The 263,618-nt window shown below is 44.9% G+C and overlaps 1 protein-coding gene across 1 annotated transcript; it reads left to right on the forward strand.

The window, feature by feature from the left end:
• The first annotated feature begins 51,499 nt into the window (after positions 1 to 51,499).
• On the forward strand, positions 51,500 to 189,787 carry MBD6 (methyl-CpG binding domain protein 6). Its single transcript, XM_077483604.1, has 13 exons — positions 51,500 to 52,008; positions 98,149 to 98,337; positions 101,466 to 101,602; positions 113,020 to 113,122; positions 120,130 to 120,298; positions 131,370 to 133,064; positions 133,182 to 133,882; positions 137,677 to 137,875; positions 150,501 to 150,679; positions 162,233 to 162,973; positions 172,027 to 172,079; positions 179,334 to 179,409; positions 185,934 to 189,787. The coding sequence occupies exons 3-13, from the start codon at positions 101,490 to 101,492 to the stop codon at positions 186,003 to 186,005; spliced, it is 4,101 nt and encodes a 1,366-aa protein (XP_077339730.1). The 5' UTR covers positions 51,500 to 52,008; positions 98,149 to 98,337; positions 101,466 to 101,489; the 3' UTR covers positions 186,006 to 189,787.
• Positions 189,788 to 263,618: the final 73,831 nt, after the last annotated feature.

Below are 263,618 nucleotides of genomic sequence, written 5' to 3' on the forward strand. Positions count from 1 at the left end.
TGATCTAGGCTCTGCTTCTTGCCATCCCAGTAATGCAGCATGAGACTCTGCAGATGGCACTGATGAAGTCTTGCCCAAAGTACTGCTGGGAAACAGGATGTCTTCAGACCCAGCACCCTCATGACCTCTCTGATCAGGGCTACCTGATTGGTTTGAAGATGGGCTACTGCCTGATCAATTTTCTGGATCTTTTCCCTGGGGAGAAATACCTTATTCTCCACTGAAGAGATTTTGTACCCAAAATACAGTACCTCCTGACCCGGAGTCAGCTGAGACTTGTCCTGGTTGATTAACCACACAAGAGATAGAAGGAAACGCTGTTCCTCCTGCAAGTCTCTCTCTAGTTGTTGGGAAAAGTGGGAAACAAACAGGAGATCATCCAGTTAGGGGATCACCGTAATAGCCCTGACACTTAACGGGGCTAGATCCTGTGCCAGAACCTTTGTGAAGATTCTCGGCAAAGAAGACAGTCCGAAAGGTAGTGCCCGGATCTGGAAGGACAGAACCTCCGAATTTACTCTGACTGCCAACCTGAGGAATTTTTTGAAAGTCCTGATGTATTGAGATGTGCAAGTAAGCATCCCTGAGATCTATTGTGGCAACCTGGAAACAGGAGATTGGAGACTCCATCCTGAATCGTTTGTATCTCACAAATTTGTTCAGGGGGCAGAGATTCAGAATTCTGAACTTTCCTGATGGTTTCTTTACAACAAAGACATGGGAATATACTCCCTGGCCATGCTCCTTCTGGGGCACCTGAATGAGGACTCTCTGATCCACTAAATCCCCCAACTATAGTCCCAGAGCTTTCGCTTTTTCTCGGTCTCTGGGTAACTGGCTAACTTGAAAGCTTGAGTGGGGAACCGAATCGAACTCCAATTTGTAACCGTTCTTTATGATGTCTCGTATGAACGGACTTTTTTTTTTTTTTTTTTTTTTGCATCAGTTTATAGCACGCCATAATCTCTCGTCAACAAATTTGTGGCAAGTTTTACGCCCTTGTGATTTTTGGTGCCCTTCTTCTCATCGCCACTATTTTGCCTGTTGGCAGTGCTACTTTGACATCACATGCAATCCTTTTTCCTTTTTTCTTTTTTAACATCTTCCTCTATTTTATTTTTATTTATTTTATAAGAATTTCGAAAAAGTAGGAATATTACAAAAATATGCTTCCTATTCCATAAACTTATATCTTCCCGTCCCCTCCCCCTCAGATCTCCCTCCCCGACCCCCCCCTCTCTCTCTCCGTCTCTCTCTCCCGCCCTCCCCCTCCTCTCTCTTCGGGACCACTCATTCTGGGACATTCCCTTGTTTCTTAAACTCCAACCATTTTCCCCATTTGCTATGATAAATTTCCACTTGATCTCCTCTTTTAAGTATTGATTCCTCCATTGATCTTAACCACTCTACTTTAGCTAACCATTCCCTCATGGATGGGGGTTCAACAGAGCCCCATCTCTTTGGGATCAGGCTTTTTGCTGCAATCAATAAGTGAGGTATCAATGAATTTTTATATTCCCCTATTGTTTTATCTGTGTCATGAAATAGACATGTCCAAGGATCCTTCTTTACCTGTTCCCCTGTTATCTGGAAGATGTTTCCTATTATTTTCTCCCAATAAGGGCCAATCTTACCACACTCCCACCAGATATGTGCAAAAGTTCCCACCTTATCACAACCCCTCCAGCATAGTGCTGATATGTCCGGCCTTCTCTTATGCGCTCTTTGTGGGACAATATACCATCTTGCCATTAATTTAAATGACATTTCCGCTGACATATTGTCCTTAGATATTGTACCTGCTATTCTTAAAATCTTCTTTCTACGTTCCTTATCTCCCAGAGTACCCAACTCTTCTTCCCATTTTTTCAAAAACAGTGGTTCTCCTGGTTCCTTTTCCTCCTCCAGAATTTTATAGATTTTGGACAAACTTTTTTTTTTACAGCTCGGGTCTGAAAGCATTCTCTCCATAGGTCTAAGATCTCCTTCCCCGCGAAGTGGTCGGGGTAGCGCCTGAACAAAATGTTTAATTTGTGCATATCTCCAGCTGTCTAATTTCCTACATCCCCATTTTTGTCTTATTTCTCCTAAAGTACAAACTCTGTCCCCATTCATCACATCTTTCAAAAAAATATCACCCCTTTTTGCCCATCTTGTGAAATAAACATATTCTTCCTTCCCTGGTTTAAAAAAACTTGTGTCTAATAAAGAAATTAAAGGTGAATTGTGCTGCCAGTGATTTAATTCGCCCACTTTATCCCATATTCTAAACAGATTAGTAGTTAGTGGGTTAGTGCTTCTCCCCAAGTCACGGTAGTCCCGAGGTATCCAGATCCTTTTTCCTAGATCAACTCCACTTTGTGTTTTCTCTATATTTACCCACCCTTTATCGCCTTTATCATACACCCAATCCACCACCCGTGAAATTACTGCTGCCTGATAATATCTTCTAAAGTTCGGGGCGGCTAATCCCCCTTCTACTTTCCCCCTTTCCAGAGTCGCATATGAGATTCTAGGATTCCTACGTCCCCATATATGTTTTAAAATTAGGGTTTGGAGTTTCCTAAAGAACTCCTGCGGAACTTTTATTGGGATCATTTGGAACACATATATTAGTTTTGGTAAAATAAACATTTTCAACGCGTTTACTCTTCCTATTAGCGACAGGGGTTTATATCTCATGCGTTTAATACATTCTTTCACCCTATTTAATATATCTGTATAATTAGCTGCGTATGCGGATGACAATGTGGGTGTGATTTTTACTCCCAGGTACCTCAAATCTTCCCTACACCAGATGAAGGGGAAGAACCTCTGGAGTTCCTCTTGTTCTTTTTTTGGTACCGTTATGTTCAGAATCTCAGTTTTTGACATATTAATCTTGAAATTTGTCAGCTTCCCATATCTATGGATCTCCCTGATTATATTTGGCAAAGTCACCCTGAGATCCGAAACATAAAATAATATGTCATCCGCATACGCAGAGATCTTATACTCTTCTCCGCCCATTCTCACCCCCCTTATGTCTCCATTCTTCCTAATTGAAGCCAACAAGGGTTCCAAGGCGAGTATAAACAGCATTGGAGACAGGGGGCATCCCTGTCTAGTTCCATTGTATAGCTTCACTACCGGGGAGAGGTTACCGTTAATTTTAATTTTTGCCGACGGGCGGGAATAAAATGCTTTTATCCATCGTAATATTTTTTCTTTTAACCCCAAATATCTTAAAGTCTCAAACATGAAGCCCCAGTCTACCCTGTCGAATGCTTTTTCAGCATCCACCGATAACAGGGCGACTGGGGGTCCACTGCTCTCCACCCCATGAATCAACATTAGGGTTTTAAGACAATTATCCCTCCCCTCCCTGCCCGTAACAAACCCCGTTTGGTCCCTATGGACCCATTGGGGGAGCAACGGTTTCAATCTCTCTGCTATCACTTTTGAGAATATCTTCACATCCGTGTTCAGAAGAGAGATTGGTCTATAACTCCCAGGGGTTGTTGGCTCCTTCCCCTCCTTTAATATCAAAGTTATGTAAGCCATCAATGCCTCTTCCCTCAGATCTTCCCCTTCTGCAACTGCATTCATATACTCACATAATTTGGGGGCCAATATCTTTTCAAACTTTTTGTAATATAAAATTGGAAACCCATCCGGGCCTGGGCTTTTCCCTATTGCCATCCCTCTTATTGCCCTCGCCACCTCGTCTACCGTGACCGGGGTCTCCAACATTTCCAGCTCTTCCTCCGGGACTTTAGGAAAATCTATCCCTTTTAAATACTCAATAGTATCCTCCTTATCTCTGTTTTTCTCCATTCCCTGTCCTACCTTATATAACAGACTATAATATTTATGGAAGACCGTCGCTATTTCAGGAGTGGAGTGCTTCATTTCCCCCTTTTCATTTTTAATTTTGGGTATGAAAGACAAATTCCTTCTCTCCCGCACTACTCTCGCTAACCATTTCCCAGGTTTGTTCCCTTCCTGGTATCTTATGCTCTCTGCCCAGTGGTTAACTCGCACCCTTTCCTCCTCCATAAGTTCTTCTAATTGTAGCTTCTTATCTTTTAGCTCTACTTTCTCTGGGATCCCCTTTGATCTAGTTTGTTGCTCCAGTTCCCAAATCTCCTTATTTAGATCTTGTAACCTTTTCCCTATTTCCTTTTTTTTCCCTGTCCCAATGCTTATTAGGATTCCTCGTATATATGCTTTGTGGGTCTCCCATATCGTACTCCTCGTAACCCCAGGGGAATCATTTCTTATAAAAAACTCTTCTAGTTCTATTTCAATTCTGCTTCTAGTTTCTGGGTCCTGGATCAAAGCTTCATTTAATCTCCATGTCTCTCTTTTAGCCTGATCTATTACTAGCTCCAGCTGCACCATGACTGGAGCATGGTCAGATAAGGAGATAGATTTTATTACTGTATCTTTGAGAGCTGGGAGCATTTGATGTTCAATCAGAACATAATCAATTCGGGTGAATGTCCCATGCACCGAAGAGTAGAAAGTATAGTCTCTGCTGTTCGGATGTTTAATCCTCCAAGCGTCAACCAACTGAAATTCTAAGAGCAGGGCCTTTATTTTTTTATATCTAAGCTCCGGCCAACGCGGGGACCCGGCTGAGGAGTCCACCCGAGGGTCGATGCCCATATTCAGATCTCCCGCTACTATCAGTTTACCTTTTTTAAACTCCGCTAATAGTTCCAAAACCTTCCTTAAAAATTTATCTGGGTCCCTGTTTGGGGAGTATATATTCGCAAAGGTGTATATTCCATCCGATAGTTTCCCTCTTATAAACAAGAATCTCCCTTCTGGGTCGGCCATCTGTTTCTCGACTTCAAACCTCACACTTCTCTCAAAGCCTATTGCTACCCCCCTGGCGTTACATGTTGTAGAGTCACCGTAGAACCATGTTGGGAACCCCCGGGACGTCAGTCTCCCTGTAGCCTCGTGTGATAAATGTGTTTCCTGCAAGCAGACCACATTCGCTCCATACAATTCCAACTCCCTATTAACTCTGAACTTTTTTTGGGGAGTACTTATACCCCTTACATTATATGTTATCAATTTCAGTCTTGTCATATCTCACTGATCCCCTCCCCCTCCCCTCCTCCCCTGGCCCCCCGGGAGGGAGACATCCCCCCCCCACCGGAGGTCGACGCGGGGGAAGAGAGAAGGGGGGGGCGAGAGAGCAGGGGAGAGAGCACCTAAACCCTGTTTGAGAGAGAGATTACCCCCTAACCCACCCCCCCCTCCACCCCCCTCCCATCCCCCCTCCCCCCTTCCCCCTCCTCCATTTGGAGGAGTGAACAATTTCCACATTTGTTCCTCGCTTAGGTGTCCCGGTGACCCACAGGTCACCTTTTGCCCACCTAGCATGATGTCTCGTATGAACGGACTTGACGTTGAAGTGGTCCATTGTGAGAGAAACTCCCCCAGTCTCACTCTCACTGGGACGCAGGAGTCACTGGGGTTTTGTGGTGGCTTGAGGAGTATTAAATAGGATTCCTCCTCTACCACACCCCTTGTGGCCCATCCAATGTTTCTTGGGGCGGCCATCCCTGTCTTGTTGGGCCTGCTGCCTGGGGCCTAGAAAAAAGGGTTGCCCTCAATTTTGTTCTTCTTTTCAGGCAATGCTTTTTTCCTATCCTGAGTAGGTTCCAGCACCTCCTGGAGGCCAGGACCAAACAGGTGGTCACCTGAAAAGGGTAACCCAAAAGATTAAGCTTTGAGCAGCATCGCCCGTCCAGGTTTTTAGCCACACAGCCCTGTGTGGCTAAAAACCTGGACGGGCTGTATTCACTAGTGCGGCTGACCTAGCCTCCACCTTTCTCGATTCCGCAGAGGCATCTGCCAAAAAGCCAACTGCCTTAAATAATAACGGAAACAATTTCAAAAGCTGTTATCTAGACGTGCCAGCTGAAACATGAGACTGTAATTGCGTTAGCCAACATTCCAGATTTCTGGCCTTGCAAGTAGCTGCAAGGGCTGGTTTCAATCCAATTGAAGAGGCATCCCAAGCCCTCTTAAGCAGCACGTCCCCTCTTTTATCCACGGCATCTTGAAGAGATCCCAGGGCGTCAAAGGCCAAATCTGTCTTTTTAGAGACCTTGGCTAACAGTGCATCTAGTTTGGTGTTAGGATTTTGTGACACGATGCCACTGAATCATCCTTGACCAGACTGCTGACACACTCAGGCAAAGTGGCTTTTCCCAATTGGCACCTAGCTTAGTCCCACATACGGCACATTTTTTCCTAGGCAGCTGCATCCGTGTCCTATCTTCGGCTTTGACCTGAAAGCCAAAAAAAAGACAAACAATGTCCCATTAGTTTGCAGCTCTGACCTACACCACCACTGTGCTAGGAAAAGCCTAGGAGGTGCCCAGCCCATCACCTGAGGTTTCCCACCCAGGGAGGGAATTTTTTAGGTCTAAAGGACCCTGACCCCCCAGTTTAAGCAATGGTCTACCCTCACCATGCTTACCTGAGAGGTGCCGGAACCTGCTGAACCGGAGTCAACCTGTGTCGCTGTACCCTCCATGGTCTCTGGTGTTTGCTCAGTCTTTCTGAGCCTTTTTCACCACTCTGGATGACTGTTCCTTCATCACCACACCCAGGAGACTGTAACCATGTCTCGTGTTGCCCCCTGATGACACGGTTCCACCCCATGCGTTCATGAATCTCCACAGAATGGTTGGCAGGAGTGCGCATGCGTGCGGAAATGCGCGCACGGACTATGTATGTTGGTGTCAGATGGACTATTTAAGAATGCTTCGGCCTGTGCTCTAATGCTAACTGGCCTTCAGCTGTTTCCTTGTATCCTGTGTACTTCCAGTGAGTTCCTTGGGTGCTGACCCGGCTTACTCCTTACTTGATCTTGGATCATGCTTTTGTCTTGTCACTAGTTCCTGACCTAGCTCGTTCCTGACTTTGGCTCTGCACCTGATTTGGTACCTCACTGCCCATCTGTTGATGACCCTGGCTAATCCAGTGACCATGGTTCTGTCTTTGATCCTGGCTTCCCGGCTCGTTTGAGCGTCTGCCTAGCTGCCTGCTATCGCAGTTCTGCGACCCACTGTGTGTTTCCTTCTGCAAGTCTACCGAGAGCTCTGACCAGCCACATGCTCTGACCCTGCAGTACAAGTGGAGTGCTTCCTTAACCTCAGCTGAATTAGGGTGCATGGCTACCACCCCTGTCCTGATGGTTCTCCTATTGCCTTGGAACCACATCTCCCATTGCAAGTCCCTTGGTCTACAGCTACAGGCACTTGTGTTCCTCTTGTACCTCGACGGCCTCTGTTCACTCTCAGTGGGGCCTGGGCTGGAGATACAAGAGAGGCTGACCTCGTCATTTCAGTCTCCTCTAAGGTACGTGACACCATTACAAGGGGAAAGTCTCAGAACTCATCAAGCCCTCGCAGAGGAAGCACAGAATGTCATATCTTGAGGACACCTTAACCACTTAAGCCCCGGACCATTTTGCTGGCCAAAGACCAGAGCACTTTGAGATTCGGCACTGCGTCGCTTTAACTGACAATTGCACGGTCGTGGCTCCCAAACAAAATTGACGTCCTTTTTCCACACAAATAGGGCTTTCTTTTGGTGGTATTTGATCACCTCTGTGGTTTTTATTTTTAATAAATAATATCCCCCAAAAACATATAAAAATAAAAAAAAATTTCCTCAGTTTAGGCCGATACGTATTCTTCCACGTATTTTTGGTAAAAAAATTATTTTTTAAAACGCAATAAGCGTTTATTGATTGCTTTGCACAAAACTTATAGCATTTACAAAATAGGGGATAGTTTTATGGCATTTTTATAATTTTTTTTTTTTACTAGTAATGGTGGCGATCAGTGTTTTTTATTGTGACTGCACCATTATGGCGGACACATCGGATATTTTTGAGACATTTTTGGGACCATTGTCATTTATACAGCAATCAGTGCTATACAAATGCACTGATTCCTGTGTAAATAACACTGGCAGTGAAGGGGTTAACCACTCGGTGGCTGTGTAGGGGTTAAGTGTGTCCTGGGGCGTTTTTCTAACTGTGGGGGGCATGTCTGTGTGTGACATGTCACTGATCTCTGCTCCGATCACAGGGAGCAGAGATCAGTGACACTGTCACTAGGCAGAACGGGGAGATGCTTGTTTACATTAGCATTTCCCCATTCTTCCCCCCTGTGAGATGATCGCGGGTATCCCCGAGGCGATTGAGTCCACAGGACCTGCGATCCGACTTATGGAGGTCTCGGCTGGGGCATACGCGTGCCGCCGCCGGTGCGCACGCGATGGCACGGCGGCAAATTTAAATGGACGTACAGGTACACCCATTTGCCTGCCCGTGCCATTCTGCCAACGTACATCGGCGTGTGTCAGTCAGGAAGTGGTTAAAAAAGAAGTTTGTGTAACACCTTTCCAGACTCTTGTAGGTTACAATTTTATCAAAAAGCTACTTGAGGCTTCTGTTGGTGTCAGAAACCATGAATCAGACCGAGACAGAAGTACAATTAAATCACACTTGTTTATTAAATAAAAATAAAAAGGTAAATAGAAAAAGCATAGTCAAAGCATAGCCAGAGTCCAGTAACCGGATCGAGTAGTCAGCCAGGCCAGAGTTCAATAACCTGATCGGGTAATCAGCCAGGCCAGAAGTCAGGGATCCAAGTAGAGCAACAGCAAGCAGGATAAGGAGCCAGAAGGAATGTCAGCAAGCCAGTCTTTAAACAGAACCGCAGGAGATGGTTTCTTGTGATTTGACCATGGTGAAGGCAGAGGTGAAGTGAGCTGGACAGCTTTAAGTAGGCAGGTCAGACGAGCATGATCAGGAACAGCTGGTAACTGTGGAGAGAGATGAGAGCTGGCAATTAGCCAACAGCTGAGCAGCCAGCCCAGAGAAGGAAGGGCTAAGCCAGCCCTGACAGTACCCCCTTATCAATGACCCCTCTCCCTCGGAGGGCCACTGAGCTTGAAGGGAAACCATCTATGGAACTAATGGAGGAGGACAGGGACATGTACGTCCGAGGATGAAACCCAGGAGCGTTCATCTGGACCGTACCCCTTCCAATGCACCAGGTACTGTATGCGCCCACGGAACCTACGGGAGTAAACAATGGATTGTACCTCATATTCCTCATGGTTCTCAACCTGAATAGGGTGAGGGTATGGCACCGAGGTGGTAAATCGGTTACAGACCAACGGTTTCAATAAGAAGACATGAAACACATCTGAGATGCGCATACTAGGAGGAAGGTCCAACGCGTAAGCCACTGGGTTAATCCTGCGAAGGATACGGAAAAGCCCAATAAACTGAGGAACAAACTTCAGTGAGGGAACACGAAGCCGTAGGTTGCGAGATGACAGCCAGACCCTGTCCCCAACCTGGTAGGAAGGCGCAGGCAAGCGTTTGCGGTCAGCATGGAGTCTGTACCTATCATTAGCATGACGCAAAGCCTCCTGGACTTGTACCCAAGTGGAACGAAGACCACAGAGATGCTCCTCTAACGCAGGAATACTCTGCAGAACAAACGAGTCATTCAACTTCTTAAGTGGAATACAATGACACATCTTTGAGAACCGGTCAACCACCATAAGGATAACAGTGTTGCCTTGGGTGTTGGGCAACTCCACAATGAAATCCACTGACAGGTGAGTCCAGGGCCTCTCTCTATTGGGTATGGGTTGTAGGAGGCCCACTTCAAGGGAGCTTCATGGAATAGGACGTGCGGTGTGAGAGCTCCACTCGAGGAATATCCTTCTACCCGATCCTGTGCATTATTTTTATCGACTCTGACCGCTGCAAAGGCTCGGGCGGCTTCACCACCCATCATGTCTCCCCCTAAAAGATCCGGTGCCATTGCTCGGCTGGACAGATATCGCTGCGAGGAGCGGGATCCTGCTAAAGAAGATGGTGCCGCCCCGCTCCCGGAGGGGGACGAGCATACCTCCAGCGACACCGCTAGAGTGCTGGAGGCTATTGCTCTTTGCCAATTGACCCTCACCTCCAGAATTGAAGAAGTGAAGGTCGACATATCCCTGATCAGGCAGAATATTCACAAGCTGTGGAAGCACGTGTCGGAGACTGAGCGCCGGGTCGGGCATGTGGAGGAAGGCCTGCACCCTCTCCAGGTCACCACCGAGCAATTGCAGTTTCAGCTGAACATGATCCTCTCCAAACAAGATGATATGGAGAATCGCCTCCGGAGGTGCAACTTCCGCTTCCTGGGGCTGCCTGAACGGTGCAAGGGTGTGGACCACCCACATACTTAGAAAACCTGCTAAATAAAACCTATGGCCGGGAGGCATTCTCCTCCTCATTCATGGTGGAGCGTGCCCATCGTCTTGCTGCAAAGCTGCCTCCAGCTGGAGCCCCACCGCGGACCCTCATTGCCAAGTTCCTAAACTTCCGTGACCGGGATACCATCCTGAAACTTACCCGGGAGTGGGGCAACATTCTGGTCGACACTGTGACGGTGCCGGTATATCCAGACTTCTCTGCAGAGATACAGAAGAGGAGGGCAAAGTTCACCGAGGCGAAGCGCCAACTGCGCGTGCAACACATGCCCTACGCAATGCTTTTCCCGGCTCGCCTCCATGTGATGGTAGGGTGCACTTCTTTGAAGACCCGCAAACCATCCTTTCCTGGCTGGAGCGCTGAGGGGACGCCTAGGCTGTGGTACACAGTGCTCAGCGCAGAAGATCCGGCCCTCCTGTCCATATACGCTGCCTGGACATGTGAGTTTACTCTCTACGCTCCCCCTGCCATCTTCCCCCCTTCCTCTTCTGATATTGCCCGTGGCTCTACATCGTCCCTGCACCACTGTATGGGTGCGGCATGCCCTGGCCCAATAACCCAATATCCCATACCACATACTGTTTATGTGTGCCTCGGGTGGTTCTCGTGCACATGTTCCACTTGGGACTGGCTAACCCCCAGAGAATCTACTGTGTGCCCTTCAGTTTATTCGCCCCCCCCCTTGATCTGATGGATCACCCCAGGACGCTGGCATCCCTGCCACGACTAACTGTTACCTATACGCTCAAGTTTCCCTGGCCGGCCTCTGCCCCTCTGCCTCCGGAGGTGGTCGGAGAGTTGAATCTGCTTAGCTGGATCAGTGTCGTTGCAGTATGTTTGTTTGTTTTTTGCTGTTATGTGCATTTGTTTGCCGAATACCCTTGGCTGCATGTGGACTCACGTTATGTTTTATACTGTACTCTCATCCTCCCAATTGTATTTGTACTTGTTGCCGCGTGTGTTCATGCTTGCTGGGCTCCCCCCTGCTCTGTGCCACGTCGGTGCCAGTTGGGGCTCTCCGCTGCTGGCCCAGTTATATCCGGTCAGCCTTCTTGGGGGGGGCCTGGCAACCCGAACCGCCGGAGCGAGTTGTGTACTGGGCGGGTCCTGACCTCTTCTATTGTGTCTCTACTTCTGAATCTGAGGGGGCCAGACTGCGCAAACATTTTCTACCTGCACTATGGCGTCCCTCAAGATCATGACATGGAAGGTCAGAGGTTTGGGGGACAGAGCCAAACGCACAGCAGTCCTGTCCCACGTTAAATCTCGGAGGGCGGACATTTCGATTTTAGTAGAGACTCACCTAGCGGGACAGAAACAGCTGTGTCTGAAAAGGCCATGGGTGGGTTGGCTCTACCAGGCCCCCTACACCACAAATTCCCGGGGGGGTGCGATCTTGGTCGCCAAAACGGTTCAATTTCAATTGCACAACCTGCAGTCGTACCCCCAGGGTCATTCACTGTTCCTGCATGTTACTATTGGGGGTCTGGAGTTCCTCCTCTTTGCCTTTTATGTCCCTCCACCTTTTGCCTTTACTGCAGCAGGGCGTTGCTTTTATGGCCCAGTATCCATCGGTGCCAGCCGTTTGGGCAGGGGATTTTAATATGGTTGAAACCCCCTCACTTGATAGGTTGAGCCCACTTGTTTCCTCGCCCCCCCACCGGGTATTACAAGGTTTGGGAAATTTGTCATGGAATTTGCCCTCACGGACACATGGAGATACAGACATCCTACACATATACACTTCTCATGCTTTATGCCCTCACGCTCTGCCATGTCCCACATAGACTTTATTTTCATCTCGCCCCCTCTCCTTTCCCATCTCCTCGATGTAGGGTTTGATGCCAGAGTACTCTCTAACCACTCCCCCTAATGGATCAAGCTGCGACTACCAACTCCCCCCAGGCCCCGTATCTGGAAGCTCAACCCTTTTTGGCTTACTGTCCTGTCTGACTTGGACTCTGTCCAACGCGAGTGGGAATACTTCTTCCGCACGAACACGGGCTCTGCCTCGTACGGCTCCGTGTGGGAGGCCTTAAGGTGCATGCCCACATGATCCTCACCACGCGCATATCTAGACACAAGGCATCTTCTAAGTGTCTGCTTGGGCAAGCGGAGGAGCGTCTGCGTGGTCTTGAACTGGCCTTCCAGGCTGACCCATCGGAGGCTAATGTCACCCTTCTGCGACTGCAGACCAGGCTCACAGACCAACTTCATCATGAGAAGGCCAGACAGGGTATTTTCTTCACCAAGCAACGTTTGTTTGAGCACGGCGAGTGCGCGGGTAAGCTACTGGCCTACATGGCCCACTTGGACCATAGGCCCCCAGTGGTGGTGTCCCTGAAAACCGCATCCGGAGCTGAGATCACAGACCCCGATTTAGTGGCAGAGGAGTTAGGGTCCTTCTACTCGGACCTATACTCTTCTACTGCGCATTACACCCAGGGTGACCTTATAGAGTTCCTCAGCGGTGTTCCCTTTCCCACCTCTGCAAAAAGCCCAGCTTAAAGCGCCCATTACTATTGACTGTGTAATGGAGGCCTTGTCACAACTCCCTACATCCAAGACACCTGGTTCTGACGTCCTGCCCCTGGAGTTTTATACCCAGTTCGGTGAAATACTGATCCCCCAACTGACTAGACTGTATTCGCACATATTTGACACCAGCTCACTCCCCAGATCCGTTGGTGAAGCCCTAAGCCCTTGTACACACGGTCGGAGAATCTGTCGGAATGTGTCCTATCGGACCGTTTTGTCGGATAATCCGACTGTGTGTGGTATGCATCGGACTGTTTCCGTCGGAAAATCCGTCAGACCAAATTTTCCAACTTGCTGGAAATATTTTCTGACAAACTGGTCCGATCGGACATACTCCGATCATGTGTAGAGAATTCCGAACGGACCAAGTGCCACGCATGCTCAGATCAAATTCCTACATCAAAGCTACTGGCTACTAGCCTGAACGTAGTCCCATCGTAACGAAATTACGTCATCACGTTCTGAACGATCGGATTTTCCGACAACTTTGTCCGACCGTGTGTATGCAACAGTTTCGGATCCGTCGGATTTTGGTTATCGGAATCTCCGACCGTGTGTACAAGGGCTTATAGTTCTCATACCCAAGCCTGGCAAAGACCCAAAACTACCCGAATCGTACAGACCCATATCCCTACTAGTGATGGCCGAACGGTTCACCCGGCGGTCGTTTCGCTGCGAATTTCGGCTGTTCGCGGTCCGCCCGTTCGGCGGACTATTGGCGCCGTTCGCCCGGCGGACTTCCGTGTTTACTGTGTAAAAGAACTTTGACCTATGATGACACATCCATCATGGGGTACAGGACAGCCAATTGAGACATTACAGCACATGGACACTTGGACATTCCCCCTAACTTATAAATAGACCCGATCCGGCGGCCATTTTACATTCTTTCTTCTGTCACTATAGGGAGAGGTTGCTGTGTGGAGCAGGGAGAGATTGCAGTGACCCAAATCGCCAGCTATTTGGTACACAAAAGTTATTTTCAGGACTGGTATAGGTGTTAGGTGTATATAGGTTTGCTGTGCTACTGATTGTTGCAGCAGCCTGAGTGTCTTTTGTCAGTTTAGAGAAAGGGACAGGACGGTGTGTCTGCTGCAGGGACAGTCAGTTTAGTCATTAGCTGTTACTATCAGGTTCACAAAAGTGCTATTCCAGTTATTGTTCCAGTAGCCTCTGTTTTGTCAGTTTATAAAGGAACAGGCAGGAAGCAGTGTGTGAGGCAGTGAGGGTCAGTTTAATCAGTAGCTGTTAGTATATTAGGTCCACAAAGGTTCTTTTCAGGACTGGTATCAGTGGTATGGTAATAGGCTTGTACACGTATAATATTCTTTCTTCCAAATATAGAAAGAATATTATACTTGACTGCTGCCCTTCTGCTGCAGTCTGCTAATCATTCACAACCTACTTGTTCCACAAAGCTCCTTATAAGGACTGGTAATAACCTGGTGTAGGGTGCTATAGTACATAGGGTTGAGTGAGGTACAGTCTGCCATTCTATAAGGACTGGTATAGGTCCACAATACATAGGGTTGAGGTGCACCACTGCTGACCGCTGCCCTATACTGCAGCAGTCCTTCATCGGTATAGGGACTGACGTACAGTCTGCTAATCACTCACATACAACCTACTTGTTCCACAAAGGTCCTTATAAGGACTGGTAAGGTATAGGGTACTACAGTACATAGGGTTGAGTGAAGTACAGTCTGCGATTCTATAAGGACTGGTATAGGGCCACAATACATAGGGTTGAGGTGCACTACTGCTGATCGCTGCCCTATACTGCAGCAGTCCTTCATCGGTATAGGGACTGACGTACAGTCTGCTAATCACTCACATACAACCTACTTGTTCCACAAAGGTCCTTATAAGGACTGGTAAGGTATAGGGTACTGCAGTACATAGGGTTGAGTGAGGTACATTCTGCCATTCTATAAGGACTGGTATAGGTCCACAATACATAGGGTTGAGGTGCACTACTGCTGACCGCTGCCCTATACTGCAGCAGTCCTTCATCGGTATAGGGACTGACGTACAGTCTGCTAATCACTCACACACAACCTACTTGTTCCACAAAGGTCCTTATAAGGACTGGTAAGGTATAGGGTACTACAGTACATAGGGTTGAGTGAAGTACAGTCTGCCATTCTATAAGGACTGGTATAGGTCCACAATACATAGGGTTGAGGTGCACTACTGCTGACCGCTGCCCTATACTGCAGCAGTCCTTCATCGGTATAGGGACTGACGTACAATCTGCTAATCACTCACACACAACCTACTTGTTCCACAAAGGTCCTTATAAGGACTGGTAAGGTATAGGGTACTACAGTACATAGGGTTGAGTGAGGTACAGTCTGCCATTCTATAAGGACTGGTATAGGTCCACAATACATAGGGTTGAGGTGCACTACTGCTGACCGCTGCCCTATACTGCAGCAGTCCTTCATCGGTATAGGGACTGACGTACAGTCTGCTAATCACTCACACACAACCTACTTGTTCCACAAAGGTCCTTATAAGGACTGGTAAGGTATAGGGTACTACAGTACATAGGGTTGAGTGAGGTACAGTCTGCCATTCTATAAGGACTGGTATAGGTCCACAATACATAGGGTTGAGGTGCACTACTACTGACTGCTGCCCTATACTGCAGCAGTCCTTCATCGGTATAGGGACTGACGTACAGTTTGCTAATCACTCACACACAACCTACTTGTTCCACAAAGGTCCTTAAAAGGACTGGTAAGAAATAGGGTACTACAGTACATAGGGTTGAGTGAGGTACAGTCTGCCATTCTATAAGGACTGGTATAGGTCCACAATACATAGGGTTGAGGTGCACTACTGCTGACCGCTGCCCTATACTGCAGCAGTCCTTCATTGGTATAGGGACTGACGTACAGTCTGCTAATCACTCACACACAACCTACTTGTTCCACAAAGGTCCTTATAAGGACTGGTAAGGTATAGGGTACTACAGTACATAGGGTTGAGTGAGGTACAGTCTGCCATTCTATAAGGACTGGTATAGGTCCACAATACATAGGGTTGAGGTGCACTACTGCTGACTGACCGCTGCCCTATACTGCAGCAGTCCTTCATCGGTATAGGGACTGAGAGTTTTGTCACAGGGTCATTTAAAAAATGACAGGCAGAGGAAGAGGCAGGCCCTTCCACAGGGGTGGTAGGGGTAGGGCAGGAGCAACAGGCTTGAGCCAAAGTGGGAAGTTGCAGAAGGTGCGTTCAATTACTTTAAAGGACACACCAGACTTGGTTGAGTGGCTCGCTCAGCCTTACTCTTCTGCACCCTCCTCATCCTCTCGATCTGCACCCTCTTCTTCACTCTCTGCTATGTGCACCCCCAAAGACACTACCACCAACACCACCACCACCACATACCTTCCGCTTGAGTCACAGGAATTATTTTCCGATCCATATCAAGAGGACATTTCTGAAGCGCAGCCACTCTTGGCATTGGATCAGGAAGAGGAGGTAGCAACAACCGCTACTCAGCAGTCTGACGACAGTACCCAGATCAGCCCAAGGAGGAGGTTGGTCCCCGGTGTTGCTGCCTACTCCGAGATCTCTACTTATAGCGGTGGGGAAGGTGACGTTGATGATGACGTGTCTAGTGATGTCACGTGGGTGCCCAGAAGAGAGGAAGAGGAGGGGAGTTCAGAGGGAGATATGGACCAGCAGATAGGGAGGAGAAGCAGGAATAACTTACATTGCACAGGAGGGACAGAGCAGACTGCAAATGTATCAGGAGCGAGTCATCGACCATGTACGGTCACATCTGGCGCTCCCAGGACACTGGCACATGGCTCCGCAGTGTGGGTTTTTTTTAACGTGTCCGCTGCTGACAATAGCGTTGCCATCTGCAATCTTTGCAGTCAACGCATTAGTCGCGGTAAGCCCAACACTCACCTAGGGACGACCGCCTTAAGAAGGCACATGAGCAGCCATCACCGAGCCGAGTGGGAGCAACGGAACACACAAAGCCACACTGCAGGCTCTCACCGTCCATCCTCGTCTTCTACTTCTCCTTCTCCTCTCTCCTCACAATTGTCCTCCACTTCACCTTCCATCACCCCAAGCTCACGTTTTTCTGCAAAAAGGCAGGCTTCCGTGGGCCTACTGTTCGAGCGTAAAAAAATGATGCCGCCGGATAACCCTCTTGCCCAACGGTTGACGGCTGGCTTGTCAGAACTCATAGCCCGCCAACTACTGCCATATAAACTGGTGGACTCGGAGGCCTTTCGCAAACTTGTGGCCATTGGAACACCACAATGGAAGGTCCCAAGAAGGAAGTATTTCTCAGAGAAGGGCATCCCAGAGCTATATGGCCATGTTCAGCGGCAAGTGAATGTATCTCTGGCACACAGTGTCGGTGCCAAGATACATCTGACCACAGACACGTGGTCTAGCAAACACGTGCAAGGAAGGTATATTACTTTTACTGCCCACTGGGTGAACCTTCTGACGGCCGTCAAGCATGTAACCCGTGGCACCCGTGTAGATTTGGTTTTACCGCCACGGATTGCATGCAGGCCTGACTCTTCTTCTCCTCCTCCTACTCCATCCTCCTCCCTCTCCTCCTCGGCTGACTCCTCCTTTTCCGCTGCTAGCGTCTCTTCCGCTGCACCGCCCAAGCTCCCCAGAACCTATTCGACATGCCAGTTGAGACGTTGCCATGCCGTGCTGCGTCTGTTGTGCCTGGAAGCCAAGAGCCACACTGGCCCGGCACTCCTTTCAGCTTTACGTTCACAGGCAGATCAGTGGCTAACACCGCTCAATTTGACAGTTGGTAAAGTGGTGTGTGACAACGGTGCCAATTTGCTTAGCGCATTGAAACAGGGCAAAATCACGCACGTGCCATGCATGGCACACGTCTTAAACTTGGTCGTGCAGCGATTCCTTGTCAAATACCCTGAGGTCCAGGACATCTTGCGGCAGGCAAGGAAAATCTCAGCCCATTTCAGAAGATCTTACATGGCCATGGCTCGCCTTGCTGACATTCAGCGGCGACACAATCTGCCGGTCAGACGTCTTATTTGCGATTGACCGACGCGATGGAACTCAACCTTCTATATGCTTGATAGGCTGCTCCAGCAGAAACGTGCAGTTAACGTCTACCTGTATGAACTCTGCGACAGAACCGGTTCTGGGGAGCTGGATTTTTTTTCACCGCGCCAGTGGCTGCTCATGCGCGATGCATGCAGACTTCTGCGCCCATTTGAGGAGATCACCAAACTGGTCATTCGCAGCCATGGCACTATCAGTGACATGGTACCTTATGCCTTCTTTATGGAGCGTGCATTGCGTCGTGTCATTGATCAAGCTGTGGAGGAGCAGGAGCGGGAAGATGAGGAAGTCGCAAAGCTGGATGAATTCCCAGGGGGGGCTACTCTATCTGAGACAAGTCAACAACAGGAGTCTGAAGAGGAGTCAGAGGAGGATGGTGCCGGGGCGGATGAGGAGGAGCAAGAAGAGCATGGGATCCCTGTTGTGCGTGGATGGGGAGAGGAGAATGAAGAGGACGACATTATCCTGGATGATGAGCAGGAGCCAGGCCACCACACCGCTTCCAGTTTAGTGCAAATGGGGACCTTCATGCTCCAGTGTTTTAATAGGGACCCCCGTATAAAAAGCATAAGGGTCAAGGACCAGTACTGGGTGGCAACGTACTTAGACCCCCGGTACAAACACAAAATGGCAGAAATGTTACCGCCGTCACAGAGGGCTGGCAGAATGGAGCACTTTTGCGTGCGCTGGCAGAGGAGCAATTCCCACTCCCAGAGAAGGAGTTGCGGGTACCAATCCAACAGCGCCTGCAAGAAGAGGCTGGTTTGAAGATGTGTTGGTGACTTCGGATATGAGGTCATTCTTTCACCCGACCCATTGACAGGTGTCATCCGGATCCAGCATCAGGGAACGCCTAGACCGTCAGGTGTCCGACTACATCGGGTTAACGGCCGATGTGGACGCTCTGAGGAGTGATGAACCCCTGGACTACTGGGTGGGCAGGCTTGACCTCTGACCAGAGCTTGCCCAATTTGCAATCGAACTGTTGGCTTGCCCCTCATCCAGTGTCCTGTCCGAAAGGACGTTCAGCGCAGCAGGGGGGATCGTGACCGAAAAGCGTACTCGCCTAGCTCACGACAGTGTTAACTACCTCACATTTCTAAAAATGAATGAGGCATGGATCTCGGAGGAATTCAACACATGTGACCAGTAGACCATGTATATGTCTATAAACAATTTTTTTAATCGAGCACAGAGACCTTCTTTCTTCATTTGGCTAACTTCCTTGTCCAAAAAAAGCACACCGTACTATATGCCCGTACCCTCCTCTTTGAAGAGGTTGAGCGGTGTCATATTTCTACTGGGGCTGCTTATTATGAGGGGCTCCCACCATCCCTGTGCTGTGCTGACATCCTCCTGGGGCTGTACCTCTGCTGTGCATATTATGAGGGGCTCCCACCATCACTGTGCTGTTCTGACTTCCTCCTGGGGCTGTACCTCTGCTGTGCATATTTTGAGGTGCTCCCACCATCCCTGTGCTATGCTCATTATGAGGGGCTCCCACCATCCCTGTGCTGTGCTGACTTCCTCCTGGGGCTGCTTATTATGAGGGGCTCCCACCATCCCTGTGCTATGCTGACATCCTCCTGGGGCTGCTTATAATGAGGGGCTCCCACCATCCCTGTGCTATGCTGACATCCTCCTGGGGCTGCTTATTATGAGGGGCTCCCACCATCGCTGTGCTATGCTCATTATGAGGGGCTCCCACCATCCCTGTGCTATGCTCATTATGAGGGGCTCCCACCATCCCTGTGCTATGCTCATTATGAGGGTCTCCCACCATCCCTGTGCTATGCTGACTTCCTCCTGGGTCTGCTTACGGTGCAGGTGTCAGTGCTGTATATCACGGTGCTGATGTCAGTACTCTTTATCACGGTGCTGCTGTCAGTGCTGTATATCACGGTGCTGGTGTTAGTGCTTTATGTCACGCTGCTGATGTCAGTGCTCTCTATCACGGTGCTGTTGTCAGATGACTCTATCACGGTGCAGGTGTCATTGCTGTATGTCACGCTGCTGATGTCAGTGCTCTCTATCACGGTGCTGCTGTCAGTGCTGCATTTCACGGTACTGGTGTTAGTGCTTTATGTCACGCTTCTGATGTCAGTGCTCTCTATCACGGTGCTGTTGTCAGATGACTCTATCACGGTGCAGGTGTCATTGCTGTATGTCACGCTGCTGATGTCAGTGCTCTCTATCACGGTGCTGCTGTCAGTGCTGTATATCACCCAGGCCCTGGCGAACCATAAGATTGTGTCACCCAAACTTTCGGACCGCCTCACCCACCTCTATATCTTACACAGATCATATCTCACACCCTATGGTATCTCCAAATATATATCCCTGTTGCAACTCCCCAAATGCTGACTTTTATCATCTACTTTGGGCTTACCCGACTATACAAGGATACTGGGCACAGGTGGTCTGGTTTCTTCACAACCGCATGGGCTCCCCAGTGTCCCTGTACCCCCGACAGTGTATACTGGGGCTCCTCTCACTCTCTAAGGGGCGAAAAATACCTCAACATCTTCCTGCAGGAGACATTGTTTCTGGCCAGGTTGCAGATCACCAAGACATGGATGAGAGGAATCCCCCCCCCCCCACATTACAACAATGGATCAGGGCGATTAATAACACCCTTCCCCACAAGAAGCTGTTATACATTCATAGGGGCTGCCCCAATAAATATAACAAAGTCTGGGATAGATGGTTGGAGAACACTTCTACTTGTAGTGCCGAGAGTTAGATGAACCCTAAATTAGGTGGCCCCGTGGTTCTCCTGGGAGATCTCCCCCCCCCCCCCTTCATGACTTCTGTGTTAACCTGTTGCCTAGTGAACCATGCAGCTCTTACTGTATCCGGTCGTATGTCTCATGCACATGTATGTAGAATGCACATGCTTGTTAAAGTAGTGCCGGTTGCACTACAGTTCTGTATGACTATCCGGTTCATTATGCTCAATAAAAATTTGATTAAAACATCTGCCCGTAGACTAGGCCACCAGAATTGTTGAGAAATGGCCCAAATGAGTTGATATTTCACAGGATGGCCAGCTGCCTTGGGAGCATGGTAAGTCTGGAGCACAGCAGTATGGAGGCTCTCTGGGACAAAGCAGCGATCGCAAGGTTTCTCAAGAGGAGCGTGGACCTGAGCAGCAAGAATTTTGTCACCCAAAGGAGAAGTAAGACTGGTGTGAACCATAGCCAAGATACGATCAGGAGGAATCATAGGAAGCGGAAGCGGTTCCGACTTGGAAGTGGAGGAAAATTGTTGTGACAAGGCATCAGCCCTTACATTCTTAGTACCGGGTAAGAATGAGACAATGTAATTAAAGCTCGACAAGAAAAGAGCCCATAGTGCCCTTCTGGGAGAGCGTCGCTTAGCCTCAGACAAGAATGTAAGATTCTTATGGTCAGTAAGAATAAGAAGAGGCACAGTGGTACCTTCAAGGAGATGTCTCCATTCTTTCAAGGTTAAAATGATCGCCAACAGCTCTCTGTCACCAATCTCATAATTGCACTCAGCAGGTGACAATTTCTTGGAAAAGTAGCCACACGGATGCATAGCGTTCTTAGAGTTAGAACGTTGAGACAGAAGGGTGCCAACTCCAGTCTCAGAAGCATCAACTTCTAGGATAAAAGGCAACGTAGGATCAGGATGTGCCAACACAGGAGCAGAAACAAAGGCAGCCTTGAGAGTCTCTAAGGCCTTAATGGACTCCGGATACCAACTCTGTGGTTTACCGTCCTTTCTGGTCATATCAGTCAGGGGCTTGACCAGAGATGAGAAGTTAAGAATAAACTTCCGATAGTAGTTGGCAAAACCCAGGAAACGCTGCAGAGGACGTAAACCCATGGGTCGAGTCCACTGTAGGACTGACGAAAGTTTCTCCGGGTCCATCGAAAAACCAGCAGTGGAAATAACATAGCCAAGGAATGTAACCTGTTCATGATGAAACTCCCACTTCTCCAGTTTACAATAGAGATTGTTCTCTCTTAGTTTCTGAAGCACACGACAGGCATCTGTGTGGTGGCTCTCCAGGGACTTGGAAAATATGAGGATATCATTGAGATAAACCACCACACACAATTGCAACAAATCTCGGAGGACAATCGTTAATAAATTCCTGGAAAACTTCTGGGGCGTTACAAAGGCCAAAGGGCATTACCAAGTATTCATAATGGCCTGTTCTGTAGGGATGAGCTTCGTGTTCGACTCGAACATTGGCTGTTCGTCCGTTCAGCGAAATCCGAACACTTGGTCCGTTCGCGTCAAAATTCACATGGCGCTCACGGCCCACAATGCACTGCGATGGCGCAGTGCATTGCTGGCTCATGATTGGCCAAGCATGCACTGTGATCCCGCATGCTTGGCCAATCGCAGCGCCAGCAGCGAGGAGAGCCATGATTGGCCACAGGCAGGATGCCTGTGGCCAATCATAGCTGAGGCTGTGTGGTGCACGCCCCACACTATATAAGGCCACCATTGAGGCGGCCTCGTGTAGTGTGTTAGCATCTGAAGCAGTGGGTGTTCTGTGTACCTTCAACACAGTACACACCGATCGTTTTTGGCTGATTTCCTATCTTGCTGTTGTGTAGTGGTTATTGTCTGTGCCCTGACCGCAGTATACACCACTATATTCACTATTCACTTCACTATATTTATATATCTTTAATAATAGAGCTTGCAGTCAGTAGTGTTAGGAGATGTAACCCAGTACATACCGCTATAATCCACCTACATAGCTGTTCTCTATTTGAGCCCAATTGCCATCTGCAGGAGTTATTGGAAGTTGTGTGTGCCTCCAGCACAGCACAGTATACATCTGTATATACCCCTTTATCTCTGCTGTTTTCTGGTTATTGTTTGCGTGCCCTGACCGCAGTATACACCGCGATATTCACCTAACCTATATAGCTAGTGATCTATCGTTAATAATAGAGCTTGCAGTCAGTAGTGTTAGGAGATAGTGCGTGCTGTCTGCGTGCTCTGTACCCAGTACATACCGCTATAATCCACCTACATAGCTGTTCTCTATTTGAGCCCAATTGCCATCTGCAGGAGTTATTGGAAGTTGTGTGTGCCTCCAGCACAATATAAACTACCCAACTGCTGTTTTACCCAACTCCCTTCAGGCCATTACCATGTCTGGAAGGCCAGCAAGGAGAGGCAGACAGGCGCGAGCCGATAAAAGAGGGCAAGCAGGCTCTGTGTCTAGAGACAACAGTGCTGGTCGTGGACACGGTGCATTCTCATCAGCACGTGGCCATGGGACATGCTTGTCCTTCTTTTCGGCAGCTGGACATGTTGAACCGCAACATGCCAACGACTTGGTAGAGTGGATGACCAAGCCCTCTTCATCCTCCTCATCCTCTCTCACCCAGTCTCAGGGTAGTCGCAAAGCAGCTGCCAACGCATCGTCTTCCCTCCTCTCAATGTCATCATCAGTGACTCCTTCCCTAGACCCACCACGTCCTCCTGAGGAGTCTCCTGAACTCTTTGAGCACAGTGTTGGGTACATGCTCCAGGAGGATGCCCAGTGTTTGGTGGGCTCTGATGATGACACTCAGCTAGAGGAAGGCAGTAGCGTGAGCGCAGAGAGAGGGGATGCTCAAGAAGGACAGCAATCTGGCAGTCATGTTCCACAAGCTGCAGCATACTGCCAGGTTTGCTACAGCGATGAAGAGGGAGGGGATGATGAGGGCACTGACTCCACGTGGGTGCCTGGAAGGAGGGAGGAGGAGGAGGAGGAGGAGGAGGCACATGTCCAACGAGGCAGGATGCCCTCCGGGGGCCAGCTTAGGGGCAGCACACCGACTGAATCACACCGCACAGCTCCGCCTGTGCAGAGCGCTGCCTCTGCGCGTTATTCTAAAAGTTCTTTGGTGTGGGCCTTTTTTGAGACGAGTGCATCAGATCGCACCGCTGCTATTTGCAACATATGTCTCAAGCGTATCTCACGTGGCCAAAACATCAGCCGCTTGGGCACCACATGCTTGACCAGACATATGTTGACCTGCCATGCAGCTCGTTGGCAAGCGTACCTCAAAGACCCACACCAAAGAACAAAGCGGACCTCTCCTTGCTCCTCATCAGCTGGCATCTCCAACCCCACTAGACCTTCAGTCCTCTCTGAAACCTGCTCTGAGAGGAATGAAGGTGTAGAATTAGGTGTGTCACAGCCAAGTGCTTCCGGGAACTCTGCTAGCGGTACACCCACGTCCGATTATAGCAGGCAAATGTCCCTGCCCCAGCTGCTGGACCGGCGGAAGAAGTTTACTCCCAGCCATCCACATGCCCAGCGGTTGAATGCTAGCTTGGCTAAATTGCTAGCACTTCAACTGCTGCCTTTTCAGTTGGTAGACTCGGCCCCCTTCCGTGAGTTTGTACAATGTGCGGTTCCTCAGTGGCAGGTCCCCAAACGCCACTTTTTCTCACGGAAGGCGATTCCGGCTCTCTACCGGCATGTGGAAGGCAATGTCCTTGCCTCGCTGGACAGGGCGGTCAGCGGTAAGGTGCATATTACCGCTGACTCATGGTCCAGCAGGCATGGACAGGGACGTTACCTGTCTTTCACGGCCCATTGGGTCACTCTTCTGGCTGCTGGGAAGGATGCAGGACAAGGTGCAGTAGTGTTGGAGGTTGTTCCGCCACCACGCCTCCAAAATGCTACTATTGGTTGTGACACACCTCTCTCCTCCACCCCCTCCTCTTCTTCTTCCTCCATGGCCTCTTCCAGTGCTCTGTCCTCAGAACCAGCGGTGCTCCGTAGGCGTTGCAGGGGCTACGCAAGTACGCAGGCAAAACGATGCCATGCCGTGCTTGTGCTGGTTTGTTTGGGGGACAGGAGCCACACTGGGGCGGATGTTTTGTCAGCTCTGCAGGGGCAGGCCGAGAGGTGGTTGACGCCACGCCAGCTTAAGCCAGGAATGGTGGTTTGCGACAATGGCACCAACCTCCTCTCCGCCCTCTGACAGGGACAACTGACCCATGTGCCCTGTGTAGCTCATGTCCTTAACCTGGTGGTGCAGCGGTTCTTGGGCAGGTACCCCGGCTTACAGGATGTCCTGAAGCAGGCCAGGAAAGTCTGTGTGCATTTCCGCCGATCATTTAATGCCTGTGCTCGGCTGGCTGAGCTCCAAAAGGAGTTGAACCTGCCCAAGAACCGCCTTATATGTGACATGCCCACCAGATGGAACTCAACATTGGCCATGCTGCAGCGGCTGCACACGCAGCAGAGGGCCATCAATGAGTACCTGTGCGACTACGGCACCAGGACAGGGTCAGGGGAGCTTGGTTTTTTCTCACCACGCCAGTGGGGCATGATCAGGGATGCATGCACTGTCCTGTCACCGTTTGAGGAGGCCACAAGGATGGTGAGCAGTGACAGTGCATGCATCAGTGACACTGTACCTCTTGTCCACCTCTTGGAGCATACGCTGCGTGGAAGAATGGACAGGGCACTTGAGGCAGAACAGAGGCAGGAAGAGGAGGACTTCCTTGCCTCTCAAGGCCCCCTTTATCCAGACAGTGTTCCTGCTGTGCCACCCATCACACAGGAAGAGGATGAGGAGGAGGAAGAGGAGGAGGAGGATGATTGTGTCAGCATGGAGGTGGAGGCTGGCACTCAGCATCAGCAGCAGCAGCAGCAGTCTTATAGGGATGATTTACAGTCCCAAGAAACACGTGGACTTGTACGTGCCTGGGAGGAGGTAGCTGCGGATCATGTTGTCCTTAGTGACCCAGAGGACTCCGGTCCGAATGCCTCAGCTAACCTACGCTGCATGGCCTCCCTGATCCTGCAAAGCCTGCGGAAGGATCCTCGTATTCTTCGGATCAAGGAGAGGGACCATTACTGGCTGGCCACTCTCCTTGATCCACGGTACAAGGGTAAGGTTGCCGACCTTATCTTGCCATCGCAGAGGGAGCAGAGGATGAGACATCTCCGGGAGGCCTTGCAGAAAGCTCTGTACAACGCGTTCCCAGAGACTGGGAGGTTACAAACTCCTGGTCCTGGACAACGTGTTGCTGAGGCATCGGTCAGAAGGAGTGGTGGAGAAGGTGGCCATCTGACTGATGCTTTCAGACAATTTTTTAGTCCGCAGCCCCAAGGTATGATTGGTTCCAGCACCCATCGCCAGCGTCTGATTTACATGGTGCAGGAATACCTAGGGGAAAGGTCAGACTTGGACACCTTTCCCACCGAAAATCCTCTGGCTTACTGGGTCTTGAGGATGGATCACTGGCCAGAGCTTGCACAGTATGCAATTGAGCTACTGGCCTGTCCTGCATCCAGCGTTCTTTCGGAACGCACCTTCAGTGCTGCTGGTGGCTTTGTTACCGATCACAGGGTGCGCCTGTCCACCGAATCAGTTGATCGACTGACCTTCATTAAGATGAATCAGTCTTGGATCACCCACAGCTACCAAGCACCTGAAGCTGATGTAACCGAATAATTTTTTTTGAAATACCACATCCCTTCAAGACTGCCTATGCTGATGCTGAGTGACTGTCCTGTTATGTTGATTGTCTATCCTCTTCCTCCTCCGCTGATATGTTGGAAGAACATTTTTGGTTCTGGGTGATGCCAGCAGCCCAATTTTTCTGCCCCTGTTTAACAGGGGCGTTTAATTACAATTTTTGATGCAATGCTTTGCAGCAGGGCTAATTCCTGCAATAAAACTAGAGTATATGGCAGAGGTTGCAGTGTGGTGGCACCAGCACCAGTGCCTAAGGCCCAATTTTTCTGCCCCTGTTTAACAGGGGCGTTTAATTACAATTTTTGATGCAATGCTTTGCAGCAGGGCTAATTCCTGCAATAAAACTAGAGTATATGGCAGAGGTTGCAGTGTGGTGGCACCAGCACCAGTGCCTAAGGCCCAATTTTTCTGCCCCTGTTTAACAGGGGCGTTTAATTACAATTTTTGATGCAATGCTTTGCAGCAGGGCTAATTCCTGCAATAAAACTAGAGTATATGGCAGAGGTTGCAGTGTGGTGGCACCAGCACCAGTGCCTAAGGCCCAATTTTTCTGCCCCTGTTTAACATGGGCGTTTAATTACAATTTTTGATGCAATGCTTTGCAGCAGGTCTAATTCCAGCAAAAAAACTAGAGTATATGGAAGAGGTTGCAGTGTGGTGGCACCAGCAGCAGTGCCTAAGGCCAAATTTTTCTGCCCCTGTTTAACAGGGACATGTAATTACAATTCTTGATATAATATTTCACAGGAGGGCCCCTTCCTGTGCCCACCCAGAGTAACGGTGAGGACTTATAGTGTTGTGGCACCAGCACCACAACCACCAAAGGTCAATTTTTCTACCACTGTTCAACAATGGCATGTAATTACAATTCTTGATATAATCGTTCACAGCAGGGCGCTCCAGCGCCCACCAAGAGTCACTTTGAGGGCTTACAATGTTGTGGCAAAACCAACACCTTGTTCCGCCATTTCTGCAGAGCATATAGGGCAGGCCCCTACTTTCAAACATCCAACTTACAAACATCTCCTACTGCAAACGGAAGGAGACAACAGCAAGTGAGATGAAAAAAGACGGACGGCAAAACAAATTATACAGGGGTGATAACCCTTCCCTATGTTTTCCAAAAAGCTTAAAAATAGTTTTTTTGACTGGAGCTACACTTTAAAAATGTACCAGTTGAAAATTACAAACAGATTCAACTTAACACAACAAACCTACACAGTCCCTGTCTTGTTTGCACCGCCTGTATACTGCTGTTCTGAGTATATAGGGCCTGGGGGCCACACGCATTTCCTTTTTTTAATATGGGTACAGGGTTCCCCTTAATATGCGTACAAGACCCAAATAGGCTGGTAATGGGCAGGGAGGGCTACCCATGCCATTTTTCTGAATGATTTTCAACCATATTGCAGGAACCAGATATAACATTAAAACCGCAAGCAGTTTTAAATGGTGTTATTTCCGTTTAATGTCATTTTGTGCAGGGACTGTTCTAAACACGGGAAACACGTGGCACTTCACAGGCATACTACAGACACCCCCCAAGCACCATATTTAAAGGAATATTTCAGTTTTTTTTTTCACTTTAATCGTCAGTAAAATCAGTGCTCCCGCCAAAACAGCCATTTTTAAAAACATTTTAGGCATTGACCCATGTCCCCTGGGGCAGGAGCCAGGTCCCCAAACCCTTTTTAGGACAGTATCTTGCATATTAGCCGTTAAAATTAGCACTTTCCATTTCGAACGTTCGAGTCCCATAGACTTCAATGGGGTTCTAACGTTCGTAACGAACGTGGTGTCCGTTCGAAAGTTCTGGTGCGAACCGAACCGGGGGGTGTTCGGCTCATCCCTACTGTTCTGGTATTAAACGCAGTTTTCCACTCATCGCCCTCCTTAATGCGCACGAAATTGTATGCCCCTCTCAAGTCAAGCTTTGTGAAAACCATTGCTCCCTTGAGACGGTCAAATAACTCTGTAATCAATGGAATTGGGTAGGCATTCTTAATCGTGACACGATTGAGACTCCTATAATATATACAAGGTCTCAGTTGACCGCTCTTCTTCTTCACAAAGAAGAAACCAGCACCAGCAGGAGATGAGGATTTGCGGATAAAACCTTGAGAAAGTGCGTCAGCAACATACTCCTCCATGGCCTTATCCTCCAAGACCGACAAAGGGTAAACCCGGCCACGAGGAGGTATGGCACCAGGTTGAAGGTCAATTGCGCAATCATAAGACCGGTGTGGAGGCAAACTACCGGCTTGACCTTTATCAAAGACAACGCTAAAATCGCGGTACTCCTCCGGCAGGGAGGGGAGTGAAGAGGTGCACAGGACCTTGGATACCTTCAGGAAGCATGTCTCACTGCATTGTGGTGACCAGGAGAGAACCTCAGCACTGAGCCAATCAAAAGAGGGGTTGTGCCTCTGTAACCAAGGATAACCAATAACCAGTGGAAACCTGGGTGAGGAAATAACTTGGAATTGGATTATCTCATGGTGAAGAGCCCCTACGGCCATGGACAACGGAACCGTCTCATGAGTCACATGGGCAGGCTGTAAAGGTCTCCCGTCAAGAGCCTCAATGGCAAGTGGAGTGTCACGCAGCGGCAGCGGAATTGAGTGCTGCGAAACAAATGCAGCATCAATGAACAGGCCTGCAGCCCCAGAGTCGATTAGAGCCTGTATCTCGATGGACGATTCAGCCCAAGAAAGGGTGGCCAAAACTAGGGGCTTATCCTTCTGGATAACTGTGGACGAAACAACGCCTCCTAGGGTTTGTCCATGACTATTCATGTCTATGAATAGTCATGGACAAACATGGACTATTCATGTCTATGTGAGGGCACATCCTGTGTCCCACATATTGTGCGCGTGCATGCGCAGTGTGTTCCATCGGCGCGCTCGCAGGTGAGGGCACGCGCTCTGCCCTAACTTGGCCTGCGTGTGCGCAATGGATTTTCCGACGCTCCAACTGTGGGACCCTTGACCCTATGACGATATGTGCCGGCGACGACTCGCCGGTGTCTTGCGTCTGGGTTGGGGGGTATTTAATTGGTGGAATTTCCACCGCACAGACAGACCGGTGAATGACCCTTGGGCATATCAGGTCAGCGTGCTGTCAGGGTAAGTGTTGCCCTTTTGATGCCACATGGTGGTGTGTGCAATTGCCTGCCCCTTATTTATAGCCTGCATATCTTTTACTTCACAAATTACCATCAACATACCATATTACCATTACATATGAGCACCATATATTTTATATTTGTGGATTTCCAGTTGAGTACGATTTTTGCAATCCAGTCGTTTCACCGAAACTGGCAATCTTACCAGCTTCAAACGCTGGCCAGCTGCTTTCCCCGGGGTCTAACATTGTTTCCCATACTTATATTGGTAGGTCATACAGCAACTATACCATCTTGTGCACTTTCACCTATTCACTTTATTATATTCACTTGGTAGCACCCCATTTTTCACTCTCATCTGCATTTCCCATCTGCACCTTTCATCCAGTTTTTCAACTTTGCAAGTTTTGGTTGTCTCATTGGTGTTCTCGGTCTTCTTACTTGTGGACACCATTTTCACTCTTGTTTTATTTATTTTGATTGTCATGTAACTTTGGAATCACCCTCATCACCCCCCTCCACACCCAGTTTTACTTCACCGAATGCAGCCTAGGCTGCTCAGTTTCTCACCTTATTTATGTTTCCCAATTTGCCTCACTTGGTTGCACACCCAATCCTCTTCCTTTTTTTCCCTCTGCCTTTTTCCCCTCCCTCTCCTTCTCCTCCTTGGTTTTATTATTCTCTGTACCCTGACTTTTCCTCCCCTTCCTTTTCTCCCCCTTCCCTCTCCCCTTCCCCTCTCCCCCCTTCCTTTTTTCCCTTAGTTTCCCATTTCCTTCTTGTCCTTTTTTCTCCTCTCCTCCCCTCCCCCCTTCTTCCTCCCCACATATCCCTTTCTCCTTTTCTTCCTTCTTATCTTTTTTTTTCTCCCCCTCCTGGCTCCGTTTTCTTTTCTCTATTCCCTCTTTTGTCTCTTCCACCACTGCTTTTTTCTTCCCTTCCCTGTCCCGTCACTCTGTCCATATCCTCTTCTGTTCCTCCCCTTTCCCCCCCCCTTTTTCTCCCCTTTTCCTTTTACCACCTTCCTACCTTTTTCCTCTTCTTCTCTTCCTCCCCTGATCCCCCCTGGGTATATCACCTGATATATATTTTTATATCACTGGGTGTTTGCACCCTATTCACATATATCACCTTATTCTGGTGTGTGTATATCCAGGGTAACTTCGTGGATATATAGACTGTTCCACTTTACTACTAGTTTCATTAGAGCACGTTATGATCAGGCTTCTCTAAGTCCTTGTACACGCGGTCGGAGAATCCGTCGGAATGTGTCCTATCGGACCGTGTCTTTGGATAATCCGATTGTGTGTGGTATGCATCGGACTGATTCTGTCGGAATATCCGTCTGACCCAATTTTCCAACATGTTGGAAATATTTCCCGACCAACTGGGCCGATCGGACATACTCCGATCATGTGTAGAGAATTTTGATCGGACCAAGTGCCACGCATGCTCAGATCAAATTCCTACATCAAAGCTATTGGCTACTAGCCTGAATGTAGTCCCATCGTAACTAAATTACGTCATCACGTTATGAAAGATCGGATTTTTCGCCAACTTTGTCCAACCGTGTGTATGCAACAGTTTCGGACAAGATCCAACGGACAAAATCCGACAGGCAAAATCCGACGGATTTCACCTAGATACTGATCTGTCTGTCCTCAATACCTCCCCCAGTCGCCGGAGTAGACCTCCTTGGGGTCTTTCAAGCATTGTGTTGGTACACAGCTGGGGGTAAGAGCCACATTGTGCGTGATCTTTCTCCTTCCCATTATACTTTGTTATATTGTTTCTTAAAAGTTAAAAAACACTTATTCGATGTACTGTAATTGTGTTTTTCCACAGACGTATGTTTTTCCTGAAGAAGCTCATGTAGAGCGAAACTAGTTGAAATATGTCACCACTTGTACTAACCTATCTGCTGTGAAATGATTTTACTGTATAAATAAACTTTGTTTGTATTTTATTTGTGTTATACTACTTTGTTATCCATATTTTTACATGTACCACAACAGTCCGCTAGCTCTTTCTTGTCCTTAGGTAGTCTGATATGGGAACCAGGCTCCCTAACCCTTTTTTCTGTTTAATTTTGGATGACGGTACATTCTCACTATCTTTCTAACGAATTGATGTAACGAGGCCCTTATTTTTTATTATTTCCTGTGTATTCATTAAGACAACCTCTAGAAAGTTACGGAGTGAAGGCACCAATGACCAATGAAAACTTTTTCATCAAAATTTTTGTCAGCTGCATTTTTACGAAAACTAAACGAAAAGTATACCACAATTTTGTCCACTGACAAAAACTATGGCAAAATCAATTCCATTTTAGTTAACGTATGAAAACAAAATGAAAATGTGAGGCAGAGACGTTTACCCTTGGAACTTCTGGTTTCCACAGAGCTCTGCCTGCTTACTCTGGATGGACCCCAGCATTTGTAGCTAGAAGGCTGTCCGAGAAGATGGTTAGACCATAAATGGCTGTTATCTGCAGCCTGAAGGGGGATGTTCTGTTAGGATGGCGGCGGCTTGGCTGTGTAGTTAGCCCCCTCTCACACACTGCCTCTGTAGATACACGCCTGCAGTGCTGATTGGATCTCAACTGGTCCAATGAGGTGAAGGCTGAGTATCCCGCAAGACAGAGTGCTCTGATCACACTGATCCTACAGGATTGGGGGCTCTCCACTGTCTGTGGACACACTCACACTTCAAACTGAAGGGAACCTCCTTGCCGCCCCCCCCCCCCAAAATATTATATATTTCCTGAAAGCAAACAAGTTCATGTAAATGTGAACTGCATGGGATCATCACGTAAAGAGTTTTTATTTTAACGTTACACTTCTATCAAAAAAGCAATGTTCTTGTAACTAAACTTGGTTTACCCCAAAGCGGCGCAGTTCCACTCGTATTTAAGTTTATTAAAAGTTAGCAGCTAAAAAAAGTGTAGCTTCTGAATTTTAATAAACAGACACTAACCTGTCCTACGATCCAGCGATGCAGCCATCCGAAGCTTCGCTCCTCTCCCTCTCCACCAGCGTTGGCATTGCAAGTGTGGGCATCCGGCTGTGACAGTTGCGCTGCGCCTTCTCAGTGGCCGGGTAATCTTCTGGGACCTGTGACCTGTCCCAGAAGATTTTAGGGAGGGAGGGGGAAAGGAGAATTCACCTAAGTGGCGAGAGTGAAAGTGGGAGCTGGGTACCTATCAAAACTAGGTATCTGCTCCTCCACCCAAAAAAATGACATGCTAAATGTGACATGTAAGGGGCGAGTAGTGCGCAACTGCTTCCAGACCGCCTCACGCAGATACACTGTGGCAGAAGGGCATGTACAGGCAGATTAACGTACCAGTACATTGCCCTTTAAGTGGCGGCTTGTGGGCGCACGCCTGCCGGGAGCTCCGTGACCATGATCGCAGGTCCTGTGGACTCGATGTCCGCGGGCATACCCGCGATCGTCTCACGGTGATGAATAACGGGGAGGTGCTAATGTAAACAAGCATTTTCCCGTTCTGCCTAATGACACTGTCACTGATTAGCGCTCCCTGTAATCAGGAGCAGTGATCAGTGACGTGTCACACACAGCCCCTCCCCCCACCCACAGTTAGAATCACTCCCTAGGACACACTTAACCCCTAGAGCACCAACTAGTGGTTAACCTCTTTACTGCCAGTGAAATTTTTACAGTAATCAATGCAAATTTTTAGCATTGATCGCTGTATTAATGCCAATGGTCCCAAAAATTTGTCAAAATTGTCCTATGTCAGCAATAATGTCGCAGTCACAATAAAAATCGCTGCTTGCCGCCATTACTAGTACAAAAAAATTATCAATAAAAATGTCATAAAACTATCCCCTATTTTGTAGACGCTATAACTTTTGCGCAAACCAATCAATAAACGCTTATTGCATTTTTTTTACCAAATAATATTTAGAATATGTATTGGCCTAAACTGAGGGAAAAAAATGTTTTTATATATTTTTTGGGGATATTTATTATAGCAAAAAAATAATAATTTTTTTCAAAATGTACGCTTTTTTTGTTTATAGCACAAAAAATAAACACCGCAGAGGTGATCAAATGCCACCAAAAGAAAGCTCTATTTGTGGGGGAAAAAAAAGGATGCCAATTTTGTTTGGGAGCCACATCGCACGACCGCGCAATTTTCAGTTAAAGCGACGCAGTGCCGAATCGCAAAAAGCGCTCTGGTCAGGAGGGGGGTCAATTCTTCCAGGGCTGAAGTGGTTAAAGCGGTAGTTCCAATTTAAAGACATTATATAACGACTAAATTTGTGTCTGTAGTGCACGTTCAAACCTTAATACGATAAATAACATATTCTATTTTTCACTCCACGAGTATATAATGAGTTTGGAAATTGTAGATAAATGTTTAAATAATGCATTACAATTTAACTAAACCCATTTAATTTTAGACGACAAAAATGAGTTTTAGTTGACTAAAATGTAGGACATTTTAGTCTACTAAATATGACTAAAACTAAAGCAATTGCAGTTGACTAAAATGGGACTAATGCCGTGTACACACAACGGACTTTCCGGCAGACTAGGTCCGACGGTCTTCCTGTCGGACTTTCAGCGGACTTCTGACGGACTTTCCGAACTAACGGACTTGGACACACACAATCACACCAAAGTCCGACGTATTCGACCGTGATGACGTGCGACCGGACCAGAATAAGGAAGTTCATAGCCAGTAGCCAATAACTGCCCTAGAGTTGGTTTTCGTCCGTCGAACTAGCATACAGACGAACTGATTTTTCGACCGGACTCGAGTCCGTCGGAAAGATTTGAAACATGTTCTAAATCTATAGTCTGTCTGATTTTTCGACAGCAAAGGGTCCGATGAAGCCCACACATGGTGGAATTGCTGTTGAAAAGCCCAGCCGTATGTACACAGCATTCAACTTAAATGGTATTTTAGTCAAAAGTAGTTTAGACTAAGGCTTCATGCACACAAGACGCAGATACAAACTCTGCTGGACACATGTTTTTGAAAGCTGAAACCGGCGTTTAGAAACACACGTTTTGCCATGATTTTTACCGCGATTGTGTCTAGAAGCGTTTAGTTAAGCTAACATCATAGACCCTCCCAAGCTCAAAAAACAGTATTATTAATGTCAAAAAATAGGTCACCTTTAAAAACGCTTATAAAGCGTTTTGCCGCATTTTACCGCGTTTTGCCGCGTTTTGCATCTGAAATATGGAAACGTTTGCGTCTGAACCCATTGTTTTGCTTCTGGAAAAACGAGGTTAAACGCAACTCCTAAAAACTGCAAAAAATGAGACTGTGTACATGGACATAGGATAACATTGAATGAGTTCAGGGGCAGTTGAAAAAAGTGTCCAACTGCCTCTGAACACGCGTTTAACAGCGTCTCGTGTGCATGAAGCCTAAGACTAAAACTAAATTGAAATTTGCTGCCAAAATTACCACTGGTGTTTACCGTATTTATCGGCGTATAACATGCACCGGCGTATAACATGCACCCCAAGTTTAGGAGGGAATTTTAAGGAAAAAAACGTACATTTAAATGCCCATCAATGCAGCCTTATCAGTGTCCATCTGCAGCCTTGTCTACCATTTGCAGCCTTGTCATTGCAGCCTTGTCAGTGTCCATCTGCAGCCTTGTCAGTGTCATTTGCAGACTTTTAATTGCAGCCTTGTCAGTGTCCATCAGCAGCCTTGTCAGTGTCATTTGCAGCCTTGTCAGTGTCATTTGCAGACTTGTCATTTGCAGCCTTGTCAGTGTCATTTGCAGACTTGTCATTGCAGCCTTGTAAGTGTCATTTGCAGACTTGTCAGTGTAGCCTTGCCATTTAAAAATGGTGCCTCTGAGATACAGAGCTGGATGTGTATCTCGGCAGAGCTCAGTAGCTTTCGGCCGTTCTCAGTGGCTTTCGCCGGCTCACGCGGGACTGCAAGAGCTGCCAAAAGCAGTGAGAGCGGCCAAGAGGCTCACAAACAGCATGGGATCAGCGGAAAAGGTGCGTGTTATACGCCGATAAATACGGTCCTTATCTCTCTCCAAAGCTCTAAGTACCATGTCTTTCTGCTGCTCCGTTTGTCTGTTATCAGTAGAGTCACTTCTGACAAGTTTTCTGACACACAAGATAGCAGCTGAAAATTTGTGTCGGGGAGGGAGCTTAGAGGTAGATAAGCAGATATCTTGCTTATGCAGAATACAGCGCAGCAAGCTCCTTCATTCCTCTGCGTGTGTGTGTGTGTGTGGGTTGTGCCTTTCCTCCAATCAGCTCTCACACAGTTTTAGGCTGGATTCACACCTATGCATTTTTAGTGCTTTTTGCATTTTGCAGATTTGCACTACTTTCCATAGGAAACCATGTTAAATGCACTGTAGTAGAAATCTTCAAAATGCAAAAAAAATGCATAGGTGTGAATTCAGCCTAAGCCCAGACTCCACACCCACTGCTGGAATGGGAAGAAAGGTTTCTAACATGATCTGCACTTTCCAAAGAGTGTAGAAAGGAAAGGACAGTAGATATACATGTAAAACTTATGTGGGGAGATTTGTTTCATCTCTGTGTACGATCTGAGGCTATTCAATTCACTGGGTAAAGGAGAGGGTTTACAACCATTTTAACTATTTCAATACCAGGCACTTTTGCCCATTCCTGCCCAGGGTAATTTTCAGCTTTCGGCACTGTTGTACTTTGAATGACAATTGCACGGTCATGCAACACTGTACCCAAACTAAAATTTTCTAATTGTCTTCCCACAAATAGAGGTTTCTTTTGGTGGCATTTGATCACCTCTGGGGTTTTTATTTTTTGCTAAACAGACTAAAAAACAACACAATTTTTTAAAAGAAAAAAGTTGTTCTTAGTAAGTAAAATTGATGGGCACTGATATACAGCACTGATGGGCACTGACAGGTGGCACTGGTTTATGCTAATAGATGGCACTGATGGGCAGCACTGATGAGGTGCTGACAGGTGTTACTGCTGGGCACTGCTGTGGGCACTTAAAGCCTTTATGGGGGCACTGACTGGCAGCTGATGGGTACATCTGATAATGTGCCCATCTGATAATCAATGTGCTGATTATCAACACCCCCCCCCCCCCCCCGACAGGGAGAGCCTACCTATCACACTTTTGAAGGTCCTTGAGCACCAGTCCAGTGGAATTACTCACAAAATGACCCCATTTTGAAAACACCAGAACGTATATTCTATTAGGCATGGGCTGCAGATAGGTACTTGGGTACTCTGATGGGCTGGAGACAGGTACTCGGGTAACTTGATGAGCTGCAGACAGGTACTCGGATACTCTCATGGCCTGGTGATGGGTACTCGGGTACTCTCATGGCCTGGTGACAGGTACTCGGGTACTCTCATGGCCTGGTGACAGGTACTCAGATGAACTGTGACAGGTCCTTTATTGGGGGGGTGCAATCAGTGTGATTGGTGTACACTGTAGGCGGAAACGAAATGTTACCGCAATTTCCCCCTCACACACAATCAGCGTGTTGACATTTAGTAATCGGCTGTGAAAGTAGCACAGCTGATGATGTGGTAAACAGCCGCCGGCGTTGGTGAGGAGCAGTGTTCCCGGGAACACGCCGCCACCAACGTGCACACGTAGCGAGCTCAAGATTGTGTGCATGCGCCGTGCAAAGTGGGCCGGTACCACCTGTGATCGGCCGTAACTTCATCACGGCTGATCATGTGGTAAGCAGCCATGTCTAATGGCTGTTCACCCTGGAACAGGGATGCACGCACATTTCCTGTTTAAATGGAGGGACGTCAGGAACGTCAGGAACTCAGGTGCAAAAACATGGCAGCAGGTGTTCTGGACTGAAACAACAAAATTTTAAATATTTGGCTGTAGCAGGAGGCAGTTTGTTCATGGAAGGGCTGGAGAGCGGTAAAAGAATGTCTGTAGGAAAAAGTGAAGCATGGTGGAGGTTCCTTGCAAGTTTGGGGTTGCATTTCTACAAATGGAGTTGGAGATTTGGTCAGGATCAATGGTGTATTTAATGCTGAGAAATACAGGCAGATACTTATTCACTGGGGGGGGGGGGGGGGGGGAGCCTGACACCCCCTGATTCGGTTTGTACCAGAAAATGCGAACATGCGAAAAATTTGTGCAAACATGCAAACCCTATTAAAGTCTATGGGGCACGAACATGACATTTTTTTTACTAATAATGGCGGCGATCTGTGATTTTTATCATGACTGCGATGGCGGACACATCGGACACTTTTAACACTATTCTGGGAGCATTGTCATTTATACAGCGATCAGTGCTATAAAAAAGCACTGATTACTGTGTAAATGACACTGGCAGGGAAGGGGCTAACCACTAGGGGGCTAAGTGTGTCCTAGGGAGTGAATCTAACTGTGGAGGGGATGGGCTTCAACTCAAATGACAGCGATCACTGCTCCCGATGAAAGGGAGCAGTGATCTCTGTCATGTCATAAGGCACTTCCACGTTCTGCGGCTTTGTGACATGATCGTTGGGAGACCGGCGAACATAGAGTCCGCTGGTCCCTGCCACCATGTACGCGGCGGGCGCCCGCTAGCCCTGCCAATTAAAGGGGTGATACAGGTACGCCCATTTGCCCACCTCTGCCATTGTGTATATCGCTGTACAGAGGTCGGCAAGTGGTTAATAATGCTTAAAGTGAAACAATAAAAATGAAATATTTCTTTAAATAACGTGCCTGGGGGGTCTCATTGGTCTGCCTGTAAAGTTGCGCATCTGTGTGATGTGTACAACAGTGCTGCAACAAAATTACATTTCTAAAGGAAAAAATGTAATTTAAACTTGCTCGCAGCTGTAATATATTGCTGGCTCCAAGCAATATAGATGAAAAATCGAGTGAAAATAAAAATTGAATTGGGTTCCCTCCTCCCAGTCCATACCAGGCCCTTCGGGTCTGGTGTGGATTTTAAGGGGAACTCCATACCAAAATGTAAAAAAATTAATAAAAATGTAGCGTGGGGTTCATTCCCCAATATCCATACCAGACCCTTGGGGTCCCCCCAAAGCAATTTGTCTTCCAGTTTATGGGGACAAGGGCCTTGTCCCCACAACCGTGGCCCGGTTGTTGTGGGGGTCTGTAGGTGGGGGCTTATCGGAATCTGGAAGCCCCCAGATCCCGACCCCCATGTGAATGGGTATGGTGTACATGGACCAGAAAAAGTGTCAAAAAATAAAAACCACAATAGACAGTTTTTGACAATAGCTTTAATAAAAAATAAAAAAAAAGTGCCCTGCGATGTAAAGCCATTGTCAATCACGCTGCCCAATGGACCACAAAAATAGAAAAAAGAAACTCTGTCTCCATGGGAGGCCTTAGAGCATATAGGCAAAAAGAGGGCCACCTGCTGACATAACCGGATGACCCCGCCCCTACTGACGTGACATGAGGTCTGAAGGGAGCGTGGTCACTCGGTTACGTCACAAATACGTTAATGTACCAACACCTTCCTGCCATTTATGAATAGGTCAGCAATAAGTGTTTTGTAGATGGAGGTTGTGACCTGACAATTTTAACATTTTAAAAATACATACCACAGGTTCTTGAGTGGTTTATTATCACCGGGTGAAACTCGCTCTGCATTCGTTCCTTGGTTTGCGTCAGCATCAAATTAATTTCCTGGTGACATACTTGCACGCCTCGCTCTTGCAGGAACACTTGAGACAGTTCTAGGTAAGAATAGAACTAAAAATAAAATACACAACAGGATAGCCCTCTAGCTGTAGCTGGGCGAACATTTAAAAAAGGGGTTTATATTCCCTGGATAATGTGATTGTAGGAATACTATGCTAAAATAATTGCTGGAGACTATAGCAGCGGGCAGTATTATCCTGAGACACATAAACACAAAAAGGTATAATATCTGCAGCTTCTTGGATGCAAAAAAAAAAAATATATATACTTATGGACGCCTCTGAGTGGTGCGCCTCAAAAACGATAAAGCCTCTGCATGGGGGTTAGGCCTACGATGTGTTGAAGGTGCTCCACTTCTATCTGCAGACCTCTCTTCCTTAAAGTGAAGGGCCACCCTAAAAAAAAAAAAAAAAAAGTACATTAACATTCTTGAAAAAAAAATAGAAAAAAAAAGTTTTACTTACCAGAAACCCTTGTTGCTAGGCAGTCTTCCTAATCTACCTCGTCCTATTCCGCTGTGCTGTTTCAATTCGTCCTCCTCAGCGAGCGGGCCATTCACAAAGTGCCACGCGGCTCGTTCATGAGCAGTAGGAAACGGGCAGTGAAGCCGCAAAGCTCCACTGCCTGTTTCCCTTAGTTTGGATGGCGGCGCCGGCAGTCGATCCGATGGACAGATCAGCCTCGGGCGGTCAACATTGCGGGCTTGCTGGACAGGTAAGTGTCCTTATTAAAAGTCAGCAGCTACAGTGTTTGTAGCTGCTGACTTAAAAAACAAAAACGTCCGGAACAACCCTCTAAGATCTTTCTTGTAGCGGTCACGTAGGGACCCCATCTGGTATAGATCTCCTTTCCTGCAATATATTCCATTGTATAAATTAGTTATATGACAAACATAACGCATTGACCATGTTCTTAGAAAGAGATCTGCTCTCACCCCCACCCATCCCCCCTACAGTAAGAAACAGTCCCAGTCAACACACTTAACCCCTTGATCACCCCCTATTGTTAACCCCTTACCTGCCAGTGAGAAGAATACAGTAATCAGTGGCTATTTTTTTTAGCTCTGATCGCTAAATGTCACTGGTCCCAAAAATGTGTCAAACGTGTCCGATCTTCCTTCCGCAATGTCGCAGTCCCGCAAAAAAAATTGCAGATCACTGCCATTACTAAAAAAAACATGAAATAATACAAATGTCATAAACCTATCCCCTATTTTGTAAACGCTTTAACTTTTGTGCAAACAAATCAATATACGCTTTATTGTGATTTTTTTTCTCTTCAAAGCTGAACACCCCCTGGTTCAGTTCGCACCAGAACCTGCGAACGGACTGAAAATTTGCATGAACTTTAGAACCCCCGTTAAAGTCTATGGGACTCAAACGTTCAAAAGTCAAAAGTGCTAATTTTAAAGGCTAATATGCAAGTTATTGTCCTTAAAAGGGTTTGGGGACCCGGGTCCTGCCACAGAGGACATCTATCAATGGAAAAAAAAGTTTTAAAAATTGAAGTTTTTTCGGGAGCACTGATTTTAATGATGCTTAAAGTGAAAAAAAGTGAAATATTCCTTTAAATATTATACCTGGGGGGTGTCTATAGTATGCCTGTAAAGTGGCGTGTGTTTCCCATGCTTAGAACAGTCCCTGCACAAAATTACATTTTTAAAGGAATAAAAGTAATTTAAAACTGCTTGCGGCTTTAATGTAATGTCTAGTCCCGGCAATATGGATGAAAATCAGTGAGACAAACGACATGGGTACCCCCCCCCCCCCCCCCCCGAGTCCATTACCAGGCCCTTTGGGTTTTGTATGGATATTAAGGGGAACTCCCACACCCAAATTAAAAAAAGGAAAGGCGTGGGGCCCCCAGGCCCTATATACGCTGAACAGCAGTATACAGGCATTGCAAACAAGACAGGAACTGTGTAGGTTTGTTGTTAAGTAGAATCTGTTTGCAATTTTGAACTGGTACGTTTTTAAAGTGTAGCTCCAGCCAAAAAATCTATTTTTAAGCTTTTTGGAAAACATAGGGAGGGTTATCACCCCTGTAACATTTTGTTTGCTGTCTGTGCACCTCTTCAGAAGATTTCAACTCACTTTCTGTCCCAATGACTATTTTGTTTTGAAAATGTGGGGTTTTTAGTGGAACAAGGATTGGTGATAAAGCATCAGTGGAGAGGAGACACGCTTTTCCTATATCAACTCTTACAAGAGAGAATTTCCCTTCCTAAGGGTAGATTTCATCTCACTTCCTGTTGTCTCCTTCCATTTGCAAGTAGGAGTCGTTGGATGTAAGTTGGATGTTTGAAAATAGGGGCCTGCCCTATATGCTCTGCAGAAATTTGGGCCTGAGGTGATGGTGTTGCCACAACACTGTAAGCCCTCAAAGTGACTCTTGGTGGGCGCTGGAACGCCCTGCTGTGAACTATTATATCAAGATGTGTAATTACATGCCATTGTTGAACAGTGGTAGAAAAATTGGGCCTTTGATGGTGGTGGTGGTGCTGGTGCCACAACACTGTAAGCCCTCACAGTTACTCTTGGTGGGCACAGGAATGGGCCCTGCTGTGAAATATTAGATCAAGAATAGTAATTACATTTCCTTGTTGAACGGGGGAAGAAAATGTTGGCCATAGGCAATGGTGCCACAACACTGCAACATCTCACAGAAACTCCAGTTGGAGTGCAGGAATGAGCCCTGCTGCAAAGTATTGCATCAAAAGTTGTAATTACACACCCCTGTTAAACAGGGGCTGAAAAATTGGGCGTTAGGCACTGGTGCTGGTGCCACAACACTGCAACCCCTCACAGATACTGTAGTTGGAGTGCAGGAATGAGCCCTGCTGCAAAGTATTGCATCAAAAATTCTAATTACCTGCCCCTGGTAGACAGGGGCTGAAAAATTGGACCTTGGCCACTGGTGGCGGCCCAGAACCAAAAATGTTCTTACAAGCTATCAGCATGATCATTGAGGAGGATGAGGATAATCAGTTGGCATAACTGGATAGTCACTCAGCATCAGCATAGGCAGTCTTGAAGGGATCTGACATTTAAAAAAAAATTATTCGGTTGCATCAGCATCAGGTGCTTGGTAGCTGGTGGCGATCCAAGACTGATTCATTTTATGAAGGCCAGTCGAGCAACCAACTCGGTGGACAGGCGCACCCTGTGATCTGTTACAAAGCCTCCAGCAGCACTGAACATGTGTTCCGAAAGAACGCTGGATGCAGGACAGGCCAGTAGCTCAATTGCATACTGTGCAAGTTCTGGACAGTGATCCATCCTTAAGACCCAGTAGCCCAGAGGATTTTCGGTGGGAAAGGTGTCCAAGTCTGATCTTGTCTGAAAATTGTCTGAACGCTTCGGTCAGACGGCCACCTTCTCCACCGCTCCTTCTGTTACTGACCGAAGCCTCAGCAACACGTTGTCCAGGACCAGGAATTTGTAACCTCCCAGTCTCTGGGAACGAGTTGCAGAGACCTTTCTGCAAGGCCTCCTGAAGATGTTATATCCTCTGCTCCCTCTGCGACGGCAAGATAAGGTCTGCAACCTTACCCTTGTAATGTGGATCAAGGAGGGTTGCCAGCCAGTAATGATCCATCTCCTTGATCCGACGAATACGAGGATCCTTCCACAGGCTTTGCAGGATCATCGAGGCCATACAGCATAGGTTAGCTGAGGCATTCGGTCCGGAGTCCTCTGGGTCACTAAGGACGAAATTATCCGCAGCCACCTCCTACCAGCCACGTACAAATCCACGGGTTTCTTGGGATTGTAAATGATCCCTAAAAGACTGCTGCTGATGCTGAGTGCCAGGCTCCACCTATGCTGACACAATCCTCCTACTCCTCGTCCTCTTCCTGTGTGATGGGCGGGCCAGCAGGAACACTGTCTGGATAAAGGGAGCCTTGAGAGGTAAGGAAGTCTTCCTCTTCCTGCCTCTGTTCTGCCTTAAGTGCCCTGTCCATTATTCCATGCAGTGTGTGCTCCAACAGGTGGACAAGAGGGACAGTGTCACTGATGCATGCACTGTCACTGCTCACTATCCTCGTGGCCTCCTCAAATGGTGACAGGACAGTGCATGCCTGCCTATATATATATATATATATCATGGCCCACTGGTGTGGGTAAAAAAAAACAGGCTCCCCTGACCCTGTCCTGGTACCGTAGTGGCACAGGTACTCATTGATGGCCCTCTGCTGCATGTGCAGCCACTGCAGCATGGCCAACGTTGAGTTCCACCTGGTGGGCATGTCATAGATTAGGCAGTTCTTGGGCAGGTTAAATTCCTTTTGGAGGTCAACCAGCCGAGCACTGGCATTATTTGACTGGCAGAAATGCACACAGACTTTCCTGGCCTGCCTCAGGACATCCTGTAAGCCCGGGTACCTGCCCAAGAACTGCTGCATCACCAAGTTAAGGATGTGAGCACATGGGTCAGTTGGCCCTGTCGGAGGGCGGAGAGGAGGTTAGTGCCATTGTCGCAAACCACCATTGCTGGCTTAAGCTGGCCTGGCGTCAACCACCTCTCAGCCTGCCCCTGCAGAGCTGACAGAATATCTGCCCCAGTGTGGCTCCTGTCCCCCAAGCACACCAGGGCAAGCACTGCATGGCATCTTTTTGGCTGCGTACTTGCGTAGTCCTTTGAATGCCTACGGAGCACCGCTGGTTCTGAGGACAAAGCAGAGGAAGAGGCCATGGAGGAAGAAGAAGAAGAGGGGGTGGAGGAGAGAGGTGTGTCACACTCACCAGTAGTAGCATTTTGGAGGCGTGGTGGCAGAACAACCTCCAACACTACTGCAACTTGTCCTGCATCCTTCCCAGCTGCCAGCAGAGTCACCCAATGCGCCGTGAAAGATAGGTAATGTCCCTATACATGCCTGCTGGACCATGAGTCAGCGGTAATATGAACGCATCAGACATCGGTGTACCGATAGCAGATTGCCCGCAAGTACTTGGCTGTGACACACTTAATTCTATACCTTCATTCCTCTCAGTGCAGGTTTCAGAGAGGAGTGAAAGTATAGTGGAGTTAGAGATCCCAGCTGATGAGGAGCAAGGAGAGGTCCACTTTCTTCTTTGCTGTGGGTCTTTTAGGTAAGCTTGCCAATGAACTATGGCAGGTCGACATATGTCTGGTCAAGCATGTGGGGCCCAAGAGGCTGATGTTTTGGCCACGCGAGATATGCTTGAGACATATGTTGCAAATAGCAGCGGTGCGATCTGATGCACTCATCTCAAAAAAGGCCCACAACAAAAAACTTTTGGAATAAAGCGCAGAGGCAGGGCCCTGCACATGCGAAGCTCTGCGGTGTGATGCAGTCGGTGTGCTGCCCTTACGATGGACCCTGGAGGGCACCCTGCCTCATTGGAGATGTGCCTCCTCCTCCTCTCTTCTATCAGGCACCCATGTGGAGTCAGTGACCTCATCAACCCCTCCCTCCTCATCATTGGAGCAAACCTGGCAGTATGCTGCAGCTGGGGGAACATGACTGCTGTCCTTGGGCATCCCCTCTCTCTGGGCTCACGTTACTTCCTTCCTCTAGCTGGGTATCATCATCAGAGCCTTCAAAACGCTGGGCATCCTCCTGGAGCATGTACCCAACACTGTGCTCAAATAGTTTGGGGGACTCCTTGAGAGGACATGGTGGGGCTAGGGAAAGAGTAACTGATGCCATTGAGTCGAGGAAAGAAGCCACGTTGGCAGCTGCTTTGCCAGACAAAGTACGCTGAGCCTGGGTGAGAGAGGATGAGAAGGATGAGGACGGCTTGGTCACCCACTCTACCAAGTCTGTGGCATGTTGCGGCTCAACACGGCCAGCTGCCGAAAAAAAGGACAAGCGTTTCCCATGGCCACGTGCTGATGAGGATGCACCGTGTCCACGACCAGCACTGTTGCCTCTAGACACAGAGCCTGCTTGCCCTCTTTTATGTGTTGTCTGCCTCGCCTTGTTGGCCTTCCAGACATACTAATGGCCTGCAGGGAAATGTAGCTGCACAAAGCTGGGACGTATATACTGATTATACTGCAGCTAGCAGAATCAACTGCCTGCCTGTAGTATTATTAGTATGAGAACACCACCAATTGGGGTAGCTTTATGTGCACACTGTGCAGAGTACATAGTACACCAACTGTAATTACTGCAGCTGCCTGCCTGTGGTATAGGATCAGAAGAACACCAGCAATTGGGGTATCTTTAAGTGCACACTGTGCAGAGTACACAGTACACCAACTGTAATTACTGCAGCTGCCTGCCTGTGGTATAGGGTCAGAAGAACACCAGCAATTGGGATAGCTTTAAGTGCACACTGTCCAGAGTACACAGTACACCAACTGTAATTACTGCAGCTGCCTGCAGTATAGGATCAGCAGAACACCAGCAATTGGGGTAGCTTTAGGTGCCCACTGTGCAGAGTAAACAGTACACCAACTGTAATTACTGCAGCTGCCTGCGGATAGGATCAGCAGAACACCAGCAATTTGGGTAGCTTTAGGTGCACACTGTGGAGATGACACAATACACCAACTGTGATTGCTACAGCTGCCTATATATATATATATATATATATATATATATATATATATATATATATATATATATATAGGCAGCTATAGCAATCACAGTTGGTATATATATACATACACACACACACACACACACACACACACACACACACACACACACACACACACACACACACACACACACACATACACAACACCTAGGATGCATATATTTACACAATACACTGACTGCAGCTAACTGACTAGCCTCCTGCTTGCTCTATCTAACTCAAATGAAATGAAATTACACTGTCTCTCTCTCTCTCTCTATCACCACGCCGGAACACACTAGACAAGGCCGACTTCCAGGCGGCCTTATATAGTGTGGCGCGTGTACTAAACCCTCTGAGCCATAACTGGCCAAAGCCACCCTGGCTTTGGCCAATTACGGCTAGCTAGACAGACGGCACTGTGATTGGTCAAGCATGCGCATCATAGTGCATGCTTGGCCAATCATCAGCCAGCAACGCACTGTGATGCTGTAGTGAATTATGGGGCATGAAGCGTCATTCAAATTTGGCACGAACGGCCCATAACGTTCGGAATTCGCCGTACGGGCGAACAGACGATGTTCAAGTCGAACATGGGTTTGACTTGAACACGAAGCTCATCCCTAGTTGAGAGCACAACCAATGTGACAGTTACATTCCTGACACAGATTTTTGAAACTGTTAAATTGATGCAGAATTGATTCTGCTTTAAAACAGGTGGTGAGGAGGTGTTGCATCCCTTCCTCATTCACTGTCAGTAGCCTGTGAAGCGTAACCCGAACATTCGGAGGAACTGGAGATTTAAAAGCATGTCTTAATCTACCCTAAGGGCCAAGTCATACTATGTACGGTGACAGACGCTTTACCGCATGGTAAAACCAGTGGCGGCTGGTGTTTTTTTTTGTTGGGGGGGCAGCAAACAACCCCCCTGGCCCGCCGGTGGAGCGGCACTAGCACAACCCTCTCCTACCCCCCCATGGCATGGCACGGCACTAACATCCCCAGCAAACCCCCGACCACTCGCTGTCCTTACCCTGGATGCGGGTGGTGAGAGCAGCAGGCGGAGCTGATGCGGCCATCTTCTAGCCCAGTCCTTAAGTGCGGCGGGCTCAGGGAAGGCTGCTCCGATGTCCTCTCCGGTGCGTCCCCGCTCTGCTCCTCCTGGTGCTAGGCATCCAATAGGATTCACCTGATGTTTTGGCCAATTGAGAAATGAGTTTCATACCTTCTCCCTGATTTTCCAGGAGGAGAATCAGTGTTGCAACAGCAAATATTCATTCGCAGTTGCAACACACCTGGGTGGGTTCCAGTCGCATGCTCTATGACCCTGAAGGTTTAATGCCGCTTTAAGAACTTGTTTACACCTGTAATTGGAGGTCAGTAAAACATGCGGTTGATCTGTGTTTTCACCACCTCTCACCGTCTCCCCCTTTCACTGCAAGGGCAGCGGCCAGCGTTGTACACATGCTGTGGCCGCAGCAGGAATTATACCCCACGCTGCACTCGGTGGGTGGTATCGCCCACACGGTGTGAACCTTTCAAATGAATGGGGCCATGCACAATATTTAGGCTGTATTCACACTGCTGTCGAGAGCTGCCGCAGCAATTCCCCACTGCTACGGTTCTCTGTTGTCGACTGCGGTAGGGGCAGTGTGGTGTGCAATTTAGTGCATCACACAGCTCCTTTTATTGTACCAACTTTATTTGAAGTATACAAAACGTACATTTCATTCACGGCAACGTACAGCAGTGAGATGCGCAGTGCTGCTGTACATTGCTATGGGATTTGGCACAGTGTGCTGCGATAATCCAGACTTTTATCGCAGCATGCGGCATTGCTGTGTGAATAGGACACATAGCAAACAATTGCTTCATGTGTGTCCATGTGATGACAGATGCTGTAATCCGTCTGTCACCACATGTGGTGTGAATTCACCCTTAGGGCTAGTTTACACTTGCTTCAAAACAAGGTTTCGGACACGCTTTGTTAAAGCTCTCTGAATGCCAGTCAAAACTCCTGTGATTAAATAAAATGGTTAGTTTACAGTCCTTTGTGGGGCTTCTGTGGGGCTTCAGTGGGGCTTCAAGCGAGCTTTGCCATAGACTTTTATGGAGGCTTTGTAGACACTTTGAAGCACCAATAAAGCTACATAGTTACATAGTTAGTCAGGTTGAAAAAATACACAAGTCCATTGGTCAACCACCAAAAAAAATAAAAAAATAATAATAGTATCATACAATGACATATACCCACAGTTGATCCAGAGGAAGGTGAAAAACCCCAGCAGAGCATGATCCAATTTGCTAAAGCAGGGGAAAAAATTCCTTCCTGATCGCCCGAGAGGCAATCGGATTTTCCCCGGATCAACTTTACCTGTAAATGTTAATACCCAGTAATATTATGTACACTTAGGAAACAATCCAGGCATTTCTTAAAGCAATCTACTGAGCTGAACAGAACCACATCTGCAGGGAATCTATTCCACATTTTCACAGCTCTTACTGTGAAGAAACCTTTCCGTATCTGGAGATGAAATCTCTTTATCTCTAGACGTAAAGAGTGCCCCTTTGTCCTCTTTGTTGACTGTAAAGTGAATAACTCAACATCAAGTTCAGTATATGGACCCCTTATATATTTGTACATGTTGATCATATCCCCCCTTAATCTCCTCTTATCAAGAGTGAATAAATTCAGTTCCTCAAATCTTTCCCCATAGCTGAGCTCCTCCATGCCTCTTATCAGTTTGGTTGCCCTTCTCTGCGCTTTCTCCAGTTCCCCAATATCCTTTTTAAGAAATGGTGCCCAAAACTGAACTGCATATTGCAAAGGAGGTCTAACGATTTGAACAGGGGCAAAATGATATCTCTCCCTCTGGAGTCCATACCTCTCTTAATGCAAGAAAGGACTTTGCTCGCTTTGGAAACCGCAGCTTGGCATTGCATGCTATTATTGAGCTTATGATCCACCAAAACCCCCAGATCCTTTTCCACTATGGATCCCCCCAGTTGTACTCCCCCTATAATGTATGATGCATGCATATTCTTAGCCCCCAAGTGCAAAACTTTACATTTCTCAACATTAACCACTTGCTTACTGGGCACTTAAACCCCCCTCCTATCCAGACCAATTTTCAGCTTTCAGCGCTGTCACAGTTTGAATGACAATTGCGCGGTCATACAACACTGTACCCAAATGAAATTTTTATAATTTTTTCCCCCCAAATAGAGCTTTCTTTTGGTGGTATTTAAACACCTCTGTGATTTTTAGTTTTTGTTAAAAAAAATGTAAAAAGACCATTTAAAAAAAAAAAACAACTTTTTTTAACATTTTGTTATAAAATTTTAAAACTGGTAATTTCTGTCCATCATTGATGTACGCTGATGAGGCAGCAGTGATGGGCACTGATAGGTGTCAGTGATGGGCACGGATGGTTGGCAGTGATGGGCACTGATGGGTGGCAGTGATGGGCACTGAACGGTTACACTGATCGGCAGCACTTCTATGTGGCACTGATTGCCACCATTGGTGGGCACTGATAGGTAGCACTCATGGGCATAGATAGGTGGCACTTGTAGGCAGATAGGTGGCACTTGTGGGCATTGAAAGGTGGCACTTGTGGGAACTTTCAGGTTCAATTTATGAGGCATAATTGCCTCTTCGTTTTGGGACCGTTGTCACTTTAAGCTGAGCTGGTGATTGGCTTTTTTTTTCTCCTCCGCTGTCAGCGTGAGGAGAAAAGAAAACCGATCACTGAACTTTTGTTTTGATCATGTGATCAGCTGTCATTGGCTGACGGCTGATCACGGGACCGGCCCCTTACTCAGATCGGTGATCACCCGAGTCTCAGTGACTCGGTGATCCCTGCAGGGTGCACGCAGGGAGCGTGCACAGGGGAGACCGTCATTCGGCCATAGTGCGGATGTCGGATGGTTAAACCTCATCTGCCACATAGTCGCCCAATTAGACAGAGCATTGAGGTCGGCTTGTAAATTGGAGACATCCTGTAAGGACGTTATTCCACTGCATAGCTTGGGGTATCATTTTTGAAGTGAAGCCGAAGCAAAGCAAAGCAAAAGCAAGGTGTAAACAGGACTGTAAGGGCTAATTTACACCTACTTAGGCTTCAACACACATTAACGGCTAGTTTGCACTTGCTTCAAAACAAGGCCTCGACAGGCTTTGTTAAAGCTCTCTGAACGCCAGTCAAAGTTCCTGTCACTAAATAAAATAGTTAGCTTACAGTCCTGTTTACACCTTGCTTTTGCTTTGGCTTTGCTTCAAAAATGATACCACATGTAGTTTTAGTGGTGCTTCAAAGTGTCTTCAAAGCCTAAATAGAAGCATTGACGGTCCATGCCCTGTGCACGCAAGAGCGGGAGGGGGTGGTTCTTTTTGAAACACCTGATTAGAGCCAGAGGCTCTAATAGGCTTCAAAATAGGGTGGGCTCGGGGCGCAGAGAGTGCACCCTGATCCTACCCAATTGTGTGACGATAGCAAATAAATTTTCGCTATTTTCACACTAACCTTCCTCCCCGCCAATCAGGAGGCAGGGTGTCAGACCTGTTTCCTGATTGGCCAAAACGCCAGGCCACCTTATTTGATGCCTGGTGCTTAGGAAGAGGAGCGGAGGACTCGGAGATACATGCTGGTAGCGGAGGTCGCGGTAAGTGCCACATTGTCAGAGCCACGCACGGGGGGGGGGGGGGGGAGGTTGGGGGACAGGTGCTGCCAGAGTCGCGAGCCCCGCGAGTGGAGGGGGGGTCGATGGGCACAGTGGCTGCATATGATGGGTACAAGTGGCTGCATATGATGGGCACAAGTGGCTAGATTTGATGGGTACAAGTGGCTGGATTTGATGGGTACAAGTAACTGCATATGATGGGCACAAGTGGCTGTGTATGATGGGCACAAGTAGCTGCATTTGACGGGCACAAGTGGCTGCATATGATGGGCACAGGTAGCTGTGTTTGATGGGCACAGTGAAGTAAAGGGAGTAAAGTAACGGAATGGCAGTGTCCATGTACTTTTCATGAGTGTACTGTACCAGGACACTGCAGTGGATATATCAAGGCCAATTGGTGTTTGATGTGTTTTTGGCCACTCATTGTAACACAAAATTTCTGGTAAGTGTGCACAAAACTGGCATTTTTTTTTCACTTTTTATTGAATTCTATCCAGTAAGAATAAATAGTTATATCAATGATTTTTTTTTTATTGACATATTTCATTATTTGTGCTGAACAGTGGCAGGCACCTCTCCCACCTCCCTGTGTCTCTCTGACAGGAATGATGGATCAGATGTGACTGGGCTCCTCATAAAGCCCGCACAGCCCGCGCTGCTCCATGTTTGGTTGGCTCCAGAGCTGAGCAGACGTTCTCCCGCCTGTCACTCCCCCCCCCCCCCCCATATATCATACATGTTTTTCATGCCACGAACCCTACACATTTGTAAAACATGTCTATGTAACCAGCCATCTTGTGAACGCTCAGCTCCCTGCAAACCCATACACGGGGCCTGAGGGCTCAGAAAACATTCCCCCAACGGCTTAACGATCCTAAAAAATCGCAACACCACCATACGCCTGTTATTTTATTGCCTCGCACGAACGCCTCGGGAGGGGGGTGCAACCAAAAGCCGTTTTGAAACGGCGACGTATCTGCTTGCCCACAACCAAGATGGCCGCCGCGCTGTCATCTCGGCTCCCGTAGCGCAGGCTTGTGCAATGTGGGCACGGAATCCCCAGGGCTGCCCGACGGCGCATGCGCAACAGGAAACTCCATGATCTGGCTCTGGAGCCCAGGGAAGGAAAACAGCCACTGAGAAGAGAGAAGGCAGGGGGAGCTGGGAAATCTACTAGCAAGCACACAGGCCTGAGCCAGCTAAGTGCAGAAGCTGACCCCTTATCTTCTCAGGTAAAAGGGACCCCCGGGGGGCCCCTCACACAGGTTCCCTGGGCACTCGCTGGTCAAGCGTTGCCCTTATGCATCCAGACACAGAGCAGAAGACAAGAGCAACCCCCCACTGCCTGCCCAGAGGAGCCTAAGGAGGGGCAGCTGCTGCTGCAAGAACAACAACAACAACATCCAGCAAACAAAACAATAACAAGAATGAAAGGGAAGCAATAAAACAGGGGCAGGCTTTATTGCTCTTTGTCTTTTCATTTATTTACCTTCCTGCCACAAAAGGCCTGCGAGGAAGGGGGCAGCTGCTGCTTGTGCTGGAGGGACATCCCTGGCCTGTCATCACTTCCCACCAACAAACTTCATCTGCTGGAGGTAAGTCTGCACCCTGCTCTGCACACAGCCACCTCTATCCACATGGCATGGCCTCTGTGTGTGATAGCAGCTGGTGTCTGTCTGTAACCCACATGACAAGACCATGTCACATCTCCAGGTGTTGGGGGAGGGTGACATATGAAGTACCCTGCCAGGGTCCTCTGTCATCTGTGTCTGCCCACTAACCTTTACTAAGGGGAGATCAGCAGCTCCAAACACATCCCAATGTGTGTTCTGTACACAAGGCATGCACAATTGTTGAAGTTTTATGTATTACAGCTGTATATTCACATCAAGAGCTTACAATCCAAAGCTATATGTATGCTGTGCAACCCAATTGTATAATGTTCTTTAGATCTACCCGGTAGGTCATGCAAGGACCTGCCTTTAGATGATGGAGATTGTGCGATCTGATTGTGTAGCAGTATTTACCACTTGCTTACTGGGCACCTAAATCCCCCTCCTGCCCAGACCAATTTTCAGCTTTTAGCTCTGTCACTCTTTGAATAACAATTGCGCCGTCACACAACACTATATACCCAAATGAAATTGTTATCATTTGTTCCCCACAAATAGAGCTTTCCTTTGGTGGTATTTGGTCACCTCTGCGGTTTTTATTTTTTGTTAAAAAAAAAAAAAAAAAAATACAAATCTTATTATATTTTGTTAATAAATTTTGCAAATGGGTAATTTTTCTCCTTCATTGATGTACGCTGATGAGTCTCCACTGATGGGCACTGATGAAGTGGCAGTGATGGGCACTGATTGGCACTGGTAGGTGACACTGATAGGCAGCACTGCTAGGTGGCACTGATTGGCACCACTGGTGGGAATTGATAGGTGGCATTTGTGGGCATTGATAGGTGGCACTGATGTACTGGTGAGCACTGGTAGACGGTACTGGTGCGCACACATATGAGGTGGCTTTGCCTCTTTGGGACCCGTGTCCCTTCAACAGAAGCCAGTGATCGGCTTTTCTTTCTCCTCACGCTGTAAGCGTGAGAAGGAAAAAAACAAAAACAATTATCGATCTTCTGTTTACATCACGTGATCAGCTGTCATTGGCTGACAGCTGATCACGTGGTAAGGGGTCGGTATAGACCCCTTACTCTGATCTGTAATAACCCGAGTGTCATTGACTTGGGTGATCACAGCGCGCGCCCTTCAGGGGGGCGTGGCGAGTATGCAAAGTGTAGGACGTCTATTGACGCCCTCCCGGCAAAGCAGATCGGCGCTGTAGCCATCATTCAGCTATAGCGTGGATCTGAAGGGGTTAAACCCAAAGTAAATTTTTATTAGATTGCAGCTTTCCAATTCTTAGATGTGGTGGCTGCATTCATTTTTCTTTTTTTTTTTTTCTTTTTTTTTTAAGATTTGTTTTATTTTCATCTGACGATCCGGCCAGTAAGTCTGTTTGTTTTTTTTTGTTTTTTTCAATGGAACAAGCTTTCCTGCAAATGTAACAATTGATCCTCGTTCACATTGGAGAGACCTGTCATGCGATTTGACAGGTCAAATCGCATGACAAGTCGCACCCTGTTGGCAATGACCATGTTCAAATCGGTGCAACACCAACTTTGCGGTGCCGCATCGATGTGAAAAAGTAGTTCCTGCACTATTCGCGATTTTGGGTGCGACTTGCATAGACATCTGTGCATGAAGCCACACCGATGTCTTCCACATTGCACTGACAAGCAGCTTTGAAATCGTGCGATTTCAGATGTCGCTCAATTTCAAAGCTGCATTGAGCCTAGGTTCACATTGATCCATTTTGGCATGCGATTTGACATGTCAACTCACATGCCAAATTGACGAACATTGCTGACAATGGCACCGTCCGGATCGGTGCGGCGCTGGCTTTGTGGCGCCGCACCAATTCCCAAAAGTATTTTCTGTACTACTTTTTGGCGATTTCAGGTGTGCAATTTGTATAGACATCTGTGCTGCAACCTGCACAGATATCTCTGAAATTACCCCCGAAGTTGGACTGACATGCGGGTATGAAATTGTACATGTTTAGAATTCAGTCCCACTGTCAGTGTGAACATGGGCTCTATGTGAACGAGGGCTTAGGGCCCTCTCGTGCTGATCATTTTTCCCTCCGTTTTTTTGCCTTACTAAATCAGAAGATAAATGCATGACCATTAAATCATATGTAAGGCTGCACACCGGTCAGTTGCATTTTTAAATGTCCCGCATGCTGCATTTTTCGGTGCATGTTTCACGTGGTAAAAAAAAAAAAAAAAAAAAGCACCTTCCTATTGAAATTAATAGAAAACATATCAAAAGAACACCGGTAGTTGCGTTTTTTTTCTTTTTTTTTTTTTTTTTTGCACAAGATGCAGGCTGGTGTCAGACAACCAATAAACGGCAAAAATGCATATGTGTTTTTAGTACGGAACAATGTGAAAGCAGCCTTAGAGGATGAGACAAACATTTAACACTTACAGAGGTGCTTACAATGGTCAGCTTTTCTTCATTTTAAAGTGGTTGTAAACCTTCACATATACCCAGTGAGGTGCCTGGCCTCAGGTGATATGCAGGAGGATTTGCTTCATATCTGTGTAAGTTGTACCTGTTTATCTGCAGTCTTCTCTTTGCTATATTTGTTCAAAGTCTAGAATTCATCAAGGTGGGTTGAGAGTTCAGCAAAAAGGGGGCGGAGAGCTGAAGTTTCACTGTGCAGAGGTCAAAGAAGAGAGCTGATTGGAGGGAAGGGACACACCCCCTCCACACAGCACACATGAACAGAGCTGAGACTGCGAATCGCAGGCTGTGTGCTGGAGATCCTTCCCTGTCACTCTTGTCTTTTTTTTTTTTTTTTTTCTTTCTTGGTTTTCAGCGACATCATTAATTCAAATGGGAAATAGTAGTACAGAAAACTGTCATCGTTCACACAGATGTGGAATAGCAGTGTAGAGTAATGACATCATCAATATGGGAATTGCAATGTAGAGACGTGACATCGTTAATATAGGGAATAGCAGAGTAGTGACATAATTCTTATGGGGAATAGCAGTGCAGAGTAGTGACATCATTAATATGGGAATAGCAGTGCAGAGTAGTGACATTGGTAAAGTATAACGGTATTTTATTTTTTTAAATTTTTTTTTTTTTAGATTTGGATAGAGGGGAGATGGATTAGAACCCCTGTCAGATATAATTGTTGCTGTTCAGGAGATTTATCCTCTCTATTTGCCCTTTTTTACCATTTTAATTGAAAGCGAAAGTAAAAGAAAATAATATTTTTTGGGTTGTCTCCAGAAAAGTAATAGAAGGAAAATATTCCAAAGGGGACACTAGTTCTGATTCTCTTAATGTGCGGAGATTTCCTCTCACTTCCTGTTTGGCTGTGGGACAGGAAGTGAAGGGAAATCTCCCCAAAAGTATAAAGATGGCAAAAATAAACCTTACTGGGGTTTATAAACCTCCCTTACTTGATCTGAAATGAAAAAAAAAAAAAGTTGTGCCTATAATTCTACTTTAATATAGCAGTGATGAAAAGTGACATCATTAATAGAAGTGAGAAATAGTAGTGCAGAGAAGTGACATCATTAAGACAGATAGAAAATGATATAATTTGTACACATTCAGAATAAGAATACATAGTAGTGATATCATTGACACAGATGTGGAACAGGAGGGGGACGTATATCGCAAAGAGTTGCTGGCTCACAGGCCTGCCAGTGCAGAGGATCCTGAGATTAGGAGCAGTCATGTTACCATTGGAGTGAGGATAAAAGAATATCTAAATGCAGCCCTTCAATGTTGTAGCTGAATTAGTTTCCTTTTTTAAGTTTTTAAAGGGTAAGTTCACCTTTACAGAAAAATCTGTACGGTGGACTTACACAGGACCCCCTCCTCACCCCACCTCGTCAGAAGGTACGTTTAGGAGCATTCCATTTGGTCGGCGCCGTCCAATCAGAACCTGCGTAGCCCGTCCTGTCACCGCATGCGAAGAGGAGAGAAAGTCATGGGGATTTCAAAACCCTGGACCAGCACAGCGGCGATACAATCTGTCAGTGTGGAGGATCACCAGACTCCAGGTTAGCGGGACAAGGTGCAAAGGGAAGGGGGGTTAAGTGTAAATTCACCTTACAGAATTTCTGTAATGGCACACTAATAGAGTAACCATTGCTAAAAATATGCACCGTCACTGTACTAATCACACTGGCTGGGAAGGGGTTTAACATCAGGGGCGATCAAAGGGTTAACTGTGTACTTTGTGGGAGATATTTTTACTAGGGGAAGACATGGATCCTTGTCCCTGTTTTGCAGGAACACAGGATCCATGCCTTCCCTACTGACAGAACGGCCATCTGCCTTGTTTACGTAGGCAGACTGCTGTTATGCCTCTGTACCGAATGCTCGGCGGACATCAAGTCTGCGGTACCTGCTGATGGGCTCTTATATGGGGAATATATATATTATTGTATATGTGTGTGTGTGATCTTTATCTTCGGGATAGCAGTCTTTTATATTTTTTTGGTCAAATTTGTAAAAGTTTGCACACTCTGGGGGCAAGTAAAAAAGGTATATTTGTCATATTTCTGGTGGTGTGTATGTAGTTGGAAGACTTGAACATAATTCATGGAAATCCTTCAACGTTTTTATTTAGTACTGACACTTCAAATTCCAGTAGTTCCTCTTTAGCAAACTTTTAGGCTTAATGTACACGGGATGTTTTCACAACCTCTCCTGAATGATTTAACTTCACAGATAGTAACCCACGTTTTTAAAAAAATAGGCAAAAAACCCCTGTAAACGAAACGTGAGTTACCGCGTTTAGAAGCATTTGGCACTTGAAATGCCTCTAAACTCAGCGTCTGTACTCTTCTTTTTTTTTTTTTTTTTGCTTTCCAAAAAAGGCCTCTAAACTCCACTGCCTAAAAACAAACCTGTGTACATGTACACATTAACCACTTCAGCTCCGGACCAATAAACCAGAGGTCTTTTTGCAATTTCGCACTGCGCTGCTTTAACTGGTAATTGCGCGGTCATGCAATATTGCACCCAAACGAAATTTGCGTCCTTTTCTTCCCACAAATAGAGCTTTCTTTTGATGGTATTTGATTGCCTCTGCGATTTTTTATTTTTTTTTGCGATATAAATGGAAAAAGAGCGAAAATTTTGAAAAAAAAAGATATTTTTTTCTTTTTGTTATAAGAAAAATCGAATAAACTAAATTTTAGTCATACATTGAGGGCAAAATTTATTCAGCCACATGTCTTTAGTAAAAAAAATGTCAATAAGCGTATATTTTTTGGTTTGCGCAAAAGTTATAGCGTCTACAAACTAGAGTACATTTTCTGGAATTTACACAGCTTTTAATTTATGACTGCCGATCTCATTTCTTGAGGTGCTAAAATGGCAGGGCAGTACAAATCCCCCCCAAATGACCCCATTTTGGAAAGTAGACACCCCAAGGAAATTGCTGATGGGTATGTTGAGCCCATTGAATATTTTTTTTTTTTGGGGATTGAATAATGACAAAAAAAAAAAAAAAAAAAAAAAATTTTTACAAAAAGTTGTCACTAAATGATATATTGCTCACACATGCCATGGTTATATGTGGAATTGCACCCCAAAATATATTCCGCTACTTCTCCCGAGTATGGGGATACCACATGTGTGGGACTTTTTGAGAGTCTAGTCGCGCACGGCACCCCGAAAACCAATCACCACCTTCAGGATTTCTAAGGGTGCAAATTTTTGATTTAACTCCTCACTACCTATCACAGTTTCGAAGGCCATAAAATGCCAAAATAGCACAAAACCCCCCAAAATGACCCCATTTTGGAAAGTAGACACCCCAAGCTATTTACTGAGAGGCATGTTGAGTCCATGGAATATTTTATATTTTGCCACAAGTTGCGGGAATATTACAAACTTTTTTTTTTTTTTTGCACCAAGTTGTCACTAAATGATATATTGCTCACACATGCTATGGGCATATGTGAAATGACACCCCAAAATACATTCTGCTGCTTCTCCTGAGTGCGGGGATACCACATGTGTGGGACTTTTTGAGAGTCTAGTCGCGCACGGCACCCCGAAAACCAATCACCACCTTCAGGATTTCTAAGGGTGCAAATTTTTGATTTAACTCCTCACTACCTATCACAGTTTCGAAGGCCATAAAATGCCAAAATAGCACAAAACCCCCCCAAATGACCCCATTTTGGAAAGTAGACACCCCAAGCTATTTACTGAGAGGCATGTTGAGTCCATGGAATATTTTATATTTTGCCAAAAGTTGCGGGAATATTACAAACTTTTTTTTTTTTTGCACAAAGTTGTCACTAAATGATATATTGCTCACACATGCTATGGGCAGAAGTCAAATTACACCCCAAAATAAATTCTGCTGCTTCTCCCGAGTACGGGGATACCACATGTGGGGGACTTTTTGGGAGCCTAGCCACGTACGGGACCCCGAAAACCAAGCACTGCCTTCCGGATTTGAATATAAAATGCTACCAAAAAACCTGTTAGCGATGGCAGGGATCAGGCCTGACTCTGCGATCGCTGCAGTTATGTGTTTAGTGTTTTGTAAGTGACAGTGATCGATCGATACTGCACTTGGGTGGGCTGGGCAGAGGGGCAAAACGCAGGTGCTAGCAGGTATTTGGGCTGATCCCGCTAACAATGCGTTTTTTTGGAACCCTAAACTGCTGGGGACGCTAGTATAGATCTGATCAGATCAGATATTGATCTGTTCAGATTCTATACCACTACGGGAGGTGTATGCTTTGCGTGTGGGTGTTAGCGGTACTGGCACTAACCTAGCGCTGCCTGGGGCGACGCAGACCCTGACCCTAAAACCTAATTGATATCACCCGCCGGGTGATCAGGGGGTTAAACCTTTATTGGGTAATAAATGGTGGGTGCCCTGATGCTATAAAAAACAAACTAACCAGAGTCACCCGTAACACTTATACGGTGATCAGTGGTGAAAGGGTTAACTAGGGGCAATCAGGGGGTTCAAATTTTTATTAGGTAGTATATGGGGGTCCCTGGCGCTATATAAAAACCTGACGGGGAACCTAAATAACTAACTGGCTAACCAGCGTCACCAGTGACACTTATACTGTGATCGCTGGTGAAAGGGTTAACTAGCAGCAATCAGGGGGTTAAAACCATTATTGGGTAGTATATCGGGGTACCTAGCGCTATAAAAACCTGGCGGTGAACCTAAAAAAATAACTAGCGACTGTAGCGACACTAATGCAGCGATCAGAAAAACGATCGCTTAGTGACACTGGCAAAAGGGGGTGAAAGGGTTAACTAGCGGCAATCAGGGGGTTAAAACCATTATTGGGTAGTATATCGGGGTACCTAGAGATATAAAAACCTGGCGGTGAACCTAAAAAAATAACTAGCTACCTAGCGACACATGCAGCGATCAGAAAAATGATCGCTTAGTGACACTGGCAAAAGGGGGTGAAAGGGTTAACTCTAGGGGCAATCAGGGGGTTAAATCTTTATTGGGGGGTGATAGGGGGCTACCCTGGACCTAACACTAACTGTCCTGACAGTTTTTATTGTCACAACTGACACTGAATGCATTGATCAGTAAAGAAATGATCAATGCAATCAGTGACACTGTGACTGGGGGGGGGAGGGGGGGCGGGGGGCGATCGGGGGGGGGGGGGGGTTTGTGTGCCTGTGTGTACCTACATGTCAGTGTAGTGTTGGTGCACACTTACTATTAGTCTTCTCCTCGTAGTCCGGTCAAAAAGACCGCCCCGAGGAGAATGACATCACTTCCTCCTTCCTGTGTAAACAATACACAGTGGGAGGAAGCTTCTCATTGGCCAGGAGCGATCCAGAGGGGGTGGCCGAAAACGAACGGCCATCCCCTCATCACGGAGCGCTCCTGGAGCGAACCGGACCGCCGTAACCAGCGGGAGGGGGTCAGATCGGACCCCCCACCCGCTGGAAGGCAATCACGTACATCTACGTGATTGTGCCTGCCTGTGCCATTGTGTTGACGTACATTGGCAATACGGAGGTCCTGAAGTGGTTAAATAACATTAGCTGAAAAAAGCATCTAACTGCCTCTGAACGTCTGTTTACCAGCAGCAGTGTACATGAGGCCTTGCTATGTGCGATATTGTTGCAAATTTATTTTTTAAAGAAATCCTGCCATATTAGTAATAAGGAAAGTGGAGGTAAATAGGACATTGCATGTGTAATTTTTGTGGTAATAAGGAAAGTGGAGGTAAATAGGACATTGCATGTGTAATTTTTGTGGTAATAAGGAAAGTGGAGGTAAATAGGACATTGCATGTGTAATTATTGTGGTAATAAGGAAACTGGAGGTAAATAGGACATTGCATGTGTAATTATTGTGGTAATAAGGAAACTGGAGGTAAATAGGACATTGCATGTGTAATTATTGTGTCACATCTTTGAGACAATTCTGCCACAAAATAAGGCCCCTTTCACACTGGGGCGGTGGGTAAAGCGGCACTATTTTTAGCGGCGCTTTACCACAAATTTTGCGGCGCTATTCGGCCACTAGCGGGGCGCTTTTAACCCCTGCTAGCGGCCAAGAAAGGGTTAAAACCCTGCAGCAGCACTATGGCGGCGGTATAGCCGTGCTGCCCCATTGGTTTCAATGGGCAGGAGCGGTGTATACACCGCTCAAAGGATGCTGCTTGCAGGACTTTTTTTACCATCCTGCTAGCGCATCGCTCCAGTGTGAAAGCCCTTGGGGCTTTCACATTGGAGAGACAGCAGCGGCTCTTTCAGGGCGCTTTGCAGGCGCTATTTTTAGTGTTATAGCACCTGCAAAGCACCCCAGTGTGAAAGGGGTCTAAGTTTTGAAGTTTTCTCTTGAACTGATAATTGATACTTTCCGTTACCCTGCCTCTTTAGACATCATCTCTGCCACGTCACAGGAGGCAGGTTTGCGACAGTTCTGTTATAGTTGCCACAGATTCATATCTAAAGTGGGCCATAGATAATTCGAATCTCAGCTGGTCCCTGCTGAACGAGCTGAGATTGGAACCATCTGTGGGCAGGCTGATTGTACCCAAGTGGGTCCATCGATTGACATGCGATTATTGCTAGCAGCTATAGCCGCTGACAGTAATCGTTGTGTTCTCCCAGCTGGGATGGCTCCTTGTGCCCCCCGCTGGGAGAACGCAATATCTCCACAGGAGGGATTCCTCCATCAACAATGATTTTTGGTTGCAGGAAAGAAAATCTTATCTCTGACGTGCCTTACCAGTGATCCATTTTTAAAGAGTATCTACAACACTCTTTATGAGTTCCAGGGATTGTGTGCAGATGATATAGATTTGGCATACCTTTCTCGATACTGCTAATTATACTCCTCATTTCCAGTCTTAACTGAACAGTAAGTATGTTGCATCGGAGTTTAGCATTTGACCTAACAATGTTAATTTTGACGTCAAATTTCGATTTCGTTTTAAAATGCCATTTTAGTGTTAGTTGTATATTGAATTCGGAATCTGATTTTTTTTTTTTTTTTTTTTTGTTTTAGTCTTCTAAAATCTCCAGGATATTTTAATCGACTAAAATCGAAATGGGTTTTTTGGGTAAATTGTAATGCATTATTTAAAGCGGTTCTCCACCCTAAAGTGGAAGTTCCGCTCATTTGATCCCCCCCCCCTCTGGTGCCACAATCAGCACCTTTCAGGGGGGAGGGGGGTGCAGTTACCTGGATAATCCTGGTATCTGCACCCACTTCCGGGACAGACCGCCGCAGATGCCCCCCCCGCCCCCCATTGTGTTCTGGGAAACACACAGTTCCCAGGACACAGCGGGATCCAGCAGAGACGCGCATGCGCAGTAGGGAACCGGGCAGTGAAGCCGCAACGCTTCACTTCCCGATTCCCTGACAGAGGATGGCGGTGGGGGCAGCAGAGAGACGAGCGATCGCTCGTCATCTGCCGCCGACATCGCTGGGACAGGTAAGTGTCAATTTTTTAAAAGTCAGCAGCTGCAATATTTGTAGCTGCTGACTTTCAATATTTTTTTTTTAAGGTGCAAAACCACTTTAAGTATTTCTCTAGAATTGCCAAACTCCTTACAGTGCCTTGCGAAAGTATTCGGCCCCCTTGAACTTTTCAACCTTTTGCCACATTTCAGGCTTCAAACGTAAAGATATAACATTTTTATTTTTTGTGAAGAATCACCAACAAATGGGACACAATTGTGAAGTGGAACGAAATCTATTGGATTTTTGAAACTTTTTTAACTAATAAAAAAATGAAAAGTGGGGCGTGCAAAATTATTCGGCCCCCTTGCGTTAATACTTTGTAGAGCCACCTTTTTCTGCGATTACAGCTGCAAGTCGCTTGGGGTATGTCTCTATCAGTTTTGCACATCGAGAGACTGAAATTCTTGCCCATTCTTCCTTGCAAAACAGCTCGAGCTCAGTGAGGTTGGATGGAGAGCGTTTGTGAACAGCAGTTTTCAGCTCTTTCCACAGATTCTCGATTGGATTCAGGTCTGGACTTTGACTTGGCCATTCTAACACCTGGATACGTTTATTTGTGAACCATTCCTTTGTAGATTTTGCTGTATGTTTGGGATCATTGTCTTGTTCGAAGATAAATCTCCGTCCCAGTTTCAGGTCTTTTGCAGACTCCAACAGGTTTTCATCCAGAATGGTCCTGTATTTGGCTGCATCCATCTTCCCCTCAATTTTAACCATCTTCCCTGTCCCTGCTGAAGAAAAGCAGGCCCAAACCATGATTTTGCCACCACCATGTTTGACAGTGGGGATGGTGTGTTGAGGGTGATGAGCTGTGTTGCTTTTACGCCAAATATATCGTTTTGCATTGTGGGCAAAAAGTTTGATTTTGGTTTCATCTGACCAGAGCACCTTCTTCCACATGTTTGGTGTGTCTCCCAGGTGGCTTGTGGCAAACTTTAGACAAGACTTTTTATGGATCTCTTTGAGAAATGGCTTTCTTTTTGCCACTCCTCCATAAAGGCCAGATTTGTGCAGTGTACGACTGATTGTTGTCCTATGGACAGACTCTCCCACCTCAGCTGTAGTTCTCTGCAGTTCATCCAGAGTGATCATGGGCCTCTTGGCTGCATCTCTGATCAGTCTTCTCCTCGTCAGAGCTGAAAGTTTAGAGGGACGGCCAGGTCTTGGTAGATTTGCAGTGGTCTGATACTCCTTCCATTTCAAAATGATCGCTTGCACAGTGATCCTTGGGATGTTTAAAGCTTGGGAAATCTTTTTGTATCCAAATCGGGATTTAAACTTCTCCAACAGTATTATGGACCTGCCTGGTGTGTTCCTTGGTCTTCGTGATGCTCTCTGTGCTTTCAACAGAACCCTGAGACTATCACAGAGCAGGTGCATTTATACAGAGACTTGATTACACACAGGTGGATTCTATTTATCACCATCAGTCATTTAGGACAACATTGGATCATTCAGAGATCCTCGCTGAACTTCTGGAGTGAGTTTGCTGCACTGAAAGTAAAGGGGCCGAATAATTTTGCACGCACCACTTTTCAGTTTTTTATTTGCTAAAAAAGTTTAAAATATCCAATAGATTTCATTCCACTTCACAATTGTGTCCCACTTGTTGGTGATTCTTCACAAAAAATTTTAATTTTAAGTTTGAAGCCTGAAATGTGGCAAAAGTTTGAAAAGTTCAAGGGGGCTGAATACTTTCGCAAGGCACTGTATATACTCCTGAAGTAAAAATTGTATCACGTTATTTATGGTATTAAAGTGGTGTTGCCACCAAAAAATAAAAAGTTGCTTAAAATTCTTTAAAAATTTTTTATTTTTTTTTACTTACCTGTTGCTAGGGGGTCCCTCTTAATCTGCCTTCTTCCTTGCTCGGACTGGTGACATCACTTCCCCTCGCGCCGCAAATTCACCTGGGTCCTGTCACATGTCCCAGGTGACTGTACGGCGTATCACGGCGCCCTGCATGCGCAGTTGGTGCCCGGCTGTGAAGCCACAGCCGGGTGCCCACAGTATGCATGACGATGCCGCGAGCGGAGCGGGGAACGAGAGGGGGCTTCGTTCCCCCCGCATTGCTGGACCCTGGGACAGGTAAGTGTCCGATTTATTAAAAGCCAGCAGCTGCAGTATTTGTAGCTGCTGACTTTAAATTTTTTTTATTTATTTTTTTAGGGGGTACCCCACTTTAAGGTTTAAACATACACTACAGATGCAGATTAAAGCGGGAGTCCACCGGGACTCCGCGTTTTTTTTTTTTTTTATTTAAAAGCCAGCAGCTACAAATACTGCAGCTGCTGACTTTTAAAATAGTGACACTTACCTGTCCAGCGCGCCCGCGATGTCGGCACCCGAAGCCGATCGCTAGGTCGTCTGTCGGGTCCTGCTGCCGCCATCTTGGGTATGGGAATCAGGAAATGGAGCCTTTCGGCTTCATTTCCCGGTTCCCTACTGCGCATGCGCAAATTGCGCTGCGCAATAAGGACGCTCCCCGCTGCCTCTGGGAGCTGTGTGTTTCCCAGCAGGCAGCGGGGCACTTGCGGGAAGGGGCGGGCACTTGCGGAAAGGGGCGTAAGTTACGCCCCTTTCCGCAGAGAGCTGTCCCGGAAGTGGGTGCAGTTACCTGGATTATCCAGGTAACTGCACCCCCCTCCCCCCTGAAAGGTGCCAATCGTGGCGCCGGAGGGGGGGGGATTCCGATGAGCGGAGGTCCATTTTAGGGTGGACCTCCGCTTTAAGGCCTGTTTCACACCTATGCAGTTTTGCTTTTGATTCGTTTCTGCAATGCTTTTTGCTGTGCGTTTTGCGTTTTTGCACACACCGTTTTTGATGCATGCAATTTTTTTTTTATTTTTTTATTTTTATTTTTTTTTTTTTTATGCTTTGTTTTTGGCCCATTTATTGTTGGGCAGATTAAAAATGCAAAACATGGCAAAAATTCATGCTTTTCTGCAGCTTCTCCATTGAAGTGTTTTGAACCGAAAACGTAACGTTTTGTATTTTAAAAAAAGAGTCCCTTTCCAAAAACTCAGCAGCTGAAAAAAAGCATGAACATGAACGTGTCTCATAGGAAACCATGTTAAATGTACTGTAGTGCGTTTCGACAAAAAAACATTTTTTGTAACAAACAAAGGTGCTTTATTGTTTATAGGGTAAATGCAGCATACCAGTTGATATAGTACAGAATAATTCATGCTAAATAGACATATACATAAAATGTATGGTGACCACGATAACTGATAACTAGTCAAATATCCGCAGTGCACAGTGCAGTGCAGAGTAGGGTTATCAACAGGTGCATTTCGGTCCCATACACCACAGTAACCATGATGAGCTAATCACCATTGGATACCTAGGTAGAGGTCCAAGGGGCCCACACTTTATCGTATTTCCACTGACAAACTCTATTTATGTAAGTGATCCTATACATAGGCAGGGCCGCATCAATCTGTGCCTCCCCAGAGGAGTGGGACGGAAGGGAGGGCGTGATCCATTTCAGGAGAATCTCCTTCTTTGCATAGAATAAAAGGTAAGAAATGAACAATTTGGATTGATGAAAGCATTGTGCTTCCTCGTGAAACCCCCAGCAGGGCCAGTTCAGGTAGTACTGGAAGGGATAATTGTAGCCTCAAATTTATTTCACTGAATACCGCCAACCAATAGGTGGATATGATTGGGCATTCCCAAAACATATGAAAAAATGTACCTATGTGCATTTTACATCTGGTGCATATGGGATCTCTATCTGAAAATATTCGATAGAGTTTTTGGGGCATGTAGTATATTCTGTCACAATTTCACCTGGATGAGCTTATCATTGGATAAGATAACTAATTTGGGGCCGTTTTCATGGCAGTCCTCCCAGCCCTCCCTGTCCAGGGAAGGTATGTCTCTATGCCATGTGTCCCACAGTTTTTCTATCTTGGGGGAGTCTGTGCCTAGGCGTGCTCCATAGAGAGTGGACATGTGGTTTCGGTACCTGCAATACGACACGCTGCTGGTTGCAGGTACCGAAACTGCATCCATTGGGGTAGATTGTAGTTAATCGGTAAGTCTGAGAGTGGAATAAACACACCCTGGGGCTAGAGCTGGGCGATATTCTCCCTAAAAAAAATCAGCAATTTTATAAAAAAAAAAAAACTAAATTCACGATTTGACAGCAGCATTGGATTTGGAGCCCTGGAACCACCACTGAACCATCACAAGCATTGCAGCCCAATAGTATATTTGAAAATTGGGGGGGGGGGGGGGCGGCAATCCCACGAGATGAGCAGACAACCATAGGTTGGAGCGTGCCAATCTGGGGACCGATCCATTCCAAATGAAGTAGCCCACACACTTATCAATTTCTTTGAAAAAGGAGACAGGGACCCACACTGGACAGTTACTAAACAGATTCAATTTAGGCAGCATCACCATTTTAAGGAGATTGATACGAGGTTAAGGTAGGTTAAGGGGTAGGTTCACCCAGGTGGCACTCTTTGTGTGTTGGATAGCCAGGACAGGTAGAAGATTTTTTGCTAGATTATTAGAGGGTTGGTTACTAGGACCCCAAGATAGCGGAATTCCTCAACCCATCGCAGAGGAGAGGGGGCTGCCCAGTGAACTGCACCCTCATCTATGGGGAGTGACACATATTTAGCCCAGTTTATCCTGATGCCAAAGAAACCACCAAATTCATTGAAAATTTGCAAGGCGGCCAAAAGTGAGGGACCCGTGTCATTCAGTTACAGTAGTGCATCATCCGCATATAGGGACAGCTGCTCTTACAACTTACCCATCCGCAGGTCCAAGACGTCTGGGGCACTCCTGATCAAAATTGCCAGGGACTCCAGAGCCAAGTCAAACAGACTGGGGGAAAGCAGGCAGCCCTACCACAGAAAAGACTAAATGGTTCAGATAGCCAATTGTTTGCTACAGGCCCTCACTCAAAGTGCGTGATAGAGCAATTGGATCCTGTGATTAAACTTGGGGCCGAACCCAAAGCGATGCAGGACCTTCCAAAGATAGGACCATTTGATGGAATCAAATGCCTTTTTGGCATCTAAGGAGGCAATGACTCTGGTACCCGGTTTGTCGTGAGTAAAAAAGAGGTTTAGAAAGAGCTGCCTAATATTTGTCAGTCCCCTTGCCCAGCATAAATCCAGTTTGGTCTGTCAACCAAATCTTCAATCACCTGGGACAGTCGATTGGCCAAGACCTTTGCAAAGATCTTGGCATCCACATTTACCAAGAAGATAGGTCCGTAAGATGCACAGTCTTGTGGATCCTTACCAGGGTTGGGCACCAGCACAATTATAGCCTCATTCATCGAGTCCGGCAAAGTTTCCAAGGACTCAAGGTCAGAGAGGAGTGATGTTAACTTAGGAGCCAAAAGTTCCATAAAGTTAGTGTAGCATTCAGATGGTAGGCCACCCGCCCCAGGGGCCTTCCCACCTTGGAGACGCCCCATTGCCAGTTGTACCTCCTCCAGGGTGACATCTGCTTCCAGCCTCCCTATCTTCTGTGCATAGTACGGGGATAGATAAAGGGTCAAAGAAGGAGGAGAGAGCAGAGTGTGAGAAATTGACCTGGGAGGTGTACAACTCACTAAAGAATTCCATAAAGCGGGTATTAATGCAAGCGGGAGCTGTAAGCAACCGGTCATGCCCATGCCTAATAGAACCAAGGGGAGTGGAAGGAATATTACCCTTAGCCAACCATGCCAGAGCCCCCCCCCCCAATTCAAAGACCTTCTGGGTTACAGAGCAGTTTGAGCAACCCTAAAAGTGGACAGATTCTGCAAAAATGAATAAAAAACGCAGAGGTGTGAACCAGGCCTTTGCCATTGTGGTATATAACTTGCCGACCGCACACTGTACATACTGAGACAGTGTGGGCCGGCTGCGCAGAATCGCGTATATATACATGATTCTACTCTTCTGAGTTGGGGGCGCGATGCTTCTGCTGTGATTCGTCACAGTAGAAGCCGTTCGGCGGGTGCCAGAAAATGGATGTTTGCCGTCACCTGCTGATCAGCGAACAGACAGACAGACTGGACAGAGCTCTGCATATGTTAATAAAGCTGAGCTCCTTCTTGTCAATGGGGATGTGCTGGATTTTGTTTCGCTGCTATGGAATAAAATCCAGCACATCCCTTTAGTGAAAGCTGCACATTGAAAACACTGGCTAGGCACACACCTTTGATTAGTACAGTGGCAGGGCGTAAATTTATGTACGGCGCTGCATCACCGTGCAATTGTCAGTTATCATTGTCAATGACCAGGCCATTTTTTGCTATACTACACTGCATTACTTTAACTGACAATTGCGCAGTCCTTCCACAATGTACATTGATTAAATTTATGTAATTTTTTTCCCCATAAATAGAGCTTTCCTTTGGTTTTTGATCACCACTGGGTTTTAAATTTTTAATTTTTTTTGTGCTATAAACAAAAAATACTGACCATTTTGAAAAAAAAAACTAAAACGATTTTTTACTATAAAACGTATCCAATAAAATGTACTCTGCTACATATTTTTGGCAATTTTTTTTTTTCCCCAATTAGCGTATATTGATTGGTTTGCGCAAAATGTATAGTGTCTACAAACTATAGTGTGTACACTGGAACTATTATATATATTTTTCTTATACTAGTAATGTGGTGGCGATTAGTGACTTATAGCGGGACTGCGATGTTGCATCAGACATTGATATTTTTGTGGGAACCAGTGACGCGAATACAGTGATCAGTGCTAAAAAATATGCACTGTCACTGTACTAATGACACTGGCTGGGTTATCAAAGGGTTAAATGTGTGCCTAGTCAATTTTTTTGTGTGCTGTTTTTACTAAGGACTAAAGAAAGTGATGGATTTTATTTCCTGCTTTTGTAGGGAAAGAAAATCTATCACTTCCCCTCTGTCAGAATGGAGTTTTGCCTTGTTTACATAGACAGAGCTGCGTTCTGTGTCTCAGCCCGAAAAAATTATTTAAAATTCCACCCCCAACTGCCCATCATCTATAAATCTGCCCACAACATGTAGAAATTCGCCCCCCACGACATGAACTCACCACGGGAGCGCGGGGCACAATCTACCAGAAATATGTATTTTGTCGGCTATTGTGCGCAGGCGCCATCTTGCGTTCAACAGCTGATCGGAAAATCAGCTGTTGTGCTGTTCCGTACGGGGCATGCTCAGTACAACCCGGGCACTTCTCGATGGCGGGCACTTGCAGAACACTGGCGGACAGATTGGCTTTTGCTGTGAGCAATCGCAGCAGAAGCAGCCCACCTAGGCGGAGGTGCGGAATCACGCATATAGACGTGATTCTGCACAGGAGGGCGATCCTGTAGCAGTATATCTGCTATAGGATGGTCCTTAACCGCTTGCCGACCGCCTCACGCCAATATACATTGGCAGAAGGGCTCGTACAGACAAAATAACGTACCTGTACATTGCTCACAGCAAGCTCCGTGAGTCAGGTCGTGGGTCCCGCAGACTCGATCGCCACAGGGATACCCACGATCGTCTCACGGAGAGGCTAATGTAAACAAGCATCTCCCCGTTCTGCCTAGTGACGGTGTCACTGATCTCTGTCTCTGCTGTGATCGGGAGCAGAGATCAGTGACGTGTCACATGTAGCCACGCCCCCCCCCCCCCCCCCCCACAGTTGGAATCACTCCCCAGGACATACTTAACCCCTACACTGCCCCCTAGTGGTTAACCCCTTTCACTGCCAGTGTCATTTACACAGGAATCAGTGCATTTGTATTCGAATGCTTGTACACAATTCTCTTGTGTAATTTTTCAGACACACAGAAACATTTTGATTATTATACTGAATGTGGCAGAATGGATGTTTCACTTTTGCTTTGTGAACTTGATTTACTGTATGTATCTTTCTTTGTAATGTGTGTTTCATCATGCTGTAATAGAACTGGAACATTGTGTTAAATTATTGTGTTAAAGTGATTGTAAAGTCTTTTTTTTTTTTTTCCTATTGAAATAACAAACATGTTATACTTACCTGCTCTGTTGCAGTGGATTTGCACAGAGCAGCCCAAATCCTCCTCTTCTTTGGTCCCTCTTCTGTGATCCTGGCCCCTCCCTCCTGTTCAGTGCCCCCACAGCAAGTAGTTTGCCTAAGCCGAGCTATGTCCACTCAGGAAAGGAGCTGCAGGTTGCCCCCGCCCCTCTCTCACCTGATTAGCTTAATGACTTTATCAGCAGTAGAAGGCAATGGCGCTGCTGCTGTGTCTCAGCCAATCAGAAGGTAGAGTCCCGGATAGCCGAGACACTCATGGACATCGCTGGATGGGGCTCAGGTAAGTATTAGGAGGGCCGAGAGGGTCTGCTGCACACAGAAGGCTTTTTATCTTAAAGCGGAGGTCCACCCTAAAGTGGAGCTTCCGCTCATTGGAACCCTCCCCCCCTCCGGTGCCACAATTGGCACCTTTCAGGGGGGAGGGGGGTGCAGATACCTGTACGGTACAAGTATCTGCACCCACTTCCGGCATAGATATCTGCAGAAAGTACGCCCCTTTCCGCAGAATCTATGCCCCTTTCCGAAAGTCCCCCACTGTCTGCTGGGAAACACATGGATCCCAGAGACAGAGGGGACCATCCTTATTGCGCAGCGCAACTCGCGCATGCGCAATAGGGAACCGGGAAATGAAGCCGCAAGGCTCCACTTCCTGATTCCCATACCCAAGATGGCGGCGGCAGCACCCAAGAGACGATCGAGAGATCGGCTTCGGGTGCTGACATCGCGGGCGCGCTGGGCGGGTAAGTATCATTATTTTAAAAGTCAGCAGCTGCAGTATTTGTAGCTGCTGGCTTTAAAAAAAAAAAAACGGCGGACTCCCGCTTTAATGCATAGAATTAGAATGCATTAAGATCGCCTCCTGACTTTACAACCATTTTAATTCTACCCATCCTTTTGACAGTATGCTGCTATATGTCAGGCTTTCTCAACCAAGGTTTCCAGGGGGAGGGTGAGTAATGACGATTTTGTCTCTCACCTACAACGACCACCAATGGAAAGAGATAGCACCCACTGACAATGTAGGAGGTCACTTCCACATTGAAAACCAATTTAAAGGGGCTTTTCTCCATTGACCGCCAATGTGAGGGGACGCTTTTGCATTGAAAGGTAAGGGGACACTACAATTTTCTGTGCCTTTCTGACCATTATTAGGGCTCAGGAACATGGACACAAAAAACATGTGGCAATAAAAACAAAAGTGAAAAAAAGGTGTAGGAATATCCCCCACCAATCCACACCGGATCCTTAGGTTTCGTATGGATTTTGAGGGCAACACCCATGTCAAAATTTATAAAAAAATAAAATAAAAAATGGTATGGGGTCCCCTACCAAAATATATATATCGGACTCTTATCCAAGCATGCAGCCTGGCAGGTCAGGAAAGGGGATGGGGGGGGCGAGCATCTCCCCAAAGCACCTTATCCCAAAGGGCCTGGTTTTGATTGGGGGGTACTACTTCCAAGCCCTTTTTTTTTCACACTGGTTGTTAAGGACGCGGGTGGCCCCGGTTTCTTAATGCTGCAGCTAGGAATCTAAAATGTTGAGGTAACAAACACTTTAAGCCAGTTTGCAGAGAAAAGTGTTATGTAGTCATTGCAGGGCATTGGTTTTCATATACAGTGCCTTGCAAAAGTATTCACCCACCTTGGCATTTTTTGTTTTGTTGACTCACAACGTGGTATTGTTTGAGGACTTGCATCATTTAATTTACAGAACATGCCCACAACTTTGAAGATTTTTTATTGTGAAGCAAACAACAAATAGGACAAAATAAAAGAAAAAGTCAATGTGCATAACTATTCACCCCTCTAAAGTCAATACTTTGTAGAGCCACCTTTTGCGGTTATCACAGCTCCGAGTCGCTTTGGAAAAGTCTGTATGAGCTTGTCACATCTTACTGCTGGAATTTTTGCCCATTCCTCCTTGCAAAACTGCTCCAGCTTCAAGTTATATGCTGTTCACAAGCGCAAAACCAAACTTTAAAGCGGTAGTAAACCCGCTGAAGTTTTTTTTCTTTTTTTTTTTTCCTGACCTGCAAAGGAAAAGGCATAATGAGCTAGTATGCACCGCACACTAGCTCATTATGAAATACTTACCTTAGAACGAGGCCCCTACATCTGGCCCGATCCACGCAGAGGGAGCTGACATGTTCCCTCGCCGTTTTTTCCGGGTATCGCGGCTCCGGCGCTGTGAGTGGCCGGAGCCATGATATCGTCACTCCCGCGCATGCGCGCGGGAGATTTCTATCCGGCAGGGTCCGGCGTCTGCCAGGCTTTCAGCCGAGAATCCCCTGTGCACATGCGCCACTGCAGTCGGCGCATTGCAAGGGGAATATCTCCTAAACCATAGAGGTTTAGGAGATATTTTTTTACCTAAAGCCTTTATTATAGGCAAAAGTTATAAAAATGACTATACAACCACTTTAAGTCTGACCACAGATTTTCTATTGGATTGAGGTCTGGGCTCTGATTAGGCCAATCCAACACATTTACATGTTTCCCCTTAAATCATTCAAGTGTTGCTTTAGCAGTGTGTTTGGGGTCATTGTCCTGCTGGAAGGTGAACCACCATCCTAGCCTCAAATCACACACACGGCTATATAGGTTTTGCTCAAAAATATCCCTGTATTTGGTACCATCCATCTTTCCCTCAACTCTGACTAGTTTCCCAGTCCCGATTGCTGAAAAACATCCCCACAGCATGATGCTGCCACCACCATGTTTGGGATGGTGTTTTTGGGTGATGTGTTGGGTTTGCACCAGACAGCGCTTTCTTTGATGGCCAAAAAGTTCAATTTTAGTCTCATCAGACCAGAGCACCTTCCTCCATACTTTTTGGGAGTCTTCCACATGCCTTTTCACAAACTCAAAATGTGCCATTTTGTTTTTTGCTTAAAGTAATGGCTTTCTTCTGGCCACTTTGCCATAAACCCAACTTTATGGAACATACGGCTTATTGTCGTCCTATGTACAGATACTCCAGTCTCTGCTGTGGAACTCTGCAGCACCTCCAGGGTTACCTTGGGTCTCTGTGCTGCCTCTCTGATTAATGCCCTCCTTGCCGCTCTGAGTTTTCGTGTGCAGCCGTCTCTTGGCAGGTTTGCTGTTCCTGTGCCATATTCTTTCCATTTGGTTATGATAGATTTGATGCTGCTCCTAGGGATCATCAAAGATTTGGATTTTTTTTTTATAGCCTAATCCTGACTTGTACTTCTCAACAACATTGTCCCTTACTTGTTTGGAGAGTTCCTTGGTCTTCATGGCAGTGTGTAGTTAGTGGTGCCTTTGCTTAAAGTGGTTGTAAACCCTTACAAACCACTTTGACCTACAGGTAAGCCTAGATTAAGGCTTACCTGTAGGTCCAAGCAATATCTCCTAAACCTATATGGTTTAGGAGATATTTGCCCGAAAACGGGCACCACTGTCTACGGCGACTGCGCTGTAGACAGCGGTGTGCAGGCACACTGAGCACGGCATTCTCAGCGACAGAGCTGCCGCACGTGTCGGCTCCAGTGCGCATGCGCGGGAGTGACGTCATCGCGGCTTCGCCAAATGACGGCGGCGGAGCTGCGAGAACCCACCAACAAGATGGATGCGGCGGACTACAGGGGACAGCGGCGACTTCGCTGGCTCCTGTGTCAGGTAAGTGACACATAATGGGCTACTATGCGATGCATAGTAGTCCATTATGCTTTTTCCTTTGCAGGGAATGAAAGAGGAAGTAAACTCATCAGGGTTTACTTCCTCTTTAAGCGTTGCAGCCTCTGGGGCCTTTCAAAAAGGTGTGTGTATATGTAATGACAGATCATTTGACACTTAGATTGCACGCAGGTGGACATCATTTCACTAATTATGTGATTTCTGACGGTAATTGGTTTCATCAGAGCTTTTCATGGGCTTCATAACAAAGGGGTGTGAATACATACGCACATGCCAATTATCAGTTTTTTTATTTCTGAAAAAAATGTTATGTATATATTTTTCTAATTTTACTTCACCAACTTAGACTATTGTGTTCTGATCCATCACATATAATTCAGATTTAAAAAAATATTGAACTAAAGACTGTAATGTAACAAAATAAGTAAAAAGCCAAGGGGGTGAGTACTTTTGCAAGGCACTGTACATCCTATTCCTACTGTGAATCCTATTTCCATCTATCCATCCATCACAAAACATAAAAACTGTGAGCATGATCTTACGTAAAGGCCGTCATAATCTATTTTCCAGGCAGCTCACTCACCAATTCCAGGGCAGTGAGGTTGAACCTATACAGATTCAGATGCAGACTGAACCTTTTGTACAATTGTCCTTTAATCAACCCCTTCTGCCTACCAGTGCTGTCCACCTGCTGCCTACCTACCTTCTTGCTCAATTTCAGCTAGCTGTGCCCAACAACACACAGCCTTTCCAGTAAAAGTGGTTTGTCAGTACTCATGGCAGATAGGAGTGGATGTGGCCTATGTGCACGGAGGAAGACCTGAGGGGCAAGGCTTTTGTAGGAAAAGCTGTGCAGTTCCAGGCAGGGTCAGCAAAGAGTGGAAAGCATTCCTGGGAGTGGGGAAATTACTAAAGGACAGTTGTAGATTTGCCCTTTAGGCTGGGTTCACACTGTTGTGGTGCATTTTGGTGCATTGTGTAAGGGCAGTCATATAATTTGAAAAGGCTGAATTACACAAAGCATAAACCAAAAAAAGTGCGTGTACATTTATGTAACGCAATGAACCACCACGCATTATAATGGGTTACTGTGCTTGTGGTGTGCTACAGTGCACCTACACTGGGGTGCCAAAATGCATCAATGCACGTTTGTGCACTTTCTGGTAGTGGACATTACTGCAGTGCAACAGTGTATTGTAAACTGGAAATTAAAGCAGAGCAGGAGGTGTTATATGTTAACATACCTACCTCTTACATCTGCTGTTTGAAAACCTTGATTGAAGTGCAGTGATACCAATAGATCGATGTCTTTGCATTTTCTAATAATTACCCTTGCAGAATGAAATCCGTTTCCGCAATCGAAATCTGTTGCTGTAGTTTGCAGCAGCTAATTCCATTCATAAAATAGTAGAGACAGGAAGTACAAAGAGAAGCATTGGTGTAAAAATACTGCTGTGCTTCAGGCACGAATTTTGCAGAGCATGTAATTTTCAAATGAACATATCGCACTGACCTTCCATCTTCCAGGTATATATCGCTTGGATTCCCATTTCACACTGAGGCCCGATTAACATATATGCAAATTGGATGCATTTTGGACCGCATCCAATTTGCATGACATGTGAACTGGCAGCCTTCTCTATTGAGCTGGTTCACATATCTGCGGACCAGCCGTGGTCCATTTTTAAAAAGAGCCCTGTGCATTTTTCAGTCCGGTTCAGGTGCAATTTCAATAAAACAATTGCACCTGCATCATACTTGAACCAGTGAACAAAACTGCCCTGGACTCCTTTTTAAAAAATGCAGGAAAACTGTGGCTGGACATGTGTCCAGCCTTAAATGCTTATAGACCTGAAAATTTGACTGCTTAATGACCAGGCCAATTTTTGTGATAAGGCACTGCGTCACCTTAATTGACAGTTGCACAGCCGTGCCACGTTGTACTAAAAAAAAATTGACGTCCTTTTTTCCCCAAAAAAATATAGCTTTCTTTTGGTGGTATTTGATCACCCCTGCGGTTTTTATTTTTTGAGCTATAAACAAAGAACCACAGTTTAAAAAACAAAACAAAAAAACCTATCTTTTGCTATAATGAATATCCCCAAAAATGTTTTTAAAAAACAAATTTCTTCATCAGTTTAGGCCGATATATATTTTTATACATATTTTTGGTAAAAAAAACTCACGATAAGCGTATATTGATTGGTTTGCGCAAAAGTTATAGTGTCTACAAACTATGGGAAAGATTTATGGCATTTTTATTATTCATTTCTTCTTCCTTTTTTTTTTTTTACTAGTAATGATGGGATCTGCATTTTTTTTTATTTTTTTTTTTATTTTTGCGGTACTGCGACTTTGCGTTGGTCAGATTTGACACATTTTTGGGACCATTGACATTTATACAGCGATCAGAGCTATAAAAATGCACTGATTACTGTGTAAATGTCACTGGCAGGGAATGCGATTTACACTAGGGGGCGATCAAGAGGTTAAATGTTTTCCCTAGTTAGTGTTTCTAACTGTATTGGAGATAGGACTGACTGGGGAAGGAGTCATATTGTTGTTCCTACTTAATAGGAACAAACAATATGTATCCTCTCCCCTGACAGAACAGAGATTTGTGTGTTTTCACACACAAATCTCTGTTCCTGCTCTCGTGCACACGATCACGCCTGCCGGCCACGCGCAACGTGTTTGAGCACCCGCTATCGCCCTTAAAGGTACAGACGTACCCGTATGGTGATTCGCGGGAATGAACCACTTTGCCAATGTATGTCAGTGTGAGCCGGTCGGCAAGGGGTTATGCAGTTGTCTTACTGGTGTGTTTTTGTTTTTTTTTTTTTTGTTTTTTTACCGGCCACGGTTTACTGGCCACTTTAAATGATTTGGCCCATGTCTGTAACTGATACATTTGCCTGGAGAGCTTGCTCTTTTGAAAAGCAACAGACTTACTGGTTGGATTACTAGATGAAAGTAAAGGAAAGAAAGCCTAATGAAAACGAATATAGCCATCACATGTAAGAAATGGTAAGCTGCAATAAAATAAATGTTTGCTTTTGGATTAAAGAATAAGTTCACCTTTGTAAAAAAATGCACATCTTTTTGCAGGTAACAAAATGTGCATTTATTATATTTTTTATTATGAAAACTCTTGCAGACTGTCTGTGTAAGCTGTCTGCGGGGGTCGGTGCAACATGTTACATGTTACACCCTGAATATGGATGTAACATGTTACAAAAGGTGAACTTATCCTTTAAGTTCACAATTGTGGACGTTACCCCCATCCCCATATTTAGAGTTTAACGTGTTCAACATCTGCTTGCTCCTCCCCTGATTCCCCCCTCCCCCCCCCCCGCCTCGTGACAGCAGGCTGGGGATCTTCTCCCTGCACCCGCATGGCTGCACAAGTAGTTTGACATATAAAACACGCAAGGCCATACAGGGATTGAAACATTTGCAAAAACTCAAGCAGTGGGTGGGTGGCCCTGTGGAATTAAACCTAAAATGTAAACAAATTGCTGACTTTACGCTTGACTCGAACTGCGGGTGTTCATTTATTCTAAAACAAACCGAACATATGGGCGTTTGGAAAATTAGAGCGCTGCGGAACGCTCCATAATGCACTGCGAGATTGTGTGTGATATATAATATATATATATATATATATACACACACACACTCGCACACTCACACTCTAATATTAATAAATATATATATATATATATATATACACACTCTGCATTTAGCATAGACTATATATTCAGTGTTTACTCTGGATGCATAGTAGGTGTGTGGTACTATATGTGTATAAATATTAGACTGTGTGTGTGTATATGTATGTGTGTGTGTGTGTGTGTGTGTGTGTGTATATATATATGTGTGTATATATATATATATATATATATATATATATATATATATATATATATATATATATATATATATATATATATATATATATATATATATATACACATTATAGATCTGCTATGCATCCAGTGTAGCCTATATTTACAGTGCATTCCATGGTGTACTGTTTCTAATACAGTGCAGGCGGTGTACACAGTATCTAATACAATGCAGCCATTGTACACTTTAGACGGTGCACAAAGTATCTAATACAGTGTGGTGTTGCAAACCAAAAAATACATCATGTCCGGAAGGCCACCAAGACGAGGCAGACGCTCACAGGCCACTAAAAGAGGGCAAGCAGCCTCTGTGTCTACAGTCAAAATTGGTGGTCGTGGACATGGTGCATCCTCTGCAGGTGGCTGTGGGACACGCTTGTCCTTTTTGCTGCTGCTGGGCGTGTTATTGAGTCACCACATGCAGAAGAGTTGGTGGAGTGGATAATGAAGCTGTCCTCATCCTCTGTCACCCAGGCTCGGAGTAGTTTGCCTTCCAACACAGATGTCAAAGCCGCCTATTCCACCGTCTCCTTGTCCAGAGTCACTCTTTCCGTAGCCCCACCATCATGCACGGAGGAGTCCCCAGAATTATTCGACCACAGTTTTGGTTACAGTGGGGCAAAAAAGTATTTAGTCAGCCATCAATTGTGCAAGTTCTCCCAATTAAAAAGATGAGAGGCCTGTAATTGTCATCATAGGTATACCTCAACTATGAGAGACAAAATGTGGAAGCAAATCCAGACAGTCGCATATTATTTTTTTTCTTTTTTTTCTTTTTTGTTTTTTAAAGAATTTATTTGCAAATTATGGTGGAAAATAAGTATTTTGTAAATTTCAAAAGTTCAATACATTGTTATATATCCTTTGTTGGCAATGAGAGGTCAAACGTTTTTTGTAAGTCTTCACAAGGTTGTCACACACTGTTGCTGGTATGTTGGCCCATTCCTCCATGCAGATCTCCTCTAGAGCAGTGATGTTTTGGGGCTGTCGCTGGGCAACATGGACTTTCAACTCCCTCCAAAGGTTTTCTATGGGGTTGAGATCTGGAGACTGGCTAGGTCACGGCATGACCTTGAAATGCTTCTTACAAAGCCACTCCTTTGTTGTCCGGGCCGGTGTGTTTTGGATCATTGTCATGCTGAAAGACCCAGCCACGTTTCATCTTCAATGCCCTTGCTGATGGGACGACGTTTGCACTCAAAATCTCACAGTACATGGCCCCATTCATTCTTTCATGTACACGGAGCAGTCATCCTGTTCCCTTTGCAGAGAAACAGCCCCAAAGCATGATGTTGCCACCCCCATGTTTCACAGTAGGTATGGTGTTCTTTGGTTGCAACTCAGCATTCCCTCTCCTCCAAACACGACGAGTTGTGTTTCTACCAAACAGTTCTACTTTGGTTTCATCTGATCATATGACATTCTCCCAATCCTCTTTTGGATCATCCAAATGCTCTCTAGCAAACCTCAGACGGGCACGGACATGTACTGGCTTAAGCAGGGGGGCACGTCTGGCACTGCAGGATCTGAGTCTCTGGTGGCGTAGTGTGTTACTGATGGTAGTCTTTATGTTGGTCCCAGCTCTCTGCAGGTCATTCACTAGGTCACGCTGTGTAGTTCTGGGATTTTTGCTCACCGTTCTTGTGATCCTTTTGACCCCACGGGGTGAGATCTTGTGTGGAGCCCCAGATCGTGGGAGATTTTCAGTGGTCTTGTATGTCTTCCATTTTCTAATTGCTCCTACAGTTGATTTCTTCACACCAAGCTGCTTGCCTATTGCAGATTCAGTCTTCCCAGCCTGGTACAGGTCTACAATTTTGTTTCTGGTGTCCTTTGACAGCTCTTTGGTCTTCACCATAGTGGAGTTTGGAGTGTGACTGTTTGAGGTTGTGGACAGGTGTCTTTTATACTGATAACACGTTCAAATAGGTGCCATTAATACAGGTAATGAGTGGAGGACAGAGGAGCCTCTTAAAGAAGAAGAAACAGGTCTGTGAGAGACAGAAATCTTGCTTGTTTGTAGGTGACCAAATACTTATTTTCCACCATAATTGCCAAATAAATTTTTTCAAAAATCAGACAATGTGATTGTCTGGATTTGTTTCCACATTTTGTCTCTGATAGTTGAGGTATACCTATAATGACAATTACAGACCTCTCTCATCTTTAAGTGGGAGAACTTGCACTATTGATGGCTGACTAAATACTTTTTTGCCCCACTGTATATGCTGCTGGAGGATGTGCAGCGATTTGAAGGCTCCAATGTTGGTTCCCAGGTTGAGGAAGGGAGTAACGTGAGCCTAGATAGAGGGGGTACCACAGAAGGACAAGAAACTGGCAGTCGTGTTTCACAGCAGGGCCTATTCCTGTGCCCAACAAGAGTATCTATCTGTGAGGGGTTAGTGTTGTGGCACCACCACCACCCAAGGCCCAATTTTCTGCCCCTGTTTAACAGGGGCATGTAATTACAATTCTTGACATAATATTTCGCAGCAGGGCCCATTCCTGCGCCCAACAAGAGTAACTGAGGGCTTACAGTGTTCTGGTACAACCAACACCTAAGGCCCAATTTTCTACAGAGTATATGGGGCAGCCTGTATAGTATATTTACTGCTGTTCAGAGTATATAGTGCCCGGGGGACCCCCATGACGTTTAGAAAAAATTTGGGTCCTGAAGGGCCTGGTAATGGATTTTGGGGGGGGGGGGACATCCACGCCATTTTTTTGGGGTATTTTTAGCTATATTGCTGGGATCCGACAATACATTACAGCCACGAGCAGTTTTAAATGGCATTTTTTTTTCCTTTAGAAATTTTGCTGTGGCATTGTTATAACCATGGGAAAGATACACCTCTTTACAGGCATACTAAGGACCCCCCCCCCCCCCCCCAGCACAATATTCAAAGGAATATTTAATTAGTATTTTACGCTAAACATTATTAAAATTGCTGCTCCTGAAAAAAATGCAGTTTTTTTAAACCTTTTTTTTGCATTGATACATGTCCCCTGGGGCAGGACCCAGGTTTCCAAACACTTTTTAATGGCAATAACTTGCATATAAGCCTTGATTTTTTAATGTTCGCGTCACATTAAATGGTGTTCATATGATCCAACTATTTTTTTTTTTTTTTTTTGCATGTTCTGCTGCAAACCGAACGGGGGATGTTTGGCTCATCCCTATCGCTGACAGGTAGGGTTTCTATGACAGAAGAGACCCTATTGGTCATAAATCCTTGTCTCTACCTGTCAGCTTTTGCATACATTGAGCCACGCATGTGCAGCTTGGTGTACATTATCCATTTCATGATAATGTGTCTCCCATGTGCATGCGCAGGACTAATGCATCGCGCCTCAGACAATCAAGCTACTACAGAGGGAGGAAGACCAGTTGAAAATGGTAGCACCCATAACAGATGGAAGCACTTGCACCGCAACACTGGAAAGAACCTCTTGCCATGTAAGTCTGCCATAATGTGCTACTATGCTGATCATATTGGCACATTAGGGCTAAAAGCAGAGGTTTAGTTTCAGTTTACAGGCCTATATCGCCAGGCTTTGAGCTTGTGTCAGTGGTGCCAATTTGAAATCAGTTTGACATGCTTCTAATATATTTCAGAATTTGGTGACAGGCGCATTTGGTCTCCAGGTGACTTTTTTCAGTCCTACTTCGAGCATTTCCATAGACTTTGTATGATGTAAAAGAAAAGGTGACATAGGACCTTAGACTAGTTACTGTAGGGAACGTTACAGAAATCCTTGTTTTTTTTTTTTTTTTTGTTAGGTTTTTTTTTTTTTTTTTGGGTAGGTTAACCTGGCTATTACCTTTTTCCCCTGATAAGACTGTATTTATTATGTAACCATATTGTGGCTTTCTGTTGTGTACAAAGGTGTTTGGCATGCTTTCTCAGTAGTGACAGGGTGACTCTTTAGCATGTTGGCAGATTATAAAATGTACAGTATAAATTTGTATAAATTGCGTGCATAAATTTATTTCTGTAGTGTCCCAGCATGTTGTCACTACAGGGATGAAACGCACACACTGCATGTGGTATTTGCATACATTCAAGTGAACCATAGTATAGTGTGTGGATGCCTATGCTCACCATGGAACACAGCTGCTTCTGACGTCAGGGGAGAGCGGAGTTTATCAAAATTGGAGCAGACAGAATCTGGAGCAGCTGTGCATGTCAACTAATCGGTTGTATTTTCAGCTTGTTCAGTTAAACTTTAGGCTAGGTTCACACTGCTGCGATGCGGGAACGCTGCAAATCCACTGCGGGTTCGCGCATCGCATGTCTCCCGGCGGCAGTTCACACTACCCTATGCGAACTGCTGGGAGTGTCAGTTAAAAGTTAATGACACCTCCAAATCAGTTTGCATATCGCAGTGTGATCTGCAAACTCGGACAGGAATCGGATTGCATGGTGTGAACACCCACTCTGCTGCGGACCAAAAAAAGGGTCCTGTATGAATTTGGGCCGGAAGCGATGCAAATTCAGCCATACTATCTATATATGGCTGAAATCGCGTCGCACAGAGATCGCATGTGATTTGCAGTGCGGTGCGAATCACATCCGATCATGGACATCGCAGCAGTGTGAACCTAGCCTTAGAAATGAAAGATGGGAGCAGTTGCACATGGCAACCAGTTTCTATTTCTGACTTCTCCGGTTTTGATAAACTCCCCTCAGTGTCTAGTCAGTTTATGGTTTAGTTCAAGGTTTTTAGATTTAGGGCCCATGCATTGCGATGCGGGAACGCTGCAAATCCACTGGGGGTTCCCGCATCGCATGTCTCCCAGCAGCAGTTCACACTGCCGTATGCGAACTGCTGTCAAAATAGGGGATTGATTTATGACATTTTTTTGTTTTTTTACATGACTGCGACATTATGGCGGACACATCGGACACTTTTGACACATTTTTGGGACCATTCACATTTACACAGCGATCGTGTTATAAAATTGCACTGATTACTGTGTAAATGTGACTGGCAGGGAAGGGGTTAACACCAGGGGGCGCTGCAGGGGTTTATATCTTCCCTATGGGAGTGATTCTAACTGTGGGGGGAGGGGACTCACAAGGGGAGGAGACCGATCGTTGTTCCTCTGTACTGGGAACACACCATCGGTCTCCTCTCCACTGACAGGACGTGGATCTGTGTGTTTACATACACAGATCCACGGTCCTGCTGTGTTCCCGGGCAAACGCGGGTGCCTGGCGGACATCGCGGCCGCCGGGCACACGCACCGGGTCCCGAGCGATGCCCCCCTAGACGGCCGGGAATCAGAGGATGTCATATAACGCCCACCCAGGATGGGAGATCCCACCTGTGGGCGTCATATGTCTATAGGCCGGGGTTGAAGTGGTTAAGAGCCCTCATTTCTGATGCAAGCAGGCATTTGGTAGGAGTTATGCAATTATCAAAGTGCCTTGACAAGTGGGTGTCAATTTGTCGGAAGGGGCATACCTAGGAACCCTAGATAATGCTCCCATGTGTTGCTGAACCTCCATAATTGAAATAACTGAAACCCATGAATGAAATGGGCAGACCAGGGCCAGCAAGATTGGGAATGGAAGGGTTAGATGATGCAGAACATTCTCCAGCCAGGATGCTTTTTCTGCAATACTCATGTTCTCTCTGGCACTGTCACCTGCAGACTTACGACTCCAAGGTCCATCACTGCTTCTCTTTACGTTTGAGTGACATCAAGCATCAAGTTCTTGTGAGCACAATTTGTTTCTGAACGGCTAAGTAAAGTTTAGTGTAACAGCCATGCCCTGGTACTTGGTAGACTAGAATGGTTCATATCTAAAAAGAACAGCTCAAATGTTACTAGGTTTTAGCACTAGGCCCCATTGACATTTGGGAATGGGGCCATTAGTGTTTAGCTGCGATAGACCCAGGGGAGGTTACCTGCAACTAGCTGCAGGCAGGAAGCCCTATTGAAAGTCTCTGGCCAATCATCTGTGGGTAATCCCTGCATGTGCCTAGTAGGAGTGCTGTATAAACTGCATGTAGCATCAGCTACATACAGTATGTAGTGATGTGTTCTGGCAGTGGTATGGGGGACTTCTCGTCCTTTTCCCTGAAAAATATCAAGTATGCGCTGCTCAGAAACCCAGAGGAAGCTTTGTATTCTATGAATAAATACAAAGTTTCCTCCAGCTGGCTGAGGTGGATATTTTGACATTATCCACCTGCCTTTCCACCTCAGCAAATCAGAGGACGTCTTGTATTCATTCATAAAATACAAAGCTTCCTGTAAATGGCTGAGAAGGCACTCAGGAAGTCTGTTCCGCTGCTGGAACACAGTGCTATATACTGTATGTAGCCAACTGTGCCTTATGCCACGTACACACGTATCAGACTATCCAGCGGACTTAGTCTGGTGGACAAACGGCCGGCGGACTGTCCGCCGGACTTTGCGAACGAGCTACCTGCCCACACACGGCACTTTTGCGGCGAACTAGGTCCAGTCCGCCGGACTATCCGCTGTATCGCCGGACTATCTGCCATACTTTTGAAATGAACGTACTCGCCCACACACACACACGGAGGAAAGTTCGTTCAATTTGAGCGTGGCTCCAGGTAGCCGGGACCAGTGAAGGTGGCGTCGCTGGCCCCATCACCTGGTATGGATTTAAAGGGGAATCCCTACGCCGAAAAAATGGCGTGGGGGTCCCCCCCCCCGGTTCATATCAGACCCTTATCTGAGCACGCTACCCGGCTGGCCAGGAAAGGGGGTGGGGACGAGCGAGAGCCCCCCCCGTCCGAGCCATACCAGGCCGCGTGCCCTCAACATGGGGGGTGCCTTGGGGAAGGGGGACCCACGTGCCTCAAAGATCCTTGTCCCCATGTTGATGAGGACAAGGGCCTCTTCCTGACAACCCTGGCCGTTGGTTGTCGGGGTCTGCGGGTGGGGGGCTTATCGGAATCCGTGAGCCCCCTTTAAGAAGGGGCCCCCGGATCCCGGCCCCCACCCTATGTGAATGAGTATGGGGTACAATGTACCCCTACCCATTCACCTGTGAAAAAAATGAAAAAAACACAACACACAAGGGTTATAATAGTTAATTGCACAGCACCGGGGGTCTTCTTCTGTCTTGGGGGGGTCTTTTCACCAGACTCCTCCGCTATCTTCTGCTAGCTCTTTTACTAGCGGAGGAGCCCGGCTTTCTTCTTCGCCGCCGCCCTCTTCTTCCAACTTCGGGGGTCTTGTCCCCCTCTTCGGTTCTTCTTGCCGGGCCACCGCGCCTTCTTCTAGCTCTTTTACAGGCGGTGGCCGGTCTTCTGGCGCTGCTGTCTTCTGGCCTTCTGTTCTTCGCTTCTTTTCTTCTCTTCTTGAGCTGTTGCCTCGACGATGTCTCTGGTCACAATGACAGGCACGCGGTGTGCTGCGACTTGTATAGGGACATCACTGGATGATGTCCCCGCCCATTATGATGTCACAGTCCCAGAGCTCACGGATTCCAATAAGCCCCCTGCCCGCAGACCCCGACAACCAACGGCCAGGGTTGTCGGGAAGAGGCCCTTGTCCTCATCAACATGGGGACAAGGTGCTTTGGAGTGGGGGGGCGTGCGCGGGCACCCCCCTTGTTGAGGGCACGCGGCCTGGTACGGCTCAGGAGGGGGGGCGCTCGCTCGTCCCCACCCCCTTTCCTGGCCGGCTGGGTAGCGTGCTCGGATAAGGGTCTTATATGGACCTGAGGGAGACCCCATGCCGTTTTTTTGGTGTAGAGATTCCCCTTTAAGTCCATACCAGGTGATGGGACCAGCGACGCCTCCGTCGCTGGTCCCGGCTACCTGGAGCCGCGCTCAAAATGAGCGGACTTTCCTCCGGGCGGGAAAAGTCTGTTCATTTCAAAAGTACGGCGGACTAGCACACACACACACGGCCGTATTGTCCGCCGAAATGCGAGTCCGGCAGACAGATTGATGTGCAAAAATACAATCTTAGTCCGTCGGACTTTTGTGTAAAAAAAAAAAGTGTGGACTTTTCCACCGGATTGCTTGATCTTGTGTACGGGGTTTTAGTGTCAGGATGTATGGCATCCCTGTGTTTATGCTTGGGAATTAGATCATTCCAGGCCAGCCAATCAAGAAGCCGGATCCAGGGAAAGATGACAGAGGTGGCGGAAAGGGACATATGCAGATGTCCCATACGTAACATAAAATAGTAGACTATTTGTAAAGTAATAAAAACATGTATGCTAGCATATGGAAATCGGAATCCCATTTAGAAAACACTAGCTTGTTCTCGGTTGGCCTAGCTATGGCATCCAACAGAAATGCAAACTGAATATCCTGCATTTTTATACTAATGTATGACTTATGTGCCTTTTCTTGAAACAGGTATTTGTAACCAGTTCTGTTGAAATGACTATAAATGTCAATGCCAGAAAAATCAGTCCTGCTGTGTTGCAACTTCCTTTAAAGTGATATTAAAGCGGAGTTCCACCCAAAAATGGGACTTCCACTTTAAGGCCTCCTCCCTGACTCCTGTTTGTGAAACGGAACAGAGCTTTTTATTTATTTTTTTTAAATCTTTTTTATTGTATTTTTGAACAAACAAAACAAAGAAAACGAGAACCCCCCCCCCCCCCAAAAAAAACAAAACATACATAAACATCAAACCATTAAGTGCTTAACAATTATCTTCATGATTAACATGTTGTCAAACAGTTAATGACTTTGAGTTTGTTTACTTGGTGTGCTGCTAGGTGACTAGTAATACTGATGTCTCCTCATAATTTCGGAACCAGCTATTGCTGGTTCAGGCACACTTCCCTCTGTTTACTTATTGTGGCACACATGAGTAAATTTTGATATGTAAAACTTATTTGGCATCCTCTTCTCTCGGCCTTAAGTCGTAGTGGGTTCAGATAGCCATGTTTTGTCATTTCAAGGGACATCCTCTATTTATATATGTATCTTTGTACAGTGGAAGGCTCTAGTTTGAGACGGTTTCATTGAGCCAGAGAAGGCACCGTGGGTTTTTTCCAATGCATAGCAATGTTTTTTTTCAGGCATAAAAGAGCAGTAACCTATTCAACGTTCTTTTCGTGAGAGTTGGCACTATTGTTTCTATCGGGCCCAAGAGACGCTCCTCCATCTTCATCGGCATCGTGACCGAGGTGACCAGATTAATCATATCTAGCACCTCACTTCAATACCGCTGAATCTTAGGGCAGGCCCAGAGAATATGTGTAAAGTCTCCCGGGGAGGTGTTACACATCCAGCATTCTGTGGAGTGTTCGGGTTTCATTTTATGAAGTCTATATGGTGTGAAGTAGGCTCTATGCACTATTTTAAACTGCACAAGTCTGTCTCTTAGTGAAACCAGGGAGTTAAAGGGGAAATCCCATACATCATCCCAGTCATTGTTGTCCAGTGTTGGAATATCTCTTTACCAACTGGACCAGAGTTTATCCATGGGTGGGAGGGACACAAATATCAGACGTTCATAAAAATGGGAGGCTTGTTTTTCGGCGCACCTGGGGTGGAGTGTTTTTTCTAACCCTGACTGGATCACCATGCAGGAGGATCGTGGGAATTGTGTGTTGAAGGCATGAGATATTTGCAGGTAGCGAAATACATAATAACTTGGTAAAATGTGTCTGTGAGAGTTGAGATAATGGTATTGATGTGTTTTTTTCGAGGTTATTTGTGATATAAGTTTGATACCATATTTGGTCTATGCATATGGATTTAGCATTTTGTAAAAGTGAGGGAGATTAGGATTCAGCCAAATCGGAGCGTTAGGTGAAATTTCATTATGTCTATATTTTTCCACCGCCAGCCCTGCCTTCCATGCGTGCAAGGTGATATGCCTGGAGGGGGTTAGGGGTAAGGGGCACGAGGTCCCCTGTAGACCAGCAATTTTAAGTGCTTATAATGATTCCAGCCACCATGCCGCTGTTACTAACTGTGCAGCAAGATAATATTTATAGCAATCTGGGAATGCCATACCTCCTTCTGTTCCTTGTCTCATAAAGGTGCTTAGCTTATATCTATCTCACTAGTTGCTAGGCAGAATGGGGAAATGCTGTTTACATGGCATTTCCTCCATTCAGCCATCCCGTGAGACGATCGCGGGACCCGCGACCGGACTCACGGGGGTCCCGACCGGCACATGAGCATGCCGCCGGCGGCGCGCTCGCGATGGCAGGGCGGCATTGAAGATTGGACGTACCTGTACGCCAGTATGCCTGCCCGTGCCATTCTGCCGACGTACATCTGCGTGCGCCGGTCGGGAACCGGTTAAAAAGCAGCCAGCACAGCAAAGGACAAAATTTTGTAGCAAAATGTAAAAAAAAATGCAGAACTAAGGTGAGAAGTACCTGTATGGCTACAAGGTAATTGTGTATTAATCAGCCAGTGGAAGTTGGGGTACCTTAACCACTTCCAGTCCGCCATATAGCAATATGACGTGCGAAAAGTGGTTCGGTTATCCTGATGAACATCATATGATGTCCAACGGGGGAAGCCGCTAGTGCGCGCCCACAGCTCTCGGTGGTGTGGTGGGTCAGTCTGACACATAGCATCTCCGATCGAGGTAAAGAGCCTTTGACTCTTTACCATTTGATCAGCTGTGTCCAATCACAGCTGATCATTGTAAACGGGAAGAACCGTATATGGACTTTTCCTCCACTCCCACTGACAAGCACGAGTACAGTAGAGCCGATCGGTTGCTCTCCTGATGGGGGGGGGGGGGGGGTCTGCACTGATTATCAGTGCAGCCCCCCTGAGGTGGCCCACCAGGGATGCCAATCAAGTGCCCAATAGGGATGGCACTGTGCCCATCAGTGATGCCTACCAATGCCCTCTTAACAGTGCTTCTAAACAGTGTCATCAGTGCTGCATATCGGTGCCACCTATAAGTACCAATCAGTATTGCCTCATCGGTGCCTGTCAGTGAAGGAGAAAACGTATTTATAAAGTTTTGTAACAAAGAAAAACTTTATTTTTTTTATATGTAGCGCAAAAAATAACCCCAAAAAGTTCTCTTTGTGGGAAAAAAATTATAAAAATTTCGTTTGGGTACAGCATAGCATGACCGCGCAATTCTCATTTGAAATGTGATAGTGCTGAAAATTTGGTCTGGGCAGGAAGGTGTACGAGTGTTCTGTACTGAAGTGGTTAAAAGATCACTAGATCTATATGAAACATGTAAACATTGACGTAAATAGTGTAAACCTCACACTGATATGTGAGTAAACGGTGATCTAAAATTCACGAATTATCAACAAAAATTATGAATAACAAAAAATATATAAACACAAAAAAGGGAGAAAGAGTCCAATTGAGTCCACATAAGTAAGAAACAAATGTTCAACGTAGATTCCAAAGAAAAGAAAGTAGGTCCCAAAGGCAGCTGCAAGGATCACATGTGTAGAAGAGGCAACCAACACCAACTACGAAAAGGCTTACCGTAACGTGTGGACTCAATAAGGCTTATGCCCAAAGAGTCAACAAGGTAGGGGGTGTATATACACCACTTGAGCCTCGCCACAATAGGAAATGAGCCCTTCATCCCTTGCACAGCTCAATGTAGTGATAACTGGTTAGGACCAGCAGCCTCAGATCAAAGGACAGTGTCTTCCTTTGCTCAAACGGTATAGCCTAAGGCCGCGTACACACGGGCGGACTGTTCGCCCAACTTTGTCCGCTGAACAGTGTTTCAGCGGACAGTCCGCTCGTGTGTGGGCTTCAGCGGACAGTTTCAGCGGACAGTCTGACGAACAAAGTTTTTCGGAATTTCCGTAAAACTGTCCGCTGAAACTTGGTTTGAGCGGACAGTCCGCTCGTGTGTAGGCTTGTTCGTCAAACTAAGTTCCGCTCATACTCAGAAAGGATTTACACGCCGAAGGTTGCATTGCAGTGTATAGGACGTAGTTTTCTAGTCCCGTCGTACGTGCCGTTCACGTCATCGCGCACGGTTTCAGCGGACTGTTCGTTCATTGTGTGTGGTCAAGTCCGTTCATGCTAATTTTGAGCGGACTGTTTGTCAAACTGTTTGACGAACAAGGTTGGGCGAACAGTCCGCGCGTGTGTACGCGGCCTAAAAGAGACAAGATGCTCCACATAGTGTAAAACCGTGAGGTATAAAAATCAGGAACACTCGCATGTCAATGAATAAAAAGCGCCTGGATTCATATTCAAATAAAAAACAATGTCACACAATGGCACCAACATGAAGCAGGCTTTAGTTTTAATATTCTGCAGATGGCTCTGTGGCCCCTCTGAGCCCCCTTTTATCATTCTATTGGTTCTCATCAGCCTGGTAGCTTTCATTTGTAATGTTGCCCAACACTCCAGTGTGAATTAAGGCTTCTAATGAACGATTAGAAAAATAGATTTTTGACTTGATGTAAAATAATTTTCTCCAATCTTCTTCCAGGGCAGCATCCGAGAGATGGGCTCCTCCTTCCTGCAACAGGAAACTCATTAGTCCACCATTATAAATTTGTTAGTCTCACCTGTGTGCCTCAGTTGTTTTGTTTGCTCCGGACCCACAGGAGCTGCAAACATTTGTTATTTTATCCAGTCTCTGTGCTTTCTGCAGGGGACTCCCTGACTAGCATCCCATTCAGCCCAAGGGGCCTTGGGAGGGCGAGCAGGGGCAGCAATCTGAGCCTCAAGGCTCTGCCTGAAGTTTCGCTCCTACAGAGGGGTATGGAACTGTCCCCCAGCTGCATTACATGCCTCTGGCATTTTCCCCCATAGCTACTGCTCCTCAATGGTGGAGGGCCATCCAGCCGAGCCTCATACTTCAGGTGCTTTAGAGGTTCCCTCGCTGTGCAGGCGACCTGGCTGCTGACCCTCCTGCCTGCCGGATACATCATTTCTGGTCGGCGGCCATCTTGGTGGAGGCTGGAGCCTCCAGGGCAAGCACTAGAGTGAGTCACTTCCAGACATCACTTCCGGTTGGCTGCAGCGCGGATTTAAAAAAATTAAAAGGCCTTTAATGCTCTGCTCCCTATTGGAATCCCAGGAAGGAGGATGCCAGGGAGGATCTGGCAGGTGCAGTTGTGTCCACCAACCCGCACAGGGTCAGCTGGGGGTGAGGCTGGAGCAGGAAGCAGATAAGGCTCTCTAAGCAGGGGATCCCAGTGGCGGCCCAGGGCGACCGCTTCTTCACCCTGGCCTGCTGATCCTGCATGTCAGGTAAACCAGAGCACTCTGGAGTCACCTCAGTCTTTACCTCCCTACAAACCGAGCAACTTATTCACTCCTTGATTATTTCCCGCCTTGACTACTGCATCTCTCTCCTTAATGGCCTACCCTTACGCAGGCTATCCCCCCCTTCAGTCTATTATGAATGCTGCTGCTAGACTAATACACCTCGCTAACCGATCCGTGACTGCTGCGCCAATCCCGTCTCTGGCTCCCCCTACCCCACTGTATAAAAATCTAAATGCTAACCATAACATACAAGGCCATCCACAACATCGCCCCCAGCTACATCACCAACCTCATCTGCAGATATCACCCAAATCATCCCCTCCGCTCCTCATAGGACCTCCTGCTCTCTAGCTCCCTTTTTACCTCCTCTCATGCTTGTCTTCAGGACTTCTCCAGAGCCTCTCCCATCCTCTAGAATTCCCTGCCTCAGTATATCCGATCAGCCCCTAACCCAGTGATGGCGAACCTTGGCACCCCAGATGTTTTGGAAATGTAGTTCCAAAACATCTGGGGTGCCAAGGTTCGCTATCACTGCCCTAACCTGTCCACCTTTAGGAGATCCCTGAAAACTCACTTATTCAGGGAAGCCTATCCCACACCCACCTAACAAACCAATCAAATCATTCCTGCGTCTATTGCCTTTTGTACCACCACCCTCTCCCTTTAGAATATAAGCTCTACGAGATTACATTCTATTACATTCTGTAGTGTAAATAATAATAATGCACTGCCAACCTCACTCAGGCCCTTTGTGCTTACTTTCAGGCAAAGGCCCCAGAGGAGAAAAGGGTGCAGACCAGAGCAAGTCATGCGCCTCTTGCAGTCACCTGTTTTTCCCTGAATGGAGAAAGCCACTATGCCAAAAATGCATTAAAAAAATGGCTCGGTCTTATCTAGTGCGACTTGTCATGTTTCAATTATTCAATTACTCACGGACTTATTATTGAACACTTGTTTCACAGGGTGATTTGTTTTAGTTTTATTAATTTAGTTGTGAATATTAGCACTACTATTTTATTCACTTGAAATCACGTATTTATAAGTAGCAGCTGGAGATTTACTTTACACTTATTTTCTTGGTGTGGTGGTGTAAGAAAGAAAAGGGGCGCTATTTTTTCTTTTTCACTATTGTTTAAATCTCTCTCTCCCTCTCCCTCTCCCTCTCCCCCTCCCTCTCCCTCCCTCCAGAAGAGGGCCAATGAGAGCTGGAGGTGTGCCTCTGTGTAACTCCAGGAAGTGCAACAGGCAGCAGATTCAGCTGCCCACAGTTAAAATGTGGACTCAGTGGAGGGAGATTTCTGCAGCATATTTGACAAGTACAGAATCGCAGTATTTATAAAATATGCCAGGTGGCTGGAGGAAAGCTTCAGAATAATAAACATGATTTTATTGCTAATTATGTGAGCAGACCGCAGTTCCTGTTTAAGAATCAAAATCAAATTTTTTTTTTTTTTTTCTTCTTCTTTGTGATCTTAAAGCATTTTCCCGATACTTTCTATGCAGAGAATTCTTAGCGCAAGCCGACAACTGTAAAAAACAAAAAAAAACAGGCAGTCTGCCAAGCGCCTTTTTGTTCTCTAGATGCAAAGAATGAACTTCCGTCTGTAAATGAGAGAAGTTTAACCACTTAAACTTGGTTGTGTTTAACCACTTAAACTTGGTTGTGTTTAACCACTTAAACGTGGTTGTTAAGCCACTATCTGATCTGTATCTCATCCCCTCTGTCAGATAAAAAGCTGCATCCTAGTGCCTGTGCTCTATAAAAAAATAAAAGAAAAAATTTCTACCTGTTTTAACAGTGTCTTTCAGTGATGAGATGCTCCAGTCATCCCAATCATCATTATCAAAGGTGGGAATGTCGCGCACCCATTTGTCTCTGAGTTTTCCCAAGGTAGGGAGGGAGGTCGTTATCAAATGGGAGTAAAGTTTCGAGGTGGGCTTATTTTCACATCTGGACGTGAGGAGGTCCTCCAGTGCGGACTGGACAACCTGGGGGGGAGACCTGGAGAACTGGCATCTGAAGGCATGGGAGAGTTGTAGATATCTAAAAAAATTGCTCTGCAGGACGTTGAAGTCACAAATCAACTTGGGGAATGGGGCCATTTACTGTTATCTTTGAAAGTAAAAGAAAATCCCAAATTTTGAGTTGACAGAACAATGATAGTTCTGGTGACCCTGGTGATACACCATATTTTCCTCACATGAGATTTCCTCTCACTTCCTGTTTTGGCAATGGGGCAGGAAGAGAGGTATCTGCACCCCCCTCCCCCTGAAAGGTGCCAATTGCGGCGCCGGAGGGGGGGAGGGTTCCAATGAGCGGAAGTTCTATTTTTGAGGGTGGAGCTCCGCTTTAAAGCGGAGTTCTGCCTGGGAAACAAAAAAATGTATGTCAACAGCTACAAATACTTCAGCTGCTGACTTTTAAAATAAGGACACTTGTCTGTCCAGGGCACCTGTCCTCACCCGAAGCCAACCCGTTGGCGTGGAGGCGCTGGCATTTTCAGTCAGGGAATCAGGAAGTGAAGCCTTGTGGCTTCACAGCCTGGTTCCCTACTGTGCATGCTAAAATTGCGCTGCCCATTTTCTTAGTGGTCCCTGCTGTCTTCTGAGTCCTGTGTGTCTCCCAGAAGACAGAGGGGGGGGGGGGGTGGTTGGAGGGGATGAACATGGTGTAGATTGCTGCACCCTGCCCCCCCCCCCCAAATCTGTGCCTCATTATGGATATTTCCCCATAGCTTTAACAGAAAGTGAGGGGATTCCCGATTTGCCACTAGTGTCCCCATTGGAAGCAGAACAAAGAACTGCATTTTTTTTTTTTTTTTTTTTTTTTTACAGTTCTTTGTTCATAAAAAATGTTTTTCAAATATTACATCAACCTGTCTTTTGTAATCCAATCAGGAATCTTCTGCACTGCTCGGTGCTGTCAGTCTAACACAGAGAGCTTGCTGATAGAATGAGAGGATGCATTAATGGTTTTTTGTTTGTTTGTTTTTTGTTTGTTTTTGTTTTTACTGTCCACTTACAGGCAGGGACAGATTCTTTACCAAGGTGTTCAGCTTTAGAGCCCATTCACACAGGGGCAACACGACTTGTAGGCGACTTGAGTCAGGCAACTTGGACACGACTTGAGTTAAGATCACAGCGCGACTTGGGACGACTTCAAAACGACTTGTGATGACTTCAAGCCCGACTTGGAACGACTTACAAGTCGCCCCAGGCCAGGCGACTTTTGCCGAGGCCAAGCAGAGAATGAGCTCAAGGGGGAACTCCACGGCAAATTTCTGAAAAAAATTTGGCGTGGGTTCCCCCTCCGAGAGCATACCAGGCCCTTAGGTCTGGTATGGATTCCAAGGGGAACCCCCTACGCCGAAAAAACGGCGTGGGGGTCCCCCCCAGATCCACACCAGACCCTTATCCGAGCACGCTACCCGGCCGGCCAGGAAAGGGGGTGGGGACGAGCGGGCGCCCCCCCCCCCCTCCTGAGCCGTACCAGGCCGCGTGCCCTCAACATGGGGGGGTGCCTTGGGGGAGGGGGGGCGTGCGGCCCCCCCACCCCAAAGCACCTTGTCCCCATGTCGATGAGGACAAGGGCCTCTTCCCGACAACCCTGGCCGTTGGTTGTCGGGGTCTGCGGGCGGGGGGCTTATCGGAATCCGGGAGCCCCCTTTAATAAGGGGGCCCCCGGATACCGGCCCCCCACCCTATGTGAATGAGTATGGGGTACAATGTACCCCTACCCATTCACCTGTGGAAAAAAAGTACAAAAAAAAAAACACAACACAGGGAAAAAATATTTTATTGCACAGCTCCGGGGGTCTTCCGTCTTCGGGGGTCTTCTCGCCGGACACCTCCGCTATCTTCTTGTAGCTCTTTTACTAGCGGAGGAGTCCGGCTTTCTTCCTCCCCGCCGCCGGCCTCTTCTCCCGACTTCGGGGGTCTTGTCCCCCTCTTCGGTTCTTCTGCTGCCGCCGCCCGTTCTTCTTCTTCTTCTTCTTCTTCCTTCTTCCTTCTTCCTTCTTCCTTCTTCCTTCTTCCTTCTTTCTTCTTTCTTTCTTCTTCTTTCTTCTTCTTCTTCTTTCTTCTTTCTTCTTTCTTCTTTCTTCTTTCTTCTTTCTTCTTTCTTCTTTCTTCTTTCTTCTTTCTTCTTTCTTCTTTCTTCTTTCTTCTTTCTTCTTCTTTCTTCTTCTTCTTCTTCCACGACGCTCTCTCCGGCCACAATGCCAGGGACGCGCTCCGCTGCCACTTATATAGGGACAATGGGGCGGTGTCACATGGGTTGGTCACATGGGTTGATGTCACATGGTGACCCCGCCCCCTTACCATGTGACCAACCCATGTGACACCGCCCCATTGTCCCTATATAAGTGGCAGCGGAGCGCGTCCCTGGCATTGTGGCCGGAGAGAGCGTCGTGTACCTGCCTGCAAAAGAGCTATAAGAAGGCGCGGTGGCCCGGCAGAAGAACCGAAGAGGGGGACAAGACCCCCGAAGTCGGGAGAAGAGGCCGGCGGCGGGGAGGAAGAAAGCCGGACTCCTCCGCTAGTAAAAGAGCTACAAGAAGATAGCGGAGGAGTCCGGCGAGAAGACCCCCGAAGACGGAAGACCCCCGGAGCTGTGCAATAAAATATTTTTTCCCTGTGTTGTGTTTTTTTTTTTTGTACTTTTTTTCCACAGGTGAATGGGTAGGGGTACATTGTACCCCATACTCATTCACATAGGGTGGGGGGCCGGTATCCGGGGGCCCCCAAGGCACCCCCCCATGTTGAGGGCACGCGGCCTGGTACGGCTCAGGAGGGGGGGGGGCGCCCGCTCGTCCCCACCCCCTTTCCTGGCCGGCCGGGTAGCGTGCTCGGATAAGGGTCTGGTGTGGATCTGGGGGGGACCCCCACGCCGTTTTTTCGGCGTAGGGGGTTCCCCTTGGAATCCATACCAGACCTAAGGGCCTGGTATGCTCTCGGAGGGGGAACCCACGCCAAATTTTTTTCAGAAATTTGCCGTGGAGTTCCCCCTTCAGAGCTAATAATTCTGTCAAAGTCGCCTCCGTATAGACGGAGATCCGACTTGGAGGCGATCTCCATTGAAATCAATGGGTACCGGTCGCCTACAAGTCGGATAGAAGTAGTACAGGAACCTTTTCTGAAGTCGGAGCGACTTCAGTAGTGTGCATTAAGACGGCTCTCATTCACTTACATTGCTTTTTAAATGTTGTCCGACCTGAGGTGACTTGGGGCGACCTGAAGTCGGATCAGGAGTTGCCCCTGTGTGAATGGGCTCTTAGACCCCATACACACTGTACAACTTTTGTTGTCAGATTTCCTTTAGATTTACCAAAACCATGTAGAGCAAGGGCCTGCCTGATTGCATACAAATTGAAACTCTTAAGGTTTGACCTCATATTATATGGTTTCGGTAAATCTGAAGGAAAAAAATCTACAGAAAATTGTTTAGTGTGTATCCAGCTTAGCTTCAAAGTCTGGAAAGGGGGAAAGCATGAACACTTCTTTAGCCAGTAAAGACATTCATACAAGTGTAACAAGTTAGGGGATGGAAAACTCTGCTTCTACCTGCTCCCTTGATTGCGGAAATTCCTATCATGTCCCCCAAGTGTATGAACTTCCTTAGAAGGCTCATAAAAAATATAGCTGTTATGAACATTCGCCCATTAGCCCTCGTTCACATTGAATGTGGCTTTGAAATCGTGCGACTTCATCTGAAATCACATGATTTCAAAGCTGCCTGTCAGTATGACTGTGAAGACATCTGTGCGGCTTCATGCACAGATGTCTATGCAAGTCGCACCCGAAATTGCCAAAAGTAGTGCAGGAACTCCTTTTTCAAATTAATGCGGCATCGCAAAGTCATCGTTGCAGCGGTTTGAACATGGCCATTGCCGACAATAGGGTGCGACTTTTCATGCGGTTTGACCTGTCAAATTGCAATCTAAGTCACTTCAATGTGAACGAGGGCTTAATGGTACTTTGGTATGATCTATCCTAAAAGAAATTCAGGTAATAAGTGATTTTAGAGCTAGGACATTGCTGGAGGGGGTGATGGAAATGAATTGGCAGTGCCTGTGTTTTGTTGGGCCTTCTGATATCCCTGATTCAAGCATGGATATCTGTACATAAAGAAGGGTAATAAATTCAATTGGGTGTTAAGGGGTTAATTCAGCCCCCCCCCCCCCCCCCCTATTTCTTCCAGACTCCTCCTGTATATGCCCTTTTCTGTCTTGTGGGAATGACTGCTATTCTTCCTGAGGGTAATAAATATCAATTTACTGGCTGGCAGGCTCTTTGTCCCGGTTATTTCATCTGGTTGGAGGCGAGAGAATGTAGAGGATGATCTTTTCCTTCCCCCATCCACTCCCTGCCCGGTCTGTCTATACAGGCACAGAGCACACTGACACAGACACCTTACAGTCTTATCAGAAACACCACCAATATGGCAGCTGCTGCTGGCCTGAGCTCCCTCGCGGAGTCCAGCCTGTCCTACAGGGGAACTTAATGGAGACCTGTCAGTAACTGGCCTTGGTGGGTGTAGAAGAGGGTTAACTATCCATTCTACCTCTGTCTGGCAGACAATAATTCTGACTGATGCCGAGTGTGTCACATGGCCCCTAATAATGCCCAATAAGGCATACATTTTTTCATGGACATTATGTATTATTGGTAAAAGCAAAATGATCCATTTTGTACAGCTAGCTACCAATATGTAACTAGAAAAAACATAAATGCTCTGGATAAATATTGTTTGAGATATACCGTATGTGGCTGAAGCAAAGCTTTAATGGACAGATTAAAAGGAATTTTATGAAATATCAGGTTGTGGACGGTCGGTATCATATTTTTGTTTTTTTGCTCTGCTTTTTTTAGATGCAGCAGTATCTGAACTGAGGGGTCCAAATCAGTTCCTGAAAGTTGACAGCACGTTTTTGCATACAGGATGGTTCACTAGCGGGTTAAATTACGCGAAGCGGGGCATCGATCTCATTTTTATAAATTTTGTTTTTTTGTACTTTACTGTTGAGTTGCCCAGTGAACCAGTTATGAGAAGAACTCAGTCCATTACACTTGCCTTTGAACATCTGGTACCCCAGGCTTTCATGTCACAGACCTTTGTCAGCATTCTGGAAAGTACATCAGCCAATCCAGGATGTATTACATAAAATGTATGCCATTTTCCTGTTTGGGTAAAGGACGGTGGACCTAGCATAATGATGTTTGGTTTTCCTCCTGTGTATACGATCTTGGCCTTCTCTTAACGTAACTGATTATGTACTTTCCACTTGTAACTTGGTTAAAGTCTCATTTATATGTATTTTGTAATTGAATTGGGCTAACACACTTAATTTAATCAGGTAACAATGATGCACTTTTTTTTCTTTTTTTGCAGACAAGATGGATCCCTAGCAATCTCTGTAGATAGATCTCTCAGAGCTCCAAAGGAATACTGAAGGAGTCCGTGATTACCAATCAACTCTGCCTCTTCCCACCACGGGAACCTGACAAGCTGTGACTACACCATGTTGGGCCGTGAGGATCGCACACAGACCTAACGCCTATACTGTGCCGCGATGAGCAGGTACATTGAACCCCTGGAACTTTCATGGTTGCAATGACACTTAGTCATGAGATACTGAGATGATGAAAACGGCGCTGACAGAAAGCAAGCCGTTCTCCATAACTGGACTGCACAGACCAAATTATTTCCAGCTTTAGATAGCTAAAGCACAGCTAAAACTGATGGCAAACAGAAAGTTGCATCCATCAGTAAATATTTTTTCAGTAACCACTAAGTATTTGCGACTTGGGCCGCGGCACGGACTCACGGAAATGGGAACAGGATACCCGTCCCCACCGAAAGGTGCCAATTGTGGCACCGGAGGGGGAGAGGAGACAGATGAGTGTAAGTTACACTTTTTGGTGGAACTTCACTTTAACTCATCAATAACTAATAAGGCCTTATGCACACGGACGTTTTTACAGCCGCTTTTTTGAGCGTTTTTTGCAGCTTAAAAACGCCTGTCCATGTTAGTCTATGGCTTCATGCCCACCTAGGCGTTTTTGAGCTGCAAATGGCATAGGCGTTTTTAAGCTGTAAAAAAAACCCAGGACCAGTGCGTTCCGTGGCGCGGAGCTAGAGCTGTAAAAACGCGAATCGGGGTAAAACGCGCAGAAACGCGTAACATATTTTCTTTGTTTTCTGAGTGCTATAGCCAAGAGATGTGTTTCTTTAAAAAACGCTACCTAATGCTAACGCTAAAAACGCCAATGCAAAACGCGGTAAAAATCGCGTTTTTAACACAGATTTTTCCAGGCGTCAGAGCTAGCTTTGCAGCCAGTTTTTTAAAACGTCCGTGTGCATGAGCACTAATAGTAATAGTTTTATTTTCTCTCACTCTGTGAAACCTAGTTTACTTGGCTGATGCTCTGACTTCAACCCTTTTTTAGTCAGTGACACAGAACAAGTATGCAAATAAGTCTTGACTTTATTGTGACTTTTCTGATATGCATACTTGTCATGAGCCTGTGACAAAGTATTTTAGCCAGGGTGTATCGGTATTATAGTCAGGTAACCAGCATTTTTTGAAGGAGATCAGAAGTATACTTTCTTAGCTTTTTCTCATGAAAGTGTAACTTTAAATTATTTTCCTATTTTCTATAGGCATACACGTACCTGTAAATTGTACATGGCCAGGCCATCTAGGTACAGTTGTGCTCATAATGATTTCTTGACCATTTTTCAGAGAATATGAATGATGACACAAAAACATTTTGTTAGTGTTTGGCTGAGGCCATTTATTATCAATCAACTGTGTTTACTCTTTTTAAATCCTAATCACAACAGAAACTACCCAAATTACCCTGATCAAAAGTTTACATACCCCAGTTCTTAATACTGTGTATTGCCCCCTTTAACATCAATGACAGCTTGAAGTCTTTTGTGGTATTTGTGGATGAGACTCTTTATCTTCTCAGATGGCAAAGCTGCCCATTCCTCTTGGCAAAAAGCCTGCAGTTCATGTACATTTTTGGGCTGTCTTGCATGAAAAGCATGTTTGAGTTCTCCCCAGAGTGGCTTAATGATATTGAGGTCTGTAGACTGAGGTTGCCACTCCAGAACCTTAACTTTATTCTGCTGTAACCAATGACAGGTTGACTTGGCCTTGTGTTTTGGATCATTGTCATGTTGGAAAGTCCAAATATGTCCCATGCGCAGCTTCCTGGCTGATGAATACAAATGTTCCTCTAGTATTTTTTGATAACCTACTGTATTCATCAATTTTGACCAAATTTCCTGTGCCTTTTTGTAGCTCACACATCCCCAAAACATCACCGATCTACCGCCGTGTTTCACAGTAGGAATGGTGTACCTTTCATCATAGGCCTTGTTGACTCCTTTTCAAATGTAGCGTTTATAGTTGGGGCCAAAAAGCTCAATTTTGGTCTCATCACTCCATATGACTTTGTGCCAGAAGGTTTGAAGCTTGTCTCTGTGCTGTTTGGCGAATTGTAAGCGGGATACTTTGTGGCATTTGCTTAGTAATGGCTTGCTTCTGTCGACTCGACCATGCAGCCCATCTTTCTTCAAGTGCCTCCTTATTGTACATCTTGAAACAGCCACACTACTTTTTTTCAGAGTCCCGTATTTCACCTGAAGCTATTTGTTTTTCTTTGCACCCTGAACAATTTTCCTGGCAGCTGTGGCTGAAATTTTAGTTGGTCTACCTGACTGTGGTTTGGTTTCAACAGAACCCCTCAATTTCCACTTCTTGATTAGAGTTTGAACACTGCTGATTGGCATTCTCAATTCCTTGGATATCTTTTTATATCCCTTTCCTGTTTTATACAGTTCAACTACCTTTTTCCGCAGTTCCTTTGACCATTATTTTGCTCTCTCCGTGATTCAGAATCCAGAAATGTCAGTACAGCACTGGATGAAAGTTGCAAGGGTCTGTCAGGAGTCCAGAAACTCACTGACCTTTTACTCACACACACACACACACACACACACACACACACACACACACACACACACACACACACACACACACACACACACACACACACACACACACACACACAGACACACACAGACACACACAGACACACACAGACACACACAGACACACACAGACAGACACAGACAGACACAGACAGACACAGACAGACACAGACAGACACAGACAGACACAGACAGACACAGACAGACACAGACAGACACAGACAGACACAGACAGACACAGACAGACACAGACAGACACAGACAGACACAGACAGACACAGACAGACACAGACAGACACACACAGACACACACAGACACACACAGACACACACAGACACACACACACACAGACACACACAGACACAGACACACACAGACACAGACACACACAGACACAGACACACACAGACACAGACACACACAGACACAGACACACACAGACACAGACACACACAGACACAGACACACACACACAGACACAGACACAGACACACACACACAGACACACACACATACACACACGTCTAAAAAAAACATTGGGTGGTTTAGCTCTCCAGCACTTTATACAAATACCAGATTTGGGTGGATGTATCTTTTTTTTAAGTTATTTTATAGATTACACAATATGGTGTGCTATATTGGAATAGTACAGCTTACTATAAAACTGTCTAAAGTAATGTTTTGTGCCATCCTGCCCCTACAGGTACAAGAAAGAGGAGAGAACAAAATGAATGGCGGCAGTGAAAGTGGAGGAGGAGATAACTATGGAGGGGTCCCAGTGGTCCAGGTGCCTATTGGCTGGCAAAGGAGGGTGGAGCCAGGCACTGTGGTTTACATAAGGTAAGACAAAATTATATATAATTTTATTTATTTTTTGTGTTGAAGCAATATCAACCTCATTAGTGTTTGTGTACAGTCAATATATTCAGAAATATTCATTTAAAAAAAATTTAAATTCCTGAATGCAAATTTACTATATTTTGCATTTCAATCAATATATAAATGCATATGGAAAATTGTAATTTCTTAGTCGTACAGTACAGGACAAAGGATCTTTATTCTTTACCATGGGTTATATGCAGCTACCTTAAGGTGATTGGACAAAAAAGAGACCTGCAGGGACATCCCTTTTATAACCCCTCCCACTCCCAGCTAGCCACCTTGGCACATGGTGTATCATGTTGATTTAACAGCACAGGTCCAGGTCTGTGGTCTGGAGCTCTGTTATTTAACCACATGCCGACCAGCGCACGACGATATACTTCGGCACAATGGCACGGCTGAGCAAATGGGTGAACAGGCCCTTTAAGAAGCGGCATTGTGGGCGCACACGCGTGCTCGGTGACCACTGGTCCCGATGACTTGATGTCCGTCGGGTGCCCGCAATTGTGTCACATAGCGGAAAAACAGGGAGATGCCTTTGTAAACAAGACATTTCCCCATTCTGCCTAGTGACATGACAGAGATCACTGCTCCCTGTCAACGGGAGCAGTGATCACCGTCATGTGAGTAGTAGCCTATCACTCCCTAGGACTCACTTAACCGCTTGATCGCCCCCTAGTGTTTAACCCCTTCCCTGACAGTGTCATTTACACAGTAATCAGTGCATTTTTATAGCACTGATCACTGTATAAATGACAATGGTCCCAAAATAGTGTCAAAGTGTCCGATGTGTCTGCCATAATGTTGCAGTCACGATAAAAAAAATCGCAGATTGCCGCCATTACTAATAATAAAAAAAAAGAATAATAAAAATGCCATAAAACTATCCCCTATTTTGTATAACTTTTGTGCAAACCAATCAATATATGCTTATTGCATTTTTTTGTTTTTTCTTGTTTTTTTACCAAAAATATGTAGAAGAATACATATCGGCCTAAACTTAGGAAAAAATTTTAGTTTTCTTTTTTTATATATATATATATATATTTTTGGGGGATATTTATTATGGCAAAACGTAAAAAAAATGGCTTTTTTTTTTTTTTTCAAAATTGTAGCTCTTTTTTTTTGTTTATAGCACAAAAAATAAAAACCGCAGAGGTGATCAAATGCCACCAAAAGAAAGCTCTATTTATGGGGAAAAAAGGATGTCAGTTTTGTTTGGGTGCAATGTCGCACGACCATGCAATTGTCAGTTAAAGCGACAAAGTGCTGAATCGCAAAAAGTGCTCTGGTCAGAAAGAGGGTAAATCCTTCCGGGGCTGAAGTGTTTAAGACCCTTTCCGGGATATGTCCATCGTGGAGGGTAAAGCCAGGATCTAATCCTTGACATCTGTATAAGTATTTCTCCACAGTTCCCTAGTACTCTTTGTTCAGACATTGACCCCAGTCTAGTCCCTGCCTTCCTTTGGGGATATTACTCTCCTCTTGGCCACACAGCCTTCCTTCAACTTATCTAGGGAAGAATTTTCTGCCACAATGTCTGAATTCATGGGCAGAATGTGGGTCCTTATAGAGACTGTAGATCACAAGCAAGCTCCTTCAGTGTTTCCTCCAGGGTTGGTCTCTGACTTTGCTTCTGCTGCAAATATGCTGCCTAAGGAGGAAATCGAAGACCCCCCTCTCCTACTGAGGACTCCGACTACAATTGGGTCACCTTCAGATTAAATTTCATCCAGGCTTGAAGGCATTATAAACTTGCCTACCTGCAACTTGTGTTTTTTACCTGCGTAAGATGTGCATTGATCATATAGTTTCATGGTGTCATTTGTTGTCCTGTATGCACAGCCTATAGTAGATTAAATCTTCACTTTCCTGTCAGCAGTTTCTATTTGTGTTCAAACATGCAGCATGCTACATGGCACTGCATAGGTTAATGCATGATCTCTGTAGTCTGAGAACTAACATTTCATGTGAACAAACTGCATATTCCAAAATCGGTGTCCCTCATTCTAGTGCTCTACAGGTGACATCACAGGATTGCATTAGAACTTCCACATCTGTGATGCAACAGAGAGGAAATAGCAAGGCATGCATTCGACACTGTGTGACCTGTCTCTAGGAACAAGCTAGGTTATTTAATAGTTGGTCATGGGACTGGATCAACAATGACCATGGTAGTTTGTCAGACCCTTACTCTTGGGACTAAGCCCATGGCCTCAGAACTTAGCTCCATCGTAACAAACCCTTCAATTTAAAACCAAGGGATTTTACCTTTTGGCCACTATGGCATGAACAACTTGGTGGATACACTTGTCCAGAATCATTTCTTCCTCCATATGCGGAGGCTTCTTTAGCTCAAATGTTGGCAAGAAACTCTGAGTGTCTACCCTTTGAGAGAGAATGCCCTCTTTTGATAAGCACATCAAGTAAATCACAGGGGCTGGGGGTACTCTCCAGAAAAAGGAGGCTTGCTCTTAATTGCAATCTATTCCGGGAAGCTAGGAAAAGTTAATTTAGTCTCTCTCAGCCCTCATGCTAAAATTTGGAACAATTGTTGGAAGACATGGTCCTCCAAGCCAGCCAAGTATGGCTCCATGCACCCCTTCTCAGTGATGGAGTGCCCCCATTTGTCAATGTGGGGATGTCTGTTGGCCTTTTCAACCTTCTGGTCCCAGGAAATCTTATGTCTGAGTCCAGAGTGTAATTTCCAGAGGCTGCAAACTGGAGTTTTGGGCTTCTTCTTCCCATTTCATACTCTCAAATTTGCCTTTCTTTTCTTACATCAGGGGGCACAGAGCCATAGTAATTACTATGTGGGTTATATCGGACCGACAGAGGCTGGACACTGGCATGCCCCTTAAGGCATGTACTTCCCCCATATAACCCCTTCCACTACTGGGAGTCGTCAGTTTTTTTTGCGCCAGTGTCTAAGGTGTTGGGCAGAAGTAAAGATGTGCTGTGCTGAGCTCCACAGGCAGTAATCCTTTGATGAGAGCCAGCCGTGCTGACCGGATCCATTCTGATGTCTTGTAATGGGCTAAATGAATGGTACCTGGGCCTCGGAATCCGAAGAAACAAGGTTTTGCTTGCGAATGCTTCTCTTTGAGAGCTGGGCCCTGGGATCCAGTACTTTTTGGTAGTAAGGCCATAAAGTTTTACTGGCAGGGTCCTGTCGCAGGTCCAGGATTGTGGGTTAACCTGAGAGTTCCCCAGTTCCTGAAGGTTTCCTTTAAGGTCTCAGAGCCTACCGTGAAGGGTGAAGATTGTTTTTTTTTTTTATCTCTGATAAAACCCTGCTGCGAGGATAAGGCAAGGGAGATTTTCTCAGGAATTTCTCCTTCTGTGTATGGTGTTGTCATGTTTATGTGTCACCACGGGGGGCTGTATTGAGCACTCACCATTCTGATGCTGGAAACAGCAGAAGCCTTCACTCTCCTCTCCTTCAGCTGGCTCAGACGCTCTGGTAAGAAAGAGGCTGATCAGAACTCTTCCTGTGCCCCCAAATTGGCGTTTTTTTCTCATTTGCATGCCAGACCAGCTGCCTTGTTTTAAAAAAATAAAATAAATAATAATTGTAATTTTTTTCAGAGCAGACCGCGGCCGCTCAAAAGCGTGGGAAAATCAGCTCCTTTGAAAAAGGAAGGGGGGGGCGGGACGTGCCTAACGGCGTCAGATGCCAGCCACAAGTGCAGGAAGTGTTTAGAGCACTGTGAAGGAAGCTGCTGCTTGGCGGTGGAGGGACAGAGCAGAGAGGTTGGCTGGTCAGGTTTGGTGACACAGGCATTTCCCTTTGACAACATTTTACTTTAAAAGCTAGGATTAATATAAATTATTGTACTGTATTCTTTTGCTGATAGTACCTCTGTTTTGTGCTGTAAGCTATGAGTGGCAAAGGGACCAGGAACTCCTCTAAGGGGTCAATGGTATACAACAAGCTAAAGACTCTTTCCAAAAGAATGTCATCCTCCCCTGAGAGGGATACGGCTAGTCAGATTGAGCCATCGAGGGTAGAACACTTCAGTCCCTGTAGCTATCATACAAATGTTTTTTCTTCTTCTGCATTTTTTTTTTTTTTGAAAGATTATTGCTATGATGTCTCTCCATAGTAGTACTAAACATAGCAGATTCCCATCTAGTCCTCAGGGCCCTTTTGTTGAGGTGCAGGAGGCTGGGGATCAGATAATCTTCCCAAATATTGGAAGATACTTATTTTTCCTCTTCGGAGGATCCTAACCGGGAGGGAGTAGCCGCACAAGTCAGGTGTTTGTCTACTGCCTCACTTAACCACTTTGTTGCCTGCAGCACAGGCTTTTGAGGTATATGCCTCTAATAGGGTTCATTTGAACCTCCCCCACCTGGGGATGTTTTTCCTATTTCATGCATAGCTTATGTATTCTGAATGGTAACATTTCTATGAAGAAATGGGGGGGTTCCAGCAATTAATGCTGCAATCACCTCAGTGAGCAGAGTCTCATGTGTCCAGTGGATAATTCACTGATGTTAAAGGATCCAGCAAATTAAGGTTGGAACTTCCTTTTAAAGACAAGATGTTTTTTGCAGTTCTTGCAGCAATTAGTGTATCTCAGTCCATTAACCCTTTAACATCTGTTCCACCATTTTGGTGGAGCACATTTTGAGTCACGCTAATTAATTGAAAAATCTGGACTTCTAAGGGTTAAGGAACACCTTAAATTCTGCCTGATCAGCAGGCCCGGCAATGGCTGGTGTATCTGTCGCACTGTCTCACAGATCCTATGGAAGACTCTATAGTTTAAGCCTGATGGCTTATACTTGGACTAGTGCATTCTCGCAGAGTTCTGCGGCTGAAATATTGATCAGCCGAAGCACCATGTGAAAGCTCTTAGCAAGTTTGTGTCCCTTCTGGATGTACGGCTATTTAGAGTGGATAAGTACATCCAAAAGGGTAAACCTCTCTTTACCAATAAAAGGAGGTTCAAACATTTCTCCTTTAATTGTGCTGCCTCTCCTATGCCTGGGGCATCTGCCTTTAGGCAGTCTCGACGATCTCAATCGTCAGGTTCAGAGGAAAGTCCCCAAGGGCAGCACCAGGATCTTGAGGGGAAAAAAACCCCATAAAGCAGAATGCTAAATCCTTCTCATGAAGGAGCACCCCCACTCATTTGGGTGAGAGGTCCTGCGATTCTCAAAGTCTAGCAGGAACAGTGTCAGGAGCAGATGGGTTTCTGCAATTTTTTCTCTAGGTTACGACTAGAGTTCCAGGAGCCCAGGGCTCAGTTGGGTTGGATCTGAGGGTCCGGGGTTTGGGTCCCTGTTTAGGTGCTGCCTGTGGGGTCCTTGGGCTGCTGATGCGGCAGTCTTTATGCAAGACTTTCCGTCTCTTCGGAGAATGTTCCTAAGGATCCAAAAAAAAAAAAAAAAGTTTCTTTCTGGTCTCTGGATCAGCTGTATACCAGTCGGTGATATCAGAGATTCCCTTAGTGGAACAAGGGTTTTTGGCTCAAACCTTTTAAGATTCCAGAACTAAACAGAGAGGTAAGACCTATTCTAAATCTCGAAGATCTGAATTGGCACTTAAACATCCGATCCTTTCATAATTTGATCGGCTGTGTCCATCCTGCAAATGGAGTTGCATATCTCCATGTGCCAAAGTTTCCCGCTTACCAGAAATTTATGCGGTTTGAAATCTAAAATTATTTTTTTTGGCCCTGCCATTCTGCTTAGCTACAGCACCACGAGTGTCTGAAAGATTCTGGTACCTCCTTTAGCCAGGTTAAGGGCTCAAGGCATAGTGGTCCTAGCCTATTAGAAGATCTACTTTTAATAGATCATTCAATCTCAGGGCTAAGACCAGAGTCTGATCTCAGCCGTAAATAACTGAAATCTCTAGGTTGGATTCTCAAACTAGGAAGCTAGGAAGATTCTCCTTAAAACCATATATAGAATATAGATACCATACAGAAGAAGGTATTCTTACCCCAGGCGAGAATCAGTTCCATTGTAGGATTAATTCAACTTATCAAAACAAAGGAAAATTCCTTCATTCGGCTGTGCAGGAGATTTTTTAGGGGAAATGGTGGCCTTCTTCAAGGCCATCCCTTAAGTGCAGTTTTACTCAGACTGCTTCGAGACACCATCCTGTCGGTCTGGAATAAAGGAGATTCAGGCCTTGTTTGTTTCCAATACGCTTGGCTCCTGACATAGGTCAGAGCCTAAATTCTTGGTTGTTATTAAGCAAAAGGGAAAATCTTTATCCTGGAAGATGTTAACAACAGATGCCAGCCTTCTAGGCTGGGGAGCAGCCCTGGAAGAAGATTCTGTCCAGGGGAGATGGTCCAGGTTAGAGGACCTTGCCTATCAACTTTTTTGGAAGTTTTAGGCAGTACATCTGGCCCTAGAATCTTGGCAGTCAGACTACGGGACTGTCCTGACAGGATTCAGTCTGACAAGGCCACGGCGGTGGCTTACATCGATCACCAGGGGAGTCACGAGAAGTCGTGCAGCCCAAAAGGAGGTGAATAATGTTCTAGCTTTGGCAGAACACAACATTCCTTGCCTATCGGCAATTCTAATTTTTTAGGCGTACTACTTGAGGCGGCAACAATTATTTCCGGGAGAATGAGCTCTTCACCCCAACATCTTCCTAGCAATAATGTCAGATGGGGTATTCCGGACATGGACCTATTCACGTCCAGATTCATTAACAAGGTTGACAACTTTATGTCGAACAAGGGGTCTGCTAGCAGGCGGAACAGACGCATTAGTCTTCCCAGGGGATCAGTTTTCACTGATCTTTGCATTTCCTCCAGTTCTTCTACTTCCGCGCCTTCTCTGCATGATTAAGCAGGAACAAAAGGAGGTGATTCTGGTGGCCCCAGCGGGTCACAGAAGATTTACTGAGATCATAAAGATGGTAGTAGGAGTCCTTCGGACTCTGCCATTATAGCCAGACCTTCTTGCACAAGGTCCGGTATTTCATCCTACCTTACGGGAAAAAAAAAGTTTAATAGGTTTGACTGTTGAATCCCACTCTAAAGATCATGGGTGATCTACTTTGGCAGTGTCTACTTTGATTAATGCTAGAAATCCGGCTTCCAGAATCGCTTACTTTAGAGTCTGGAAGGCATAGGTTTCTTGGTGTGGATCCAGGGGTTGGCACCCAAGGAATTATGTCAATAGGCAGGATTCCTGATTTCCTGCATATGGGATCTGAAATTAAGCTGGCCTTGACTTCTATCAAGAGCCCGATCCAGGCCTTGTCTGTGTCTTTTCCTATGGCCTCTTGCTTTCCACTCTTGGTGCATAGCTTATTCAGGGGGTAACACAGTTTATTCCCCCTACCCTGTTTCCCCTAAAATAAGACCTAGCGTGATTGTCGGTGTTGGCTGCAATATAAGCCCTACCACCCAAATAAGCCCTACTCTGTTTCCTCAAAAATAAGCCCTACCCTAAAAAGAAGACCTACAAGGACTTTAACTAGGGCTTATTTGGGGGGTAGGGCTTTTATTGCAGCTATCACCGACAATCACACTAGGTCTTATTTTAGGGGAAACAGGGTATCAAGGCACCTCTAAATCCTCAGGATTTAAAATTGGTCTTATCGGCTTTGTTGAATCAGTCGTTTGAACCTTACGAGAAATTCCCTGGGTTCTTTTGACAAGAAAGGTAATCTTTTCTGCTTGCCATTTCTTCTGCCATATTTCATCGTGAATAAGGATGAGGTGGTTTTATGTCCTCATCCTGATAATTATTATCAAAAGTGGTAACAGGTTTTCATTTAAACCAAGATATTATTCTTCCTTCTTTCTCCCCAGAGCCTTAATCTGGGGAAGAGAAAGCACTACATTCTCTTGATGATGTAGTAAGAGCGATCAGAGTCTATTTAAAGGTGACCACTCAGGTTTGCGCAAAACACAGATTTTGTTTGTACGGCCAGAAGGGTCCAAGATGTGGACAAGCAGTGTCAAGATCCACTATTTTTCAAATAGATTTGTCAAGTGATTATTTAAGCTTCAGCGTAAAGAAGAAAATTCTTCCTTCGCATATTAAGAGCACACTCATCCAGGGTGATTAGTGCCTCTTGGGTGGTGCATCACCAGGCCTCTATGGCTCAGATCTGTAAGGCCGCGACTTGGTCTTCGGTTCATACGTTTATCAGATTTTATCAAATCGATATTAAAGGTCATGAGGTTATTGCCTTTAGCACAGCATATACTGCAGGCTGCAGTATGAGTCCTCTGGCCTCCTGTTTTTCGTTCTGTCTCCCCCCTTCAGTTGTCATTGCTATGAGACATCCCACATAGTAATTACTATGGCTCTGTGTCCCCTGATGTAAGAAAAGAAAATAGGATTTTTAAAACAGCTTGCCTGAAAAATCCTTTTCTTTGATGTACATCAGGGGACACAGTGGTCCCTACCTTCTTCTTATACACTTGTATAGCTTGGCTACAAAACTTAGTACTCCCAGTAGTGGGAGGGGTTATATGGGGGAAGTACACGCCTTAAGGGGCGTGCCAGTGTCCAGCACCTGTCGGTCCAATATAACCCACATAGTAATTACTATGGCTCTGTGTCTACTGATGTACATCAAAGAAAAGGATTTTACAGGTAAGCTGTTTTAAAAATCCTATTGTCTCCTTGCAAAGATGGGCATATCTTCCTGCTGCTGTTGAGCAGCTCCTCTTGCAGGGGGTAATCACCCCAGTTCCAAATTAGGAACGCTTGCAGATTGTCTGTATGAACTTGTTCACAGCTCTTAGCCAAATGGAGGCGTTCAGCTTAGTCTGAAACTGAAGGCTCAACTTGTTTCTGTGGGCTCAGAAAAGTTCTGTAGGGAATTGTCCATGTTGGTCATTATTGATGCTGCCTTGCACATTCTCTCCGCTTCCTGCAATTTGCAATGGGTTATCGGCACTACTTATTTGTCACCCTTATTTTCAGCCTTTCGATGTCCCCTGGGTTTTTACCAAGGCGTCTGCCCCAGTCCTAGCTCTGCTCTGTTCTCATCTGCAGAATGGAGGCACAAAAGAGAGAAGAGGGGCGGGCAAGAGGCCCAGAAATGGGACGAGTAAGAAAGAGGAGGCGGGAAAGAGAAAGGTCCCCCAGGCTGCAGATGGGGCAAATTAAATTTAGAGTCCTAGACTAGTCGGATTTAAAGTAGGGAATGCATAGGACCACCACGGGGCCCACACCTTAAGAAATTTGGCATGGGAGTCGTGGAGGACACTGGTAATTTTTTCATGAATCAAGGTATTCTTCACCTCCAAAAATTAAACAGCCAGCTTTTTCCAGGCCCCTGCTATTGTATGTTTGGCTGTGATAAATAGATGTGGCTAGCTTCTGCTGGTGAGAGAAAAGGCCTGGGATTGGGCAGTAGAGTAATGCAAATTTGGGGTCCTTATGGAAGGGCACGTGAAATGGGGAGGAAAGTAGGCCAAAAACCCTTGACCAGAATCCTACAAGACGGGGGCAAGACTACCATGTGTGCAGTTCATCTCCTTGCTGGCCACAACCCCTGGAAGCATCCGTCATTGTATGTTGGGTTGGACTTGGCGATACGGGCTGGGACCCAGTACCAGCGCAGGAGAACCTTACAGGCTGCCTCCAAGTGGCAGTGTTAAAAGAGCACATTGCTATGCTGGACCAGGCCTTACTCTAGTCCGCAAGATCTATGGGGGACAGGTCACATTCCCTTTTAAGCACATAGGAAAGGGTAATGGAAGTGCCACTGGTGGTTGGCAAGTAGTAGATCCTAGAGATGGTGCCGAGAGCGCCTGGGCAATGCTGACAGGTTTGCTTAAAGGCAGTCATTTGATATAGAAAGGAGCCAAGGCGCTGGAGGGACGTTATCCAGTGACACAGCTGAATGTAATAGAAGAGTTCGGCTGGCGGAGCTTCACGGGTCTCTTGGATTGAAGAACATGTGGGGAAAGCGCGGGTACCAAGAAAATGACGAACCAGTGAAAACCCATAGGCAGGCCATCACGAGAAAATGCGGAGTTGTTCCGAGCCAGGTGGGCACATAGGGTTATTCAAGAGGGGAAGTAGCAGCAGGAATGGGGACATAAATTTGCCCGACTACCGTGTCGAGTCCCATCATTTCAGACTGCGTATCATGAGGGGTCTGGCAGAAGGTTGCATTTTAGGGGGTAGCCACAGTAAGGCAGAGATGGGGACCGGCGTGCAGTTAGGCATCTTCAGAAGAAGCCATAGGGGGATGTCAGATGGAGCATGGAGAGTTGGGAAATTTAAGCTGCCTGATATTTTGCAATGTCCGGAACGCCCAGCCCACCCCGTAACCCATGAACATAGAGGGTAGAGTGGGAACCCCTGGGGCACTTATGTGCCCAGATAAAGGTAAAAGTCTGTTCTGGAATAGCCAAAGATAGAAAGCAGGGACCTGGACAGGAAGAGTCCAAAAAAATTTAATTTTTGGGAGGATGGTCTTCTTGAACGCGTGGATACGGCCAATCCAGGATAAGGTGGGGAATCGCCATGAGAGCTGTGATAGTGCGCAAAAGGGGGTAGTAGTTGGCGGAGAAAAGGGAAGCATAAGAGGGGGTCAACTTGATGCCCAAGTAGTCCAGTGAGGAGCTTGCCCAGCAGTAGGGGAAGGAAGATTGGAGATGCAGGCTAGGGAACCTGGGAGAGTCATGTTCAGGGCAGTTGTTTTGTGTGTGTTATTTTGGAGGCCTGAAATAGCAGCAAAGCATGTTAGAAGGGTGTGGAGGTTTGGGATGATAGAATTAGTGAGGGTCAAGAGGGAATCGTCTGCGAATATGTTCAGTTTATAGCAATCGCCCGCATAGGGGATGCCCTTGATGTTGGGGTCTGCTCTAAGGACCATAGCCAGCGGTTCGAGGGCAAAAACAAAAAGGACCGGGGACAGAGGGCATCCTTGCCTTGTTCCCCTCGAGATGGGAAAGGAGGATAAAGGGCAACCCTTAAGGTGGATTGCTTTCTTTTATGTTTTTTTTATTTTTTGCTCCATCATCTGAAGGGCACTGCAGATAACCCATAGTTGTTACACAGAATTTATATAGCTCCAACAGTTTGCGCAATGCTTTACAATGTAGATAAAGAATAAAGGGCTCATGTCCTATACTTTACTTCAAGAAACCGATTTTAGTGGTGAGTCAAAAATCCTGTTTAATACTGCTATAAAAATATGTAATAAACGAAAACTAACAGACTTAACTTGCCATTCTGTGCCAATAATAGTAATGTTACATTTTTTCTATTACCATTTGATATATAGTCGCATCTTGCAAATTATTAGATCTGGTAAAAAAATGCAGTGTGGTAGTTTTGTGCACTTTTTTTTGTTGTTGACCTATAGATGTAATATTACATTTGGCCTTTCATTTGTTGATTTAAAAAAATTATCTGTCTTATAGTCCAAGTGGTACAATTCTTGCCTCTATGGATCAGTTGAAGACCTACCTAGTAACGGATGGAACCTGTAAGTGTGGGTTGGAGTGTCCTCTTAACATCTACAAGGTGAGTGTTATCTTATTTTCTCCATTGCTCATTCTAGGTTTTACTTATTGTAGTAAGAAAAGACAATCTTATTTCTTTCTCGTCCATTGAGGGACATAAGAAATTGTAACGACTGTCATGTTATACTTCTGCTACTGGTGAACTGGACACTGGCAAAGGAAAAACAATCAATGTGCCAGGCCAGGATAACTCTCCTCCACCTATCGTGTATGTTTGTTTTTGTTTTTTTATATTAATAGCGTTCTGAGATGAAGGATGCCTTTTTTCAGCTCTCCTCTAGCTTTATTTGTTTCATCAATTTCTGTTCAATCAAGATTTCTTGCTTCATCGCTGCTTGAGCTGGTTTCTACATGCTAGCCATCCATACCAGCCTTTCCTTGTCATAAGCCTAATAATAGCATGCAATGCCAAGCTGAGATTTCAAAAGTGAGTAAAATACTTTTTTTGTATTGAGAGGTATGGACTGCAGACGGAGAAGACATCCTTTTGCCCCTGCAAATCATTAGTAAGACCTCATCTGGAATATGCAGTTCAGCTTTGGGTACCAGTTCGTAAAAAGGATATCGGGGAACTGGAGAAAGTGCAGAGAAGGGCAACCAAACTGATAAGAGGCACGGAGGAGCTCAGCTATGAGGAAAGATTGGCTGAACTAAATGTATTCTCAATTGAGAAGAGGAGATTAAAGGGGGATATGATCAACATGTACAAATACATAAGTGGTCCATATAGTGAACTTGGTGTTGAGTTATTCACTTTAAGGTCATAACAGAGGACAAGGGGCATGCATTACATCTGGAGGAAAATAGATTGCATCTCCAAATACAGAAATCTTTCTTCACAGTAAGAGCTGTATACATATGGAATAGACTCCCTCAAGAGGTGCTTCTGGCCAGCTTAGTAGATTGTTTCTTTCCTAGATGCAAATAATATAACTAGATACTAATATTTATAAAGTCTTGGCCAAAAATATTGGTACCCCTGCATTTCTGTCAGATAATGCACCACCTCGCCCCAAAAAAAAGTGTTGATCCAGGGAACATCTGATTGCCTCTCGGGGGTTCATGAAGGATTTTGTTTCCCCTGCTGAAGCAAATTGGATCATGCTTTTATTGTATTTTTTTGCCTTCCTCTGATCAACTGTGGTCATAGGATTGTGTGTGTGTGTAATAAATATAAAAAAACACACACATATATATATATATATATATATATATATATATATATATATATATATATATATATATAATACATTTTTTCTCCCTTTTATTGCTTGAATTGGATGGACTTGTGTCTTTTTCCAGCCAAACTATGTAAAGTATTTAGGCACCCCCTTCATTTGAATGGACAGTCTAATGCACCAAATTTTACCAAAAAATTATGCATGTGCTATTTTTTTTGAAATGCAGAATACCAAGCATAGTAGTGTGTTACTGTGCACTGCAGCACATGTCCTTAAGCAAGGTGTGTTGGAGTGGCATGTGCAGTACTATATATGCGTATTTTCTAATTTTTTTTTTATTTTAATAGCTGCAAGTGCATAAAAATACCTATTGATCTGCCAGAAATACAGTGAGCTCATAAGTTGCTGTTTCAACGACACAGGCACTGAATTGCCCTTTTAAAACCGCTATGCTTTTCAAATTAGTTTGTTAAATAAAATGTTCCCTACTAAGAGGATATTGAATTTACTGTACCATAGAGAATTCAACAGATGAAGAATCTGCATAATTTCACCCTTCCAGGAAAAGCTGGCCATACGCTAATCAGACTACAATGCTTTTCTGATAACTTGGATGAAATTTTCTTTGTAGGTGGCCCCTGTCAACATTCTCCCCCTGAGATCCTTCAACTGAAAAATCATTGGCTGAACAGTGGCTGCATCCCACTGATGCAGAGGATGTTTCTGGTATTCTGACAGCTATTAAAGATGGCTGTTAGAACACAATAACTGGCAATGCATAGTCCTCCATCCAGATGGAAGAATCTGTTGGATTTTTTTTTTTTTTAATCAGCCCTGAGGATGAACAGAAGACATCTAACAGTGTATGGCCAGCATTATGGTGGTTACTCCCACCAGCCCAAACGTCACTAGAGGACACAGTAATGATATAGGTGTTGTTAGACTTGTGGTAGGATTATGCAGATTCTTCAGCCAGTGGTTTCTCTTCACTGCAGTAGAGATGGACAGTGTAGGCACTGGGAATGGGGAGTATAAAATATGTGCAGGGAACACTTAATAGTTTCCCATTGATTTTAGCAACAGTCAAACTATAAGTCACAAAATATGTGGATATAGTTAAGCAGAAAAAAAATATTAGTTCTCTTATTCCTTTGTCTTTTACATATTGAAAATGTATGAAATATAGACGGCAGTGATGCAAATAAGTGTCACAAACAGAAAATTTCCCAGTACACTTACCAGGTAGCCTGAAAAAAAAGCAAGTTGACCAGATCTAGCAATTCACATTAAAAACAGGGTTTAGTTGAAAACATTTGCAAATATATGTGAAAGCTGCATTGTCTCACCAAAGCTCCTCTGTATACTTTAGTCCTAATTCCATAGTTTTTAGAGTCTCCAAGTCGGAGCACATATAGCAGTGGATACATTAAGGGCAGGTTTTCCTGGAGGGAACTGAGTGTGCTCCATGGATTTTTTATTTTTTTTCTTATGTACTGCCTACCATTTACTTAAAGTGGGGTGCCCCTAAAAAAAAATAAAAAAAAATTAAGTCAGCAGCTACAAATACTGCAGCTGCTGACTTTTAATAATCGGACACTTACCTGTCCCAGGGTCCAGCGATGTGGGGGAACGAAGCCCCCCCCCCCTCGTTCCCCGCTCGTGGCACCATCATTCGTACTGTAGGCACCCGGCTGTGGCCTCACATCCAGGCACCCACTGCGCATGCGCGAGCGGCGCAGGGTGCCGTGATACGCCACACAGTCATCTGGGACACATGACAGGTCCCAGATGACTGTGCGGCGTGAGGGGAAGTGATGTCACCAGCCCGGGCAAGGAAGAAGGCAGACTACGAGGGACCAATACAATGTCCTCCATCTATTGTACCCCCTTTTTTTTCTACTAGACTACGAGGGACCCCCTAGCAACAGGTATTTAGAGGTTATTATTTTATTTATTTATTAAGAATTTTAAGCACTTTTTTGGTGGCAACACCACTTTAAAGTGATACTAAACTCACACAGTTTAACCTACATGGTCCCTTCTCTTTCTGTATGTGAAGGATCAATGATGGCACTGTAATTACTTTAATAAAATCTAAGTACCTTTTTTTCCCTAATCAATATACAGCTGTCATATGACCCAGCTCTTTCCCAGCCTGTCTGTATGTATGGAAAAATATGCAGGACGACTGCTCTCTGTGCTCCGTTAGGGAGATTTACCCTCTCTATTTGTCCTGCTCATCATTGAAAGTAAAACCAAAAGAAAATCACAAATTTTAAGTTCCCAGAAAAGTAATAGAGGGAAAATCCTCCAATGGGGTCACTAGTTCTAATGACCTGGGGGTCTTAAAGGAATTCCCTTTATTTACAGATATTTCCTCTCACTTCCTGATTGGCTATGGGACCGGAAGTGAAGGGAAATCTCTGCAATGGGACACAGATGGCGAGAAAATTTGACAGGGGTTATAATTGTCCTCCATTGCTCTATCCAAAATATAAATATATTTATTTGAAATCAAACCTTTATTATTTTTTGGCAATAACATTGTGTGGGCGAATTTCTGCCAGTCACAGGCTGTCGCGCCCCTCCAGGCTGCGTCTTTAGAATAAGAGGGAGGTGAAGCCTCTATCAGTCTAGACGTAATATCCCACCCCTGTGTTTAGCTGATTAGTGGGCATGGTGGAGGGAGATAGTGGGCTGTCATTTTCCACTGTGTATACACCCTCATGTGTGACTATGGGCTGCTCAGATGTGATAGGGATGAAATGCTCAGCAGAGAAACTCGCTTAAATCTAAGCATGTGCAGAGTTACCGCCACAGCTGCAAAATCCCTAGCTGAATGGGGAAGGCATAAGGAGGAGATAGAGAACAGCTGGATCAACCATTTTTTTTTTTTTTTTTTTTTTTTTTTGCGGAATACAGAAAATGAATGAGCTATAAACAGCATGTAATACACCACTTATTGATAGTTTTTTTTTTTTATGAGGTGGGTTTAGTGACACTTTAACCACTTGCCGCCCGCCCTATAGCAAATAGACGGCGGCAAAGTGGTTTCATAATCCTGACCGGACGTCATATGACGTGATCAGGATTATGAGCCGCTGCGCGCCCCCGGGGGCACGCATCGCGGCGATCGTTGTAGCGGGGTGTCAGTCTGACACCCGGCAACTACGATCTCGGTAAAGAGTCTCCGACGGAGACTCTTTACCACGTGATCAGCCGTGTCCAATCACGGCTGATCACAGTGTAAATAGGAAAAGCCAGTGATCGGCTTTTCCTCACTCGCGTCTGTCAGACGCGAGTAGAGGAGAGCCGATCGGCTGCTCCTCTGACTGGGGGGGTCTGTGCTGATCGATTATCAGCACAGCTCCCCCGAGGATGCCCACACTGGACCACCAGGGACGCCACCAGACCACCAGGGATGCCAAGGACAAGGTATGCCACCCTAGACCACCAGGGATGCCAATCAGTGCCCATAATGGGCATAACTGATTGGCATGCATTATTGATTGGCACTGATTGGCATCCATTAGTACAATATATTATAATACAATGCCGCCTATCAGTTCCCATCTGTGCCGCCTATCAGTGCCTACCCATGCCCACCTGTGCCGCCTACCCATGCCCACCTGTGCCGCCTACCCATGCCCACCTGTGCCGCCTACCCATGCCCACCTGTGCCGCCTAACCCATGCCCACCTGTGCCACCTATCCATGCCAATCCGTGCCAATTTGTGCCACCTATCAGTGCCCATCCGTGTCGCCCATCAGTGCCACCCATCAGTGCCGCCTATCAGTGCCACATATCGGTGTCCATCAATGCCACCTCATCAGTGCCACTTCATTGGTGCCACCTCATTGGTGCCCATCAGTGCCGCCTTATTGCCCATCAGTGTAACCCCATCAGTGTCCATCAGTGAAGGAGAAAACTTACTTATTTGCAAAGTTTTGAAACTGAAACAAAAAAAAACATTTATTTTTTAAAAATTTTCGGTATTTTTTTTATTTGTTTAGCAAAAAATAAAAACCGCAGAGGTGATCAAATACCACCAAAAGAAAGCTCTATTTGTGGGAAAAAAATGATAAAAATTTCATTTGGGTACAGTGTAGCATGACCGCGCAATTGTCATTCAAATTGCGACAGCGCTGAAAGCTCAAAATTGGTCTGGGCAGGAAGGTGTTTAAGTGCCCGGTATTGAAGTGGTTAATGGACTGCCATTTCGGTCCTTATCTGAAAATTCGATCTGCTGTCTTTTAAAAGCAGCTGCTGTTATCAGCAGTATGTCTGGCAGGTCCCACAAACAAAGCCGCTCCCCCACACTCTCCCATGCTGCAGCTGTGCTGAGGATTGGCTGCTGGGACTGCTGATGTCCTAACAACCAGTGATGTCATCAGGGCGGCACCTCCCGGCTCCCCCCGCTGTTAGTATTAGAGATCCTTCTGCATGTGTATCAGCAGACATGAACTGGTACCCAAAGCTGAACTACATATTCCAGATGAGGTCTTACTAATTATTTGTAGGGGTAAAAGGCTGTCTCTCCCTCTCCCTCTCCCTCTCCCTCCCTCTCCCCCTCTCCCTCCCTCTCCCCCTCTCCCTCCCTCTCCCTCCCTCTCCCCCTCTCCCTCCCTCTCCCCCTCTCCCTCTCCCCCTCTCTCCCTCTCCCCCTCTCTCCCTCTCCCCCTCTCTCCCTCTCCCCCTCTCTCCCTCTCCCTCTCCCTCCAGTCCATACCTCTCAATACAAAAAAAGTATTTTACTCCCCTTGGAAACCTCAGCTTGGCATTGCATGCTATTATTAGGCTTATGACAAGGAAAGGCTGGTATGGATGGCTAGCATGTAGAAACCAGCAGACTTCAGCTCCCCTGCACCTCCCGACTCCCATCTGCTGATACACACGCAGAAGGATCTCTAATACTAACAGCGGGGCGAGCTGGGAGGTGCTGCGCTGATTACATCACTGGTTGCTAGGACATCAGCGGTCCTAGCAGCCAATGCTCAGCACAGCAGCAGCATGGGAGGGTGTGGGGGAGCGGCTTTGTTTGCGGGACCTGCCAGACATACTGCTGATAACAGCCGCTGCGTGAGTCGGGAGGTGCAGGAGAGCTGAAGTCTGCTTGAGGCAAATGGGCATAAATGTGCTGAAGACATGTACAGGAGACTCTGCTGATGGGGAGACTCTGCTGATGGGGAGAACACAGGTGCGGAAAAGCTCTGACAGGGGACACAGGTGCGCAAAGGCTCTGGCTGGGGGACACAGTGTGCTGAAGGCTCTGACGGGGGACACAGTGTGCGGAAGGCTCTGACGGGGGACACAGACGCGCAAGAAGAGACTCTGACGGGGGACACTGACGCGTGGCAAGGCTCTGACGGGGGACACTGACGCGTGGCAAGGCTCTGACGGGGGACACAGATGTGCAAAAACGATCCATGTAAAATATATTCATTTACTTAAATTTTATTAATTAATTTATACATAAGTGATTTTTTTTTTGGGCTTTGGAGACCTCTGCTTTAGGTCATGAACGCAAAGCAAACATACAGCAAGTAAAGTCTATTTGCACACTTGGGGCATATGACTCTAAAAATAAAAGGGGCCTTGGATCAGTGTGATAGCCAGGCAGTCAGCATTTTCAGAAGTAGAAGTCAGCAGTGGCAGCTTCTATACTTTTTTCAACTTAAAAATATAATTGATATCCCTTATTACCTTTAGTCTCTTCACTGCTATCCTTTCCGTTTTTGCTTTCACTTATATAAAAGTAATATTTATTATTTATTCATTGCATTAATTAGGTTAAAGAAACTCTGTGACTTTTTTTTTTGCTTGCAGGTTTTTAACTTTGATCCTAGAGCAGTGGTGAAGAGGCGCAGCGCAGAAGACGTGAAAGCTGAGGAGGACATGACCAAACTCTGCAACCATCGTAGGAAAATTGTGGCCCTTGCTACTTTGTACAAAAGCATTGAAAGTACTCCCCTTGCACTACAAAATCAAGCTGCTGGTGTGTATTTCTTATGTTTCTATCAACTTGTCTTCCAGCTTATATTGAAAACATGAGATGACGTGTAACCCGTTCACACATTCAGATTTGTCTTAGCCATCATCTGCATCATAGAGGAGATCTCCTCCAAACCGCAGTGTAGCTCTGACTGCAGCTACTATTTATAGAGGCTGATTCCAGCAACCAGAAACAAAATCAATCACAGTAGCTGTTCATCCGCCACCAGTAAAACATTAGTAGAAATGATGTACAGAAATTTATGGGAGGCCTGGATCAAGCCACGTCTGAGCAGAAACAAATTCCATTTTAAAAGAAAAATTAAGTTTCCTCTGAGCAGAAATAATTGCACTTTAAAATACAAATGAAGTTTGCAAATAAATGTACATAAAGCTTCCCCCTTTTCACAATTCCTCCAAATATTGGCCATTCTAAATGAAGTTGATGTCCATCGTCTAAATGCCTTATTAAAGAGGAAGTAAAACCTGATGGGTTTACTGCAAAGGTAAAGCATAATGGACTACTATGCATCGCATAGTAGTCCATTATGTGTCACTTACCGGACACAGGAGCCAGCGATGTCACCGCTGTCCCCTGTAGTCCGGAGCATCCATCTTCTCGGTGGGTCTCCGTGGGTCTCGCTGCTCTGCCGCTGTCATTCGACGGCACCCGCCACTCACTGCATATCACCGTTGACAGTAGCGCGCTCAGTGCGCCTGCGCGCCGCTGTCTATGGTGCATGCGCCATAGACAGAGGTGCCTGTATTTTGGCAAATATCTCCTAAACCGTGTAGGTTTAGGAGCTATTTCTTGGACCTACAGGTAAGCCTTAATCTAGACTTACCTGTAGGTCAAAGTGGTTTGTAAGGGTTTACAACCACTTTAATGCAATAATGTTATTCAGGGCATAATGGCTGAAGAATACTTCCTGCTAAAGGGTGACAACGCTCTGTCTCCCAATTGTGCTGCTGTGATGTCACATTGTAACTCAGGCTTAAAAAAATAATAAATGTGCATTTATTTATTTTTGCAGGTTTTTTTTTTTTTTTTGGGGAGCCTGTAAAGCATTGCACCCATGGTCAGCAGATCATGGGTGCAGTGTCAGGCTCCTGCAGACTGTCTGTCCGTACCTCCAATATGGACAGGCAGTTACTGACAGGAAGATCAATGAACTACTTAAAGCGCTCTTCAGCACCCTGGTAGTTCATTTAGACCTACAAGCCATAAACCACAAAGGCTAATGTTACTTATAGTTCATTAACCGTTTGCCGACTGTATAACCTAGGTTTGTGGCGGTAAGGCAGCTTGGCTGCGCCAGATTATGTACCTAGTATGTGCTCTGACACTTCCAGGTAGGGGGAACGCACTTGTGCTGCCACCGGCGACCTGGCCGTGCTGTGACTAAACACCACAGATGTTGATCACCGGGTGTCGGCCAATGGATTACCACCGACATCTGGCAATCACCATGAATTTACACAGCACAGAGCCCTGCCTAATGTAAACAAGGCAGAGCCCTGTCTTGCTAGCGGGGAAGAAATAGATTTTCTTTCCCCGCAAAGCAGGGAGTAAAATCCGTTACTTCCCCTAGTAAAAGCATCTAACCCAATAAACTAAAACACTGGCTAGGCACACGTTTAACCATTTGATTGCCCATGATGTTTACCCCCTTCCCAGCTAGTATCATTAATACAGTGACAGTGCATATTTTTAGCACTGATCACTGTGTTGGTGTCATTGGCTCCCAGAAAAAGCACTTTTTGCTGTGCGTTTTTGTGCATGCAATTTTATCTCGATTTTAGTTTTGCATTTATTGTGCTCTTTTTTTAGTTAGTTATATTTTTTTAGATCATTTGTTGGGCAGACTAAAATAACAAATTGGGGGAAAAAATGCACTACATGCTTTCCTGCAGCTTCTCCACTGAAGTCTAATGATTAAAAAAGCACCATTTTGTGTTTAAAAAAAAAAGTCCATCACCCTTTCCAAAAATGCAGTAGCTGAAAAAGAATAGCTGTAGACGTGTCGCATAGGAAACAATCTTAAATGAACTGTAATGTGTTTCTGCAGAAAGCACCAAAAAAGCATTCTATACTATCCATAAGCTCAAGTGCCAATAAAGTGAAGGGTAAAGGGTTAAAAGCCCCCACTAGCAGCTGAAAACCTACACAAAAATGACGGTAAATCGTTTTACCGTCAACGCCCGCCCGCTCCAGTGTGAAAGCAGCCGTAAGGTGAGAGGCTTGTGAGAGGTGTCATACACACTATATAAGAAGAGACGCCAATCACTTTTATTCACTTTTTGGAATGTGGAAGAATTGGAGCACTTTATTGCATCTGCACTTTTGGATTCATAGTGACAACACTGGGACTTTATGTCAATACTTTTATTGGCACATGAGTTTATGGATATTATAGAAGCAATGCATATATATTTTGTCTTTTTTATCAAGTATTTTGTGCATATCTTGTTGTTTATTATCCACTTACAGACCGGACCATTTTGCTGGTCAAAGACCAGACCACTTTTTGCGATTCAGCACTGCGTCACTTTAACTGACAATTGCGCGGTCGTGCGACGTGGCTCCCAAACAAAATTGACGTCCTTTTTTCCCCACAAATGGAGCTTTCTTTTCGTGGTATTTGATCACCCCTGCGGTTTTTCTTTTTTGCGCTATAAACAAAAATAGAGCGACAATTTTGAACAAAACGCATTATTTTTTACTTTTTGTTATAATAAATATCCCCCAAAAATATATAAAAAAACATTTTTTTACCTCAGTTTAGGCCGATACATATTCTTCTACATATTTTTGGTAAAAAAAATCACAATAAGCGATTATTGATTGGTTTGCGCAAAAGTTATAGCATTTACAAAATAGGGATAGTTTTATAGCATTTTTATTAATAATTTTTTATTATTTTTTTTTTTTTACTAGTAATGGCGGCGATCAGCGATTTTTATTGTGACTGTGACATTGTGGGGGACACATCGGACATTTTTGACACATTTTTGGGACCATTGTCATTTATACAGTAATCACTGCTATATAAATGCAGTGATTCCTGTGTAAATGACACTGGCAGTGAAGGGGTTAACCAGTGGGTGGCAGTGTAGGGGTTAAGTGTTCCTAGGGGTGTGTTACTAACTGTGGGGGGGTTGGGCTTTCATTTAGTGAACACTGATCTCTGCTCCAATCACATGGAGCAGAGATCAGCGTCACTAGTTGCTAGGCAGAATGGAGAAGTGCTGTTTACACGGCATTTCCTCCATTCAGCCGTCCCGTGAGGCGATCTCGGGTATGCCCGCGGCGATCGAGTCCGCGGGTCCAGCGACCGGACTCACGGGGGTCCTGACCAGGGTGGCGCACTCCCGATGGCAGGGCGGCATTGAAGATTGGACGTACCTGTACGCCAATATGCCTGCCTCTGCCATTCTGTCGATGTACATCGGCGTGCGCTGGTCGGGAACCGGTTAAATAGGTTTACACAATTTATTTCCTATATTGACAGCTCAACACCATCACTATTACTCACACACCTTTTTAGCCACGGATTTGCTTATCAGTGTTTGCGGAAATCATATTCACTATTTCGTTATTTTATGTGATAGCGCTGGAGTACCACTTTTGTTTCACTACTAAGACATGGCAAGAGTATGGCACAACTGCAAACCTATCAAGACATGGCCGTCCACCTAAATTGACAGGCCGGGCAAGGAGAGTATTAAACGGAGAAGCAGCCAAGAGGCCCATGGTAGCTCTAGAGAAGCTGCAGAGATCCACAGCTCAGGTGGGAGAATGTCCACAGGACAGCTATTAGTCGGGCACTTCACAAATCTGGCCTTTTTGGAAGAGTGGCAAGAAGAAAGTCATTGTTGAAAGAAAGCCATAAGAAGTTCCGTTTGTAGTCTGCCAGAAGCCATGTGGGGGACACAGCAAACATGTGGAAGAAGGTGCTCTGGTCAGATGAGGCCAAAATTAAACTTTTTGGGGGAAAATTTAACACTGCACATCACCCTGAACACACCATCCCCACCTTGAAACAGTGGTGGTAGCATCCTGTTGTGAGGATGCTTTTCTTCAGCAGGGACAGGGAAGTTGATCAGAGTTGATGGGGAGATGAATAGATTATCTTAGAAGAAAACCAGTTTGAGTCTGCAAAAGACTTGAGACTGGGGCGGGGTTCACCTTTCAGCAGAACAATGACCCTAAACATGCAGCCAGAGCTACAATAAAATAATTTAGATCAAAGCATATTCATGTGTTAGAATGGCCCAGTCAAAGTCCAGACCTAAAGCCAATTGAGAATCTGTGGCAAGACTTGAACATTGCTGTTCACAGATGCTCTCCATCCAATCTGACAGAGCTTGCCCTTTTTTGCAAAGAATGGGCATAAATATCACTCTCTAGATGTGCAAAGCTGGTAGAGACATACCAAAAAAAGGTTTGCAGCTGTGATTGCAGTGAAAGGCGATTCTACAAAGTATTGAGGGGGCTGAATACAAATGCACGCCACACTTTTCACGTATTTGTAAAAAAAAATTGAAAACCATTTATCATTTTCCTTCCTCTTCACAATCTTGTGCCACTTTGTGTTGGTCTATCAAAAAAAACAAAAAAAAAAAACAATAAATTACATTTACTTTTTTTGTTTCAAGGGTAGTAAAACTTTTTATTAATTTGTTGATGCTATAACTTTTTTGCTCTAACCAATCAATATACACTTGATGAGATTATTTTTTTCTTCTTTTTGTACCCTTTTTCCTTTATTTAAATTTTTGTTAAATTTCTGTCACTTTCACCCTGGTCGCCTCAACGAGGTAAGGTCATCTCTAGTCTCCCATTGCCTCCTGGGATATGCGCCTCAGTGTTACCACACATGGTGAGATTGGGATGTGTATACTGGGTTGCCAGCTGCTCCAAATACAGAAAGATAACGGCTGGCGGCTTCAGATGCCAGCAAATGACATGGCTGTTGGCAGCAGTTCTAGAATGACAGTTCAGGTATGGAAATAAATATTTTAGACACTACTACAGGGCTTGACAAATTTGCTTGGAATCTAGGCGCCAGCTAAAAAAGTTAGGAGCCAGGTCGGTAACGGCGATCCGGACCTGTCCCTGGCCTGACATGGAGACGAGCGAGGGGAAGATAGCCCCCCGCCACCTGTCTCCAAGTCATTGCCCATAGCTCTTAGAGGGACATTTTATTTATTTATTTATTTTTCAAATGACAATTTTTTTTTTTAAATTGCATTTTAGTGTAAATATGAGGTCTCTCTGACCCCAGATCTCATATTTAAGAGGACCTGTCATGCTTCTTTCTATTACAAGGGATTTTTACATTCCTTGTAATAGGAATAAAAGTGACACATCTTTTTTTAAAAGAACAGTGAAAAAAATGTAAAATAAAAGTTAAAATAAGAAAGATTTTAAAGGTTAAAAGTTTTTCGCCATTCCATGAGCGGGTGCAATTTTCAAGCATGACATATTGGGTATCAATTTACTTGGAGTAACATTATCTTTCACAATATAAAAAAAAATTGGGCTAACTTTACTGTTGTCTTATTTTTTTTTTGTTATTAAATAAAATTATTTTTCCCCAAAAAAAAGTGCTTGTAAGTCCGCTGCGCAAATACGGTGTGACAGACAGTATTGCAACGACCACTATTTTATTCTCTAGGCTGTTAGAATAAAAAATATATATATATAATGTTTAGGGGTTCTAAATAAAGGGAAGGAGATAGGCAGGCAATAAAAAACAGGGGAAGCTCCATTAGCATTGATAGTCATACCAACGGCCACCACAAGAGGGCGCCAGATTCCAGAAGGAATCATAGGACCGCAGAAGGCCTCAAAGCCGCAGTCAATTACCGGCCGCCGGCAGAACGGCCTGACACGATCACGCCAGGGGCGGGGGGGTTGTCCACGGAGACAGGCTGTGCTGCCCCAGGCTGCTAATTCTAGACGCAAATGCGACCTGGCGCTCGGGTTTTGTCGAGCCCTGCACTATTATCAGTAATAGCAATGCCTAATGTAAGAACAATAATTAAGAATTGTAACAGTGGGTACGGGGAAGAAATCCCCGGGCCCACTGTCACCATGGGGGGGTGTCTTTGGAAGAGCAGGCAGATGCTGGACATGTTGCATGTTACCTCCTAAATATGGGTGAAACATGTTCACAAAGGTGAACTTATCCTTTAACATTATTCCTTAACCTAGCACCTAAAATGAAAACCTCTGATACTTCTAAAATTTAAAACGACTTCTGACCCAGCTCTTAACCTAATTCTTAAAGTGGAACTATACTGCATCTGAGCGCTACAAACCAAAAACACTATTTAACCACTTAAGCCCCGGACCAATTTGCAGCCAAAGGACCAGGCCCCTTTTTTGCGATTCGGCACTGTGTCGCTTTTGACTGACAATTGCGCGGCCGTGCGACGTGGCTCCCAAACAAAATTGGCGTCCTTTTTTTTCCCCACAAATAGAGCTTTCTTTTGGTGGTATTTGATCACCTCTGCGTTTTTTATTTTTTGCGCTATAAACAAAAATAGAGAGACAATTTTGAAAAAAAATTCTATATTTTTTACTTTTTGCTATAATAAATATCCCCAAAAAAAAAAAAAAAATATATATATATATATATATATATATATATATATATATATATATATATATATATATATATATATATATATATATATATATATATATATATATATATATATATATATATAAAACAATTTTCCTCAGTTTAGGCCGATACGTATTCTTCTACATATTTTTGGTAAAAAAAAACGCAATTAGCGATTATTGATTGGTTTGCGCAAAAGTTATAGCATTTAAAAAATAGGGGATAGTGTTATAGCATTTTTGTTAATATTTTTTTTTTTTTACTAGTAATGGCGGCGATCAGCGATTTATTTATTTATTTATTTTATTGTGACTGCGACATTATGGCGGACACATCGGACATTTTAGACACATTTTTGGGACCATTGTCATTTATACAGAAATCGGTGCTATTTAAATGCATTGATTCCTGTGTAAATGACACTGGCAGTGAAGGAGTTGAGCACTAGGCGGCAGTGTAGAGTTATGTATGACGTATGTGTGTTTTTATTTTTATTTATTTTTTATTGTAGGGGGGCGTGGCCTGGCATGTGACGTCACTGATCATCCTTCCCTATAAAAGGGAAGAGATGATTGGTGACAGCCACACAGGGAAGCATGGGGAGACACCAGCGTCGATCACGGGACACCAGCGGCGATCGGGTCCGCTGGTCCCGCGGTCACGGAGCACAGGACCGGGTTGGGAGCACGCTGCCGGCGGCACACTCCTGACTCACGGCTGGGCACTTAAAGAATCACGTACCGGTACGTGATTGTGCCCAGCCGTGCCATTCTGCTGACATATATTGGCGTGAGGCGGTCCTTAAGTGGTTAATTCATTTTTAATTTCAAAGAAAACTCCTCCATCCACCCATGTCTCCATGCCTTATTTTGTTAAAAAAAACACCCTCCTTAGCCTTTTTGGCCGTGGCCATCCTGAGTAAGAGAGCAGATGATTCATGTAGCATTTACTTCCTAGATTCTATATCCCCTAACTCAGGCATGCAGGCAGGTGATTGTGCTTATCTGAGAAAACCCTTCCTGCTTCTCTCCTGAAGATTCCTGGGATGTATGACATAATTTGCCTAAGCCTGGAAACCAGGAGGTACCTCATGAAATGTAAAAATAAATAAAATTTAAAACAAGTAAATATCTACTTTCCTATCTATTTACTAATGCTAGTAGCATACTACATAATATTGATTGGAAGAGTGAAGTTACGCTTTAAAAAGTACCTTTTCATGATGTGAATAAGGGCCTGCGATTACTTCAAGCCGGTTTTGCATCCCCATACAAGTCTACAGGAATGCAAAATCCATGTGAAGCAGATCAAATGCTAGTCAGGAGGTCAACTGCAGGTCAAATGCACATGTCAGTGAATTATGAATGGTCTCAGAACTGTCTCAATCTGATGTCATACAGATGCCAGGCATTGACACAACCCAAATCCTGTTGGTGCGGGTTCTAAAACACAGCTAGTGAGTTCCCTCATGTAAGTAAAATATTGAACAAAGATCACATAGTCTTTGAGTGTTGCAGATGTTCCATGCCATTGCAAACGGCAAATTTTGTTTTTAATCATACTCTGCCTGGTAGATTTGAGATAAGAGTATCAAATTAGGACTCTGTGCTGGCTAGTCAAGTTCCTCCACCCCAAACTTGCTCATCCATGTCTTTATGGACCTTGCTTTGCGCACTGGTGCGCAGTCATGTTGGAACAAGAAGAGGCCATTGCCAAACTGTTCCCACAAAGTTGGGACCATGAAATTGTCCAAAATGTATTGGTATACTGATGCCTTAAGAGTTCCCTTCACTGGAACTAAGAGGCCAAACTCAACCCCTGAAATACAACCCCACACCATAATCCCCCCTCCACTAAATGGTTTGGACCAGTGCACAAAGCAAGGTCCTGACCTCAACCTGATCGAACACCTTTGGGATGAGTTAGAGCAGAGGTTGCAAGCCAGGCATTCTCATCCAACATCAGTGCCTAGCCTCAGAAATGTGTTTCTGGAAGAATTGTCAAGCATTCCCAGACACACACCTAAACCTTGTGGATAGTCTTCCCAGAAGCGTTGAAGCTTTTATAGCTGCAGACGGCGGACCAACTCAACATTGAACCCTACGGACTAAGACTGGGATGCCATTAAAGTTCATGTGCGTGTAATGGCAGGCGTCCCAATAATTTTGATTAATATAGTGTGTGTAATTCCATCCCAATCACTCCCTGTGTGGTGTTTGTGTGTTCTCTCCATGTTTGTCTGAACTTCCTTTGTTTGCACTGGTTACCTCTCTCACTCCTCAGTCTGAAAACATGCTGATTGTTAATGGACATCCTCCCAAACTGCCTCTATTTTGTGTGTGTGTGTATTTGTGTTTCGTAGGGATATTTGTGCCCTTCTTTGGGGAGCAATTGATGTGAATAGACTGAGCAATATCAACCCTATACATACATACATGCACAAAGTTAGGTTGTATCAACAGATGACTGCTTAATGTACAGATATACAGTGATGTGAAAAAGTATTTGCCCCTTCCTGATTTTTTATTTTTTTTTTATTTATTTTTTTTTGCATATTTCTCACACCTAAATGATTCAGATCTGCAAACAAATTTTATTTGTACATAAAGATAACCCAAGTAAATCCAAGTTGCAGTTTTTAAATTATTTAATTTATTAAGGGGAAAAAATCTGTTCAAACCTGCCTGGCACTATGTGAAAAAGTAATTGCTCCCTCCCATGCTGAATCATGAATGAACTGTGTTTAATCACATTTTTTGGGGAAAGCTGAGTTAAATTTCACTTGCCACACCCAGGCCTGATTACTGTCAGACCTGTTGAATCAAGAAATCACATAAATAGAAGCTGTTTGACAAAGTGACGCACGCTAACCGATCACAAAAAGCCACACATTATGCCACAATCTAACAAAGTTCAAGAACCGATCAAAAACAGATTAATGTACATGTATTGGTCTAGGAAGGGTTTCCAAGCCATTTCTAAGGCTTTGGAACTCCGGCGAACCATGGGGAGAGCCATTATCCACAAATGGAGATAACTTGGAACAGTGATGAACCTTCCCGGGAGTAGCCGGCCTACAAAAATTACTCCAAGAGCATGACAACGACTCATCCAGGAGGTCATAAAAGAACCCAGAACAACATCTAAAGAAATGCAGGCCTCACTTGCCTCAGGTTAGATCCTTGTTCATGATTCAACAATAAGAAAGAGACTGGGCAAAAATGGCATCCATGGGAGAGTTCCAAGGCCAAAGCCACTGCTGACCTAAAAGAACACAAAGGCTCATCTCAAAAAACATTTTGATTATTCCCAAGACTTTTAGTCAAATATTCTGTGGACTGATGAGACAAAAATGTAACTTTTTGGAAGGTGTGCATCCTGTTACATCAATACAGCATTTCATAACAAGAACATCATACCGGCAGTCAGACATGGTGGTGGTAGTGTGATGGTCTTCGACAACTTACCATAATTGATGGAACTATGATTTCTGAGCTCTACCAGAAAATCCTTAAGGAGAATGTCCGGCCATCAGTTTGTGCCCTCAAGCACACTTTGGTTATGCAGCAGGAAAATGATCCAAAACACAACAGCATGTCCACCTCCAAATGGTTCAAACAAGGCAAAATTTAGATTTTGGAGTGTCCTAGTCAAAGCCCGGACTTAAATTCAATTGAGTTGCTGTACCATGACCTTACACAGGCCGTTCATGCTGGAATACCCTCCAATGTGGCTGAACTAAAACAATTCTGCAAAGAAGAGTGGGCCAAATTTGCTCCGCAGCAATGTGAAAGACTCATTGCCAGTTATCGCAAACGCTTTATTGCAGTTATTGCCGTCAAGGGTGGCACAACCAGCTATTAAGTTTAGGGGACAATTACTTTTTCACAATAAAGCCAGGTAGGTTTGGACCGCTTTTTTGCCTTTAATAAATGAAACCATCATTTAAAAACGGCATTTTGTATTTACTTGAGTTATCTTTGTCATTTAAAAGTTTAGCGACACAGACGCCTCTTTGCCTTTCCCTTGTAGGCATAGAGACCACTCCAATATCATGTTCAGAGCTCATCCTGAGAGACTAGTCAACTACGAGGCAGATTATTCTTAAAGAGAATTATGGCTGCAACCTTCAGGTAGTAGAGCTAATTCACTGTCAAATCCCTACCTAGCTTAGTATTATATCCAGCAACAAAAGCTTTGCCAAGTGATTTTGTTTCCTGAAATAGACATTGCAGTATCTGGAATATTATATAGAACAAGTGAAAGATGATGCTTTTTACATTATTAAAACCAATGACCATTTTTTTTTTTTTTTCAATTGATTTAAAATGTTGGTTGTAGCACAATCTCCTCAAAATACATTGTATTGTCATCTTTTATATTCTCAGTCCTCTGTGTCGGTGAACATTTTTTTTTTTTTTTTATGTTTATCTTTAATAGGATGTGGCCCAAGTCAAAACTTTCATGCAGCATCCACCAGCCCAAAGATGGGACAACACCTCTGTTCTCTCGATCCTGACATGTTCACCAAACTAATGATGGAGAAGGCCCATAGCATGCCTGCTCACCAATCTGAGAATCCCTTGGATCACAAATCGGATACTTTAACTCCTAATCCTGGAGAGAGGTACTCTGGCTTACGATCCAGCCAGCGGCCTGTTGTGCCTAGGCAGCATGGGGCATCTCTTGGTGAGTCCTATGCCTTAAGAAACTGTCCACCGGTGCCATCAAATGGTAACTATGAGTTGTTTTCAAGGACTCCACAAGCCATATCTAATGAGCTGTGTTCCAATTTTACGCAAGTAAAGTCTTCCCAACACCGGCCTTCCTATCCCTCATGTAGTCAAGAACTTTCAGGCCTCTCCCCAAAACCAATAGCTCTTAATGCTTGTAGCTTTGTGCCAGGTGGCACATTTTCAAGGACGCTGGATGAGTCTCCTCAGGTCTCCCGACGGCCTTTTGCCTTTCCTGAGAAAGATCCGCTCGGCATCTTGGATTCCAACAGCTGTAGGCCACCTAGTCCAAAGCACCATGTATTAAACTCTCCTCCTTTAATTCAGTCTCAGGTTCCCTTATTGAACCCACACCCTACTCCTGAGCACAACCCAAGCAACACAATCTCCCTTGCACTGCCGCCTCCTCCATTTTCACCCTTCACTCGTAGTGGAGTGTTGACATCACCTTCTACAACTAGGTCTTCAATATCCTCTATTTCTTCCCCAGCTGGCAGCGTGGAGCCATCCCCTCAACGTTCCCGCCACTCCTCTGCCTCCTCCGAGCACTTTCCTGCCCCCGCAAGGTCAAGTTCTAGATCTCCCAGGCCCATTAGCCCTCCCAAGCGCTCTGTGCCCCACAGTCCAAAAGCAATACTTGAAGGCCTCCCTCTTTTTGGGCAGGCCCAACTGGGATCTTCTTCAAATGCCAGCCATGCCTTAACCCACCAAAGCAATAAATCAGCACCACCGGTGTCTTTGGGAGCAGCGCAAGGCTTAATGGGCTTTCCTCTCGGGTGCATATTGGGCCAGCAAAGCAATGCTTCCTTCCCAGCCAGCAGCCTCCTTACAGCGGCTGCTAAGGCCCAAATGGCAAATCAAACCAAACCTGAAGCCGCAGCCCCTAGCACTTTACCTAGCCGATTGCTGAATCCGAATACGTTGCTTTCTACATCTGTCACACAGGAAGGTCGGTCTCTTCCCAGCAGGACTCATTCCCACAGAAGGGATGTAATGGTGAAGCGAAAAAGACAAAAGAATTCTCCAGGCCCTGATGCCAGTCCACAAGATACTAGTAAGGTTCTCCAAACCCCTAGTAGTCCTAGTGGACACACTCTATTAAATTCCTATGTATCAAAGTTAGCAGGATTTGGGGGACAGCTTGATGAAGACATGGGAAAATCCAAAGTTCTTAATACACAGTCAATTTATGGTCAGACTCCCTCTTCTCTTCAATTTTTTCGTACATCTGTAGAGGAGCCCCCAAGCCAAAGCAAAAATCCAAGCATGTCTCCAGCTTCTCAAGATATCAGCAACCATCTTCTTGGCCTTGTAGGGCAACTAGTCCAGACTGCTACAGAACAGAACTCAGGGACTCCTTTACCACTGAAGTTACCCTCCACACCCACTGGGGCAAATCCACGTAAGTAGTTTATATTTTTATTTGAATGAAATACAAACAGAATTTTTAAAGTATCTGAAACCAGAGTAGCTTATTGTTTGCACATGCATATTCTTTCTAATTTGCTTCTCGTTTTAGCTTCATCTTCTGGCCGACCCAACCAGTCTCCAGTACCAAAATCTTCTCCAGCCCCGAGCCTGGCACAAAGTGGTATCACAGAAGGCAACAGTGAGCTGCCCTGTTCTCTGCCCTCTGCTGGGGACAGCTTCTCCTTCTTGGGCCAGGAACAAATCTTGCCATTCTCTGTCACACCTGCGCTTTTAAACCTAGCCATGCTGGGCTCATTGCCACTATCCTTCAGCTTGAACCAGCAACAACAGCTGCTCAACCAAGGTTTAGTCAATTTACTTTCCTCCTATTTATTGGGAAGTGCAGATCTTGGCCTATTGGGACTCCAGAATCCTCCTTTGACGTTACCTTCTGTGGGTGATCCAGAAACCAGTGCATTGCAAGCTTTGCTGATGGCATCTCTTCTACATAATCCTCTTTTACCACTGGGAGGACTTGGACTACCACAGCTCGATATTCCACCTCACAATCAACAACACAACAGCCTTCTGTCCTCTCTCGCACCTTTGCTGGATGCTCTGCCCTCTTCACAGCCTGACACAGCTGAGAAACCTGAGACACACCTGACCTTGCCTGAGACTTTCTCTGAAAACTCACTCCAACCACTGCTTTTCCCTCCCGTCTCTGCCTCTCCAGCCCTCATGGCCCTGAATTCCGCACTACTGGCTGCCAGTTTAGGGACTGTTGACTCCTCTGCCTGCCCAGGACAGGTAACTGATCTTCTCCCTGTTTTTAAAATTGCTACATACATGATTGTAAATATTCCAAAAAGTCTAATCTTATTGCATTCTTACAGAATAAAAACTGTAAAGTCAATATTTTGTTTGTAATACACATTTTTATCATTATGGAAAGAGAAGGGAAGTGTTAGAACCCCTTGTCATGTTTTTATTGCCTCCTGTGTCCCCGCTGGGGAGCTTCAACCCCTCTGTTTTTGTCTTGGTAAATAGCGTCACTGGGATAGAAAGTGATGGGAAAGTTGTCGAGAATGTCCCCTTGTTTCCTGGCCTCAAAGTCCTTATGTGCTCCTCTTCTTTTTGAGTGCAGTATTTACAATGTGTGTATACGGTTTGTTTTTGTTTTTCTACAGTATCTTTCCGTTTTAGCTTAGACCCAAAAGACCAACTTAAAATTGCCACCTTTGTCCTTAGGGTTATGGGATTGGGATCATTCCCAGTCTTTCCCTGTACATCTTCCTTTTAAAGGATGTGTTATATGCAGAATTGAAGAGGTTTGTTCCGCCAAAACGATTCGTTTACCTATACCCCCATGTAAAGTGAGTTCACTAAGAAATAGTATATGCCTGTGGTGGATCTGGTGTTTTTTTTTTTTTTTTTTTATCTCAATAAGACCTTCCTTGTTCCATTGGACAAGGTCTCATATGTTCATGCTTTACAACCTGACTTGCCTAGCACACTTAAGTGTGCAAAAGGCAAAAGGGATGCTGATGTTTTTGAGGAGGCAGCTGAAGATTTTTCACCACCAGAATTTAGTAAAGTCAGTTTTTCACCTCCACTTCCTATGTTGGCTACGTTGGATTCTTTGAGGCAGTACATATTAAGCTCTATACACACTATCAGATTTTCTGCTGATTTCTCCAAAACCATGTAGTGCAAGGGCCTGCCTGATTGCATACAAATTGAAACTCCTAAAGTTTAACCTCAGTAGAAAATCTGATAGTGTGTATGGGGCTTTAGTCTCTGGCTAGATAAACCTGGTTCTGCACAGCCTTCGTATACCCTAATATGCACAAATAAAAAAAATCCCAGCAAAATCTACAAAGCTTTTACCTATTCTTGATCAAGCCGGTTGGGCTTTATATAATGATTGGCCTAACTCAGAAGTTGTTTTCCCCTCTTGACAACTTTGCTGCCTTGTACCCTATGGCAGAGACATAAAGAAGAGAAAGAATTGGATGGTTTCAGCCATTATTGCACTAAATAATAATTTTTGTTATTGAAGGTATTTCCTCCTTTAAATATTCAGTCGATAGGCGTTTTGAAGACTTTTTTAGTCATTCTTTGCACTGGTAGGTCCAGCCCTGCTGCCAGCTATTTACACCTTGGCTTTTGCCCAAACTATGACAAACTGGGCTGGAGAACGCCATAGTTAAGGGTCTCTTGATATAGACAATCTTATTCTTTCTGCGAGATTGTAGCATGCGCCATGGAGAATGTTGCTTGTCAAATCTCTAGAATATCCTTACTTTCTGTGCATACACACAGAATTTTCTGTCCTACTGTAGACCATGCTTGGGAAAGGGGCCTTTTACGCTTCCCCTTTGAAGATGAGCTTCTCGTTAGGAATTCCCCTGAAGTCAAGTTTTTTTCATTTAACTTGATCTTTAAGAGAGGTACACAAAGATCTTCCATTGCTGGCCCTCTCTCTATGCTTTCTGCAAATCGTTTTTGTTCTCCTGCCTGCTTTTTCAATAGAGCAGAGCTGGGCCGCTGCCTGGTCTCCTGTAGACTTTCCAATATATCTCTTATATTAGAGGTTTTCTAGCTTTGTAGCAGACACAACTTGATGTTCTATCCCATTTGTCTACACATTGTACCCTTCACATTGAAAAATTCACCACACTCTGTGGTGTTATAATATGTTAGACTTTGATCATATCCTGAACATTCAGAAAGTATCTCTGAGACCTCTTCCTTACAAGCTCCTGAGGCTGTTTGACCCATATACTCAAGTTTTCTCCAGATCAAATAAATGTATAGCTCCTCACTAAAGTTCTATGGGAGAACTACAACAATACATTTCAACTACTCCTTTTTGGAGCCTTAATAAGAACCAGGCTAAAAGAATCCTTCTCAGACTCTTGCACATGTCCTTGTACTGCCAAGGGTGTCTAGGTCCAATCCTGACATAGTTCTTATCCAGGTTTCTTTCAGCATGACTTTGGTCTATGGCTGATCGAATGTTCAAGAACATGCTCTCATTGGCACCCCCTGGTTACATTAATGGAGGAAACCACCTGGATTATGCTGGCAAACTCTTTGAAACAACGAATGCCTGAATTTTTCTCTCGCAGGATCACACGTTCTCCCTCAAGACTGCTTGAATTCCAGGCAATCATCCCTGGGTGCATACAGCACTAAACATAAGTACCAGTATTTTCCCCCTCCAGCTGCAGCAGCTGTCAGCCACTCAGTCTGCCTGGACCTAAATGCTGTGGGCTCATTCACCAAGCTTAAATGCCCTGTGTATATTGGGCTTTAGTTGAAATTCCTCTTTTATTTTTTCTTTGGATAGAGCAGGAAATTATATGAAACCCTGTCTGGTTTTTACCTCTATCCTTGACTCAGAGTTTTTCCCGTACTTACTATCCTGCTGACAACTGTTTGACCAGACAGAATGTGAGAAACAATGGGCTGAAATGACACATTGCAGATAATTTATTTTTTTTGCCTGATACCGGCACTTTATTATTTCAGCACATGCACGGTGAAATTGTTTTGTGGGGAAAAGGGACCTTTTTTAAATTTGGTTAGAGAATTTCGAGCACCAATAGTTGACGCTTGTTAACTCTTCAATTTGTTGCTGCAGAAAATTTTTCAATGGGGGCACATGTTCCTATGCCAACACTCTGATGTGGGAATTCACTTTGGAGTGATTACTCTCATTTCCTGTTGTGTCTCCAATATGGAATTTCAGGGAAATCTCCAGTGGGACAGAGGCCAGAAAAATAACTGAATAGAAGTTTAACGTTTCCCTTCTCGATCTCAAAACAAAAAGAGGTTTTAAATTCACTTTAATGAACTTGGTTTACTGGCTTTGTTCTTCTCTGCAGCTGTAGGTTAAGTCCTTAGGACTATGGTAAGCAGTGCAAGTCATGTACTTCTAGCTCATATTTCTTGTTTTCTTAGGGGGGGGTCCAGCAATACACAAGGCCACTTTGCTTGTTGTATAATGACGCAATGCAAGTAACGGCAGAGATCTCTGGCATGAGACCTTCCAGGTAGACCTTCAACAATTATTGACTCCACCAGTACCAAGGCACTGGTGCTGAGGGTGGTGGTCCCCTGAAACTGTCAGAAGAACAGTTTTAGTTTTTAAATAAGATAAGACTGAACTATGGATCACTATTTTTACTGGGAGAATATTATGGTGCCCATACACCGACAAAAAATCGTTTGTTTTTTTTGTTTTTTTCTCCAGTTAATGGGTACAAATCAAAAATTGGTTGTGACGTTTTTTAACCAAAAAATTTAGTTTAGGAAAACTTGTGTCAAACAGACAATAAATTGAAAGGTTAATGTGCTTCTCGCCTGTTAAAAATTTAACTGTTGGTACTGCGCATAAGAAAAAAACCTGAATTATTTATGTCCATTGAACAATTTATTGTTAAAAATTCTGTGATTACATGATGGCAGTATCATTTGATTGCACGACTGTGTGTTCGTTTTTCGAAAACTGGTTCAAACGATTTTTTGACTAATGTATGGTTAGCATTAGTTAGAGTGATTGTGTGCTGTTAACCTTTATTTATATTTTCTTACAGAGTTGCATCAATACCTCCTGTTCCGGGTCAGCCTCTGTTACTACAACCACTAATTCACCTGCCTTATCAGATGGGAAGATCCCTCCGTCCGAGCCACATAGCCCTTTCCAGCTCCAGTCAACACAGGCACCGATGCCTGGAAGACTTAACACGCTAATGCCCCCTCTGCTCAACCCTCTGCTCACTGCTGGCTTGTTGGGTAAGACACTTGACCACATGCCTTGAAAGCGAAGTTGTCTGCTTGGTATTTTATGTTTTTTATATATGTATGTATGTGTGTGTGTGTGTGTGTGTATGTGTATATATATATATATATATATATATATATATATATATAATGGGTTTATTTCAGGCGTATTTACAATAAGAATAGGTTCATACCTAAGCAGCTTTGTGAGCCGCATTTGCATATTTGCATGGGCATGGCAGCCTATTCATTTGAATGGGCTGCTTTGGCCTGTGTTTCATGCAGGAAAAAGTTCCTGCACCTTTTCTCAGGAAAAATAGCATGGTGTTTTTGAACCATGAGATTTCCCACAATCGAAAATGTTCTAGTAAGAATGAATGGCAGGCCCTTGCATCTGCAAAGGAGCTGCGCAGTTTAGCTGTGGGTGGTTGTGGGTTCAGGGGAAAGGTGCAATTTACCCGCTGTCCTGCACCCTCAACCACCAGCATAAGTGTGAACCTAGCCTAAGTATATGTTACCATAAATCGTTTTTGTTTCAATGTGTGTTTTCACATAAGTGAATTATAAATCACAGTCTTTATTTTCATGTACCGTATATACTCGAGTATAGGCCGACCCGAATATAAGCCGAGGCCCCCAATTTACCCCCAAAAAAACTGGCAAACTTATTGACTCGTGTATAAGCCGAGGGTGAGACATGCCTGTCCATCCCTGTGTGTGTGTCCGTCCATCCCTGTGTGTCCGTCCATCCCTGTGTGTCCGTCCATCCCTGTGTGTCCGTCCATCCCTGTGTGTCCGTCCATCCATCCCTGTGTGTGTGTGTGTCCATCCATCCATCCATCCATCCCTGTGTGTGTGTGTCTCCATCCATCCATCCATCCATCCCTGTGTGTGTGTGTCTCCATCCATCCATCCATCCATCCCTGTGTGTGTGTGTCTCCATCCATCCATCCATCCATCCCTGTGTGTGTGTGTGTGTGTGTGTGTGTGTGTCCAGCCTACCTTTGTCCCGAGCCTCCGTCCCGTGCCTTGCCTCCTTGCCTCCGTCCCGTGCCGTGCCTTGCCTCCTTGCATCCGTCCCGTGTCGTGCCTTGCCTTGCCCCCGTCCCGTCCCGTGCCGTGCCGTGCCGTGCCTTGCCTTGCCTCCGTCCCGTGCCCTCTTCGTCGGCGGCCATTGTAAAATTCAAAAGCTGCGCCGCCGCCTTCGCCTGTGATAGGCGGAACACTGAATTTCCCAGCAGCCTGTGTTCCGCCTATCACAGACGTCGTATCATCCTCGTCCGTAGTACGAGGATGATACGATGTCCGTGATAGGCGGAACACAGGCTGCTGGGAAATTCAGTGTTCCGCCTATCACAGGCGAAGGCGGAGCCGGAGGCGCGGCTTTTGAATAGAATGGCCGCTGTCTGTCTGCTCGACACGCTGATCGAGCGGGCAGACAGCGATGACTCGAGTATAAGCCGAGGGGGGCACTTTCAGCCTCAAAAAAGAGGCTGAAAATCTCGGCTTATACTCGAGTATATACGGTACTTCTTTCATCTGATATAGAGTGCCTTGAAAAAGTATTCGCACCACTTGAAAGTTTGCACATTTTGCCATGTTACAACCAAAAACGTAAATGCATTTTATTGGGATTTTATGTGATAGACCAACACAAAGTGTCACATAATTGTGAAGTGGAAGGAAAATGACAAAAGGGTTTCAATTTTTTTTTACAAATGAATATCTGAAAAATGTCACGTGCATTTGCTTTCAGCCCCCTTTACTCTGCTACCACTAACTAAAATCTAGTGGAACCAATTGCCTTCAGAGTTCACCTAATAAGTAGAGTCCACCTGTGTGTAATTTAATCTCTGTATAAATACAGCTGTTCTGCAAAGCCCTCAGAGGTTTGTTTGAGAACCTTGGTGAACAAACGGCATCGTGAAGGCAAAGAAACACACCAGACAGGTCAGGGATAAAGTTGTGGAGAAGTCTAAAGCAGGGTTAGATCATAAAAACAAATATCCCAAACTTTGAACATCTCAGGGAGCACTGTTCAATTCATCATCTGAAAATGGAAAAAGTATGGCACAACTGCAAACCTACCAAGACATGGCCGTCCACCTAAACTGAGAGGCCGAGCAAAGAGAGCATTAATCAGAGATGCAGCCCAGGGGCCCATGATAACTCCAGAGGCTCTGTAGAGATCCACCACTCGGGTGGGAGAATCTGTCCACAGGACAACAGTTAGGTGTGCACTCAACCAATCTGGCCTTTATGTAAGAGTGGCAAGAAGAAAGCTATTGTTGAAAGAAAGCCTTACGAAGTCCTGTTTTCAGTTTGCAAGAATCCATGTGGGGGACACAGCAAACGTTCTCTGGTCAGATGAGAACAAAATTGAACTTTTTGGCTTAAAAGCAAAACGCTATGTGTGGTGGAAAACTAACACTGCACATCAGCCTGAACACACCATCCCCATTGTGAAACATGTTGATAGCAGCATCATGTTGTGGGGATTCTTTTCTTCAGTAGGGACAGGGAAGCTGGTCAGAGCTGATGGGAAGATGGATAGAGCCAAATACAAGGCAATCTTAGAAGAAAACGGCAAAAGACTTGAGACTGGGGCAGAGGTTCACCTTCCAGCAGCACAATGGCCCTAAACATACAGCCAGAGCTACAGTTGAATGGTTTAGATCAAAGCATATTCATGTGTTAGAATAGCCAAGTCAAAGTTCAGACCTAAATCCCCAATTGACAATCTGTGTCAAGACTTGAAAATTGCTGTTCACAAATGCTCTCCATCCAATCTTCCAGAGCTTGAACTATTTTGCAAAGAAGAATGGGCAAAAATGTCACTCTCTCTAGGTGTTCAAAGCTAGTAGAGACATACCCAAAAAGACTTACAGCTGTAATTGCAGCGAAAGGTGATTCTACAAAGTATTCACTCAGGGGAGCTGAATACAAATGAACTCCACACTTTTCACATATTTTATTTGTAAAAAATTTGACAACCATTTATCATTTTCCTTCCACTTCACAAATATGTGCAACTTTGTGTTGGTCTAACGCATAAGATCCCAATAAAATACATTTACGTTTCTGGCTATAACATGACAAAATGGAACATTTCAAGGGCTGTGAATAATTTTTCAGGGCATTGTACCTGATTGATCCTGCCAGTCACCCTTTTTCCTGTTCTAAACTGACCACACAAAGCACAGCTGGACCAAATTATGTGTGCAAAAGATCTCTCTCCAAGCCCAGATCAACCAGCTGTGCTCCTCTCCAATATCCAGTATAGATAAGGTTTTCATGTAAAAAAATGTGATATGGGCTCCCATAGTGTAGTATTTAAATAAGGAAATGTTTTTATTCCAAAATTAAAAGCGTAAAAAAAGAGAGACAAAAAAAGTAAAAGATAAAAACAAATGTTCCATACTTTGGAAACCCCTCACAAAGGTCTACAACTACGGGAGAAATTACAGCTTCAGACCCATGGTATGTCTCACTTGCAGCGTGCGCTCCAGCTGCGTTCAACAGGCTCACTGACCGCTATCACACCCAGAAGACGACAGTGTGTGACTCCACCTTATGCACGTTTCGTTATCAAACATCTTTTGAGGCGTTGCCATGTTACTGATCTAACGTCCTTATATAGGCCAGCGGCCGTGCAGGACCCACCCCTTATAAAAAAATATATATATATATAATGAACTATGTTAGTATCAAAAATAGAAGTATAAAATGGGGGGGCTTGTTAATGTCATGTTGACCCCATAAATAAAACTTAACCCTGCACCTCCGCTACCCCATATCAGAGGAGACAGTACAGATATGTCCATTACATCAGAAGTAGTGTAGACATATCTGAATACATGGAACACTGATGATAAACTGGGTGCCTGAGTATAATTATATACTTAAATTTTCTTTATTAACATAGTTCATTATATATATTTTTTTATAAGGGGTGGGTCCTGCACGGCCGCTGGCCTACATAAGGATGTTAGATCAGTAACATGACACCGTCTCAGAAGGCGTTTGATAACGAAACATGCGTAAGGCGGAGTCGCGTCATTTCCGTGTGTGATAGCGGTCAGTGAGCCTGTACAATGCAGCTGGAGCGCACGCTGCAATTGAGACATACCACGGGTCTGAAGCTGTCATTTCTCCCATAGTTTTAGGCCTTTGTGAGGAGTTTCCATAGTATGGAACATTTGTTTTTATCTTTTACTTTTTTTGTCTTTTTTTTTTTTTTTTTTTACTGTTTTAATTTTGGAATAAAAAAGTTTCCTTATATCTAATTTTTTACATGAAAACCTTATCTATACTGGATTTTGGAGAGAGCATTAGGAGAGGAGCACAGCTGGTTGATCTGAGCTTGGAGAGAGATCTTTTGCACACCTAATTCGGTCCAGCTGTGGATATCCTTGGAAGGTCCATAGGAGCTGGATACGAGTTGGAAAGGTTGTAGCCTGGTTGCATGATCTATCTTGGGAAACAGTATCGGTACATCAAGCCTGTATGCTATGCGAGATACCCCTGTAGGGATTATTGGAGCTGCTGAGTGGGGGGCCCAAGAGGGGGAGCACTTAAGTCACCTGGATTTTGTTCCTGTTTATCGTCACCAAGCACTTAATTATCAAGACTTTGATACATTTTTTTTTTATGTATTTTTTTGGACTTGGCATGCTAATTTTTTGGTGGTGTTTTATATAATTTCAACTATTTTTTACTATTTAACATTTGTCTTACACTTTTGGGACTATTTTTATATATACAGTTTTTAATTTTTTTGTATACTTGCATCTTTGTTATTGGAGCCTCACAGTTTATGTATTACTTCAAACATTTATTTATATTAAGTTCATATTTATTTGGCAACCTAGTGAGGGTTGCACCACTGGTATATGCACATTCCTAATGTATTAGGATTGCACTAGGCTGCACACCTCTTCTCCCCCCCCCCCTTTGGCCTAAGCGCGGAAACATTATTTTATTTAACAGGGGTATCCCACGCAGTCCAGGGGTCCCACACAGTCCTCTGATGGCCTCCTTTCTCCCCCGCCCTGGCCACTGGGTGTGGTTGCGGTGCCATGCACGTGTGTGTAGTCGCGGTGCACCAGTGCACAGACGCAAAGTGGCTGTTTATAAAAGCCCAAAGTGCCAGAGCTCCTGTAAGCGATGGGACACAGAGCTGTGGGCTTAGTAAGCATCCCAGTGGATTGGATCCTGGCAAACCTAAGACACCTACTCTGCATCGGGTTGTGCACTTTATAGCTAATGTTTATAGTATAAGACTATAGCACAACATTGATTGCGCTTTACACTAGTGCTTTGCAGCTTAGGACTATGTCTCCTCTTAAGAGGGCTTCAGGGAGAGGTAAAAGGGGCACCAGGAAATCATCACCTACATCTAGGGGTTCTGGACATGCCTGCAGGATACCATCCCCATCCCCCCCCCCCCCCCCGCAAGACTGGAGGCAGCCTCTCAGGATGAGTCTGTACACCTGTCAGGTTTTGCAGCCTCTCCCAATGTTTCAGCCCCGGTTTATGTCACAGAAGACACTTTAAAGGCTGCATTTGATGGTTTGGAAGGAAGGATTACTACCTTTGTCACAGCTTCCCTAAAAAATAGCAGGAAAAGGGGTATATCCCCTCCCTCTGCTTTGGGTTCCCTATCAGATGAGCATTCTGATCATGAGGAAAGATCCCCATCAGAGCATAGGGATCAAGTGCAGTCAGACGAATCGGGGTAAGAGGAAAAGCTGTCTTCTACCTCCCAGGCCCTCAAAGCGCAGGTGCGATACTATACTGAATTGATGCATTCCACATACAGATTGCCCTCTGCTGAGGTTGTCATTTCCCCTGTTTCCTCCCTGGGGTCATTGAAATCCCCACAGGGTACGTACGTGTTCCCAACTCGCCCTTTACTGGATGAATTGTATGCGGACTGGGGTCACCCAGATAAACTTTTTTTTTCTCCTCCTAAAAGGTTTTATGTGCTTTATCCAGTGGAGGAAAGTTTCACCAAGAAATGGGGATTCCCAGCCATAGATGCGGATGTTTCTTGTGTGAATAAGAGCCTGATCTGTCCTGTGGACAATGCTCAAGGATTTAAGGATCCAACTGACAAAAAGTTGGAAACTTTATTTAAAGCCTCTTTCTCTGTGGCGGGCACTGTGGTCCAACCTACGGTTGCAGAAATTGGCATGTGCCAGTTCCTCAAGGAACAAATGAAGCAGATGCTTAGCCTCCTTTCCACTGAGGAGACCGAGGTTTACGCAGAACTTCCTAAAGCCTTGTGTTTTATGGTTGATGCCATTTTGAATTCTGCTCAGCAGGCATCTCGCCTCACTCTCCTGCTGGTACACATGTGCAGGGCCCTTTGGCTTAAGCATTGGGCACCTGAAGCTTCATGCAAAAAATATTTAACCGGGTTCCCGTTTCGTGGAGAACGCCTGTTTGGGGATGATCTGGACAAATATATCCAAAAAATTAGGGGGGGTAAAACCATGTTGTTACCGGTCAAAAGGAAGAGTAAACAGCCTTCATTTAGACGTTCTCTGTCTCCATCCCTGGGAGCCTCATCCTACAGGCAGTGGCGACGGCCTCCTCAATCAAATACTAGGGGGAAAGTCCAAAGTCAAGCCCAAGGACAAAAGAAGCCTTGGGGCCCAAGATCTTGAAAAACCGAACCCCAAAGCCTCCTTATGAAGGGGCGCCCCCGCTTGGCCGAGTGGGGGGAAGGCTGCTGCAGTTTGCAGACGCTTGATGGGAAGAGATTCAGGATAGATGGGTAGCCTCCACAGTGTCTCTGGGCTACAAGCTAGAGTTCCGGGTACTTCCGCCATCTCGTTTCCTAAGGTCAAGAGTCCCAGGGATCCAGAAAAAAGAAGGCCCTTACTTCAGGCCTGAGAACATCTGTTATCCCTAGGGGTAAATATAGAGGTGGCCCCGGAAGAGCAAGGCTCAGGGTTCTACTCAAACCTCTTCACAGTTCCAAAACCAAACGGAGATGTCAGACCTATTCTGGATTAATTTCTAGACATTCGTCCTATCCGCTCAGTAGTCCCCACCCTTCAGGGGGGAAGAATTTCTGTCATCATCATTAGACATGAAGGACGAGTATTTGCATGTGCCAATATTTCCCGCTCACCAAAGATTCCTAAGTTTTGCGGTGGATCAATGCCACTTTCAATTTGTGGCCCTTCCTTTTGGTCTTGCTACCGCCCTGCGAGTGTTCTAACCCGCCCCTAGCAAATCTAAGGGCTCAGGCATAACTGTGATAGCTTATCTGGACGATTTGCTACTCGTAGAACAGTCCGTAACATGCCTAAGCCACAATGTGCTCTGCACGTTAAAGTACCTAGGCTAGGTCCTCAATCTAGAGAAATCCTCCTTGCAGCCCCTAAAGAGGCTGGAATATTTGGGCATGGTCATAGACACAGTTCAAAGCAGAGTGTTCTTACCCAGGTCAAAATCCAGGCCCATAAAGGTTTTGGTCTGGGTAGTGTCAGCAAAGAGAAAACCCTCTATCCGACTATGTATGTGACTTTTGTTGAAGATTCAATCAAGGCCTTTACAAAACAGCATCCTCTCTGCCTGGGGCAAGAAGGTTCAAGCCTTGGATCTTCCAATGTGCCTACCCCCAGGGGTACGCCAGAGCCTCATTTGGTTGTTACTGACTAAGAATCTTCTAGAAGGAAAATCCTTTGTCCCAGTTACGAATGGTAAGATGGTCCAGAGCCGAAAAGCTCTTGCCCATCAACGTTCTGGAAATTCGGGCAATTAATTTAGCCCACAAGGTCTGGACTTACAGACTACAGGGTCATCTTGTCCAGATACAGTCCGTCAATGCCACGCTGTGGCTTATATTAATCACCAGGGAGGCACCAGGAGCGTGGATGCCCAAAAGGAGGTGAATCACCTTTTTCTCTGGACAGAAAGGCATATTCCTTGCCTGTCTATGGTCTTCCAGCGGCAGAAAATTGGCGGGCAGATTTTCTAAGCCTCCAGCAGCTGTGTCCAGGAGAATGGTCTCTGGTCTCTATACCCTGACCTATTTCAGACCATATGTCAAAATTGGGGTACCCTGCATGTAGACCTGTTTGCGTCCAGGTTCAACAGAAAACTGGACAGCTTTGTGTCAAGAACAAAGGATCTGCTAGCACAAGGGTCAGATGCCTTAACAATTCCAACACTGATATATGCCTTCCCTCCAATACTGCTTCTTCCGCGGTTCCTTTGGAGGTTCAAAAGGGAAGCAAGGTCAGTCATTGTGGTGGCTCCAACTTTGCCCAGGCGACCTTGGTATGCAGAGATCGGAAAGATGGAAATGGGGAGACCTTGGGTTTTTCTGCTGCGTCCAGATCTACTCTCACAAGGTCCATCCTGCCTTACAAAGTCTAAATTTGACGGTTTGGCTGCTTAGACCCACATTATAAAATGCCCTGGACTCTCGACTCTGGTTAATGCTAGAAAGCCGGCCTCCAGGCTCATCTACTACAGAATCTGGAAGGCATATGTTTCCTGGTGTGAACCCAGGGGATGGCACCCTAGAAAGTATGCCATTAGCAGGATTCTTGCTTTTCTTCAATTAGGCATTGAAATGGGGCTGGCTTTGAGCACGGTCCAGATCTCGGTCTTATCTGCATTCTTTCAAAAGCCACTTGCCTCACAATCCTTTGTCCGGGCCTTTGTTCAGGGGGGTGCTGTGCTTGAATCTGCCAGTCAAACCTCCTGTGTGCCCATGGGATCTGAATTTGGTTTTGTTCGTTTTGCAAGAACAAGACTTTGAACCATTATACAATGCTTCTTTAATTCTTCTGACAAAGAAACTGTTCTTTTTGGTAGCCATTTCCTCGGTTAGAAGGGTATCAGAATCTTGTAGAGAGCCATACTTGATTATTCACAAAGACAGGGTGGTGTTGCGTCCTCATCCGACTTTCTAACCTAAGGTAGTGTCATGGTTCCATCTGAATCAAGATGTGGTCCTCCCGTCCTTTTTTCCAGATCCGCAGTCCGCGGAAGAGGAGTTGTTACTGACTGCTCTTACAACATTGAAAGAGTGTATCTATCTGCAGGCAACCGCTCAGATACGAAAGTCTGATTGTCTGTTTATTCTGCCAGAAGGCCCCAGAAAGGGCCAGGCAGCATAGAAATACACTATTTCTAGATGGATTTGGCAAGTTATTATTCAGGCCTATGGTATAAAAAAGAAGATTCCTCCTTTTCAGGTTCAGGCACACTCAACTAGAGTGGTTAGTACTTCACGGGCAGTGCAGCACCAGGCCTCCATGGCTCAGATCTGCAAGGCTGCAGCTTGGTGTTCAGTCCATACATTCACTAGATTCTATCAGGTGGATGTAAGAGGGCATGAGGATGCCACCTTCGGGCGCAGTGTGCTGCAGGCAGCAGTTTAGATCCTCTTGTCCGTTGATGGTCTATATATTTTCTGATCTTTGTCTCCCTCCCCTCAATTTGGGCATTGCTTTAGGACATCCCACTAAGTAACTACCAAGCTTCTGTGTCCCATGATGTATTATGAAGGCCGGCTCCCTTGCATTAACCAAGGTAGAAAACTACTGAACCTGACAGCCCACGCTTCTTCTACATCCTGTGATATATTCCCAAGAAAATAGGACTTTTTAAATACAGCTTACCTGTAAAATCTTTTTCTTGGGAATACATCACGGGATGTAAAAGAAGAGTGAGAGTCCTTGACTTTCTGCAGATGGGTTGAGAAATAAAGCTGGCCTTGAGTGCTTTCTAAGGACAGTTCTCTGCCTTATTGGTATTATTTCAATGACCAGTTGCTTTGCATTCTTTGATTATTAATTTATTCAGGGGTTAACACTGCTTAATATCTGGTTGGGTAACCCCTGAACCCTTGGGACTTGAACTTAATTTTGTCGGCATTACAAAACCTACAACATATTCCCCTGGTCCTTTTTTTTGACAAGGAAACTATTTTTTTCTGGTAATCATATCTGCTGCAAGAAGGGTATCAGAATTGGCTGATACCCTATTTTTATTATTCACAAGGAATAGATAGTATTGCGTCCTCATCCTAACTTTTTACCAAAGGTAGCATCAGCTTTTTATCGAAACCAGGATATTGTTTTACCTTAATCTTTCCAGAACTTTGTTCTTTGGAAGAAAAATCGCTACATTCCCTTGATGTGGTGAGAGCAGTCAGTCTACTTAAAGAGGGATTCCGCCAAAAAAAAAAATATTAAAAGCCAGCAGCTATAAATACTACAGCTGCTGACTTTTAATAAATGGACACTCACCTGTCCCGGGTTCCAGCGATGCCGGCAGCCGAGGCCGATCGACCGCTCGGGCCTCGGCTGCTGCCGCCGCCATTCTAGGTGAGGGAATCAGGAAGTGAAGCGAATCGGCTTCACTTCCCGGTTCCCTACTGCGCATGCGCGAGTTGCACCGCGCAATAGGAAATCTCCGCGCTGTCACTGGGACCCGTGTGTGTCACAGCAGACAGCGCGGCAGGGCAGGAAATGGCGTAGACTCCCGTGGGAGTCTATGCCCGGAAGTGGGTGAAAATACCTGTCTTTGACAGGTATCTCCACCCCCCTCCCCCCTGAAAGGTGTAAATTGTGACACCGGAGGGGGGGGGGGGGGGTTCCGATCAGCGGAGGTTCCACTTTAGGGTGGAATCCCGCTTTAAAGGCGATTGCTCAGATTCAGAAAACTGATGTTTTTTGTTTGTGTTGCCTGAAGGTCCTAAAAGAGGACAGGCAGCATCGACATCTACTAGTCTAAATAGATTTGAGTAATTGTTCACTCCTCTAGGGCTGTTAGTGCTTCGTGGGCAGTGCGTCACCAAGCCCACATGGCTCAATTCTGCAAGGCCGCAACTTGGTCTTCAATCCATACATTTACCAGATTCTATCCGGTGGATGTAAAAAGACATGAGGATGTCGCCTTTGGGTGCAGTGTACTGCAGGTAACAGTATAAATCCTCTGTTCTCATGGTGCCCCAATTTGGTCTCCCTCCCCTCAGTTGCCATTGCTCTGGGACATCCCACATAGTAATTACTATGGCTCTGTGTCCTGTGATGTACAATTAAAGAAAATAGTATTTTTTATAACAGCTTACCTGTAAAATCATTTTCTTTTGAAGAACATCATGGACACAGAGGTCCCGTCCCTCTTTCTAGTATACACGTATTTTGCTTTGCTACAAAACTGAGATACTCCCGGTTTGGGAGGGGTTATATAGGGAGGCAACTTCCTGTTTAGGGTGTGCCAGTGTCCAGCACCTGAAGGTGGGCTGTGACCAACATAGCAATTACTATGGCTCTGTGTCCAGTGATGTACTTCAAAAGAAAAGTATTTTACAGGTAAGCTGTTATAAAAAATACTATTATACGTGCAAAGCAGGTGGGCACAAACCCATTTGAATACATTAATCATAACAAGTGTGTAGTTTTGGAAAAGGCAACAATAGAAACCACCACTGCTGTCACAGAGGCCCATTGATGGTTTAAATCTCCAGCATCTGCAAAAATCTGAAATGTGACTGAATAATAAATTTTTCACTGCTGCTTGGTTCTGTAACATGCAAAAGCACGGTCAGTGTGACAAATATAGACTTTGATTTTTTTAAATCTGTATATAACAAATGCAGCCTAGTCCAAGTAATATAAACCCTAAATGCATAGCATCTCGTTTGCTAAAGCCTTGTGTATCTCACACAATTGACATTTTTTTTTTTCTTATAAAATAAATTTTCACTCTTTTGTGTTTCAGTGCTACTTATCTCTGACTTCTTTCAGTCACTTCCTGTCTGCATGCACGTAGCCATCTATCAACTGCACATCATTGCTCTGGGTTTCCTAATGGTGACAACAGTTGACCATGCCTAAGCAATGTATGTTAAAGCACCAGGGGTGCATGCGATAGGGTGGCCATTCAGGACTACAATGGTTGTGACCTTTTAACATACAGTGTCTGAACAACCTGTGTCTGAACAGCCTCGGGTAATACACAACGATTAAACAAATCCTCCTACACAAGTTGTTCCTGTTTATCTGCAGCGATTTCTTCTGTATGCCTTCTACAACACAGATTTTACATGACATCTCTCAGCTCCAAAAAACAGGGGGTGGGTATCTAAAGCCACGCTGCAGAGCTCAGGGAGGAGAGCTCTGAGCCCTGATTAGATGGAAGGAACACCCTCCTCCTCACAATACACAGGTAACGATACACAGTTGAGGCTGTCAGTCACAGGCTGTGTGCTGGAGCTCTCTTCCACTGTCACCCTCTCTCTCTCTCTCGGAGGTGGAAAAACCTTTCAGAAATGAATTGTGTAGGTAACAAGAATGAGACTGCAGAGATAAAGCACTCTCTCACTGTGCTTTAAATAGAAGCAAGTACACAGTATAGAAGTAAGTGTTTTTTTTCATATTTCATGCCTGAGGTTTACAACTACTTTAAGGATGGCCAGTTTTGATATCTTGCTGCTGAGTGATTTAACCATATAATTGACAACATATTTAAAAAAATAAGTAAGCAAAGTATAGTAAGCACAAAAGCATCATTATTCACATACATTTGTGCTTTTTTTTTTTTTCATTATTGGACCTGTGTGTTTGGAGAATTAAGTAATATATACTGCTTTTTAACTTTACAGGTGAAATGGCAGCACTGAACTCAAATCCTGGTGCCCAGTTGGGAAGTCTTCAGTCTCTTTTGGGAGCTCAGGCTCTGCTGCAAAACCAGCAGACATTTTTACCATCTCTAACCGGAGCTCTGGGAATGCAGCTCTTCCAGGGACAGTCGATTTTACAAGGGCAACGGAGCAATGCTCAGGTAAGTCACGCATTCCAATTTTATTGAATGTGAAGTGTTGTTTTCAGTTACTTTTATTGTCTGTATAAGATGTAGTCTGTCTAGTTCAAGAAACCAACCAAAACTAAGGTGTAATTGTTGGTGTGGAATTTTACATTCAGCTAATTAAACCACACAGGAGTGCAGAAGGAACTGCACTCCTGTGACCTTCAGGAGAAGTATAGCCAAAATCTCTTTGGCCATACTTCTCCTTTTAACCTCTTATAACCCCACCACACAATTGGGGTTATTGTTACCAAAAATATGTAGCAGAATACATAGTAGCCTAAAGGACGCAATTTTATTTGGGCACCACACAATTGTCAGTTAACATGGCCTGATCAGGAAAAGAGTAAATCCTTCCGGAGCTAAAGTAGTTAAAGGCTATCTTGGCTCTCAAAGGCCCAGCTCTGCAACTAGCTATTGCCGCAATCTTGTTTGTCAGACTGCAGCTAATTGGACTAGGGGAGTTAACAATCAACAGGTTTGCCTTCTGCCCTACTTTTCTGTGTTAATGCCCTAGAATAAGCCATGAAATTTTTTTCCAGAACGACACTCACGTCTGTCAATATGTACAGAATCTTAAGGCTAAAAGCTTGTACAGCAGAAGCCGAATGTAAAGAACCCTCACTTGTATGCTTTTTAAAGTAGGATGTCTTTTACATACATAGTCTGGTTAAAAAAAAAGCACAAAGTCCAACTAGTTTGACCAATAAAAAAGGGAAAACAAAACCAATCCTAATATGCACAATCCCATACCCACAGTCAATCCAGAGGAAGGCAAAAAAAAAAAAACAGCAAAGCATGCTCCCATTTGCTCCAGCAGGGAAAAACATTCCTTCCTGATCCCCCAAGAGGCAATCGGATGATCCTGGCTCAACTTTACCTATAAATGTTAGTATCCAGTTATGTTATGTTAATTTAGGAAAGAATCCAGGCCTTTTTTTAAAGCAATCTACTAAGCTGGACAGAACCACCTCTTGAGGGAGTCTATTTTCACAGCTCTTACTGTGAAGAAGCCTTTCCGTATATTGGAGATTAAATCTCTTTTCCCCTAGACATAAAGAGTTCCCCCTTGTCCTCTGTGATGACCGAAAGTGAATAACTCAACGCCAAGTTCACTATATGGACCACTTGTGTACCTATACATGTTGCTCATATCACCCTTAATCGCCTCTTCTCAAGAGAGAATAAATTCAGTTCCTCTAATCTTTGCTCATAGCTGAGCTCCTCCATGCCTCTTATCAGTTTGATTGCCCTTCTCTGCACTTTATCCAGTTCCCCAATATTCTTTTTGTGAACTGGTGCCCAAAACTGAACTGCATATTTCAGATGAGTTCTTACTAATGATTTGTACAGGGGCAAAATTATATCTCTCTCTGGAGTCTATAGCCCTCTTCTTCAGTTTGTTTGATGATGCACTTGACAGGTTCATAAAGCAGGTCACAGGAGGTAAAGCCCTTCTGTCACAATAGAAGGCTGCTACCTCCCTACTCCCTCTAAATGAAGAGAGCCACGCATCACTCCCCCCAATCTTCATCTTCAAAGCACAAATTCAGCCCTTACATTTGGTGAAAGACTTGGAGCACAAAGTCCACCAAATTTGCCACAAAGCTTTCTTCACATTGAAGGGACGTCGTCATTTGTAAGTGGTTTGTAAGGGTTTACAACCACTTTAAGATTTCATGCTTGGACCTTCAGATTAAAAATACATACCTCTGTAAGGTTTTACATTAGGATCTTGGGCCTTGTGGTAGCCCCATTTAAGACTGTTCCTTTCACTCAGTTCCACTCAAGGCCTCTTTAACACTCTGTTGACTTGAAATAAACATTGCCCCTTGCTCTGTCTTCCTATGCAATCAGAAAAAGCTACAGCAGTGGCCTATGTATATAATCAGGGGGGTACCATGGGAGTAAGGCAGCTTTAAAAGAAGTAAATTCCTTTGTGGGTGGAAAACCACCATCATTGCTACTGTTTACGTTCTGGGAGTGGACAGTGGGCAGGCACATTTCCTCAGCTTCCACCGCCTGGGCCAAAGGGAATGCTCCCTTCATCCTTACGTTTTCATCGTTCTATGTCAGAAATGGAGAAACTACGGATGTGAACATCCTGGCTTCAGTAAGTTATCCCTGTTTGTGGCCAGCAGCAAAGATCCTCTAGCACTGGCAATGGATGCCCTGGTAATTGGCTGGACTCCATTCCATCAAATCTATTTACTCTCAGTGCGATTATTCTGCAAAATTGAGAAAAAATAAAAAGTTGACAGTTCATATTGCACGCATCTGCTACACAGACATACTCATACTGTCTCCAGGCTCTCGGTTCTATTCTGCTTCTCTGTCACCTCCTTTAATTGCATAGCTGTTGAAACACAGGTCTTGAAGGACAAGAGATATTTGTGACTGTCATTCCCACCTTACTCTGAGCTTAAAAAAAAAAAAAAAAAAAAGCCATATTGTACCTAGAAGTCCTATTTTTCCTGAGTTGGACACAGGCTTTTCAACCCCAGAGATTACTCTGTACCTTGTATGCTAGCTTTCCTACAGTAACGTTACCAGAATTTAGCCTTGGGCTCTCTTATGTCACAGATTTTGGCCTTCCATCCTATTTCAGAAGTCTTCCTTCACTTTCCGTTCTTTGCTCAAAGTGCCGCACTGATCAGACCCCCATTACAGAATGCTGTGCTTCCTTAGGATCTCACTTGGTTTTCTCTGACCTGCAGAAGATCTCTAAAGGTGGTTTTCTGCATTTCGTCTGACAAGACCCACGTTTCTACCCAAAGTGGTCTCAGCCTTACACCTTAATGCGTACATTGTTCCACCTTAATGCCTTGTTTCAAAGCAAAGCCAAAGAAATTGCTTTCCATTGTTTGGACGTGGTCAGAACTATCAGGTTCTTTATGACAGCCACGGCCTCTATGCAAATGCTTTTGTGTTGAAAAACGGACTTACTGGCTGGATCACAAGATGAAAATAGGAAATAAAGCCTAAAAAAAGGAACTAATATGGCCATCACATCTAAGAATTGGTAAGCTGCAATAAAATGTTTGCTTCTGGGGTTTCAGCATTACCTGAAGCTTGTTGAAAGCCTGCTGGTGCCTTGTTTAAGGTGATAGTCAGCACCCTAACTAAGATCAGTGTTTAAAATTGGCAAAAATAAACTAGGGAAATCTTTAAAGAGGTTTTTATTGTTTTTTAACAAAGTTTAACGTCACTTTACAATTACCAATGATGCATGAAAGTTTAACAATATAACAGATGGTGAGTATGTAGACACAGAAGTTATAAAAGGCAGACCAATACTTTCGTTATTTAACATATGAATATTGATCTTAACAGATTATTATGTCGGAAGGTTTCAAAAGGGTTACCAGTGGATTTATATATGTTAGAGTATCTTTAACTAAATGTGTGTTTGAATTTGGAGCCACCGGTCCCAAGAGTTCTTAAATTTCCCAGTTGAGCCTGAATGTAAGGCTGAATATTGTTCGTACTCTTTAATCAGTTTGAGGTGGGTTTTGACATCCGAGATGTTAAGGACAATAGATTGTCTCCGCTTCCCCGTTATCCTTAATCTGGGCGCAAATAAAATATGCTTACTACAGTTCAGAATTTTGTTGGGAAAGTGGTAATCCCTAAGCTAAGGTTTGCTAGTGGCAGCGAGGGTTTTATTAGGATACCTGATATGAACGAAAATGCTATTTTCCTGAAGGGGGAAATATGAGGGCATTCCCAGAGGATATGTATCAAGGAGCCCTTGTGTGAGCAGCCTCGCCAACATGTGTTATCATCTATGTTTGCAAATTCGTGCATTTGGACCGGGGTCAGGTACCATCGAAGGTGAAGCTTTTTTCTTTTCTTTTTTTTTTAAATATAAAATTTTTATTAATGCCCAACATTGGCTAAGACAATAGGCAGAGATATACATATACACTTTCAAGAAGGGGGGGGGGGGGCGGTCAACATCAACATATGAAGGGAGAGATAAAACAGGATTCATGTATAACCTCCAAAACAGTTATTCTTCACGTAACAGATACCTCTGTAGTTGACATTGCAAGGCCGGGGCCCTCTCCAGCAGTCATTTTCTTATTCAAAGGTGATGCAGGTTGGAAGACCTTGGTCGTATTTCGTCTCTCTCTTCTCCTCCTCCGCCTCTGGCTCTATCTTTATTTGGTGCATTGACTTCATCAGGAAGCCCTTTAGGGCGACACCTTCTGAGGAAAGGATGGATTGATGCCATAGTGCCCATGTCTCTTTGTATTTTTCTTGCTGTTGCCTCGCAGTGAGCACTAAATCCTCCATTTTTCTAATGTCCTACTCCCTGGATCCAGCTAGCTATTGTTGGTGGGGCCTGGTTTTTCCATTGCAGTGAGATACAAGATTTTGCTGTATTTAACAGGTGGGGCAGAATAGATTTTTTGTATCTCTTAGGTGATATTGTGTTTACATGCAGTAGGAATAATGTTGGGTCGTCTGGAATATTATATTCTGTAAACTTTTGAATGGTTGTTCTGATTGTGGACCAGAAATGAGTCAACTTCGGACAGGATCAGAATGTGTAGCAACGTGCCCCTGTCTCCCTGGCACCTCTATCACAGCGCTGAGGTGTTTGGGTAGTAGGTATGTAGGACATGTGGGGTCAAATACCACCTTGTCATGAGCTTGTAATTAGTTTCTTGTACTTTCGTACAGATAGAGGCTTTTAGGGCAAACATGATACGCTGGGTCTGGTTCGAAGTGAATGTATAGTTTAGATCTCTTTCCCACTTACTCAAATAGGATGGATAAGTGCTTTTTTTTTTTTTTTTTTTTGTTTCAGGGAAATTAGGAAGTTGTACATTACGGACAATGTCCATGGAAGTACCTCTTCCTCTGAGCAGAGATTTTCAAAGGTGGTAAGGGGCTTGTCAAACCCCTGCGGGTTAGATATAGATGTGAGGAAGTGTCTTAGTTGGATCGCCGTCCAGAACGGCAGTTTAAAGGTACCCAAGTCATTACTGAGTGTTTCTAGTCAAACCTAGAAGTCATTTCTAACGAAGTGTCTTGCTTGTGTACAATTTATGTCCCTAAAGACATTCTGGATTTGGGGGTCCAGTCCTGGTGGGAATTTTGGGTTCCCTATGATGGGATCTAGGGGGGAGCTAGGTGTGTATAGTCACTGTGTGAGGCATGTTTGTGACCCTGTGTGAAGTGTCACCCCTATCAGTGGCTGCTTTTTGATACTTGCAGGGAGGTGTTCGTAGCACCAAACCGCCTCCTGCAGGGGTATCTGTGTTTGCGCCTGTTCCAGGTGTGTCCATAATTTCATGTCCCGGTGTCGGCACCAGTCTATTATCCTACCCAGATGTACTGCCTGGTAGTATTTAGTTACATAAGGGACTGCTAGACCTCCATTGATCTTTGGTAGGGAGAGTAGTGTACGTGGTAGCCTCAGTTTTCTATTAGCCCACAGAAATTTATAAAATTGACTGTGTATTTGTTTAAAGAATGAAGCTGGGATAAGGATTGGGAGTGCCTGCAATAAGTATAGGAATTTTGGCAGGATGCACATTTTAATGAGGTTGCACCTGCCGAACCAGGAATGGAGGCCTTTGTGCCATGATTCCAGTAGGGTTCAGGTTTTGATTAGTAAAGGAGGGAAGTTTAGATAATCAGTATGCTTAAGATTAGCTGGAAAAAATATGCGGGCTGAGGGTTTAGAGTTAACGGCTAGTATGGCTGTTAATATGTTACCCTGGAATCCAAATCTAGTAAGTGTTTGTTTTTAAGTAGCCCGAGTGAATCCGGTCGAACGCCTTTACCACATCTAGTGCTACAAAGATTGCAGGGACCTTTTTATATTTAGAGAAGTGTATAAGATTTATAATTTTTCGAGTGGCATCGGGTGTCTGTCTGCCCATGGGGAAGCCAACCTGATCCGGGTGAATAATGTTTGGCATGATTGGTGCCAGTCTTTGGGCCACCAAATTCGCATATATCTTCAGATCAGTTTAGTAGCGAAATTGGGCAAAAGTTTTGTGAGGAAACTGGTTCCTTCCCTGATTTGGGTAAAGTAATGATATTAGCTGACAGCATTTCACAGGGAAATTCACCCGAGGACACAGCAGCATTGAATGTATGACATAAATAAGGAGTTAGAATTTTGGAAAACGATTTGTAATACTCTGCAAAGAAGCCATCTGGGCCTGGAGCTTTGCCGTTTGGAAGTAATGAGATTGCGTGGGTGATTTACTTGATAGTAAATGGGGCATTAAGAGCCGTCAGGTGTTCGTCCGATAGTTTAGGCAGGTGGAGGGAGGCAAGAAAGTTTTCAATGTTTAAGTCTGTGGGTTGTTTCACCGAGGGGTCATCCTTTAAAATGTATAATTTTTCATAATACTCTTTAAAGGCATTGGCAATGTCCCGAGGATGAAACATTTTGTTGCCCTGTGTGGGTTGTAAAATGTATGGTATTTTTTGCTTAATTTTGCATTTTTCGATCAACGCTTCTATTAGTTTGCTGTCTCTCTATTGACTGGCATAAAAATTGCTCGCATTTTGAGCAGTAGTTTAACATGGCTGGCATTGAGGAGGGATCTAAGTTTGCTGCTAGCCTGCCAGAGTTAACTAGTTGATGGAGAGGTTTGGGCAGGGATTCTAAGGTTACCCCTAGCACCCTGGCATGTGGGGATGGACTGATAGATGTGCCATTAATCTTGACAGAGAAGTCTGGGGAGGGGGTACGTGGGGGAAGAAATATTAAGAGCTCTAAAGAGTTTTAGATAGATTCAGTTTGAGGAAGTGGTTTGACATCCGGCTGATATGTCTGTTAGTGAATCAGTGATGCGTGAGGAGATTGATGGGATAAGCTGAGGGGTAGAGAGATAGATTTGGGTGTCATCAGCATATAAATTATGAATTATTATTATTAAATTATTAAGATGGGTGCATGACCTGACCGTGTTGTGGAGTCAATAGCATTCTGTAGTAGCTGTTTATCTCCCAGGAATAAGTCTTTTCTGGAGTAGGTACAGTGCGGTTTTGAAAAGAAAGGAAAATCCGTCTCTGAAACATGTTGACATCTCCAAATGTCATATAGCTCATTTGAATGCAGGAAGGTTAGACGTGTAGATGCTCTGGATTCTTTCGGTGTAGGTCCTTTCACATCTGTAGTGGCATCTGGAACGAGGTTAAAGAGGAAGTAAACCCTGATGAGTTTACTTCCTCTTTCATTCCCTGCAAAGGCAAAGCATAATGGACTACTATGCATCGCATAGTAGTCCATTATGTGTCACTTACCTGACACAGGAGCCAGCGAAGTCACCGCTGTCCCCTGTAGTCCGGCGCATCCATCTTCTCGGTGGGGTCTCGCAGCTCCGTTGCTGTCATGCGCACGGGAGCCGACACGCACGGCAGCTCCGTCGTTGGAAATGCTGCGCTCAGTGCGCCTGCGCGCCGCTGTCCATGGTGCATGCGCCGTAGACAGCAGTGCTTGTCTTCGGGCAAATATCTCCTAAACCGTATAGGTTTAGGAGATATTTCTTGGACCTACAGGTAAGCCTTAATCTAGGCTTACCTGTAGGTCAAAGTGGTTTGTAAGTGTTTACAACCACTTTAAAGTCACCATAGAGGATGACTCTGTCTTGTTTTAGTTTGGTCACTTTTTTCCATCTTTTGTTAAGGAATGGAATTTGACCCGTGTTCGGGGCGTAGAGGTTTACCAATGTGTAAACAGTATTATTTATTTCGCAGACTATTATATTTGTGTATTTGTATTAAGATTTAATAGCTTGAAGGCTACTGTGTCTTTGATAGCTATCAGTACTCCTTTGGTTTGGTAGGTGCATTCGCAATGAATAAATGTGGACATTTTTTTGTGGGAAATTGGAGGCGCTTTTGTTTGGCTAAAGTAAGTCTCTTGAACACATTGCACATCGCATTTGATTGAGTGGGTATCTGATTATAGAGAGTACCTTTTCCTGGATGATTTAGGCCCTTAGCGTTTAAGGTTGTGATTTTGAAAGGCATTCTGCTTCTGAGGGGGGTCCCTTATTTGGAGAGCTTGGTTAGCAGTATCAGTGGGTGTATGTCGCTAGTGTAGGAAGAGTAACTTAATGTTTGATTGTTTTTCAGCTTCTAGAGGCTGTCGCGCTCCAGCTGTCGGGAGCTTGCTGACTGTGTCTTTGCATGAGGAGGGTTTATATGAAACAAAAAGAGATAATTGTAAAGTCTACAACAGGTAGTGCACACAATAAAGAACCTTTGGTTCACAACAGAACTTTTAAGAAAAAAAAAGCAGAACTCTGCATGTGCGGTGATTTACCGCATCAAATATTTGGGGGTGTTCAACAGATGAACTGAGCTTGTTCAAGCAATCCAGGGCAAACTGTAGTTTGTCAATGCTTGTATGATTCAGGTGGTCATGTCGTCTTGAGGATCCAAGTCTTCCCAGTTGTCATTGCGTTGTTGACGGTTCCCTTGGTGTTGTCACTGTTCCTGTGGTTTCAGTATGTTCCATTGCCGGAGTGTAAGGCCTTCTTCCAGAGATATAATGGTGTAGAAATTATATCTTTGGTGATAAGCTTCACTGGATGGCCCCATTTGTATGGGATCTGATGGTTCCGCAGAGGTTTTTGCGATCGTTGCAAGATTTTTACGTTGTTGCAGGATATATTTTGATCATCATTGAAGGAGAAATTGGTGTATTGTTGTGGATATTCTGCAGCATTCCTGGCAGCTCTTGTGAATCTTTCCTTTTATATAGAAGTGGGTGCGGTCAATAGTGTCCCTTGGGATAGTGTCTGGTAGATGAGGAGGTTTTGGTAGACAGTGTATGCAATCTATTATGAGTTCGCTCTGTGGGGAGTCAGGTAGGAAAGTCGCCAGAAGTTGTATGAAGTAATCTTTTAAAGCGGATTGCTGAACAGACTTTGGAATGCCTTTGATTTTAATGTTGTTCCTTCTGGAACGATCTTCCAGGTCAGCCATTTTAGCTTTAATCCATACAATATTTTCAGATTTCTTTCCATGGGCATCTACTAAGTTTCTAAGTTTGACACTCTTTCTCCCATATGAGACATTTCAAAGGAGAAGTGTTGCATCATGTTTGAGATCTCAGTGTGTATGGAGCTTTGCACAGTCATTAACATATGCCTCAGTGTGGTATTTAGCAAAGGCTGGTTTGTTGTGGGAAAGGCAGCTATGAGGTATTGTGCCCACCAGGGGGGGCTGTAAAAAGAGACCTACCTCATGTACTGGGTCCTCATCCTGTGAAAGCCGCTGCTTCAATTTGGCTGGGCTCATGGAAAGAGTGGAGGTGACTGAGCTGCCGTTCGGATGGTAGGGTGAGGTGGCCGAGTGGTGATTAGTGTGTCCGCCTTGCAGACTCTGTTTGGCCACCTTGTGTGATAGCTGTGGTCCCGCCAGCGCCATCTTTGATAGGCGGGTTGTCCGACGCGGAGAATTCCGTCCGTTTGCGGGGAGCCGAACACTCCTGTCTCATCGTTGACATGCTGGCGGGTGTCTCCGGTCATTGGTGGTGAGTTTTGCTGCTGTGGGAACCTGTCTGAAAATGCCCTGGATAGCTGTCATGGATCAGAGCATTAACAAGCAGCCATGACGCTCGGGATTCGGCCATGCCCCCAAAGAGAAGGTTTTTAAAGGCTTCAACAAAGCGGTTTAAAGCTTGCTGATAGCTTCACAAAAACATTCTGTGTACACTGCTATTATACAAGCTGGAGGCCATGGGAGAAAAGCCTAAATTACTTTTAAATCAATACCTCACTGACCTCCTGTATTATCACACAGTGTGGAGCAAATCGCCCTTAAAGTGGAAGTAAACCCATGGATTTAAACAGTTTAAAAAAAAAAAAAAAGGCATGCCGGGAATGCTAACTGCACATTGGCTGTGCTCTCAGCCAAACTATCAAACCATCCAATGGCTGCTGTCATAACGAATCACATGTGCAGCACCATAGCAGTTGAAGATTAAACAGAGGCAAAGATGGCAGCTTCCTTGGCTGAAAATGATAGGGGAGTTTACTTCCACTTTAAAGTTCACAAGAGAATCACAGAAGTGCTTCCAGTCAGGTCCCAGGACTCTTTGTTCCTCTTCCTGAGCACCTGCTCTGTGTTTACATTGGCAGTTAGAAGGCTGGCAGGCTGGCAGTTTACTGCTGAGAGCAAGAGTAGAAAGCAAAATTAAACTGTTAGCCTTGAGGATAATGCACTTGGACACTACTGATAGTGGTATCGGAGAGGTATTCACAATCCTACCCTTGAGGATGAATTACTTCACTGTGCTTTATATGTACAGAGGTCAGTGACTGCTGTTTTTTTTAAATGTTATATGGCTTGTTAAGAATGTTTGTGGACTAGCCATAGTTCTATTTCACATTTTTTAATCAGAATCTGTTCATAATATTTTACCCTATAGATTTCTCTGGTGTTAAACCCAATTGTTACTCAGGCTTTTAAGTCTATGTAAAAACGGTCAAATCCTGAGCATTAGTTGAGCTTGGGATAAACACAAAAGAGGCCGGGTATCTTTTCAGGATGGTGAGTAAAGGGAAGTCGGTCAATATCCCTTTGCCGATCCTCCCACTGCTGTGAACCTAGAAGGGCTCTGCTTTGAAAACTTCTGAGTTTGAAGCTGCCGGGTTCTGGCTGTTAGTGGCCAGGAATGTAAACAGAGTACTCTGTTTATTTGGAAGCGGTGCAGGGGAGACATGTGGCAAAAGATATGCTTTCAATTTTCAGCCCCCATGTGAATAAAGTAAAGCCAATTGTAAAAAATGAAAAACAAGGACCCCCTGTCTTCTCCCATGCACTCATTCACTGATACACAACCCAGGTCGTTCACATATAAACGGCAATTTGGCAACACATATCTAAAAAGTTGTTGTTCGTAGTGGAGTGAAAGGAATAATTCTATGGTCGTTCTTTATAGTTGGCTCCAAACTCATGTGCTTTAGGCATCATGTACACTGCTGCTGGTAAACGGACGTTCAGAGTCAGTTGGATGCTTTTTTCAGCTGCTTCTGAACTCATCCGATGTTATCTCAAGTGTACATGTAAACAGGTTCGTTTAATATAGTTTTTAGGCATCTGAGTTTAGAGGCCTTTTTTGGAAGCAAAAAAATTAGTTCAGATGCTGAGTTTTGAGACATTTCAAGTGCCAAGCAGTTCTAAACGCGGTAACTAAACGTTTCCTTTACAGGCGTTTTAAATTTTTGGCTATGTAGAAAAAAAAAATCCTTCTTTTCCTTTTCAGACGCTTCTAAACGAAACCGTGGCATGTAAACGCGACAAAACTGACATTTTAACCGTGGGTTACTATCTGTAAAGTTAAATTGTTCAGGAGAGGTTGTAGAAATGAACCCGTGTACATTAAGCCTTAAAGCTTTATAAAACATAACCTATGGGGAATTGTTTTATTATTTTATACCTATAAGGCACATTATATAGTATAGAAAACTTGATGGGCAGTTAACCTTATTGCTGCTTTCCAGACTCCATTTTGAATTCTTCACCTATTATAGTTTTTTTTTGCAGACTCACTCAACGTCGGAGAAAGAAGTCAACACTTCGTTTCAGCCAGAGTCCTGCATTACACCCACATCTCAACCCCCATCTATCTCTCAACAGCCATCTGACTCCAATTTCCCTTCCCAGAGAACTGATATGACTAACAGGTCTCAAACTTTGTCGCTGTCCTCAATGCGACCTGGTTCCTTTGTCTCCAACACCTCAAGTGCCTTTGAAACTGGACTCATTCCCAAAGGCTCCCCATTTCAGGGACCAGTCCGGACTGACCTTCCTCCAGACACACCTTCTGATCCCCCAAGAACAGATACATTAACCCAGTCATTGGATCCTTCCTCCTCTGAGACAGAACCAGAGGCATCTCCACTAAAAAGGTGTAGGATGCTTGCTGATGCTGTCCTTCCCTCTGAAGTCCCTAATGGAGCTTCCCCAAACCTCCCATGGATGAGTTCTCCTCACCCACCCAATATGTTAAACCTTGCTGAAAGAGAACTATCCAAGGGTAATGAGCGAGGCTATAGGTTTAATGGTCGCTCCCGAGGAGAGAGGTCTTATGGTCGTCGGCCACGTGGTGATAGGCTCTCCAGTTCACGGCACTCATACTGGAGGTACAATGGAGAGGAAAACACACAGAATGATGGAGAAGAAGCCAGTCACAGCCAGGATCCAACCCAGCCTGTGCTGGGAATCTCTCCATTTTCTCACCATTGGCAGGAAGAGGGAGGACAGCCCGGGGAGCAGGAGGTGGATGTATGTATTGTGTGAATGCTTATGTATTAATTGCAGATGTATCTTGTTTGTCTAAACAATTGTTCACAATTTGTTGTATTCAAAACTACCAGTATTGATTATGTCACTTGGAAGTACAAAAATGATCTACTTGCAGAACCCACATGCATCTCCAGGAATATGCTTTATGGGGTACTGGAAGCAGAAACTGGTCTCAGGTCACAGAAGTAGATCACTCTGGAACTTACAAGTGATGCATTGTGGGGAAAACTCATACATGACTACAGAACCCCGTCACCCTTCTCTGTTTTATTAATAGTTTATCGTGCTTCAAAGTATAATCTTAGTCTTGAAATATAGTCAATCTGATTTTATATATATATAATCACAAAAGTGAGTACACCCCTCACATTTTTGTCAATATTTTATTATATATTTTCATATGAAAACACAGAAGAACTGACACTTTGCTACAAAGTAAAGTACTGAGTGTATGGCTTGTATAACAGTGTCAATTTGCTGTCCCCTCAAAATAACTCAACACACAGCCATTAATGATTGTATACATCCTAGTAATTGTGAGTGGGTCATGGTGAAAGGTTTTCACACGTCAGTCCTCCTATGTAATCTATATTTTAACATGCCCATGTAACTTAATATATGTTGGGGAGACCGCGCAAAAAAATCAAGGACAGGATTGCTCAGCATCGTAGCACCATCAGACACAAGCAACCAGGATTGCCAGTTTCTAGGCATTTTCTTGAACAGGGACACAGAGATTCAGATCTGATATTTATGGTTTTGGAGGAAGTACTTAGACAGACGAGGGGTTGACAGGATACTAAAACTGAAACAAACAGAAGTATGATGGATAAATTTATGGTCACTGCGCCCTGAGGGAATGAATAGGGATTACGATCTATATCTATTTCTATAAAGATTGTGAGGTGTGAATTTAATGTTTCTTTTCAGATTGAACAGAACCATACAGGATAGGAGACATGGGGGTTGATTTACTAAAGGCAAGTCCACTCTGCACTACAAGTGCACTCGCTGTAGATCTGAGGGGAAGCTCTGAAATGAGGAGAAGCTCTGCTGATTTTTATCATCCAAGCAAGCTAAAATGCTGTTTTTTATTTTCCTTGCATGTTCCCCTCAGATCTACAGTGACTGCACTTGCAGTGCCCTTGTGGTGCAAAGTGGATTTGCCTTTAGTAAATAAACCACATGGAGTGTATCTGGAGATGGACCATGGAAATAGACAGCCTAAAGAGCAACAGAGATCTGTCTTTTGTTTTTCGCTTTGTTTTTTCTTGTGTTGATATGACTAATTTCTTTCAGTGAAAATATGTACAGGAATTTATTCTTCTCATGTTAGGAGGTGAAGAATTAGATGAGTAGTAGGAATGAGTCCGATCTAAATGTCTGCATTAGCATTATATATAGTTTGTATTAGCACTATATTGATTGCATTAGATTTAGTCTGTGGAGGGTTAATTTAGAGTGGCAAGGGGATTATGGGATACACCTGTGATGTTGTGATGTTACACCCTGTGGTGTTGGTATAAAAGTATGAGGTCTTTGGCAGATTGCTGCACAAAGCCTGATGAAGAGCATGGTATGCTCGTAACTGTACAGTAGCATTATATTGTCATATCTTGGAAAGCAATCAGATAAAATATATAAGTATTTGCCCCCTCCCTGATTTTTATTTTTTTTGCATATTTCTCACACTTAAATTATCCAGATCATCAAATAAATTTTAATATTACACAAAGATAACAAGATGCAGTTTTTTTTTAATTATTTAATTTATTAAGGGAAAAATGCTGTTCAAACCTGCCTGGCCCTATGTAATTTCTCAAGCTCAAGTGCACTTGGGTTATGCAGTAGTAAAATCATCCGAAACGCACCAGATGTCCACCTCCAAATGGTTCAACCAAAGCAAAATTTAGGTTTTGGAATGGCTTAGTCAAAGCCCGGACTTAAATCCACTTGAGATGCTGTATCATGACCTTACACAGGCCGTTCATGCTGGAAAACCCTCCAATGTGGCTGAATTATAACAATTCTGAAAGGAAGAGTGGGCCAAAATTGCTCCACAGCAATGTGAAAGACTCAATGCCCGTTATTGCAAACACTTGATTGCAGTTGTTGCCTCAAAGGGTGGCACAACCAGTTAGTAGGATTAGGGGGCAAATACTTTTTCACATAAAGCCAGGCAGGTTTGGACCGCTTTTTTGCCTTAATAAATGAAACCATCATTTTTATTCACTCGGGTTATCTTTGTGTATTAATAAAATTTGTAATTTAAGTGTGACAAATATGCAAAAAAAATCTGAAATGAGGCAAATTACTTGCTCTCAGTTATGTGTGTGTGTGTGTGTGTGTGTGTGTGTATATATGTATATATAATAGTGTGTATGTGTGTATATAATATATAGTTATGCTCATAAGTTTACATACCCTGGCAAAATGTATGATTTCTTGGCCATTTTTCAGAGAATATGAATAACACAAATCTTTCACTCATGGTTAGTGTTTGGCTGAAGCCATTTATTATCAATTAACTGTGTTTACTCGTTTTAAATCATAATGACAACAGAAACTACCCAAATGACCCTGATCAAAAGTTTAACCCCTCCCATTACTGGGAGCCCTCAGTTTTTTCGCCAGTGTCTAAGGTGTTGGGCTGTGTAAGGATGTGTTGTACTTAGCTCCACGGGCAGTAATCCTTTGATGAGAGTCAGCCATCCTGACCGGATCTGTTCTGATGTCTCCGTAATGAACTAAATGAACGGTACCCGGGCCTTGTCATCCGAAGACACTAAGTTTTGCTTGCGAGTGCTTTTAAAGCTGGGCCCGGGGATCCAGTACATTTTGGTAGTGAGGCCAATAAAAGTTTCTGGCAGGGTCTTCTCGCAGGTCCAGGATTGGGGGATTACCTGAGTGTACCCCTGTTCCTGAAGGTTTCCTTTGAAGGTCTCGGAGCCTACCATGAAGGGCGAAGATTGGTTTTTGTTATCCCTGATTAAACCCTGCGGCGAGGAAAGGTAGGGGAGATTTTCTGCAAGGAATCTCTCCTTCCATGTATTGTATTGTATTGTGTTGTCATGTCGTGTCACCACTGGAGGCTGTGTTGAGTACTCACCATTCTGACGCTGGAAACAGCAGAAGCTTTCACTCTCCTCTCCGTTCAAGCCAGCTTAGACCCTCAGGTATGAAGGCGGGTTCTGATCACTTCCTGGGCCCCCAGATTGGCGGTTTTTGACTCCTTGAATGCCAGCCAGCTGCCTCTTTTTTTTTTGTTGAAAAAATTACGTTTTCTTGGGAAAATCGCGGCCATTTTACCCCCAGCCCGCTGTGATGCCGGCTCACAAACACTTCCCTGTTGAAAGAGGAAGGGGGCCATTTTCGTGCGTGGGGCGTGGCTAAACGGCGTCAGACACCGGCCACACGTGGAGGAAGTAATTTAAGCTATACTGGAGAAGATGCAATCTGGCGGTGGAGGGACAGAGCAGAGTGGTTGCTGGTCAGGTTTGGTGACACAGGCCTTTTGTTGACAACACTGTACTGTATAGCTACGACTAATAGCAGCTTTTGTACTGTACTATAGCCTAGCAAGGATAACATTATTTTGCTGGTACTGCCTCTGCTTTGTACTGTAAGCTATGAGTTACAAAGAGACCAGGAACTCCTCTAAGGGTTCTAAGGGGTTAATGGTATACAGCAAACTAAAAACCCTTCCAAAAGAATGTCTTCCTCCCCTGAGAGGTAAAAAATAAAAATACGGCCAGTCAGATAAGCCGTCAAGGGTAGAACATTTCTGTCCCTGTGTATTTCATACAAACAGGTTTTTTCTTCTACCATTTAAAAGATTATTGCTATGATCTCTCCATAGTAGAACTAAAAATAGCAGATTCCCATCTAGTCCTCAGGGCCCTTTTGTGTAAGGTGCAGAATGCTGGGGATCAGGTAGATCTTCCCAAATATTGGAAGATACTTATTTTTCCTCTTCAGAGGATCCTAACAGGGAGGGAGTAGCCGCACAAGTCAGGTGTTTGTCTACTCCCTTACTTAACCCCTTTGTCGCCTACAGCACAGGCTTTTGAGGTATCTGCCTCTAATAGGGTTCATTTGACCCTCCTCCACCTGGGGATGTTTTTCCTATTCATGCATAGCTATGTATTCTGAATGGGAACATTTATATGAAAGAAATGGGGGGTTCCAGCTATTAATGCTGCAATCAGCTCAGTGAGCAGAGTCTCACATGTCCAGTGGATAATGCACTGATGTTAAAGGATCCAGCACGTTAAGGTTGGATTTTCCATTCAAAGACCAGATGTCTTTTGCAGTTCTGGCTGCAATTGGAGTAACTCCGTCCATTAACCCTTTAACATCTTCTCCACTATTTTGGTGGAGCACATTTTGAGTCACGCCAATGCATTGGAAGATGGACTCCAAGGGGTTAAGGAACAGGTGTGAGATACCTGAAAGTTCTGCCTGATCAGCAGGCCTGGCAAGGGGCTGGTGTATTTGATGCACTGTGTCTCACAGATGCTATGAAGGACTCGATCGTTTAAGCCCTATGGCTTATACTTGGACTAGTGCATTTTTGCAGAGGTGTGTGGCTGAAGTATTAATCAGCCGAAGCACCAGGTGAAAGCCCTTAGCCAGTCTGTGTCCCTTTCTGGGGTACGACTATTTAGAATGGATAAGTACACCCAAAAGGGGTAAAGCTCTCTTTACCAGTAAAAGGAGGTTCAGACAGTTCTCCTTTAATCGTGCAGCCTCTCCTATTCCTTAGTTCCCAGGGGCAGCACCAGGATCTTGGGCAGAAAGCCCATAAAGCAGAATGCTAAGGCCTTCTCATGAAGGAGCACCCCCACTCGTTCGAGTGAGGGGAAACGTCCTGCGATTCTCAAAGTCTGGCAGGAATGTTAAGAGCAGAGGGAGTTCTGCGATTTTCTTCTCTAGGTTACATCTAGTTTCAAAAGCCCGGATGGCCCAGTCAGCTTTCCATCTGAGGATCTGGGGTTCGGGTCCTGTTTGGGTGCTGCCCTTGGTGTCCTTGGGGCTGCTGATGCGGCAGTCTTTATGCAAGAGTGTCCGTCCCCTCAAAGAATGCTCCTAAGGTTCCAGAAAAAAAATAAAGGGAAAGAAGAGAAGTCTCTCTTTCTGGCCTGTGGATCAGCTGTTATCCGAGTCGGTGATATCAGAGATTCTCTTAGTGGAACAGGTTTTTTTTTGGCTCAAACCTTTTAAGGTCCCAGAACCAAACAGAGGTAAGACCCATTCTAGATCTCGGAGATCAGAAACGGCACTTGAACAGCCGATCCTTTCATGATTCGATCGGCTGTGTCCATCCAGCAAAGAAGGGGAGTTGAATATCTCCATGTGCCATAGTTTCCCGCTTACCAGAAATCTCTGCAGTTTGAAATATAAAAATATTTTTATCAATCGTGGCACTGCCATTCGGCTTAGCCACAGCACTACGAGCGTTCTGAAATATTCTGGCACCTCCTTTAGCCAGGTTAAGGGCTCAAGGCATAACGGTCCTAGCCTATTAGAAGATCTACTTTTAAAAGATCATTCAGTCTCAGGTCTAAAACCAGAGTCTGATCTCAGCTGTAGATATCTGAAATATCTAGGTTGGATTCTCAGCCTAGGAAGATTCTCCTTAAAACCATCAAAGAGGTTACTTGGGGGCTGGTTATAGATGCCATACAGAAGAAGGAATTCTTACCCCAGTTGTGAATCAGTTCCATTGTAGGACTAATTCAACTTATCAGGATAAAGGGAAAATTCCTTAATTCGGCTGCAGGAGATTTTTAGGGGAAATGGTGGCCTCCTTCAGGGCCGTCCCTTACGCGCAGTTTTATTCAAAGACTGCTTCAAGACACCATCCTGTCGGTCTGGAATAAAAAGGATTCAAGCCTTCTTTGTTTCCAATATGCTTGGCTCCCGACATAGGTCAGAGCCTAAATTGGTGGTTGTTATCCAGCAGGAGGGAAAATCTTTATCCTGCAAGGTGTTAACAACAGATGCCAGCCTTCTAGGCTGGGGAGCAGCCATGGAAGAAGATTGGTCCAGGTTAGAGGACCTTGCCTATCAACTTTGTTGGAAGTTTCAGGCAGTACATCTGGCCATAGAATCTTGGCGGTCAGACTACGGGACTGTCCTGACAGGATTCAGTCTGACAGAGCCATGGCCATGGCTTACATTGATCACCAGGGGAGGCACGAGAAGTCGTGCAGCCCAAAAAAGAGGTGAATAATGTTCTAGCTTTGGCAGAACACAACAATCCTTGCTTATCAGCAATTTTATTTCAGGCGTACTACTTGAGAAGCCAACAATTATTTCCGGGAGAATGATCTCTTCACCCCGACATTTTCCTAGCAATATGTCAGATGGGGTACTCCGGACATGGACCTATTCGCGTCCAGATTAGTTACTAAGGTCGACAACTTTGTCAAACAAGGGGTCCGCTAGCAGGCGGAACAGACGCATTAGTCTTCCCAGGGGATCAGTTTTCACTGATCTATTCATTTCCTCCAGCTCTGCTACTTCCGCTCCTTCTCTGCAGGATTAAGCAGGAACAGAAGAGGTGATTCTGGTGGCCCCAGCCGGGTCCCAGAAGATCTTCATTTATCGAGATCATAAAGATGGCAGTAGGAGTCCTTTGGACTCTGCCGTTATAGCCAGACCTTCTTGCACAAGGTCCGGTATTTCATCCTACTTTACGGACAAGGAGTTTAACAGGTTTGACTGTTGAATCCCACTCTCTAAAAAAAATCGTGGGTGATCTCCTTCAGTAGTGTCTACTTTGTCTACTTTGACTAAGCCCAGGAAGCCGGCTTCCAGAATCACTTACTATAGAATCTGGAAGGCATAGGTCTCTTGGTATGGATCCAGGGGTTGGAATCCCAGGAAGTATGTTAATAGGCAGAATTCCTGATTCCTGCATATGGGATCTGAAATGAAGCTGGCCTTGACTTTTATCAAGAGCCAGATCCAGGCCGTGTCGATGTCTTTTCCTATGGCCTCTTGCTTCCCACTCTTGGTGCGTAGCTTATTCAGGGGGTAACGCGGTTTATTCCCCCTATCGGGGCACTTCTAAATCCTTAGGATTCAAGATTGGTCTTATTGGCTTTTTTAAATCGGCCGGTTGAACCTTACGAGAAATTCTCTTGGTTCTTTGGCAAGAAAGATAATCTTTTTTGCTTGCCATTTCTTCTGCTAGAAGAGTATCGGAACTAGCGGCTCTGAGCCATATTTCATCATGCATAAGGATGAGGTGGTTTTATGTCCTCGTCCTCATCCTGAATTCTTACCAGAAGTGGTAACGGGTTTTCATTTAAACAAAGATATTATTCTTCCTTCTTTCTCCCCAGAACTCTTAATCTGGGGAAGAGAACACACTACATTCTCTTGATGTAGTAAGAGCGATCAGAATCTACTTAAAAGCGACCGCTCAGGTTCACAAAACACAGGTTTTGTTTGTACTGCCAGAGGGTCCAAGATATGGACAGGCAGCCTCAAGATCGACTATTTTCCAAATGGATTTGTCAAGTGATTGTTCAAGCTTCAGTTTAAAGAAGAAAATTCTTCCTTCTCAGATTAAGAGCACACTCATCCAGGGCTATTAGTGCCTCTTGGGTGGTGCATCATCAGGCCTCTATGGCTCAGTTCAGTCTGATTGGTCTGCGGTTCAGATGTTTATCAGATTTTTTTAAAATCGATATTAAAGCTCATGGGGATATTGCCCTTGGGCACAGCATACATTGCAGGTTGCAGTATGAGTCCTCTGCCCTCCTGTTTTTTTGTTGTCTCCCCCCCTTCAGTTGCCATTGCTGTGGGACATCCCACATAGTTATTACTATGGCTCTGTGTCCCCTGATGTAAAAAAAGAAAATAGGATTTTTAAAATAGCTTACCTGTAAAATCCTTTTCTTTAATGTACATCAGGGGACACAGAGGTTCCTCCCTTCTTCTTCTTATACACTTTGATTGCTTGGCTACAAAACTGAGGACTCCCAGTAATGGGAGGGGTTATATGTGGGAAGTTCAAGCCTTAAGGGGTGTGCCAGTGTCCAGCACCTGATAGTCCGATATAACCCACATAGTTATTACTATGGCGTTGTGTCCCCTGATGTACATCAAAGAAAAGGTTTTTACAGGTAAGCTGTTTTAAAAATCCTATTTTTCCCATGTTATGGGGAGAAGGGGAGGGGTGTTCTGTAGTCCTAAAACACTTTTTTTTGTCCTGGGTTGAGAATGCTACTTTTCAACAGATACACTAAAGCGAGTGAACATTGTCACCCTAGAGCAGGAAATGTTACTGGCATGATCACCAGCTGAAAAAGGGGAAAAAAAGACAACTTGCTTTGATTTCATGGTAATCCACTGTAGCCCCTGAATAGATAAAACATTTTTGACAGCCTGTTTAAGGGGATCAAATCACCAAATACATCTATGTTTACTGTTTTAACTAGGGATTTGTAAAACTGACCATTTTTGTGATCCATTCACCTCTGCAAGTTTAGTATTACTGCTTCGTAGGTGTGGACAGAAGTAATGATGCTGATTCACTGTCCACTGAGAGGCCTGGAGGTGGAGAGGTGACATTGTTGAAAAAACGATGTTTCTGTGGACTAGACTATACTAGAATAGAAGCTAAAACTTTTTACATATTTTTTGTCTTTACTGTATTTTAATGTATATGACTCTTTTGAATTATAAGAGGCTGCCTTGGTTTATCTCCATCTAAATACGTCAGTTTCCTGCCTGCCTTTAGTTTTCCAAGATGCTGCCCTGGAACCAGCATGTAAATAAGAGAGTGAAGTAAGAACTCTCTCTCATCCTTTATACTTGCTCTGAATCTGTACCTTAGAATGTACTTTGGATTAGAATGATAGCCAAGAAGTTGGTATATTCAGGAGAAGATCGGATTGACAGCATTTACACTTAATTACTACAGGTTTCCTTTCATATATATGATATTATAGACCTGAAGGGCTCAGTTGATGCTTTTTATTTTTATTATGCAAATTCAATGGTTTTGTGATCACCAGGTGCCACCCCAGCTGCTGAAACGCTCCCGCCGAGGCAGAAGAAGAGGCCAAAAGTAAGTTAAATGTTAGTAATAAGTAAGATAAATGCTCCTAAAGGGAAGTAATGGTGTATTTTCAGCAAATACCCCCTTTTTACCTGCAACTTAGAAAAAAATTAAATTTGTGTGCTTGAGGCCGTTCACACCATGTGCAGGGATATGAGTTTTTCCTCACCAGTTTCTACAAGGGCACAAAGAAAACAATTATCTGTGTCCTGTTCACACCACAACACTTTGCATTAATGCCTACATCTTCAAACTTTAACGTAAAACTCAAGCCTCTTTGGATAGAGCATGGAAGAATTTGATCTTCTGTCCCATTTTGATCGGAGTTTTCTGTATGTTCCTGTTGGGTAGAGTTCCCTGATAGGGGCACTGCAATAATAATGACCCAGACCCTTCTCAGTCCCTAAAAAAAAAAATATATATATATATATATATATATCTCCTGATCAGTACAGTACAGAACGCCGGCTTTTATAAATCATTACGACAACTCGGTTGAATGCAGCTACCTTCAGCTGATTGGACACTGGCAAAAAAAAAGGCTGCAGGGACATTCCCTATATAACCTCTCCCACTCCCAGCTAGCCTTAGTGCCCATTTTGTTTCCCTTTTGGAGTGCGCTGGGATGGCTGTCCATCCTTATGGTAGCATGGTCAGACATGGCTAGGGCTAATTTCTTTGGTACCTGTTTTCCAAAACCTACTAGAGGGCACCTGACCTGGTGCCATATCTCCTTTGCCCTTTCTTTTTAAGCACCTGCGCAGCCTGAAGTACATTCTACACATTTGCCACCTTATTAGAGGAAGGTTGGTGCATGTGCACACCCTGCCTCTTTCTCTTTGGATATAGGACACTGACCAAGCAACATCTGGTTGTAATCGCTGCAGGCATACAAAATTGAAATTTTCTCTTGCAGTGGCTTACAGCTGCTTGCACCAAGGCATTACACCCCTCCCCTGCACCATTGCTGTAGAGGTCCTGAGAGGGTAAATTGTTTCACACACACGTTGGACCATGAGCAGAATAAGGTGTCAGGCAGGCTCAAAAGCTCAGGCTCAGATTTTAGCTCTGGGGTTTTAGTACATTGGTTAAAGGCCCTGGTACCCTACTATGCAGCCAGTTCTTTGGCCAAGTCTGCCTCATCCTTCCTGTCTAGAGTCATTTTCTGAGCATAATTTCTGACCTTTTTTGAGGCCTTCGTCTACAGGGGTTGTGGCTGTGTCCTTCCTACCTCCCCTTCTGACTTCAGTCTTTGACTTTGCCCTTGAGCACCCAATACCAGAGGAGACATCTGTTGTAGAAGAATATTAGCCCTCTGAGGCATATGTCAAGTCTGCTTGCCTTAGGGTATCTAGTATGGGGTCCCTAAAATTCCCTACACATGTTAAGACCTTTCTGGTTCATGCACTGGTTGAGCCTTCCTCTATAGTGACTGTCCATATCCGGACTATCCCACGCTATTTTCACATTGAGGGATCTGGGGGGGGGGGTTCTGGGCTGGCGCATTATTGTAACATTTGTTACATGTTACACCCCAAGTATGGGTGTAACATGTTACAACGTGACCCTTTACTTTAACAAAACCCCTACAGCCCCTGTGTATAAAGACCAGGTATGTAAGAGATGATATGCTCTCCTTAAGCCTAGCTATACCATGGCATGCCCTGTAATCTGCAGTTTTATCCATGACAGGTTGTCAGACCTTTACTGTCTGAACAAAGCGTATGGCCAATGCCACCCCTTTGCCAATAGCTGAAACTTTTGCCTTCTGCTTTATGCCTCTGCATATATGACTTGACAGACACACTTTGCTAAATTTCTGAGACAAGCCTACTCTCCGAACACTCTTTGACTTAAAGCGGAGTGCAACTCATTTTTCAGCTTATTAAAAGTCAGCAGCTAAAAAAGGTGTAGCTACTGACTTTTAATAAACACACTCACCTGCCCCTGCGGTCCAGCAGTGCAGCCTTGGTTCTTTCCCTGGCCTTTCTTCTGCACCGACATCACTAGTGTAGGCACCCAGCTGTGACAGCTTGCGGCTTCACAGCCAGACGCACACTGTGCATGAGCGAGTCACACTGCGCTGACCTGAATGGCTAGGCAATCTTCTGGGACCTGTGATATGTCCCAGAAGATTGCAGGGAAGGAGGGGGAGAGGAGGAGTCGCCTAAGTGGTGTGGGCAGAAGTGGGAGCTGGGTACATGTCAAAAGTAGGTATCCGCCCCCCCAAAAAAATGACATGCCAAATGTCATGGGGTTAGGACTCCTTAAAGAGAAAGTTCCACTTTTGGGTGGAACTCCACTTTAAGCCCCCGTACACACAATCAGGAAATTGGACCAAAAATACTGCTTTCAAAGCGATCGTACAATAATCTGATCTTTAGTGCACAGCTTTCATCCAAAATTATCCAAAGGATCAAACACGAACATTTTTCGTTTAATCGGTACAATTTTCATCCGAAGATACAAATGCAATGCAACTCAACACATTACATCACTTCCAGAATTTTTTTCTGTCATATGAGAATTTTCGGACTTTAGTAACCTCTTCTATTTTGACTGCAGATTAGCATGCAAAAAAATAAGGGGACGATCATTCATCCGATAATCCCATCATGTGTACCAGGCTTGAAATGATGGTCAGCTGAACTAGCCTTCAAGAAATGCCTTGAGCATTTACGGGAATGCTTGGTTGGTCACACTTTAGATAAATATATTAAGGGAATCACGGGAGGTAAAATAGCTCTCCTCCCCATAAGAAAAAATTGTGTGCCTCTACCAGTGGGTCTAGCAGCCTTGATACATCGGACTTGGTTGTCAGAGGATGCTTACCTTCCAATCAACATTCTGGAACTTGGGGAGGATCGGTTATCTCTTCAAATCTTGACTCTTTTATTTGCAAGACCAACTAGAATACTGTTAGAGCTTGCCATGGTCTATAGCAACCATCAAGGAGTCTTAAGAAATTGCGCCACTCTAAAGGAAGCCGACTTGATCCTTCTTGAGCAGAATGTCACATTCCGGCTCTGTCCACATTCCGGGTGTAGAAAATTGTCAGGCAGACTTTCCCAGTCATCAGCTTTTGAATCCAAGGAAATGGGCTTTCCATCCCTAGGTCTTTCAAGCCCTTTGCCAGCTGCAAGCAGGTAACGCTGGATGTGGACCGCTGGATGTCAAGAGCAAACTGCACAGATTTGTTGCCAGGTCCAGGGGCCTTCACAGTTGATGCTATTTTGACTATCTACGATCCCACCTGGAAGTCTTGCTTTGCTTGGTGTGAGTCAAGGAATTTTTATCCAAGAAAGTAATCTTTGGCACACATTCTGTCCTTCCTTCAGTTTGGTTTGGATAAGCATTTGGTCTTGGCTACCATTAACCACTTCTGGGCTGGCTCACACCGATATACGTCGGCACTTTGAAGAGGGATATCGTTGTTATGGCAGCAGCTAGCTACCATAACCCCGGTATCCTCTTCAGGGAGCAGTTCGGCTTCAGATAAAAGTAGTCTCTGCGGCAGATTCGCAGCAAGATCACTTTTCTCGGCGGCGGGAGAGGGCCCCTCCCGGCGCACTCCGTGCCCTCCGCCACTTCCCGGAGCCGTCGGTAGCGGCAGAGGCAATGAGGTCCTCTCCCTGGCTTGGTATGGAGAAGAGTAAGGGTAAGATGTCCCCTACTCATCTCCATACCATTGCAGGGTGGAAGTGATGTCAAAACGTCACTTCCGCCCATAGCTCTTAAAGCAACTTTTTTTTTATTATTGCATATAGTGTAAATATGAGATCTGAGGTCTTTTTGACCCCAGATCTCATATTTAAGAGGTCCCGTTGTGCTTTTTTTCTATTACAAGGGATGTTTACATTCCTTGTAATAGGAATAAAAGTGACACAATTTTATTTTTATTTTTAAAGAACAGTGTAAAAATAAAAGGTAAAATACATAAGAAGCCTGTGTGCAGAAGCGAGCGCACACATGAGCAGCACCCACATATAAATACAGTGTTCAAACCACACACGTGAGGTATTTCCGCAATCGGTAGAGCGAGTGCAATAATTCTAGCCCTAAACCTCCTCTGTAACTCAAAACATGCAACCTGTAGAATTTTTTAAACGTCACCTATGGAGATTTGTAATGGTAAAAGTTTGTCGCCATTCCACGAGCAGGCGCAATTTTGAAGCGTGACAGTTTACTCAGTGGATCATTATCTGTCACAATATAAAAAAAATAGGGCTAACTTTACTGTTGTCTTATTTGTGTCAAAAAAGTGTATTTAAAAAAAAAATAAGAGTGCTCTTGTAAGACTGCTGCGCAAATACAGTGTGACAGAAAGTATTTCAACAACTGCCATTTTATTCTCTAGGGTGTTAGGAAAAAAAGATATAATGTTTGGAGGTTCTAAGTAATTTTCTAGCAAAAAAATTATTTTTAACTTGTAAACGCCAAATCCTAGAAAGTTAAGTGGTTAAGGAGACTTAGAGACTTTTGGCCTCTCACTCTCTAGTTAAAGCCTTGTTTCCGAAAGTAGCTCACATCTCCCGTTTGTTCCCCTGTATCTACCTGGGATCTCAGTCTGGTTCTCCTGCCTCTTCAGAAGTCGCCCTTTAAATAAGGGATATTCCCTGCCATTGACTTAATCTGTAAGGTGTTTTTTTCCTTTGCCCATCACCTCTGTATGGATTGTCCATGAGTTAGCAGCCTTATCCTGTAACACATCTTTCTTAGTGCTGCACAAGGACAAGTTTGCCTTGAGGCCTAAGGCCCTCTTTCTTACGAAGGTGGAATCTGCTTTGCACCTTTAATCAGGATATTGTTCTTCCTGCTGTGTCCTGCACCAAAGCATCCTGAGGAAACTTCCCTGCAGTGCCTGGATGGTAGTATGTGCTGTGAGTTTACCTCTGGTAAATGGATTTCTTCTTTGTGCTTAATGAGTGCTTCCAAAAGGGTCTTCCTGCCTCTCTCTTTCTGCATGTGAATTAGATAAGGTATCATTAAAGCCTATAGTTTGGATGATAAGACTTCTCCTTTCCCTGTTAAAGTGTTACTCAATCCAGGACTCTGCATTCAATATATCTGATCTCCCACAGTACGCAGACCATGGATTTTTTTTTTTTTTTAAAGTAAATATAAACTGCTAAATACATTTTCTCATCAGCAGTATATGGCAGTCTTATGACTTCTATCAGTGTCTGGTTAAAGCTTGTAGGAGGAATTTTCATTCTCCACTGACTGTCCTATGAGGCTGCTGGACTCTCTAGCAATACACACCAAACTGAGCGTGTGCAGAGAGCCCCCAGGGCTCTATCTTATCAGGAGATGGATTGGGGACTTTGGTAAAAGGGGAGGATCAGAGAAGACAGGATCAAACAGCCTTTTTACACAATGCAAAGGATTAACCCCTTAGGCTCCACAGTGCGTATAACAAGCATGCTTTACTGTATATACAGACAGGATTTCCTGTTGTGGGTTTAGTAACGTTTAAAGGCACACTTTGCCAGACCTGTTAGTGCTTCTTGAGCTTTTCAGCATTGGGCATTTGTACCTCAAATTCGCAAAGGCTTTCAGCTTTGGTTTCTGTTCACATATTTGTACAACCAGGTGGATGTTTAAGCCTCTTCTGCTCTTCTGGTGTCAGGAGTAAGGCACTACAAACCACTCTGTTTCTCCAGATCTTCCTGACTTGTTTATGTGAGTCTGTTGGCTTAGTTGCAGTTTTACCTACCCCTCAGTTGGGACTGCTTTTGGAAGTCCCAGTCATAATTATTGAAAGAAGCCTCTCACCTGTACTGTATGATCAGGAAAATAGGATTTTGGACTTGCTAATAAGAGCTGTTCCCTGGAGTACAGTGCAGGACAGGAAATATCCTCTGTTATTATGATCTCCCTATTGATTGCTACAGAACTGTGGCTAGCTGGGAGTGGGAGGGGTTACATAGGGGGATATCCCTGCAGCCTTATTCCCCCCCCCCCCCCCCCCCCCCCCCAGCGTCCAGTTACCTGATAGTAACTACGTATAACGCAGTCATAATGATTTAAAGAGGCCCGTGTCCTGTACTGTACTCCTTAAAACTGATTTTACTAGTAAGTCAAAATTCCTGTTATTTGACTTGCATATGTTCCCTCACATAGGCATATTGCACAACAATAAAATGCTGTTCTTTAATGATGTGTACACACTGTTAGGCTAGGTTCACACTATTGCAGTGGCCAAATGCAGGGGGATGTCACTGCACCTTTTACAAAATTGCAGCTGCAAGGAAACTATATTGTGCTATATAGTTCCCAGCACGAGAAAACACACTGCCTTTTCCAGTGTGTGGGGTGCTATTAGGGATTAATGGCACCCTTGCACGTCTAACACGCAGTCTCACACCTGCATATATTGTATATATTTATATACATTTATAAATTTAGCCCTATACCTAAAATGTTTATTATTTGGTTTTCCAACTGCATGTTTAGGAGCAAGAACAAAACCTCAAAAAGTTGTGACTAAAAATGTATACAGATTGAACATTGCACTGGTACTTGGATACACGCCATGATGGAAAGTAGGAGTTTCAAATTTCCTCAGTGCACAATCATCCAGGATGATCCAGAATGATTGTGCACTGAGGGAATTTGAAACTCCTACTTTCCATCATGGGGTATATCTAAGTACCAGTGTAATGTTCAATTTGTATACATTTTTATACATGCAACTTTTTGTATCTGGATACTTCATTGTGTTTTAATTTAGTATCAATCAAAACCTTTATATTTCATCTCATGTTCAATGTTCAGGGTACCGAGATAGTCCATTTTTTTTTTCGCCCCTTCCCGCTTTGGTGTCCTCTTTGGGGCATGTCTCCTTGCACCCAATCATTCATGTTTAGGAGAACTCCAGTGAATTTAACAATCAATAATATTTCACAACATCTAGTTATGTGTTCTTGCCTTTTTTGGTTAAGAACTTCACCAGTATCTGCACTGACTGTTACACATGCTTCACAGCATCAACTTCCCTGAGACAGGTTGGGTTCACTAGCAAATGAAACTGTATTGTTGTAAATTACAGTTTGTTGTCCAAAATGTACAAGTTCAAGAGGATGTCTGAGATGGGCTTTATTTTTTATCATAAGGACAAATTGATGGAATGTTTGTTTCCCGGCAACACACAAAGCAGTATTTTTTTTCTTAGCTATGATGCCCAGAGCTCTCCTTTTAAGGGCATTAAAATCTAAAAATTACAAGAGTTCACATATTGATACATAACTGTTATGATTTCAGTTCACAGAGGATGAATTCTCGCCTAGAAGATGTTCCTGCAAAGTGGTCAAGTGTGGATCCTGCTAATGGACTAAATGTAAGAGTTGCTCATATTTTTCCATCAAAGAAGTTGGCATTTAGCGACTATCAGAGCCAAGCATGTCATTTTGTTTGCACTGGCTTCAAACTTTGCCATACATATATGTCACATTCGTCTTAGGAACCCTGTCTACCACATGACATGAAGTCTTGCATCATTATGTAATTTGTGCAACAGAATACTTGAGATCAACAAAATGAGAAAGAGCTGATGAATCTGAAATAACTGACATTGACTGTTTGACTTGTAATTTTTCTCCCAAGAAAGCCTTTTCTGTACATCCCAATGATCTGAATTTCAATTTGTTACTATGGGTCAGCGTTTGGCCATTGTAGTGTTGTGGCATCTTTGCGCCCTCTTCTTTTGTGTTTTGCTTAGATGTGTTCCTGCCACCCAGAGGATCCATAGAGAGCAGCAGCACCCTTTGACTTGTCTAATTATCACCAATAGCCAGCTGGAGAGCTATACTAAACTGTTGATCAGCACACCTGCTAGTTTTTTCTTTTGTGTGTATTTTTTTGTATGGAAAAGATATAGCAGCCTTGGGAGTATGGTCATTTTAACAATGGCAGCTCTGCCAAGGTGTGTTCTTAGAGAAGAGCGAAGAAGTCTTTAAGCGACCATTTGGAGAGGTCTTCGTCTATCTGATGTAGCAAGGGTCTGAAGTTTTGTATGAAAATGTTGTTAATCATAGGTGTGAGCCAAACGCCAAGATATTTGCGAGCGTTGGGTACCCACTTGAAGGAAGGCATTTTCTTGTGCCCTCTCTAATACATTTGAGGGTATGGTGAGATTCATGGCATCTGATTTGATGTAATTGATTTTAAGATTGGAAATATATCCATAGTTAGCAAAAGCTTGTAGTAGGTTAGGGATAGATGTATGTGGTTCTGCTAAGGAGAAGATCATCTGTGTATGCAGTGATTTTATAGGTCCTTTCACCTACTTGAAAACATGTGATCGAGGAAGTCAAATTAACTGTATGAATAAACGGCTCTAGGGTTCATATAACTAGCAGGGGTGACAATGGGCACCCCTGGGAGAAATGTACACAAGCGATTAACTACAATTTTTAGCAAGCAGTTTTAAGTCTATGTTGAGCAGAGAAATGGGCCTGTAACTAGAACAATTTGTTGGGTCTTTTTCTGGTTTAGGACATGCGCCATCAAAACATGTTTGGAACTTGTTGAGGGTCCATCAAGAAGTTCAAGGTGTGCAGAAAAGGAGGTGCCAATATTGAATGTCTTATAGTAATGGGCAGTGAAGCTGTCGGTACACTGCCTATTCCTGGGCTTCAGGCCTTTAATTGCATTCAACAATTCCTCTGAGGATATCGGGTCTTCAAGGGACTCCGCTTCTTCGGTAGAAAGAGTGGGCATTCCGCTTTGGACCAGGTTGTCATGCATTATTTGTAATCTGTCACCCTGTAAGTTGGGAGGCCTATGCATCTGAGGGATATTCTAGAGTTTGAAGTAATACTGTTGAAAATTTGTGGCAATCTTATCACTGCGATTTTTCTAGTGTAGCGTTTTCCAATTTAATCGACTAGATGTTGGTAGATAGGGAGGCTTCTTTCAGTGCCCTAGCTATTATTTTCCCCCTTTGTCCCCGTGTTCGTAGTAAATATATTTCTTTAAGAAAATAAATCATTTAGCCTTAAGTTCAAGTAGATTTTGAAGGTCTTGGCGAGTCTCTATAACAGTGATTCTCAACCAGGGTTCCTCCAGAGGTTGCTAGGGGTTCCTTCAGCATTGGGCAATTTCTGCCTCTCAGATAAGTTCCCACTGACACCATTGATCTTTTTAGCTATCTGTAAGGGGGTAATTCTTCCCAATGACCACAAGTGCAAGAACCATTCTTCCCCATGACCATCACACTAATGTATCATGAGTTGTAGATTTCTAATTTTTAGCAGGGTTTCCCTGAGACTGGAGAACTATTTCAAGGGTTCCTCTGTGTTGAAAAGGTTGAGAAAGGCTGCTCTAGAAGTTCTGTTGCTATGTGTATCCCTATTGAGAGCTTGTGATGTACTTCCAACTGTGATATCTTGGTCAAATTTGCGATCAGCTGTACAGATTTTTTTTTCTACCTTGGGCACCTAATTGAATGAGCTTTTCTCTAAGTACACACCTTGGGCCCCTAATTTAACGAGTTCTTCTCTTAGAACACATGTAAGTGCCTCCCAAATTGCTAAAGGGGATAGCTCCTCTGTGCAGTTTTGGGGAAAGTAGTAATGAAGTCACTTTTTGGAATGAATTTTTGTCAGGGAGAACATACAGTCTCCACATACAGGGCTTAGTTTAATTTTCAGGCTGGTCTAAGGTGAGTGAGATGGGCACATGATCTTGAGAGTGTTTGTATACCAATGCAAGCATTGAGCAAAGTTGGAAGGTATTTCTGCGTAAAAAAAACGAAATCTATTTTTTTTTCAACAATTATGTGGTGCGGAGTAATATGTAAAGTCTCTACCTGTCGGGTTTACTGTACACTCCCCGACTCTTGTGGACTTGTGGTGAAGTAAGACTTTAAGGCGGTTTAAAATTCAGTATGTTAGACAAGATTTCCCTGAGGAGGTGTGCTGAACAGGGTTTAGATGGACATTAAAATCCCCGCCCAAAACAATGCACCCAGAAGCAAAGCGCTTTAGTTCCTCAATGATTTTCTTACAGAACGAGATGTGTGCATCATTGGGGAAGTACACATTTGCTAGTGTCATTGGAATGACTCCATAGGTACCCTTAAGGAATAAAAATCTACCTTCCAGGTCCACAAGTAACCTCGAAACTCGCCGTCCTACTGATGAGTAGTCACCCCTTAGGTTTTAGCCAGAGAATTTGTGGTATGATGTATTTTGGGAAAATATTTGTGGTACAGATTGGGAATACTTCTAGACTGAAAGTGAGTTTCCTGTAGGAACACAAAGAAACCCTGTTGGACAGGGCATTGAGGGGATAGCCTGAAGTGACTTTTAGGCACTAGGTTCCCTTAGGGGGTGCTTTCCAGTCTCTGTTCTGATAAAAGTTAACTGCAAAGCATTTTTATAGATCCAGAGTTGCTAGTATTGCCGGAGCGCTTGCCCTCTCTCTGAAGACTCACTAAGTAAGTGGACCAGTCAGGCTGAGCAACTGAAACTACTTCATTCGCATAGGTTGCTGGGAACCTTACCCTGCACGCCCAGTGTTTTTTTTGCCATAGAAAGGGTTAAAGCTGTGGGGCTTCATTGGATTGAGTGTCATGCATGCGGTTCTACTTTCTTTTCTGCCATATAGCATTGAGGAAGAATCTCCCTGCTGCTTCTGCTTTTAAACTGATCTTTGGCTGTTCCTAATGTCCATCTACAGAGGCCTTGTCACCTCTGGCCATCTGACCCTCATCTGCTACCTTCTCGTCTGGCTTTTGTGAGTAACTGAGGCCCTGCCTCTTACCTTTCAGCCTATGCCTTATCACCTTGCAGCCCTAACATGTCTGATTCAATACACAGAGGAAATCGCCCCTCTGTGCCTGGTGCCCCATCTCACTTTTTTTAATGGGTTCAGGACTGTTTGCAGCATGTATTTTGATGATGCCAACATCTGCAGCTTGTTTCCCTCTGCTTTTGAAGTCTGTTCCATCCCCAGAGTTCTCTAGCTCTGTCGGGTGAGGTTTTGGTCTCTGCAAGACTTCATTGCCAAAATAACCTAGCTCTTTGGCGTATGCATATGGACTCTGAGACCAGATTCCGCAATGTCCTCTCCTAAGATTTTATATCTGATTAGCCCCTGACCCTAGCAGCTTTTGCGCTATCGCTCATTGAGACTTTGACTTATTTATAAGCTCATTCCTAAAGAGTCGCAGTTAAAGAAGACCATTTCATCACATATTGATGCAGAGAGACCACCTGGCTTTTGCAGGTGAGGTCTCTGGACTACCATTTCATGGCCCTATACTTCAGCCTCTTCTATGCATTAACCAAAGTGGTGACTCTAGTTTTAGCCCTACACTCTTGTTGCATCCCTCTTATGGTATGCTCGCATAACTTTCTGTTGAGGAAACAGTCAGCAGGCGCAATATATCTTTGTGTTCAGACATCACAGCGAATTAGATGGATCCTGAACCTTCATAGATCGTTCTGGAACCAAATTTTGTTTGAGGTATCTGGGTTTAGTCCTGTGCACTGCTCAAGCCAGAGTGTTCCTTCCACAGGAGAAACTTCATGCTTTCTGGTCTCCGATTCAAACTTTTTCAGTCCAGGAGTCGTCTATGAACAACCAATCTCAGTGTTGTCCCCTGTCAGAATGGGTATCCACCTTGTTTACATAGGCAGATCCCCTTTCTGCCTCACTATGGCGCGATCGCGGGTTGCCGGTGGACATAGAGTCTGCTGGACCCATTTACGCTCCCCTGGCATGCAGTGGGCATGCACCCACAGTGTCTTATGTGTGACACTATGTACAGGTACGTCTTTTCATGCAGCCAGGACGCCCTGCTGCAGTATATGTGCGTTGGGCAGTCTGGAAGTCGTTAATCTAATATGTAAAATTGGGGCAGAATGAGCTAATTTAAGGTTGTTCTAAAGCTTAGTCTTTAGAAATAACAAACATGCCTTAACTTACCTGCTCTGTACAATGGTTTTGCACAGAGCAGCCCCGATGATCTTCTTCTGGAGTCCACCGCCGGCACTCCTGGCTCCTCCTCTTCATCGGGTGCCCCCAGGGAAAGCTGTTTTCCCTGGGGGCACCCATGCAGACTCACTCCCGAGTCCTGCTGTGTCCATTGATACAGAGAGTTGGACTCTGCCCCGCCCCCCTGCTCCTGTGTCAATGGATTTTATTGACCGCAGCAGGAGCCAATTGCTCACACTGCTATCAATCTGTCCAATGATAAGGGAGACAGTGGCAGATGCACACACCAGTTGACAGCACATTTGCCATGTGTAGAAAAACTGCTTCAGCTTGTGTCCTCCCAGGTCACACCCCACTGATGCATTTCACCCTCCTATGGGCTTGGTCATAGAGGTCTCTATAACGAGCCCCTGGGAGGGTGAAACGCATCAGCGGGGTGTCGATTTGGAGGAGATGAGCTGAAGCCATTTTTCTACACATAGTGATTGGGCTGGCAACTTGTGTGCAGAGCATTCAGGTTGAAGTGCTGGGATGCAGACACTGCATCCAAGGAGCGTGTAACCGACTTTGTCTTGTCCCTCTGGACCTACCTTTGATATTATTGGGAATATCACCGGAGGACTGAGCTTCCACCCTCTACAGCACAAGAAATCTAGAGGAAGGTTAGATAAGTCACTTTCCCTTTCTTCACCTACTCCTGGTGTAGGCCTTCCAAATCTGATTCTCCAGCCACACACAAGGTCTACAAAACCCACAGTCTTAACTATACCTGGTGTTACTACCTATAAATAATTGTATCCAGTTTTACTTTGTGCATTTAGAAAATAATCTACTGACCCAATCTTTCCATATTTGGAGGTTAATTCTCTTTTCCTCCAGATGTAAAGAGTGCCCCCTTGTCATTTGTGATGACTTTAAAGTGAATGACTCCACACCAAGTTTGCTATATGGACCACTTATGTATTTGTACATGGTGATCCTATCCATCAAATCCTCCACCACGGTCTCTCCTCAGGGACCCCCTGACCTGTACAGTCAGCTATGAGTATTTGCTGATTACTGCCCTACCAGGGTTCTGCCTCTTCAGTCTCACCCCTGTATGCAAAGTGTTTGCCAGGATGTTGGTTCCAGGTCATTCTCTGTATTCTTGTGCCATTCCCATTGTAGGATACTTGGATGACCTCCTGTGGAGAAGACAGTTGTGGGCTCTGTTCATCTAGATCTTATTTCAATTAGAATCAGAATTAGTGCTGCGTCCCTTACTGGACTCCAAAAAAAGGATTTTACTGGTAGTATAAAAATCCTATTTTTAAAGCGTTATTAAGCTCCGATTTGTTATTTTTTTTTTTTTTATTATTATTATACCTACAGGTAAGGCTATAATAAGGCTTACCTATAGGTAAAATGAAGATCTTCTAAACGTGCACTGTTCAGGAGATATTCATCCTGGATGCAGCCAGTGATGTCACCAGCGATGCATACTAGCACATTATGCAATTGCCTTACAGGTGTTTGTTTTTAACTGCTGTGGCTTACTACTGCTTTAACTCATCAAAAAATAATTTTCTTTGAATCCACTGAGGGGACACCACACAGCGATGCTCTTGGTACTGCTTTGTTACAAGCATGCTGGTGGTAGGTTACCCTGGACTAGTCTGTGGGATTTTTTTGTTTGCCCTTTTTAATCATTTAGTAGGTGGTAGTCCCTCAATAGACTACAAGGATATGATTTTGTAGTTTTGCAGATTATTTTTATTTTGTAAATGTAAGCTGCTGGATATAATCCGTTTATTTCATGTGTCTTCAGAATTTATACTTGCAAGGTTTGCAGCATGAACAGCAAATTCTGAATTATGACCCACTTGTATCTGCTGTGTGACTTGTTAGAAAGACTAAGTGCTGTTTTCTGTTGTCCTGCAGGCTGAGCGTCCCGTTGTCCGGCAAAACAGGCCTGGCCGTCCTGCCAAGAACAGAAGACGGAGGATGATTTAGCATGTTTTAGCCATTTTTTTTACAAAACCATATTCAGCAGACCTGTATCTGCTTCTTTTCACCTCAAAGGCACTTCCCATGTCATCAGACAACCTTACATTTTAGACTGCATACAGCTAGCTAGAGATAAAATGTTTATTTGTTCTTTCCTGTAAAAGAAACAATAATGATCACCCTTTATTACACACTGCACTGGTTATGAACCTTCCCACCCCTTGTCTGTTCTCCATCCTGGCTTTAACTCTGTACCCCTCAGGTGTGGTAAGGGAACTTTGGATCTCTGAGAACCTCCTATGGTATATATCAAGAATTAGGAAGAAAAGTCTGAAATGTATTTATCCACCAACATATGTACTTTCTGTACATATATACTCTCTTATATCACATATCACTGCTGATTAGTAGGTTGTCATGGTCATCTCATACTGACTTGTATATAAAGAGTTGCCTCATAGACTTCAAAGTGCAAAATAGCCTCTGGAGAATCAGAAAAAAAAACAGTAGCTTGGCAATATACGGACTGCATCTCCCAGCATTCTTTGTTATCTCTAGATTATAGAAGCATGCTGGGCTTTGCAGCAAGATGACTGGCTACATTCACCTATTCCTTATCACTAGATTGAGCCATACAGTGTTCCACTGGGCTCTCAAAAGCACAAACTACACAGATTTCCTTGCTCCTTGCCATCCATGACACTATTTTAATTTATTTTCTGCTTTATGTATGTTCTCCCTGCTTTTCTGCAACCTGTTACAAATGGATGTCAATTGTACTGCTCTCCTGTCCACTTGTCATTGATTGATTGTCTCTGGCTTGTTCAACTGCTATGCAGTGTCCACATCACAACATTTAAGCAGCCCTTTTAAATAGATGCTCATTTGTGTAGAGTTTTAGTGATAGTACACAACTGTTTTATTTAATTATCCTTAATCAAATTGTGAACCTTTTAGTAAGAGCTGTTTTATTATCCTAATATTTTATGGCCAAAATAATTTTGCAGGGCATCAGCATTTTGTTGATTGTAATATTTAATTGATATTTTAATGAATTATAATGTGTATTCAGGCCAGTGTGCCCCCTCCTTTGACTACTTTGGGTCATTTGCCCAGAGTGACTTAAGAATAATAAGCTTTGATAATTTTTAGTGTTTCTCCTTGCAGCTTTGGATTGTTCTTGCTTCCAGTTAAGTCATTCCTTGAAAGATGTGTAAGCTTTGTTCTAACAGATGTTTCTGCAGTGCTGGGTGTACAGGGAGGAAATCGCCATAAACAGAACACACATGTCCAGATTTAATTTTATTCAGGTTCTAGTATCATAACAAGCTAACACATTTCGGAAGTTCAGATGGTGTCCTTCATCAGGGCTTGGGGGTATTAAAGTGTGTACTGGACTGATTAAATTGGAGGGAACCTTGAGTGTTTTGTATGATTGGTCCAGATGCCGGATAAGAGTCTGAGTAAAATGAAATCTGGATTTTATACACACTGCTTTTGGTGCATTCCTCCTTGAAGGCCCAGTCCCTCCTCAGACATAGAACTGATCTTCTGCCACCACTCCTGGAAAAGCTGCCTAATTACAGTAAATTGTTTATACTGCTTAAAGTGGAGTTCCAGGCTTTTTATGTTTATTAAAATTCAGCAGCTACAAAAAGTGTAGTTGCTGACTTTTAATAAACAGACACTTATCTGTTCCACGGTCCAGCGATGCGGCCAACCGGAGCATCGCTACTCTCCCCCTCCTCTCTGCCCACGCCTCCATTGCCACTCTGGGCACCCAGCCGTGACCGCTTTCGGCTCCCAGAGTGGACAGGCGATCTCCTGGGACCTGTCACGTGACAGGAGTCGTCACCTTGGCGGTCCCTGGGCATAAGGAGGAAGTGGGACAGATAGTCCCCCTCTTAACGAAGCCCCCCCCCAAAAAATGACATGCCAAATGTGACATGTAAGGGGGCGAGGAGTGCTTAAAGCGGAAGTTCCATTTTTGGGTGGAACTCCACTTTAAGACTTGATTAAAAACAACTTCACTTTTAAGACATTTAGCTCCCCACACCTTACTTCCTGAGACGTTTCCACAGACTTTTGTAGAATAATGCTCCTCTCGTTTCTGCTGTGCCATACACGGTCGAATTTCGAACAAATTTTCTTTTCAAAATCAGAAAATTCGTTTTTTTTGTGATCTGATGATGCCACCATTGATTTTTGAAATTTGGCCGACAAAGCCTTCAATTTCACCTCAAGTTGCTACAGAAAAGAATTTTCTTGGCTGGGAATCTTCTTTTCTCTCCGTAAATTTTCTTTTCTCTCCGTAAATTTTCTTTTCTCTCCGTACATTTTCTTTTATCTCTGTACATTTTCTTTTCTTATTACGTTTCTCGCACGATTCTCCCATCATTGATTAGAAAATCGTTTGTTTTTCTAAAAATTTCCAACATCTCCGATTCCTCAAATTTTATTTCCGCACGAAAATCGGCTGTTGCTGCAGCCCACGAAAATTCTTAGATACGATTTTCGAAAGAAAATTATTTCAAAATTTTAACCGTGTATGGCCGGCATTAAAGCGGATCTTTACTGCATCTAAGCACCACAAGTTAAAAACACCATATTTAATAGAACAAAACAAACAAAAACACTGCGCTATCCAAGCAAAAATTTAGAAGCAGCTAACACACTAAATTGGATAAATTCAGTTCAAATAATCTGTGTACAAAAAGTGTTGCGCTAAAAGTAAATACAATGTGAAAGTGTACTAATAATAACTAAATATCACACTCATTTATGTTTGAAAATAATAAACATCTAGGACAATGCCTAATAACAAATGAACTGTAAGCAGAAAAACAAAAAGAGAGAATAAAGTCCTTTGCTAGAAGATCATAATTGTGCTCGCCCTTGGTGCAGACAAGGAGATATGGAAATATTCATTCCATCTGTGGAATATTTGATCCAAAGAAACACCCTGGTGCTGACACTACCACACACAGAAGAAAGATGTGAGCTTACCGACTCCCAATGACCCCAACAAGCATACGCTCCAGGGGTCAAAAACGCTTTTCAATTATACAGATAGGAAATCCTCAGGTCAGGAAAGATGAGCTTTCAATATTGATGGTGACTCAACTCTTGTTCAAACTGAATTGGACATGGAGCCAGTGCTCCCGGAAAGATCACACTCCCACTCACGGAACCATATGGAACAAGAAAATTGGGCCAAATAGCGTAATTCCGTACAATAAACAAATTTATTAAAATAAAATCACACTTACATTTAAGCAGTGAAATAAGCTCTTTGCAAATAAAAAGGCAGCAGTAGAGTCCTCCCTAATTTACTTTCAGCGCAACACTTTTTGTACACACACCATATTTAATAGTCAAAACAAACTCCCCATCCATCCATGCCTACATGCTTTATCTGCTGAGAAAAACAACCCCCTAGCAATTCTATGGTCACCTTAAATAAGGGCAAATGATTCATGTAGGATTTACTTCCTGAAATCCATCTGCCCATGAATGTAAGAGAGAGTGCTTAGCTGAGAACAACCCTCTTCCCCTTCTGAAGCTACCTGGGATGCGTGACGCAATATGCCTAGGCAAGAAACCAAGAATGAAAAAGTAAAAAAGAGGGATTGCGCTATGGTGTAACAAATATATTGTTGGTATGAGCTGCCTCTACCTAATATTACCACCCACGTGATGGAAATAAACTAGTGAAAAAAGAAAAGAAAAAGTAGACCTGGCGCTATACCTTTAAATCATAAATTGTGGTGAAATCAGATAATAATTGTGCTCCTTGCAAAAAAAAAAAACAATAAATTGAACAATAAATTAAAATAATAAAAAATAAAAGAAAGTGAAGGGTGAATCCACAGTATAAAATGGGAAACTCAGTAATGGCAAATCCCCTTAAATTGGGGTTTATTTAAGTGTGATGTTACCACATGTGAAAAAAAAAAAAACTTTTATAGTTTTATATCTATAATATTAGTGTACGTGTATATAAATCTTTTTTACAATCACACTGTAAGAAATCTTAAACTTAAATACTTGTGACAAAGATGCATATAAAAGGTAAAGTCAGTCCATAAAACGCCAGAAAGCATGCGATAATATAAATGCAGGAAAACGCTGATAGAAATTCAAAAAGTTCCAAAGGATGTAGAAATAGACTGTGCAGAAGATGTGTGATCACTAATACAAGATCTTTCCAGTGCGTGTGACAAAATATTGATATTGCCTTCACCAGATTTTATTATGTTAATTTAATTTAATAAAATCCTTTTTGAAAAACGGGTCACACTATGGATATTCCTCTTTTCCATTAAGAGCCTAAGTGACATTTCCCCAGCGGATGACAAAACAAACCTCCCAGAGAATCGTCAAACAGCGACACGGGCTCACACTATGGAGGCTATCCCACCCCAGCAGGGGTAGGGCATCTGGTAAGGGCAATATCAATATTTTGTCACACGCACTGGGAAGATCTTGTATTAGTGATCACACATCTTCTGCACAGTCTACTTCTACATTCTTTGGAACTTTTTGAATTTCTATCAGCGTTTTCCTGCATTTATATTATCGCATGCTTTCTGGCGATTTATGGACTGACTTTACCTTTTATATGCATCTTTGTCACAAGTATTTAAGTTTAAGATTTCTTACAGTGTGATTGTAAAAAAGATTTATATACACGTACACTAATATTATAGATATAAAACTATAAAAGTTTTTTTTTTTTCACATGTGGGAACGTCACACTTAAATCAACCCCAATTTAAGGGGATTTGCCATTACTGAGTTTCCCATTTTATACTGTGGATTAACCCTTCACTTTCTTTTATTTTTATTATTTTTTATTATTTGAATTTACTGTTCAATTTATTGTTTTTTTTGCAAGGAGCACAATTATTATCTGATTTCACCACAATTTATGATTTAAAGGTATAGCGCCAAGAAACCAAGAAGTAACTGAACAAATGTAAAAAAAAAAATGGAAACAAGTGAATATGTGAAAAAAAGTTTGAAACAAGTAAATATGATATACTTTCCTATCCATTTACTAATGCTAGCACCATGAGAATTAAAACATTGGGAGAGTGAACTTCCATGTTAATAACAGTATATACATCCGTGGAGAGCTAATAGTGGTTAGTGTTATTTAATTGGGCTTGTTCTGTAATGTTGAACATGTTTTACCACACATCTAAATAGCTTCCTCAGTTCTGAGTTTTGGGAACATACCCCAGAATTTATACTTGCATGGGAATCTACTTGGATAAGTGGTAAAACACATTCAGAACAAGTTGAATATAATTAACTGCTACTTGCTATACCATGATCTGGATAAAAGAGGACCTTCACAGACTAGGGAAGAAAGTAAATTCTTTCTTTCATCTCATCAATAGTAATGGTTGTCAGGGGATGGCTTGCAGTTGTTCCAAGGAGCAACCTGATGAAAAGCAAGAACAATCTGTAGCCGAATGGAAAAACTCATTAAATTTGAATCACAATAATTTCATACTACGGTTGTAAAAAGCACTTTGTACTCTGCATATGTCCATAAAGGACTTGCAGAGATTGAATTGCCAGTGGCTTGTTACGTCACTGTAAGAAATACTCCTGTATATAAAAAAAGAGTAATAGAGTAACAAGCACCAGTGATTTTCCAGGCAAACAAAATGGTTGAACCCTGTTACTTTATTTTATTTCTTTTTTTAATTATCAGATGACTGAAAAGAAAAATAATGTTTAAGATATGATTATGAATTATTTTTATAGATACAAATTATTTTCAACTATACTGTAGGCAATGTATATTGCCGTGCATATTGTAATTTACATTAGGTGGACATTCGGTAGTCCAAACTAAAAAAAAAAAAAATATATATATATATATATATATATATATATATATATATATATATATATATATATATATATATATATGGATTAATAATTGGTTTCAGTAATTTGATTTTATTTTTGCAAGATCTGTAAAATATGTGCAGTATATAGCACATTTCTCCATAATGAACATTATCTTTGATATTTGTATACCTGCATCTATCAACAATGTATAATTTTGGTTGGTAAATTATACTGATAAAGGGTCACAAAATCTAAACACTATATATAAGAAGCCATAAAACAACATTTATAGAAGAGGATGCAAACATTTGCCTAGTTGGATAAGTGTAGCCGAGTGAATGCTTGTTGGCTTATTGCTTGTACAGATGAGCAGTGAGTTGTACCTTGCAAGTTCAAACCTATATTCTGCACCTCCTCAGGTGCTAGAAAGGGCTTTGCCAAACAAACTCACATTTAATTCATTATTGTGTATATGTGGAGCGCACATTGACATGCAGTGCCAGTAAATGCAGCAAGGGCCTCTTTCACAAAGCTGTTTAGATGCAGACAACGGATTCCAGCAGCAAGATTTAGCAGACTCTTGCAGCTGCAATGACTGGGGCAATGCGAATAGCAGTGACTGCTCAGCCAAGATAAACGAATCATAGGCTGACAGCCACACACAAAGCGGTTACCTGCTGTTAGAAACAGGTGTCTGAGCCTGGATGCAGTCAACTGCTGTTCCCATGTCCTGGTCATTCTAGCCACAAAAATCTGATGATTCTTGCAGCTGGAATACAGGGACTATATTCAAGTGGCCATGTCAAGGAGGCTTTAATCCTTGTGCACACAGGCATCATTTTGTATAAGAGCAGTGTGTACAGCAAACAAGCTTTGAAGCACCAAAAAACAAAACAAAAAAACTTCTGTTCCAATATGGAGATATTAAACATAAATCTTAATGGGAACACTGTCACTTTAAATATGCTGCAAGCAGGCTTTGAACAAGTTTTGAGCAGTGCTAAGACCTGCTAGCAGCTTTTCTTAAAGTGGCTGCTTCTCACATAGAATAGTGCTTGCCGTATGCACGCTGGATGTTTTTGCAGCTGATTTTTTTTCCCCCGCTGCTAATCTCCCCTCCATGTTAGGGCAGTTTTTGTTTTGTTCCCCCCCCCCCCCCCCCCGCTGCTAATCTCCCCTCCATGTTAGACTATGTGTCCATGCACACACAGGATTTTAGCAGCGTTTAATGGCAGCAAAGTTTAGAGGCAGGAAAAAAACTCACTGCCAGTGCGTCCAAGAGCAGCAGAGTTTGGGCAGGAAAAAACATTTGACGCTCCTAAACACTAGGTACATCTATTCATTTCAATAGCCAGAATATATTTAACGTTCTGGAAAATTAAATAAATGCCCAAACTCTACTAAACTGGTTTGAAAAAAGTGCAGCTTAGGTGAGTTTTTAACGTTGATTTTCTCCTCTCAGGAGAAATAGCATTTTACAACAAACCAGTGTGCTTGAGGCCTAAGACTTTAAGAAGGCTACTCAAAGCTTGTTGGATGCTTTGGAAAAGTTTGCTGCACACACTGCTTTTATACAAGCTCACCATATGACCAAGGCCAAAATGTTCAGTTCACATGGCATTACTGTACAGGTTGTCCCCTGAACGTACCAAAGTAGCCATCCTTATCTCCCACCAAATAACTTTTTTTTATGTTGGTGTTATCTGTAGACTGGTCCAGTATCCTGTATTTTATGTTTACGGGCTCTTAAAAGGTAAATGCCTAGTGGCTTTTTGCCTTTTAAGCTGACCGCACACTTTTACAATCTACTAAGCTAAGGCTTAATAGCACAGGAATGTCAGTGTATGGAGCCATATAAGATCTTGACAAGTGTACAAGTTAGACTTGTAGAGTCTGTGAATCTTTCACAGCAAATGTTATGCTGTATATATTAATGGGCAGTTTATTCATTTTATAAACTGATGGGAGAATGGAAGGGATATTGTGGCTGCTATGGGCGACGCATTCAGTTTCATGTTCTTATGCATGAACTCATTGAGTACAAGTAAGAAGTCACTATGTAGACAGAGTTGGAAGCTGCAGATTTTTTTTGCAATATGCTGTTGACTATGAGGATAAGAAGCAAAGAAAACATTTCAGTACTTTCTCTGTAGTGCTGAACATACTGTAAATTTTAGTTGAATCCATGAACCGCAAATCTTCACCAAGCCAGAGCACTGTATTATAGGTCAGATCTATAAAAGAAGTACTGTATGAAGAGTTTCTCTCTTTACAAATTAGTTTACAAGCTGCATTTTAGGGTTGGGTGGCTTAAAGGTTCACTCTTCTCCTGTGACAAGAGAATATGGTGCAGTGTAAGTGGTCTGGTAGGTCCTGTACACCAGTGGCTCTCAAGCTCAGTCCTCAAGTACCCCCAACAGGCCATGTTTTGGGAATTTCTTTTAGATAAAATAGCTGTCCAAAATACCAAGCCATTGACTGATTTAAAGCACCTGTGCAAGATAAAGGAAAATATTCAAACATGGCCTGTCGGAGGAACTTAAGGGCTGAGGTTGAGAACCACTGCTGCACACATGGTTGATGCAAATGGGGCCAAAAAAAGCGGGAACGTAATTATAGGATGCAGTATCTGTTGAGGCTTTGTTCTGTCCTTGCTTGCCCAAAAGTCTCCACTAAGCAGTCATTCCAAGCCCCTACAAAGAGGGCACTGAATTCGATGAGCCGGGAACCTGAACATCAGACCTTTGGGGGCACTATACTGTTGGGTTGTCTGTATACAGACCCAAAGAAATCTTTAAATAGCTTGTCCTCAATATAAAACAGCATTCATATCCACATATCTGCATACAGATCTACAATATTTAGTGATGTTTTTTCATCACCCATCAGCTTACATTCTTCCTGCTCTGAACTGCTGGACGAAGAGATTTGGCTGATTTTTATTGTTAACTGCACACTGTACACAAGCCATGAAAGTGCAAAAACAGATTTTACAATTGCTTGTCTGTAAATAGGAAAGCTGACAAAGCATACAGGCAAAAACACACAGTGGTGCATATTCACATAAGCATGCAGAATAAAGCCAGCCAGATGGTTCAAATCTTGGCTGGTTCAGAAGGGACCAGCCAAGATTCGAAAGATGCATAGGTATGGCTGATTGTACCTGAGTCGATCCATCAATTGACTTGAGTACAACCAGCCTGTTGGACTTTAAGGATGCTATAGCCACTAGCTCTAATCACTGTATTCTTCCCACAGGGACAGCGCCCCTCGCCAGGAGAACACAATAGCTCTACGGCTCACTGACTTTGTTAATGGGAAATCAAGTGATTTTCTTTCCTGTAACCCATTGTCTACAGCCTAAGAGTGCCCAGATAGAATTTTTTTTTCGTCTTATTATGTAGGTTTCCCTTCTTCACCAGGCAGGAGAGTAGAGTTACCCCCCTTTTTTTTATGCCTCTATCCAAAACAATTTTTTTTTTTTTTTTTTTTTTATTCTTACTTTTGACTGGCTTTTAATATGGTTGACAAACTACCTCTTTTAAAGGATAAGTCCCACCCAGAAGTGATAGTTCAGCAATGGAAGAGTACAGAAGTGTAAAGCCTATGTTGACTACCTGTGTATCTTTAGGGCTCTTCTTTAAGCTTAAGAAGAAGAAAAGTGTAGATTTTATGTGCAATCTGTACAATTGTGCTGTCACAAAACAGTGAACTGATGTTTACATAAAATAAGTCATTGGTAAACTCCACATATTGATGCAATGTAAAAATTGCTTTGTTGGTCAAAAATGATGCATGCTGTGCACCTAGTTGTAGTTGGCCACATTCAAGACATTTCACTACTTTGGCTGTGACTAACGGAGGTAAGCCATAGCCTGGAGAAATGAGAGCCTTCACCTACATGCATCTTGTGGTACTTTCCTATTTATCTGACTGAAGCAAATTCTTCAATGAAATGTTTTCAAGCTGCAATCAGTCCCTGTGGACATTGTTTGTACTCAGGTTTAAAGGAAAACTCAGCTAAATTGTCATGGGAACATAGCCCCGTAGCAGTGTATGAATGATACAGATCCTTTGTGACTAGGGCTCTCCAGAGTTGGCTAGTCTCAAGGTGCTGACTTGCCAGTTGCACAAGTTTCTCAACGACTTGTCACGTTTGTGATATTCTACTAGGAATAAAACATGAGTTTAAGAAGCAAATATACTGTCATTTCAGCAACCATTTTAAAATAACGAACTACGCTTTTGTGTCTGTCTTAACTGGCCAATTTAATGTAGAGAGGAAAAGCCACACAAGGTATGACCGTGCAGACAGAGAATTTAATGTTCCATCAGAATGCAGCAGTCTAGCCCTCTTTTCCACACACACTCCTTCCTATGTTGGATTGGATAAATATGACCCAAAGTCATTGGCTAGTGAAAAATGTGTTTTCATTTCCTATTTAACGGGATAAAAGAGCCATACCTTTGTAAAATGTATTATGCCCTATTTCATGGGCAACCATATAACTTGGCACAAAATACACAATCATCCTATATGTTATGCCACATACATGTTCCAAAGAAACATTAATACCAGTATATAAAAGTTACAAGATGGCAGTGTGGTTTCCTATGCCAACCAGAGTCTGGTAGTAATTTTTCTAGCTCTGCTTAGAAAATCAAAAGCTGGATTCTGAGTGAGTGCCTTTGGCAACATTGCTAACCTTAAGAGTCCAACCGTTCTAACCCAGCACAGTATACTTATCTGTTTATAGGCTTTATTTTTTTTAATCCTAACTTAGTGTGCTATGAAATCTTAACTGGTAGGGTTGCATCCTGGGCATACAGTTAAAAATGGCTATTTAGTGTCACATTTAAAAGGCAAGGAGTAGTGGAGCTGCTAGTGCTAATTTGGATTTGAAGTTCTTCATGGCTATCAGTCATATACTTCCTGAACTACTTGGGAGTGGCTGATCTGGAGCAAGCAAGTTTATGTTTGGTGTTTGGACACCAGTCACATGCTTATTTCAGGTCAGCAACTCAATGGTAAAGCAAAGATATGGCTGACAGCCTTGCACTATTCATCTGTAACCCAGGTTGGCGATGACAAAGTCTGCTTATTGGAGGCATTGTGATCTGTGTTTAGACATATTTTGGCTAGGTTTTAATAAAAACTGTTATATTTGCAGTCATGTGCAGCAAAGAAGGCCTCTCTAATGTACCTCAGTGAAATAGGCTAGTGCAGAGGTCTCCAAACTTTCTAAACAGTGGGCCAGTTTACTATCCTTCAGACTTTAAAGGGTCCGTAATGTGGTCATTGGGAGTAGAAATTGAACTGGCGTTGGTAACAATGCTCCATCATTGGTGTTGGTGGGTGGAATAGTGTCCCGTTGTTTCTGTCAGTGGGTGGAATAATGTCTCATTGTTTCTGTCAGTAGGTGGAATAGTGCCCCAAGGGCTGGATAAAGGCAAGCAAGGAGCCACATCCAGCCCCTGGCCCGCAGTTTGGAGACTACTTCTCTAGTGTAATAGGTGGCTTTGAAAAGCCTAATCCTTGGCCTTTTTGAATCCTGGAATATTCCCCCAAAATATATGTTTATTCCACTCGGACCCTGTTAGAGAAATATAGTCTTAATGGACTTCCACAGGATTAAATGAAAAACACAGCTACAAAACATATTGCTTGGTGTATCAAATAAGCCCAAGAGGCAAGTTCTTTGGTGGGTGATTTTTCCTACCGGGTCACGGTCCCACAAATTTACACGATACCAGCTCTCTCCATTTGGTTGAAGGTTGGTCAGTAGAATGCTGATTCTTATTTGAACAATGTGAACTGGTACATACCATAAGCTTCGTAATTCTCTTCTGGTTTGTGATTCAGGGGTCATTCACACATCAGCAGTTCCCTTTAGTATGCAGGGTAACCACAGCTCAGCTAAGAAATAGCGATCATCCATGTCACCCTATAAATGCAGTGTGATCTCAGAAATCCCCCTTTGTACTCCACAGAAATACCTTTTTGATAGTTCCTCTCACACTTTGCATTATTTGAAGTGCAAATACACACATTCATACATGTACATGTGTTGAAACACACTTAACGCCTTAATATTTCCACCAGTGCTTATCTATAGGTATAAATGAGTCCTCACACACCACTGCCATAATGAATAGCCGGACCTGGCTCCCATTTCCTGTTGTGTTTCAGATTCTCATTTCTCCTGTCTCCTTTCTGAGCAACTAGCATTATCAAACAGCTTGGTTGTCCAATCAGCAGGCAATGGGGCTAGAAAATTTGAAGCTCAGGAAATGTGAAAGTCAGTTTTTAGATGTGATCCACACATTCGTGCCATGGCATACATAAGACTCCCTTAACAGAATGATTGGAAATCCTTTGGCAGATAAAACAAGTACACGTGTGTTTCAATTATTTAGCTGTTTTGCTCTTAACTCTTTACAAATGCTGTACACATCTCATCATTTATCTTCTACTGTTTTATGTATGTCCTATTAATTCACCTGACAGCCCTATAATCGCCTTTGTCTATATCCCAGAATGTAGCTTTGATACCCAATTACTGCACACTACAACTAGCTCTATACAGACCTGTCATTGAGGGGAGACAAGTGACTGTAAATTCTCCTTCCTAACTGATGGAAGCTGCAAAGCACTTCACGAGGAATGCGTTTTAGACCTCTTCAGCAGGGACGGAGTTATTGTGTACACTCAATTATGCAAATGTATAACTCTGTTATTTGTGTTTGTAAATATTGTATAGTCCCATTGTCTTGTTTACTTCTAAGGCAACAAAAAAAAATATGACAACAAAAAAAGACCGTTTTTGTATCAATTTCTGCCTTTTCATGTAAAATATTTTCCCGTTTTAAGTTTTTAATATTTTTTTGTACAAAATAAAGGAAAACAAGGCAAAACTTTTACATTTGTGAATTTTAGCTTTTTATATGGAGGTTGACTTTAATTTAACAGATGAAAATATTTTGAAACATTTTTAGATTTTATGTTTTCTGATCATTGAGGGGTTGTTTTATTTTGTATCAAGTATTAAAATGAAAAGTGTGGTAATATGTTTAAACTAAAAAAAAAAGGTGTCTGTGTTTTATTTTATTTTTTATTGAATTTGCTGTGCTTTTTGTATGGATGGTTAAAACGATTATTGTTAAAGTATTATTAAACCCTCAATTGGGGGGGGCAGAGAAACATTTGTTTCTTCTCCCATTTTTGTTTGCGGCCTTTCTAGCATAATGAGCTTGAGAAGGTTTGGTGTTTCGTTTCCATTTATAGGGTGGCTCCTTTGGCTCCCTGGAGAGCACTCTGACAAGCACGCTCCTGTTTGGGACTGCTGCTTCATATAGAGATTATTGGAAAAGCACCACGCAGAGATCTTCCAAAAAAGAGATGTGTTTGCAGCAAAAGAACATGAAAATTATTTGCTTTACAGCAAGTTGAAAGAAGTATGTTTTTTTTTGCAGAATCATACTTACCTAGGTGGATGCAGTATTGGTCCCCCACTGGCTCTAGCACTGAGAATCGAGCAATCAAACACTGCAGATCCAGGCATGTGGACCGACTGACTTCAGCCCGCTGTCTGCCGAAAACTGGTCACAGGAGTGCAGAACAAACTGGCTGTACTTCTCCTTTAAGTTGAGGTAGATGATAAAACAAGATTTTCCACTTTGGGTTTAATACTACTTTAACCTTTTACAAAAAGCACTGTCAAAATAGTCTTTACTACTCATACAAAACTGAACAAATGGCAGCTCTCCACAAAAGCAGAGTGCTTTCTTGTAGCGAATAATCACATTTTTTAGCTTGTATTGTTTTGGCTTCATGTACACTGATGTAGAAAATACAGCTTTCAGGTACACAACACAAACATTAAACAGCTTTGAATGCATCCTATGGTCTTCCAGGTACAATTGTATACTAGACATTCAGAAGAATTTACAAGCTACGTGCTTCACGAAATCAAGAAAATTCTGCATTAACTGTTTTAGTGTTGATTTTAGGAAGTTGAAAATTCCATATCTTAGAATACAGTACGGAACACAAAAGGCATGTTATTCATAAACCCTGGGTTATAGGCTTGTACCTTCAGATGATGGACACTGGCTAGCTTTTGAGGACATGCCCTGGGGACACCTTCCCTATAAACCTTCTCTATAAACCTACCCAGGGCTGCTGTTAGAAAGTATGGGGCCCTGTACAGCCTGCCTGACAGGCCTAACTACCCCCCACATGCAAAAATATTGAAATTATATAGATAAATCTGCACAGAGTTAATAACTGAGCTGGCTTTAGCCTGTCTAATGTGGCGGTGCAGTGAAAAATGTCAGAGGATGAGAGGTCAGCTGGGAGTGTACAAGAGTCAGCAGGGCGGAGGAGAGTGGTCAGCAGGACATTATACAGGGGTCAACAGAGAAAAGGACAGGGTTACTGGTGGAAGAGAGCCCAGCAGAGCTCCTCCTCTGTTTCCCTGCCCTGCATACAGCACAGCCAATCTATTCCTTCCCACACACACAACATAGCTGAGATCAGATTCCCTTACAGACACAGGCTGAATCTGCATAGTGTGTAGTTGGCTACTGCAGCTGTGCTACCTTTCCGATCTGGGAATTTTATAGGTCAAAACTGCAACATAGCAGCTAGCTTTACACAGTGCAGATTGAGGCTGTGTCTGTAAGGGAATCTGATCTCAGCTATGTGCTGTGTGGGGAAGAGATCTGTTAGGTGCCCTGTGTGTAGTGCGGGTAGTTCCTGGGACAAGTGTGAGCATCCTGTCTCAGCATAAAGAATAATAAAAAAAACTGCACTAATCAGCACAATTGTTCCCTAAGCATAAATTCAGTCTGCAAGCCAAAATTCTTTTTAAAAAAAAAAAGCAAATATTCCTTCTCCTCCCAGTTCAAATCCCCCCTCCCAGCACATATCCCACCCCAATTCCCCCCCAATACATCCTCTGTATTCTCAAATTTTCTATCCTAGCACAAGTTTTCCTTACTACCCAAATCCCCCCTACTAGCACAAACATTCCCCCCCAATTCCCCTTCTGCCTCAAATCCACCCCAAACCCTCTCCCTAGCACATATCCCCCCATTCCTCCTAGCATATATTCCCCCAACCCCCTAAATCCCCATTACACTTCCCGACACAGCCACCCATCCCCCCTCCTAGGCAGACATCCCAAGCACAAAATAATACCCCCCCCCCCAAACTTGCAGGGGTGTGCTCTCCACTCCTGTTAGAACAGTGCTTGACCACATGAGACAGGATCGCAGTGGACTGTATACATATAGTTTAATTCAGTTTATTTACCGTCTCCTACCCACATTTCCTGCTGCCGGGAGATGAGCAGCCCTTGGAGGACATGGGGGCAGTAGTCAAACTGTGTGTGTTTACAATCCTGTTTTATGTACTGAGAGAGAGCACAACACAGCACACTTCCTCCTGGCTCTTTCCTCTCTGACAATTCTCCTCTCGCTGCTCCAGCCTCCAGACTGCTGCCCCCTTGTCCGAGCCCTGGGGGTGGGGGAAGGAGCTCTTTGGCCGCCAGCCAGGCACAACATCTGGGTGGCCTGCAGACACAGCTAAAATATAGGTTGGAGCAGCCCACTCCAGCACCCCCCTAGATCCGGCCATATCTCTGTCTTTCCCTCCAGCAGTTGAAAGCCAGCAGGAGGAAGAGGGGAGAAACTGGCTTTCATCTGCTTCAGAGAGACACACAGGGCATCATTCTGCAATTGTTTCCCCCCACCGATCCCCATGGGCCCCCTACAGGACGATCAGTAGTACCCCCCTATCAACGACCCTGACCCTACCCCACTCCGTGAGTCTACCATTTTGTTGCAAGTAATGGAGAGTTTAGGGAGGGTGGCCTGTGTCCTGTACTCTAAAATATGGAATTTACAGGTAAGTCAATTTCTATGATCTTAATCATATAGTACAGGGCACAGGCATCCTATCTGTACACCATAGGAGATAACCAAGCAATGAATAGAAGGCTGGGCAACGACTAGGAAAAAAGAACTGTGGCAACAGACCCAAAAACAAGGGTAAAACACAGAGTGCCACTGCAAGAGCCTTGCAGTCAAATGCTGCTTCAGCAGAAGATTAGACATCTACCTGGTAAAACTTTGAAAAAGTATAAACGGAAGACCAGGTGTCTTGTAGGCACCCTTACAGGGTTGAGCAATAGAGGCCTGATGCTTAAAGGCCCAGGATACTCCAATAGATCTGGTTGAGTATGTGCGTAAGAGTTCAGGACGAAGTTTTTATTTTAGAGCATAGGTACGCTCTAGCAATCAAAACCTGCCACCAGATGCAAATTGTTACAGAGAGGCTAGGGTATATAGAAGAGAGGCTAGTGTATACAGAGAAGCTGGGTACACAGAGATGCTATAATATAAATAGGCTGGGTATATACAGAGAGGCTGGGAATACAGAATTTTCCCCCTCCCCCGCGGTCTGCACTCACCTGCTCAGGAGTTCAATGTGAGAAACTTCCTCCCGACTCTATGATAAGGGCAGAGCAAGGAGGAGACTTGCTCTCATACACATCTCCCTTCTCTGGATGTCAGTGAAGCATGGAGTGCAGACAGTGATGTGTCCCAGGACACTCTCATGATAGGGCCAGCCCTGGACTCAGGACTCCAGTCTGAATAGCCACCCCTTAACGATGCCTCTGGCGGACAGGCAAGGTAGGTAACTCTAATGCAGAAAAGTCAAAGTATGTCTCTTCTGCTTTAAAATTCCTGCCTTTGTGCCCTTTTTTATTTTAGGCCTAAAGTTCCACTTTAAAATCCTGCTTATCTTTGTATCATCAGCAAACTCTGAGATTTAACTATTTATTCCAATCTCTATATAATTTATGAACAAGTTGAAGAGAGCCTTGGGGTACCCCACTTACAACTCCAGACCATTAAAAAATATGCTAATTATCACCACCCTCTGGACACTCTACTGTAACCAGTTTTCTATCCAGGTACATATACAGTGCCTTGCAAAAGTATTCAACCCGCTTGGCTTTTTAGCTATTTTGTTACATTACAGCCTTTAGTTCAAAGTTTTTTTAATCTGAATTATATGTGATGGATCAGAACACAATAGTATAAGTTGGTGAAGTAAAATATATACACAAAACTACTTTTCAGAAATAAAAAAACTGATCATTGGCACGTGCGTATGTATTCATCCCCTTTGTTATGAAGCCCATAAAAAGCTCTGGTGCAACCAATTACCTTTAGAACTCACATAATTAGTGAAATGATGTCCACCTGCGTGCAATCTAAGTGATCTGTCATTACATATACACACCTTTTTGAAAGGCCCCAGAGGCTGCAAAGCCTAAGCAAGAGGCGCCACTAACCAAACACTGCCATGAAGACCAAGGAACTCACCAAACAAGTACGGGACAATGTTGTTGAGAAGTACAAGTCAGGGTTAGGTTATAAAGAAATACCCAAATCTTTGACGATTCCTAGGAGCACCATCAAATCTATCATAACCAAATGGAAAGAACATGGCACAACAGCAAACCTGCCAAGAGACAGCCGTACACCAAAACTCACTGACCGGGCAAGGAATTTAATTAATCAGAGAGGCAGCACAGAGACCTAAGGTAACCCTGGATTAGCTGCAGAGTTCCACAGCAGAGACTGTAGTATCTGTACATAGGAGAACAATAAGCCATACGCTCTATAGAGTTGGGCATTATGGCAGAGTGGCAAGAAGAAAGCCATTACTTTCAGAAAAAAAACAAAATGGCACGTTATGAGTTGGCAAAAGGCAAGTGGGAGACTCCGAAAATGTATGGAGGAAGGTGCTCTGGTCTGATGAGACTAAAATTTTACTTTTTGGCCATCAGAGAAAACGCTATGTCTGGCGCAAACCCAACACATCACATCACCCAAAGAACACCATCCCCACAGTGAAACATGGTGGTGGCAGAATCGTGCTGTGGGGATGTTTTTCAGCAGTCGGGACTGGGAAACTGGTCAGAGTTGAGGAAAGATGGATGGTGCTAAATACAAGAATATTCTTGAGCAAAACCTGTACCACTCTGTGTGTGAGTTAAGGCTAGGACGGAAGTTCACCTTCCAGCAGGACAATGACCCCAAACACACTGCTAAAGCAACACCTAAGTGGTTTAAGGAGAAACATGTAAATGTGTTGGAATGGCCTAATCAAAGCCCAGACCTCAATCCAATAGAAAATCTGTGGTCAGACTTAAAGATTTCTGTTCACAAGCGCAAACCATCCAACTTGAAGGAGCTGGATGTGTTTTACAAGGAAGAATGGGCAAAAATCCCAGTGGTAAGATGTGGCAAGCTCATAGAGACTTATCCAAAGCGACTTGGAGCTGTGATAGCCACAAAAGGTGGCCCTACAAAGTATTGACTTTAGGGGGGTGAATAGTTACACACATTGACCTTTTCTGTTATTTTGTTCTATTTGTTGTTTGCTTCACAATAAAAAAAAAATCTTCAAAGTTTATGGGCATGTTCTGTAATTTATTGATGCAAATCCTCAAACAATGCATGTTAATTTTAGGTTGTGAGGCAACAAAACATGAAAAATGCCAAGGGGTGAATACTTTTGCAAGGCACTGTATACTATTATCAATGCCAACTGACCTCAGTTTCTATATTAAGCATTTATGGGGTACTGTACCAAATTCTTTGACAAAATACAGGCACACCATAACCACAAGCCTTCTTCTATTCAGCTCATTATATAATAGAATTGGTCTGGCAAGAACAATCTTTCATAAATCCATGCTGGTGACTACTAATGATGCTGTTTTCATCAGCAAATTTTTGGCTATGGTCCCTTATCACCTCCAATAGTTTGCATACTCTTGATGTTAGGCTGACTGGTCTGTAATTATCAGGTATATATCATGGCTCCTTATTAAATATTGGTAACGTGTTGACTTTTCAACAATCAGTTGGTACTATTCTAGTCAGTAAGCTGTCCTTAAAGTGGATGTAAACTCGATTCATGAAATTTTAACTGGCACATATATCAGCAGTGTTTTGTTATCTCTCTTCAAAGCACTATGTCTCCGGCTTTCCTCTGCTCTGTTCTGTTATCAGCTTGAGAAAGTCTGAAAATTCTCCTACACATGAGAAAAAATAGGATTTTTGTACTCACCGTAAAATCCTTTTTTCTGAAGTTCACTGACTGACACAGCTCCTTTATTCTTGACCATAGGGTTGTTATGCCACCTTCAGGAGAGGACTAGGCAGAACATGTTAACATGTACAAAAACAGAACTTTCTAGTTCCACCCAAGGGGCGGTCCCTTCAGTAACAATCCCCCAGCCTGCTGCCTGCTTCCTGCAGCTTCAGTACATCAACAAGCAGTATAACGTAATCAGTAGGAGGGGAGGGTGCTGTGTCAGTCAGTGAACTTCAGAGAAAAGGATTTTACGGTGAGTACAAAAATCCTATTTTCTCTTTTGTTCACTGACTGACACAGCTGCTTTATTCTTGACCATAGGGACATCCCCAAGCAGTGTCATAACGAGGGGTGGGAAACAGCATAAAAAACGTCACCCACAACCAGAAGTGCTCCCTAACAGGGGAGTCACCACCTCTTCTATCCGCAACAGAACTTGCGGTTAACAATGCAACAGTGTATTATACTCAAAGGTAACTATTTTCTTATCAAAAAAACTGAAAAAAATAAATGCAATTGCAACATTATACGTCCGCCTGCAAAACTTTGGGGCCAAAACAGGCATCCGCCGATGCGCTTACATCCACTTTGTAGAATTTTGTAAAAGTGTGATGGACGACCAAGTCACTGCCTTACACACTTGAGCAACTGACGCTTGATGTCAGAAAGCCCAAGAGGTTCCAATTGACCTGGCGGAATGGGCCGTGACAGAAAAGGGGGGCACCTGCCTATTCAAGGTGTAGGCCCGTACCACAATCTGTCTGATCCACCTGGAAATGGTGTCCGACGAGACCGCCATAACTTTTTTCGGACCAGCTACCGAAACAAACAAATAGTCTGACTTTCGAAAGGGAACCGTGGCAGACAAATACACCCTTAGAGCCCAGACCACATTCAGGGAATGAAGGGCCACCTCCTTAGGAATGAAGGGCCACCTCCTTAGGATGTTTCGGATTAGGTTACAAAGATGGTAACACAATGTTTTCATTGATGTGGAACGCCGAAACCACCTTTGGCAGAAAAGAAGGTTGCGGACGCAACACCACCTTATTCTTATGGATAACCAGATACGGCGACTTGCAGGACAAGGCCGCCATTTCCGAAACCCTCCTGGCCAATGTAATAGCCACTAGAAAGACCACTTTCTGGCAAAGAGTCAACAAGGAAATTTCTCTGATATTCTTAAATGGCGGTTTCTGAAGCGCCAATAACACCAGGTTCAGATCCCACAGGGGTAACAGTGGAGGCACCGGAGGAACTACATGTCGGACCCCCGGAACAAAGGTACTCACTAGAGAGTGAGACGCCAGGGGTCGCTAAAAAAGACAGCCAGGGCTGATATTTGTCCTTTAATGGTGCTCAAAGCCAACTTCTGGTCTACTCCTCACTGTAGAAACAGCAGGATCCTGGAAATCAAAAAGTTATCGGTGGCACAAACAAATCGTGAAACTGATCCAAGCGTTTACCAAGGACGAATATTCGCTTTATGTAAACAGCTGCTGTTATAACAATCAAAAAAAATAAAATATGCGTAAGTCCCAAAATCCCACTAAACACAATACTTACACATTAACAGCGCTAAGAATTAAATATACACCATACACACATATATATATACATATATATATATATACTATAGAAAAAAGGAATCCAAAGAATGGAAAAGTTCATAAAGGAGGATGTTTGTGATCCAAAAGCCCTTAGATTTGATAGGAGAGTCTTCTCACACAATGCCCAGCACACCATGCATATAAAGACCAGCCATGTGCTCCGTGTGATCCCCCCTTTTGCCAATGCACTTACCCCTAAGCCCCTGTACACACGGTCGGACATTCCGGCAACCAAATCCGTCGGATAAATTCCGACGGATTTAGTCCGGAAGTGGTGTTGCATACACACGGTCGGACTCAGTTGTCGGGAGTTTCCAGTTGCCAAGAACGCGGTGACGTAAGCCGCATACGACGGGACTAGAAAAGGGAAGTTTAGCACCACGTCCCGCACCCTTTGGGCTCCTTCTGCTGATCTCGTGTTTATCGCGTGTTAGTAGAAGTTTGGTGAGAGACGATTCGCGCTTTTCAGATTTGTGCTTCAGTTCGTTACTGCTCTTCAGTTTGTGCTTGTCGGTGCGTATCTGATTATCAGTGCGTGTAGTCAGTAAGCATTTGTTGCTCATTGTGGACTATATCTTGGTATAGTACGCTTTGATTTGGATTGCTTATTGTCTGCTCATTTCTGGTTTTCAGGTTGTGCTTTCAGGCATTGCTGTTTATCGGTTCTTTCGGTTGTCCATTCTGACCAGCCGACCGTTTTAAGCCATATTTCGTGTACATACTCGTCGTAGAGTTTGTGCTGTGCAGGGGCTTGGTGTTGGGCTTTTAGCTTTGACACACGCCCGGTCCATGAACAGGGCGAGGAGGAGATTGTGGACCAAGAATTGGTTGCGCCAGTGTGACCAGTTCTCGCACATGCCTTTGCTCCGTGAGATCCAGGAGAATAATCCTGATGATTCCAGGAATTATCTCTGGATGACGGACCCCATTTTTCACCATTTGCTGGCTTTGCTGTCCCCTTACAGTGGTGTGAAAAAGTGTTTGCCCCCTTCCTCATTTCCTGTTCCTTTGCATGTTTGTCACACTTAAGTGTTTCAGAACATCAAACCAATTTAAACAATAGTCAAGGACAACACAAGTAAACACAAAATGCAATTTGTAAATGAAGGTGTTTATTATTAAAGGTGAAAAAAATCCAAACCATCATGGCCCTGTGTGAAAAAGTGATTGCCCCCTAAACCTAATAACTGGTTGGGCCACCCTTAGCAGCAACAACTGCAACCAAGCGTTTGCGATAACGTGCAATGAGGCTTTTACAGCGTCCTGGAGGAATTTTGGCCCACTCATCTTTGCAGAATTGTCCTAATTCAGTTACATTAGAGGGTTTTCGAGCATGAACGGCCTTTTTAAGGTCATACCACAACATCTCAATAGGATTCAGGTCAGGACTTTGGCTAGGCCACTCCAAAGTCTTCATTTTGTTTTTCTTCAGCCATTCGGTGGTGGACTTGCTGGTGTGTTTAGGATCATTGTCCTGCTGCAGAACCCAAGTTCGTTTCAGCTTGAGTACACGAACAGATGGTCGGACATTCTCCTTCAGGATCTCTTGGTAGACAGCAGAATTCATAGTTCCTTTTATCACGGCAAGTCTTCCAGGTCCTGAAGCAGCAAAACAGCCCCAGACCATCACACTACCACCACCATATTTTACTGTTGGTATAATGTTCTTTTTATGAAATGCAGTGTTCCTTCTACGCCAGATATACTTGGACACACACCTTCCAAAGAGTTCCACTTTTGTCTCATCAGTCCACAGAATGTTGTCCCAAAAGTCTTGGGGATCATCAAGATGTGTTGTGGAGAAATTGAGACGAGCTTTGATGTTCTTTTTGCTCAGCAGTGGTTTTCTCCTTGGAACTCTGCCACGCAGGCCATTTTTGCCCAGTCTTTTCCTGATGGTGGAGGCATGAGCGCTGACCTTAACTGAGGCAAGTGAGGCCTGCAGTTCCTTGGACGTTGTTGTGGGGTCTTTTGTGACCTCTTGGATGAGTCGTCGCTGCGCTCTTGGGGTAATTTTGGGCGGCCGGCCACTCCTGGGAAGGTTCACCACTGTTCCATGTCTTTGCCATTTGTGGATAATGGCTCTCACTGTGGTTCGCTGGATTCCCAAAGCTTTGGAAATGGCTTTATAACCCTTTCCAGACTGATAGATCTCAATTACTTTCTTTCTCAATTGTTCCTGAATTTCTTTGGGTCTCGGCATGATGTGTAGCTTTTAAGGATCTTCTGGTGGACCTTACTGTGTCAAGCAGCTCCTATTTAAGTGATGCCTTGATTGTGAACAGGTGTGGCAATAATCAGGCCTGGGTGTGGCTATAGAAATTGAACTCAGGTGTGGACAACCACAGTTATAGTATGTTTTAACAAGGGGGGCAATCACTTTTTTACACAGGGCCATGATGGTTTGGATTTTTTTTCACCTTTAATAATAAACACCTTAATTTACAAATTGCATTTTGTGTTTACTTGTGTTGTCCTTGACTATTGTTTAAATTGGTTTGATGTTCCGAAACACTTAAGTGTGACAAACATGCAAAGGAACAGGAAACGAGGAAGGGGGCAAACACTTTTTCACACCACTGTATATCAGCAGGCAGGATACCTGCATGCGGCAAGCCATCACTCCGGAGCAGAGGCTCATCACCACGTTGCGCTACTTGGCGACAGGGAGAAGCCTTCGCGACCTCAAGTTCTCCACAGCATCTCCCCCCAGGCTCTGGGGATCATTATTCCAGAGACCTGTTCTGCCACCATTCAGGTCCTGCAGAAGGACTATATGAAGGTAAGTTTTCTCCTTTAACATCACATTCTATGTATTTAATTATTGCTAATGTATTGGATTTCTTTCCTCATTCCCTAATTACCATGATTGCAATATGCTCTAATTGATATGCTGTGTCCCTTTGTCCTCATGCATGCTGGAAGCTTTTCAAGTTCCTTTTTTGTCCTTCATGCATATTTGCCTTCACTAACTTCCCCAGCATGCTCTTCTGGGCCCATAAACCTATAGTCTAGTCACTTAGCAATGTATTTTGTCAGCTCCATAGTATTGCTTTCCCCTAAACACCCCCTAAAATGTGTATAAATGTTATGTGTGTGCTTAAATTCATGCAGAGTGCCAGATTTTTTTTTTGGTTGGGCCAAACTCATTAGGAACCCCCCTCCCACCAAATGCTAGGTCAGCTGATAGCAATCCTCTGTCTGCTGACTTTGCCAAACCCAATACCCACTCTACCTACCTTTTTCCTGGTCAGATTTATGGACGAATTCACCAAAGCATGTAATGTAAGGGCCTGCCTCAATACTTTCAAATGCTACAGTTTCAAGTATTTTTTCTCCTATTATTATCTTGATAGGTAATAGCAGAATGTCAAAATGTGCTTTCATTTGTTCCATTTCTTTGGTATTATGACACTTCTTACCTGTCCGGTGGGCTGCCAATAGTGTAAGTAAGGAAGGGCTGGCCAAAGTATCACACATTATTTCTGCATTCAGCTCTCAATGAAGTGGAGAGGGTTACCTGTCCAAAACATCCCCCCCTCATTTTTGCAAGGGCCTTTCAGATGGGGGGATGACTCTGATAAGGGGACCTTATACTTTAGGCTTTAAATTCTCATTTCCCAAAATGTTATACTGATATTGTCAAAAAATGTTTGTATCTAATCTGCTTGCAATGTTGATGTGCCAAATTACTATTTTTTTTTCTTGTTTCACTCCACAGTTTCCTTCAACGCCACAGGAATGGCAGACTGTGGCCTCCCACTTTTCCAGCCGTTGGGACTTTCCCAATTGTGGAGGTGCAATTGATGGGAAACACGTCCGCATCGTCCCACCCCCAACTTGGGGTTGTACTATTATAATTACAAGGGGTTTAATAGTATCGTGATGTTGGTTGTGGTGTCAGTGACCTATGACTTCTTTTATGTGGATGTGGGGCAAAATGGCCGGATGGTGGAGTGTCCGCACGGACGGAATTCTACTGGCATCTCCAGAGTGACAGTCTGGGCTTGCCACCCCCAGAGGAGAATGTAGAAGAACTCCCGTTCGCTTTCGTCGCGGATGAGGTGTTTGCCCTGGCAAACCACCTGATGCGGCCTTTCCCGGTGAGGACCCTCACCCCGGATCAGAGGATCTTTAATTTTCAGCTGGCCAGAGCCAGAAGAGTCGTGGAGAACACTTTTGGAATACTGGCCAGCCGGTTCCGCCTATTTTTGACGCCAATCCACATGGCGGAATATAAACGAAATCACATAGTGCTTGCCTGCTGTGTTCTGCACAATTTTTTGAAAAAACATTCAGCTAACTATGTGGTCTCAGTTGGCCCAGATGCAGACTTGCCTGAAAAAGACAATCTCACGGCCCTTGAAGCTGCTCGTCCTGGCTTGCCCCCCCAAAGCGCCCACGAGGTCAGAACCCAATAAATTGAGTACTTTGTGGGTAGGGGGGCCATTGATATGCCAGACAATGTCTGAGAGGCATTTTTTTTTTATAATTTTTTCTTTGAAACTACAATAATCTTTTTCATTTACTGCTTGGCTTTGTTTTAGGTGTCTCCTAGGTATTTTGGCGGTTTTTTTTTGGCCTTTTTCTACAACAGTGCAAACCCAAGTTGTGAGCAAGATGAGGTGACAGTCTGTTCTTCAGATAATCTTGTTATGTTGTGGGTCTGCTACACACACCTTGTTTTTGTTGCTAATGTATGTAATGCATTACTGACAAAAATATTGCTAAATTTCAGCACCATGGCAGAAATATGTGGGCTCAGGAAAATAGCGTGATTGGGGAAATGTACACATCACTGTGGGTGTTATTTACTAAAGGCACATCCACTATGCACTACAAGTGCACTGCAAAAGTGCACCTGAAACTGCACTTGGAGTGCAAAGTGGATTTGCCTTTAGTAAATAACACCCATTGCCACAGAAACCAACAACTTTACTCCAAATACTGCATTGAAAAAGGAAGCCACACATTGTTGATAATTTCACATTTTACTCAAAGCAAATTCACATGTGCGTTTAGAAAAGGGTTTTACAACAAACCAACATATTTGGTGTATAGAAAACATTATTTTGGTAACTTGGTATTTTTGTGTAAACAGGCATGTATCAAAGCATAACGTACAGTACACAGGAACTTACAAAGTTCAACTTTGAAAAGTGAAGACAATATCAGACATGAGTATGTACAAACTGTGCTGATATTGCCTTCATCAGATGGGGTGTCACCCCTGGAAAAGCCAAATTTGGAAGATGCACACACTGAGAATCCAAAAGTGACCATTTTCCTCCTGATCCCATGCCTAATGTCAACATGTGCTATCTCCCATCATGAGGTTTCAATGTACATGTTTTGGGGGTGCAACCCCTTCATCTCAGCCACTTTCCACAAAACACGTACATTGATCCCCCATGATGGGACATACATTGATTAGCTTACCAGAAGCTGTGGTCTCCGACACTCACCTGTTGTGGTGACAATTTGTCTAACTTCAACAATCTCTCCTTCCTCCTCCTCCGCTGCTTCTGGTGTTGGAATGTCCCCTTCTTTGGGAGGTGTGGGGTACCTGGTGTCCTCAGACGTCCCGAGTCTTCTCTCCCCTATGAGAATGTAAAAAAGGAATACTTAGCACACAGAGGGCAGAAATAGGAATATGAAACATTGCCTGGAAGTGTCGTACAATTGTGTTTTTTGGCCGAGTTCAAACGTGAGAACATTATTTTGGACACTTTCTAAAGCTGGAATACTTACCTGCAGTGTGAACAAATGTAGTGAAGAGTAATTTGGGAAAACATCGTTTTGGGAGTGAGCTAACGAACAATGTTTATTACGAACGATTGAACCCATGAACTTGAAAGTGGCCATTTTAAACTGTACAACATTAAATCAAAGCACATGGAGCATTATGCAAGCAAAAATAATAATATGAACACATGACAACTACTTACTTTTTTGAAGAACTCGCTTGATCCTTCTGTACTGATCGTGCTCCCTCAGTTTTAGGTCTGACCAGCGTTTTCTCAGTTGATCCTTGGATCGTCGTATCCCAAAATTCTTCTGAAGACTCTTCACAACTTTAGTCATGATCTTGGCCTTTCTGATATTTGGGTTTGGGTAAGGTCCATACTTCCCATCATAGTCGTTCCTCTTCCATATGTCCACCATCTCCAACATCTCTCCAAAAGACATATTTGAGGCCTTAAATCTTCTCCTCCAGGATCGGGACGTTTCAAGCTCCGGGCTTTCCTCGCCCTCCTCCTCGTTAGTGGAACTATGATTGCGCACCTGCGTTGTCTCCGCCATGTGCCCCTCCCCACTGTGCTGAAAGAGAAGGTGCGGGGAATAGTCTAGAAAGAACGCCAGGGACGGGCAGCGTTTCACGCATGCACACTGTATATAAAACGCAACATGTGTGTGTCGTACATATGATCTGTGAGTAGAGGAAGGAGGAACTGAAACACTGATCATTCAAATGAAGGTACAATTTTAACTTGGTACATCACTAGCCTATACTGCTTCTAGATTGAGGCCTATATTGGCACAAGATTATAGAGAGTTTAGCCTGACATTATTAGGTTTTGTCTTGTGTTGTGTCTTGCAGACAAGATGGATCCCTTCAAGGAACCTCATTTTCTAGAAATAATCATCGATATGCTCAGGGAGCTGCCCTGCCTGTGGCAAATGGAGGAAGGCAGCGATGGAGAAAGTGCTTGGTTTGGTTAAGATCATGCTTCCCACGGCAGACATGACCTATGTGATGGCCAAAATTGGTGCCCTGAGGAGCACTTATCTTAGGGAGCACAAGAAGTTCCAGGATTCCCTGAGATCAGGAGATCCAGATGCCATTTATATCCCCAGGGTGTTGTACTACGAGAGGCTGCATTTTCTGGCAGACCAGGAGGAACCCAGGCCACCACTCTCCAGTCTCCCTTCAAGGCTTCCTTCAACCCCAGCTGAGGCTTCCGATGTCCAACCTGGGCCTTCCAGGCAACAACATGTGGAGGGGCCCAGCTTGAGACAGGTATAGCATTGTTGAACATATTTCTTGTCGTACATTTAATGATGTTAACTAGATGTTATTATTGATTAGTAAGTTGTGATTTAACAAAGTGGTTTACATCTCAATAGACAGTAGTGACCAAAAATGATTGGGACAAGAATGAAAAATGCTGGGCTCAGAATGATAGTCTGTACTATTTGGTAACATTCAATTTGCAACAGTCGTGAGCACAAAATTGTTGGACTGATGACCAAAAAACTATGTCCCATTTTCATACACAGGATGACCTCAGCTGGGAGGAGGCTGTGGCAAGTGGTAGCCGGGAGTAGGCTTTGGCAAGTGGCAGCCGGGAGATCCACCATCGCCCTCCTCCTCCTGTCACAACTATAGGAGCCGAGCCACAGCCTGGAAGGAAGCCTGGCGGGAAGTGCCTAAGGAAGACTAGAGAGTGATGGCCTGGGTTCAGTCTGGTCTGACAGAAGATGCAGCCTCTTGTAGAACCACAGCCTGGGGACATAGATGGCATCTGCTCTTCCTGATCTCTTGGACTTCTGGACCAGACTGTTCTCCCTGAGATATGTGCTCCTCAGGCCACCAATTTTGCATTTTCTAATTAGTTCATGTCTGCCCTGGGTGCCAAAGGCTTCGCCAAATTTACTGTTTTCTCCAGCGTTGCCTTCCTGTTTATTTGTTTGACACCTAAATAAAGTTTTTTTTTGGTTGAAGAAATACTTACTTCAAACAGGACAGTTTATTTGTGAGTAGGCAGGTACATTTCAAAAATACAAAGTCAAATGAATAACAAGGGGCACCAACACCAAACAACCTCCTCTAGATTAAAAAAGAAAACAATAAATTAAAAAGATAATAATGGTGTTGTGGTAAGTTGACACACAAAACACACCAAAAAAATGCAAAGATGAGCAAACTGTAAAAAAAGGAGATGCTGATTTAAAAAAACCAACCACAAAATAAAAAATAAAATAAAAAAAATTGGGTAGATGTGACGAATTAAAATATTGTATTGCTGAAATAAGTAAAAAGAAATATGTTTGGGAGAAGTAAAAATTAGATAAAGTATAGAGTAGAGATACAAAGTGAGTATTTTTATAGTCCCTAAAAATACCAGCAATCTCATAAAATGCGCTCTATATCTCAAAGGCCTATATCAGATATCCTATTCCCACACTAATGGGAATATTAGCCTCTATCAGGGACAAGGTTCAATAATCCCAAAGACTGCTGGGCGCCAGGAGATCTATGTGATTTAACCAATGTGAACCCCTATGCGACTTTAACAATAAAATCACATAGATAATCTTGGGTGTGGCCTAGTCCGGAAATAATACACACTTGTATCAGAAGGACCTAGACCTCAGCTTCCAAAAGGTGCTTATGTGCAAAAATATATAGAAATATGTGATATGGTGCTCACATGCAACTTATGCCAGAAATCACATAGATGTTGGTGCATGTGAACTCATCCAGCAACATCTCACCCTCACGTATAAGCAAATCTACTCCTAAAGTGCAAATGTGTAACAGATTAAATCAAACATACAAAGTGCGTGTGCCTATATCCGAAGTGAATCAGAATTATAAAGTGCAAATTATTGTAAACATTATTGTATTTTTAGGGACTATAAAAATACTCACTTTGTATCTCTACTCTATACTTTATCAAATTTTTACTTAATCATAGGTAGCGCCAGATACCCCGGTATTTAGGTTATAATATTGTGAAAACCCTGTTTGGGGGTTTTCTTTGGTGGGGGGCTGCAACCTGTATAGTCCTTACCGTAAGGACATTTTCTATCCGTAAAATTTTTTTATTCCACCCATTTTCCCCTCTACCTGTGAATAAGTAGCGCGGTTTCCCTCAGAATTTATAATGTTTGGGAGAAGTGTGTGTGAATATGAGCATCAAAACAACTTCATTCTTGTAGAATTGTAAAGAAAAAGAGAATGCGCTGCATGAAAGAATTTTTAACATTGCAGCGTGACAAATGTGCTATATCGATTACGAGCAGTAGTTTTACCTGAGCAAGCGCTTCCGTCTCAGAATTTTATAGTGAGCATGCGTGGCACCTTGTCCGTCGGACTAGGCTACACACGATCAGAACTGACGTGATCGGATCATGTTGTCAGAAACATTTATAGCCCAGCTGTAAAACTTGGTCCATCGGATATTCCGACGGAAACAGTCCGATGGAGCCCACACACTGTCAGATTATCCGACAACGCGGTCCTATCAGACATTGTCCATCGGAATATCCGACCGTGTGTACAAGGGCTAAGGGGTTAATCTCAGGCGTTGTAAAAGGTTTTCACTAAGAGATAATCTTTGCACTGCAATCATCAGCTGGTCACAGGTATCTCCACCCAGGAACTTTTGTTTGTACCAGGATTCCACTAGGCTCTCAGTCAGTTTATCATACTCAGAAAAAAGCAAACAGAGAGAGGATCCATAGTGTAAACCTGTTTATTTAAAACACCACACTCCACATGCTAAAAAACTGCATACATTTCAACATTCATGTGTCATTGCATTAAAATCATCATTATCATCCAGCCGCGATCAGTTAATTCTCACCACTCTCCTCCTGATATGCTCACAGACTGACAGACAAAAACGGAGACCAATGAGACCCAGGATAACCACCACTGACACTAGGACGATTAGTAGCTGCATAGACGCCCATACGCGTTTTGTAATCACGTCTTCTTCAGTGGGCGTGATCCTGGAAAATGGAATAGGTGCGCAGACGCCATCCTTTCTCCTCACGCATAGAGATGTATACCTCCCAGGTACAATGATATATCTTCCGAGAAGAAGATTTCCGTGCTCTCAACATAGTTGAAATCACCGAGTCCGACAGGGCCCGGTTCCTTACCACCCGGCTCTCAACAGCCATGCTGTTAAAACTAGCGATGGTAAAGCAGGATGGAGAATCAGACCTTGAGACAGAAGGTCTTCTCGCATTGGTAGTCGCCAGGGAGCGTCCACAACCAGGCAAACTAGGCCGGCGTACCAGGGGCGCCAAGGCCAATCTGGGGCAATCAGTATTACTGGAATCCCCTCGGTCTCCACTCTGCGAAGCAGAAATCGTAGTAGCTTTAGCAGAGGAAAGGCATAGATCAGTCGGTACTGACCCCACGGAGCCACCAGCGCGTCTGACGCATCTGCCCAGGATCTCTTGTCCTGGATACGAATCTCTGCACCTTTGTCAGGGCTGGCTTAGCCCTTCCTCCTCTGGGCTGGCCGCTCAGCTGTGGGCTAATTGTCAGTTCTCTTCTCTTTCCACAGTTACCAGCTGTTCCCGATGATGCTCGTCTGACCTGCCTATTTAAAGCCTTCCAGCTCACTCTTTCCTTTGCCTTTGCATTGGTCACATCACAAGGAACCATCTCCTGCTGTTTGTTTCAAGACTGGCTTGCTGACATCCCTCCTGGATTCTTATCCTGCTTGCAGTTGCTCTCCTTGAAAACTTGACTTCTGGCCTGGCTGATTACCCGATCTGGTTTATGAACTTTGGACTGGCTGACTACCCAATCTGGCTACTGGACTCTGGCTATGCTTGACTACACTTTTTTCTATTTACCTTTTTATTTTTATTAATAAACAAGTGTGATTTGATTGTACTTCTGTCTCAGTCTGTTTCATGGTTCCTGACAGTACGCGAAGGCCATGAATTCAGAAGATACAGTCAATCCACTTGTTGGTAATATTTTTTCCGGATTGGATGAGCAAGATCACCGCATGGATCAGTTTGCCTTGGCATTACAAACGCTCCTGAATCGCACGGCTCACCTGGAATCCCCCATGGTGGCTACTCCGGTACAACCTGAGTCGCAGGCCGTCCCTGCTGCTGCGCCAGTCTCTGTGCAGGCACCCGCCTCGAGTATTACCTCTATAAGAGGTATGTCTGGTTCTGCTCCACTTCCCCATCGATTTGGGGGCGATCCAGTTCAATGCAGAGGGTTTCTCAATCAGGTTGAGATTTACTTCGAAATGCTGCCCCAGGCGTTTCCCACGGACAGAAGCAAAGAAGGTTTTGTGATATCTTTCCTTTCTGAGAGAGCCTTGGCCTGGGCTAACCCTCTACGGGAGACACAAAAACCTATTGTCTTGAGTTACCATCAGTTTGTGGCCTCCTTTAAAAGGGTTTTTGACATTCCCCGCACGCTCCACTTCTGCTGCCAAGTGCCTCATGTCCATCAAACAGAGTTCGAGAACTGTTGCCAACTACGCCATTGAATTCCGTACTCTGGCAGCAGAGGTTGCTTGGAACAATGAGGCCCTCGTGGCTGCTTTTTCTCATGGTCTCTCGGATTCCATCAAGGATGAGATAGCAGCCCGAGAAATACCCACTGAGCTGGAGAGCTTTATCTCGTTTGCCATCCTCATTGACTCCAGACTCAGAGAAAGACTTTCTCTTAAGGAGCGCTTGCGGAAGCTGGGCTTCACACGTCTCTCTGCGAATGAGAGAGCCTTTAGGAGGGGGGAGAGATTGTGCCTTTATTGTGGCCAGGCAGGTCACTTTTTGAAGTCTTGTCCTACCCGTCCAGAGAACGCCCGAACCTTGAGGTCCTGTCATGGACAGACCTTAGGTGGCGTTGTTTCATCCCCAGTTATCCAGAAGGATAAGCCCCTGGTTTTGGTCACCCTTTCTTGGGCTAAGTCGTCCATCGAGATACAGGCTCTAATCGACTCTGGGGCTCCAGGCCTGTTCATTGATGCTGCTTTTGTTTCGCAGCATTCGATTCCGCTGCAGCTGCGTGACACTTCACTTGCCATTGAGGCTCTTGACGGGAAACCTTTACAGCCTGCCCATGTAACTCATGAGACGGTTCTGTTGTCCATGGCCGTAGGGGCTCTTCACCATGAGATAATCCAATTCCAAGTTATTTCCTCACCCAGATTTCTGCTGGTTATTGGTTATCCTTGGTTACAGAGGCACAATCCCTCTTTTGATTGGCTCGGTGCTGAGGTTCTCTCCTGGTCACCACAATGCAGTGAGACATGCTTCCTGAAGGTATCCAAGGTCCTGTGCACCGCTTCACTCCCCTCCCTGCCGGAGGAGTACTGTGATTTTAGCAATGTCTTTGATAAAGGTCAAGCCGGTAATTTGCCTCCACACCGGCCTTATGATTGCGCAATTGACCTTCAACCTGGTGCCATACCTCCTTATGGCCAGGTTTACCCTTTGTCGGTCTTGGAGGATAAGGCCATGGAGGAGTATGTTGCTGACGCACTTTCTCGAGGTTTCATCCTCAAATCCTCGTCTCCTGCTAGTGCTGGTTTCTTCTTTGTGAAAAAGAAGAGTGGTGAACTGAGACCTTGTATAGATTATAGAGGTCTCAATCGTGTCACGATTAAGAATGCCTACCCGATTCCATTGATTACAGAGTTATTTGACTGCCTCAACGGAGCAACGGTTTTCACAAAGCTTGACCTGAGAGGGGCATACAATCTCGTGCGCATTAAAGCGGAGGTCCACCCTAAAATGGACCTCCGCTCATCGGAATCCCCCCCCCTCCGGCGCCACAATCGGCACCTTTCAGGGGGGAGGGGGGTGCAGTTACCTGGATAATCCAGGTAACTGCACCCACTTCCGGGCTAGCTCTCTGCGGAAAGGGGCGTACGTTACGCCCCTTTCCGCAAGCGCCCGCCCCCTTCAGCAAGTGCCCCGCTGCCTGCTGGGAAACACACAGCTCCCAGAGGCAGCGGCTCGCGCATGCGCAGTAGGGAACCGGGAAATTAAGCCGAAAGGCTCCATTTCCTGATTCCCATACCCAAGATGGCGGCGGCAGGACCCGCCAGACGAGCGAGCGATCGGCTTCGGGTGCCGACATCGCGGGCGCGCTGGACAGGTAAGTGTCACTATTTAAAAGTCAGCAGCTGCAGTATTTGTAGCTGCTGGCTTTTAAAAAAAAAAAAAACGCGGAGTCCCGGTGGACTCCCGCTTTAAGGAGGGCGTCAAGTGGAAAACTGCGTTTAATACCAGAACAGGCCATTATGAATACCTGGTAATGCCTTTTGGCCTTTGTAACGCCCCGGCAGTTTTCCAGGAATTTATTAACAATGTCCTCCGAGATTTGTTGCAATTGTGTGTGGTGGTTTATCTCGATGATATCCTCATATTTTCCAAGTCCCTGGAGAGCCACCACACAGATGTCTGTCGTGTACTTCAGGAACTAAGAGAGAACAATCTCTATTGTAAACTAGAGAAATGCGAGTTCCATCGTTACATTCCTGGGCTATGTTATTTCCACTGCTGGTTTTTCGATGGACCCAGAGAAACTGTCGGCAGTCCTACAGTGGCCTCGACCCGTGGGTTTACGTCCTCTGCAGCCTTTCCTGGGCTTTGCCAACTACTATCAGAAGTTTATTCGTAACTTCTCGTCTCTGGTCAAGCCTCTGACTGATATGACCAGAAAGGACGGTAACCCACAGAGTTGGTCTCCGGAGTCCATTAAGGCCTTTGAGACTCTCAAGGCTGTCTTTGTTTCTGCTCCTGTGTTGGCACATCCTGATCCTACGTTGACTTTTATCCTAGAAGTTGATGCTTCTGAGACTGGAGTTGGCTCCCTTCTGTCTCAACGTCCTAACTCTGAGAGCGCTATGCATCCATGTGGTTACTTTTCCAAGAAATTGTCTCCTGCTGAGTGCAATTATGAGATTGGTGACAGAGAGCTGTTGGCGATCATTTTAGCCCTGAAAGAATGGAGACATCTCCTTGAAGGTACCACTGTGTCTGTTCTTATTCTTCCTGACCATAAGAATCTTACATTCTTGTCTGAGGCTAAGCGACTCTCTCCCAGAAGGGCACGATGGGCTCTTTTCTTGTCGAGCTTTAATTACATTGTCTCATTCTTACCCGGTACTAAGAATGTAAGGGCTGATACCTTGTCACGACAATTTTCCTCCACTTCCAAGTCGGAGTCGGGTCCGGTTCCTATGATTCCTCCTGATCGTATCTTGGCTACGGTTCGCACCAGTCTTACTTCTCCTTTGGGTGACAAAATTCTTGCTGCTCAGGTCAATGCTCCTCCTGATAAACCTTGTGACCGCTGCTTTGTCCCAGAGAGTCTCCGTACTGCAGTGCTCCAGACTTACCATTCTCCCAAGGCAGCTGGCCATCCTGGGAAGAATCAACTCGATTGGGCCATCCCCCAACAATTCTGGTGGCCTAGTCTACGGGCTGATGTTACTGCCTTCGTAGCTGCCTGTCCCGTGTGTGCACAGAGTAAGACTCCACGACACCTTCCAGTGGGCCTCCTACAACCCATACCCAATGGAGAGAGGCCCTGGACTAACCTGTCTATGGATTTCATTGTGGAATTGCCCAACTCCCAAGGCAACACTGTTATCCTGATGGTGGTTGACCGGTTCTCAAAGATGTGTCATTGTATTCCACTTAAGAGGTTGCCCACCTCTAAGGAACTGGCTTCCATTTTTGCTCGGGAGATCTTTCGCTTACATGGGCTACCCAAGGTGATTGTCTCGGATAGGGGCAGTCAGTTTGTCTCCCAGTTCTGGCGAGCCTTTTGTGCACAGCTGGGAATCCAGCTTGCGTTCTCTTCTGCGTATCACCCGCAGTCTAATGGGGCCACAGAACGAGCCAATCAGTCCTTGGAGCAATTACTACGTTGCTATATTTCTGACCATCATAACAACTGGTCTGACCTATTACCTTGGGCAGAGTTTGCTCACAACAGTGCCTTGAATTCTGCCTCCCAATTGTCTCCATTTATGGCAAATTATGGTTTCCAACCTTCTATGTTGCCTGACTCGTTTGTTCCACAGAGTATTCCTGCATTAGAGGAGCATCTCCGTGGTCTTCGTTCCACTTGGGTACAAGTCCCGGCAGGCTTTGCGTCATGCTAATGATAGGTACAGACTCCATGCTGACCGCAGACACCTGCCTGTGCCTTCCTACCAGGTTGGGGACAGGGTCTGGCTGTCATCTCGCAACCTCCTGCTTCGTGTTCCCTCACTGAAGTTTGCACCTCGGTTTATTGGGCCTTTCCATATCCTTCGCAGGATTAACCCAGTAGCTTACACGTTGGACCTTCCTCCTAGTATGCGCATCTCAAATGTGTTTCATGTCTCCTTATTGAAACTGTTGGTCTGTAACTGATTTACCACCTCGGTGCCATGAGGAGTATGAGGTACAATCCATTGTTGACTCCCGTAGGTTCCGTGGGCGCATACAGTACCTGGTGCATTGGAAGGGGTACGGTCCGGAGGAACGCTCCTGGGTTTCATCCTCTAACGTACATGCCCCTGTCCTCCTCCGCGAGTTCCATAGACGGTGTCAGGGCTGGCTTAGCCCTTCCTCCTCTGGGCTGGCCACGCAGCTGTCGGCTAATTGCCAGTTCTCTTCTCTTTCCACAGTTACCAGATGTTCCTGATGATGCTCGTCTGACCTGCCTATTTAAAGCCTTCCAGCTCACTCTTTCCTTTGCCTTCGCGTGGGTCACATCACAAGGAACCATCTCCTGCTGTTTGTTTCAAGACTGGCTTGCTGACATCCCTCCTGGTTCTTATCCTGCTCGCAGTTGCTCTCCTTGGATCCCTGACTTCTGGCCTGGCTGAATACTCAATCTGGTTTATGAACTTTGGACTGGCTGACTACCCGATCTTTTTTCTATTTACCTTTTTATTTTTTATTAATAAACAAGTGTGATTTGATTGTACTTCTGTCTCAGTCTGTTTCATGGTTCCTGTCAACCTTCCAAATGAGACGGGAAGCCATGAGATCCACGTCTGGTGTGCCCTACCGCAGGCACAGTAGCCTGAGCACCTCTGGATGAAGCGCCCATTCTCCTGGGTCCAGATTCTGGCGTCTTAGGTAGTCCACCTGACAGTTTTCCACTCCCGGGATGTAAATGGCCGATAGGGCCGTTACATGTCGCTCTGCCCACTGAAGGATGTGAGCAACCTCCCGTGCTGCAGCTGTAGCTCCACCACATTGATTGGCATCCTCCCCCGAGCAGAAGCCCTGGGTCGACTGTACTCCCAGTACTCCACCCCAGCTGGTCAGGCTGGCATCCATTGTGATCACTGTCCAATGCAGAGGTAGGAACCAAACTGCCAGGGATCTCAGCCACCAGAGCAGGGAGTCCCTGACTGACTGGCTCACCTGAATCTGCCGATGGAGGGATAATGGAGATTTGTTCCATTTTGTCAAGATCTCCTTCTGCAAGACTCTGATATGAAACTGGGCGTATGGCACTGCCTCGAAGGAGGCCACCATGAGCCCCAGGACTCGCATGCAGAAGTGTAGCGACGACCACCTGTGGTTCATCAACAATTTTACCGCGGCTCTGACAGTCTGCAGCTTGTCTGAAGGGAGAAACACTCTCGCTTCCATGGAGTCCAGCAGTAAGCCTACTGGTAGTGGGCGTCCCCAAGTGCGAATCCCAGAAACCTCTGATGCCGGAGGCATATGGGTATGTGCAGGTACGCATCCTGGATGTCCAAAGACACCAGGGATTACCCTTAATGGAGTGCAGCGACTACTGAGCAAACTGATTCCATTCTGAACCTCTGTACTTTCCCAAAGCAATTAAGGGCTTTCAGGTCCAAAATTGGACGTACTCCTTCCTTTTTGGGGACTACAAACAGATTGGAGTAGATCCCCTAGAACCTTTCTGACTCCGGAACAGGTACTATCACCCCGCCACTAAGCAGGTCCCTTACCGTCCCCATGAGGGAGTAAGGGTATGCTGGAAGGGAAGAATCTGTTTGGTGGCCAAGAGAAAAACTCTATCTTGTAGCCAGAGCAAATCAGTTCGCAGACCCATTGGTTGGACAGCCGAGAGGCCCAATGGGCTGAAAACTCCCGAAGGTGACCCCCCCACTCGAGAGACGGGCGGGGGCAAATCTTCAGGCGGTAGCACTTTTGCTCACAGGCTTGTTAGGCTTGCGGTTCCAGGGACGCTTTTGTCCTTCAGAGGTTGTCCTGTCGGGCTGGGGACGTTTAGCCAAAGCCCCAGGAGGACGAAAAAGCCGCTTATGAGCGGAAAATGAGGGCCCTGGCCTACTGCATGGCTCCTTAGTCTTCCTGGTCTGTGGAAGCAAGGTACTCTTCCCACCAGTGGCATTCTTAATGATGTCATCCAACGAGGCTCCAAAGAGCCACTCACCAAGGAAGGGTAGATCCGCCAGGGCTTTTTTAAATGCCTGGTCCACAGACCAGCATTTTAGCCAAATCAGGCGCCTCAGCACCACTGCTGACACTGAAACCCTGGATAACAGAGGGAGGGTATCCAGGGGCGTGTCACAAACGTACTTAAGACCTTGCACTAACTGGTCTGCTAGTTCCACGCAGACAGGAGAAGCCTGTTGCTCCCCCAATTCGCTGTGCAGAAGTTTTGCCCACTCAGTAAGTGTCTGTGATACAAGCGCAGAGGCCAGTACTGGTCGCATTGCTGACCCCACAACCGTAAACAAGGAATGGGCCACTGCCTCTGCCTTCCTGTCCGTGGGGTCCTTAAACGCAGGAGTCCCCTCTACCGGGATCGTGGTTACTTTATTTAACCTGGATACTGGGGGGTCCACAACCAGAGGAGAAGGCTTTTTAAGAAGGCTCTCCCCAAAGGGATAACACACCACCATACTTTTTGGGACTAAAAAGGTCCGTTGCGGTCTACCCCATTCCTTGTCTATGAACTTATCGAAATACGTCAGATACGGAAACACCTTAGGTGCACGGGCTGGCTTACAGGACCCAAAAGGGACCGCTACATCAGCAGAAGGATCTGCTGTATCCTGAATCTTCAGGGTATCACGCCCAGCAGTGATAAGTGCTCGAACTAGCACTTTGTTGGGCACGGACCGGGATGCGGAATCATCCTCACTGTCTGATCAGTCCTGGTCAGCGTCATCTGAAACGACAGAGCAGGGGCCACCAGTCTCAGCGGGGCCTGAGTCTGCTTCAGTGCTCTCCCGTGAAGACGGGGGGCAGGGGCCACTTTTTACCACCTTTGCACCCACGCACTGCCTCCATCCTGGCAACGAACGTGTTATGGACCGCCGAAAAAGCGTCCAGAGGCACTGCACTGTTTGCAGATGAGCCGGTTGCAATTGCCGGGAGTTCAGGGGAAGAAACACCAGTTTCTGAAGCCATGCTGACCCACCCTGTCTGCCACCTGTTGAGGGCATTGGACAGGTGTATAGTCCCACCCTCCTAGCTGCTGCAGGCTGAGGGCCCCCCACCGCAGGACTAACCACCCTGACCAGGTTCTGCGCCGTTCAGCTATTAGTGCCAGTGTCCTGTGTCAGCTCCCAGGTGGCTCCTCAAGGACCAGCACTGGGCACAAGGAAATAAACAGTTCAGTGACAAAATCTGAATAAACAGAGAAGCAGTATTTTCAACTCAGTAACACAAAAAACAAAGAGCTTTTGTCCCTTGAACTTGGTATTTTGAACTAGTAAATGTGCTTAGCACATCAAAGGTAGTGGGACATGGAAGGGGTATCATACATGCTTCCACTCCCCCACTTCAACATTAAGTGTAGGAAAACATAACAAAAACAAGTTAACCAGCGTGACTCGGGCGAAAGCTCTGCACGCCTGAGAGGTGGTCGCAGAGATGTCATTAAAGAGCAACACTTTATGGAAGGGGTCAGGTAGCGATCGCAAGGATCTTGCTGCGTGCATGATTTCTTCCTTAACGTGGAAAAAATGCACTCTTGCCAGTATGTCTCTGGGGACCGAGGCTGGAAGGTGTTGCGGCTTGTGGATCCTATGCGCACAATCTATAAGCATGTCCTGCGTTGTTAGTGATGGGACGAGTTTGTCGAACAATTGGTGTAAGTACGGTATTTTTTCTGTGAATGCCAAAGATTCAGAGACCCCCCTTATTTTGATATTGTTTGCTTACGAGCGATCTTCAAGATCTGCGATTTTTAGGCGAAGTTGGTTGAGCAGCGCGGTCTGTTCATCTTGTATATCTACCATAGTGTTATGTGCTTTAGTAGCTTCAGAGAGGTGTTGCTCTATATGGTCAGTGCGTTGCTCTAAGGAGTTAACTTTCTCTTGGATGAATTACAGATATTTTGAGCTCTCTATGCAACTCTGCTTGCAGGGACATTAACATTGCTTTAATGGAGTGCTCAGAGGCTGGATTATCTGTTGTTGGGTATGCAGCAAGTGACTGGGAGGCTGATTGTGCTGCAGGGGGACGACAAGTCTCAGCGCCATGTTGTTTTTTGGAGGGAGGCTGTTTATCAGGCGAGTGTGCAGGGAAGTCTGCTAGCCTCTTACCTCTGTCTCCCGGAGATGTTACCTGGTCCTTAGTCTGGTCCATGGGGTCAGGCTGTAGAGGGAGAGCGGAGGAATCCACTGGCTGCTTGCTTGGCGGGTGCTCTGGGCTCTCCTGCTCGCGGCCGGCGCCATCTTGCAGCCCCTGCTGTGCTGGCCTCATATAGAAGTCTAGTAGTCTGCGGGGGCCTTTTAGTTTCTTTCGGACATAGTCCGGGGGTGTCCCACAGATGTGTCCTCCATTCTGGAGGGTATATGCTAGGCGGATGGCAGCTGGATTATGTTCGGCTGTGCTGTGGAGGAACGGAGCGATCAGTTCAAGTGGCCATCGTCTTCAGCGGCCAGGCCACGCACCCCATTTTAAGCTGCTTTTATCTCCCATCTCTAAGAACTTGTCAGATGTTATCATGCTGATCACAGAGAAACAAAACAGCAGAACCACACGGGACGTGCTTTGGAGACAGAAGTAAACAATACAGATATACAGTATCTCAAGAAATGTAAAGTAGTGAGTGTACAGCTTATATAAGTGTAAATTTGCTGTCCCCTCAAACTTAACTCAACACACAGTTATTAATGTCTAAATTGCAGGGAACAAAAGTGAGTACACCCCTAAGTGAAAATGTCTAAATTTGGCCCAAAGTGTCAATATTTTGTGTGGCCACCATTATTTTCCAGCACTGCCTTAACCCTCTTGGGCATGGTGTTCACCAGAGCTTCACAGGTTGCCACTGGGATCCTCTTCCACTCCTCCATGACGACATCACGGATCTGGTGCATGTTAGAGACCTTGCGTTCCTCCACCTTCCGTTTGAGGATGCCCCACAGATGTTCAATAGGGTTTAGGTCTGAAGACACGCTTGGTCAGTCCATTATCCTCAGCTTCTTTAGCAAGGCAGTGGTTATCTTGGAGGTGTGTTTGGGGTCATTACGTTGGAATACTGCCCTGCGGCCCAGTCTCAGAAGGGAGGGGATCATGCTCTGCTTCAGTATGTCACGGTACATGTTGGCATTCATGGTTCCCTCAATGAACTGTAGTTCCCCAGTGCCGGTGTTCTGCCATAAAGTGTCCGTCCATTGGATAGTGTCCTCTCCATGCTGCGCAGGTGCAGCGCTTGCGCAGTACGGAGGACAAGAAGACTACGAAAGTCTCCGAAGATGAACGGCGCCTGCGCACTGAGTGCATATTTAAGCCCCACCATCCAAGTCGACATACGGTAGTACTGAGTAAGACGGCCCCTCGTGGGCTCGCCATGCTTCGGGCACAGCCTCGCTTTGCTCTTCAATTTTTTATTCTAACTCTATGTCCACTTGGATGGTGGGGTTTGAACCTGGACTCGTCGTTCATCTTCGGAGATTTTCGGCGTCTCCTTGTCCACCGTACTGTGCAAGCGCAGTACAGGGCGGACACTATCCGATGGGGGACAGTATTCGACACAACACCAGCAGCACTTATGCAGCCCCAGAACATGACACTCCCACCACCATGCTTGACTGTAGGCACACTTGTCTTTGTACTCCTCACCTGGTTGACGCCACACACGTATGACACCATCCGAACCAAATAAGTTTATCTTGGTCTTATCAGACCACAGGACATGGTTCCAGTAATCCATGTCCTTAGTCTGCTTGTCTTCAGCAAACTGCCATGCAGACCAATTTGATCCATTGTGCGGTGTATGGTCTGAGCACTGACAGGCTGACCCCACACCCCTTCAACCTCTGCAGCAATGCTGGCAGCACTCATACATCTATTTCCCAAAGACAACCTCTGGATATGATGCTGAGCACGTGCACTCAACTTCTTTGGTCAACCTTGGAGAGGCCTGTTCTGAGTGGAGCCTGTCCTATTAAATCGCTGTATGGTCTTGGCCACCATTCTGCAGCTCAGTTTCAGGGTCTTGCCAATCTTCTTATAGCCTAGGCCAGTGATGGCGAACCTTGGCACCCCAGATGTTTTGGAACTACATTTCCCATGATGCTCCAGTACACTGCAGAGTGCCAGAGCATCATGGGAAATGTAGTTCCAAAACATCTGGGGTGCCAAGGTTCACCATCACTGGCCTGGGCCATCTTTATGTAGAGCAACCATTATTTTTTTTCAGATCCTCAGAGAGTTCTTTGCCATGAGGTGCCATGTTGAACTTCCAGTATGAGAGAGTGAGAGCGATAACACCAAGTTTAACACACCTGCTCCCCATTCACACCTGAGACCTTGTAACACTAACAAGTCACATTACACCGGGGAGGGAAAATTGCTAATTGGGCCCAATTTGGACATTTTCACTTCGGGTTGTACTCACTTTTGTTGCCAGTGGTTTAGACATTAATGGCTGTGTTTTGCGTTATTTTGAGGGGACAGCAAATTTACACTGTTATACAAGCTGTACACTCACTACTTTACATTGTAGACAAGTGTCATTTCTTCAGTGTTGTCACGTGAAAAGATATAACAAAATATTTACAAAAATGTGAGGGGTGTACTTACTTTTGTGAGATACTGTATGTAACTAAATCAGATTTCATGATTCGGGTTTACATCCACTTTAAGCTACATTCACAACTGGGCGTTCCGGAATCGTTGGCAGCATTGGGCGATTCTGCCCGTGATTCCAGAAAAGTGGCAAAATGCAGGACATTGTAATGGCACCCCAATCGGGGTGCAACTTTGCCACTGTTATTGAGCGATAAATCATGCTTCAATCATGGCAAACCGCGATGTTGTCACCCAAAGAAAAACCTCTGGCTCCTTTTTAAGCGACAAGCTTCACACGCCAAAATCACACTGTGAATGGGGTGCCATTAAGAAGTAATGACATCGCAAATACGTCCCGTGTTTTGCCGTCATTCTGGAATCGCAGGGAGAATCGTCCGATTCGGCCCACATTTCCAGGAGTGAATGGGGCCTACATGTAAGCGCCATCCCTTGTGCTTTTTTCCATTTACCTAAACTTAGGATTTAAGTGTTAATATGTGAGGTTATTGTAATATTTTCACTTTTATTGTCTGGCCCCTTGCCAATTCACAGGATACTTTGTTTACTATGAACCCATTCCTGGAATACAGCCTTCTGTGAATGGGCAAGGGGTGAAAGGGTGGTACATAACACTGCAGCCCGCAACTGTCAGAGCCACTTCCCCTGTACTTCCATTAAATGAAAGTGACACATCTTAAAGTGGTTGTAAACCTCAGACATGAAATACGAACAAAGCATATCCCTGTGTACTTGTCTCACTTAAGAGCACTAAGTGTCATTTATGTCTCCTTTCTTCATCTGTTATCTTCATGAATCACTTCTGACAAGTTTTCCTGACACCTAGAGAAAAATGGTGCCAGGGGAGGGACCTCCAGCTGATTGCTAGCCTCAGCTCTGTTCCTGATCCCTCCGATCGATCAGGAGGATGTAACTTCAGCTGTTCACCCCCATTTTTTTTTATTTAACTCTCAGGCAAGCTTTATAAATTCAACACTTTGAATGGATGTAGAGAAGAGAACACAGCAAATAAACAGGTACAACTTATGTAGGAGGATTGGTTTTATCTCTGTGTATCATATACCCAGTTACTTCACTGGGTATATGTTTATAAGCACTTTAACTCATATCTTCTACAGCAGGGTTTCTCAACCAGGGTTCCATATAACCCTAGGGTTCATCCAGAGGTTGCTAGGAGTTCCTTCAGCAATGACCAAATTCTGCCCCTTAGGTAAGTTTCCACTGACACCAATGATATTTTTAGCTATCTGTAAAGGGGTAAATTTTCCAGCGACTACAAGTGTAAAGAGCATTCTTCCCACTGACCATCACACTATGTATCATGAGTTGTAGATATAGTAATTATTAGCAGGGGTTCCCTCGGACTGAAGAGTTATATCAAGGGTTCATCTGTGTTGAAAAGGTTGAGAAAGGCTGATCTACAGATTTAAGAAAAAATAAAATAAAAAATTCGGAAACTCAGGTTTAAAATGCTCCAAATTAGCCTTACAGCATAAGCATTGCTAAGTAATGGTAGAAGGCTTGACTCCAGGGGGGTCTATTTATATATATATATATATATATATATATATATATATATATGTATATATATATATATATATATATATATATATATATATATATATATGTAAGAAGGCCAGTATGGTGGCCTGAATTTATGGGAGGAGCCCGGGGGGTATTTAACCAGCCCACTTGCCTGTGGTCTTTGTCGGTTTCCTGTGCGCAATACTACGTCACTAGGCCGACTACTCGAATTTCGTTGCCGTTCGGAAACTTCTCTCTATCAGAAGTCTCGTGGTTTTCGTTCCCGTTCGTGTTTTGTACAACGTCTCTGGCTCGACTGCCGCAGGTAAGGGTCTCGTTTGACCTTCCTTTACTAAAACGTTTCATTTTTGAGTATCGTAAAACTTGAAATATCTCGAGTCATTCGTTACGAAACCGGGTCGTTTATCACTCAAAACGCACCATTTTCGCAGCGCCCTTCATTTCACGGGCCTCATTTCAGTAGGAATTGCTCGAAGGAAAAATCTGCACTGTTTTCGTAAATTGTTGTGTTATCTGCCTCATCACCATGTTCCACAGACTAATCGTTGCCAGTCACACCTCACGGCACAACGATTCGTACCTCTGCCACAGCTGGCTCACGTAGGTCATTTCATCATTTCACTCATTTCTGTCACTCACCGCGCCCCGATTCGAATCCAGTCGCATTCGTTTAAATGGGACGGTTCGTTCCGGTGTGCCCCAGTTGCTCGGCCTCATTTCAGTACATGCTCCAGAAACCGCTCGTTGCTAATCGATCGGGTCTCTGTCATGGGAATCATTTCACTGTCACCTATCACGTTCCGATTCGAAACCAGTCGCATTTCTCAAAACGCACGGGTTCGATCAACGTGTCCCAGTTGCGTTGGCCTCATTTCAGTACATGCTCTAGAGCCCGCTCGTTGACGGTCGCAGGCTGCGTCCTCTCCGATTCGTAGCTCTATCATGGGAAACATTTCATTGTCACGTAGTGCGTTCAGTTCGAATCCGGTCGCATCCCTGTGCATCGATTCGTCCGGACGGCCCCAGGTATTTTTTCAGCCTCATTTCAGTGCATGCTCCAGAGACCGGTCGGTTCCAGTCGCAGTTAGTGGCCAGCCGATCCAGGCCTCTGTCATGACAGAAGTTGTTAATTTCATTTCACTGTCACGCTCCGCGCTCCGGTTCGAATCCAGTCGCACATACACATGCACCGATTCGTTCCGGTTCGCCCCAGGTTATTTCCCACATTTCAGTACATGCTCCAGAGTCCGCTTTGTTGTCAGTCGCACTTGCGACACGACCATTTCGTGCCTCTGTCATGGCAAATCATGCTTCATTTCACTGTCACTTACAGCGCTCCGACTCGAATCCAGTAGCATCCGTGATGCATCGATTCGGTTCGGCGTGCCCCAGAGGGAACGGCCACATTTCACTTTTTCAACAGGTTGCCTTATTGTACGGTCATAACTACAGCACTTATTTACGCTCCCGCATTGGACACGGGTCATCTCGCACTTCGTCCTTTACGCATATGATACGTCGGATTGGGACAGCAAAAAAAAAAAAGGAAAAAAAAAAAAAGAGGGGAAAAAAAAATGAGGATGATAAATAAATGGCGGTGATAAAAAAGGAGTGGTGGCGGGAAAAATGTCTACTCAACGGTGCACTTCGGTCATGTTAGCCAGCCGTTCACGTCACTCTTCAGTTTACTTGTTAGGTTCTCACCAATTGTCATCTGTTGTTTCTCTCTCCAGGTCAGTCAAGTTCAGTAGGTCCACCCTGCACCAGCTTGGATGTTATCTTCCCAGGTAAAAAAAAAAAAAAAAAGGGGGAGAGAAGGGAAGGCGTGGAAAATGCGACAGCAACCATGCTGGCATACATATATATGTATGTGAAGGCTTGTGACAATATATATATATGTATACACGTTCGCTCCCGCCTTAGTGCTCAGCAAATAGGTGGGTTTGCTTGGTAAAATAGAGAAACAGTCTTGACTTATGTCACCCTCTATAGGTTCCGGTCGTCCATCCTTCGTCCCCAAAGAGATAGGACATCACTCCTAGGGCACGATTTACCTGGAGCCATGTCCCAACTCGGCAGCGAAGACCTTACCGCCCCCTTGTCTCCTCGCCCGCCTTCAGTGAGCGACAGCGTACAGTCCTTCAGGGGTTGGACTATCCCCAGGCTGACAGCGGAGCTGAGACGCAGGGGAATTCCTTTCCCCGCTACGGCTAGGAAGGCAGAGCTTTTCAGGCTCCTCTCTACCCCACCAGCTACGGCCGGGCCTAGTACCCCGCCTCAGGCTACGCTCCAGTCCATCTCAGCGGCTATAGGCCAACTGCACGCTATGGTGTCGTCCCTAACCAATACGGTCACGGACGTCCAGGCCAGAGTGACGCTCCTAGAAGCTCTCCCAGCCACAACCACCCCTGTTCCGGTTCCAGTCCCGTCACCACTTCCGACAGGTAATGAAGGAACATGTCCCGTGGTCTGTCCAGCACATCTGGTGCCGGCCGGCATTAGGAAGGACATCTTGGACGGCAAGGATGTCAACCTGGCCTCCCTGCTCATTTCGGTACATGACCTTGCAGAAAACAAGGCTTACTCCTGGGGAGACGTCTCCGTAGTCCTCAAAGCTAAGGACCCCAGGCTGAATCGTAAACTTTCCATCCCAGAGTTTGCCCTAGCCTTTGGGATGCTGAGAGACGTCATTTGCTCAGCATCCCCTGCCAGGAGGGAAGAGCTGGATTTGTACCTCCACACGGTAGTGGACCTAGGATACAAATACGGAGGCTTCTCCTTCTACGACTATCATCGGTCATTCTCAGCCAAGGCAGCCGCTAAACTGGCACAGTTCCAGTCACCCACAGACTGGAGCCTTATGGACACGGAACTGTTCTGTCGGCATTTTGCCGGCCTTCGTTCACCCCTGTGTGCCATCTGCCAGTCCTCCACCCATACCGCTTCCTGGTGCGCCAACATACCGGTTAGTCGCCCGGTAGAGTTCCCCTCCACCTCTGGTGCAGCCCTAGGCCAATCAGGCCCTGCGCCAAAGAATCAAGTGGACAAATTTGGACGTACGGTCCGAACCGTAGGGGGAGCGGCCATCTGCAATAATTATAACTACGGCTCGTGCAATTTTAGCCAGTGCCGCCTATTGCACATCTGTGTCGTATGTCACAGAGCGCACCCCAGAAATTTGTGCGAGGTCAAAGCACACAAGGGCTCATGACTGAGCCGCATAGACGTCCTATGCTTGGGCTTCTACCTCACTATGCACCCCACTCCTTCACTAGCCACCTTCCTCATCGGTGGCTTCACGACAGGCTTCCACACCGGCCTCATCTCCCTACCCCACCAGACCTACGAGTGCAGAAACCTCCGCTCAGCAGCCGCTGACGAGCAAGCCATTGACCAACTGCTGCAGAACGAGGTGGAACGAGGCTTTGTCATAGGTCCCTTCTCACAGCCCCCCTTCAATATGTGGAGAGTTAGCCCTATTGGGCTTGTCAAGGGCAAATTTTCTAATAAAAATCGTTTGGTGTACGACCTGTCTGCGCCTCGTTCTTCCCACATTCCCAGCTTGAACTCCTTGATTCCTTCCGAAGAGTTCTCATTAAAATACGCCTCGGTGGACATGGCGATTCAGGCCATCCTTAAAGTAGGCACAGGTGCGTGGCTGGCCAAAGCCGACATATCCAACGCCTTTAAACTATTGCCTATCCACCCGTCCCTCTGGTGCTGGCACGGAATTAAATGGAGAGATCAATATTATTTCGCCACCAAGTTAACGTTTGGCTCTAAAAGCAGCCCGTGGCTGTTCGACACATTCGCGCAGTCTCTCGAGTGGATTCTCCTGCACAAAGTTGGTTGTCAGCAAGTTATCCACTACTTGGATGACTTCCTGCTGATCGAACAGCCAGGCACACCTCCAAGGGACCTCGACAAATTAAGGACCGTCTTTGGGAACCTCAATGTTCCCATCGCTGAACATAAGGTGGACGGGCCCGCGCAATCAATCACCTTCCTCTGAGTCAATCTGGACACCAGCTCCATGCAGGCCAGCCTGCCCCTCGACAAACTGACCCGCATCAGGGCAGTTCTCCACGAGTTCACCCGCACCAGGGGATGTACAAAGAGGCAGCTACAGTCGCTGTTGGGCATGCTCAACTATGCCATGCGTATAATTCCGCAAGGTCGCTCCTTTGTCTCACGCCTGTTGGTCTACCTTTCTCAGGCACAAGACCCGGATCAAATCCTATGCCTAGATACCGCAGCCTTAGCACACCTGTCGATGTGGGACGAGTTCCTGTCCACCTGGAACGGTATCTCTTTGTTCATCCCGTATATCTCACCTCTCTCGCCACAGGTAGTGACAGATGCCGCGGCCTCCACAGGGTTTGCAGCAATTTTTGGCCACCATTGGTTCGCCGGACCCTGGCCTTCTCAAATACTCAGGATCCCTGGGTTTAGTCAGTCGTCATCCCTTTTTGAGCTCTACCCCGTGGTAGCAGCCGCCCAGCTCTGGGGTCATACCTGGACAGGACAAACTGTAGGTTTCACCACTGACAACCAGGCCACAGCCGAAATTGTCAACAAGGGCAGGTCCAAATCTCTCTCCGTGATGTCCTTCCTACGCAGGTTGGTGCAGCTGTCTCTGCAGCATCAGTTTAATGTTTACTGCACGTTTATCCCAGGAAAGTACAACCGTGCAGCTGACGCATTGTCCCGCTTTAATTTCCTGTCCTTCTTTCAGCAGGTTCCCAGTGCAGATACGGTCTCAGCTCCTATCCCGCATTGGTCTCGGTTGACCCTGGACTAGAGCCACATCTACATAGAGCCACTCAGCTCATCAACCATTCACTATCGGACAATACTCTGAAAGCCTACCGGGTTGCCTGGAAGGCGTTCAATACATTTCTGCTCGCCTCCACAGTAGGCACCCCCACAGACGCTAGGCACATACTAGCCTTCACCTCATACTGCCATAATCAACTGGCCTTGTCATTCAACACCATCCGCTTATACTTAGCTGGCATACAGCACTTCCTCTCACTTCAGGATCCTACCAAGCCGTCCATCTTCTCGTCCCACGCGATCCGAGCCATCCTGCGCGGCATCCAGAAGCAACAGCCGCCAATAAAAGTCAAACGGCTCCCCATCACCAGTTCCATCTTCAGGCACATGTCCACCATGCTTACCAGTTACCCCTTCGGTGTTCTCCCCAGTCTGGTCATACAGGCAGCCATTTACCTGGCCTACTATGGCTTCCTACGGCCCAGCGAGTTCACTCAGAACAGCCCACATACTCCAGTCCTTCGCAGACGTCATCTGCTCCGTCACCAGGACCACTTCATCCTCCACCTCTCGGTAACCAAGACCCAGCAAACAGGCACCGGCGTAGATATCCACCTCTACAAAACCAACAACGCCTGGTGCCCGGTCGCTGTGCTTACACAGTTACTCTCTCGGTTACCCGAGCTCCCGGACTCTAGCCCTCTTTTGCCCTTCCCGGTCAAACCGTTAACGAACTGCCAGTTCATTAAACATGTTAGGATTCTCCTCCGCAACTTGCTCCTCAATCCCGGTGAGTATTCCGGCCACTCCTTCCGCATCGGAGCAGCTTCATCCGCATCCCCGCACGGGGTCCCGGACCACGTCATCAAAAGATTGGGCAGGTGGAAATCGGCCTGCTTCACTCGGTACATCCCTAACCCACAGGTAGAGATGTCTCGAGCATTCACTCAACTTGCTCAATAAAGGTTAAGCTGGAAACAATAAAACTCTCTTATCCCTACCTAAGTGTTTTGCCCCCTTATTTTGGTATACCGTCCATTAGACCAGGGCACACTTTCAGGTCCATTTCATATAGGGTATCTCATGATAAGTTTGTATTGTTCGGATACGTATCGGTCATAGGGCTTCAGCCATAAGTAAGAAGGCCAGTATGGTGGCCTGAATTTATGGGAGGAGCCCGGGGGGTATTTAACCAGCCCACTCGCCTGTGGTCTTTGTCGGTTTCCTGTGTGCAATACCCACCCTCCCATCCCCTTTTTTAGGGCATTTATCAAAACATTTCTCTTCAAACACATTCATTTCTAATTACTGGGTATGCCCCCTCATTTTGGTATACCGTCCATTAGACCAGGGCACACTTTCAGGTCCATTTCATATAGGGTATCTCATGATAAGTTTGTATTGTTCGGATACGTATCGGTCATAGGGCTTCAGCCATAAATATATATATATATATATATATATATATACAAAAAAAAAAAAAAAGCATAATTATTGGTCTGGTGAAACTGGCAGATAAATCTGTTCAGTGTGAATGGGGCAAACAGCAAAGGATATTCTATCTACAGGTCGAATGTTTCTCCATTCAAAGTAAAAAACTGTGGTTTAGAAAAATACTGGATGGCCCCATGTATACTTATTTACGATGATCTTCAGCACCATCTAGTGGTAAAGATGTGGTATTTTCCTGAACCATTTTTTTTCCCCCATGAATAAACATTAGAATATTCGATTTTGCTACTTTCATACTGTACAAATGTACATACCTGTTTCATCACATGCTTCAATCATTAATGTTGGCTTGGAAGATTTTTTTTTTGTTGTTATACCCGATGATTATGTTGCAGGAGAATGACAGTTTCCATGTATAACTGCAAGTTGGTGTATTAGGCTTATTTATAACTCTAGTACATCAGTTCTCGTCCCAAACAGTAACTGGATCCATCATTCAGACTTATGCTGGGGTGATCATTTAGTGAACTGCAGAATCTTGCATTTTTTATCAATAGTGAGGTTCTGTGTTTACCTGTAATTTGCAATGTATAGATTTAATTTTATTACTTAGGGCTCGGTCACACCTTTTGCCAGAAAGTCGTGCGATTTTGTACAGGTCAAAAGGTCACCGATGTAAAAAGCAGAAAAATGCCCAAATCTGCCCAAAAAAAAGTTCTGTCAGTGCAGGGACTCACAGGTCAGCACTACGAGACAAGGGTCAGCAAAGGGAGACATGGATTGGTGCTGGGATTTATAGATAAGGGTGGGAGATGAAGGGCAGTGCCAGGAGATGAGGTTTGGCACTGGCAGACACTGGTCAGGAGAAGAAAGTCAGTGCCTAGGAGACTGGGGGATAAGGGTGATCCCCCATCAGGGGTTGGGTCAGCATCTGGGCATGAGGGTCAGAGCAGGGGGTGTCACAAGTCAGCATCTGGAGGCAAGGGCTGGGGTCAAGAGGCGATTCAGTTCGCATTGTGCGCTATACAAGTATTTCATTCATTCATTCATTCAAGAGATGAGCATCAAGAGATGAGGGCAAGATTGAGGGGTCACAGGTCAGCACCAGGAGATGAGGGTTGGGATCTGGAGATTAGGGTTGGAAGAGGGGGTCACAGGTCAGCATCTGGACAAGGGCTGGGGTCAGGAGATGCGGGGTCATAGGTCAGGATTAGGAGACAAGGGCTGGGTCAGGAGATGCGGCGTCATAGGTCAGCATTAGGAGATGAGGGTTGGGGTCAGGAGATGCGGGGTCATAGGTCAGAATTAGGAGACAAGGGCTGGGGTCAGGAGATGCAGGGTCATAAGCCAGCATTAGGAGACGAGGGCTGGGGTCAGGAGATGCGGGGTCATAGGTCAGGATTAGGAGACGTGGGCTGGGTCAGGAGATGCGGGGTCATAGGTCAGCATTAGGAGATGAGGGTTGGGGTCAGGAGATGCGGGGTCATAGGTCAGCATTAGGAAACGAGAGCTGGGCTCAGGCTATGCACGGTCATAGGTCAGCATTAGGAGACGAGGGCTGGGGTCAGGAGATGCGGGTCATAGGTCAGCATTAGGGGAGGAGGGCTGGGATCAGGAGATGCAGGGCCATAGGTCAGCATTAGGAGACGAGGGCTGGAGTCAGAGGTCAGCATTAGGAGAGGAGGGCTGGGGTCAGAGGTCAGCATTAGGAGACAAGGGATGGGGTCAGGAGATGCAGGGTCATAGGTCAGCGCCAGCTCACACCCCCGGCCGCCTCTCACTGTCCTCTTCCCGAACACATCCAGCCTCCTCTGTTTCTTCACAATGAAAGGGGCACCGACAGGAGCCCAGCTGGTACTGACAGAGTGATGCCCAGATCCCCGACGGAGCTGTTGGGACAGGCTATAGAGGAGGCTTCGCAGGGACAGCATGCTGCCTGATGACACCCAGCTCTGGGTGACCCGCTAGAGGGGAGGACAGGAATGACTAATGTGTGTAGAGAGATAAGAGAGGACAGAGGGGTGGTGCACAGAGCTGATACTCAACGCAAGAGTACACATTGGCCTACTGACCAATAGCAGAACCGCGAGCTGTTATCTGGATTGAGTGGGCGGAGCCTGCTCTGGAGACAGTGAGAGCGACAGCCAATCAAGTGCAAGCGCGCAGCATCACTCGGGTTCTCCGTCACGCCCATCTTAATATCTTCCTACAGAATCACAGCTGCACGCTAAGAGGGCGGAGAGAGGCTGAATTAGGGGGAGAGAGAGAGAGAGGAGGGCATTTCCTGAAGCCGAGTCAGACATTTTTATTACAGGATCGGAGAAAACCATGGGCGGGTCTAGACCAGCTGCGCCACCCACCAATGTCACCAGTGTAGAGAAAAGAGGTAACTCCCCCAATCTAATCATTAAGTGTTCTTGCATAGCAAGACCACTTACTGTTATCTCACATATATATTATTCTTTTCTTATTCTTATTATAGCCAAATTTAGAGGCAATTTTTTTTTCCAAAAATTATTATTTATTTATTTTGAAAAATTGGTGTAGTCATAATGTTTTGGCTGATAATGGGGTGGTCATAAATTATTTGGCTGATCATGTTGTGGACATAATGTTTTAGCTGATCATGGGGTTGTCAGCTTTTGTTACCTCCCACTCTAGTTTTTTGAACATTTCGCCATTCATTCCTATGGGGCAAATTTCGCTGCAAAAACAATGATATTTCGTGAACCATTCGGCGTTCCAAACGTTCCACAAAGTAATAGCACACCAATCGGGAACAATTTCGGTATATTACTGTCTATGTCAGTGATGGCGAACCTATGACACGCGTGTCAGTGCTGACACGCGTAGCCATTTGGGGTGACACGCACAGGATTTCATGCGATTCATCCTCGGCTCCTGCACGGCCGCCGAGGATGAAAGAATCTGTGCTGGAGGAACGCGGGGGGGCGGGACGTGTGATCTCCCCCGCCCACACTCACTTACTGTATCGCCGCCGCCCCTTTCTGAGCGCAGGGGCTGCTGGTAAGGCGTGCGTGCCGTGCGCACACACGTCATCAGCGCGGCGAGGGAGGACCCGCAGGAGAGGAGCGCGGGAACAGTGCGCGCCTCTCTCCAGTCAGGCCAGCACAGAGAGTCTACTCCTGGGACTGTCAGTTACGACCGCACCACAGCAGGGAACAGCGGAGTGCCAACGGGAACTGTGAGCGTCATTAGCAGCAACTATTGGGGTGCCATGGACTTGCCCACAATAACTGAGATAAGTGAGGGGGAGGTTGTGTTAGCTTGTTAGGCTAGTTAACCCCTAATTGGCTATCTATAATTCTATCTGCTGTCACTGGCCCACTGATGGAGCACCCAAAAAATAAAAAACAAAGGTTAAGTAAAGGGAGTGGTAGTAGCAGTGGCCGACCCTTTCAAGAGACATGGAGCGAGATGTATGGCATTATAGAAAAAAATGGCAGATCATTTTGCGTTCTATGTACTGAAACGGTAGTAAGCAGAACGTGGAATATAAATAGACATTTTGAAACTAATCATTCCCAGCTCTTGGAAAAAAGTGAGGATGATAGGAGGGAATACATTTCCAGGAAGACTCTATGTAGTGTAAAAGTTGTGGGAGGAGTTAGGGTGGTAAATTTGGGGTGTGTTCCTCTGAATCAGTAAACATATAAAAAAAAGACAGTCAGCCTCCACACTCATACCATAAACCACTCAATCTGCATGAGATAACTCAGAGAATGGAGAACTTCACAATACTGTCAGATCTGGCCGCTCAGTAGATACAGTAAGATGTAAGAGAATAGCGACTCTACAGATTACTTCAGTGTAAAATATATGAAAGTGTGATCCGGGTAGTACACAGTCCCGGTATGGTGATGAAAGAACACCAATGGATTTCCAATGGGGAGATGGTGGGCGGTCCTGATGATTAATTGGGGCAATGACAAGTGTAGCAGTCTCTGCTCGCACTGTTGGAAATATCTGCCCTCAATGCAAATACCGCAGGAACAGAAGGAACTGTAATTGGTGTCAATGGGAAAGGAGAGTATGCATATAATCTTTGTCAGTTCCCAGCCGGGTGTAAACAGCATAGATACAGCTCACCACTCTCTCGATACCCGGGCCATCCTAAGCCATCTAGAGCCAATCACCTTATCCTCACAGGATAGGGGAGAAGAGAGCCTGTTCATTGGCCAGCGTGTACCGCCGGCATCTCCACAGTGCAGCTTCCGCCCACCAATGTACATCCGAGAGTGTGTGTGTGTATATATATATATATATATATATATATATATTTAGATATAGATATCTATATGTATATTTGCACAGAAACAAGGGATATCATTTACAATTAGTGTTTTTTTTTTTTTAAAGGTATTACCTTTTAAAGGAGCTTTTTGTATTACTTGATTTATAATCCTTGTAAATGGTGAAAATGTCCTGTTTTTTTCCTGTGCATATTTTATATATATATATATATATATATATATATATATATATATATATATATATATATATATCACAAACAACCGCCCTGTTCTCTATAAATACAAGCTCTATATAATGTGGAATGGAAGAAATTAAACTTAAATATACAAATAGAATCTTCTATTATATAGAATGATTTTCAGCTGCCGCTTACAGGCTTATTCAAAACTAAATAACGCTAAACTTCAAACATAAACAAATCTCCATAAAGTGTAGATCTAGCAGCACTGATCAGTTATTTATACATCTACTTCTTTAGTATAATCAAACAATCAGTTCAGTCCATATAGTCCATATAACCTATATAAAGGATTATTGTCCAAGAGCTATATGTATGAGAAAATAAATCTCTTTATAAATAAAGTTGCAGTGAGACGCTGACACCAATAAAGTTCACCTCCACGCGTGCAGAAGGAAAACACAGGGGGATGTGTGAAAGAGATCCCCCTTTTGGTATTGCTCTTAACGGGACCACCGGATTAATCAGACATATCTATGCTTCAGCGGTGATGTAAATTCTCACTCCTCCGTCCGCCTCTGTATTAATGTCACCTTAATATCTCAGTAAAGATAAATCTAATATAATAACTAACTAATAATAAAAACAGATTTTTTAATAATATTTGTAAAATCATCAAATGATGCACTCACAAAAGAACAAAGTTCACAAAACATTGGTTCACTGTTAAGTTCATAGCATCAGATATGTGCAGATTCTCCTACTGCTCGCTGCAGCTTGCTGAGACTAACTGTAGAAGCTGGAGGATCTGCCCGCCTATCCAAGGACACTGCCGTGATTCTGCTTGCCGTATGGCTCCAAACTGACGCGTTTCATTATTCCGACATCATCTGAGGGTGGAGCCACAGGGCGCTCACTCTCTTTTAAGCCTATGGAGTCGTCAATTAGCATATTAACTCCTCGTTGGCGCACGGCTCCCTCACCGGTCACTTCAACTAAGACATTCAGCCATACCAATCTGCAGATTCAGCAGCCTGTATGAGCGAGGCATAACACCGCTCATCCATACACTAATCAATGTTGATCGGCCGGTGATCGTTAGCAGATAAAAATTAACGAGATTCAGCAGCTTGTATGAGCACGACGTGACCCCGCTCATCCATACACTTATCAGTGTTATTCGGCCGCTGATCATTAGCAGATATGAATTAACAAGCAACATTTATAAAAATGAGATTACAAATGTACATTACTAAAACCATAAAACCATTCTATTACTGTAATATATACATATCGACCCACACATGTGCAATATAATACTCTTGCATTAGTTAATTTATTAATTCTGGCTCTGTAAGTCACCCAAAAAAAAACGCCACACCTGTATATGATATGCGGAAAGACAGGAACTCTCACTAGCATTCCCGCACTCATTAATAGGGTCTGCCACGTGATGGACATAATATTATTCAGGATCGTATTAAAAAGTTCCATAAAAAATCATAACCCATTACTATCGATAATTAGGATGCCTGTGTATGCATCCTTATATTTAAAAAAATATAAAAATAAAAATAATTACTTTTTTTGTAAACTTAAACAAACAAACTTAAAATATACTAGAGTTTACTTTCATTTCATTTACATCTTACAAAGAAGGAGAGGCATTGGCCGGCTTTAGGGGTGGAGGAGGCCGGATTTATTTTTACACTAAACAATATCCGAAAAGGAGCCTCTTCATTCTGATGTAGCTTCTGTCTCTCAGGTGAGCGCCCCAGACAATTACCACCGAAAAAGAGTTGCTTCCTCCCGATGTAGCTTCAAGCTCTCAGATGAGCGCCCCAGACCAGACTACAAAATGTAGCTACAAACTTAAAATATACCAGAGTTTACTTTCATTTCATTTACATCTTACAAAGAAGGAGAGGCATTGGCCGGCTATAGGCGTGGAGGAGGCCATATTTATAAATAACTGATCAGTGCTGCTAGATCTACACTTTATGGAGATTTGTTTATGTTTGAAGTTTAGCATTATTCAGTTTTGAATAAGCCTGTAAGCGGCAGCTAAAAATCATTCTATATAATAGAAGATTCTATTTGTATATTTAAGTTTAATTTCTTCCATTCCACATTAAATGTGGAGGAGGCCAGATTTATTTTTACACTAAACAATATCCGAAAAGGAGCCGCTTTATTCTGATGTAGCTTCTGTCTCTCAGGTGAGTGCCCAAGACAATTACCACCGAAAAGGAGTCGCTTCATCCTGATGTAGCTTCAAGCTCTCAGGTAAGCGCCCCAGACAAGACAACAAAATTTAGCTACAAACTTAAAATATACCAGAGTTTACTTTCATTTAATTTACATCTTACAAAGAAGGACAGGCATTGGCCGGCTATAGGGGTGGAGGAGGCCGGATTTATTTTTACACAAAACAATATCCGTAAAGGTGCCGCTTCATCCTGATGTAGCTTCTGTCTCTTAGGTGAGAGCCCCAGACAATGACCACCGAAAAGGAGTCGCTTCATCCTGATGTAGCTTCAAGCTCTCAGGTGAGCGCCCCAGACCAGACTACAAAATGTAGCTACAAACTTAAAATATACCAGAGTTTACTGTCACTTCATTTACATCTTACATTGAAGGAGAGGCATTGGCCAGCTATAGCGGCGGAGGCCGGATTTATTTTTACACTAAAAAATATCTGAAAAGTAGCTGCTTCATTCTGATGTAGTTTCTGGCTCTCTGATGAGAGCCCCAGACAATTGCCACAGAAAAGGAGTCGCTTCATCCTGATGTAGCTTGAAGCTCTCAGTTTATCACCCTAGACAATATCCGCCGAAAAGGAGTCGCTTTAGCCTCATGTAGCTTCAAGCTCTCAGGTGAGCGTCCCAGACCAGACTACAAAATGTAGCTACAAACTTAAGATATACCAGAGTTTACTGTCATTTCATTTACATCTTACAGGGAAGGAGAGGCATTGGCTGGCTAAAGGGGTGGAGGAGGCCGGATTTATTTTTACGCTAAACAATATCCGAAAAAGAGCAGCTTCATTCTGATGTAGCTTCTGGCTCTCTGATGAGAGCCCCACACAATTACCACCGAAAAGGAGACGCTTCATCCTAATGTAGCTTCTAGCTCTCAGTTTAGCACCCTAGACAATTTCCGCCAAAAAGGAGTTGCTTCATCCTGATGTAGCCTTAAGCTCTCAGTTTAGCACCCTAGACAATTTCCGCCGAAAAGGAGTCGCTTCATCCTGATGTAGCTTCAAGTTCTCAGGTGAGCGCCCCAGACCAGATTACAAAATGTAGCTACAAACTTAAAATATACCAGAGTTTACTGTCACTTTTACATCTTACAAAGAATGAGAGGCATTGGCCAGCTATAGAGGAGGCTAGATTTATTTTTACACTAAACAATATCTGAAAAGGAGCCGCTTCATTCTGATGTAGCTTCTGGCTCTCTGGTGAGAGCCCCAGACAATCACCACCGAAAAGGAGTCACTTCATCCTGATGTAGCTTCTAGCTCTCAATTTAGCACCCTAGACAATTTACGCTGAAAAGGCATCGCTTCACCCTCATGTAGCTTCAAGCTCTCAGGTGAGCGCCCCAGACAATTACCACCGAAAATAATTTGCTTCATCCAGTTTAGCACCCTAGACAATTTCCGCTGAAACTGAGTCACTTCATCCTGATGTAGCTTCAAGCTCTCAGTTTAGCACCCTAGACAATTTTAGCCGAAAAAGAGTCGCTTCAGCCTCATGTAGCTTCTAGCTCTCAGGTGAGCGCCCCAGACAATTACCACCGAAAAGGAGTCGCTTCATCCTGATGTAACTTCAAGCTCTCAGGTGAGCACCCCAGTCCAGTTTACAAAATGTAGCTACAAACTTAAAATATGCCAGAGTTTACTGTCATATCATTTACATCTTACAAAGGAGAGGCATTGGCCAGCTATAGGGGTGGAGGAAGCTGGTGTTATTTTTACACTAAACAATATCCGAAAAGGAGCCGCTTCATTCTGATGTAACTTCTGGCTCTCTGGTGAGCGCCCCAGACAATTACCACCGAAAAGGAGTTGCTTCATCCTGATGTAGCTTCAAGCTCTCAGGTAAGCACCCTAGACAATTTCTGCCGAAAACGAGTTGCTTCATCTTGATGTAGCTTCATGCTCGCAGGTGAGCGCACCAGACCAGACTACAAAATGTAGCTAGAAACTTAAAATATGCCAGAGTTTACTGTCACTTTATTTACATCTTACCAAGAAGGAGAGGCATTGGCCGGCTATAGGGGTTGGAGGAGGCCGGATTTATTTTTACACTAAACAATATCCGAAAAGGAGCCTCTTCATTCTGATGTAGCTTCTGTCTCTCAGGTGAGCGCCCCAGACAATTACCACCGAAAAAGAGTTGCTTCCTCCCGATGTAGCTTCAAGCTCTCAGGTGAGCGCCCCAGACCAGTCTACAAAATGTAGCTACAAACTTAAAATATACCAGAGTTTACTGTCACTTCATTTACATCTTACAAAGAAGGAGAGGCATTGGCTGGCTATAGGGGTGGAGGAGGTCGGATTTATTTTTACACTAAACAATATCCGAAAAGAAGCCGCTTCATTCCGATGTAGCTTCTGGCTCTCTGGTGAGAGCCCCATACAATTACCATCGAAAAGGAGTCGCTTCATCCTGATGTAGCTTCTAGCTCCCAGTTGAGCACCCTAGACAATTTCCGCAGAAAAGGAGTCGCTTCAAGCTCTCAGGTGAGCGCCCCAGACCAGACTATAAAATGTAGCTACAAACTTAAAATATACCAGAGTTTACTGTCACTTCACTTACATCTTACAAAGAAGGAGAGCCATTGGCCGGTTATAGGGGTGGAAGATAGATAGACTCCACGTTATAGGAGCTTAGCAAAGGATGGATTCACACACCCCATTAAGGATCCATCTATGGAAAGCAGATGAAGATGGCATTGAAATAAGCCATGCTGGTTTTTCCTTTTCCTTGTTCTCTCATGCAAGTGATATAAAGAAAGAGAGATCGCCACATAGTGTAAAACTGTGGTATTTTTTGAATGAGTCCAACAAAAGTAAAAAATATCCTGGGTTAAAAGATTCGGCAGATCACAAACTGGCATGATAAGTTGAGCATAGACTCTAGGCTCAACTTACCATGCCATTCTGTGATCTGGAGAATCTTTTAACCCAGGATATTTTTACTTTTGTTGGACTTGTGGACTCCTTCAATAAATACCACGGTTTTTCACTATGTGGCGATCTCTCTCTTCCTTTATATCACTTGCATGAAAAGAACAAATGAAAAAAAATCAAGGCTGATTTCAATGCCATTTTCATCTGCTTTCCATGGAATGATCTCTAATGTGGTGTGTGAATCCATGTTTTGTTAGGCTTCTATAGCAGAGTCTATCTATCTGGTAAGGGCATATTTTTTTATACTTCACGGTGGAAGGTGCACTTTGGGTGTCTCGGTTATCCCCCATGATAATAGCATTGCCCTGCCTCACTGCCATTTCTAACTATGAGAAGAGATCAGTCTCCTCTTCATCCTTCGGGGTAGAGGGCCTGTAGCATACACCCATCAATAAATTCCCATTTGTTTTTACACCTTGAAGCTCCAGCCACAAGGATTCCACCCCCTCCCTTGCCCCGTTAGTAATGTCATCATTCATATTCATTAGATATCTCTCTTGTGATACAGGCACATTCATCCCCTTCTTCTACCTACTCTGTCCCTCCAATACAGGGAGTACCCTTGGTACTTAGGCAGTCACGTGAGGTGTGAAACCAGGTTTCTAATACTGCCACAAAGTCATAATCTTCCTTATGTATCAGCAGTTCAATTTCTTCTGTTTTATTAGCCAAACATCTAGCATTTGTGTACATGCCTTTTGATTTTGTACTATATTACTTTCTCCTTGTTTGTTCTGAGGCTGCAGTAGGTTTCTGCCAGCCTACAAGCATTAGCCTTTGATACTCTAGTTACACTACCAATACCTACCACAGTAGCCCCCTCTAACCCTTGCTCAACTCCAGCTCCAGCTTTTTCTGATTCTCTCCCCCCACACCTAGTTTCAAATTTCCTCCAATCTTTTGCCCATTTTCTCTTCCAAGGGAGCTGTACCCTCTCCATTTAGGTGCATGCCATCCCTGCTACAGAGCAGGTAACTGACCAAAACATTAGCCCAGTTCGCCATGAACCCGAAACCCTCCTTCCTGCACCAATGCCTTAGCCACTTGTTAAGTTTTCTAAGCTCCTGCTGCCTCGCTGGTGTTGCTCAAGGTACAAGCAGTATTTCTGAGAAAACTGCCTTGGAGATTTTTTTTTCTTTAATATAGTAACCAAGTCCCTGAAATACTTTTAGGACTCTCCATCTTCCTCTAATTTTGTCACTATTACTATCACCGACTGACACAGCTCCTCTCTTAGCCATTGGGTTGTTTGCCCTATTACTAGGAGATACTAGGCATTAGTTGTAACACAACACTCAGAACTCTTAGTTCCGTCCAGGGGCGGTCCCTTGGGCAACAACCCTCCAGTCTGCCAGGCAGACCTCAGTGCCTCAACAAGCAGCTCCTCTCTTAGCCATTGGGACTTCCCCAAGCAGTGCCAAACGAGGGGTGGGAAAAACAGCATCGAAAACTCATCCACCATGGCAAGTGGGAACTAATAAAACTTTACCCACAAAAAACAGCGCGTGGAAAAAACACCACAAAAAAACAGGGTACCCTCAACAGGAGTGACTACCTATAACCGCATCAAAAACTGCGGAATGTAATGCAACAGAGCATTAAATTAGCGGTACTGTTTTTTTCCGAAAAAACAGGAAAAAGGGTAATATACATTGCATATTCAATTGCAACTATACGGCCGCCTGCAAAACTTTGCGACCAAAACAGGCATAAGCCGATGCACTGATGTCTACCTTGTAGAACTTGGCAAACGTGTGGACAGATGACCAGGTCGCCGCCTTACACACCTGAGCGACAGACGCTTGGTGTCGGAAGGCCCAAGATGTTCCGATTGCCCTTGTGGAGAGGGCCGCGACCGGAAAGGGGGGCACCTGCCCCTTCAAGGCGTAGGCTTGTACTGAAACCAGTATTACTGGGATCCCCTTGGCTTCCACTCTGTGAAGCAGGCGTGGTAATAGTTTCAGTGGAGGAAAGGCGTAGATCAGCTGGTACTGATCCCACGGAGCCACCAGCGCAACTGACGTGTCTTTCCACGGATCTCTTGTACTGGACACGAATCTTGGCACCTTCCGATTGAGACAGGAGGCCAGAAGATCCACGTCTGGTGTGCCCCACTTCAGGCACAGTAACCTGAATATCTCTGGATGCAACATCCATTCTCCTGGGTCCAGCATCTGGCGACTCAAGATAGTCCGTCTGCCAGTTCTCCACTCTCGGCATGTAAATGGCTGACAGGGCCGGTACGTGTTGCTCTGCCCACCGAAGTACATGAGCGACCTCCTGTGCAGCTTCTTGTTCCCCCTTGGTAATTGACGTATGCCACAACCGTGGCGTTGTCTGACTGAATCCTGATCGGACGCCCCTGAATTCTCATCAACCATGTGGAGGGGCATAGCCTGATCACTCTCAACTCGAGCAGATTGATCGGCAACTTGGATTCTTCCGACGACCAGAGGCCCTGAGCCGACTGAACCCCCATCACTCCATCCTAGCCGGATAGGCCGGTGTCCGTTGTGATCACTGTCCACTTCAGAGGCAGGAGCGATTAACCGGACTGAATCATCGGGGACCTCAGCCACCAGAACAGTGAGTCTCTGACTGACTGGCTCACCTGGATCTGACGATCCAGGGACAACTGAGATTTGTCCCATTTGGCCAAAATCTCCTTCTGCAGGACTCTGGTGTGGAACTGGGCATAAGGTACTGCCTCGAAGGAGGCTACTATGAGACCCAGGACTCCCATGCAAAAGCAGAGTGACACCCACTTGCGGTTCATAAGCAGTTTTACAGTGGATCTGAGAGTCTACAGTTTGTCTGAAGGGAGAAAAACTCTCGCTTCCATGGAGTCCAGAAGCAAGCCTATGTACTCCAGACGGTGGGTCGGTACAATCACCGACTTCTTTAAGTTCAACAACCACCCAAATTCTTGCAGGGCCTGCATGGTGATCGCCACATCCTCCAACTCTGAGGCGGAAGATACCCTCAGGAGGAGATCATCTGGGTATCCCACGATCGCGATTCCATGTTGCTGCAGCAATGCCAAAACTGGAGCCAATACCTTGGTAAAGACTTGGGGGGCTGATGCCAGACCAAAAGGAAGAGCCACAATCTGGTAGTGGGCTTCCCCGACTGTAAACCGCAGACATTTTTGATGCCAAAGGCATACGGATATGTGCAGGTATGCATCCTGGATGTCTAAGGACGCCAGGGAGTCCCCTTGATGGAGTGCAGCGACTACTGAGCCACCTGATTCCATTCTGAACCTCTGCACTTTTAAAAAGTGATTGAGGGCTTTTAGGTCCAAGATTGAACGTACCCCTTCCTTCTTGGGAACTACAAACAGATTTGAGTAGAATCCCTGGAAACGTTCCGATTCCAGAAACGGTATAACCACCCCGCGATTCAGCAGGTCCCTTACTTCCCCCTAGAGGGCCTCCTGACGAGCCGGGGATACGGGTATGCTGAAGGGGAAGAATCTGTTTGGTGGCCAAGAGAGAAACTCTATCTTGTAGCCTGTGGAAATCAGATCGCAGACCCAATGGTCAGATAACCGAGAGGACTACCGGGTTGCAAACTCCCGAAGGCGACCCCCCACCCGAGACATGGGTGGGGGCAAACCTTCATGTGGTAGCACTTTTATTCGCAGGCTTGGTAGACTTGTGGTTCCAGGGACGTTTTTGTCCGTCCGTGGTAGTCCTGACAGGCTGGTGACGTATTGTCGAAGCTCCGGGCAGATGAAAAAGCCGCTTGTGAGGGGAAGAAGAGGGCCCTTGCCTACGGTGCGGCTCCTTAGCCTTCCTGGCTTGTGGGAGTAGGGTACTCTTACCACCAGTGGCATTTTTAATGATGTCATCCAAGGAGGCTCCAAAGAGCCGGTCGCCAAGGAAGGGAAGATCCGTCAGGGCTTTTTTGGATGCCTGGTCAGCAGACCAGCATTTTAACCAAATCGGGCGCCTCAGCACCACAGCGGACACTGAAGCCCAGAGGGAGAGTATCCAGGGCCACATCACAGACGTACTTAAGGCCTTTCACTAGTTGGTCTGCTAGTTCCACGCAGACAGGAGAAGCCTGTTGCTCTCCCAATTCACAGTGAAAACGTTTTGCCCACTCAGTCAGTGTCTGCGAAACAAGTGTGGATGCCAGTGCTGGTCGCACGGCTGACCCCACAAGCGTAAACAAGGAGCGAGCCACTGCCTCGGCCTTCCTGTCTGTGGGATCCTTGAATGCAGGAGTCCCCTCAACTGGAATCGTGGTTACTTTATTTAACCTGGATACTAGAGGGTCCACGACCGGAGGAGCCGACCATTTTTTGAAAAGGCTTTCCTCAAAAGGGTAACAGACCACCATGTATTTGGGGACCGAAAAAGGTCCGTTGCAGGCGACCCCATTCCTTGTAAATTAACTTGTCAAAATAAGTTAGATACGGGAACACCTTTGGTGAACGTGCTGGCTTGCGGGACCCAAAAGGGACCGGTAAATCAGCAGAGGGATCTGCTGGCTCCTGAATCTTCAGGGTATCACGCACAGCTGTGATAAGTGCTCCAACAGCCGGCTGTTGATAGTAGATCACAGGATCATTCATCTTGCGCAAAAAGTCATGCTTCTACATAAAAAGGCCTGCAGGGTTCCTAGGTCCTTCTCCTTCACTAGGCAAAATAAAACTAAGGTCTGCCTTGCAGACTAGATGGTTGTTGCCCAAGGCACCGGCCCCTGGGTGGACCTAAGAGTTATGTGTGTTGTGTTACAACTAATGCCTAGTATCTCCTAGTAATAGGGCAAACAACCCAATGGCTAAGAGAGGAGCTGTGTCGGGCGGTGAATATAAGAGAAATTAGAAATATTTTGAAGAATATATGCTTAAACTTCCTTCTCAACTTTGTTTTATTCTGAGCGTTTTTTTTTTTCCTCCTGTAAGAGATCTTCTGCACACCGATCACACAGCCCCAGCATCTTCTCTGCTTGCTCACAAGGCCCCCTGTTGTCCTCTCCTTTTGTTCCCATCACTGATGGCACAGCCCCCGATGTCCTCACCTCCTGTTCCTGCTCACTGATCACACGGCCCCTGGCATCCTCTACTCCTGCTCCTATTTAGTGATCATGCATTCTTATCCTCCTACTCCCATTAGGTGATCATACAGCTCCCAACATCCTCTCCTGCTCCCTGATCACACAGCCCTCAGTATCAAACTCCTGCTGCCTGATCATGTGGCTTCCGGCATTCTTTCCTTCTGTTTCCTGATCATACAGCTCCCAGAGTCCTCTCCTCTCCCTGATCAAATACTCCTCAATATCCTCAACTCCTGATCATACAGCTTCCAGCATTCTTTGCTCCTGCTCCCATAGCCCCTAGCATACTCTCCTCTTGTTTCCTGGTCATACAGCCCTTGGCATTCTCTCCTTTTCCCACTTGCTGATCACATGGCCCCGGGTATTCTCTTCTCCTGCTGCCCCCCTTGCATCCTCTCCACGTACTCTTGCTGCATAATCACTCGGCCAACATCTCCAACTCTTACTGAAGAAGTCACGGTGGTGTAGTAGCCCATTTGACGTAATGCGTATAGGGGGAAGGAGTGGCAGTGGCATCTTGTCATGTCTTTGCATCCTGAGCCCACACTGCTTAAGTGCTGCGTTTGTGAGTAATGTCTCTGATGAGAGCCCCAGACAATTGCCACAGAAAAGGAGTCGCTTCATCCTGATGTAGCTTGAAGCTCTCAGTTTATCACCCTAGACAATATCCGCCGAAAAGGAGTCGCTTTAGCCTCATGTAGCTTCAAGCTCTCAGGTGAGCGTCCCAGACCAGACTACAAAATGTAGCTACAAACTTAAGATATACCAGAGTTTACTGTCATTTCATTTACATCTTACAGGGAAGGAGAGGCATTGGCTGGCTAAAGGGGTGGAGGAGGCCGGATTTATTTTTACGCTAAACAATATCCGAAAAAGAGCAGCTTCATTCTGATGTAGCTTCTGGCTCTCTGATGAGAGCCCCACACAATTACCACCGAAAAGGAGACGCTTCATCCTAATGTAGCTTCTAGCTCTCAGTTTAGCACCCTAGACAATTTCCGCCAAAAAGGAGTTGCTTCATCCTGATGTAGCCTTAAGCTCTCAGTTTAGCACCCTAGACAATTTCCGCCGAAAAGGAGTCGCTTCATCCTGATGTAGCTTCAAGTTCTCAGGTGAGCGCCCCAGACCAGATTACAAAATGTAGCTACAAACTTAAAATATACCAGAGTTTACTGTCACTTTTACATCTTACAAAGAATGAGAGGCATTGGCCAGCTATAGAGGAGGCTAGATTTATTTTTACACTAAACAATATCTGAAAAGGAGCCGCTTCATTCTGATGTAGCTTCTGGCTCTCTGGTGAGAGCCCCAGACAATCACCACCGAAAAGGAGTCACTTCATCCTGATGTAGCTTCTAGCTCTCAATTTAGCACCCTAGACAATTTACGCTGAAAAGGCATCGCTTCACCCTCATGTAGCTTCAAGCTCTCAGGTGAGCGCCCCAGACAATTACCACCGAAAATAATTTGCTTCATCCAGTTTAGCACCCTAGACAATTTCCGCTGAAACTGAGTCACTTCATCCTGATGTAGCTTCAAGCTCTCAGTTTAGCACCCTAGACAATTTTAGCCGAAAAAGAGTCGCTTCAGCCTCATGTAGCTTCTAGCTCTCAGGTGAGCGCCCCAGACAATTACCACCGAAAAGGAGTCGCTTCATCCTGATGTAACTTCAAGCTCTCAGGTGAGCACCCCAGTCCAGTTTACAAAATGTAGCTACAAACTTAAAATATGCCAGAGTTTACTGTCATATCATTTACATCTTACAAAGGAGAGGCATTGGCCAGCTATAGGGGTGGAGGAAGCTGGTGTTATTTTTACACTAAACAATATCCGAAAAGGAGCCGCTTCATTCTGATGTAACTTCTGGCTCTCTGGTGAGCGCCCCAGACAATTACCACCGAAAAGGAGTTGCTTCATCCTGATGTAGCTTCAAGCTCTCAGGTAAGCACCCTAGACAATTTCTGCCGAAAACGAGTTGCTTCATCTTGATGTAGCTTCATGCTCGCAGGTGAGCGCACCAGACCAGACTACAAAATGTAGCTAGAAACTTAAAATATGCCAGAGTTTACTGTCACTTTATTTACATCTTACCAAGAAGGAGAGGCATTGGCCGGCTATAGGGGTTGGAGGAGGCCGGATTTATTTTTACACTAAACAATATCCGAAAAGGAGCCTCTTCATTCTGATGTAGCTTCTGTCTCTCAGGTGAGCGCCCCAGACAATTACCACCGAAAAAGAGTTGCTTCCTCCCGATGTAGCTTCAAGCTCTCAGGTGAGCGCCCCAGACCAGTCTACAAAATGTAGCTACAAACTTAAAATATACCAGAGTTTACTGTCACTTCATTTACATCTTACAAAGAAGGAGAGGCATTGGCTGGCTATAGGGGTGGAGGAGGTCGGATTTATTTTTACACTAAACAATATCCGAAAAGAAGCCGCTTCATTCCGATGTAGCTTCTGGCTCTCTGGTGAGAGCCCCATACAATTACCATCGAAAAGGAGTCGCTTCATCCTGATGTAGCTTCTAGCTCCCAGTTGAGCACCCTAGACAATTTCCGCAGAAAAGGAGTCGCTTCAAGCTCTCAGGTGAGCGCCCCAGACCAGACTATAAAATGTAGCTACAAACTTAAAATATACCAGAGTTTACTGTCACTTCACTTACATCTTACAAAGAAGGAGAGCCATTGGCCGGTTATAGGGGTGGAAGATAGATAGACTCCACGTTATAGGAGCTTAGCAAAGGATGGATTCACACACCCCATTAAGGATCCATCTATGGAAAGCAGATGAAGATGGCATTGAAATAAGCCATGCTGGTTTTTCCTTTTCCTTGTTCTCTCATGCAAGTGATATAAAGAAAGAGAGATCGCCACATAGTGTAAAACTGTGGTATTTTTTGAATGAGTCCAACAAAAGTAAAAAATATCCTGGGTTAAAAGATTCGGCAGATCACAAACTGGCATGATAAGTTGAGCATAGACTCTAGGCTCAACTTACCATGCCATTCTGTGATCTGGAGAATCTTTTAACCCAGGATATTTTTACTTTTGTTGGACTTGTGGACTCCTTCAATAAATACCACGGTTTTTCACTATGTGGCGATCTCTCTCTTCCTTTATATCACTTGCATGAAAAGAACAAATGAAAAAAAATCAAGGCTGATTTCAATGCCATTTTCATCTGCTTTCCATGGAATGATCTCTAATGTGGTGTGTGAATCCATGTTTTGTTAGGCTTCTATAGCAGAGTCTATCTATCTGGTAAGGGCATATTTTTTTATACTTCACGGTGGAAGGTGCACTTTGGGTGTCTCGGTTATCCCCCATGATAATAGCATTGCCCTGCCTCACTGCCATTTCTAACTATGAGAAGAGATCAGTCTCCTCTTCATCCTTCGGGGTAGAGGGCCTGTAGCATACACCCATCAATAAATTCCCATTTGTTTTTACACCTTGAAGCTCCAGCCACAAGGATTCCACCCCCTCCCTTGCCCCGTTAGTAATGTCATCATTCATATTCATTAGATATCTCTCTTGTGATACAGGCACATTCATCCCCTTCTTCTACCTACTCTGTCCCTCCAATACAGGGAGTACCCTTGGTACTTAGGCAGTCACGTGAGGTGTGAAACCAGGTTTCTAATACTGCCACAAAGTCATAATCTTCCTTATGTATCAGCAGTTCAATTTCTTCTGTTTTATTAGCCAAACATCTAGCATTTGTGTACATGCCTTTTGATTTTGTACTATATTACTTTCTCCTTGTTTGTTCTGAGGCTGCAGTAGGTTTCTGCCAGCCTACAAGCATTAGCCTTTGATACTCTAGTTACACTACCAATACCTACCACAGTAGCCCCCTCTAACCCTTGCTCAACTCCAGCTCCAGCTTTTTCTGATTCTCTCCCCCCACACCTAGTTTCAAATTTCCTCCAATCTTTTGCCCATTTTCTCTTCCAAGGGAGCTGTACCCTCTCCATTTAGGTGCATGCCATCCCTGCTACAGAGCAGGTAACTGACCAAAACATTAGCCCAGTTCGCCATGAACCCGAAACCCTCCTTCCTGCACCAATGCCTTAGCCACTTGTTAAGTTTTCTAAGCTCCTGCTGCCTCGCTGGTGTTGCTCAAGGTACAAGCAGTATTTCTGAGAAAACTGCCTTGGAGATTTTTTTTTCTTTAATATAGTAACCAAGTCCCTGAAATACTTTTAGGACTCTCCATCTTCCTCTAATTTTGTCACTATTACTATCACCGACTGACACAGCTCCTCTCTTAGCCATTGGGTTGTTTGCCCTATTACTAGGAGATACTAGGCATTAGTTGTAACACAACACTCAGAACTCTTAGTTCCGTCCAGGGGCGGTCCCTTGGGCAACAACCCTCCAGTCTGCCAGGCAGACCTCAGTGCCTCAACAAGCAGCTCCTCTCTTAGCCATTGGGACTTCCCCAAGCAGTGCCAAACGAGGGGTGGGAAAAACAGCATCGAAAACTCATCCACCATGGCAAGTGGGAACTAATAAAACTTTACCCACAAAAAACAGCGCGTGGAAAAAACACCACAAAAAAACAGGGTACCCTCAACAGGAGTGACTACCTATAACCGCATCAAAAACTGCGGAATGTAATGCAACAGAGCATTAAATTAGCGGTACTGTTTTTTTCCGAAAAAACAGGAAAAAGGGTAATATACATTGCATATTCAATTGCAACTATACGGCCGCCTGCAAAACTTTGCGACCAAAACAGGCATAAGCCGATGCACTGATGTCTACCTTGTAGAACTTGGCAAACGTGTGGACAGATGACCAGGTCGCCGCCTTACACACCTGAGCGACAGACGCTTGGTGTCGGAAGGCCCAAGATGTTCCGATTGCCCTTGTGGAGAGGGCCGCGACCGGAAAGGGGGGCACCTGCCCCTTCAAGGCGTAGGCTTGTACTGAAACCAGTATTACTGGGATCCCCTTGGCTTCCACTCTGTGAAGCAGGCGTGGTAATAGTTTCAGTGGAGGAAAGGCGTAGATCAGCTGGTACTGATCCCACGGAGCCACCAGCGCAACTGACGTGTCTTTCCACGGATCTCTTGTACTGGACACGAATCTTGGCACCTTCCGATTGAGACAGGAGGCCAGAAGATCCACGTCTGGTGTGCCCCACTTCAGGCACAGTAACCTGAATATCTCTGGATGCAACATCCATTCTCCTGGGTCCAGCATCTGGCGACTCAAGATAGTCCGTCTGCCAGTTCTCCACTCTCGGCATGTAAATGGCTGACAGGGCCGGTACGTGTTGCTCTGCCCACCGAAGTACATGAGCGACCTCCTGTGCAGCTTCTTGTTCCCCCTTGGTAATTGACGTATGCCACAACCGTGGCGTTGTCTGACTGAATCCTGATCGGACGCTCCTGAATTCTCATCAACCATGTGGAGGGGCATAGCCTGATCACTCTCAACTCGAGCAGATTGATCGGCAACTTGGATTCTTCCGACGACCAGAGGCCCTGAGCCGACTGAACCCCCATCACTCCATCCTAGCCGGATAGGCCGGTGTCCGTTGTGATCACTGTCCACTTCAGAGGCAGGAGCGATTAACCGGACTGAATCATCGGGGACCTCAGCCACCAGAACAGTGAGTCTCTGACTGACTGGCTCACCTGGATCTGACGATCCAGGGACAACTGAGATTTGTCCCATTTGGCCAAAATCTCCTTCTGCAGGACTCTGGTGTGGAACTGGGCATAAGGTACTGCCTCGAAGGAGGCTACTATGAGACCCAGGACTCCCATGCAAAAGCAGAGTGACACCCACTTGCGGTTCATAAGCAGTTTTACAGTGGATCTGAGAGTCTACAGTTTGTCTGAAGGGAGAAAAACTCTCGCTTCCATGGAGTCCAGAAGCAAGCCTATGTACTCCAGACGGTGGGTCGGTACAATCACCGACTTCTTTAAGTTCAACAACCACCCAAATTCTTGCAGGGCCTGCATGGTGATCGCCACATCCTCCAACTCTGAGGCGGAAGATACCCTCAGGAGGAGATCATCTGGGTATCCCACGATCGCGATTCCATGTTGCTGCAGCAATGCCAAAACTGGAGCCAATACCTTGGTAAAGACTTGGGGGGCTGATGCCAGACCAAAAGGAAGAGCCACAATCTGGTAGTGGGCTTCCCCGACTGTAAACCGCAGACATTTTTGATGCCAAAGGCATACGGATATGTGCAGGTATGCATCCTGGATGTCTAAGGACGCCAGGGAGTCCCCTTGATGGAGTGCAGCGACTACTGAGCCACCTGATTCCATTCTGAACCTCTGCACTTTTAAAAAGTGATTGAGGGCTTTTAGGTCCAAGATTGAACGTACCCCTTCCTTCTTGGGAACTACAAACAGATTTGAGTAGAATCCCTGGAAACGTTCCGATTCCAGAAACGGTATAACCACCCCGCGATTCAGCAGGTCCCTTACTTCCCCCTAGAGGGCCTCCTGACGAGCCGGGGATACGGGTATGCTGAAGGGGAAGAATCTGTTTGGTGGCCAAGAGAGAAACTCTATCTTGTAGCCTGTGGAAATCAGATCGCAGACCCAATGGTCAGATAACCGAGAGGACTACCGGGTTGCAAACTCCCGAAGGCGACCCCCCACCCGAGACATGGGTGGGGGCAAACCTTCATGTGGTAGCACTTTTATTCGCAGGCTTGGTAGACTTGTGGTTCCAGGGACGTTTTTGTCCGTCCGTGGTAGTCCTGACAGGCTGGTGACGTATTGTCGAAGCTCCGGGCAGATGAAAAAGCCGCTTGTGAGGGGAAGAAGAGGGCCCTTGCCTACGGTGCGGCTCCTTAGCCTTCCTGGCTTGTGGGAGTAGGGTACTCTTACCACCAGTGGCATTTTTAATGATGTCATCCAAGGAGGCTCCAAAGAGCCGGTCGCCAAGGAAGGGAAGATCCGTCAGGGCTTTTTTGGATGCCTGGTCAGCAGACCAGCATTTTAACCAAATCGGGCGCCTCAGCACCACAGCGGACACTGAAGCCCAGAGGGAGAGTATCCAGGGCCACATCACAGACGTACTTAAGGCCTTTCACTAGTTGGTCTGCTAGTTCCACGCAGACAGGAGAAGCCTGTTGCTCTCCCAATTCACAGTGAAAACGTTTTGCCCACTCAGTCAGTGTCTGCGAAACAAGTGTGGATGCCAGTGCTGGTCGCACGGCTGACCCCACAAGCGTAAACAAGGAGCGAGCCACTGCCTCGGCCTTCCTGTCTGTGGGATCCTTGAATGCAGGAGTCCCCTCAACTGGAATCGTGGTTACTTTATTTAACCTGGATACTAGAGGGTCCACGACCGGAGGAGCCGACCATTTTTTGAAAAGGCTTTCCTCAAAAGGGTAACAGACCACCATGTATTTGGGGACCGAAAAAGGTCCGTTGCAGGCGACCCCATTCCTTGTAAATTAACTTGTCAAAATAAGTTAGATACGGGAACACCTTTGGTGAACGTGCTGGCTTGCGGGACCCAAAAGGGACCGGTAAATCAGCAGAGGGATCTGCTGGCTCCTGAATCTTCAGGGTATCACGCACAGCTGTGATAAGTGCTCCAACAGCCGGCTGTTGATAGTAGATCACAGGATCATTCATCTTGCGCAAAAAGTCATGCTTCTACATAAAAAGGCCTGCAGGGTTCCTAGGTCCTTCTCCTTCACTAGGCAAAATAAAACTAAGGTCTGCCTTGCAGACTAGATGGTTGTTGCCCAAGGCACCGGCCCCTGGGTGGACCTAAGAGTTATGTGTGTTGTGTTACAACTAATGCCTAGTATCTCCTAGTAATAGGGCAAACAACCCAATGGCTAAGAGAGGAGCTGTGTCGGGCGGTGAATATAAGAGAAATTAGAAATATTTTGAAGAATATATGCTTAAACTTCCTTCTCAACTTTGTTTTATTCTGAGCGTTTTTTTTTTTCCTCCTGTAAGAGATCTTCTGCACACCGATCACACAGCCCCAGCATCTTCTCTGCTTGCTCACAAGGCCCCCTGTTGTCCTCTCCTTTTGTTCCCATCACTGATGGCACAGCCCCCGATGTCCTCACCTCCTGTTCCTGCTCACTGATCACACGGCCCCTGGCATCCTCTACTCCTGCTCCTATTTAGTGATCATGCATTCTTATCCTCCTACTCCCATTAGGTGATCATACAGCTCCCAACATCCTCTCCTGCTCCCTGATCACACAGCCCTCAGTATCAAACTCCTGCTGCCTGATCATGTGGCTTCCGGCATTCTTTCCTTCTGTTTCCTGATCATACAGCTCCCAGAGTCCTCTCCTCTCCCTGATCAAATACTCCTCAATATCCTCAACTCCTGATCATACAGCTTCCAGCATTCTTTGCTCCTGCTCCCATAGCCCCTAGCATACTCTCCTCTTGTTTCCTGGTCATACAGCCCTTGGCATTCTCTCCTTTTCCCACTTGCTGATCACATGGCCCCGGGTATTCTCTTCTCCTGCTGCCCCCCTTGCATCCTCTCCACGTACTCTTGCTGCATAATCACTCGGCCAACATCTCCAACTCTTACTGAAGAAGTCACGGTGGTGTAGTAGCCCATTTGACGTAATGCGTATAGGGGGAAGGAGTGGCAGTGGCATCTTGTCATGTCTTTGCATCCTGAGCCCACACTGCTTAAGTGCTGCGTTTGTGAGTAATGTTTTAATGATGAAATAAACCATTTTGATATACAGAGCGCACTGGATTTTGCCTTTTCTATTCTTACGTGCGCCAGACCCCATTGAGGGAATTTGTACCGGCTGATATCCATCTAATCCATGACCAGCTGATCCATTTGTATCCCAGAGAGGGAACCTGCTCTTTCTGACCTGGTGAAACAGGGGTCAGAACGTGAGCAGCTAGGATACTGAGGTGGAGGAAAGCACTTTTATGCCCTGGTGGTGTGTTGTGCGTTTTTGTGCAGAAGACTCTAAGGATTATATTTGTGCATTTGGACGTTTTATTCAATACATTTTTTTCAGTGTGTGGACTTTATTGTTTATTGTTCCCTATTCCCATTTAGGGAACATGTATATTTCATTATTGTACACTATTCTCAGTCAGGGAACATGTAAGTTATTCATTTATTCTTATTTAAGGATTTATTGGTAGTTATTTAGGAAGCACAACACTGTTTTGTTATGTATATTCTATATGTGAAGTGAATGCATTTTCTGTATCTGTAGCAGCCGGGTGGGGGGTATTTTTCAATTTTTTTTGGTGGGATTTTGTTATATCACTACATAGTAATTAAGGTTATTGTAATTTGCCCTGAAAGAAACTTGTTTTATTACTCGTTCAATGGCATCCTCTCCTCCTGCTCTCAATTGCTGACTACACAGCCCTTCATGTCCGTAAAACTCTCAGCACCTCAGTAGTTACAGAACCCCAGCTTCCCTGTCATAATACCTCAGAACATTCATATTGGGGGGGGGGGTGGCTTTACGCCCTCCCCACCACTGTCACTCTGCTCTTTCTATCCTTCTGCTCAGTATGTGCCTCTCAGTCCCAGCTTCAAGTGTGTGCGCGCTCACTGCCCCAAATTGTTGAGCATGAGTTCTTATAGAAAGAATGTTCTTTTCTGGAGGAGAGAACTTTACCTGGAATGTATTTAGGTGAAGACATAGATACTCTAGACGCATGGAAGGCTGCAGAGAAAATTTGTTGAAGTTTATCACCCACCCAAAAGTCTGAAATCACTGAATTGACTTTTGGCCATTCGCTGAAAGTTGTAAAGGCAGATGAATCCTCCAGATGATCTTTTACATAGCCTGTCACCTGGATACCCCAAGTTCTGAGAAGAGAAAAAGCAAGGGTGCTAAGATCTTTGTGAAAACCCTGGTAGCAGAGGACAGATCGAAAGCCTTGAAGTGATCATCTACCAATGCAAAGTGTAGAAACTGCCGATGAGGTGGGTAAATGGGAACATGTAGATACATATCCAAGATGCTTATGGGTGTCATGTGTTCCCCTTATCTCAGTAAGGCAATAACTGACCTTGTAAATTTAATTTGAAACTTTGGAGGAATTTGTTGTGGGATTTAATTCCAGGATAGGAAGGCTACCTCCAATTGGGCATTGGTACCTTGAACAGGCTTAAGTAGAAACTCCTGAACCTGTCTTGTTGTGGTACTGGATCAAGAAGTGGTTCAGGGCCTTCAGCAAATCTGACTGACTATCCTTGAACAGTGTTTGAATGAGGCGGTCCAAGCCTTTAGGGAAATAATTTTGTGCATATGAACAGAGAATGATGTCATTCTGGACATTTGGCTTGTGGCATGTTTAAGGGCATCTACATTAAAAAAAAAAAAAAAAAAAAAAAGGGGGAAGAGCAGGGGGAAGCTGGAGTAATTGCTCTGCAAACACATAATCCTGAAGAACTGGGTCCAGTTAATTGTGTTCTAACACACAGAGATAGCAGCAAGAGCTGGTTGCAGGGCTGGGTCTGAAAAGAAAAAAAACTTTCAAAAGCATCTCAAAGTTTCTGTAAGCAGAAACTTTAAAAGATAAAACATCTCCAATAGGTACAGTGAGAGGTTTGTTTAGGACACATATGGCATGGTCAGCCCCAGGAATAGCCCACTTGTTTGTAAACGCTTTCAAGATAGAGTTCAGCAAAGATTTTTGGGGGAGTAAAAATCCTTTCAGGCGTTACCTAACCGTCATTGACTGCACATTCAATCTGTTCATGAACAGGGAATATTTAGCAAGCCTTTGTAGGTCTCTTTGTGGCCAAAAGGTGCCTGTTGAGACAAAGAGGAGTGTATTTGCACATTACCAAGGCTTTTGCTGACAAAGGCAATGAGATTTTCAGCGTTTGCATTAAGCGCACTGTCCAATATAAGGGAAAGAAATCTTCTGCAGATTCCTCCGACACTGCTTCAATCTCCTTGTTTCCCTTCTGATTCAGTGTCCTCTAGGACTGGTTTACCAGGGTCTGACTCTAATTGAGAAAGGGGAGTGGGAGAAGAGGGACGTTTTCAAACTGTGTATACAGATAGCTAAAATTAGGTTCTAGTCCGAGGAGTTGATAGGTGCAGAAAATTCTGCTTGTGTCAAGCAGGCTCCTTGTTAACTGCCAGAAATAGAGCTTCAATTGGATGCCGAGACCAGTATTAAGACCGGTTCCTGCTCCGTTGCAAAGGATGCATTGTCATTCTGAGGTTGAGTGTTGTACAGGCCTTCAGAAGATCGAACGTTCACCTGCTGTTTAGAGTAGGCTCCCGTGCACAATAGCTGCACATGATGGCATTCCCCTGTGGAGTACTCATGGAGGAGAGTTTGGGAGATGGGGTAAGCAAGACCAGTAGGAGTACAAGTTATCCAGGCGTTGACCATCATGTAGCAAATCCCTGTGGCGAAAGGGTGGGAAGAAGTAGCTTATAAGGGCTCTAGGCAGAAGTGACATTAAATTGTGCAACCAGTGGTGTGCTGTAACACTTAGTCATCCAGACTTGAGCTCTGAGTGACTGAATTTTAGTGCCAAGTTTAAAAAGTTTACACTGTTAAGCAAAATACATTTCAAACGTAGCCTAGTTTACACAGTAACAATCAGATACAGGATGACCCTGTTTTACCTGTTCACAATGCTAAACCGTTTATAAAGTCCATGCTTTACCCACCACGGTGGGCATAACCCCAAAAGGAGGTTTTCAGGGACTGGGTTCCAAAGTAATGGCTCACAGACCTGGACCTGTATAGTATCATGCGGTTAACTCAACGCATTGCACCAAGTGCCAAGGTGAGTGCCCCGTGCAGGAGTCAATGCCCTGAAGCAACATTACAAGATATCCTCTTAGCATGGGGTCTGGGTACATCTTCCAGGAATTTTCAGATGTTGCACTGATCCAAATAAACTGCTTCTGTGTACAGTAGTGAGGTTGATTAAAACATTCTTAAGAAAATATTAAAAGGAAAATAATAAAACTAGTGAAGTCGATTACTCCAGGAAGGAGACTAGGTTAATCCCCTACACACACTAGTGAAAAACTGATGACTCACGGAGTGCGGTAGGTTTATAGAGGAATCACCCCAAAGGGACGCGTCCTCAAAAGCTTGCCAGTGTCCATTCACCAGCAGATAGGAGCCTACAAATCATGGTGAATGAATAATATGTGGTGGAAGGTTAATGTGTCATACTGGAAAGCGGTTACTTTTATGGAACTAATGCAACATCCCCAATTCCTAAAATATAAAAAGCTTTATTTCAAAAATAGTAAACGCCACAGAAACGCATAAAGTTCAAAACATACATCCATCAACACACCCCAGACAACATTGTCTTCCCCATTAAAACCAGACATTACCTGTGGCCACTGTGACGGTAAAGAAACCAGAATGTGAAAGCTCCCACTAATCGGATTACCACCTGTAGTTTAAACCTTGTGGGGAGGCATACTAGCTATTTACGGCAAACCGCTTACATGCGACAAGCTTATGGGGAGGCATACCAGCCATTTACGGTAAACCACTCCTATGGAGCTATTATGTTGCGACAAGCAATAGAGGCAATTCCAGCGGAAAGGGATAAAGGAGTTTGTATAGAAGACCACTAAGTGGTGTTACAGGCGGTAATCAGATTACATTTTGTATGGCCTTTACTATTTTGAAATAAAGCATATTATATATTCCAAATTAGGCATATTGCATTAGTTCCATAAAAGTAATCACTTTTCAGCGTGACTC

Source organism: Lithobates pipiens, unplaced genomic scaffold (genome assembly GCF_037356315.1).
Source record: "Lithobates pipiens isolate NorthernLeopardFrog02 unplaced genomic scaffold, aLitPip1_a1.2 Scaffold_16, whole genome shotgun sequence".
NCBI lineage: Eukaryota > Metazoa > Chordata > Amphibia > Anura > Ranidae > Lithobates > Lithobates pipiens.

Coding starts and splice junctions, on each gene's coding strand:
- MBD6 (XM_077483604.1), top strand. CDS start 101,490: ATGAATGGCGGCAGTGAAAGTGGAGGAGGAGATAACTATGGAGGGGTC. Junction 150,680..162,232: donor GGCAACGGAGCAATGCTCAG/GTAAGTCACGCA, acceptor TTTTTTTTGCAG/ACTCACTCAACGTCGGAGAA. Junction 162,974..172,026: donor CCGGGGAGCAGGAGGTGGAT/GTATGTATTGTG, acceptor TGTGATCACCAG/GTGCCACCCCAGCTGCTGAA.